Below are 288358 nucleotides of genomic sequence, written 5' to 3' on the forward strand. Positions count from 1 at the left end.
TGAAGGTCTTGACCTCTCAAATGTCTGCTCTGAAGAGATTCTCAGGGCATCAACTTCAAGCCGCTTTAACGTGATTTCTTTCTCAGCTTCTATCTCTAACTTGCGAATCTGCAGCCTGTGTTCATAGTCCGCTCTACGCTCCTTTTCCTGGCCCTCCATCTGAAGACGGACAAGACGAACTTTTAGTTTTGAATCACTACTTGCACCTAAGCTACCCGGAGAGAAAGCCTCAAACCTAGGAAGCGTTGCAGGAGGAGCTTCAGGACTAAACTTGTCAACTAGGTGTAGCCAATACTCTTTCCCTATTATCTTCAATAGACACCTCAGCCCTAGGCTGAGTTGACATGCTTGGGATTTCAAGAATCTTTAACTCCTCTAGTTTTTGCAGGATTTTCTCTCTTATCTCTTTTTTTACTTAATACTTGTCTACTGTAATGTTAAAGTGAGCTGCAATACATAACATGTCATCTTTGCGACAGGAATACAACGTATCAACACTTGGACTTTCAATAAAGTCCTGTAAGTCAAAACCCATTTTTCAGCCAATGTACAACACCTACAATGACTTCTCAATTATTGGTTGTTTTTATTTCAGGAAAATAGATTTCTCGGACGAGCCCCCATTTGTTACGTCCCCACTAAGGTCTAGGGGACCTGGAGACAATAACGTACAACCAATAATTATGAGAGAGTCAGAGTAAAGGTTGACAAAAGGTTTATTCCTTGTAACCTATCATATCATACAATTAAAACAGAAACACTCTGTTGGTGAGGAGGAGGAGGAGGAGGAGTCAAAGGATTGTGCCAAACAAAAGAAACAAGCATAACAAAACCAGGCCTATCTCTACAACTATCCTTTGAAACCAAACTCAAACAAAAACCCTCACTAACTAACTACAAAGAATTTGACAAAACAATATACAGGGGTGGCAACAATCCGCTTACCTAGTGTGTCTAAACAATAGTTAGCTCGGTGGTGAGAAATGTACAGGGTACCCCAGACTTACCTAACTCCTCCACCTCTCAACACACACACACATTAACAAAGTTCAGATTATTCAAATAGCTTTAGTTGCTAAACACAGCCGTGTTCCTTCCTCAGCAACAGGCCCAGAGTGAGAGAGAGAAGACTTCCTGGGTGCCTCCTTTATGGTCGGCCCTGGTTGCTGATAGGCCAGCTGAGGGTGAGAGGATCCAATCAGCCATCAGACTCAGGTGCACAGGCAGATACCGATCAGCTGCTGATTAGCTGTGCAGAAGACAGGGAGAAGAGAGAAACACAGGAGGGAAAGAAAACCACACATGTACAGCCTGCCTGGCACGTAACAAAGGCTATTCAGCCTTTTGTTCTGTCTCTCTCTTCTCGCGCCGCTCGGGCCGGAAGGTCGTGGCGGCCTGTGAACAAGGGCCAGGAGTAGGCCTACTCCTGACATTACGCATATGATATGATATGGTTTTGTATGGTAATGTATTGATTGTATTGCATTGTTATATTACCATTAAAATAGATTATTGTTAAACGGTTAATTGTATGCTCTGGATTCCTTCCTGTATGATAACCAGCTTGTTAGGGACGCGCAGAGATTTGGAATGCGGACTAGTAATCCCTACAAATTTCTATCACTTGGTATGCATGTCTTTCATGTTAGCTTAGCTTCTTAGCCTGAGCTAGCTCTGTTTACTTCCAGTTCGGAGGCAGCAGGTCCCGCCTCTGCTCCGCCTCTTTGCCCTTATTTGGAGCAGGCGGGATTAGACTCTGACGTCACAGTCGAGCCGTTAGTGGCCGACTCCCCCTACTAAGGGCTTCACGGCAACTCTGCAGAATCCTATGGGTGACGTCACGGACACTACGTCCATTTATATATACAGTCTATGGTTAGTACACATTTACTGACACAAACATGTGTATCATCTGTTGTAGACCCAAATACATTAAATAAAATAAGAACTCATTCTCAAAAAAGATAAACGCCATTCTTAAAATGTATAAACGAACAATAGTTAGATTAATATTGATTAGAGTGCACAAAATAAATAAAATAATTGAGAGAAGAAAGAGATAATTTATGTTATCTATCAAAACCCAGTTAGATTAACATTCATTTGATTGCACACTTTGTTTGTTTGTGTGGATATGTAAACATTAACATTTTAATAGCACTTAATGATTGACTGAATGGAAATGACAATAAATGAAAATGTAAAACGAAAAAAGTGATCATGAAAATGTTTCCAAAAAATGAATAAAATTATTTTTGCCCACTTTGTTGTTCAGATATATCACATATTTGTAACTAAATGAAACATGAATTGAAACAAAGCACAGTATAAACTGAGGAGTGACTCCCGTGAGGTTCATGTGTTTTCTTCACTCCGCTGGGAAACTGCTCTCACCTCTTCACCTACACAACCCAATCACCCACCTGCTTCCCATTCCCAATGATTAGACCCAGCTCTACAAGCAGTTCCTTTTAGATTGTCATTCTTGTAATGTGATGTTTTGCTGCATGTTACCTATTGGGCTATTACCTGCCTTCCTGCCCACCCGCCTGTTTGTGTACTGGACCTACTGCTTTAATTCGATCCTGTAAGTATCTGAACAATAACTCACATGCTTCCTGCTGCCTACTCAATTCTCTTAATTTAGGCCCAATCCACCAGCCGTGACAGTCCAGCTGGATGGAGATTAATCTGATTTGAAAATGTATACCTAACCAAGCTTAACTTCATTAGTGATTTGTTTACGTTTGAAAGTTCATATATTGCGCTTCTATACAGTACAGTGAATTAGGTCTCGAGATAAAGACACCTATGTGTTCATCTACCATTTGATTTTTATTAATGGTTCCCATTAAAGGAGTAAGTGACACGTCCTACACTGAGGTTAATGCAGACATTCCCAGCAGCAAAATCAATGAGCGTTGAGTGTGCATGTGGGATCTTTTAATCTATGTTCATTTATATTAACCACAGCACCCTGCAATGGAAGGATTCAAACAGCTTAGCATCCTCCTGAGATGTAGTAAATGAGAGAAGTCAGGGATGACAGGAAGGTCAGGACTAGTCGATGTCTGGGTGACTGTTGACCATGACTATTCATCCTGACAACGCATTGCACTGCTTTCAGCCCTCGTCAGCATAGATCTCCTTTGTGGAACACGACTCTAACAATGCATATTGAGACACAAATCAAACAAAGCAACCAAAAAAATTGTCCTGGCAACCTAACAAGAGTGTTGCCAAAACCACACTGGTGTGGTGAATTCATCTGTACAGGCAACACCTGTTGCGACAGCTTCCCTGTCACTAGTTCCTCTCATCACTTTTCTCTGTTTTTCTCCTTCGTCATTTACTCTTTCTCATTGCTGCTTTCTTACCCCTTCTATCTTAAATAAGGATGCTGTGGGTGTCTTAGAGAGAGACATTTGAAAGGTTTTCACATGGTCAATGGGTAATAAATACCTTTACTTTTTACATGTCCAGAGCTCGCATTTCTGAGCTAAATATCTCACAACAGAGAAATTCCAATACACTCAGTGCTGGGTTATAAAAGAGAAGAATGGGTGTCTTTAATGAGATTAGGAAGAGATGCCATTATGTGGAGGTCAGCAAGATGAATTGACAAGAGCTGAGGCAGCAGAGAAACTCACTGAGGGAAGGCCATTTTACATCAGAGCACTGTGTCTGATGTTGTGGATGAGATATGATGAAAATGCTAAAAATGGAAAATGAGCTTTCTGACTTGAATGCCAATTTTAAGATCAATGAAGGCCTATTGTTGTATAAAAAAATTGTTAGATGTGATGTGTGGTGGCCATATTTCTCTTGAGGAATGTGCATCTTGGACAGGTTGACCTTTTTTGTTGAGTTCATGCAAGGCAATGGAAAGACATTCACAGGAATTCCATTATACTTTTATGTCTTTCCCCTCCTTAAGAAAAAAATGCATTCGTCTTCTCTAACTGCACAGGGGTGTTCTTGAGAGCTACTTTCTGAATGAATACTTTTTTTTTTAAACGTGTTCTATTGAATGTTCCTTTTTTAAATTCTACCTTTGAGTGGCAAGAACTATTGCTTATTGATGTGCCAAGGCATTGATTAACATTCTTGGCTTTAGTAGCCATCGTGTTAACGGAATATCGTGTTACTGTAACACAGAAATTACTGTTAATTTGTTACTTCAAAGTTATTTCAAAGGTAAATGTGGAGGTAGATTCCTTGTACGGATAGAGTTTGGGCTCAGTCTGACCAAGGCTTAAGAGGATGTGTGTGCCATGCCAAGTTTTATTAATGGCACCACCGGCCTGCTCATCAAGCAGTAATAAAATATAGGTAATAAGTCCGGCCTCATCTAAGGATCCAACCTGGTTGCAGGTCACAAGCTTCTCAACGATAGCCCAATACCTAAAGATCTCTCCATCCTTGTTTTCTGTATAGCACCAAACAGCAATCTCAAAACTGCACAGTTGTACATCATTTTAGGGTGTCAGAATTGTATTTTTTTAGATGGCAGAAACGCAAGTTTCAACCGGTTTTAATAAGAAATTGAGGCTCCAAACAAAAAAAGATGTCTTCTTCACAGATACGGACAGACCAAGAAATATGCTGTCACAGTAAGTCATGTAAGAAGATGGCAAACCCTTAAAGACAGCCTCAGAAATCCAGTCAGAGGAAATCTCTCTGTGGCCCCAGAAACAGCTGCGTCAAAAAACTTGATAGCTGAGTGAAGACTGACCAAGATGGCTGATGGTGTGTGTCGTGGCTCGGTAGCTCCTGATTCAAACCACTGGCCTCGATTAAAACCTACAATATACAAGACTGTTGACGGCCTAGTTATTGTAGAGGATGAGTTACTCAACTTCCTGGCGGTTAAAATTAAAACTATGACCCAGGACGAGATAGTCCTTGTAGCCTCTAACACCTTTGAATCCGAATGGATCGAGACTTCTAAAAAGACGTTGTTTGAACTCTGTCCTGAAACCAAGCAGCGGTGTGTGACCTTTAAAGGCAACCATAAGGATGCAAACAATATCAAAAGCTGTCTAAAAGTACTAAATGAATGCGGTGAAAACATCCCCCGTTTTGTCTCCCACTACCTGGATGAGCTGCCGCCGGTTACGTTTAACAACCTGGATGTGTCCAACCTGCTGAGCAAGATGGAGCGACTGCACAGCGAGGTTTGCGCATTAAGACACGTAGTGGAAGTTCAGGCAGATATCGGTCAGAACCTGCGTGCTGTGGCTGCGACCATGGACAGCAGAGTTGCTGCCGTAGAACGTCAGTTGGAGCCGAGTCATGGTGGAGGACTGGCTGTACCAAGTGACACTGAAATTACCTGTGGGAGCGCTCAGGGTGATGGCCAGGATGGTGCGGTGTCGGTGAAGGATGCGAGCCCCCCCGGCTCTTCTACTGATGTACATCCCAACTGTGTTGACCCGCTCGCTGCGTCAGGGACCGTGAGTGCCTGTGTGAGCCCTGGAGGAACTGCGGTAAATTCGCAGGTATGGAGTCAAGTTGTGAAACAGGGCCGAGGTCGGAGGAATAGGGCCGAGGGCCAGTCTGCCTTATCTAAACAGCTTGTTGGGAAACCTGAACGGAGGATGCCTAAGCCTATTGTTGGCACTGCTGCACAAGGGAATATAAAAGTGATCCGTACGAAGTTGGTGAGTGTTTTTGCTACCAAATTCTCGCCAGACCTTGACGCTGAGACACTGTCCGAATATCTAACTGAACAACTCGGCCGTGATGTTAACTGTCACCGTATTGACACTGCGAGCAGCAGATATAGCTCGTTTAAAGTGTGTGCTGAGTGCAATGAAGTTGCGGAGATGTTTAACCCAGAACTCTGGCCTGAAGGCTCAGTTGTGAGGCGATACTATGAACCACGTAAAGCGGAGGTGATAGGGGCTAGCAGAGCTAGACCTTTTGCTGGTGCGAGGGTACTGAATGGGGCTACGGCTGAGCTGCTTAGCTAAAGGTTATGCGGGTTGGATCATTTAACTGTCGCGGGCTGCGCCTGGGCAACAGCGCTGCTGATAGGATCCGACGTGTAGTGGTGGACAACTTGCTACAAAAATGTGACATTTTATGCTTGCAAGAAACTTTCTTACCTAAGCAGGACTTGGGAAAGTTGAACTCTCTTAATGACAATTTTCACGGGGCTGGTGAGTCCACTACGGACCTATCTCTGGGAATAGTGAGAGGAAGGATAGCAGGGGGCGTGGCTATCCTGTGGCACAAAAAGCTGGACGCTGTCATTAATGTCATCAGGCTTGAAGTTGACTGGTGTATTGCTGTACAGATCAAAATGAATAACAAGGAGTTTAGCATTCTCAATGTATATACACCATATGAGTCACAGCATAATGAAGATGAATACCTGAACAGACTTGCTTTTATACATTCTTTTATTGTTGATAATCATTCCTCCAGTGTTTATGTAGTGGGTGATATGAATGCTGACATATCAGACAAAAGGTCCTTGTTTGCTAAGCATATGCTACAGTTTTGTGATGATAACAATCTTATATTATCAAGCCAAATACTTCTGCCTACAGATAGCTATTCATATATAAGCGAGGCCTGGCATACAACTTCATGGCTTGACCATTGCATAAGCACTGCTAATGCCCATGACATTGTAAGATCAATTGAGATTGTGTATGAGGCATCAATGTCAGATCACATTCCTTTTATAATGTCACTAGATTGTGATAGTCTCCCTGAGATGTCTCAGGAGGCTAAACATGCCTGTACCACTAAAGTGGACTGGTCCAAGCTCACAAATGAGGATAGGCTATTGTACTATGGGAGAACTGATGTCCTATTAAGTGATGTATATCTACCCAAAGTGGCAACTCTGTGTGTTGATGTGGGTTGTAATGAAAGCTCTCACCGTGAAGACCTCTGTAACATGTATGATTGTATTGTGGGAGCTGTATGGGAGGCCAGTATACCGTGCTGTACCTACTCTAGGAAGAGACACAACGTCAAGCCAGGGTGGAATACACATGTGGCTGATCAATACGCTGAAGCCAAGAATGCTTTTGGGGCCTGGGTCCAGGCAGGAAGGCCCAGAGAGGGGCCTGTCCTGGATCTCAAAAAGCGTACACATGCTAGATATAAATATGCAGTTCGTTATGTCAACAAACACACAGAAACATTGAGAGCGGACTCGATGGCTGAAAAGCTCCTTCATAATGATGTGACTGGCTTCTGGAAGGAGGTGAGAGCTCTGAACAGGGCCAGTACGTCATTACCGTGTACCATAGAGGGAGTATCTGGAGCCGATAACATAGCTGAGATGTGGAGGCAACATTACTCTACTATACTTAATTGTGTTAAAAGTGACCCCTACAAAGTTGGTAGTGTTGTGAAAAGTGACACAGTGGGAATCACAGCTAAAGAGGTTTATCGAGCAATTGAACAGCTAGCTGATAACAAAGCATGCGGCTCTGACCGAATCACTGCAGAGCACCTTAAACTGGCAAGCCCGAAGGTTGCAGTTCTTCTTGCCATTTGTTTTACCGGCCTCATGACTCATGGTATGTTGCCAGACTCCATGTTGACGGTTACCTTGGTCCCTGTCATTAAGGACAAAGCGGGCAAGGTAGGGAGCTTGGATAACTATAGACCAATTGCTCTGGCCAGTGTGTTATCCAAAGTCCTGGAAAGAATTTTGTTGGATAGACTATGTTCTTATTTATGTACCTCAGATAACCAGTTTGGCTTCAAGGCTAAGCATGGTACTGAGCTATGCATCTATGCTTTGAAGGAAATGGTAGAAACATATAGAAGACAGAATTCCACTGTTCTGATTGGTTTCATTGATGCCTCGAAGGCTTTTGACCGAGTTAACCATCATAAACTGTTTTTAAAATTGAGACAAAGAGGTGTGCCTAACAGTATAATTAGGATCCTGGCTTATTGGTATGCCAACCAGAGCATGCGGATCAAATGGGGGAATGCAGTCTCGGCGCCATTTGGTGTTGGTAATGGAGTCCGCCAGGGGGGGCTCCTCTCACCGAGCCTTTTTAATATCTATATGAATGATCTATCGGATGATTTAAGTGTCTGTAAAACAGGGTGTGTGATTGGTAATGTGATTGTAAACCATCTTATGTATGCCGATGATCTGGCAATTGTTTCTCCTAGCAGTGCTGGTTTTCAACAGTTGCTAAATGTTTGTTCTGATTACGGAGTCAAATTTGACGTTAAATACAATGCTAAGAAGAGCGCTGTAATGATCTGTAGAGCAACAGGGGATAAGAACCTTTGTTTTCCAACATTCTATCTGTCAGGACAGGTGCTGTCTGTTTGCTGTAACACGAAGTATCTGGGACACATCATCACAGATGAAATGGCTGATGATGATGACATGTATAGACAGCGGCGTGTCTTATATATACAAGCCAACATGTTGGCTAGAAAATTCTCTTGGTGTTCAGATAAGGTTAAGGTGAACCTCTTTAGAGCGTATTGCACTCCTCTCTATACTGCCCCCTTGTGGGTCAAGTATAAGAAGGCGAGCCTCCGGAAGCTCCAGGTTGCATATAATGACTGTTTGCGTATACTGCTTAGAAAACCAAGGTGGTGCAGTGCAAGTGAAATGTTCTGTAATGCACGAGTCAACACGTTCCATGCTCTTTTGAGAGGTCTGATGTACAAATTCATCTGTCGATTGAATGTTTCTCATAACTCTGTCATTATGCTGCTTTCAAATCCGTGTCTCAGTGCTGTACGATACCAGTCACCTCTGTGGAAACATTGGTATGGCTGCCTTTTTTTAGTTTGTATTTGAGTGTTGTATGTTTTGTAATAATGGACCAAGAGTCTCTTTAAATAAAGATGATGATGATGATGATGATGACTATCACCAGAGCTGTTTCTCATCTGAAAGCTATTCTAATCAAAAAAAGAAACTGCTCAACCCAAGTAATCTTTGAGGTTTCAGTTGCCATGACACTACATCTATTTACCAGTAAACAAATCAACCTCAGTATACAGTATGCCATTTTTCTTTTGGCAATTTGTGTGTTTTTATTTTTAACATGACACTGTAAAATATGGTATCTTATATATTTCTATGTTTATAATTAGCCTTATAATGAAGGTTGGCTTGTGCTCAGGCTGTAGTATTTGCATTCTGTAGGCGCTTCCTTTAACCTGTTATGTATATATATATATATATATATATATATATATATATATACACTGAACAAAAATATAAATGCAACACTTTTGTTTTTGCTCCCATTTTTCATGAGATGAACTCAAAGATCTAAAACATTTTCTATATACACAAAATAACCATTTCTCTCAAATATTGTTCACAAATCTGAAAAAATCTGTGATAGTGAGCACTTCTCCTTTGCCGAGATAATCCATCCCACCTCACAGGTGTGGCATATCAAGATGCTGATTAGACAGCATGATTATTGCACAGGTGTGCCTTAGGCTGGCCACAATAAAAGGCCACTTTTTTATCACACAGCACAATGCCACAGATGTCGCAAGTTTTGAGGGAGCGTGCAATTGGCATGCTGACAGCAGGAATGTCCACCAGAGCTGTTGCCCGTGAATTGAATGTTCATTTCTCTACTATAAGCCGTCTCCAAAGGCGTTTCAGAGAATTTGGCAGTACATCCAACCGGCCTCACAACCGCAGACCACGTGTAACCACACCAGCCCAGGACCTCCACATCCAGCATGTTCACCTCCAAGATCGTCTGAGACCAGCCACTCGGACAGCTGCTGCAACAATCGGTCTGCATAACCAAAGAATTTCTGCACAAACTGTCAGAAACCGTCTCAGGGAAGCTCATCTGCATGCTCGTCGTCCTCATCGGGGTCTCGACCTGACTCCGGTTTGTCGTTGTAACCAACTTGAGTGGGCAAATGCTCACATTCGATGGCGTCTGGCACGTTGGAGAGGTGTTCTCTTCAGGAATGAATCCCGGTTTTCACTGTTCAGGGCAGATGGCAGACAGCGTGTGTGGTGTCGTGTGGGTGAACGGTTTTCTGATGTCAATGTTGTGAATCGAGTGGCCCATGGTGGTGGTGGGGTTATGGTATGGTCAGGTGTATGTTATGGACGACGAACACAGGTGCATTTTATTGATGGCATTGTGAATGCACAGAGATACCGTGACGAGATCCTGAGGCCCATTGTTGTGCCATTCATCCACGACCATCACCTCATGTTGCAGCATGATAATGCACAGCCCCATGTTGCAAGGATCTGTACACAATTCCTGGAGGCTGAAAACATCCCAGTTCTTGCATGGCCAGCATACTCACCGGACATGTCACCCATTGAGCATGTTTGGGATGCTCTGGATCGGCGTATACGACAGCGTGTTCCAGTTCCTGCCAATATCCAGCAACTTGGCACAGCCATTGAAGAGGAGTGGACCAACATTCCACAGGCCACAATCAACAACCTGACCAACTCTATGCGAAGCAGATGTGTTGCACTGCGTGAGGCAAATGGTGGTCACACCAGATACTGACTGGTTTTCTGACCCCCCCAGACCCCCCAATAAAGCAAAACTGTCCGTTTCAGAGTGGCCTTTTATTGTGGCCAGCCTAAGGCACACCTGTGCAATAATCATGCTGTCTAATCAGCATCTTGATATGCCACACCTGTGAGGTGGGATGGATTATCTCGGTAAAGGAGAAGTGCTCACTATCACAGATTTTTTCAGATTTGTGAACAATATTTGAGAGAAATGGTTATTTTGTGTATATAGAAAATGTTTTAGATCTTTGAGTTCATCTCATGAAAAATGGGAGCAAAAACAAAAGTGTTGCATTTATATTTTTGTTCAGTGTATATATATATGTATATATTATATACCATATTTTATAGTGTCATGTTAAAAATAAAAATAAATATATATATATATATATATATATATGTATACAGTATGTATGTTAGACGTCTTGGTTGCTGGTGGGTCCCAGCAAGCAAATATGTAAATGTAATGCACACACAGGGAATTATACGTACACAAATTCTCACACACAGACAAAGCTAATTGATAATTAGCCCGTAGCTGAATAATATAAAAACACAACCTAACACCGAGATATCCTCTTAATAAAACACTCAGCATTATCCTAGTTTAACAATGAGGGTTTGTTGGGTTAGTTATACAAATGTGTTTGTTTTCTGCTACTAATTAATCTCTAGGCGTGGATGCTTTAAGGAAAACTGACCCCCGTGTCAATACTGTATTCTGTTCAGGAATACAGATTCTGTTCAGCTTGACGTTTCATAGAGGGTGCTCAAACATTTAGGGTTTCCCATTAATGTACTGGTCGCTACAGTGGAATTCTCTACTGCAACAATCCCCACGCATATACACAGTGTACACTGTTACAATGAAGGCTCGATATCAGCTCACGGTATATAGGTGTAAGCAGGGGTAAAGTGCTATTTTTATAGGTGGTGTGTGGACCTCACATAGGGGGGTCCGGGGGCAAGCTCCCCCGGGAAGACTTTTAAATATTGAAGTTAAAAGCATCAATCTGGTGCACTTTGAGAGCAAAATGAAGAGATCTATGGATACCTCTCTCAACACCCATTTGAAACAGAACTGTAAACAGATTTACTATTTCTTTATGGATATTTTACAAATCACCCTTTTAAACTTTATTCTTTTTTTAATGTCATATTATTTCATACCTGTTTTTTATTTTTATATCTATAATGATCATATAAACGTGTGCCTCGGAAATAATTGTTTACATTAATGGCGACCAAAACATTGAGGCTCACTGAGTCTCTCAGTCTGACAGGAGAGGACTCTCCTCCACCTTGTTGTTGAAAAAACTCCTTATATCCGTTAACGTAGCTCGATAGCACCAGAAGCTAACAACAACGATCTCCGGTACCGGTGCTCTCTCGCTCGCGCACGCACACAAAATGGCTCGTTCCACACACACACACATGCACGCACGCACGCACGCACGCACGCACGCACGCACGCACGCACGCACGCACGCACGCACGCACGCACGCACACACACACACACACACACACACACACACACACACACACACACACACACACACACACACACACACACACACACACACACACACACACACACACACACACACACACACACACACACACACACCGAGATATCCTCTTAATAAAACACTCAGCATTATCCTAGTTTAACAATGAGGGTTTGTTGGGTTAGTTATACAAATGTGTTTGTTTTCTGCTACTAATTAATCTCTAGGCGTGGATGCTTTAAGGAAAACTGACCCCCGTGTCAATACTGTATTCTGTTCAGGATGAAAGTGTGAAAAATTGATGTGACCATCAGAGTGTTACCAAATCTACAAAAATAGACAACGTTTTTTTAGAGACTTTGATATCAAATGGAAGTTTTGCACATTTCACTTGGAGATAATTTGCTCAAGCCTATTTACTCTCTTCACATAGCCTGAGCCTGAAACAGCAAACACTGCAACAATTCGCTCCACTGGTATTGCGTTTTACATTTTTGTCCGAGGCCATGGTCTTTTACATATTGCCAGTGCACATATCAAAGATATCTCTCCCTGATATAAAGTGCAACTTTTTTGTATTGTACTTGGTTGTTAACCTATGCATACATAACATTTGTGTGAGTGCTTTACAGATCTACATTTGTTTCCGAAATGCATATTGGAAATATTCTACCACAATGAATCGTGTTTTAAATTTCCTGTTTACAGAGGGCATTGCGATAGTAATAGTTGATACTGTGCTACAAGTTTATCCCATGAAATCTTGGTGAAACGGACTCCTTTGCCGCTTTCGTCTTCATACAGCTTCTGATAAGATATATTCTCATAGTTCATAATGAAAGGTCTAACATTAGATTATTTTTTTCTCCTGATGTGACCCCAAATAATTTGCATAAAGTGCCTTCTCAATATAGTTGATACATATTGACATCCCTGGCTTTTTTACAAATCCATGTCAATTTGGATAATTGTTTGTGGCATATAAAAGTGTCAAGTACCATCCTCTGTGAAGGTCAAAGGAAGTCAGGGCATGTCTGCCGGATTGTAAACACCAAGCAGCAACAGTTTTAAATTGCTTGTATGACAGCTGAATGAAAAAGAAAAATCAAAAGAATAGTTCAAAAGGTGAAATTGTGGAAGCAATGTATAACAGTCAGAGGCTGCAGTAGTACAGACGATTTCCTCTCTTTTATGTTGCTTAAATTATTTTTGTTGTATTCTCGGATTGTTCAGGTAATAAAAAAATACATTTAAAATACAAAGATACATTTAAAAATATATTTAGAGCAGGCAAGCACATTTCAGAAGAAGACATGACCGCAATGTGTTCAAGGGTTGTTGCAATATAAGAACACGACGGAGGGGCAGATTGATATGCTCTCTCTCATCTAATAGACTGTAATGGGGTGCTGTCAGAATGACTTCATGTCAGTCTGTCACTCCAGGCTCCGCTCAATCAAACCGAGGCATCTGTGCTTAAACGGGGCAAGGCTTGAGCCAGTAGAGGCCATTTAGCAATGGTTCAATTGAAATAACAAAAGTTTCCACAGATGGCAACCTCATTTATAAGTGATGAGTACCACTGCACAATTTAGATTGTTTAATTCCATCAGCAATTATTAGTGTGCATGCTTCAGTAAAGCACATTCATGTTCTGAGATGTATTCCTTGGTTCTTTGGACATACACTTAACACTTACCGGCCCCATAGAGTACAATACACTTTAAAATCCATATATGTAGTTTATAACCATTTAAAAATAAAAAATAACTTTAATTCAATAACTTTTCTTCTCTCTAGTGTTGCAATTATTTGAAAGGAAATTATAGTTTGTAAGACCATCATATGGGTGAAGCTACAGTATGGAAACTAAAAGAGAGTTGATAATTAAATTGCCGTTTTCACGCTTCACAGACTATACATAGTTTCCACAAGCCTCCTCTTTCTCAAAATGTAAAACTCTTACCCATGGGAGTTACAATTTGAGGTTTAATGTTTAATTGGTGGGTAGAGGACTGTCAACTCATACATTCTGCTTTTTTTGGTACTTGTTTTGCTCTAAATGTAATTGCTGTATATAATTATATTCAGCTACTCTTGTCTTGGAATATTAATATCTTTTGGAAATGTATGGAAATATATATTTCAGAATTTTGCGCTTTAATTTTTCTTTGTCTTTTCTCACAACTAATATCCATCTAAGACAGGTGTGTGGCATTTGGCTAATAGGTCTCCTCCTGGAGTCAGTGTTTGCCTGGGGGGAATGTCGGGTTGGTGAGCAGGAACAACACTTTAAAAAAGTCCCTGGACCTTAACATGGCCAGCTTTTACCCTCTTCAGTAGTAAGTAACAAGTGCTGTCCTGGTTATACAAGTTGGTTGATCTAACACAGTGGTTCTCAAACTTTTTCTGTCAGGCCCCCCTTTGGAGAAAAAAAGAAGAACACAAATAGTCAGGTTCCATGGCGGCGCCAGAGATTTATTTTGGGGGTGCTGTGGGGTAGCTTGACGTTTCATAGAGGGTACTCAAACATTTAGGGTTTCCCATTAATGTACTGGTCGCTACAGTGGAATTCTCTCCTGCAACAATCCCCACGCATATACACAGTGTACACTGTTACAATGAAGGCTCGATATCAGCTCACGGCATATAGGTGTAAGCAGGGGTAAAGTGCTATTTTTATAGGTGGTGTGTGGACCTCACATAGGGGGGTCCGGGGGCAAGCTCCCCCGGGAAGACTTTTAAATATTGAAGTTAAAAGCATCAATCTGGTGCACTTTGAGAGCAAAATGAAGAGATCTGTGGTTAATGGTGACCAAAACATTGAGGCTCACTGAGTCTCTCAGTCTGACAGGAGAGGACTCTCCTCCACCTTGTTGTTGAAAAAACTCCTTATATCCGTTAACGTAGCTCGATAGCACCAGAAGCTAACAACAACGATCTCCGGTACCGGTGCGCTCTCGCTCGCGCACGCACACAAAATGGCTCGTTACACACACACACACACACACACACACACACACACACACACACACACACACACACACACACACACACACACACACACACACACACACACACACACACACACACACACACGCACACGCACACGCACACGCACACACACACAGCCAAGCTTTAATAAAACACAGAGACCCAGACGTAATAGTACTGTATCATATTATTTTCGAATCAATAAACCTATTAACGGGAATAATCTCAGCTAACTGACGATACAAACCATTTTTACCAAAACAAAACACAAGTCTCATAACACGCATCTAAATGACCCCTGAGCAAAAAATGCTAACGCACTTTGGCACAGAACTCAAGATAAAAGATACCCTTATTCAGGGTGCGAACTGGAGGGGAGCAGGGGGAGCTATAGCTCCCCTAGTGGTGACATGAGCTCTCCTGGGAACATGGTTTGTGAAATTTGGGGGGAGCTCTCTAAAATACTGATATGATGACCAAATAAATTCCATTTTGGGCATGGTTTTTTTTCAAAGGTGTAAAATAAGTGAAATAAAATTATATTTAGAGTTTATGATTCATGAAAAAAGTGTTGCCTGCTTGCACGCTGCCCGCAGCTCCACCCACTACCCACTCACTCACAAGCTCGTTTAGTTAGCACTGCATGTTTACCAGGCATTGTTGCTGCTGCTGACATGTCGAAAAGAAAAAAACAACGTACGTTGTGACTGCTGCTACAACAGAACCGAGAGGAGGGAGCTAACGTCAGTGCTAGTGCTAACTTGACAGCTAACGTTAACTTGGGGGCTGAAGAGACACAAGAAGACGAGCCAAGAGAAGCTAACTTGATGACTACAACTACCATAGTAGAGGTCGAAGGAGATGTGGAAGAAGATGATGATGCTGCTGATGACCACCCCACCTGTTCTTCCTCTTCCTCCCTGCCTGCTGCTCGAGATGGGGGGGGGCGAAGTTGCTGCGGTGGTCCCGCGGCCGCCAGCTGGCTGGACCAGCTCTGACGACTCCTCCACACCACGTGGGGTGCTGTTTCTGTGTGTTCTTTGTATGTGTGCTTATGTTCGCAGGTTCAGGGGTTGATGAGCTACACCTGGAATTGAACAGGATATAGGAGGAGCCCAGCCGGTTACGTGGAAGAACTCCTCTGGTCACTCTCTCCGTGCCAGCTTCGGGGACCTGAGGCTGGTCCTGTTTCTTCATTTGTTTATAAGGAAATAAACAAATTGTTATTTTCTTACCTTTCGTCTCGCCTCCCTGCTTTTTGTTTGCAGCCCAGGAGCGGGTTGTAACAGATGGGGGCTCGTCCGGGATAAATTGTCGTCCGCCCAGGGAAAGATGAAGCGTCTGTATGACCGGAGAACCAAGCAGCGCTCGGTCCTGGTGATCAGGTCCTGGCTTTGTTGCCAATGGGTAACTCGCCGTTTCAGGCAAAGTTTTCTGGCCCTTTCACAGTACTCGAGCAGGTATCTGACCAAAATGTACTCCTGTCCACGCCGAAGCGTAGAAAAGCCACTCAGCTCTGCCATGTAAACCTACTGGCAGAGCTCGAGTCCTCACTAACACTAAGAAAGTGGATCACATCACTCCTGTTCTGAAGTCTTTACACTGGCTTCCTGTGTGTCAAAGAATAGATTTCAAAATACTGCTGCTGGTTTATAAAGCACTGAATGGTTTAGGCCCAAAATACATTACTGACCTCCTGCTAAACTATGAACCATCCAGATCTCTCAGGTCTTCAGGGACTGGTCAGCTTTCTGTCCCCAGAGTCAGAACTAAACATGGTAAAGCAGCGTTCAGTTATTATGCTCCAAATATCTGGAACAAACTCCCAGAAACCTGCAGGTCCGCTGCAACTCTGATTACTTTTAAATCCAGACTGAAGACTTTTCTTTTTGTCGCTGCTTTTATTTGAACTATTCATATCTTAAACTGCACTGTAACTTTTATCCATGTACTTTTTCTTGTAATGTTTAATTGAACTATTTATATTTTAGACTGCACTGTAACTTTTATCCATGTATTTTTTTCTTAATGTTTATTTGATTAGCTTTTCTTTTTTAATGCTTAATGTCTTTCTTTTTTTTTTTTTTGTAAAGCACTTTGAATTGCCTTGCGTTGAAAAGTGCTCTATAAATAAACTTGCCTTGCCTTGCCTTGCCTTACTGAAGTCGTACTATGGTGTTGAGACTAGACCCCTCTCAGCAGCAGCGGCAGTGGGGAGTAGTCAGGTCTTCGGAGGTGAAGATGATGGGGTTACAGCGCCTGATGAGAGCTTGTTGCGGGGAAGATTGAAAAATACTGAAACGTTGCAGAATATGGAGTCACTGTTGGGTCATTTGTTGGCAGAAGAAAGGGTTGAGTTGACTGCTCTGATTCGTAGTAATCTGTGTCTATTCAGTGATACACCTAGCCGAAAAACACATGTTAGTGCACGATATAGATGTGGAGGGTGCGCATCCCATTCGCCAGCGTTTCTATCGTGTGTCTGAGGTAAAACGGCAGATAATGGACAAAGAAATCAAGTACATGCTCGAAAATGGAATCGCAGAACCGTCTTGTTCTAGCTGGGCATCACCATGTCTGCTTGTGGAGAAGTCTGATAAGAGTCCTAGGTTTTGCACAGATTATCGGAAGGTTAACGCGGTTACTAAACCGGATGCGTATCCACTGCCTCGTATGGAGGATTGTATTGATCAGGTTGGTTCCTGCCCAGTTTGTGAGCAAATTTGACCTCCTAAAGGGTTACTGGCAGGTTCCACTTTCTCAAAGGGCCAAGGACATCTCTGCTTTTATTACACCCTCAGGATTATATTCCTATAATGTGATGAGTTTTGGTCTGCGTAATGCTCCCTCCACATTTCAGCAACTTATGAACAGGGTGGTGTCGGGATTGGAAGGTTGTGCCGTGTACTTGGATGACGTTGTGATCTATAGCGATACGTGGGAAGAACAGTTGGCCCGTATTAAGAGACTGTTTGACCGGTTGAGTGAAGCGTGCCTGACGGTGAACTTGGCAAAGTGTGACTTTGCAAAGGCCACCGTCACTTACCTCGGAAAAGTGGTAGGGCAGGGGACAGTGTCTGCCGTCGAGGCCAAAGTAAGTGCGATAACCAAGTACCCAGTTCCTACTACCAAAAAGGAACTTCAGCGGTTCCTTGGGTGAGTTGGGTATTATCGCAGTTTTTGTAAGAACTTTTCAACTGTGGTGGCTCCCCTGACCGATTTGCTGAAAGGGAAGGCCCGGTATGTTTGGTCAGATGTGTGCCAGCAGGCTTTTGGTAATGTCAAGTCTGTTCTGTCTTCACCTCCTGTGCTGGCCGCTCCTTGCATGATTCGACCTTTTCAACTGCATGTGGATGCAAGTGATGTCGGGACAGGAGCCGTACTGTTCCAAGCTGATGGTAGTGGGGTGGACCGCCCCGTGAGTTTCTATTCCAAGAAGTTTAACTCGTTTCAGTTGAACTACTCGGTAATCGAAAAGGAAACCCTCGCGCTCATCTGGGCGTTACAGCATTTTGATGTGTATGTAGGCTCCAGTGTTCCGCTGGTTGTGTACACAGACCATAACCCCATCACTTTCTTGAACTCCGTTTGTTGCCTAAATCGTAGGTTAATGCGGTGGATGCTGTATCTACAGGCCTATTGCCTGGACATTCACCACATTAAAGGTTCAGATAACGTGGTAGCCGATGCATTGTCTAGAGCTCCGAGCTTCTGAAATGTCACTGTTATTGGGTAGCTTACGGTGTTCTTAGGAGAACTCCGTTCTTATGGGGGGGAGTGTGACGACTCCTCCACACCACGTGGGGTGCTGTTTCTGTGTGTTCTTTGTATGTGTGCTTAGGTTCGCAGGTTCAGGGGTTGATGAGCTACACCTGGAATTGAACAGGATATAGGAGGAGCCCAGCCGGTTACATGGAAGAACTCCTCTGGTCACTCTCTCCGTGCCAGCTTCGGGGACCTGAGGCTGGTCCTGTTTCTTCATTTGTTTATAAGGAAATAAACTAATTGTTATTTTCTTACCTTTCGTCTCGCCTCCCTGCTTTTTGTTTGCAGCCCAGGAGCGAGTTGTAACAACAGTGGAGTGAGTGGATCACACGCCTCCCATGGCTGTTCTCCAAGGATGGATGCATAGGCTGTACTCTTTGCAGTGATGCTAAAAGCCTTCTCCTCAGTAGGGCTACTGATAAAGGTGGAGCGCACTTATCAGAAGAATGGATGAACGGGGACGTAACCAGTAAAACAAAGAACAACTTGCGTAAGAAAATCTACAAGCATCGGGATAGTGTGGCGCACAGCAGTTGAACTGGCAGAAACAAGAAAACAAGCAATATTGCCAAACCAGATTCTCGCAATCAACGCAAAGTTGTTAGAGGAAACGTCCAATGCTTTCAGATCCGCCTATATGATAGCAAAGGAAAGGATGGCATTTAAAAAAACTCCCACCTGTCATGCAGCTCCAAGAGATCAATGGGGCAAAGGTAGGCGCTGTACACAGATCCGACAAATCCTGTGCTGAGATTATTGGCCACATTGCACTCGAAATGCAGAAAAAGTTTGTTTCTAATGTTAAAAAGGCCCAGTCAAAAATAAGCATCACTCTCGATGAGAGCACTGTGCACGGACGTGCACATATGATTTTATATGTGAGATGTGACGAGCTGACGAGCTGCAGGCCCTGTCACTAAGGTTGCAGCAAAGGGACATAGATATAGTGAGCGCTAATTGTCAGATTCAGCAGTGCATCGATGCACTTTCTGCTATGAAAGAGTGTGGAGGTAAATCAGCACAGAAGGCCGAGGAACGCATAACACAAGGACTGTTCAAAGGTTTGGAGCTAGTAGAGAGCAGCGGTAAGATTAAAAGGGGTCAGTTCTATCAGTCTGTGATCGACAATCTTAAGAAGCGAATGCCAGAGTCAGATCTTGTTAATATGCTCAAACCCCTCAACAAGCGTTTTTGGCCACAGGACCGCAACGCACTTATACTTTATAGGGAAAAAGAAATACGGGCCCTTGCGAAAGCACTCAGTGAATCTGCCAGTGAAGCAGTGCAGGAGCTTCGCGACTGGAAGTCACAAGATGCTGCACCTGCACCAGGCAAAACGCTGGAGAAACTGTCCATAGCAAGTAGAACATACCTGCCCACTTCATCGGAGTGCGAGAGGGGCTTTTCAGCTGTGAATGACACTGACAGTAAGACTCGCAATAGACTGCGTGTAGCCAGCATTTCATCACTACTTTTTGTGGACCTTAATGAACCTCCACTGGAGAGATTCGATCCAATGCTTTTCATCACATCTTGGCTTAAATCGGGTCATCGTCTGTCCACATCATGGGCTAGTGGACCTAGAGCAAAAGCAGCTGAGCCCAGGCCGCTGTGGTCGCTTTTGTGTTAGGTAAGGCCCGCTTTTACTTTAATTTTGCTGTGTTGTAAGCCTATGGATTGCTGTGATAGGCCTACGAGAGAAGGGCTATGTGCATCCCAGCAGTGGCGAGCCGTGACTTTTATACCTAGGCCCTCTGACCCCCCTTCCCTCTGAAAAAAAGAAGAGTTATTACATCACAGCGTATACTTCAGCGGAATATCAAAACAGCGGCCCGGGGTGCAAAACGCATCAATGACAGCGACCCTCTACCACACAGAACAACACCATTTATATAAACACCTATCATGACAGGGCACCCACAGCCAAGTAACAATTACAAATGAATTAAGTCGGCACGGCGGCCCACATTGAAAATGACTTAGGCCTACCTTTGATGATAAATCACTGAAACACAAAGTCCATCCTCCTGTCCTTTTGGATGAAGCACTTGCGGGTCATTCAGCTGATCCTTTGCCACTCCAGTTTATCATTGTAACTCAATCTTGAAAATGACTCTGTTAATAATTTCGCAACGATGTCATCACTATCACTAAAGTGAGCCATCATGAACGAACTTATGCTAATTATAAATATATCGATCATAAATCTATCGATCATAAATCTATCGTTTAGATTTATGATTCGAAAATAATAAAAATCCCATGGAGAAATCCCGTTGCTTTCTGTCGAGGGAATCCGAGCAAAGCTTACTTCCGGGTTTTAGGACGCGTCACTGCACCACTTGCATAGACCCATGGATGTATAATAAGAACTGGATACAGCGTGGGAGGCGGGGCCTCATTCATTCCTATGAGAGTTGCTCAATGGAGCATGATGATAAAATGGCCCAACTTTTGAGAGAGCGAAACGTCACAGATTACCCGGCATGCCTGAGAAGTACCCGTATGTGCGCTCATAGCGCATGCGCAACTTTAAACAAAATGCTCGTTCACATCAAGCACGTCAATTTGCGTACACGTAACAGCACCGCACGTTCATGACAGCATGGTAATGATCAATCAATCAATCAATGTTTATTTATATAGCCCAATATCACAAATGTTACATTTGTCTCAGTGGTCTTCACAGTGTGTACAGAATATCAGTATGACAATACGACACCCTCTGTCCTTAGACCCTCACATCGTACAAGGAAAAACTTCCAAAGAAAACCCAGTTTAAAGGGAAAAATGGGAGAAACCTCAGGGAGAGCAACAGAGGAGGGATCCCTCTCCCAGGACGGACAGACGTGCAATAGATGCCGTGTGTAAATTGAAAAGATAATACATTTGCAACATAGGTAGTCCAAATGTTTGGAAATGCATGTGTGTATAATAGGAAGATGAATCCACGAGGATATCCATCCAGGACCACAGCCACGGCTCAAGATCCAGCGCTCGCGATCCAGGACACAGGACCGCAGGATCATCCATGACTCCGGATCCCAGCGTATATAGACACCAAAAAGAAAGACATTTGGGGAAGCTGGTTTAATCGGAACATGAGAGTACACAGGTATAGACAGAGAGAAGGAAGAAGTAAGATGTCCCCCGACAAACTAAGCCTATATCAGCAAAACTAGGGGCTGAATCTAATCAGCCCTAACTATAAGCTTTATCAAAAAGGAAGGTCTTAAGCGCACTCTTAAAAACGGATAGGGTGTCTGCCACCCGAACACAAACTGGAAGCTGATTTCACAAATGTGGAGCTTGATAAGAAAAGGCTCTGGCTCCCATTGTACTTTTAGAGATTCTAGGAACAACCAACAATCGTTATGTACTTATATTACGCTGTAACTCTATGATATCTAGTGATATCCAAGCAACAGAGCTTCATTTAGCATGAAAGAATTATTGCACTGTATATATATATATATATATACTTATATTAATAAGTAATATTAACTTTATTTAATACAACATTTACGGTACAAGATGTAATCATACAGCCCATGTAGTATGATAATGAATTATAGCAAACATGTGAAATATATCCATTATTACAGCTCCGTGGGATGGCAGTAAGACGATATGGGTCCGTTCTTATTGTGCATCCATGGGTAAAGATAAATGCAACTCACATTGGTTTTTCAAACAGCATCTCTGTAAACTACGTGTATTGTATTCACTGAATTTCACTCTCTGCCTTTAACGGCTCGTTGTAGCTCCAATAGCTCCAGCCCCCACCCTTCCTGTGAGCACAGTGTGCTCTGATTGGCCGGGACACGTAACATGAACGTGCCGGCGGCGCGGCCCGTGGGTTAGATGCGCGTTCATAATGCAGAGGGAAATAACTCTCAGAATAACGTTATTAGCACATTATTACAACTTGAGGAACGAATGTTTTTAATAAGGGCTATACAAGTGTTCATACTGGGTAGTTTATTTAGTTTAAAAAAAATTATCCAACGATTTACAGACCACTCTTTCCCCATGTAAGTCAATGGGAAAAAGTGTTTCCGGGCCTGGCAACCAAACGGAAGTGTAGTACCGCCGTTTGGCCAGCACGAATATTTTCATCTGAGTCCGGCGCAATTCCTGTGGGCTTGCATAGACCTCACAGCGGGCGGAACTTGTCATAAAGTCCGCGAAAATAAAGCCCGCACATTTAGAGGGAAGATATGATTGGTCAATTGTACTGTCATTTGACATTACTCTCTCGTTGAGTTACTATAGCGGGCCCTCTGTGAATGTAGAGAGGGACTAACGGCCCGTCCACACAGCAGCGTGCGTTGACGCTTGGAGGTGTGCGTGTCTGAAGCTTGTGGATTTTTTTGCGAGCAACGCGACCAACAACCAATCACATGAATCTCCCGCCCCCGACATACAAAGCAATAGCAATGTTTAAACGAAGTAAACTGGATATAAAATCCCCAAACAGGCGAAAACCTACCAGTTTCATCCACTGTCTCTGCCACCTCCCTCCAAGCCTCGCTCCTCCGGTTTGTATCCCGGTAGATGAACAGAGACTGATCATACAGCACCGGGTGATTCACTACCGCTATAATGAATTTTCCCTCCATTTTTTGGAATATGAGGAAATGACCTGCGTAGTCTCTCCCAGCATACACGCAGTTTGATTGGCTAGTGCTTGTACTGGCAGATTTGCATAAACGGGATTTCATTGGCTGACGCTTCTGCCAAGGTGCCAAAAGTTGAACATTGCTCAACTTTTGAAGCGAGCAACGCCAGCAACGCTCCACGTCGCTTCCCAAAATGCAGTTGGGCTAAAAGTGACGTCACCCCATTCAAAGTGAATGGGCAGAAGCGTTGGAAGCTTCAACGCACGCCGCTGTGTGGACGGGCCGCAACAAGCTCTCCCGTCTTCACATAACTCGCAGAGACGGCATTTAACCCTTCACATTCCAACAGAAACTGAACAGGCAGATTCGAAGGATTTATTTCTTTGGAAATATTATTTTAAATACAATTAAATCAAGTTATTTTGGTAAAACTAATGAAAAATGTAACAACAAAAACATATACAAATGTTTTTTTTTTTTAAATGTTTTTTTTGTAATGTTTTCAAATATTATTTTTTTGAATATTTTAGGCCCTCACAGAGGGCCGAGAGGGCCCTGACGGCTCGCCACTGGTGCATCGTTGTGTTGTCTGTGTGACGTCGCGTCTCTCCAGGCAGTGAGAGGGTTGTGTTGTGCTATAGCTGTATTATTAATATTAATATTGTTCATGGTTGGTGCCGCTGGCTGCTCTTATTGCGTGTGTTTGGCTCTGTGTAGGCTACAGCCATAATAGGCTATAGCCCATGTGAAACAATGTAGCCTGTTTTTGCAACACACTCTCACTCCCTAAGCGTCCAATTGTGACGCTCCTAGGCTCCTTCAGCGTCACAAAGGGACGCAAATAGCTTTCAACTGATTGCAATGTATTCCCATCTGCGTCGGGATTTGACGCTCATGGAAGCACGGCATTCGTTTATGTCGGCTGCCCTTAAAGGCAATGTGAGCGTCCATTCCCATTGGATAACGGAGAATTGTACACCCGGAAGTAAGTATTCCTCTTACTGTCGATTGATTTTACAGTGATATCTGCACTACTCATCGACTAAAAAACACCAGATTATCCTTGTTAATTACACAACATTGATTGGTTTAAATTGTGTGCAATGCTTTTGTATTTTTCCCCTTCGATTCGGAGAAACAAATATTTTTTCGGAGTAAAGGATGGCAGAAGACACTACACTACCCAGAATCCCCAGCTATCGTTTGGACTACACCATGTGCTCTGTTTGACAAACCCCGTTTTTTTCACCATTCATTCCGATGGCTGGCGTCTATGTCACATGATCTTCAAATTTCTCCCTGCAGAAAAAGAAAACATGGCCGAACTTCGTTTTATTCTGGGTGGAAAATGCCTATTTTAAAGTTAGTTTGGCCATTAAAATGCGTTTTGATGTCATTTGATGCGAGAAATATGAGTTGTTATTTCAGATTATGTGTGCAGTGGATGTACATGATCTTTAGTTTGCTAGTTATTATGAAGATTACTTCAGGAAATCGCGACGTTTTCATTGTTACCAAGGTGGTTGCTAGGGACGCTGCTATCGATATTATTTCTGTTATGTTGTGTAACTGTTTAATGGTATTATCTTTATTGCTACCCCCTTCCCCGTCAATGTATAGTGTTGGTCCACAGCGCAAACATATTAGTTTAACAAAATCCGCATCTAAAGATAGCCTACGTTATTTTCCCCTGTGCAATTCCAGTCTCACATCTCACAGCACATCGTCATTAACAAATACCGGAAACAGACCGAAAACATTAAAAAAAAATAATAATAATAAATTATTCCGAGTGTGCTTGCTTTTCTCTTTTAAAGTCATCACATAACGGCATTGTAATACACGGTTCGGCTGCATTACATATTACATATCTGCCGTAGTTCTGTATTTATAGAGCCCTGATGAGAAGACCTCAGACAAACATGAGGAACTGAAAACATGACGTGGATCATAAATATATCAGCCATTAAACAACATCTTACATTTATTTTCATACAATACGTCTCCTTGCAGTATCAACACTAATTCGGCTCACTTTTATATTTGATCCAATTGGTAGATAGGCTGTATTTACACCATAAAGGTGCACAGCTGATATAAAGGGACACCTGGTGGTTAAAGCATGTTATTGAATTTAATTATTTTTATTATTAGATATTAATACGATCCCTATAAAGTATATTCATTACTCGTTATTCTCTACTAATAGTTAATTAAAGACTGTATATAATGACTATTTTGGTTTATTGACATATCATATAGGCCTACACAACTGTGGTGTAGTTCTGCACTGAATGAAAAACTTGGGTTGCAGGTTCCTCAATAGTGCATTACAAGACATCTATCAATATTTGTGCATACCTCCAGCAATGTTAACTATGTTGAAGCACTTATTTTAACTGATATTATACATATGTATTATACTCTTATAAGATGTATGTAGATATTTCATCTCCGTCCTTGTCAGGTATTGAACAATCAATAAATAAAGAACACAGAATTGTTGAATATAAAACACAGAATTTGTGTGATTATACTAAATGATTTTCAAATAAACACAACTGCATATTTAACTGTTACACATACTGATGCAATGCAAATGTTCCAACTTGGGATCAATAAAGTATATCTTATCTTAAGCTGATCGATGGCTACTGCCATATTTGCAAAATGTGCCTCTGAACCTTGACAAGTGCATGTTTCAGGCTTATCAATTAATGTAATGTAATGTTATCACAGGGGTCACAAACATAAGACCAGCTGTTAAATAAAGCTCTTCTGACCTTAGCTGGCATGTGGGTATATATAGTAATACTGCCCATAATGGGCACAAGCAATTTTCACCCATTTATTAATTATATGTTTTAAATGTGAGTGTTTCCTGTCCCCTAAACCTCCAGGGATGTACACAGTTTAATACTGGAAACTTCTTATTATGAGAAATACGAAAACGTCTTTTAAAACTACAACTCCCAGTAGAGACGTGCCATAGAGAACATGTTGCGAAACAGAATAGCCAGCATGTGTAGTTCTGGGGACGGGGTGGGGGAGGGGGGGACGCGGTGGACCCATTCAAATCCAGTTTTGGACAGTCTGCCGTGGTTCCATCCCATTTCAAGTGCTGTTCGAGAATCGGCTTAATCCTCGGAGCACACTCTCCAATCACAGAGCCTGAGGACTATCACGGGGTTTGTCAAACAGAGCACATGCTGTAGTCCAAACGATAGCTGGGGATTCTGGGTAGTGTAGTGTCTTCTGCCATCCTTTACTCCGAAAAAATATTTGTTTCTCCGAATCGAAGAGGAAAAATACAAAAGCATTGCACACAATTTAAGCCAATCAATGTTGTGTAATTAACAAGGATAATCTGGTGTTTTTTAGTCGATGAGTAGTGCAGATATCACTGTAAAATCAATCGACAGTAAGGGGAATACTTACTTCCGGGTGTACAATTCTCCCTTATCCAATGGGAATGGACGCTCACATTACCTTTAAGGGCAGCCGACACAAACGAATGCCGTGCTTCCATGAGCGTCAAATCCTGACGCAGATGGGAATACATTGCAATCAGTTGAAAGCTATTTGCGTCCCTTTATGACGCTGAAGGAGCCTAGGAGCGTCACAAATGGACGCCACGGACACTGACCAAACGTCGCTATTGGACGCTTAGGGAGTGAGAGTGTGTTGGTTTTTGAGTCATTTTAAGTTGATTTAATTAAACAGTCAAACGTTACATTGGTGGCCCGTGGATTATTTATTATCAAGTTGATTGAAGTTTGCGTAGCCCATACATGCTCGGGAAATCTGTTGACATATATGATCCATCTGGACGTTTCATGTAAATGTAGACCTGTGGCACCACCCCGTGTGCAACAGATGTTCTCTTTATAATAGGCCTATGTCTGTGCTGTTGCTATTAATGCACGGATCAGCATTTACTTTTCTAATAAATGATGACTGTTATTTTGAATTGAATATTTGGAGAATTGTCAGAGAGAGCAGAGTTACATCTGCTTCTCTACTGTCTGAAACCACACATGCAGCCAGGACAATGGAAATATACACAGATTAAGTGATGCTTAAATCTGCAAAAACTGACTTGTGAGGTTGCAGGAACAAATTATGAACACAACACTGACATCTGATTAATTCTTTACTGTCCCCGGTGTTATATGCCAATCGTGTTAGTAAACAGTTGCTGAATTACACATTTGAGCAATTACAAGGCATCATTGATGCTTTAGTATTGTATTTATGGCCACCTGATAGACCTTAGTCCTTTATTAATTCCTGTTTGGCTCAATTTTCCCTCTTAACCATCTCTCGGGGGAAATATCAGACTGTGCATCTGTTCAATTCTTCACTATGTTCAGCATCTCGTTGCTTTCTGTCCCTCATGGTGTTTTGTGATCAGCAGGTAGTGTAAAGAATTGATATATACCCTTGTTGCCAGATACCAGGGGCCAAGCACCAAAGGGGAAAAGAAACCTACAGCATGTTCTGTGAAGGCATAGCAAGATAAAGACCTTCACTGTGCTACAGAGGCGACTAAGAAAGGAGCAATCCACCATCAAAATGGCTCCACAAGCAACCACTACCATGACAACCACCCACAAATTCTCGAAATTGCGACAAAAGCTGTGAATCAAGGATTGGCCTCCAGAGCCACAAATGACCAGACCCACCAACAGGAGGACAATCATATTGGACTTTGAGTGATCACCGATGATGAGAGTGGGATTTTAAATAGCTTTTTCTCCAAAACAGCTGCCTGTCGTAGACTAAAATGGCGCTATAAGAACAGTAGGAGTAAAACTGTAAAGTTGCCAGACTGCTAAACAATGAGCCCAACCTCGCTTTAAAGATCTATAAAGCCCAGGGGAGCTTGAGCACACCTCTCACATTGTTGCAATGTTCTTACATTGTCATTTGATACATTACAACAATACAAATATCGATTATAGCTGCCTGAAGCACATGGTGTTCTGACTTTAGACCTCTCTGTCTGTATCTGCTGCCCCCAGCAAATATGAAGCAGTAAGGGATTTGCTTAGGAGCTGGAGCAGAATGTGCTAACTGCTGTGAAAAGTAATGCTAACAATCCCCCAGTTGTAATGCATCTCAGTGCCTGCTCCCTAAAAGACCTCCTAAATGATGGAGCCGTTTAGTGAAATCAGATTTAGGCCTAATTGGAAAACAGGCTCAGTGTGGACTCCCTCAGGACAGTGATGCACATACTGTACATGGGCTGGATAATACCCAAGAGCACATTACAGTATATTGTGTTGCCATGCAAAAACACAGCAAATACACCTGTGTAACTTAGATTGCTCAACTTTTTGTTGATCCTTTGTCAGGTAGATGTAGATTACATGCCAGAAAGTGTTGGTGTGGGTCTAATTGTCAGCACTTTTTACGTTTGCCAATGCAGTTTCTCTTTGTTGTGCTTGGCACATTAGATAATTATGAAGCGATTGAGAACATAAGAAAAACCAAAATTGTCTGTCCTTTTTCATCCTTACAGTAACTGTAATATCCCCCTCAGACTTAAATATTGAATTCATATTTTTCGCACTTTATTGTGACTCTTATTGGCATGCTTTTAACTTTTTTAATACCACAACTAAGTGACTTTCAAACATTACAGATATGAATATGATAAATCCTTTTCAAATTCTAGGTACACAAACATAATAATAGCAGACATGGGAAATCTTGAAAAGCAGGAAGAGCACATGTGAATAATATAATGCTAACAGGGATTTCATTTCAGCTTGCACAATAGCAGGGCCCTGAAAGTGTAAAACCTGAATAGGATGCAGCCTTTGTTAATGTTACGTGATGACACAACTGTGCTTTCCTGCTATCACATGCAAATGCCCATCTAAAAAGGCCTATTCTGTAACTACAGCAATTCTAGATTTCAGTACGCAAGATAAAAAAAATTACCCTTTTTTTCATTTATTTTAGATAAAATGTAGTTCTAAAAGTAAAAGCGAGACACTGCATAAATACGCTCAAGATGTTAACCCAATTAGCAAGACAAGAATCATCCTTTTTTCTCTGTAAGAAATAAGAAACCCTCTTAATTACCCTCAGCTCAAATGGACTAAGTGAAATCACTAATAGCAGTTACTGCACTCACACAGAGCCATAACCACTGGAAACCTTTAAAGGGTCTCTATCTGAGGAATGTCCTGCTGGTTTCCCAGAAGGAAGATTCAGGCTATGTAGCCTGTCAGGAGCTTCAAACAGGAGCAAAGACAGAAGCACCACGGCTAGGGGCACTCGTATCTCTTCTGAACACACAGCGCAAGAAATACAAAAAAAGATACTCTGGGGGTATTGCTCTGCTCTTCAGTGGCTGGGGTGTTAGATAACACCTCACTTTTCGCACAGGTACAAAACAGACGAGCTATCGTTAAGACGTGTCACTAATTTGTTTTTGTTGGCAGAAATAAAGGTGATGTGGGGATAGCTAACCCATTCAACTGTCTGAAAATATGAACGATGAATTTATTCATTCTCCCTTAAGCACTGCTTAGGGATTCTAGGCAATATTTGATAATGGCATAGCTGGAGTGCTTGTCAAGATATGTAATCAATTCTGAGTTTTCATCACAGGGATATGTTGACCCATATTGGTGCCTAATTGTATGTCATAAAGCACAGCATTTTTGAAAAAGAACCTCAGCAGAGAGGTAATAAAAAAAGGAAAGAAGACAAACATTCAGAAAGAAACACACACTGAATAACAATTTAATCAGATTAAAATAGACAAAAACAGTACATGAAAGGCTTTGAAAGTACTTTCCTTCCCTTCTTTCCTTGAGACTGTTTGGCTTCCTAACACGGTGGACAGGGTACAAGGAGGAGGAGGAAGGACTTCTGACTGGGCACTGTTGCAGTCCATCGACTGTTTCCTTCAGAGGGAAAGGTCAGAGGATAGAGTACGGTGGGACACCTGCTGAAGGTAATCATTAATAAGCCTGCTGTCCTGTCAGCAGCCCCTGGCTTTACCAGATGTGTGCCCATTGAAAAAAGGGAAATATGGCATGAGGTTCCACACATCATTATGATACTGGCAGTCCAAAGTATATATGTAGCAATGCTGAAGTCTGATTTAGGACAAAAACACTAGATGGAATGTGCTAACTGGTATATTCGTCGTTACTTTCATTCGTGTCCTCCTGTGTGACTGAGAAACTGCATGCAACAGATCTTCTTCCCCACCTAGGCATGCCTCTAAATTAAAGGTTACCAAGACAACCTTCTCTCATACAGTAAATGACTACCAAGGACAACTGTTAGTGTTTGAAACCAGCTTCTGTTGCTGTGCTACCAGTATGGCAGCCAGCTGCAATAGCTAAATCAGTTAGGCCTACTACTATTTCACACAGCCATGGAAGTGCTTATGTATTCTTTGACCCTGATGTGTGTGTATCAGTTGATAACAATACAAAGCAACATGCTGACGGATATTTTCTTAAATAAGACAAACATGCTTTAAAACAGTATATTATTACAGATTTTATTACAGAGAGGCCATCTTGGATTTTCAGGTGTTTGTTTCATTTTCTCCATAAGTCCTGTCTGTTTGCCTTCCTTCTGGCCAAGTTATTTCCCCTGCTTTCTCTTCCGCCATGCTGACCAGCTACTCTCCGTTCCTCCCCTCTTGATTCACTCACCTTGGTCATATCCTGGTTCAGTAACTCCTGCAATAAACCTGTTAAGCTGTATCTGCTTGTTTGGCTCCACTTGCCAACCACTAGCTGTTGTTTATAATCTGAATAGTTTGTACCGTTTCTAATCGATGTGGATATATACAACATGCAGATTGGCAGCAATAGATCTATGATATAGTTTATTGCCATGGTGCCCTGTCTGACCCCTTATCCCCTTGTTCACCTTTTCTCTACCTACTATACTTCATTTGCACTTTCATGCAAATAAGTCTACTGTCCTGCAGAGGAGAAAAGGTGGGAAACCAAATTGGATTGAATGTACATGTAATTATATTCACAATGCAGGGAATTAATCAATAATGCTGAGGAATGGCTTTGGAAGGACTGAATGCCCACCTTAAGAGGTACAAGCTTTTATTCTGTTTCCAGCACAGCCTGGGCCTTAATGCTTATGTGTTTTACGACTTGATTATGGTTAATCAAGAATCACATACCCACTGCTTCATTCATGTCATCCTTTCTCGGGATGATCACTTCAGAAATTGTCTTGCCTCTATTCTAAAGTGTGATACTTTAGGTCTGCTTGAATGGTTTTGCCATTGCATGTAGGTTTGCATTTTCATGTTTGGGTAATCAGGAAATATAGCTGAGCAGACAAATTGTTGTGGTTTATTTACTCTCAGTCCTATCATGCTACTTACATGGTAGTGTTTTTATACTTTTCGCACAGATGCCTTACACAGTATGCTGCATTTGTACTCAAAAGGAAATGTTACTGCAGCAGTTCCTTTTTTTGCCTGTTAAACAAAGACACACACGCACACACAGCATAGATACCATATTGCATACAAATGAATACACCATACTGAATTAATTTCTCTTACTTATTTCTATTTATTTTCTTTTGAATTGAACAGTATATTGAATAGTGACAAACGGCCGGCACTTCATTTTCTTTTTACTGGATGATTAGGAATACATAATCATGCTCCTCTAATCGTACAATCTTTTTAATTACAAGATGTAATTGTTTGTATGCTGTATTTATTAGTGCAACAACCAAAAGCACTCTACAAAACAGGGTGTGGATAACAGTGATCAGGAGGGACCTTGAAGTCAGGCGACTGCTGAGCTACAATGACAAGAGCCATAAGTGGTTGTTACAGGCTCCTAATGGAGATTATTTTTTATTTTTTACAAATTATTCCAGGCATAATCGAGTGAGAGGCCACCTCCACAAAGCAACTGCTGAAAGCACTCAGAGATCCCACTGTAGGAGATGGAAGAAGTACATACAGACAAGGCACCTAAGGATTGTTTCCTGGCCAGTGGTTGCTTCTTTGGCAGAAGAAAACATACGGAAAAGGTAATCCCTTAAAACATCCTAAAGTGGAGATGTGTCCAACATTAGTATACAATCTTTTTTGCACATTTGCTCTCTCTTTTAGGAACTGAGCTGAAATAATAGAACATTAAAAATGCATTACAACAAGCTAACTATTGGATAGCAACTATTCTGCATAACATTGCCATTACATTGACAGATATGGCCTTTGCAGTTTCAGAGACTATTTCAAAGAGGCCTTGAAGCTGGTAGCACCTGGTTATCCAACATCAAGGTAAGACACTTTGTGTAGTTTTCTTTTCTCTTTGCCAACCATCCTTGTGTTGAATTAAAACTAGTGTAAAGTGAAGTGTGTGAAAATCCTCTCAACAGCAACCGTTCTGAGTGATGTCTGGCACTGGTATCATACAACTAAAATATGCTCAGACTACATGGCTTGTGAGATCTAATGTTTATTTCGGCAAAAACATCCCCTATTCACTCTAAATAAAGCAGGTCTACTTAGTATGGTGGCTGTGAGTGTATGTCTCCAGGCTGGGTCCATTGAATAGTGTACACTTTTGTGCTGAGTGGATAATTTGCCAGCTTTCAGGTAAAGCTATGGAAAGCACGGATCCATTAGCAGACCATTAGCATGTTGTTTGAACAGTTCCTGGCTGTGTCTTTCTCTTTTTGATTTAGGAGGGCAGAGAGAGCAGAACTGAGAAAGGCAGTCAAATACACAGGGTGATGTACTGAGTGAGGGACACACAGAAATTAGCTTTTCATCTCATGACAGCCACGTCTCAAAGAGAAAGAGATTGGGTGACAGAGCTGAGGGAAAGAGAGTGCGGAAAGATGCAAAGTGAGAGTTACAAAGATGTGGAATATTGCTGCAGGGATCAAGAGAAGAGAGGTAGTGGAAGGTGGGCTGGGAAGAGTGACAAGTGTAAAAAATACATTAAGATATAGTTAAAGAAGGAGAGGAAGGTACAACCATATGCAGATTAAGAATGACTGGTGAGGGGAGTTGTAATTAAAGCACCATTAAGCGATATTAACATTAAATAAATGTCTCTAACATTAATTAAACTGTCTGCAGGATGTGGAAAGGTTGGATGTGACTGCCAAACCGGCAGAGAATTAACACATAGCAGCTTGTAGCTAATTGTTTAGGTTCTCCAGCTCATGTTCACACTGTAAGGTTGTTCCCTATTGGTTCTTATCGACCCTCTATGAATACACTGTAGGCACCCATTTGCAGCAAACAACCTCAGACAGGCTGGGCTTATGCTACCTGCCCAGTGAGAAATGGCAGAACAAGAAAGCTCAACAACCATAGATTTATCTTATGAGTTAGTGGACCAAACCAGAGCTTAAAGCTGAGCGGAGAAAAAGACAAAGGGTCGCCCATGTTGCTATTTCTGATGAATGTGTAGTATTTGTGTGATTCTGAGCCTTATGACCTTGAAGAGTCTGAATGATACCACTGCTAAGTGGCTATATAACTGTTTTAAAGTCTTTCCCTCATCTATGTAAAAACATCTGAGAAATGCAAAAGGCAAAAATAAACAGAGATTCTTTTTTTGAGTGTTGAATAAAACATGTGAAATGACGGCTAAAATAAAAGATACATTCCTTATTATTCTGCCTAGCCAATTTGTTTATGAAAGCACATGACCGTGACTGAAATCTACATAGTGCTTGCTTGGTTGGCCACTCGACATGCATTCGTAATAATAAGTTGAATGCAGTTTAAGAGGTAAACCTGATTAGTCTGTAGCCATAACCATCTTTAATAACACTTGAAAGCACTTATGGTGGACATAAAGAAAGATGTACCCTATGACTCATGTCACAATACCCACGGAGTTCTGTGTTGCCCAGAGCAACACTGTCTGCTCTCCTTTTCTTTGCCTATTGAGAAGCATCCATGACAAACAAGCATGTCCTGCTGTGTGGCTGGCACTGGCTAGCTGCCCTGCTTTCATGTAAGCAAGCTCAAAGCTGAGGCGAAAAAGGGATAAGAGAAAAAGTTAGAGAAAGAAGACTAACAAAGTTTGAGAGCAAAAGAAAAAGAAACAAAGTAGGAGTTAAGGGTTAAAAAACAAACAACCTTCACCTACAGCGCTTGCAAAACAATGGATTGGAAATTAATGGGTTGGTCATACACTTAATCTGACACGGCCTTGGCAGCGACCACCAGAGAGTCTGAGAACAATTAGAACTGGTTTTGGGGCACTGATTTTCTGATAGATGGCTACTTAGAAGCCTTTTACCTTCTGAATAAGAAACCCAGGCAGTGTCTGGGGATATTACATCAATGCTACTCACGTAACTTGCAGAACATAGAGGGGGTGACTGGCAGTGGGGGGGAGCCGAGCTATTTGGAGTAAATCCACTGATGTGCAATGCACTGAGTACACATAAGCAGCAGGGGCAAAAAGAAAGGCACACAAAGAATGCAGACACAATACACATGTAGGTGCACAGTAGCTCAGGAAATATGATCTATTTATATAAAGCCCAGGTCAATTGTTGATTTTGTAGAATTTCCAAGTGAAATCAAGTTTAAGCTGAGGGAGGCCATTGATGTTTGGCATTACTGGGCCAAAACTCTAATTATAACCTTTCATTATGTTGTTAAAATGGTACCCGATAGGCAGTTTTCTGGAGAAAAGGCGAGAAGCCAGACTTTGAAAACACACCCTTCATCCTGCAGCTCTCCTTTCTTCCCCCTTCCAGTCCTACAGTAATTACCTCCCACCAGACGAGTATAGACATATTCACCCGCTTAATACAATAACCTGAACCCATTTTTATGCATTGCACCTTTTAATATTTAACCACGGTTATTCAGTAATATTCAAGTCTGGGGACTTTGAAGGCCAATGCCAGACCTCAGTCTCATGTGTCTGCAAGTAGTTCATGGTTTTGATGTTGATCATTAAATATAATATTCCCTTTTCATGTTTATCTTCTCCACAGACTCTGGAACATAATGTTTTATGGATTTGTGCTGATCTGATTTGGACGACTGAGTTTCAGAAGGCATGTTGGACTCCTGCTGTGAAATCCAAATAAGAACACAAGCGACCTGAGCAAGCTACGCTTTGTGCACTCTAATTAGATATTTGTTCTAATCCACCGACTGTTAAACTAGGTTATGTATCGCCTGCTACTAATTGTCAAGAAAATAGTAAAGTTTCCAACTTAGAACACAATGTAAAAGCAAGAAGAAAATAAGTGTCTTTGATAAAGCAGCCCTGGAGTCATAGCTCTGGATTTTAATAATGTTGTGATGCTTCGGCCAACAGACCAACAGCTCTCTGAGAGAAACATCAATGCTTTGCTGACTGCTGTGTGTCAGGATGTGTTAGAGTTACAGTGTGTGACTCATAAGACTGTAATTCAGATCTGAAGGAGGTGGCAGACCTCTGATTGGAGAGCAGAAAAATAAGTGTTTTTCCAAAACAATAATCTAACACATAACATTTGTTTTGCATTTCCAGCTGCTTTAGAAGGAACAGCCCTGATGACCTATAATGAAATACGTGTCCCTAACACCTAAACGTTTTTAAATGTTTAAGTGTTGCATTATGAGTTGCAGGTTTTTTTCCTGGCTTGATCTGAATTGCCAGCTGGACTCGTTCTTGAAAGGGCTGAGTGACTGACAGCGTGATGGGCTGTGATTGGCAGGCAGGTACAGTATGCTTCATGCTGTTACTCCACTGATCAGATGTACAGCACATCAATATTTTTCCATTCGTTAAAACATCAGACGTTTTGATGTCAATTATGCAGACATTCATGCATTCTGTGGGCAAAGAGGTTGTTGAGTAATTTTAATCCTGTAAAACGAAAAGCATACAGACATTTATAATTGGATCCATCACTTTTGAGTGTTGCCTCCCAACAGGAACTGTGCAACTCTGTTTATAGCATGTGGCTTGGCATCTGTCTGCCACCAAGGCAAGGCGAGGCAAGGCGAGGCAAGGCAAGGTAAGGCAAGGCAAGGCAAGGCAAGGCAAGGCAAGGCAAGGCAAGGCAGGGCAAGGCAAGGCAAGGCAAGGCAAGTTTATTTATATAGCACTTTTCAACACAAGGCAATTCAAAGTGCTTTACAAAAAATGAAAGACATTAAGAAAATGGCATTTAAAATCAGTCATTAAAAAGAAAAGCTAATAAAATAGACATTAAAAGAAAAAATATATGGATAAAAGTTACAGTGCAGTCTAAGATATGAATAGTTCAATTAAAAGCAGCGACAAAAAGAAAAGTCTTCAGCCTGGATTTAAAAGTAGTCAGAGTTGCAGCGGACCTGCAGGTTTCTGGGAGTTTGTTCAAGATATTTGGAGCATAATAACTGAACGCTGCTTCTCCATGTTTAGTTCTGACTCTGGGGACAGAAAGCTGACCAGTCCCTGAAGACCTGAGAGATCTGGATGGTTCATAATTTAGCAGGAGGTCAGAAATGTAATTTGGGCCTAAACCATTCAGTGCTTTATAAACCAGCAGCAGTATTTTGAAATCTATTCTTTGACACACAGGAAGCCAGTGTAAAGACTTCAGAACAGGAGTGATGTGATCCACTTTCTTAGTGTCAGTGAGGACTCGAGCAGCGGCGTTCTGAATCTGCTGCACCAGTCAACTTTCAACAATTTTCTCTGCACTACAAAAATAACTACTAAAGTCATTCATTCAGTGATTATTATTGGTGGTTTTCAGTTTATGTAGTTTAGAACATCTCATTTCCAAAGGTCATATTATAATAATAATACATTACATTTATAAAGCGCTTTTCCTGGTGCTCAAAGCGCTTAATTATTATATGTGTATATAGACCATAACACACTGTAGGATTCCAGATAAGTGGAACACACAGCATATTCCCCTACCAGGGCACACTTTACATTTATAAATAAATATCATGATTTCATTTACTTACATTTTTATTATTTTACAATTAAGGGACAAACAAGTAAATAATGGACGCATCAAGCACAAATATTTGTATGATATTGAAACATTGCTCACAATGTCCTGATGTGTTCCATAAAGCTAAGGAACGTCTTTTTATGTTTGTAATTATTTCCACACTCCTCATCTCTGTAAATCTGCTTACGAGTCGTGTGTGTACTAAAGGACCAACGTGACCGGTCAACTCAGTAAAGAATGGGTGTTGAAATATTGGCACTGCTTGAGCCTTGGGCAACAGAAGGCTACATTTCTGAGCCGCATAGCGAGCCTTTGGAGCAGCCATGTTGACTCATTATATATGATTGAGTATTGAAATGTGGATGTGTAAGAGGCAGAGCCTGAATTGCGACATTAAATGATGTTGTCTCGTGAAATGTTGCTCAGCCTGCCTTGTGAAACTGCTCTAGCTTCGAGCAAACAATACTTTTTTCTTCGTTTCCACCTCAGTTACCCACACCGTGACACTGATTTAGCAGTTTTTCTTGGTGGCATCTGGTGTTCAGTGTAGTCCAAGGCATGTTGGCAAACTTAATAGCTCCACATTCTAGCATATTGGCTCTTGAACGCTTTCACTGGCGGGAAAAAAATGGGTGGTGAGAATGAATGAGTAGCAATGTCTCAACCTTGATGAAGCGTTTGTCTGTTGAATGCTCTATCCTTTATGAAAACAAAAAATACTCAGGAAAGGATTATTCATTTTATTATTATAAAATCTCATTATTGAAAACTAAAATGGATCTGTTTTCCGAGCAAAACGTTTTTTCTTAGCATTTTCTTCATATTAATTTGTTCTTTGTCATTCTGCAATACATTTTTGAACCAAAGATTTTTATAGTAGATCACAGTTAGTGAATTTATTTTGAGCATCAGCTTGTAAAGAGAATGGGTAATGGCAGTGAGTTATACAATTAGCTAAAATAGCTACAGTAATGTGTATTGCCTTCAAACACGCAATGACAAACATTCATTAAGTGCTTGAGTTGTGCATTACAATTGCAATTTGGACCCTTAGCTCACAGAAGGACTTCCACAGAAAATTAGCAATTCAAACAGCCGTGTCAAAAACTGTCACTCTTTCAAAGAAAAGCCAGATGGTGATTAACTGAGCCAGACAGTGTTATTCTTCAAAATGACTCAAACAAGGACACTGCATGAACAGTAAGAAACATAGCAAAACTGAGCCTTGTTTCAATTGAAACATCATAGACCTATTGCTATTCAAATGAATGAGAACGCTATAAAAGCACTTTAATTACATAATTAGAATGACAACAGTGTGAGGCAGTATACAGGAGGAGGTCAGGGATATGACCACTGTGGTTCACCATTAAAAGAGGTTTGCAATCACAAAAAGGTCATTCCATTGTGTCCTGGCAAGACAGGGGCTCTTTGAAGGGAGCAATTACAGCATTCACTGCTGCCAGGGCGCTGACTTATTTCTCTTCAGAGAGTGCGCTGTACACATAGTCCATTTTGCTTTTGCCCTATTTACCATCATTCTGTCTTCACATGCTGTTCTGAGGCCTTGTTACGACTGCTGTGGCTTCCAGTACAAAGACCTAATTACAGTAATGGCAAGGGATAAACAGATAAACAAGCAAGCAGATGAACTGCAGGCCGTGAAGGCAGTTTTATAATATGTAAACCTCACACGCTGCTTGAATAAAAATCCATCCCAACCAGCCAGTTAGCTAGTCAGGAAGATCAGCTAAGGGCCACACCAAAGCTGATTACAAACAAGCATTAATATGTTCTGCGTAATTATTCAGGAGATGTCCACCAGTCTCATAAAGCATGCCATTAAAATTAAATCAAATTTCCTGTCAAATATATTTTTGAATTGGAATGAATATGTTTGAACATCTGCATAAGTGTGTATGTGAGGTGTGAATGTATTCAGAGCATGTGCGGTGAGCATAGCTCAAGGCAAGGTAGCAAAATAGGGAATGGGTGACTAATGAGAACTTGTTTTACCACCGTTGCCTCGTCTCTCTGGGTGCAGCGCTTAATCGTGACTGTGCATCGTGTCCGTCATTTAACCATGGGCCCCTGTCTTCACAATGCAGGGATTGGAGACTGCCGGCGTAGATCTAGGAATGTGCTGTTGTCCTTGATACTGCATAGTCCAGGATTATTGATCCAAGGAAAACCACTCAATCATGAGCCTTCTTCCGAGGCAGCAACATTCCCTTGCCTGAAAAGGTCCCGAGGCTTCTGGTTTTTAAACACACATTTTTTATATACAAATGTGTGGGTGCCGGAATTTATATCAATAAAGGGATCATTTCATCTTGATCCGTGCAACGTATGAGTTAATTTTTTATGAATTAAAAACAAAAAAAATTGTAATCTATTTATAAGAATTAAAATATGTTTATATTTTTCTACAGCACACTTTAGGACATTATTTTTAAATGTGGCCAGTATCAGATTTCAGTGTGAACTGATTACGGTCCTAAACTGATGTCAGCGGGTTGGTCTCATTTATAGGAGCAATGGCTGTGGCTTTCGTACAGAGGTGTGTGGGTGTGGATTACTCTGAAGGTGGAGTCAGCAATTCTGGAAAAAGATAGTTGATATTTTAACTCAACACCAATATCCCCCTTCAATGGATACTAATGCCCCCTGTTGCTGGGTGACTGGAATGTTGTTATGTGGCATTTGTTTGATTGCCATTAACAGAGGCAGGGCTGTGTCTGAACACCAAATGTTCTTAGCTAGCAAACCACAAGAAGATATATACCGATTTTGACAAAAAGTACATTGTATTTGAATGGCTGACCCCTTCTTTGAATTACAATATAATTAAGTACTACAATTATGATACAAACAATACCTCATAAAGACGTTTAAAAAAAGCGAGTCAGTCATGTAAGGATTAATCTCATAATCAAAGTGTGCATTCTCAGGTGTAAGACAAAGAAAATTAAGCACAATGACAATAAGAGGAGAGCAGCAACAGAGTAAATAATTGAATTACAAAAAAGGAAAATGAGGCATTCTGATCTGTATAATCATGATACACCAAGTTGCTCTTGTCGGAGCCTGGTTATTAGCAATTTGGCAACTGAAGCTGAACTCCTGATGAAGCGTGGGTGAGATGAGATGAGGAGCAAGGGAGGAGAGAGAGTGCCTGTAGGGGTGACTCAATATCACTAAGGAATGAACATTTAAGGAATAAATAATATTTTCATAAACCAAGTCACACTTTTTAGAGTCTGTTAGGCAGTTTGAAAACAGCAGGACATAATAAAACGAGGGTCTTGACACATGTATTGTTTAACGATACTGTTATCAAAAATACCTTCTCTCCTTCGACTTGAAGACCTTTTGTCAAACAACGTCAGATCTACAACTCTGCTATTACTGACTCTGTCCCTGAAGAAAAGCAATTTGTGAATTTAATCCTTGGAGTGCAATCTGAAATGCATTTGGTAACATTTGCTTTTACAGGTGACCATTTGGAAAGAGTTTTTTCATCATTCATTGATTGACTGACACTAGCATAACGTTGATTAAATGAGTAACACACAATGAGAGCTGCGTCCTTCAGAGCCATGGAGCAACAGTCTAATTTGTCGTGAACATTTTAAGTTAATAATGACAAAAATATGCATTCATATTGAATCTTAATCAACACAGCGAGGGGTCCAGCCCAGCAATTGTTTGCTGGCTACAAAGCAAAAACAAAGTAGCTACACAATTGATCAATGGTGCTTGTGAGACCCTGAGACACTTACATTCCTCATGTGGGTCAACAACTTAATCCCAGTTGGGCAAGCCACGTTTTTCTGGCAGAGTGTAGCCTCCAACTTGACAGAGTGGAATTTAAAGCACCAAAGGAAGTGTATATCAAACAAGACATTGTGCCAAGAATTTGGATATGAGTCTTTACTTTAGTTAAATAAGAACAGAATCATAAAACAATAGAGTCAGTGTGTTTGAACAAAAATAGTCTTCTTATCAAATGAGCCTGTCTGCCAAAGTTAATCAACCATTTAGTCTTTGAAATGTGAGAACACGGAGAAAAATCCATGTCACAATATCCAATAGTCTTCATTACACGAAGAGCCAAATATATTCCTAAAATAATATGAAGCAGCAAATCACAAGAAACCACAACCTGAATGTGTGAGGCACTTTTGCCTGTCAAAAGACTAAAAGGAGGTCCATTTACTGTCGACAAACCATTTGATAAATCAACTAATCCTTTTTAAGCACTAATTGAATTCAATAAACGCTAATCGTTTTAGCATTAGATGAATGCATTCTTCCATATTCTCCCGCCCCTCCTTCAGCCCCTTTTCATTTCTTTTGCAAAACACTTCAGGGCACAATCATGGACAACTGCCATTGTCACTCTCATCACTAGCACGTAAGCCCTTGTCCGACCCCAAGGACGAGTGCACTCAATAACTGTCCCAGTCCAGATGCAGTAAGCCTGTGCCACAATCCTTTAAACCCCTGAACTTTGACATGCTTCAATAAGGTACATGAAGCCCCCTCCTTTGGGAGATTACATTGAAACTCTTTCCCTCTAAACTCCAGAATAATTGGAATCTTTTTTAAAACTCAACTAATCTGCTCTGTTGTGTGTTGTCCTCAAGCAGGGGAAAGTGATAACATCGTGGCATAATGGTGAGACGTGACAATGCTTCAGATCAGGACTTCTAGACGGAGAAATGATATGATGACAAAGGCTCGGATTTCTCTCAGGCAAATGCTCTCTCTGATGAGGATTTTGCGTCCCATTCATCCCTCACATTAAAAATTAATCAAATGACTGAAAATGCAATTGTTGCCACTGTGCACAAAGTTTTAGACCCTTCACTGCTTATTTAATTCCAGCCGCTGCTTTTATTTATTTATGGATTTAAGATAAATGTGTCAACGCAGTTTCTTTTGAAAGGCGATTATCTGTAATTTCTTCCTATCTGCCGCCAGTGTCCTACATACAGTTCTGTACTATTTACCCTTCAACATTTCTTTGTTTTGTGTTGAGTTGCAGATATCAAATTGAAGTCTCAGACAGCCTTTTTTCACATAGATTTATATAGGACTTTTATCATTTGTTCTAGCTGCTTTCTGTGGCACATAAAAATGCCAACATTAATCAATGTTATGACAGCGTAACTGGCAAAAGGAATACGTGTTATGTTATCTAGCTATACCTACCAACATCCGTCCTTCCTTCCTTCCTTCCTTTCTTCCTTCCTGTCTGTCTGTTTGGGGTCTAGGATTGTTTACTTTGACTGCCTACCATTGTAATCCCTGAGGTGAGCTGGGATGCTCCACAAAAGTCTCTGTGTAGTGGGAACTGGAAATAAAACCTTTTGTGTATATTTGACGCTTTTGCTCTTCTCATGTCTGATCATGCAGCTCTACAGTGAGCAATGCAGTCACATACTGTGCTGTACATTGGTTTCACTTCACAGGCTTTCAACTCACAGAGTAATTGAATCTCTGGCTCAGCTGACCTTCACCATCAATACTGCACTCTATATGTTCTTTGTATCCTGAATTGAGCCTCTCACTGTTCTTTGTAGGTGTTGATAACTGAACCTAATATGACATATTTACCATTATATCTTCTCTGTCAGTTATTCTGGCTATATGTTCTGCACCTTTTATGTTATAAAGCTTGGACTTGCTGTAGACCACGGTGGCAAAGAATCAATGTTTTCGAAATAATGAATTTGATGTGGACACCCAGTATTATTAACATAGTTACTTGCAGTTATCGATCATGTTTTAAAGGAACTCATTTACAACACTTTCCCACAGAAGGCTCCCTATTCCCCAGAGCCTAGAGTTTTTCATGGTGACTGCCATAGAAGGCACCTTTCTTTCATGGTTCACCGCCCCAGTATTGGTCCTTAAGTGTAATTTAGCCACAACTTGTAATGGGGCTCAGATCACAAAATGATTCCTTAGATAGCTTTCCTGGATGTGATATTTGGCTTCAGTATCTGACCCCTTATCTTAATGTCTTTAATACCCTTTTTGATTTTTTTTTGATATACTTTATTAATCCCCTTGGGGAAATTGTTTCTCTGCATTTGACTCATCCTAGTGCGCCCGGGGAGCAGTGTGCCTTGCTCAGGGACATCTCGGTAGCACTTGGTCTTGAACTGGTGTCCTTCCAGTTGCCAAGCCAAGTCCCTATCGACTTCGCCACCACCGCCCTTTGTGTATATGTCTGAGAAAAATATATCTTTCTTCTCCCTTTTGCATAACAGTCCCATTCATTTCTCTTGCCTGTTATCACTGGATATGTTTTGCAGGCATAAGATCTGAGCCAGTTACGTCAGCATGTTTGTATATTGTTATCTCTTTATTTGTGTGCAGGCCTAATTATGCTGGGAATTAAGTGGAAAATTGTACAGGTGAAATGGCCGACAATCTTAACCTTACCTTTTTTTAATAGATTGTCGATTGGGTGATATTGTTTATTGCTAGGAATCGGCAGATACACATTTCTCTCTAATAATATGAATGTAATGATAGTTAGGAGATTACAAGTTCAGATACAGTACACATAAATATACTGCTATACCATTAGCTCTGCATTAAATCACACTTATCACTTACTGGATATTCAGTGCATACTATCACTGTTCTTGATAAGAGGCTCCAATTGTTAATTATATAGACATGGATTAATAATAAAGAACAATTTATAGGCAAGCAAAAATAAAATAAATGGATAATAAACATTACCGTTGCAGCCCACTAACTGTATGATCCCTTCAACTAAAATGAGAGAAAATACGGTATAACACCTTAAAGCAGTCACTTTGGAAGCACTGGGAGCCATTTATTTTACAAAAGTGTCAGTATCAAGGAAGCATCAATGTCGAGAAGCCCCAAAGCTACTCTATATATGGAAGAAGTCATTATCACAAGCTCTCACTTCACTATTGGAATTAAATAAAGAGTAGTCCCATAGCAGGAGGGTCCATATGCCTTCAATCCAACTCTTTCAGCATATTGCACTGCATGCTATTTGTGGAAGAAATCTTATTAAGAAAAGTTAGTAAAATAAGTTACTGCTGTGTCTTCTGGTAAATTGCACTTGTTATCTATCGGCTACAGTAGTTACCGGGTCACTGGATTGGCCAAATCCATTCATAAAAATACATTGTTGGGTTCATTTAACTGCAGACCTTTTGTCATATCCACTTTATCTAAGACGGGTACATGCTATATAGAGCATTATTGTATTTTTCAGGATGCATTAAGGCTACTCAAAAAGGCCATTATATGGCATTTAAGCAGTAACATACATGTCTGAAGGTTTTCAATATAGGCTACAGCACATTTTTTCTTTCAAATTCCTGTTCAGGGGCATTTGTATTCCTCTATTCTAGGAGTAAACCCATTTTTGGTGATTTTCTATCACCTTGCAATATTTAAAAATATAACAATTATAAACGTTATAGGGAAATGTTTTAACAAACAAACGAAAACAATCTGTATTTTCTTCACTATTTTTCTCTTCCATTTTGGGCTTTTTGAGTTTTGGTAGTTTATTACCGTTTATTACCCATCAAGCTTTGAGGGATGTAAACAGGAAGTAACCTGCCCATGCCTCGGTTTTTAAGCCTATTTTTTCAGATTTTGTTCTTGTCTGTTGGCGTTTTTGGTCCGTAGATCCTTTAACCACGGATCTACAGATTATAATCAGTTAGAAATAAATATAATTCCTCCAAAAACATGATTGTGAGGCAGTATTTTAAGTAATAAGGTGCGTCACATGATTTCCAAGTGGATTTATGCGTCTAATGCTCGTGGACATTGGAACGACCAAAATAACTGAAAAGAGTAAGTTGGTCCAACATTAAGTATTTGTATGATGTTTGAACGCTCGTACTTCACTGGATTGTGAGTTTGACTTACAACACATTGTAATTTGTGATGCTAAAGTTTCTAGAGATTAGCGAGCTAGAGTCGTTTCTACAGAGAAATTCAACCAGGATCAACGTAGACTAATATCACGTTGTGTCCCTCTTTACAATACAACACATTTCAATCAGCAATGTTATACACCTTTATTAGTTCAACCAGACATTCACCTACCTGATACTCAGGATATGTCCACAGGCCTGATGATGATTCTGAGGCACTCTTGCACCGTCAGATCGGATGGACCTGGCTACCAATGACAACTGCTGACAGATGTGCAGGTGAGACCAAACCTAGCTGCAAAAATACATAGTTAAATGCAGGAATATTAATTGAGACTTACATTGTGCAATTCCTAGGTGGAGTGATAGTTGTTTTACTTTAAAACTGACCAGGGGGTAAATTGAGGAAACTGAACTGCTTTGGAATTCCACTTTGTTGTTCTTGTTGTTTGTGTTATTTGATGCATTCTGGGATATACAGTTTATTAAACAGTTGCAACTAGTTATGTTGGTTGGATGAAAACCTGTATTCAGCAATGAAGTTCATACTTCTAGTATGGATTTGATTTGCTATTAACAAATGCGCTTTGTCTTTAACTGTCAAACCTCAGGCAGCTTGGCTATGAATGGCCTCCTGGCCAAGGCTTATTTAGTGATACACATTGTTTTGGCAGGAGTAAAAAAGTGTCCTCTTAATGTTTAAAACATTTCTTTTACATTATGTCTCTTTTCTGTTCACCTCTTTTCTGTTCACCTAGTCCAGTAATATTTTTTTGTGACAAAGCCACATGTTTGCAACACTGACATTGAAAGCTTTGCAGTTATGTTCAATTAAAAAAGCCAAAGCAAATTACTTGTATGTGTACATAGCTTTTAGAAGACAGGGCTTACTCCATTTTGGGTTAATGTCTTAATTATGCGGTAGAACCTAAAAGGAACAAAAAGACAGGGAAAACTGTTTGAATTATTCAAACCGAGACACTTTTGACTAATTGGATAATGAAAGAAAAGCCAGAGCAAGTAAAGGAGCTAAAGGGGAAGCTAAGAGGGAGTTAAGAATACAAGAGAAGAGGATGTGTGAGAGAGTGCGCACTGTTAGCTTTAAAGGAAATGAGAACAAGAAATCCATTTCTAACCTAGAGATATTAAGTCTGTACGTTATAGTTGTCATGGTGTGGGGCCTCAATCCTCTGAATATGCCTGACACAGTCCACATGTCAACAAGCAGTACATGGTAATCACCAACACAGCCACGCAAGGCCTTGTTACAGAAGAAGTCAATATCTGTCAGCAGTAAGCATCAGCAGCCTGGAGTTCTGGCCTGCCCCCCTACAGCCGACCTGTCAGTATGCCTCAGGCACTGCATCATTAGGATAACCCAATGTCAGCGCTCTCATGTTATAGCCAAATATACCCACTGTTTTCGTTCACAAACAGTGCTAAATGAAGGCTGTGTGTACTGTACATCCATAGGCTATCATCATTAACCTGCAAGTGAAATATTTGAATTGAGCTTTGCCTCTCTGTAAAATATGCACAAGAGCCTCATATATTGACACATCAAGCTCTTCTTACCAACAGGCAGTTGTTGATGCATCAAAACTAGGTTTGCTTGGTTTTGTAGAAACGTGTAATCCTTCAATAGGACAAAACGACCTACTTGCATTCATACATTTTAGCAAAACTATTTATATTTGGAGAATGTTTTTGTTGGACAAAAAGAGGGACTCAAATAACAATAAATGTGCATCACATTCATTCTTAATAGCAAACAGTATGCATACTCTAGGAAAAATGTCAGATTTTTGTAAACATAATGAGGAAAAAGAAAATGAAAAATGTGCATACTTTTGTGTAACTGCATCAAATCAAAAATGTTTTTACGACAAATCTGTCATATTTTTTAATTTATTTAATTTATATAGCACATTTATAAACGATTTTTGGTCGAGCCAAAGTGCTGTACATATAATACAAATAGCCTACAGTAGAGACACTTTACAGCAAATACAACAGCACAGATTGTTCAGAATATCAGTATGAGAATACGACACCCTCTGTCCTTAGACCCTCTGTCCTGAGACCCTCACATCGTACAAGGAAAAACTTCCGGAGAAAACCCACAGTTTAAAGGGAAAAATGGGAGAAACCTCAGGGAGAGCAACAGAGGAGGGATCCCTCTCCCAGGACGGACAGACGTGCAATAGATGCCGTGTGTAAATCAAAGAGATAATACATTTTACAGCATAGGTAATCCAAATGTTTTTAAGTCGGACATCGCCTCAATATTGGTTTTCGTCTGAATTTGCTTTGTAATGAGACACTAACATAGAAAATACAGCATATATTTAGCAGATGCCTTGTTTTTATTTTTGCTTTTTATACTTATTTTCTACCCTGAGTTTTTCCTGAACCTGTTTAATAAAATCCGTAGGTGCTAAATCACTCTTAGATGATGCGCACACTGATTAGACTGTTGTTGTCTTGATTGAGGTTGTTGATAGAGCTGAGGTTCCATGGTTATTCACAGAAATATCTTGAATAAGAAAAGCAAAAGGCAAACAAGAGGAAGACATTCTTACGGCTCCTGCAGGGAGTCTGTCTACCTTTTTTTAGAATATTGCAAACACACAGAGAACCTCTTGCACGAGTGTCAAGATGAAAGACTGAGGAATACCAGTCATTTGTTATCCATGATACATGCTCAGTCTGAAGCCTAGGCAACAAATGTGTCCTCCGGGGAGTCTCTTATGTCTTCCTCTGTCTTTACAGAGTGAGAGGATGTATGGCCATTGTCACTGATGTCAGAGGCAGTGCTTGTTAGAACACAGTAATGAAAGAACACCAACAGTTCACTGCATACATTCAGTTTAAACACTGCACAAGTCACAGGATGCTAATACAGTGAAGAATGGAGAGTCTATATTGTATTAATAGCAATATATACAATTTAATTTCACTTGTTATTCACAGAAAATGTTCAGCTGCTTTCCTCGTTTAAGAAATTAAGAATTAAATATGTGAAACATGACTCAGGAAACCGTTGTTGAAGATTGAACAAACTGTACAACCTTCATTTGCATGTTCACGTCTCCACAACAGGTGCGCTTGCAACAAACAGCTTATGCAAAGCTGTCCGAAAAAACAAGTAATATTAAAATAGGTAATCATAGACCCAAGAAACCTGTATTACTTTGGACTTCATGTGTTGTGCATCAGTGCAGCTGAAGGCTCTGTTGCTGGGCATCGAATCTACTTTCATCAAAAATATCCATTCATCTTTAAACTTGTGTTTGAGTGCCTTTTTGAACACAAGTTGAATAAGAGGGGTCCTGTGTTTTGGAGCAACATGGGATGCAGTCCTCCAGGCCAAATGCTTTTATGAGGTATTTCAGCCAATACCTCCATCACAAAGAAGAGGGTGAAAGCTGTGAGTGCTGCTTGAAGTGCATAGTGGTGTACACTGAGATTGTTGGCTAAGGTCATTTTCCATCATAAAGGAAACTCACTCCATCCTTTTCACAAAAATGTTACTGTTAAAACAAGATCATATTCAGATTTGAAGATTGCATTCACTATCTTCGCAGAGATGTTGGCTTGATGGATCGGCAGCCTCTGGGTTTAATGCAGCCATCGGCTAATGGCCTCACCACTTTACTCTCAGCCACACACAGTTCTTCTTTCACATCATCGATGTTGTAAAATATTTTCATGAGTTCAGATTCTTAATCTGTGACATCCTGTCAGCTTATTAAACTGCAAATCCTGACAGAGATTTACTGTGCATTCATCTCTCGCCATGACAGCTAACACCTGCCTTGGCATCAGCAGTGGAATCAGAAAGCACTCAATGTGTGCGTGCCGTTTCTCTGTGCACTGCGATGTTTCAATGCACTGTTAACTTACTCAGTGAACACATCCATATTCTTTTCTTGTGGTTTTCTGTTTAACAGCTCCAAAAATACTAAACCACTTACTCATATGTGTTTAAGATGTGGGCCTTTAAGTCATAGCCTGAACAGTAGTGCACTGTTTTGCCATCTTGTAAGGCAAGTCTCTATAAAGCAGCTTTTACCATCCTTGACTGCTCTCCATACGTTTTAGCAGGCCTATGTAGTCTAATACAAACCCTGAGTTACAGGCAAAGTATAAACTTTCAGAGCATTGTGAATGGATATTTCTTTTAAAAGCCGCAGAGGTAACCGTGGGGACTATCAACAACCAGCCTGGCAAAGCGGCCCACCGTCAAGTCTTTATTCATAGGTTGCAGACACCACTAAAGCATTATTTTTCAGAATGACATTTGCAGTACGGCAGGCAAATGACAAAGTGTTCTCCGCTGCGTGTCATGACTTGAAGGCAGACTGAATCATTATCTGTGCAATCACGCAACTTAATTACGAGCGCTATGAGCTAGCCCTGCAACTCTACTGTCCATCTGTCTGGCATTCTTGAATTTCATCCATCTTTTGTGTCCCTTTTTCTTTGCTTTCGAACCAAAGGAAAAACCAGGATTTGAAGACAGCTGAAGGCTTTTATCCGTCTGTCGTTTCTTTATCCTGATATCTTGGCGACATTGGTTGTCTTGTTTTTCAGTCTTTTGAGTGAATGATGTTCACTTTGAGCTGTTTTCAAAGTGAAGGTATTGTTCTTTGCTAAGGACGTATGGAAACTTTGCTTCTTTGAAATGCTTTCAATCTTTCTCCAGTGTCATTTGTGACAGACACTAGCGTTTGACAGAGTAAAAGAGTTATCTTGAGTACTGCTGACATTTGACAAGCTGTGTTTTGAATGGGTGCAGAGCCTGGGCTGGTGAAATACAATTGCCACATTTGTACCAAGTTTAAAATCATCCTATGATGTCATGACATGTTGCTGGTTATTATGGTAATTATCAATCCAACATTAATTATTGGAATAATAAGGAATACAAATGTATTTTAGAAAATGTAAATATGCCACAATAGAACTTTTTTTAAAGTAAGTTGGAGATGTGGTTTTCATAAACACTGTACCAATTACTAGATCAATTGATTGACCGATGGGCAGTAAATTGCTCGGCAACAAAGCCAAAAAGAATGTCACATGAGACAAAGAGATGCAGCAAATTCTCTCATTGGAGAAGCTGGCTGATAAGCATTTAGCTAAAAAAAAGACTTTCATTATATACTTATAATGAAAATAGTCGCCAACTACATTTCTATCGATTGGCTAATCAACGTATTGTTTCTGCTCGAGTATCAGCTTTGTTCTCGAATTGCCCTGGCAGGTCTAAAGATTTAGCCAGGAAACAAGGCACTTTTTATTTATCCCCTCATGTATTAGCTTGAGCCATATCTAGGCTATATCACAGATATATATTATTATTATTATTATGATAGATGTTTTTGTACATATCATTTTGAACATTATTTCCATCCAGTAAGAAACAGATACAGTTGCAAGAAAAAGTATGTGAACCCTTTGGATTCTCCACACATAGCGTTGTGTGTTCCTTCCAAACAACTCAACTTTGGTTTCATCTGTCCACAGAATATTTTGCCAGTAGTGCTGTGGAACATCCAGCTGCTCTTTTGCAAACTTCAAACGTGCAGCAATGTTTTTTCTGGACAGCAGTGGCTTCCTCCGTGGTGTCCTCCCATGAACTCCATTCTTGTTCAGTGTTTTACGTATCGTAGATTCGTCAACAGAGATGTTGGCATGTGCCAGAGATTTCTTTGAGTCTCTAGCTGACACTCTAGGATTCTTCTTCACCTCATTGAGCATTCTGCGCTGTGCTCTTGCAGTCATCTTTACAGAACGGACACTCCTAGGGAGAGTAGCAACAGTGCTGAACTTTCTCCATTTATAGACAACTTGTCTTACCGTGGCCTGATGAACATCAAGGCTTTCAGAGATACGTTTGTAACCCTTTCCAGCTTTATGCAAGTCAACAATTCTTAATCGTAGGTCTTCTGAGAGCTCTTCTGTGCGAGGCATGGTTCACATCTGGCAATGCTTCTTAAGAATAGCAAATTCAAAACTGGTATGTATTTTTTATAGGGCAGGGCAGCTTTAACCAACACCTCCAATCTCGTCTCATTGATTGGACTCCAGGTTGGCTGACTCCTGACTCCAATTAGCTCTTGAAGAATTCTTTAGCCTAGGGGTTCACATACATTTTCCACCCTGCACTGTGAATGTTTACATGGTGTGTTCAATAAAAACATGAAAACATATCATTGTTTGTGTGGTATTAGTTTAAGCAGACTGTGTTTGTCTATTGTTGTGACTTAGATGAAGATCAGAACACATTTTATGACCAACTTATGCAGAAATCCAGGTAATTCCAAAGGGTACACATACTTTTTCTTGCAACTGTATTTTTCAATTACCATTGACACACAACTGTTATTCCAGTGCTCTGAAAAGTCCTATTCTTCATTCAAATGTCTACTTAAAATGCAATTGTAGTAGTTTTGCTGCCCCTTTTATAAGTAAAGATGATTCAAATATTGGGCAACAGTCGTCCTTATTTAGCGATCAAACACATGCTTTATTATTTCCATATTAGCTGGATGCGCAGTATAACAGAACGAACATGGCATTTGGTGCAGTGAAATGATTCAGTTAAATTGATCAATTTAGATTTACAATGAATGGAGATCTCCGAAGCCGCACTGCAGTCCTATAGTGGGGAACATCAAACAGATACATACACGCTGACATTATTCATGAAGCTGAGAAATGAAACCATGATGAATGACTGGACCACTCAGTTACACACACACACACACACACACACACACACACACACACACACACACACACACACACACACACACACACACACACACACACACACACACACACACACACACACACACACACACACACACACACACACACACACACACACACACACACACACACACACACACACACACACACACACACACACACACACACACACACACACACACACACACACACACACACACACACACACACACACACACACACACACACACACACACACACACACACACACACAAGCACCAGAGCCCACACGCCTGCACATGCATAATACACACACACACACACACACACACACACACACACACACACACACACACACACTTTGCACACACTGGCTGCTTTGAAGCCAGTTCAGTGAGTCAGAATGTCTCTGTCAGTCTAATCAGTAGTCAACACAGGCTCAAGACCCATCAAGAGACAAACGACAGATCAGTCATTTTTACTTGCTTTTAATTTGCTGTATTTATTCTCTCTCTCCTTCGGGTGTTTTTTTTCTTATCCTTCACTACATGTCATGAAGATATAAGGTCAGTGAGAGAAAAGTACAAAGAGGTTTATTATCACTTAAACTCTATTTTAGTTCAAGACCCTTACTGCAGTGTAGCTCACAGCACTTTGGACAGAGCAGAGATAGGGTAAAGGAAATTAAAGCCTGGATAAACAGGACGTTCGGGGCCACGGGATGTTAAGTTAATTTGGACTATTGATTAGGCCTCGGGCCAGATTGTGTTGGTGGAAATGCTCTTGTCCATTTGCTAAACAGGCTTCTTGCCAACACACAAACAAGAAAATGGCAGGATATGTGTGTGTGTGCCTGTGCAATTGTGTGTGTGTTTTTATATCGAGGGGTAGTTTTTGTCTCCATAAGTGTGTGTGTGTAGTGCATGAGCGCTTGTGTGTCGCTGCCATGTGTTTACCCAGTGTTATGAGCTACAGCCTTGGCACTCTTTTCATACTCCAGACATTCTCCTCCACCCACACAGTTCTGCTGGTGAGGAGATCTGGAATGAAGCATCCTTGCCACCCACCCAGCAGCCCTCAAACACGTAGTTCTGAGGTGTGTGTGTGTGTGTGTGTGTGTGTGTGTGTGTGCGTCATAAATAGTGTGTGCGTGCCTGTGTGTGCGTGAGCCTGTTTACGCTTGGTTTTGATGAAATGCAGCAATCAAAAATATATTTGTTGATCTGTCCAAAATGTCCACCCAGCATGGGAAAGCGATAAAGTGGTTTTCTCCACTGTTGCACCCCTTCTATCTGGAACAGTTAAAGCGCAGTTAGAATTGTTTTATGCATTTGTTCTATGTTACAACTTTGCCCTCTGGCTTCACACGACTGCAGCTGCTAAAAGGCTCCATACTTTGTGCTCATCTTTTTTGAAATTCTTTAATTTGCAAAAATGTACAGAACATTTATAACACATAAAATAAATGTTATATGTAAAAACAACATCTTATATACAAACTACAATTACAGGTTTCTTACGAAATATGGCAAAATGAGACAAACCACGTCTTTTAGTGAGAAAAATCATAATAAAGATATACTGTGTGTAGGTCATTACCGTCAGCAGTCTAGCCCACACACAATGTAACTTTACTTTTTCAAACCAGGTAATTGTGTCTATTACCATCACCACTTGTTATATTATAAAACAAGGAGTTTCAAATAGCCTTTTCAGTGTGTTATTCACTTGAACATTAGCTGTGTCTCATTCTCCTTGTTGCTAGGTTTCCTCACAGTAATGCACTTAAAATGCACAAATGTAGTTCCTGGTAAAAAAAATAAAATGTCTAATCATAATGAATTAGGGTTTCATGGCCTCTTTGACTGCAGTAAACATGGAACCGGTCTAAAATGTCACAATATAGCAAACATGATGGGACCTGTATAACCTCGGGTCCTCAGGGCTTATGCTGTGCTTTCTATATTTGCCACTGCTAATGAACAACAAGAGCACAATTTAGAAACAAAATACTACATGGTGTTATGAGCATGTGATGTTTATGCGTCTATCAGATTATAGATATGTTAACTAATATATTTTATGTTTTTGCCGTTTTGAAATGTCTTTATTTTCATCCAAGGAGACATTTAATTACATGCTGAAATATGAAAAACGTGTATAGCCTTCTATAGCCTCTCTGATTGATACACATTTCTCTCTAGAAGATGTCAGGATTTATAGATTTTTAAAAAACTATTATGAAGACATTTATTCACTCCCCTGCAGGCACGTGTTCTCATATTGAACATTCACTATATAAGTGTTTGCTACAATATTTGCTGATAAACAACTTGGCCTCTGTCTGCTTCCTCCAAGGCCTGAACTAGTGAGCTGCACATGCAAAGAGGAAAGTTGTCCCTTAGCAAACAAATCAATAAAACTAATTTCCTTTTGGTCAATTGTTAATCAAATACCAGTTTTCCCTCAATTAAAAACAGAATGAAATGCAGTTTATGGCATATAATCATATTTTCCCTCTGCATCCCCGTGGGCAATTTCAAATACTAAGGCATGATTGCTAATGCAAAATAATTTTCTGATTTGTATCAGCAAATTGCTGCTGCCCTTGTGGTATCATCAAAGCTAGGTAAGCTTTATCAGCCCCCCACCTGGTAAATGATTTTAATGTTGATGGGTTGGATTACCCAGAGAGTAAGGCTTGCCAGTTTGATAAAGGTCATTCAGTATTATCTAAAGGTTATGCCTGACAATTATGCAGGGTAGGAATGTGGTCTTAAATCCAAGCATATGGTATATCTATTTAACATACAGCAGCCATGTTATTCTAACAAAGCGTTTTAATTAGATTTCTCAAAGAGATGACATAATGTCACTCGATGTATAGCATTACCTTAAACAAGTTCTATCTTCCATATACTGCAAGGTTTTCTCTTTAAGAAACTATTGTGCTGCAATATATGTGCTGTATTACTTGAAAACAACATCTGACCAAGCAAAAATCCCTTGGCTCTGACCCTATGAGTAATGTATTCGATGCTGGCCTTGGTGAAGTCACCATCAACCAGGATCAGCCATGATTGGAGGGGCAGGTGGGGATAGGAGCTGAGGAGGAAGTGGACCGGGAGCAAGGGGGGGGGGATGTTGAGATGTTGCTCAATGTGCCACATTCATTCGCTGTGAGATATACCGCTTATGACAGATGCTTCTCTTGAAAATGCATTACTGCGTCAGGCTTGAAACCATCCAAGTTAAACTGAGTGTTGAAAAGATTACCTCACTGAGCTTTCACAATTGTCAACATGCATTCTTTCCTGCAGCCAGCAACCAAATGTTTACACGTACACACGGCTGTCAAATTCAGAAACGGACATCCTTACACATATCCTCACTGTCAGGCATTCACCCACATGCAAGAAAAACAAAGAGACCCCTCCCCAAACGTTCATATTCTTATTAAACCTACAAAGTCACAATGATATCTGCTTCTCTGTTGCAAAGCATCCCTTAAGCTGAGTCTGCACGACGGATTTGCTCGCATTGTCTAACATCCAGACTATTTGCATTTTCTTTACTCTTTTATTGATTCATTTTTTTCGCAGACAGTGGTGTATGTTTATGTAAGTTCCAAATACGACAAAAGACTGCACAACAACAGAGCTGTTCAACAAATTAATACTTCAGATTTATTTTGGGCATTGAAATTCACATATTACTGCTTATCTTTATGCATTAGTTATTTTCATTTTAAGAAAATCATGTGTGTTCATAAGTTGCCTTTTTATGTTTAAGCCACAGAGGTCTCTCAATATTAGGGTGATGTAATTTGCTGAGGTAAAAGGCTTCACTGTTTTTGAACATCAGGCAATCGACCCTTCATTTGTCCTAGAGAAATAATCTGTGTGTCAGGGGAAGAACAATGAGAAGCTGTAATAAAACCGATGTTAAGGTTAGCTGTGTTTTACTACTGGTTCAGCCAAACAAGTGCATTCAGTGGTGCTAAAATGTAACACAATTGCTTTGTAAAAACATGCACGCGCATATAAACCCCCCCAAAGGTAGGATTTAAAAAGTGTGTCGTTTTCTCAGGGAAACTGTCCTCACTGCAACAACAACAATCCTGCTTGTTTTCTTCAACCACTCCAAAACCTCCCATCTTTATTCCTGGACAAGAACCTCTTTAGGTTTTCCAAATAATTACTGAGATGGAAGATGGAAGTAGTTTGACATGGCTGTAATGTCGCAAAACTTCTTAGCTGTATTCAGATGGAAAACTTCAAAATGTAAAGGCCTGTTTTTCAATAAGATGAAATATTTCGGACAACAAATTAGACTAGTGTATGACAGTGTACATTTGGGAGGAAAAGACAGTCTTTAACATTATTCACCATTCCAACAATTGCTAAAACCGCGTCATCAGTGCATGTTTAGTCGTAGCTTATTTGTTTGTCACGGCTCATGAATGTCATCACATTTTGATTCAGATTTAGCTGGATTCCTATTGGTGTAGATTAGTGTGTGACATAATGCTTTAACAATGTAGCACCACCTACTTCAAACAAGTGAGAATGACAAAGAGAAATAAATCTGGCATGTGAAATACCCAAAGGTCTTGTTACTAGCATCAAACACTGTGTTTATAAAGTATTGTATCACCCTATCACATAAGCTGACTGAGAAAATGCATTTTCAAGAGCATTTAAAAAAATAGTGGGGCTGTGTTGTTATCAGAAACCAAAACACTGCATAGTGGGTTTTATGATATACAGTATAATCAATCAATCAATCAATCAATGTTTATTTATATAGCCCAATATCACACATGTTACATTTGTCTCAGTGGACTTCACAGTGTGTACAGAATATCAGAATGACAATACGACATCCTCTGTCCTTAGACCCTCACATCGTACAAGGAAAAACTTCCGGAGAAAACCCACAGTTTAAAGGGAAAAATGGGAGAAACCTGAGGGAGAGCAACAGAGGAGGGATCCCTCTCCCAGGACGGACAGACGTGCACTAGATGCCGTGTGTAAATTGAAAAGATAATACATTTGCAACCTAGGTAGTCCAAATGTTTGGAAATGCATGTGTCTTTAGTAAGAAGATGAATCCACAAGGATATCCATCCAGGGCCTATGATCCAGGACCACAGCCACAACTCGCTATCCAGGACACAGGACCGCAGGATCATCCATGACTCCGGATCCCGGCGTATATAGACACCAAAAAGAAAGACATTTGGGGAAGCTGGGTTAATCGGAACATGAGAGTACACAGGTATAGACAGAGAGAAGGAAGAAGTAAGATGTCCCCCGACAAACTAAGCCTATAGCAGCAAAACTAGGGGCTGAATCTAATCAGCCCTAACTAAGCTTTATCAAAAAGGAAGGTCTTAAGCGCACTCTTAAAAATGGATATAATGAATGGATTGCTCTGAAACATTTTTACAGTGTCCATTTTTTTGTTCCTTTATCGCTGCGATTGCCAGGTGAACTGTGGAAATACGAAAAGGACTCATGGATCCAAAAGACACCCAATATCAAATTTCATTGACATTTCCTGTAAATGTATCAACTAAACGGTAAGCTTCATTTAATGTATCCTATGCCTAAACATAGTTACATAATTTTCTCGATTTTTCTCCTTCAAATAGGTAGTGGGTGTATTGTTGATATATAAAAAATGAATGATACGCCAATAAAGTTACCTTATTTATATAAAGTGTGTTCTTTTCTTTACTCTTCCTGTGATTGAACTGTTTTATAAAGGAAATGGTGGCTGAGCTACAGTAGACAAGCCCTTGAGAAAGTTGTCAACCATGAAAACATTATTTCTATGAAGAGAAGCCTCAGTGACACTGACCTATTCTCCCTGAACAGCACAGCCTCAGTGTGGTCTTGTCAAACCCCAATTCTACCGCCGCAGTCCTGGAAACCGCAGATGGATGCCAGGGATTCACGCTGGTCGTCCATAATGATCCGCAGCCTGTCCTCCGCTGTGGAGATGGCTTGAGCGTGTAGCACATGGTCCAGTGTTTTAATGCCAGATGCAACCGTGCAACTCCTGTTCTGCATTTGAAGCGTATTGTGGAAGCTCTTGTTGTGTTTCAGAAGGAAATGATCCGCCAGCAGGCAAGCAGACACATTAATATTACCTTCAGACACTCAGAACCACACACTGTGACAATCTAGGGATGGATAGAGAAATCACTGGTGATAAGAGCTTTTTGCAAGTGCCCATAACCCTAACCCTAAAATTCACTCTGCATTTACATTAATCATACAGTAGCATTAAACACTTTAGCACTTTAAACTCAGGTACACAGAAATGACACCATGTTTAACAACAAATCATGTCGATGTATGCTCCATCTAGTTTTGCATTATGATCAGCAGGCCTGAAATTAATCACAATAACTCCATCATTTTTTGTAACAGTATGTCGAGTACCATGTATGATGCTTCGCTGCACATCGAAACGGCTGAATAAATAGGAAAAGATCTTCCTGTAGAGAACAGTTGACAAATAGATGGGCTTTCGGCCATTTGAAGTAAGGTGTTAATGGGTTCATGCTGCCAGACAAGGAGGTAAGCTACATTTAACAGGAGGGTTTGCAAATGAACATTTTAATATTCATATAGAGATGCATCTTAAATAATTAAGTAATGCAGCACTAATTATGTTGTCTCATAAATCACTTATTTCAAACAGTGAGGTGGTAATGGAGCAGTGCTGCAGCAATTTTATCGGAGGTCCCTGGTTTTCATCTGTCATGCACAAACCCGGAACCTTCTCTTCTGGATGATGAAGACTGGTTCCGCAGCGAGGCATGTGAGCAGAATGGATCATATAAATCGATTGTTACTGCCACTAAAGTCAAGGGGGGGCAACTGGTCCAGTGTGCACTCACAGACAGCAGCAGATGATTTGAGGGTACCATGTAAAGAGTCTGAGACAGCAGAAAAGTTTGCCATTAGATACAGTGTACTCTACAGTGTAAAATGAGTGTCTTTATTGCAACATAAATGCTAACTTCAGCTAAAGATTAACCGCATATAGGTTAGTGATTAGGGAAGTTTGATTGCACATAAATGTACTGTAGCATGAAATGTGCAAAATTAATAATGCCATTGTAAATGATGTATTTAGCACAACACATTACTGCTGCTCAGACAGTTTGTTGTAGTGCATGCAGAGAATGAGTAAAATGACTCAAAAGCTGTCAATGGAGCTGTGTGGGAGGGTGAGGATGAAAGTTCCAGGAAATTAACCCTAATGTGTTTTTGGACACAACGTACTTTTTCAGTGGTAACATTTGTGAATCAAGCTTTCCTCCATTTTAATAATTTAATTTGATCACATAATCCAGTAAGGAACAGTTCAAACAAAATGGCATTTTACATTTTTGTTGGGCTTTACCAATCAAAAGGACCTTTTGGCAGGTTTGGCAGTTTGTATTTATTTCCAACCTTCCTCACTTTCCACCTGTGTACACTCTGTATTTATGTAAGACTAAAACAACAGCAATAACAACATAGAACTGTGCTGCTGGCAGAGCATTGGAGAAGCCTTTGACAAGTCTCACTTGGTTTAAATACTTAATGCCCATAGATAAAGGATCAGATGGGAGATAAGATTATTAATGGAGAACCCGATAACGTGTCGTGTGTGTGTCGAGTAGCTAGGCCGCGCACCCATTAAAATACCAGGGCAGAGGATATTAATGATCATGTAAACAAATAGTCACCGCCACTGTAGAATGAATATAGATACCGGACAAATGCATGTTAGGTAAATAAAATAATTAATCTAAAAAAAAAAAAAATCATCTGGCACGTTCCGGAGGTGGGTCATACCTTCAAGATTTTTAAATACCGTACAGTACCCGAATACATTAGTTACCTAATACTTTTCAAGCCTAACCAACTTATAACATGAGATGTAGCTGGCTGATACAACTGCAAATGTTGTGACAGTGAATTGGTCCAAAGGAATTCATTACAGTCTGTTTAAGAATGTTAAATATGTATGTGTTGTGTTATGATGTAAATATACAGCCGGTTTGCTTCACAATAAAGAGCTGAATTTAACTTGAGATACTTTTTAAACCAAGTCTAACAGAAAATAAAGTGGCCACTAAACATTCATTATTCATTTTGTGGTTATTGGAAATGTACTAAAGATAAATTGTGCATTCAGTGTCAGTTGTTCTATTATTGTTAAATAATGGTGTTCTTGGTTTTAGTGTAACATGCAAAGATACTTTAATTACACGTAATTACAGGAATTCCAAATGTAGGACACTGGCAACTACATGTTGTAAAGGAGATAGCAAATCAAGCATTCAACCCTTTCCAAATTCAGTCAATCCATCAGGGAGACTCAGAAGAAAAGAGGCAATAACTCAAAGTTAGAAGTTAGATTAAAAAAAATTGAAGATATTCTGAACAGCAGTGCTGCTCTCCTAGGTCTCGGCTGGTGCAAGGTAAACCACAGTTATCCGGAAGAAAGTGTCAGCACACACCCGGGTACTACGATAGATACGATTTCAACTTTTCCAGACAATGTACTTTTCATTCATATGCTTATTATTTTTGAATTGATGGTTGAAACAAGCATTAAGACAAACTCTGCCTCACTCAATACAGCTCACAAACCAAAATGATGAGAATCAGTTTAAGAACATGTTTTTGCTGCTCCATGATGTATTTTGTGAATCTTTTTATTACAAAGTGTTGGGTATTTATATTTCCGTACTTGCTTACTTACCACATAGTTGCCTTTTAAAGGGGACCTATCATGCAAAATGCACTATTTGATGTCTTAATACATGAATGTGTGTCCCCGGTGTGTCAGGGAACTCGCAAATTGTCATAAAACAAAACCCTCTCTCTTTTCCTCCGTACCCAAATCTTTAAAAACGGGGATACAACGGAGCCAGGGGCGGATCTACGGGGGGGAAAGGGGGGGCAGCTGCCCCCCCCCACTGTAGAGCCTTGACCCCCTAGCTGCCCCCCTAACTTTTGTTTCCCTAAAACAAACCTACACTATTTCCACAAGCTTCTCAAGCAACAAAACAAGCATTACATTAGTTAAAATTGAATCATTTTAAATATCATTTTAGGCCCGTTAAAAACGCAGCTACGGCCCTGCATTAAACGGCGGAGCGGCGTTCACACAGACCGTGGCTCACACCGCTGCAGAGAGGGAGCGAGCTGTCCCAGCACCTATGGATCAGCTTCCCCTGGGAGCATTTCCCTTTCCACTAGTTTTGTTTTTACTAAGGACGAAAGCTTGAAACTAAATATTAATAAAACGCTGCCGTTTGAATCGATAGCGTTTAACAGACGGGCGCTGTTTGGGGCGTTACGTTACAAAATACTACGCAGACAGCGTTAGCTGGGAGATCGATCACTTTGCTAAACTACGCGGTAGCCTACTATTAAATCCACGTCAACTACACATCACAGCCATGAGGCCAGATCAATGAAACCAGGATACATATTTTACCGTAAAAACTGGATCCAAACACAGCTGCCCGTGTGCGCTTGATCAATACTTTCTGATGTTATATTTATGATATGCTACATATTAGCTAGGCTACATGGCCCTAACGTGTAAAGTTATACAAGCATTTGTACCAGTGCTTTTCACAAGTAGACTCTTGCAGGCCAGAGTATAGGAGTGATTCAACAACAACAAAAAGACATATGAGAAGTGATCAGGACGAACAGAAAGAGGAAAAGGAAAAGAGAGATGAAGAGACCAGGAGGGTCAGAGCAGGAGGAAGAGGAGGAGATGAAGAGACCAGGAGGGTCAGATCAGGAGGAAGAGGAGGAGATGAAGACATTAGTGAAGAAGAATAAATATATGTGAGGAATAAAGATGAAGTATCAGAAAGAGGGCCAGAGGCAGGGATCAGGAGGCAGATGAAACTCCAGCTGGACCACATGGTATGTTCTTATTCTCCTTACATATTCCATTACAGCAGCTCAATCTAGCAGCTCTTAGTATTGACAAATATTGATTGAAATGTGTTGCTGCACAGGTCACCTGTAGCTCTCTGAAGAGATGGGTGATGTCATTTGTGTACTTAATTATAATTAAGTACTTACAGTATGCAGAATTCTGAGTATTCTCTGAATCGGGTGCCTTTTGGGTCTTTATATCTTTGAAAAATGAAACCAAAATGTTTGGTCATAACATCTGGTAGTGGACTACTTACATTTTCCCACCTCAGGCACAAAATATAAATAATTAGGCCTACTAGGAATTTCCTTGAAAAAATGTAACATGGTTGAAGTTTTTGACAAAAAGTAGGCATGAGACCTTGTTTAGCTAAGATATGGCACCACATGGAAGTCAAGGACATTACAAAATTGTAATATTTTGCAAAACTATTAATTATTTACTATTATTAATTCATACAACATAGTTGAAATGTTGAGCTTGTCAATCTTAATCTGAAAATACAAAAACTGAAATATAGGTAAGAGAAGAAACTGACACTTTTGTGATGTAATTCCCTCAATGCAGATCACACATGGACTGATCCATTATTTTAATAGGAGGGTAAATGGTATGGCGTGACGGGGTTGAAACAAACTGAGGGACAATATTGCAATTTCATAGATAATTCAAGTATTTTTTCAGAATTGATTTTTGATCAGTTAAAGTTGACAAGCATATGATTATATTAGCAGCAACATTTTGGGATAATTGGCCATTTTGATTTGTTTAATATTAAATTAATATGTAATAATGCTTAGTGAGGACATGCAAATATGTCTGTCTAAGACAACCAATTTTTTTTAAAACAAAATATATATTTAATTTTACATTGTAATGCAAAACAACCTGTTCCATTAATTCATTGCTTTAAAATACATTTTGTAGTTTCCTTTCATTTAAAATGGTTGAGGTAAGCTTGGGGGACTCAAAGGGCACCCGATTGTTTGTCTGAACACCTTGTTTCTCTTGTGCATTAAGAACACTTGTGTTAGGGCATGAATTAACAATAAATAGGTTATATACAGTATACAATACCACGTACTGTCCGCCCTCCTATGCCACCCTGGCATGACCTCTTGCCTCCCCTTTGCCCCCCCATGTAAAATGTTCTAGAACCGCCACTGAACGGAGCTGATCCAGATTTGCGTCCGATTTGACATAATATCAGAAATGTGGACCCACGGCACTATCAGAAACATTGCTATCACTGTTTTGGACGTAATATGGTCTTTGTTTACATTAGCAAGCATCGCTAACACTCAGAGCTAACCTGTACTGGAGAGAGCATGTGAAAAAAAGCAGTAAATAAAAAAAGGAACTCACCTTGTGGTAAACACGCAAGAGAATAAGCATTTGAGCTCCATAGTGTTTAAAAAATAACCCTTGATGTGGTTTGGAAGATGGTATGGCATTTAATCACGGCAGCATTTAGCTTCATCTACGGTAGAATTCTGAGCAGGCACAAGATCCCCTTCCTCTTGTTTTTTTGTTTCAAGCTAAGGACCTTCTCTGATCTGTTTGGTATTTTGAGCAAAACACTTCATAGACATGTTTTTTTATATTGCTATATATCTGAGACCCATAATATATGCCTAAAAATAGCATAATAGGAGACCTTTAAAACCCACAGGCATGGAGGCCAGCAACAAAGGATCTCCGACCTGTCTGCTGCAGGGCTTTCAGTTCTCCTTCCACAGTTCACCGCCAGGTTTCCTTTGGTCTCCCTCACTTACACCTTCCTTCCTGTACTCAGTGGAGGCCAGTTCTTGTAATGTCATACTGTTCTCTTCGAACATGATGTGTCAAATCCGTCTTCGCAGTCTTCTTATGATGATGCTCACTTGATCAGACAGAGTGAGTAGTTGTTGGTTGGAGATAGTGTTGGCCCATTAAATACGCAGGAGTTTTCTAAGGCTCCTCGTGTGAAATGTTGACAGCTTGGAGAGATCACTGACAGTCATTCTCTGGCATGTTTAGCTCTACTGCAGTGTAGAAAGAAACAGTTTCAGTTCAGTCTTTGCTGGGTGTTGATGCTGTACCGGGGGAACTTATGCACATCCTAAACCATTTTCATGATGTTTTCTGGCCTCGCCGAGTCGGCTTTTAATGTCACTGCCTGCTCTTCTACTTAAGCTAACAGTGCGCCCAAGAAATATCTTTATCAGATCATTGCTTCTGTTTTCTCAGGCCAGTTTCAGTCTATATTTGTTGTGGAAAGGTGCTGAGATGGAATGTAATTTATTTTTATGTTCTTGTTTCTGTACACAACTAATGAACTGTGAGCATTTACTGATTTTGTCTCATGAAAAGAATAGCAGTTCATCGAGCTGTCCTTAAACACATCATGCATACTCAAACACAATGATGAACAAAATCCCATTCCCTTAAACCTTGAATGTTTAATCTCATTGCAATTTTCTTTTAAAATTCATTTTTTGATTGGCCAAGAGTCTTACACACAGAAAGTCAAATTGTACAATGTTCAGAAATTGCTTGGGAAACTTGGAAATACTTGTGATGAAATGTTTGCCAAGGCTGGAGCTGAGTATTTCATGTCCCCAGCCTTATCTTGCAGTTTCAATTCTGCACACGTAAGACGACAAAGGCAGTACTTGCAAAGTTTGTGAAACAGTATGGAAAGGAGGGGGTGTTTGCCTTCCCGCTAAGCAGGTAGTACAAAGGCTTTGAGGGATTTAGATACACAGTGTGAAAGATGAGGAATAAAGATAACACACCCGTGTGATATGAACATTGGATAAGAGAGCAATGACATATGAATAATTCTTTGTTTAGTGATGTGATTTTACTGAAAATATATAACAAAGAAGTTAACCGTCACAAACATAAGAAGTCAGAGGTACCATCATGTTTGTTAAATATCATTTTTTTTTATTTTAATTTGTGATCAAGTCTCTTTCTCTACAAATATGGGAACATATAAAATTCTGTAAATTCAAAGCTTTCCATATATTTTAGGCCTAGATCTTTCTAGTTATTATCTATTCTGTCCCACTGCCTCTTCCTCTATCATCCTCAATGCCCTGGATTGGTTAAATGCTAGGTCTGACTGAGCGTCTTCTTATGAAAGACTTCCAGAAGATGGAGAATTATCCATCACTCATGTCACGCACATTATTTGTGGATAATTGAAATGATGTGTCTCATATGTGCCTATTCAACATTCACAGTCTCAATCTTTTGATGCTGACAGTGTTGGCATCCTTGAGGGTTACCTTGCAGAATGGAAATGCCTCTGCAATCTTGTCTTTTCAAAACTGCAAAAGCACAAATTCATGGATAGCCAAATGGTTTTAGTCCCCAGTGTAATTTATGCTTGTTAGTGGTATAAATTGTATGCAGTTCCCGAGGAACCTCACAAGGGGAAAAAAGGTGTTTACTTCAAGTAAGGATCCAATTTGGCTTTGAAGAACAAATGTACAGACTTAATAAATCTCAACTAAGACATGGTCACACATTCATTTTAGATTTCTCTGAAGGATAGTTCTAATGTTTTACCAGATGTGTTGGCTTCATTATGGTTGAGACAAAGCATCAAACACATCTTAGATCCCAGTCAATCACGTACAGTACAACTACAGTGTGTGCTACTTACGTTTCTTAAAGGGCTTAACTAAAGGGCTTACCAACCTACAATTTGAGAGTTAAAAAATGAATATTCTTTTTGACAGGTTTATTAATTGCATTTTGTTGAATTCATAAACATATGTTTTTTCTTTGCAAATCATACTATGATTACAGATAAGTAATTAGAGGTTATCACACCAGGGGCGTATGGGTATGGGCGTAAACTGCAACACACACACACACACACACACACACACACACACACACACACACACACACACACACACACACACACACACACACACACACACACACACACACACACACACACACACACACACACACACACACACACACACACACACACACACACACACACACACACACACACACACACACACACACACACACACACACACACACACACACACACGGCAGCTAAACACGGGGCTACCTTCTCATCAACACTAGAAACATTCCCAGAATAGGACACAGTCCAAAGACAGTTTGACATGTAGACTGAAGGGGTCACGGATCAAACCACCAACCTTTCCACGAGTGGATGATCAATATACCTCCTGAGCCACAGCCATTAGCTGAGACATAAAGTGGAGGTCGGATCTTATAACACACCCATAAGGTTTTGTGACTCAAACTTGCACAATTGTGATGTGTCTCCAGGACAACATTTTCCATGATGAGACGCACAAAGATGCTCAGATATAACATTTCTAGCCATTTAGTGTTACTGTTGATACATATCTTAAATATATAGAACATAAATGGTAATAAGACAGAGATCACACAAATGCTTATCATGTATCGCTGCTTGTGTTGAACTGAATAGTAAACCTCTTAACCAGCCTAAACCTGCATGGCATTATTTCTGATGAGATATAATTGTGCTATCTCACTTGGAGATCATTTTGAGTTCATCCCTCACACACTGTTTACCCCCCAACATCACTGCTGGCTATATGTGTGCTACTGCACAGTCAGGTTTATCCACCCAGTCAAATTAATCCTCAGGAAGCATTTGAATGTACCGTATCACCGCTGGTTTTGGCACATGCACATAAGAGAAATGTCATTCAGAGGGAAATAACAGGCTCTCGTTGGCAGTAATTTAGAGACCCAAGATACATTAGCTACCCACATGGTTTTGCATTCATTTTACAAAGTGCAAACCCTATGATTGTGATATACTGACCTAACACACAATATTTGTGCTTATAATTCTGTGTATTGCCTGATTCATATTCAATAACTGTGACTTACCCTTGAGTCAGTCCCACATCCTCATGCTTGCGTTTCTTTCACCATGTCAAATGACTTCAACCCAATCTCAACCAATACAATGACATGCTAGTGTGACGGTGTGGTGTAGGTAAGGGATTGTGTTGCCAACAACACCACCTAAGGGAGTTTCACCCCTAGGCACTAACTATTGATTATAAAAGATTTAACCCACAAGGAACACAGGTTCGTTGTACATAACGGGCCAGAGACAGTTTCAGTTACAGTTAACACAATTACTTTATTTTATAAAAATCAATTAACTATTCTAAAAACACCAGATACACATAATACAATCAGCTAAAAGTTCATACTGGGGCATAGGAGGTACAAGACAGGGCTGGGGCTTACCAGGCGGCACGTCACCAGCCACGGAGCTCGCAAAGCAACGGCAACTTTATCCCAGTAGTGAGTCACTGCAAAGAGTCAAAACAGCAGGACCATTTGTTCGAAGGTGAGCCTAACAATTAATAGCACCCCTGAAAAGGGCAAAGGTACATATAATATTATTTAGAGGCCAAATAAACACATGGATGTCAATAACTGCATTTTGTGGTGATTGACATTATTCACCCACGGATCTATGGGTTGGGGTATTGTTCTGCACGGACATTTGAGTGAACCGGACTTCCTGTTTCCGCCGGTCTTCGCTTCCCGGACTTGAAGTGTTTACATGTGTTTGCAGATGCTAAATAAAAGTCTAGCTTGTACCTTCGATACCCCGCCTCCGACTCCCGTCTCTCGGCACTACATTGGTGACCCCGACATAAGTCTCGTTGAAGGATCAGAGACTGAACCGAGCATGGCAAGTAACGCCGTTTTTTTCAAACTGCCAGAGTTTTGGGAGACATCTGCGGCTGCATGGTTCGCTCAGGCGGAGGCTCAGTTCGCCCTCCGCGGAGTGACTGACGAGGCAGCACGCTATTTTCACGTTGTTTAGGCGCTGGGGAGCTCCACTGTGACCTGGACGGTGGGCTTTATTATATCTCCTCCTGCCCAGGATAAATATGCAGCGTTCAAGGCTTTCCTGCTAAAGACTTTCGAGCTGTCACTGTCGGAACGGGCCCGACGCCTGCTCGCTATTCATAACCTGGGGGACAACAAGCCTTCTGACCACATGGAGATTATGCTCAGCCTGCTGGGTACGGAAGAACCTAATTTTTTGTTCATAGAACTGTTTCTTCGGCACATGCTGCCGCATGTACAGACAGCGCTCACTAACACGGCTATTACTGAGCCCCGCGCTTTGGCCGAAGAAGCCGACCGGTTCTTCCTGGCAACACAGCGTTTTGCCCCGGAAGTGCTGGCCCCGACACGCAGCGGCACCTTCCCTGGTACAGGCATGCCACCTAGCAGAAGCTCCGGGGCCGACGTCAGCAACTCCAGCCCTGGCCTGTGCTATTACTATGCACGCTACGGGGCGAAAGCGAAGATGTGCCGTCCCCCCTGCACCTACAAGGTAATGGGAAACGCCAAGGCATGCGCACATCCAACCTGCTCCTGTTCATCAGGGACACCCTCTCTGGTCGCAGACTCCTTTGTGACACAGGAGCCCAGCGGGGCGTCCTGCCGGCTACCGTGGAGGACGCCGCCGGTGGAGGCCACGGCCCACCTTTAACGTCTGCTAACGACACCCCTATTCGCACCTATGGCACAAAGACAGTGGACCTGTGCTTCGAGGGTCAGCGGTTTAAGTGGGATTTCATCACAGCTGACATCTCCTTCGCCCTCCTCGTCGCAGACTTCCTGTGCGCTCACGGACTGCTGGTGGACGTCAAGAACAGCCGCCTGGTGGACGCACTGACGTTTGCCTCGTTCACGTGTACCCACGGCGAGGCGTCATGCAGCGGGCTCTCCAGCACACTCTCACAGGGCGACAAGTTCCAGCACCTTCTCAGTGAGTTTCCCAACTTGACGCAGCCCACCTTTCCCGCTGCCACTACCAAACACGGGGTAGAGCACCACACTGACACTGAAGGCCCCCCTGTCTACGCTAGGGCCCGGCGGCTCAACCCATGCTGGCAGTCGCCAAGTCGTAGTTCGTCAACATGGAGCGTCTGGGCATCATCCATCGCTCAGACATCCCTTGGGCTTCGCCACTTCACATGGTCCCTACATCAGCCGGTGGCTGGCGACCGTGTGGTGACTACCGCCTTAACGATGCCACTACGCCAGACCGCTACCCGCTACCGCTACTTCTCTGCACACCTGGCGGGCAAGCTGGTTTTCTCCAAGGTGGATCTGGTGCGGGGCTACCACCAGGTTCCGGTACACCCCTCGGACGTCCCCAAAACTGCGGTAATTACGCCGTTTGGGCTTTTCAAGTTCCTGCGTATGCTGTTTGGACTTAAGAACGCAGCTCAGTCCTTTCAGCGGCTGATGGATTCAGCGCTCAGAGACATGCCATTCATCTTCGTCTATTTAGACGACATCCTGGTCGCCAGCTCCTCCTCTGAAGAGCACCAGGCACATCTCCGGGTCCTTTTCGCGAGGCTCAACCAACACGGCCTGATTATCAACCCGGCGAACTGTCAGTTCGGGTTGTCCTCCATCCATTTCCTCGGGCACCTCATCAGCAAGGATGGGGCCGCCCCCCTCCCGTCGAAAGTGGATGCCGTGTCTGCCTTTCCACGACCGCCTACAGCTCGGACGCTCCGAGAGTTCCTCGGGATGGTGACATTTTATCACCGGTTCATCCGCCGGGGGGCCCACACCATGCACCCGCTGTACGAGGCCCTCAAGGACAAGTCCCCCGGCCAGGCCATAGTCTGGACGGCTGAAAGGGAGGTCGCTTTCAAAGCCACCAAAGCCGCCCTGAGCGAAGCCACCATGTTGGCTCACCCGTCACACAGGACCCCAATCGCTATCACCACCGACGCATCTGACTACGCAGTGGGCGCGGTGCATGAACAATGGGTCGACGGCGTCTGGCAACCGCTCGCCTTTTTCAGCCGCCAGTTGACTCCCAGGGAGCGCAAGTACAGCACTTTCGACAGAGAACTCCTTGGTCTCTATTTGGCGGTTCGCCACTTTCGATTCCTGCTGGAAGGCCGGGAGTTTGCGGTGTTCGTGGATCACAAGCCACTGACCTTCTGCATGTCCAAGGTGGCCGAGCTGTGGTCCGCCCGACAGCGCCAGCTTTCGTACATCTCTGAGTACACCATGGACATACGACACATCGCTAGCAAGGCTAACGTGGTCGCGGACTGCCTCTCCAGAGCAGTCATCGGAGCTGTGCAGTTGGGCCTCGATTACCTCCGCATAGGCGCTGACCAGGCCTCTGACCACGGGGTCCAGACCCTCAAGGCCTCGGTCACAGGATTACTCCTGGAGGAGGTCACGGTCGGTGACTCTGGCGCAAAGCAGTGGTGTGACGTTTCCACGGGCCAGCCCCGACCGCTGGTCCCTGCGGACTGGCGCCGACCTGTTTTGAGGTTCACAATCTTTCCCACCCCGGTAGGAAGCCGTCTGTGAAGTTATTGTCGCAGAAGTTTGTGTGGCAGGGGCTTAAGAAGGACGTGAGGTCCTGGGTCGACTCGTGCGTGGCCTGTCAACGGGCCAAAGTCCACCGCCATACTAGGGCCCCTTTTGAACTTTTTGCGGTTCCTGAGAGGAGGTTTGACCATGTCAATGTCGACCTCGTAGGTCTGCTTCCCCCCTCTCACGGTTTCACCTACCTGTTTATGATGGTGGACAGGACGACCCCTCGCCTCGACGTCAGCTTCCGACGTCGTCCGCGCTTTCATCGGCACGTAGGTGGCACTCTTTGGGACTCCGTCTGACCTCTCCTCTGACCGCGGTTCTCAGTTCACCTCGGAGCTGTGGAACGCTGTTGCTGTGGGTTTGGGGGTCAAGCTGCACCGCACCACCGCATATCACACGGATTGTGTGAGCGGTTTCACCGGTCCATGAAGGCGTAAATGCGTGCCGGCTTGACAGACGGCAACTGGGTGGATAAGCTCCCGTGGGTTATGCTCGGCCTCAGGTGTGCCCCCAAAGAAGACCTGCAGTCCTCGTCGGCGGAGCTCGTCTATGGCCAGACGCTACGGGTCCCCGGGGAATTCATTCCCACCACCACTGTGCCCTGGTCTGCGGCCAGGCAGCGCTCCTCCCTGCTCGAGACCGCCGGGACATTCGCGCCCGTCCCCACGTCGCAGCACAGCCCAACCCAGCTTTCCGGTCGGCGGATTTCGTTTTTATTCGCGACGGCGCCCACCGCGGTCCCCTGCGGCCCGCTTACGACGGTCCGTTCAGGGTCATACCTCACGGAGACAAGAGCATGGTGGTGGACGTTGGTGGCAGGCCTGAGACTGTGTCCGTTGATCGGATTAAGCCTGCTCACGTGGACGTTTCCAGGCCGTTGGAGTTGGCTCTTCCCCCACGTCGGGGATGCCCTCGCCCTCGTTGGCGCCCCTGCCCTCGCCTGCGGCCCCGCCCTCCTCGGCCCTTGTGGTCCGTACGCGCCGGGGTCGGGTGGTACTTCCTCCAAGGCACGAGGATTTTGGCTATGGGTGAATACTGGGGGGGCTTATGTGGTGATTGACATTATTCACCCACGGATCTATGGGTTGGGGTACTGTTCTGCACGGACATTTGAGTTAACCGGACTTCCTGTTTCCGCCGGTCTTCGCTTCCCGGGCTTGAAGTGTTTACATGTGTTTGCAGATGCTAAATAAAAGTCTAGCTTGTACCTTCGATACCCCGCCTCCGACTCCCGTCTCTCGGCACTACAATTTACAGGTTCCCATACATACAGTGTTGGGCAAGTTACTTCCAAAATGTAATATATTACATATTACTTATTACTTTCTTTTGAAAGTAATAAGTTACATTACAAAATTACTGTCTCTGAAATGTAATGAGTTACACTACTTTAGTTACTTTTCTAGTTACTTTCACCAAAAATAACCGCAAAAGAATGGCTAGGTATTTTAAATGCTAAAATGTAGTTTAGTGCAGCTCATTATACATCCAATGAAGGGCGATGTGGTTTAGCATAACAACTGTGTAGGCCCTTAAGGCGACTAACAACTTGTATTACACGGGTTAGTTGAATACTCGATTCTGATTGTAAATTCTTAACATGTGACACGTTGTTAATCCAGCAGTACAGACCACTGTCAAGGACTATAATGAAGGTTGCTAAGGAGGATCAAGAAAGAGAAAGGAAAAGAGGTTAAAAGACGGAGCGCTGGACGTCAGATAAATCACCAGAAGAAGGCAGAGAGGAAGTAAACACTAACAGGACACGGAATGGGCTCTGTAGTGTGTTTAGCATATGGCCATACAGGCCCGGTTCCAGAAAAAATGACTCGGGGTGAATCTGAGATTACAGCAGTAGTAGGTTTACATGAGCAATAGTGGCCGGCAACAGCAATGAAAAATAGCATTGATGGTCCCCAATGAACAGATTATGGCATTTGTTATGTTTTGAAACCAAGCAAGTGAGAACATTTCAAGTGAGTGCACTTTTAGTGCAATCCTGAAATATTTCATATAGTCCAAAGTGGACTGTGACAAAGAAAATCACAAAAGCTTCAAAACTGTACTGATAAAACAAATGAGAACATATTGTAAATCAAGGCAAATATTATTTGAACCAGCTCATGGTTTGAAATGGCAAACATTGAAAAGCAAAAGTATTATTAAAACCATGTAGCCTATTAAATCATCACTTTGGTCCCATCATATACTCTGGGAAGAGAACATTTACTGTCCTTGAAAACTGGTATCACATCATCATGTGAGGTTGAATTTGTGACCTGGAGATCATTTCAGCTGCAACATTAGCTTGTTGATAAGCTTGGGATATGAGATAGTTTTGTAGCCATTCGTGGTGAAGGCATCTGTGCTATTGTATGCATTATATTTGACCCAACATTTCTACAGGCATGGCAGAATATGGCACTATTTTCACATATTCTAGCCCTTGTCTATTTGTATACCACGAGCTGCAAAATGACCACCTAACCCCACTGTACAGGCGGGTACTTGTTTAGATATACCTGGGCAGGCTCTGGTTTGCCGTGGTATCCTGGCTGGCACCTGCGGGCCGCAGAGGGGCGGCGTAGTTTCGGGCAACGAAGAGTGCTGCTCCGGGGTTGAGGGCGGCGAGTCAGGCGGGAGTAAGCTAGTGTCACAACGGAGGGTAACGTGATGTCCCCATCTGACCCGTTGCTACTGTCTGCAGTAGATGCAGTGTTTCTGGCGTTTAGTGATGGTTGCTTTAACCATTTTCGTATAAATGATTATCCACAGATGTGTGTCACTGCTGTGGAAGCACTTTGGAAATGATGCATGCGCAGCGGAGCAGGTCACGCGCACCTGACACAATTTGTTGTTAGTATTTTTCGCACCGTTCTCTTTTTTGAATAGAGGGTGCACTGCATACCATGCAACTGCCCGAAGATCCCGGCTCGAAGCCTGAAGAGTAAACACCAGGTTTACTAATCTACCCGCACAATTTGTCTGGTGTCGGAATGTCTCGCTATGTTAGTACATTGTTAAAAAACAAAACACCATTTAATTTCGGGTTAAAATGTGTTGTAACTGCGTTACTGAGCATTGTAACGGGTAATATATTACCCACATTGCATTAGTAATGCGTTACATTACTTCGTTACAGCAAAAAGTAATATATTACTGTAACTCCGTTACTTTTGTAACGCGTTACACCCAACACTGCATACATACAATATATTCAGCCACAGCACAGCACCCGAGCCGTCAGGGGAAAGAGGCGCACAGGCCATGGCAAAATCCCGCTGCAGCAATAAATATAAGATAAGCCAGGAGCCAAGCGTCAGGTGATAAAGGGAGGCAGACAACGGCAACTCACCAGGTGATAACAATACTGCGCCCAGGGGAGTCTTCAGCGGAGCGATTTCTCCGCCACCGCACCGGCAGTCAGATACGCTGTCCGGATGCGAGTGTTGCGAAACGGCTGCTACGCCAAACAATTCATTTAGGCCACGCCGTGCTCCAGCCACCAGCGAAGGAGTTGACAGGTGAGTCACGAGCTACGCCACACCCCAGTACTTATACTTCCGGCGCCGCCCAGCAGTGACAAATGCGCTGAGGAGCATGGAACAGTGCCGTGCAGCGGTACGGAGGGAGAAGACCTCCTGTCACACTAGCAACCTCTGTTGTTCCTTTAAGGTCTGCCACAGTTGGAGGCTAAACCAGAGCACATTGAAATCGTTTTTGTCCTCTCCTAATACATCCATTTTAGTCAGATTATCTTCATCTACAGACTTTGTATTGATTGCTTGCAAGTTTTCTGCCACCCAATGGCCCTTGATATATTCTGTAATAAATTGCCTAATCCAAGCCTCATACCTCTTGAGGTGAGTGTTTTCAGTCCTTTACCCCTGTAATATCTAAACAGTACACCCATATGTACAAAATATACATTTTCAAATTGTTTTTTAATGTGGACCAACTCACAGCACGTATTATTTCATGCAAACTGACCCATGTCCAATTTGTGCCCAAAGGCGCCCCAGTGGGTTAATCTAACCATCATCTGACAGAACAGAGGCCCAAATATCCAATGGGCTCGAAATGTTTCATTAAATGTTCTTTTTTTTACCTTGCTGATCTGATCCAAATGGTAAACCTGGGAAATCATTAAGAAAGTCTAATGTATATTTAAGGCATAGACTGGGGAAATGGTGAAATGTCAATTTAGATACAAAGAAAGAAAACAAAAATCAGAAGCATTTGAATAAATAGAAATATATGCAAGACCTGGATAAGATGGGATAGGGCTTTGAGATGGCATAGGCCAACAATTCAGAGAAAAATGGGTTAAATGATGGCTGTTGATGTTCTTTTTGGCTTAAGGTGAGATTCAAAATGAATTGTGTTTGATATGTAATCAATCTTACTTCAAAGCTACAGTAATCAACTTGTTTTATGTAAAAACAAAACAATAACTTTGGTATATGAAAGGGTTTGTCCGTCGTAATCAACAACAGATAATTATCAACTAACTGCTTTGATTTTAAGGCCTGCAACTTTTCTGCTTTGATTCACTTTCCTCACTCTTGTCCTTGCACTAAAATCCGATGTATGCTCCCTGCCCAAAACCAAACCTTGACTAACACAGTTGATGACTAAGTACACAGTTATGCATTTAAGAGCTAAAGACAAGATATTTCGACCTGATATATTATGGCATAAAAATACTTGCCCAAATCCATCTGCAACTGGGTCTTTGTGTCCGCTTTTCCTTTTTGCCACCGACAATGCAGGGGTTTGCAAAGTCTGTGAATGTGGGCCTGCGGACAAAGCTTGAAAAAACATGCCCAACACCAAACCTCGGCTTACAAAGTTGATGACTCAGTACGCAGTTATGCATGTGAGGGCTACACACTTGATATTTTCAATGGGATTTGGTGAATAGCAAGAGAGATACAACTAGAACATTGCATTTAAATTCATTATGTTGCCAAAAACAACTCAACTTTTTTCCAAACTGTTTGCCATATCAGGTTATTTACAAGGTTGTTTTTGTTGTCTTCATTAGAGTAGAGTAGCAAAACATATTTCAAATTCTTAAATGAAATTTTAATGTTTAAAAAACTGAATGAAATGTCAAGTATTATTTGTTTGGGTGAAATGTAGGAGGTTATAGCCAGTCCTAATATTTTAGCAACTAAGTGAGGATTTACATTATTTTTTATTGTATCATTAACGATATGCTAACACAGGAGTGTGTGTGTGTGTGTGTGTGTGTGTGTGTGTGTGTGTGTGTGTGTGTGTGTGTGTGTGTGTGTGTGTGTGTGTGTGTGTGTGTGTGTGTGTGTGTGTGTGTGTGTGTGTGTGTGTGTGTGTGTGTGTGTGTGTGTGTGTCTGTGTGTGTGGGTGTGTGGATGTGCGTGTGTGTGACCTCACTTCAATAAGAAGTGAGCGGAGCACATTCCCTGGCACTTTGTTAATGACAATGACTTTCTTGTTACATTTTTCAGACTACCGAGGCCTTAGCTTACTGATGCTTGTTTTATCTAATTACATTTATCAAACAACAAAAGGCCACTGCAGGCAGAGGAGAGCCACACTAATTACATTAGAGCAAGAGGAAGCTTGGCACTTGTGATGAAGTCATTTGGCTGCTCGAAGCCCTACCCTCACCGTGCTCAATAACTTCAAGCCCATCCCAGTTGTTTATGAGATTGGGCTGTCATCCAGACATCACTCACCACAGTAGATGATGTTTTGCTGCCTATGTTACAGACCCTTACCAACACAAGTCAAATGAGTAGGGTGTTATTGAGTGAGTCAATCTTATTAGACAAATGTGGCAAAGAATGGTCAACGCAGACATCTTTGAGGCCTTTTTTCCTATGATATTTAAATAGTCTTGTCATCATCATGCAAATAACTTCCTGTTTATATTCTGCTCTCTATTTCCCTCCCGATGTTAGCCACAATGAGCTGCAGGAGTGCCAGGCAGCTCAAACAGGTCCCAGAAAGCGGATCCAGCATCTCTTTGTGGCAGTCAGGATTTTCCCCCAGAAGACAGAGTGTCGCTCTTACTACTGTACAAGCTTTCAACACGGCTCAGAATCTTCTGTTGACACAAAGGGGTGTTTGTGTGCGGGAGTGTGTGTGTGTGCGGGAGTGTGTGTGTGTGTGTGTGTGTGTGTGTGTGTGTGTGTGTGTGTGTGTGTGTGTGTGTGTGTGTGTGTGTGTGTGTGTGTGTGTGTGTGTGTGTGTGTGTGTGTGTGTGTGTGTGTGTGTGTGTGTGTGTGTGCGTGCGTCTGTGTTTGCTTAGGGGGTACAGACAGGAACTTAGGAGTTTGCAGCTGTCACAATGAGGTGTCAATATTTATGACACGTTGTTTGCTATCTGGTACGTGTGAACTCTTTCTTTTTCAGACATCTGCTTCAGATATTTGCACATTCAAACGCTGCATTATGAATAGAGACAAGAAAGCCAGTGAAATCAAATTCATTATTGACAATTATTTTTGTTTCAGTTCATCATGTACAGCACAGGTCAGCAATTTGTCTTTTTTTTTACTTTTAATTAAATACATGGAAGGTTCTTGAGATGTATGCTTCTTTTATTTAGGAAGGTACTTTTTATACCCTACTTTACACACATTAACACTTGAAAGCTTCCCAGTACAACCGCAGTCCGTTCTGTTTGCCACTAGAGCAGTTTAAAATTAAGATGTTCCCCATCCCATATTTTCCAATGCATTTGGGGATTGAAGAAAGACCTTCCATTGGCAAGCTGTCCTTGCAATAAGCAAAGGTCAACAAATTATCGGTTCATTTTTTTTTCTACGTATATATTTAACGGTGTGGTTGAATATGATGACTCCATACTACCATAAAACTTTACAGCTGCAGGTTTATTAATGTCAAGGGTCAAGTCCCTGTTCCATCCCCTATGAAATACCTCTATGCTCAATTAACAAGCCCTCTGTCCACACAGTTAGAACAGCACCGTGCAAAGCATATGGCTCGTTTTGTAGTTCAACAGACCCTGAGGGAGATGGCTTTGCCTGGATGCCTCACTAAAGCGTGTGTTGTTTCCCTCAGCACTCCACGGTAGTCCATGTAGACCAGGACAATTTGCTGGCAGTCAGTTGGGCAGGTTTCATGTACTGTGATGCACACAGACACTGCTTTCTAGCACCCTCTTCAATCAGATTCCCTCCACCAGCGCTCATAAATGAAATCCAAAACTTAAAACGTGCCAAAGGCTTGTATCTCATAATGTAAAAATATGCCAATACATGTTTTGCCATTTTTTTTTATTTGTGCATGTTTTCAATATGGCATAACAAATACTTGCCCAACTCCATCTGCAATTGGTTCTTTGTGTCCTCTTTTTCCAGGCCTTTTGCCACTGACAAGGCTTTGGTCCAGGGGTTTTCGAAGTCTGTGAATGTTGACCTCATGTCAGGCAAAGCTAGGAAAAACAGTTCTCCAAAACTATTATCTGAACCTTACCTAACACACATTGTAGTGTATTATTATATAATCATCGTTAAACTAAATTATGTAATGTTTTTGAACGTCCATTCACTCAGCCTCCCCTGCGGAGTCCGCCTCCCTCTTTGAAAAATGTCTTTGGTAAATTGGAAAGAGTTGATTTATCTTTCCAAACTTTATTTTCAACCATGTGCATCCTGCTGTGTTTTGAAGTCTTTCTTTTGTAATCCGACAGGGTTTTCGTTATCTTGTTAAAAGTACACAACTCTGAATTTACAGATTCCAGGCTCACTGACCCGCTGTCACTCGGCGATGTATTTCATTAGAGATCCCAGAACTCAATCCTCCGAAAACAATATTGCTCTTCTTCTTTCTATTTCATTTAAAGTGATTTCTGCCTCACATTTAGTAACGGTGCAGTTTTTTTCACTGTCCGCACTTGTCTTGCTTTGAAATGTTTCATCTCAAATGGCAGCACTGCTGATTGCCTTCATGCTGTGATTTGTAATGAGACACAGGTGTACGTGGTGTTTTTAAAATCTAGCAATATACACAGGTACATAGAGATAGGGGATTGTGTTTGTATCTTTTAACATATTCGGGGCTACCACTCCAATATTGTGCTAAACTCCTGCCAGGCTCAGGCATCTGCAAGCTCGGTTTTTGCTGGGGGCTATTAAAATATCATCACCGCTTAAATTAGCACTTGATTAGCTAAAACCAGATATTTCACAATGGAGCAGCCAGCCTGTCTGCAAACAAACACATGCAGTGTTTTAACAAATGAGAGAGCATGGCATGAAATGCAGTGTCGAAATGATTAAACGAAAGGGAATCAAAGTGTAATATGCTTCAGAAAGTGCCTACAGCGGAGGAATGCACAGTGCTATGTACACTGAACAAAAATATAAATGCAACACTTTTATTTTTGCTCCCATTTTTCATGAGATGAACTCAAAGATCTAAAACATTTTCTATATACACAAAATAACCATTTCTCTCAAATATTGTTCACAAATCTGAACAAATCTGAGATAGTGAGCACTTCTCCTTTGCCGAGATAATCCATCCCACCTCACATGTGTGGCATATCAAGATGCTGATTAGACAGCATGATTATTGCACAGGTGTGCCTTAGGCTGGCCACAATAAAAGGCCACTCTAAAATGTTCAGTTTTATCACACAGCACAATGCCACAGATGTCGCAAGTTTTGAGGGAACGTGCAATTGGCATGCTGACAGCAGGAATGTCCACCAGAGCTGTTGCCCGTGAATTGAATGTTCATTTCTCTACCATAAGCCGTCTCCAAAGGCGTTTCAGAGAATTTGGCAGTACATCCAACCGGCCTCACAACCGCAGAACACGTGTAACCACACCAGCCCAGGACCTCCACATCCAGCATGTTCACCTTCAAGATCGTCTGAGACCAGCCACTCGGACAGCTGCTGCAACAATCGGTTTGCATAACCAAAGAATTTCTGCACAAACTGTCAGAAACCGTCTCAGGGAAGCTCATCTGCATGCTCGTCGTCCTCATCGGGGTCTCGACCTGACTCCGGTTCGTCGTCGTAACCAACTTGAGTGGGCAAATGCTCACATTCGATGGCATCTGGCGCATTGGAGAGGTGTTCTCTTCACGGATGAATCCCGGTGTTCACTGTTCAGGGCAGATGGCAGACAGTGTGTGTGGCGTCGTGTGGGTTAGCGGTTTTCTGATGTCAATGTTCTGAATCGAGTGGCCCATGGTGGTAGTGGGGTTATGGTATGGGCAGGCGTATGTTATGGACGACGAACACAGGTGCATTTTATTGATGGCATTGTGAATGCACAGAGATACCGTGACGAGATCCTGAGGCCCATTGTTGTGCCATTCATCCACGACCATCACCTCATGTTGCAAGGATCTGTACACAATTCCTGGAGGCTGAAAACATCCCAGTTATTTCATGGCCAGCATACTCACCGGACATGTCACCCATTGAGCATGTTTGGGATGCTCTGGATCGGCGTATACGACAGCGTGTTCCAGTTCCTGCCAATATCCAGCAACTTGGCACAGCCATTGAAGAGGAGTGGACCAACATTCCACAGGCCACAATCAACAACCTGATCAACTCTATGCGAAGGAGATGTGTTGCACTGCGTGAGGCAAATGGTGGTCACACCAGATACTGACTGGTTTTCGGACCCCCCCAGACCCCCCCAATAAAGCAAAACTGCACGTTTCAGAGTGGCCTTTTATTGTGGCCAGCCTAAGGCACACCTGTGCAATAATCATGCTGTCTAATCAGCATCTTGATATGCCCCACCTGTGAGGTGGGATGGATTATCTCGGTAAAGGAGAAGTGCTCACTATCACAGATTTTTTCAGATTTGTGAACAATATTTGAGAGAAATGGTTATTTTGTGTATATAGAAAATGTTTTAGATCTTTGAGTTGATCTCATGAAAAATGGGAGCAAAAACAAACGTGTTGCATTTATATTTGTGTTCAGTGTAGAATGATGAGTGGGTGCACACATGGAAAAGGCAGAGGAGAAAAATGTAATCTGAAAAGGAATGAAGAAAAACATGCAGATACAGAGGGAGAAAGAGAACGCTAAGGACGGTAAGAGTTGCTGTCAAGTGGAAAATGGAAAAGTGGGAGGCATGAGATTTCTTCACTGCTGGCAATAATAATGCATATTTTGTGAAAGTGGAGAGCTTCAGCCCAGTCCACACTATGCCTCTGAGCCCATTGGCCACATCCTAATCACTGCTTAATTATTTAGAGTGAACGACTTCTCTCAAGGCTGCTTTGTTTTCTTTCCCATTGTAATCCTATGGCATATGTTTATTTCTTCTTCTGTCTTGAGCAACACACTAAACAAACAAAGCCCACATCTTTTCTTTAAATTGCCAAAAGCAATAACAGGAGGGAGGATCCCCGTGGTCTGCACTTACAAAAGTTCAATAATTGCTTAACTTACAGTGTAGACCACATATTTATTGGATATTCACACTGTGCAGGCAAGTGAATGGTTAACAACTGTAGGCTTTCGACAATAGGTTGTATCAAATACAAGCTTTATAATAAATGCTGCAACATACCTGCTGTAACTTCACTGATTAGACACAGAGGTCTTGCATGCTTCAATATGTTAAACTACAGAGTGCAGTGCAGCAGCTGTTTCCTGGCATCTGCAGTTTGTTGTTATATTATCCTTAAATACTCTTCACTACGCTCATAATCATGTTTTCGTGCTGTCCAAACTGGCCAAGCTATAATGCAATATTCTTACAATGCACCAAAGTTACAATTATTGCTTTTTTGGCTTTGGTGCCAGGCTTAACCTAAGTGGAGCCTGAGCCATGTTTTTAATGGCCATGGAATAATAATAATAATAATAATAATATTAAAAACAACAACAATTATTGCAACAATCCAAGTTAGAAAGTCATAGTCGTCTGATTTATACTCCTTTGATTATTTATTTACATATGGTGTATTCTGCATATGCTATACCTCTAATTGTTTTCCATAGAAATGTAAAAAAGATTCACATATTATATAATACCCACTGTATTAATACTTAATGTAGTTTTAAAAGAAATATAATGAAACATATTTTCAAATATATAATACAATTTATAAGACTTACTTTTCCTATGTCGACTCAAAGTCTTTATGTGGAAACAAATTAGTCCAGTTTCATTGCTAGTTTCACCAAGGAACATGTTTTTACATTTCACCTTCAGTTGGCTACCGAAATGCATGCAGTAACTATATTTCTAAAATGAAACCTCTTTTATAGACTCGTATGCAGTGTGTTGATTTCCAATTTCCAATGGAACCATGTACGTACAGTATAGAACATGGACTCGTGATTTATCCTTTGTATTTCATATTGCATCTTGTCTCGCAAACAACCGTTTAAGCTGAGGTTACAAAAGAAAGGGGATGTGAGGATACAGCCAAACAGCGCTTTGATGTTGAAGTGTTAGTGAAGTCTAAAAAGAAGGAAACATTCCACAAGTCAAGTGCTCTTCTCAGTTAAGAATTACGCAACAACAACAACAACAACAACAACAACAACAACAACAACAACACAAAGCAGATACTTAAATATCACTCAATACTCCAGAATGTCTCAAAGATCTCGAACAAAAAAAGGCTCAGCTAAACTTTGTTATTCGGTGTGCACCCTCTGCCTGCACAGTCCTTCGCATTAGTGCCAGATGGGCAATTAGAAATATGGTGACTGCATGCTGAGCAGCCACCCACACACTGACTGCAACATTGCCACATGTGGTGAGATTACCTGTTATACTGCTCATATTATATACCTCATTAATGGTCCTTGTCACTGAGCTTCAAACTTCCTCTGCATTGCACACAACAGCCAATAAGGAAGAACAGCTGACACCGAATGTTTTGACATCATAGTCAAATCCGAATGATGTCTTAGATAGTATGTCCAGTAAAGGTTCTTTAAATAAAGCTTATTTCTATTTGGCTTACAGTATGACATACATTGCGTTAAAACCAATTTACAAGATTGACAGATCTTCCGTCTCCTAGCAAGAAATGCATCACCATTATTCCCTCCCTCCTCACCTCTTTTCTGTAGAGACTGCTTCGTTTCAATGGCCCCCAAATGACACGTTTATGTTCGAGTGACAAAGTCCTTTAAAAGACGCAATAATTATGACGACAGCGAAGAAGGAAGTCAGTGACCTTATCAAAGACTGACAAAGTCGGAGTAGAGAAGAGGTTATGGTTGATAGACGGGTCAACACAACACGTGGGAGAGCTGTTTGCTTCCCATTCCCAACCTATGTGTTTAATGTTAATCACTTTTACAATGGACCTATCCTAACCTCAGGAAATCTATTTCACTGTTACCTCAATCTAACCCAGTTGGCATAGTGCTTAAACCTAACCAACAAGCAGTGTTGTACTAAAAACAAGGTTGATTTGTTTTTACAGTTATTCACAGCATAGACTGACGGTGTTGTCTAACTCATGAGGCTTTCAGATCAGAATAAAACACGTTTAACATTCTAGATCCCAATATTGGATGAGTTTCGTCTCCATAATTGAAGGCAGTGGTCTACAAATACACTGAACTATAACACCACTGCTTAATTGTTTTCAAATTAGATTGTTGCTTTTCTCAAACTCAACATTTGTCGTTTAGCCTGAAATGGTGGTGGTTTCAATACTAAAGTAACACTTTTCAAACCTTCTATGTTTCCCGTTGGCATTTGGCTGGCTTGCTGTCTTATTACCCAGAAACCTCCGGAAAATGAGTTTGTTTTTTCATTAGAGCAGCAGAACGGTGTCATCCTCATTCATCTGTTTATTCTTCCACTTGACCCCTCGTACCTTGCCGTGCAAGAGAAACACAAATCCTCATGACTGATGGACCTGCTGGCTATTTGGACATCTGTCCTCTCCTTCATAGTCCTGGCAGGGAGAGGTCTAGGTACAGTGTGACAGGCTTCCACAACAGCGTGCACTAACACCCGGTAGAAACATCTCTGTGGCCTCAGCCTCAGAGACCAGCCATTAGTAGGTTGTCAACCTAGCAAGCGCTAACAGTCTTCTAGGCAGCAGTGAGATTCAGCCCATGGCTTCCAACGAGGAGGGAGATGAGAGATCATTACAGTCCAGATACATTTAGCTCCTGTACAGATATAGCGTCTGGGCAGGTGCTGAATATGGCACAATTATTGTCGTTATGTGGATAATAGCGTCAAATCAGCACAGTATTAAAGCTACGTTTTTTGACAGTGGTATTCCCAGAAGGCTGTGAGCTGCAAACTTTGGTAATATTTGACATTAAGGAACACGTGCTCACACATAATGAGATGATGAATGTCATGTATGTTGACATATTGCTCCCTAATTATCCTTACAGAAAGTCATTAAGGTACATTATGTTTTTAGTATGCTTGCACTGTAGGCTACAGTATGTGACTAATAAGGTGTTACTTTCAGGAACATTCCTACCTTAATGAGACATTCCTACCTGCTGGTACATATGTCTAAAAGCAGGTATATAGAGAGGTATTATATAAGTCGGAATAACTCCAAATACATTCCATTTTGAAGGCCAGGTGAGAAACCCTTGGTATTTCTTCTCAAATATATAACATCATATTACACATGAGTAGTTTTGGCTCGTTTATTTTCAAAGCATTCCACCTCTTTGAATGAACCGTGTGTCTTCCAATCATGGCTTTGATAAATTAGTTATTTTAAATGTATGTGGATAGCCTTTTGTTTTGGTTCTTTCCGAGGGTCTTAGCGCACACAAACCAAAGTCAAGAATCTGTGTATTCGCACCTTTAATGGATTCCACTAGCATCCTGTTTTCTAACTGAAATCTTAGTAGTATCTGTTTCTAAAATCAAAATCATTGTTATTTAGTAGTAATGAAAACTAAGAAGCACACGTTTTAATGTTGGCTTACTAGCTTTTAGTTATCTGGGCTGCGTGCTGTTGCGGAGAATAACAGTTTGCTTTCAGTTAGACTTCAAGAGTTGGATTTGAGTCTGTATCAAAATTCATCAATAAAACCTTCAGATGTTAGAGGATTTTCTGTTTTGTTTCTTTGTTTCTTTTTGGCTTTGTATTTGTTTTGTTTTGTTTGTCTACCCTCCCTCCCAAATGTAAAGCGTCTTTGGGTTCAAGAAAAGCGCTATAGAAATAAAATGTATTATTATTATTATTAGATGTCCATGAAACTGCAGTCCAGCTGGCTCTTCATGGGCTTACTTTCCCTAAATGAGTTGCCTGAAAGGTGAAAGGTGAAGAAAAGAGAGCGTAGTTTGAACTCAAATACCCGTTAGATGCCCAAGAAGTCTGTTTCCTAACCGGATATCTGTCTTCAGCAATAACAAGTACAAACAAACAACAAAGGAAGCTCTTAATCTATAGTTACCCTTTCAAAAGGTGTTTGGTGTTGTTGAGATAGAATACTTTAAAAATATATATTATTCTGTGCAACACAACGGACGTCACATCACACTTTTCACATTATTTAAATAATAAATACACCTTTCTGTTTGCTTCCTCTTATAATCAGCCCCTTTGCTTTTAGTGCGCCAACTGCACCTCAGCATCACTTCCTCTCTGGAGATAAGGACATTTAAAATATGCATCATTCCAACGCTCAGCTTGTCGTCAACCGACCGCACACAGCTCTGCATATTTCATCAGACAGGTGTACCCGGAGCAACAGTGGTATAGATGATTCACTATGGCATACATATTATAGGCAAGGCAAGGCAAGGCAAAGCAAGGCAAGGCAAGTTTATTTATATAGCACTTTTCAACACAAGGCAATTCAAGGTGCTTTACAAAAATGAAAGACATTCAGACAAAAGCATTTAAAAACAGTAAACATAATAAAAGAAACATTAAAATAAAAAATACATGAATAAAAAGTATATGAATAAAAAGTTACAGAGCAGTTTAAGATATGAATAGTTCACACAGAAGTTCCACTTTACTGATGAACACAACGGCTCAGTTTCAATTAAAAGCAGCGACAAAAAGATAAGTCTTCAGCCTGGATTTAAAAGTAGTCAGAGTTGCAGCGGACCTGCAGGTTTCTGGGAGTTTGTTCCAGATATTTGGAGCATAATAACTGAACGCTGCTTCTCCATGTTTAGTTCTGACTCTGGGGACAGAAAGCTGACCTGAAGACCTGAGAGATCTGGATGGTTCATAATTTAGCAGGAGGTCAGAAATGTATTTTGGGCCTAAACCATTCAGTGCTTTATAAACCAGCAGCAGTATTTTGAAATCTATTCTTTGACACACAGGAAGCCAGTGTAAAGACTTCAGAACAGGAGTGATGTGATCCACTTTCTTAGTGTTAGTGAGGACTCGAGCAGCGGCGTTCTGAATCAGCTGCAGCTTTCTAATATATGTTTTAGTGAGACCTGTGAAGACACCATTGCAGTAGTCGAGTCTACTGAAGATAAAAGCATGGACAAGTTTTTCCAGATCCTGCTGTGACATTAGTCTTTTAATCCTAGATATGTTCTTTAGGTGATAGTAGGCTGATTTAGTAACTGTTTTAATGTGACTGTTGAAACTCAGGTCAGAGTCCATGACTACACCTAGATTTCTGGCTGTATCTGTTGTTTTGAACATTGCAGACCGAAGCTCAGCGCTAACTGTTATACGTTCTGACTTGGCTCCAAATTCAAGGCAGAACTTCTTGGGCATTATACACATTGTTTTGTTTTTCCTAAGTTCTTCCGCACTAGCTGAGTAACACATGCATGCATACCTACAAGTCCACATAAAAACCTTTGCTTGCTTTGGTGTCTTTGATGAAGCCTTGCCCGACATACAAATGCAAATACACACTGTAGTTTCCCTGGAAATCCAGTTTGTCCTCAAAAAGAGCTTAAAAATCATAGTCTTAAGATACATTTCAGACTTTTTATGAGGAATGTAATTAACCAAGTAAGGCTTGAATAGTCCTAAAAGTGAACAAAGTTGAAGGGGAATCATTTATTAAAAGCTACGACCAATAGATTTATAGAATTGAACAACGTCGATGATCCCTGGGGTATTTTATGTATATATTGCAAAGGCAATGTGTCACGTATCACCGCCACTTTCAGGCTAATGACTCTGTAATGGCTCCTATCCATTTAGCCTCATTGAGTTCTATGCTGTGCTCGTCCCGCCAGGTTTTTTGCGTAGTGATGGAGCTTCACACACTCGACTGCAAGTGGACCATTGGAGAGCTGGTGGAGTTGCAAAACTGTCTGTGAGCGCAATGGATGCAGGGGAGTCCAGACCTATTGGAATATTATCTTTTCTACATGCTTGGCGTTTGAGCTATGGAGATATAACTTCATTAAAACTGTGTGCTGTTTCATACACCCATGCCAGTGTAATTGTTACTATTATCATTTTAACTTTTAGTAGTAGTATGATCATCAATTCTTGTAAAAGTAGTTCCATATATTTGTATTTACTTTTTAAATATGTTTCTGTAAACTATTTCTCCATCAACACCATGGACAGCAACACTCATCATGTTACCCTTTAGTTGTCTTTCAGCACCATGGACAGCAACCACCAGTACGGATTTAACTATATTTTTGTTAACCCTCTTTGTCTAAATGCGTCTGTAGCCCTTTGAAGCCCAACTTTGGTCAGTTCAAGAAACGCAGAATCGCTTTATGTTCGACCCAAAACATCGATATTTAAGGATATTGACTAGAAATATTGAAAACAGTCTTAAAGGTGGGGTAGGTACGTTTCAGAAACCGGCTCGAGATACACTTTTTGTTATATTCCATGGAATGCTCTTAACATCCCGATAGCAATGAATATCTTAAGTGCTTTGACAAAAAATCCATTAAAAAATGTCATCTGTGGAAGCCGTAATACTGTAAAAAGTACAACCAGTACAACCAATCCGTTTAGCCGGGCCGGCTAAACGGATTGGATGGCCTACCTGCCTGTTAGCCTTCCATCGGGGCACAAACTTATCTCGTGCCCTCATTGGTCATGTGCACGTTCGTGTGTGTTGGAGGAGGGGCTCTGTAAGGAAGTGGCAGATTTTCTCCGGTTGTGTATTTTCAAATTCTAGCGATCTCGAGCCGGTTTCTCAAACTTACCTACCCCACCTTTAACTGAACGGCGCATGTACTGGTAGAGTATATACTAATAAAGTCGTTGAAATCCCTTAAGTCATGCAACATATTCGTTTTTTGTTTATGACTGTTCTTTGTTTCTGTTTAGCTCATTTCAGCACCATGGAAAGCATCTATGAAGCGTGCTTGGTAGTTATGTTGTATCACCATGGACAGTGTTCGCTTCACTTTGTTAGCTATAGTTGAACAAACTCCACAGAGCCTGTGCTGTATTTTTTTGGAAAGAAGAGATTATCTGGGAGTCATTCCAAGTTTAAATTAACACATCCATACTGTCACGTTGTACTTTATGCAAAGTGCACAGCTACACGTGGCATAGTGTGACACCTTCTGTGCCACTCACCGCCTTCTCACTTTTTTTTTTTTTTTATGAAAACCTAATTTACCGAAATCACAAAGCCTCTCTTCACCTTTGCTTAGTTTCCCAAAGTTCCGTCACCTTAATTGATCGCAGTCAAGCTAAAACCTACAGCCTTGATGTACATGTTACCCATCTGTAGAAAAAAGTCACGACACTGCCTCTTATCCTCAAACACCCCCAGTTCCCTCGCCTTCCTCCTCATCCAGTCCAGACCCACCCCTTACTGTCTGCCATGACCGTCCTCTACAATACGAGACTGTATTCTTTGTACCTCCCCTTTCTCGCCCTCAGTCTGTGCATCCCAGCCTCCCTTCCTAGATATCCATCCCACACCTCTCCAACCGCAAACGGCTCGGTGAGAAAAAAAAAAGAGAGAACAGAACAGTTTAAAACACGTCGGCATAAATCTCACAACCAGAGCTCCCCTTTTCTCCTTCCCCTCCTGACGGACTTCATTACTTTATTTCTCTGCGCACCAATGCCCAAGACCACGCCGAAACGAAGGATTTTTTTCCCTTGAGCATGAAAAGGATTGCCAAATCATCCGCAATCCAACATCACCGATTTAGCCACCAGCATGAGCACTGGATACATATGCTCCAGCAGAAGTTGTTGGCTCGAGCAATAACACATCTTGGACCGCAAATACAGCTAAGAGGGGAGAGTCAGTTTTAGGTAAGTATCCCGGCTTGGACCTCTAACATTGAATGAGAGAATGTTATATATTTTCTTCTTCTTCTTCTGTCCATCACTGACCACGAGGTAGTGATGGGGTAGGCAGGGCTATATTGTGGCACAATTATGGCGATGTTGCGTGGTCAGCATGTTACTGAGGTGGCCGGTGGTGTCCTTTTTCAGGATTGAGGCGATTTTGTTCTTTGCACTGTGAAGCGACCTTTTAAATAATCGGCGTGCAAGTCCTTCCAAGCTCCGCCCGGACCGAATGTAGACGGAGCGTTCTTAGGCTATTACAATGATATCATGACTCTTATAATCTTATTAAACCCATCATCTCCAAACATTATGCAAATGAGTTTTTCTCTCGATTAGGGTGCACTGATTGCGATCTCTTTGCACGTTGTGAGACAGCATCTTCCCGCGGTGATGCTTCAGAAGTGCGGATAACAAGGAGCATAAAACACCGGGAGAAACAATGATCTCAGAATTGGCATATTACGCGGACCTGCCGCGGCTATATTGAATGGGGCAACATTCATTCAGAGTGAAGGTGCATTAGCAGGCCTGCAGATCTCTGTGGAGTCGGCATCAATATTTGTGTTCAAGCTACAAACGTTTGCAGTCCAGTGTGGCTTTTTACATCCATGTTGATCCATTCGTCCCGGAACTGCATGATCCATTAACTAAAAGTGAGTGCCATCCCAGCTTGGATATTGGCCACGAGATGAGTTGCGGTCATGCTTCCTGGTATCATTATGTTTTCCTCCGTGTTACGGCTGAATTACTGCCCGTATTGGATTCTGTGAAAGGAAATAGTCAGCTGGAACTGTGCTCCTGTGTACGTGCTGGACTGAGTTGTACGTGGCTCTAAAGGCGCGTGCAAGAAAGCACGTATGCTGGCTTTATTGTGTGTGCACGGGTATGTCACCAGTGAGGCAAAGTTGCCGTTCCCTGTTCCCTCAAGTTGCTTTGATTGCTGTTCCACTGACTAACTGCGAGGGGAGCTCATGCTCTTTTACTCCAGGTGTCATGATGTGGCTAAAGGCAAGATAACTGTGTATCATACTGATACCAACTCTGTGACATTAGAGACGTGGCTTCTCTTGGAAATTGGTCCGGAAGCATTCATCTGCTCTTCCATAACTGTCACTGCAGTTTTTCTTTTTTTTTGGAAAGCAAGCCTAATGAGCTACATACATGTAAAAACAACACATATACTCAGAAAAACAATGCCATGTATAATAAAAGACAAAACAAAGACAAATAATGGCCATAATGCAATAAACATATTTCAATACCACTGAAGGAATAGTCCTTCAGTGGTATTGAAATATGTTGAGAGCGGGCTGAACATGTGTCTGTGTGGCCCCCAACTGTGAACAATCCTGCATTCTGAATGTGAACTTTAAGTTAAGCTTTAATGTTTGAAATTGACATTAACACAAGTCAATACATCCTGCAGTATTGTTTTGCCTTCGTCTCCAAATGTGCAGAAAATTGCACTGGCAGCAGCGGAACCTGCTGAAGAAAAGCAGCCTTACTCAGTATGCCTCATTCAATCTGGTGGCCTTTTCATTGGCAAAACGCTGGCAACATGTAATCATTTTTTCAGAGGGAAGGCATTTCACATCACATTGCCAAAATGAAAATGCCAGCAGTAGCTTAAAGCTCTATTTGTGTCATGGCTTGAGATGACCCAGTGTTGATGATGCTTTCCAGGACTGAAGAGAGAACATTCAGCCACAGAGGTCCTTTTACAGACCTTGGCACTGCAACGCATGGATTGTCTATAAAGCATGTGACTTTGATTCTTAACAGGCAAGAAAATGAACACACACAGATATAATAAGACACGGAAAATACAGTTCCTGCTTCCAACCTTTACACACAGAGCTGCTCTAGTAACATATCGTGTGTATCTTACTTTCAATCTGTCATTGTGGTGGATCGAGAGCAGTATAGTGTGGCATAACCCACCATCTCCCCCTCTCTCCCTCAATGTCACTGTCTTTGTATTCTAGTATTAGCACGCTATTGTTTATACGTGGGGGCTGGTTGCAGCATACAGGCCAGAAGGCTACCTCCCATGAGCTTTGAAAAAATCTGTTTTCATCAGAAACAAACAACAGGGTCACATAATGACATGTGACAACATCTTTCAGAAAAGCTGGTGAGCTTACACAATGTCTTTGAGAGGCAGCTGAATCATTTGACCTACAGTAGGGGCTGTTTGACCTATAGTGCTGCTGCTATCAGTCTCGTAAGACCACATGGAGGCGAAGCATGCTCATATAGTATGATGTTCAAAATGAATTCTCACCCCGTAGGCTCACAATTAAAGGGTTGGCGATCAAAAGTGGTTAATTACATTTTTGCACACCATGACATTCAAACCATGTTAAGCCTTGATTAACAATTCCAGAAGTAACATTTGTTTTTTTTCTTCTTCCTAGAACGGCCTCAAAAAATCCTTTCTTTGAACCCCCATGCACAGAACAGGACATATTGAATTGAGACTGTGAGAACTCAATCACAGTTTTAACATTGATTGTTGAATCCACTGCTCTTTTCCATCGTTGTCAGTGACTAAAGACACACATTTGGAGCTCTGTGTGAAGCCTCGGGGGAACTGAAAGCAGGCTCAGAAAAGCATCACAATAGTGACAATTATATTGTTACAAACTATGTAGACATTCACCACTCACAGTTTGTCATCTGAATGCAGCGGTTTCTGTCCAGTCTCCAGTTTCTCCCTCTTGTTCTTCCTAACAGCAGGGTACCACCGTCTGAGTGTTTGTGAATGAGCATAAGCACCATTTTATAATACAATCAAGAAATACATTGCCCATCAAAAATTAACCAACCAGAAATTAATTATTTATCAAGAGAAATATATAAATGCACATCCATTTTCTGAAAGCAAAGCCTATTGTTTGGCTTGCCCCTTGACTGCTGATGAATCAGAATACGATGTTAAGTAAAAATCATGAATTATTAAGCTAATTTAGAGGAGCTGCAGTTCAGGAGTTTTGCAGTGGAGTTAATATTTTTGCAAGATTTTTAGGGGTTTAGCTTTCAAATGAAGGAGAAAACCACTTATTTCAGCTTTCAAATGGGCACGATCAGACCTTGCATATTTGGTTAAGAATCAAAGTCCTCTGCAAATGATTCATCTTGACCTAACATTTGGTGGTTGCCATGCAAGAGACACAAAAGTGATGCTAATTTGAGCCTCTGGAAACCTTGCCCCTGTATTATTAGGAAGTTCCAGGCGGCTCAGTTAATACTCCTTAAAATATGATATCTATGACAACACAGTTATACTATCAGTCATTCATCTGGCACGACACAGCCATGTTCTTTCCTTGTTTGGTGATGGCTGTTGTTGTACATCCGTTTGGACTTTCTGCCTGGTGTTGCCGTGAGTAAGAGAGGGAGAGGAAGAGATATGTTTTGATTTGCCGTGGTCTTTCACATCAATGAACAATAGAGGTCTGCACTGGCCGGCGATTACACAGAGAACCTTTTAACTTAATTTGCTTCACTGTTGCCTCCCATATTCCCTCCAGCAATGTCATTTGATCTGTTCCAGTCTAGAAGTTGTGTCTGAGATATCCTAATCGAAATACGGTCTTCTCAGTCGTAAAATATATCTTCAAGCCCAGATTCATATAGAAATTAAATGCAGCTGTGACTTTGCAATTGGCAAATCGGTTGCAGACATTCTCTTTTTGTGGTAATTGTTTGGGTAGCCAAAGCATGAATACACCTGTGGGGAAAATGTAATCGGGAATCATGTTCTACATCAGCGTGTCTGGTTGATATGTTATCTATGTTACATATATCTATATATATCTACAAAACTTATACACCCAACATATATTTTTAGGCTACTGTTCACACACAACATTTCTTACTATTATAATCTACAATATCCATTTTCCGGCAACTAAAGCATGAGGAAGGTATTGTAAAACTTGCTCCCAAATGCATCATCACAGATGCAGCAAGCTGTTTTTAGAAAAAAAAGAGATAAGCCCACCATACACTGTAAGCTACCTGCCTAGCACTTAACGTCAGACAACGATTGCGACTAAATGGTAAACACAGTGAAGGATTTAGTGGCTAAAGAGCCTGATTTGTCTGCTCAACGCACAAATAAGCCGACTAACATTTTTTGCCATATCAACTTTGTAAGTGTCTTAATATGACAGTGTTATATTTACAGTTGGGCATTGCTGCCAAGTGGCCATGACAATCTTAATCATAGGTTTAAGGTTGATATAATGATTTTGATAAATGTTAACATGGTAACCCAGTTATCTTGTAGAGTCGTCTATCACACAGACAGTTGACACATTGTAATTGAGTTGCATGTAATCATCATTGGTCATGTGCCCAGTACATCATGCTACTAGAAGACAACTATGGTGTAGTTTCTTCATTTTTATGGTTTCTGCCATTTTGCTCAACATTGGAACTCATCTTCTCAACACAATAATACATAGCCAGTCTGCTTTGGGAGCCCTGTGTGAATGATTTCCTTCTAGCCGCATGCTTCAACAAAGTCAGTTCTCAAAGTTCTTTACACTTCTGTGGCACACATCCAGCTGGTTGGTCATAACTCAGGGTGATTGTAGTGGTTACAGCTTCTCGGAGGGTGCCACCGCGCCAACAGTGATTTCCAGGGTGCACACTGAAAACTATAGCTCAGATACACCGGTGATTTTCAGCATGGTAACTCTTATTTATTTTCATAAACACTGTACACAGAAGTGCATTAGTGGCATATATCTCTCTCCTCTTCTGAAAGTAGTCATAACGTGAAGAGAATGATAGTAGATGGGTCATTTGACAAGTGATTGAATTGGTTGAATGATTTAGCCCTAACAAACTGAAAAGCACAAGTTAATTACAATGTATAAAGTTTTCACTTCAATCAGACGTCTGGCTTACTTCCGACGGTCAGCATTGGGTTCATTATTGTATGCTTGTAAAGATAGCCATTCACCTACTGAGTGCATCCTTTGAAGCTTAATGGGGAAAACAATCGACAAGCAAGCAATAGAAAATAGCCAGCACTTTAGCTTTACTATGTGAGTCTGTATCGTTCATAATTGGTTGAGATCACTATGGTAAAAAGGGATTTCTCATCTTCTGAAAATTAGCCCCTCTTAAAAGGCACTTTGTACACTGTCAGTGTGTTGAAGCAGGGAACATCCTTTAAAGCACTTAAAGGGGGTGATAGGATTAATTGATTCTCAATAAAGTTATGTACAAGTGCACTACAGACTTGCCCCAGTCACAACCAATCCAACACACATATTATTGTATTTATTTGTTTGCATTTAAAACAATCACAGTTATCAATAATACATCTGTTATTTAGCAAAAAATGATTAAATCAGATACAACATTTTTTTTAAGTAATGGAATACGACATTTGTCTTAATCCTGTACTGTTACACTTACTGTTAAAGTAGATACACAAATCCAAAGTATAACTTGAGTCAGCTAAGCGTCTGCCAGTGTAAAGTAAAAAGCCTCAATTTAAGATGTGAACAATCATGGAACGATAATCTTTCCAACACATTTTAAATAGGCCTTGCACAGAGAAGTTTTTAATCTCGAACAAATCTTTTTGGTGCTGACTATCACATTTGAAACACTCCCTGCTGGAACATTTTACTAACCTCCAAATATTCCTTAAGATAAGAAGATTTGGGATCTAAATATGGAGCCTGGATTGAGATAAGAAGCTGCTATTTTCAGTAGAGACAGTAAGTCCCAATCTGGAAGAATTGAACAGCTGAGCAGTCATTTGGGAGCGAGGGTTGATTCACAGACTGACCCATGATGATAGGATGCTGTGGAGGCGAGGCACTTCTCATGCCAGTGGCTCCCAGCATCAGTGGCCTATATTGCAGCTCAGCCTGAAATGCAGCAAATTACTGATTCAATATGAATATTCAAATTGGGTTGGAATGATATGCTTTTTTTACCAGTTGAACTGCTTCACTGGCTTAGCTTAATTTACAAAGCTAATTGTATCTTTCTTATATAATCTGTTTGCAGATACAATGTTCATGGATCTGCATTAGTATGCTGACTTGGTTGTGACGATTAGAGGCAATTTGTGACCTAACCTGTAATCACGTATTTAATTCACATTTTGATTACAAGTTTCAGCCACAAATTATGACTTTTCACAAACTAGAGGTTTGTTAAGGCACCCGGCAAACCAGGCCTTTTCATAATTAATTAATGTAAGTATCATGACATTAATGCATGGTTCCCCTTGTGTGCCAATTACAGAGGCATCACACTACTCAGCCTCCCCGGGAAAGTTTACTCCAAGGTACTCGAAAGGAGGGTCAGGCCGATTGTCGAACCTCAGATTGAGGAGGAACAATGCGGATTCCGTCCTGGTCGTGGAACGACGGATCAGCTTTTTACTCTCGCAAGGATCCTGGAGGGGGCCTGGGAGTACGCTTATCCGGTCTACATGTGTTTTGTAGACTTGGAGAAGGCGTATGACCGGGTTCCCAGGGAGTTACTGTGGGAGGTGCTGCGGGAGTATGGGGTGAGGGGGTCTCTACTCAGGGCCATCCAATCTCTGTACTCCCAAAGCGAGAGCTGTGTCCGGGTCCTCGGCAGTAAGTCGGACCCATTTCCGGTGAGGGTTGGCCTCCGCCAGGGCCGCGCTTTGTCACCAATCCTGTTTGTAATATACATCGGATTTCGAGGCGTAGTCGTGGGGGGGGGGGGTCTGCAGTTCGGTGGACTAAGGATTGCACCACTGCTTTTTGCAGATGATGTGGTTCTAATGGCTTCATCGGTCTGCGACCTTCAGCACTCACTGGATCGGTTCGCAACCGAGTGTGAAGCGGCTGGGATGAGGATCAGCACCTCCAAATCTGAGGCCATGGTTCTCAGCAGGAAACCGATGGACTGTCCACTCCAAGTAGGGAATGAGTCCTTACCCCAAGTGAAGGAGTTCAAGTATCTCGGGGTCTTGTTCTCGAGTGAGGGAACAATGGAGCGTGAGATGGGCCGGAGAATCGGAGCAGCGGGAGCGGTACTGCAGTCGCTTTACCGCACCGTAAAGGGTTTGCCAGAAGGCAAAGCTCTCTGTCTACCGGGCCATTTTCGTTCCTACCCTCACCTATGGTCATGAAGGATGGGTCATGACCGAAAGAACGAGATCGCGGATACAAGCGGCCGAGCTGGGAAGAGACCAAGGGGTAGACCTAGGACCAGGTGGAGGGATTATATCTCTTCGCTGGCCTGGGAGCGCCTTGGGATCCCCCAGTCAGAGCTGGTTGATGTCGCCAGGGAAAAGAAAGTTTGGGGCTCTCTGCTGGAACTGCTACCCCCGCGACCCGACCACGGATAAGCGGGAGAAGATGGATGGATGGATGACAAAGGTTTTTATATATGCCGTTTTAGTTTCTCAGTTTTTTCTTTTGGTTGCCACTTTGTTTGAATTGGATTAGGTGTGTCTGGGCTTTTAAGAAAAACACATGTCAATCAGCAACGTGTGTCCCCTTAAAAGTAACTTCTTTAGCAAAATTGACATAATTTTTAAGAGTCAAAGAAGATTAGTGCTGCATTCTTTGTCTGAAACATCTGAGTGCTGTAAAAACCATTGTGCCACTGACTCCAGAAGTAGAACATGAATGGCCTTACACAGCACTTTCACAAAAGTACCGACCTATAGATTTTCTCTATATATCTGACCTTGTGTCTGTGTATGTGTGTGTGTATTGTATGTCCCTCTATGCACTGTGGGCTTTTTGAGTGGCTGCGGCTGAACATCTGCCACAGCAGCAGACATGTATATTAATAAGAATTCATACATAGATCCTTCATGTACACCAATGCCAATTGTACGTGTCCCGATGGATGAACCATTAGAACATTTGCATATCTAGTATGTGAGTTTCATTGCCAAAGCACCACATCCTGTCACACTTAGCCTGAGGGACGTTGAAAAGAGATCTGTGCTTATTTGTGATCGTTTGGCCTTGCCTCCAGGGCTGTTGCTATGGTAACTCTTATAACCTTGTATCACATCTTCAACTAGTGTTTGTGTATTTGGTCAGCTTAATATCTACTAATTATTCATGCCATCATTTTTTAAAATGTACCCAATGAATGAAGAATGAGAAAAACAGTTATTAGCTGAGTTTCATATTGACCTGTCTTTTGAACTAATGTGTTTCACTGCTATAGTTGGAATATCGTGAATATTTATTTGTGTAGAGGCAGATTCACACCTGAACAATGTTATATTGTTTTTGACATTATTATAATTAAATTGGATTTGCCTAAGGATAAAGAATTCAATTAAAAGACAACAGAATACAAATATTCTATCTCGTCCAGACATACAAATGTTATTACTTGGCCTTTAGATAGTCTTTATGCTTACATTTATAATTATTGTTATACTAAAACTCTCTCTTTGTATTCATAGCATGTCACAATGGCATCAATATTCTCAAGTTAGATGTTCACAATCAAGGTTTGTTGTTTTAAATGCATATTTTAAAACTTGTGGTGGACTCTGTTCATACACACATTGATAACAGATATATTTACTTCAAAAATCTTTCAAATTCTGTAATTATTGATATTTACAGGTAATAAGCTAGAGTGATGCGGCCGAAAATCTTTTCTGTTACGTTCCCAGTCTTCTGGATCCGTTCGAAGTAAGAAGTTTGTCTGAGTTGAAAGGGATGGGATAAAACACATTTAAAAAAAGCAAGAACTAAAACTGAACCCTTCCAAATCCCAGATGTAATGTCCGCTGAAGGAAACAAGCCAGCAGATGTTCACTGAAAGACACTATAGCAGAAGGAACTGTGAAAACACCAACTCTAATGAAAAACTGAAAAGCTACCGTCTACTGTACAAATGGTCATACTGTAAAATCCAAAAACTACTTTAATTCCTCAATTAAAATAAGAATAATTCTCAATCATGGGAGAGAAACCGTGTTAAAACACAATTTTCATTTTAGGACATTTAACAGAAAATATATTACTTTCACCCATAGAGGGTACCAGCTGTGTTTTATTAGGAGCTTTTCTTAAATCATGGATGAAAAAAGTCAATCTACAAAAGCGCTAATAGTTTGCTGGAAAGAGGGTTAGGTCAACTGTCAGCATGGTTTCTGAAAAGAAGATCAAGCATGGCATATTTATTAAAAGTAGAAAGGCAACTGCGGCCAGAAATAATAAAAATACACACAACCCTGAATACAATTAACGAGAAACTTAGTAGGACAAATATACAGGACAGCTTAGAGTTTTAAAAAACAGTTTACAAAAACTTGTTTGCCCTTGTTTTAAGTTTTATCTTAATAATTAATCACATTGCTTAAAGATTGTATTTTTTCTTCTCACCATGAAAGTCAGAGTGTAAGTGGAAATGTGCTTTGAGAAGGCTGCTAATCTTTACAACATTTCATGCTCAAAACAATTTAGGGAAATTAAGTAGATCTACCAAAAACTGGCCACATCGCCAATGTTTTTAAAAATCGTTTTTTATTATGAAGCTAATACTACACATACACACAGTCCATTTTTTTGGCCAGGTTTGGCATCTATACCATACAACAGGGGTCGGCAACCTTTTTGATATGAAGTGCCATTACAAAAAACTCTCCAGTCATTTAAGCTAAAGTGGGTTATTGAACCTGAAGCTTGTTGCTTCTGCCCTGGGAGACGACAGAGAGTCATCCCCCCTGTTTCCTCGACTACGGTCTGGGAGCCGACAGGACAGTTAAACACACAGATGGCCAGTCCGCCCCTTTGTAGCATGTTATTTCGATGAGAGATGAGCAGATCGCCACTGGGCTTTCAACTAAAGACACAGCCAGGCAAAAACTGCGCCATTTGTACAGCTCCTTATGGGTACAGCAATTAGTGAAGTGCTTTCCTCCGTGGTGAAGCGATCAGCACTGCACCACGGAGGAAAGCGGCAGAAAGTCACCTGGAGATAAAGAGAGCGGGGCTGCGTTGCGTGCATGGCTTCCTTCTGCAGGTAACGGGGAGACGCGCTCTGGCGGCGGTCTCGTTCAGGATCCGAAAATAAAATGTAACACACTTATTCCACTTATTCCTAGTGTGCCACTGGTTACGGTGCCGCGTGCCACCATTGGCCACGTGCCAGGTGTTGCCGACCCCTGCCACACAAGATCAAGCTGTCCGGCACATGGATTACATACATACTATTCATAATTTCAAAGACCGCTTGTAATGGAAATGCCCGGAGCCTCTTCACCACCGACTGAACTAAACATACAAATTCTCCCATATGACAGGATGGAATAAACCAGTCTCGCTGCCGCAGAGGCCTTCATGCACTGTTGGACTCCATTTGTCTCTACTTTGGTTACCATGAAGACTGTTGAGATTACTAATAAACAATGGCAGTGGGTTGCCACCTGGTGATTGCCTGCTGGAGGAAGGAGACCCAACCAGCTGGCCATTCTTCATCACTGGTGCCAGCCGAGGCCCCTTCCTCAGCACATGTGTCGTGCTCAGTGGAGAGGAATGCTAGCTTTCTTGTGCATCCATCATCCTCTGTAGGTTATAACCCTGTCACAGACTGCAGGCAAGACTCACGCTGTATGTTTATGATAGAAGCTTACCGGCTGTTGTGTAGCATGGTATATTTTCGTGCTGTGTAAGCTGGTGCCATTGTGCTCTGGCTGCAGCTGCCTTAAGTGAGTCTTGTACTGAGTTCCACTTCAGAGAAGAGACGATTGGAGAGCGAATAAAAGCTCCAAGTCAGTCAATTGGCCCTGAATTGCTAGAACTTAACTGCAATATCAGCAGTGCAAAAAGAAAAGTGGCTGCCTTGGTCAACAATTTTCTCGGCTTAACCTGCTCAGCCCCTTACATTGACATCAGGGCCAGGTGGACAGGGAGGAAGTGGAAGGAGGAGAGGCACTGTGCTCGATTTATCAGTAATTATGGAGTGCTATTTTCTCTGTCTCCTATCTATGTCTTCCCTGGGAAGCAGTAGCCATTCTTTAATCTTGACACCCGGTGATCATGTAACACAAGGACGTTGCTATTAAAGGTGGGGAGAATTGGAGGGGGCCTTTCTCCTGATCCTCTTTTAGGGGAGGCGGGTTGACAGATGGTGAGCACGGGGATACATGAGCGAGAGGGTAAAGGAGAATGGAGCTGTTTCCTCAAAACTCAGGAGGTTTTGTAAGGGTTAAGCGGTACGAGGAGTATCTAGGGAATCTTCTGTAGTCTTTTCTGTGAGCATAAAAAAGCCTTGCCAAAGGACACATTAACTAATTTCATTTTTAGATGAACTAAAACCACTGTAATAATGTGAAATCCCGTTGTAAAGCAGAGAGGTCTTTATGGTGTTCCCCCTGGGCTTGCTTTGCACTGAGTCAAAAGCAATCACGAAATGTTGGGGGTGATTATAATCTGCTTTGGGACAATTGTGTATCAGATAACATGAAACAGCTGATGTTCAGATGCAACCTACGCTAAATGTTGTGCCTTAACACCTCTTTCAATTTTAGATTATACCTGCCAGCAAAAAGTGACTCAATACATCTGTAAAAAGAAAATCAAAAAACTCATCTCATTGATTTGTACTGCAGTCTTTTCATGGATATGCAACATCTAGACCTCAAAAAGCCAAATGGTGGCAGCTAATTATTTCTAAATGCATTTGATTATAATTGGGTAAAAACTGGATACCCCTACTAAGTCATCCATATGCAGGCAATAATACATCAAAGATATTTCCAATTTGATTCATTCTGAAACACTTGAGTGGGTGACACACTGACTTGCCTTCAACATTGATTGAGTCTCTTAACTTGAATAATTTGTTTTCTCAACCAAGTGTAGTGCCGCCAGCGCAGTGCCAACCTGGCACCTCACTCTATTAACAGGCCTCTTCTAATTTTGGAGTAACGTAGTCACCAAGTGGCAGGATTATTATGGTCAGTCTTATGTGTTATTCTCCTCACAGAGAAAGAAGACACAAACAGATCTTAAGTGTCTGAACTATGAATAAAGAATCACAAACCAGTCCACAGTGGGCCTATTTGTTATGCTGAAATGCCGTTTTAGCAAAAAATCTGACAAGCATGCCAGAGCCAGACGGGAAAATGATTTGTGTTCCAGTGTGTTTGAATCAAACCACTGACAGTGTGCTGAATGGGGGAATATGCACGGCGTGCACTATAAATACGCAATAAAGCATCTCATATATGATTTAATCAGCCCCTGTATACTCTGATTCACTGTGAACATGTTCGGCTTTATTTAATTCCCACCAGATGAATTATGGATGTAATGACGATGTGGGTATTCTGCATACTGTGATGTTAAAGTTACATCATCGTTTAATATGATGCTTGCTCGACACTTGCACTCGTGTGGTAAAGAAATGTTAAGCTGCATGGTTGGCTTCAAACGTGCTGGTTACCAGGGACTCTGAATTGATATGAAAGCTCTTGAAAGAGTTGGAACTGCCTCAAAACTAAGGCAGCTGGTAACTAAAAGAAACATTTTGCTGGTGTAATTAAGAAGCAAGAAATTCAGTTTTTTCTAAACATCTAGACATTTTCATACTGTTACTTCATCATGCCTTTGGTGACCTGTGTGGTTAGTCGTATGGAAAATATGACATATTACCAATGCGTGTTTTATTGATCTCGTTCATTGTTCCTGTATTGCTGCTCACCCAACCACAAAAATACATATACAGCACGCGGCATGTTTTGCAAACAGAAAACATGGATTGAATCTTAAGGGACAAGGACCAGTACATATTTACATAAGCACACACATGTTCGCAAAGCACACACACACACACACACACACACACACACACACACACACACACACACACACACACACACACACACACACACACACACACACACACACACACACACACACACACACACACACACACACACACACACACACACACACACACACACACACACACACACACACACACACACACACACACACACACACACACACATGTACCATCCCCAAAGACCTCTGTCTTGCTGATGGAGCTGGTGTTGTTAGTTTTAATGATGGAGAGGCCGGTCCAGGTGAAGCTAGCTTGAGCAGCGTCCTCAGTGGAATTTGTGCAGACTCTGCATGCCATCATGACACCAATGTAGGGCAAGAAGAAGCAACGCGGCATATTCAAGTCACAGTGGTGAGCAGATTTTTTTTTGCAATGGAGGTAGACTTTACATGGACAACAATCTGGCTACATTCAAGGAAATGTAGTTCTGGAAAGATATCATATTTAAGAGAGACAATGACCGTGACTTTATAGATTACATTCAGTCAACGTACTTTTGAGCTCCGGAGAGATTCCATAAAATGTGCTTGCACTTTGATGCTCTGTTCCAATGATCTTTTGTTCAAATATTTCACGTTCAGACAAGTCTTTTATCATTGTGATTGAGCTTAGCAAAAGTTTAATAAGGGAGACTTCTTAATTTTTTATAATTTCACCTCCAGGCTACTCTTTCATTCATTACTCCCTTGACGCCACACCTTTTGGCTAAATTCCTTTTATTCCTACCTCCTCTTAAATATCATATCAGTTACAAATTCAACATGCAGCCTCCTCCTAGTTCATTATCCATTCAAGTGAGCCTGTATTCACACATTCTCTATTAGCAACATGGGAGCTAATCGCTAATCACGAAGCAATTTATTAACCCATTCAACTGCTCCTAAGACTCACTGCTTCCTAATGTCGCTTTTTAGGCACTAACATAATCACTGTTGCCACCCCTATCAAGAGTTGTACCAGACGCAAAGAGCTCACTCACGTCATTCCATAAAGCCAAGGTCTTGTCACAAAGAGGATATGGATTACCAAAGCTTATCTCCAGAGCAGACAAAGATGGTTCTCCTAGTGAGCGTCCCAGTTAAGCACATTTTCTCTAAAAAGCACACCATTACAGTGTTAACTCTTTACACATTTGCTTTCTTCAAACGCCAAGGAGTCTTCGTTATGTAATGAGCACCAAGAGTGTATTTATGATGCTGATACAATTACTACCAATAATATTGATTGATAATGCAAAACATCTTTGATTTTTAAAATCAGCAGGAAATCCGGCAGCAGTCTAGAAGTCCACCCTGGAAACTCGCACCAGCTTGCCACCTGCATACATCAACAGTCTATTCACACAGTGCTTCAAGCACATTATCCATCACAAAAAAGTATTCTCAGCAAAAACAACAGACTAGAAAGCCAAACAAATTCACATTTGCAGCCAAGGAGGAACATTTGAAAATAAAAGGGGAGAGGTGCCGCCTGCAGAACAGTTGCTATGTATTGGCTAAAGACTATTTCTGTTATTCGCATAATCCCACTAAGCAAGTGCTGATATTACCTTTCAAATAGATATGTTACTAATTAGTAAACTGTGTAACCAGCTCAGCTGATAGATTGCTCCATACAATTTGTCCAATCTTGTATTTTTTAAATACTTTAAATAAAGTCAGAAATGTTGTAATTCTTTACATTAATGTAATTCAAATGTGATGTATATTAAGGGTTTTTAGGCACTAAAGGGGTTTTCTATTCCAATTGCAATTGTTAAGAGTTTTTTGCTCTCCTTTGTTGGAATTCAAACATTGGAAATCACCACAGTTCTTCAGTGGCTCACAGCACACATTTGGAAAAATTGGTCTGTGAATTATTAAGCAGCTGTGGGCATGTTGTTATTGGCTATCATGCATTGAGGTTTTACTTAGTGCTTACAACCACAGAATACTTTGTATAAGAACATGCATTTTACATGGCTTATGACTCAGTATACTTACATCTTGAAAAGGAAGGAGGCCAAAGAAATGCTGGAACATGCAGAATGAAAATGCAAGCCTTGTGGCAAAAGCCTCAGAGCTACGGGATAAAAGAGAGTACAGCTTAGGGGAGGAATACAGCGAAAGTAGAATTTCAAAGGCAAGGGGTCAAGAGCACTCTATTTTCTATCCTAACATGGGGAATGGGTACAAGTTGGCTGTTATAACCCATATCAAGGGCACGTTTTTGCAAACGATAACCTCCTAGGAAGCAGGGGAAAAAGATGGTCCAGAAAGAAAGAAAGAAATTGCTTTTCTCAGCAAAAATTCACAATCCTTTTAGTCATATCAGGCCTAAAAATGTCTGCTCAGGATGCCTATGCGCATGGGGATTTACAGTATGTACAGCACTGCATGTGAGTGCACTTGTGTACAGTATATGATAGAGCATTCCCCCAAATCAGTACTCTATTCACTGTGCCTCTCCTTTAAGAGAGACATTTACTAAACAAAATATACAAAACCTTTATAAAAAAAGCTGTGAACCCTTTCTTTAATCATAAGCTTAAAAATATGTGTATTTCACATTAATTGGGTAACCATGTTTGCATAGACCCTGCGTTCAAATATAATAGAATGATAGAACGTGTAGTGTATATTGCAGCAGTAAATAGCAAATAGCATACTGTAGGTTAATAGATGACACTAAATTGGGGTTGGACATTTCTTCTAGCTGTGAGGGTGATTGAGCCTGGCACTGAACAAAAACACTCTTCGAATATTGATATGCATACACAGCCGTGGCACGAGGCATACGTAATACGGAGCAGTTTAGCTTTGCAATGCTTAATCTGCAAGGAATTGAGATGGAAGCACTTTTTTTTTTTTTCACCATCTGTTCTGCGTCTCTGCAGATTTAGCTGATTTATGGAACCCACTGAGTCGTTGCTTGCTCTTTTGTTTCTTTCTATTTCATAAATGTATGGCTTTTGAATTAGTAACAACAGGAGCACTGACCAAAGCCTTAACACCCTTTTTCTTTTGTTGCTGGAGAGCAGGGAACTATTGCCAACGTCTTGTGATTAGCAATTCGTCAAAAGAGGAATTGGAAAATAAACATCACATTTTTAGGAAGGAAATGAGGTCAGTCAATTCTGGGATGGCATTGCATCGGAGTGCGCGGAGCAAACGGGGGGGGGTGGGTAGCAAAGGCGAACAAAAATAACCCACTGCAGCTGGACAAAATCTCTCCACATAATGCCAGTGGACCAGTCTCTTGAGAGGCCAGCAGCTGTTATGTATTCCTGTCAGAAAACCACTACCCCTAAAAAAGTAGAAGGTTGTTGTGAAAAGGTGAAGCAGCATTAACTCTCAGAAATGTGCTGGCTCAACATTTTCCTTTTATCTTTTCCTTTTTTGCCCTACACTTTTTCTTGTGATATATAAACATCTGGTGGGAGAAATTGCACAAGTATGACGGTCGTTAGGAGTGCAAGTGAAGAGGGACGAGTTTGAATCAAACAAATGGTTGTGTTCAAGCTTCATCCTGTGCACGCGCTGATAAAATCAAGGATGAGAAAACGAGAAACATTTATTTTCCCTTCCCGGGTCCTGTAACTCCGATACTGAAATAGGATGAGCAAATCATGCCCTCACCCTGATAAGGTGATACTTCCCTCACATATGTCTGTACAATAAAATGCAGCTCTGAAATCCAATTGCGTTCTTACAGTTGCCTCGCAACAACACTTCATCACACCCTGCTCCTTGGCACTGATGGTGAGAGTGAAATGCTTCAGACAAAAGCAATTATGACAGATCAGTCACAGAAGGGAGAAAAGAGAAAGGAGGATCTGCTGTTTAAATCTGCTGGTAATTACAGAAAAAAGTATATATATATTTATTAATGAGGCCTGAGGTGCTCGCATTGCCGCATCATTAAATGCCTGTTATTTTTTATTTTGACTGAAAGCGCAGTTACAAATGCAATAAAGAAAAACAAAATGTGTCTATTCATGCAGACACTTGAGAGCCGCATCACCTTGGGTGTGTTTATATTATACCTTTCTTACATGCGCTCTCTCAGAGATAAAAACATTTTCAATCCCTTTGAGAAATTCCTTTTTGCCCTGTTCTTCCCTTCCTTTGATACAACATCTGTGTGGGTCTCTTCAGTGGAAACCACACAGTGGATAACTTCACTTGACATTTACATGCATGAGCAGGGAAGAGCTGCAGTACGAACAGTGTCATTTACATCCTCCCAGCAACTCCTATCCAGGCTCTTATTCATGTCAGGGGCTCCTCTGGGTGCATTTTGAGTGCAGCCAGCTAAGGGGATGGAATTCGCTCTGGCAGTTTTGCCTTTAATCTCACATTGTTTCAGTGGAACGTGAGAACAGGAGGTATACAGATGTCTTCAGGTTGGAGCATTTTGCACCATTTCATTTGCCCCTCTCAAGCCTCTGAAGAGGAAGGCGGGCAACATATTCAAAATAAAGACTGTGCCCAGCGAGGTAAATCGAAGGAAAGCAGTCAGTGGTTTCTCATCAATAAAACCACAGAGTAATTAGAGAAAGCACTTGAAAGCCAATTTACGAGTTGACAAATGATCAATCTTAATCTGTAACACAGCCACAGAAGCATGCAGCAGCAGTGGCGGATGTGGTGACAAATGGCTTGCCTTTGCTAGCTAGCGTCTCATTGTCTTTGAAGGACTGATGCTGGCTGCAAAGGTAGAAATCCTTCTGTTTCTCCTATCAGTGCAAACCACCTTCACCTGGATTGAAATGAACAAAAGGAGCACATCACTACTTCTGTGCCCCTTTTGGCTTCATGTGTTTAAGAGACATATGCTACTGGTAATCAGTTAAGCTGTCCTGTGCAGAACGGTACTGACAAGGTGTGTATGAAGGGAACAAATGCAAGGTAAACAAAAACAATTGAAGTGTCACAATGTTTTTATTTCCCTTGCTACAAAATCCTTCATGGAGCAAATTAATTTCGTTTTTATTTCATGCTAAATTGAATTGCCCTTCGGTTAGCCAATGTGTTTAATTTATCCGAATCACACGCCCAAAAACCTTACAGGCCTTCCTTTACCATCCGAAGCGTTTGCTCTCGTGCGTACTCTGAGACCTTATTAATTAGTTTGCTTTATGACAGAGACAGCCCCTGTTTTAAACCATGTCATAAACCGCCCCCGCATGGCTGCTGTTCTCCTAGGCAGCTATCAAATAAACCCTCGCGGCACACTCCTCGCACTGCTCCAAATGACAGATGCAACCCGCTCCCCTCGGCCGCACCTCTCCTCGGCTCGCATTGATCCTCCTCTGAATAGATTTGGACACAATAATTCAGCAGCCAGGTAAATTGGAATAACTCTGACCATTAGTGAATTAGTTTGCTCTTTAAAATCAGCCATTGATCCCCCCCGAGCTGAGCTGATTGGTTGCTGACCAACCAGATCATTTAATTATCCAACAGTGTTGCTTGCTCAGCCATGTTTTCTGAAGGTCAGGGTGCCACTGCAGTCCTTTTTTTTAAAAGGTACGACAGGAGCGAGGTGAGAGATTCAGAGAAAAAGGGAATCCAGTACAAATTCAGTTAGCCGCGGCCCGCCTTCCCATTCCTCCGATGTTTCCCAGCAATTGCAAGTGGCAGACCATTACTGCGCCTCTCCAGACATCGCTGTGAGCTGTGCAATAATAATTCTCAGACTTCATACAACACTGGTTTGGCATATTTAGATGCAGCTCTGCTCGCTCTCTCCTCATTCTGTCATTGCTTTATATCTCCCATATTAACTCACATTGAGGTCGTATTAATATGATTAAGTTAAAATAACCCAGAGGAACATTTTATAGTAGGCTGCCTGCCATACATAACCTTGCGTCAAAGGTTTTGCTTCACTACGCAGTACGCACATTATATCTGTATCAGTGTGAATTCATTTGCTCTGAGGCAGTCATGCTGATAACAGTCCAGACTTTTCAAGCTACAAAATGTAGGAAATAAATAGTGCATATTCGTGACCAGGTGTCATGCACAAGCAATAGAGAGATAGGTAGTGCAGAAATACATGATATCTGCTCTAATTCCCTTGAGTCTACCTGTCTCCCTGCTAAAGGCTTCATTCTTCCCCGATCTCCTGCCTCCCTGGGATTTAGAATACAAATAAGGAGAACAAGCCTCCCCATTCTTACGAACTTTAGAGAATAAAGAGGGACACTTAGGGGCCCACAGAGGGGAGAGAGGAATTGATTGGCAAAGCTAGTGACGGGTCCAGAATGGAGATTGAATTCCCTTGAATGAACCAGAATGGAGGAGGAGTTGCGGCATGAATAAGGCTGTTTAAAAAGAGGATGGAGGAAACAAGCCTCCCTTGTCCTGTCTTGTGATGTCCTGAAGCAGACATCCTCCCCTTTTTACCCTGCTTATTCAAGGGTAAACGTGATCCACTCTCTGTCTCCTCCACTCTGCAAATAACATTCATCTGCAAATAACAGAAGACAAACAATATGTCTGTAACACCAACAACATTTTTTAAATGGATTGCATGCCAGATTTGGGATCTGCGAGATATGAGTTCATGCAGCCACAGGACAGAAATACCCTGTGATTTCCCCTTAAGGTTGATGGAGTTGAGTGGACTGCATTGGATGCTTTCTGTTGAGTAATCGAACAAACACCTTTCACCAAAACATATCATTTGCTAACATGTTGGAGTGATTGACGTACCGGCACATTAAGGCCCCGAAAATCAAGGTTGACTTGTGATGCAATTTTGTTGGTAGGGTGTCGGTCAATGATAACGTCCTTTTTTCTTTTCATATTTTTGATTTCATTTCACAAATTGTCCTTTGTGAAAAAAAAAATCTAAATTATTGATGACAGTGTGTCAAAATCAGCTGGTGTTACACCTTAGGGAACCCTAGGGTTGGTTGTTAGTGGCATTGAACAGGAAGCACCACTGCAGCCTCTAACTGGACCCAAGTGACACTTACAGATACGTTTGGATGCCGCTTATTGTGCAGCAGCTGAGCAGATAATTATCTAGCTAGCTGCAAACAGACATTAGCAGTGCACTGTCCCCGCGGTAAATGTGTGTTTGGTGTCAACAAGCTAAGGTGCAGGACAACACTTGTGCTCATGTTTGTAAGTTAGACACAAAGGGCACTTTAGCAGGAAGCTAATGTGGTTGTTGTTAAGTCTGAGTGTTGCGTGTTATTTAGCTGGCTACTCTCTGGCTCAGTGTGACCATCTGCTCTGCCTATGATAAAACACTATGGTACTGCCTTATGTAATATTTGATTGGCCGCATCGAAAACAAGGTCTCCATCTGTGTAGACAGATACCGGAACTGTATTGTGTCACATTAGTTATGAAACAAAGAATATGCTTTTATCTCCTGTTGTTTGCGTTTCTTGCAGAACCAGAACGCAGAGCGTGTTATTAGCATCGCAGATAGCCGAAACAAACTAAGAATCTTAAGGAAGCCACTTTGTTTGACATTGAATCCACAGTAGTCCAGTAGTAGATCGGTTAAAGGCAGAAAGCCATCATCCCTTCAATGCTGCACTTGTCTTTCTTTAACCTACCTTGATGTTAGTGTGACACTGGCTATTGTAGTTCTTCATGAATAACAGAGGGCGTGGGTGAATCATCAAATCCAGTGAGTTTCCATCACTATCATTTGACCTTTGAAATGTTTGCGAATATACAGTTTACAGTTTTTCTCCTAAAAGATACAGTTGCAGTATTTTGTTAATATCACCTGTAGGTCGCCAGATTTCCCCCCAAAGCATCAACATTTGAGCAGGGTTTGCATATGCAGTCCCATCTCAGTACCAGTGAGGGACTATAGTACATGGCCCCCATCCAGTTGTTAAATTGCCCCTGCGGTTCTCCACCAAATGATTTGGCTCTCCTTGTGATGCCATTGAACTGTTTTTCTACAACGCACAACAGTTCTCGTAGGACCTGGACAGCAATTATTAACTAAATGTGTTATCTCCTCCCAAGCTAATTTAACATCATCCGCCCTCAGTGGCTTATTTACATGCTGAGTATTTGCTCTTGATGAGTCAGGACTTCTTGAAAGTGAACATCAGTTTATTCCTTAGAGAGTAAACTATATTTGTGTGGTAAAAGCCCCTGACTGTTCTCTGTGGCATCCACATTTAAACAAAAAGCATGGCGTGACATAGAGTCTGCATTTTGGAAAGGGAAGTATTACAGTGTATTTGATTTCCAATCCTAGCCCATTCCCAGCTGTGCAGCTGGTGCACTGCACCACATGGCTCCAACCCCAAACATACCAAAGAGTCCATCAAACCACCCCATGTGGACAGTGTTTAAAGCCAGCTCGAATTGATTTAGTAAAGTGGGCCCTTCAGATATTGATGTTGATATCCAGAACATTCATGTAATTCAAGCCTGTTGTTTTCTATCATAGGATCCCTTTGGAATGGGAAAATACTTCACACAACAAAAAGATGGCCACTTCCATATCATAATGAGAGCTTGGTGGCCACGATGAATCATATTTGTCGACTGAACATTTTGTCAATTGGGGCTGCTTTTTTATGTATCCTTATATTTTGGTGTAAGGTGTGATAAATGTTCAGATGCAAAAATCACAAGGCGGACATTCGGGCATGAAATAAATAACATTTCCTGGCAGTACAAGATAGAGAAAACGAAGTATACATATATAAACAGGCTTATAGAATATAGCATTGATAAATGACTCATCATGGGGCCATATGAATATTAATGTACTCACTGCAGGACGTTTCCGGGATCCAGACAGCAGTGACGCCTCAGGTGATGGAAATGACTAAGCCACTGGGTCAACTGCACGACTGATTTTCATTTTAGGGAGGCAACAAAATGCACGCCTGAACTATAGCGATAAGGTTCCATAATGTACGGTATGTAAATCAGAGTCAGGGGTTCAACAATGAATGTACAGCTATGGATATTCCACCAGACAACATCTTTTTTAATGCCAAATGTATTGTGTTCCTGCTATCTGAAAATGTGTTGTTTTGTGGCGTAACCTTAAACACATGTTGCACAGCCTGAACCATAGAAGAGAATATAACCGATGTCCTAAACATAGCAGGATGGCCATATTCATTTGTGTGGTACTGTAACCATTACGTAGAAATATAACCATGGTCACAGGCTAACTTCAGCAAAAAACAGCTTGAGGCAAGTTGTGGACTTTTAAAAAAGAAAATGGTATTGTCATGTTTATTTAAAGCACAGTTTATATATGAGCTTCAACAAAAGAAAGACAAATGCAAAATTCTGGCTTAGGGACGGTAATCCATAAATGTATTTTAGATTTGTTTCTCAATAATGAATATTAAACACTTTGTGCCCTACTGACGTGGGGTGTCATCAGCCAATCTCTTTTGTTCTGAACTATACGACCACGACAAGCAGTTCAATGTCCGTTATACTCTCATTTTATTTCAATGGTCCTAACATATTTAATACAACACATACTCTATATATATATTTTTTTTTAAATAACTATTGTGGACTTATATTAACGAGCAAAATGGTGCATTTCCTTTTTTATTTCTGCTTGGTGTTCCACAGTAAAGACTCAAGATTTATGATGACTTTAAATACAATTGTATTTACTATAACATCCTCAAGGGCTAGGCTTTATTCCAAGGCTTTCCTTTTGGTTATCTAAATTAACCGAACATTTAATTAACTCATAAACACATTTCTTTATTTTTTTAACTGACAGATTTGTCATTGAAAAAGCGGTTTAACTTAATCCTTCTTAAATTGGCCTGTTGAGTACACTTTGTTATTTTGTGTTTGCTGCTGAGTACCTTGTGAAAGGGTGAAAGAAAAAGTTTGATTTCCTTTGCTGAAAATCCTAAATTGATAGTTGAGATTTCAATACAACATGTTTCTAAGAAGTGATTTCACATATTTCAGATATTTAAATGATCTATGTTTGTTCCTGGTACTGAGAAAAAAAGAGGCGGTGCTTAAATATAAAACAATAATTCAAGGCATCATAAAAAACCGACAAACTAATTTCAACAGTGATAGTGACAGACATAAGTAATTCCCTTTAAGTATGCCACTGTGATTTTTTTTGTATCGTTTGCAATCAAGCAGTTCATCATCTATTTAACAGGGAAAGATTAGACCCATTACATTTTCCCTGCTCTTTTATGATGTGTTATTGTCTAATGAACCATGAAAGGGGGGAGGATTTTTTGCATACAGTAGCATTTCATGGCACACTGTTGGGTGCTCCACGGCCAGGGGCCAAAGTTCTTAAACGCAATTACTGATGAAAATCGTTTCCTTATCAGTAAGAGACTAAGACATAATTTCACTGCCAAGTGGATAATAATATCAGTCAATGCAAAATGAGGAAATGGATAATTTCAATGTTCTGGTAAAATGTTACAATTATTTTTGATGATTTTGTTCTTTCTTTAGGCAGGATGTGATGCTGGTAATGTTGTACCTTGTTCGCAATGTGTTTCATTTAACATTCTTTCAAAGGAAAATAAATTGGAGATTGTGCCGTATTGTTTAATACATCACAATATTAGTTTTACTGATGTATTTTAAGTTGGCATGAGTTACATTTACTGTACATTTTCCCATCCAGGCTGTGGTAGGTGTGTATTGTCCGCTGCCTCTGTGATAGTTTGAATAAAGAAAAAGTAAATTGGGCCTTGTTTAAATCTGGTTTTAGACAAACTCTTCCTGCTTCTTTGCTGATATGTTTTAGCAATTTATTTGTCTCTAAAATATTTATAGACTAAGGTCATATTTAGTATTAAAGTGCCATTTTATAGAGCTAAGGGCAATAATACAATTGTAATACCCATCCCTAGCCGCTTTAGGGAAACAAAATGGAGTTTTTATTTTGTATTTGATGAAAAAGCCAATCTTTTGGATCAACATTAGTTTTAACAATTCATGAAGTAGCGAGTCGATAGTTGAAAGTTTCCTCCAGTGGTAATTGACACCGCTGGGAGATGGCGTCCTTCCATATTAGTGGCTGGGTGTCATAACATATCGTAAAGCAGACTTCTAACCTTGTCAGAACTTATCATGACACCAATTAGATGTCGAAGAAAAAAGAGACAGCCACACAGCTGAGGATGTACTTCATGCTCATCTGCAAAAGGGTAGCAGTTTTTGTATGAAGAGACGCAATCTGTGTGGCTTTCCAAAAAACTCTAGGGATGCATGAAGGGTGAACAATCTCAGAAAGAGCAGAAAATAAATACACATCATGTCACGGTAAAGTGGCAATGACAAGGGCACTATCTTATTTGTTCGGTACAACCCAATTAACCTCACTCTATGACATCCTCTTGTAACGCTAAAATAGACTTTGTCATGTAACAGCTCTCTTTTTTTGTCTCCCTCCCTCCTTCCCTTTTCTTTTCTCTCCCATCAGGTCTCCACATAATGGAGCGAGAATGAACAGAGAGCGGCTTAAAAAAAAGCATGAACTGGAGGTTTATTGAGGTCATCTGCTTCCTGTTTATATGGGACCATATAACAGTTCAGTCTTCCCGCCAGGACCCGTTGGCCACTGAGCAACATGTCACCAAGCAATATGACTGGCTCATCTCTGACCGTGGACCTTTCCACCACTCTCGGAGTTATCTGTCCTTTGTGGAAAGATTCCGCCAAGGATTTACGACCAGATATAAAATTTATAGGTGAGTCCACTTTCAACCGGTGTACTGTTGCCACGCATGCTTTTTAAGAATCTGTCTGTTTTAATGGCTTTTTCTATTTTGAGTTTTTAGCTGCAAAAAGCTGCACTGTGTACATTTTTATCCTATTAAGTGTGCATCTTTTATACTGACTTGCAAGAACTCTCAGCACTGTGAACTCCTTTTTCTTAAATTAATAAGGCACTCTGCTAGGACCTTCACTCCACTCCAAAAATTCAAACATTCTGGACCCAACACTTTACATATTCCCATTTAAAGTCTTCCCCATGTATTTCAAAATACATACGTCCATATTTTAGGTGCAGGCTTTTGTTATACGTTTATAGTCTTCAAACCCAAGCCATTACATTTTCCTTGATATTTCCCAGTTGAACTGATCACATTAGTAGCCAAACAATACGTTTCACACTTCAGAATTGAAACTCACTGGTTTTAACTGGCTATTGATGAAGTCAATAGTTCGGACACATTGTCCATCCATCCATCCATCTGCTCCCGCTTATCCGTGGTCGGGTCGCGGAGGTAGCAGTTCCGGCAGAGAGCCTCAAACGTTCCTTTCCCTGGCGACATCAACCAGCTCTGACTGGGTCAATTTTGCACATATCAAAATAAATGTTGATGTGTTATGTTTTAATGATCACACAGACAATTCGAAATGCTTCTGCTTTTACCCCACTGATCACTCATTTGTATCAGTGTTCCACTGTAACAATGTATTCTTGTTCGCATATTTTACATTGAATATATGCATTATAATGTCCACATTCTACCTGATTTGTTTATTTTCAGCTAACTTCTCCTTATTTGTTACATACGGAGTACAAGGTAGAGAACTAATATGGTTAGAAACCCTCTTCCTCAGAATGATGTGCTTTGATTCCCTGAGATCCCAAGTCCCTAGTCAGTATCGAAAGACTGTGGAAGAGTAAGAGAGTCATTTGCTTCATTTGAGTTTGTTTTCTGTCTCTCCGCTCCCTCTCTCTTGGTAACTTGCCACAGCCCCCGGTCCCCACTGGCTTTCGTGCCTTGATATTGTCACATGAACAGTAAACAATTCATTTGCATAATATGTAACTTGACAGAGCGGGATGTTGCACAGAGATATGAATCTCAGAGGCAAAACTTCTGAGGCCTCGTTCCAAAGACTCTGCACAGCCGTCAAGTGCTGTCTGTGAAGCTGCAGTGATTTATGAAACCAGAGGGTGTGTGTTTGCATGATGGGGGCTGCTGGGAATGTTGCCGGGCCCAGGTGGCTCCTGTTGTTTCTCCCTCTTAACAAACCATTAGTGGCATCAAACTCAGCCATCAGTGCTAGAAATTATTTTCCTCGTGACAAGACAATTAATTCTCACTTTAAGAGTGTGAAAAATTGGATGTGTTTCTCGTTAAAAATTAGATGGCAACAATTAACATTTCACATTCACATCTGTCAGGCATCTGCAACACGGGCAGACAACGTGTGATAGATTCCTTTCACAGCTACAGTATGTTTTAAGTGATACCCCTAAAAAGACATATCCATTACTAACATGAACACTATACAATAGAGTCTAGTGTACCCTACTTTTTTTCTAGTGAAAGGTTATATACCTGTAGTATTTAGTAAATAATCATAAACAGTATTTGATCCAAGGCTGTGAAACATTCTCCCAAAGGAACAAGCATTTCCGTAGGTTTTTCATCCCCACTTGGACCAGCAGTTATTCTCAATGATTTGTACATCTTAAACCATAGCGGGGGGTGGACGGAATACGTGACATCAGCTGGTGTAGTGTTTGGTTGGAATAAAAGCATACGTACCCTCGGCACATGTTTGCCCAGCCGTGCTCTACTCTAACCAGCAGTGAGAACTGAATCGCTCTGTAAATTTCCCCCGGGACTTTCTCCGCCTCGACGATTTAGTGCTGGAAAGCGGTTGGATCAGATTTGCAAAGAGACAAAGCATCCATACTTTCAGGGTTCTCTTATCGAGGGAGATTACCCCGGAGGCGTGCTGCGTGGACAATGCCAACCTGATCAGCAACAAACAAATCTGCCCCATCTTTAATGACATGACCTAATTTATAGGATAAACACATATTTAGGAAGTGCCAGCCTCCTGTCGAGTGCTCCGGAAAGGTCACAGTCACTTGAAGGGGAACGACGCAGTGCAAGGCACCACTTATTCCCTCCCTCTAGACGTATATGTCTCCTAAAGAAATGATTGGAGTGCGTTTTGTATAAGTAATCGTTACCACTGTGTCACTGCTGATTGCGATCTTCAAAATGTAATTCGTTCCCTTTTTTTCTTCCCTGTTATCGTACGCCTAGCTGTACATTTCCTATATGATATTCATCTGTCACAAGAAAAAGCCACTTTCACTGCTCGCTGCATACAGCTGCTGTATCCGACCTGCAGCTGAATAATGTGTATCAATGTGTGCTTCAGTTAGTGGTGAAACTCGATGGCCTGTTTTGCTCACACTATAGCATCTCTCATTCTGTTGCTTGTACTCTATTATGGGGTCGAATGTGTTTCAGATAATGCATGTTCTCTCTTTGGTCTTTGTTCACAAAGCTCTATCTCAGGTTCTTGTGTGCCTGACTGAAAAACCAATATAAATGCAAATCTGTTAGCCATTAATGCATTTTAAAGCCCTCAAATCAGCATTGCACTGTAATCAAAGGACCAAGATAAGGGCTGTTATTTAGAATACAAATATTTATGAAAATGAATAGTTCTGATGGATCACACTTTGAAAAGACATGCAGTGAAAGAAGTGAATGAATAGACAGGGTTGATAGAGCCACTCTTGTCAATGGACCAAGGCTTATGAGGACCTCAAATAAATCTATCCAAGGTTTTGAACCAAAGGATGTGATGTCCTGTGACAGTATAATGTTTGGAAATGAAACGAAAACTCAGTCAATGTAAACCTTCAGAACCTCTTCATGTTATCCTTATTCTCCAGCGATGTTGAAGAGTTGTTTAGATATATTCTGGTCGCCTTGCTGTGTATGAAAGCGCTGATGTAAAACAAAACATAACATTGTGAATAATAGGTCAAAGTAGCCAATATCAATCAGTTAAAAACCTAAATAAAGTAAGGAAACATAACGAAATGTACTCTCAATACAGCTCAATTTATAAACATTTAAATCATTAGCGAAATAGAAACATGTTATTTGTGATGCTGGATCAAAAGTGGACAGAAATAAAAACATTAAAAAAGTTTGCACACTGAAAATCCCTTAGTTTCCTTTATTATCACATTCACACAATGTTTTGAGCCATACTGTATGTTCTTCTTTTGACTGCTCTTCACAAGCTTGCAAAGCAATGACAGAATCAGTCAAAATACACACTTATATATAATGATATTAAGTGTCACATACAGACTCCATTAAAAAGGAAATTTGAGACATTGTATGTTTTCCTGCACTGTTGAAGATAATTGCGAAGCCAATATAATTTATGTTATCAGTCTATGATATCCTATATTAATTTTCAGACCCATTAAAACCTTTGAGATTGCTTGCACATATATATTAGCAAAATGGGCACGCTCTGCTCGAAGAAAATACATATAATTTCTATGATTATTTCGTGTTGATATATCTATTTAATTGCTTGCATTTAAATAGCTGAGACAAATCCTCTTTCTTTAAAAAAAAAGAAGATAATTGGGTGTCTAAGTTTCTGTAATACAGTTTATAGAAAGGAGCATTTTATTGATTATACAAACACTGATTTCCCAACAAAAAACTAACATGTCACACTTTCTAAAGCTATTTGCAGTAGGTACAGTAGCTAGCTAGTCAAAAGGCGTATCTTAGCTTAGCTTAGCTCATCTTAGTTTAAAAATTGGAAACAAAATAGAAATGCTCTTAACATAAAATAAGGCCAACTTTTTGCTCATAAAAAAACGTACGTAAAAGTAATTGGCATAATAATAGTTGTGTATCCACATAATGAGTCTTCTGAAGAGCAAGCTATTAGCCACGGAAATGTTGTGCAATTTCTTCACTTCCAGTTCATTTCTACCAAAAGGACATATATCTATATATATATATATATATATATATATATATTCCACAAAGATGGAACCTTGTGGAACCCCAACAGGGTTGACTAGGTAGGGGGATTTGGTGTGTTTTGGTCAATGGTACCAAATCCCCTTACCTTGTCAACCCTGTTGGGGTTCCACAAGGTTCCATTCTTGGACCATTACTGTTTTCTCTGTACATTAATGACTTGCCTATGTCCTGATTTGAATGTACAAATGTATGCCGATGATGCAGTCATCTTTGTACAGGGGAAAAATACTGAAATAATCACATCCTGTCTCGCAAATGCATTGGACAAGGTTAAACACTGGCTGAGCAACATTTGCTTACAGTTAAATGCAAAAAAACAGTATGCATGATGTTCAGTAAACGACCAGTCAACATTGAAGGATCCAATGTGTTTTTAAACGGAGCAGAATTAGAACTCTTCCACCACTTCAAGTATCTTGGAGTCATACTGGACTCTAACTTGACTTTTAAGAAACATATTAAGAAAGTATCCAATACCGTTAAATTCAACTTGCAACATTTTAAACAAATCAGATCTTTCTTAACTGTCAATGCTGCAAAGTCATTCCTCCACTGTATGATTCTATCCAGCATTGAATACTGTTTTACAAACTGGTCGTTTGCTTGTGCCACAAACCTGAAACCCATAGAACAGCTGTATCAAGGTTTTTGACAGAAAGTCAAATTCATACCACCACTGTACCATCCTTGAAAAACACAATTTCTTGAGTTTTGACAATTTAAAGTCTTTTAAAAGTATGTGTTTTTTTTTATAAATGTTTACATGGACTGGCCCCCCTCCCCCCATTAGGGGAATTCATCCACAGAAAACACACTGGACGCTGCACTAGGTCAGAAACCAGAGGAGACTGTGAGGTCCACCATAGACGGACCACTTTTGGACAAAATGTCCTCTCCATTAAAGGCAGCTCATTGTGGAATAGCCTCCCAACTGAGATACGGGATTGTCCCACTCTCAATAGCTTCAAAGGTCAACTCAAAGAATGGTTGAGAAACAAACAGAAGTGTAATCACCGCTAAATGCACTTTAACACAGGGGTATCTCCTCTTGCACTTTATGTAGCACTTTTATCTTCTCTTGCACTTTATATGTCGTTGCTGCTATATTGTCCTGCCATGTGGTAAATACTTGTGTGTGCTGCTCTTGCGCTTTTGCTTATCATGTATTTTGTTTTTGCTATGTTTGTAAAAATGTAATCTTCTTAAATGTTTTATGTGAGACACTGCGGATGGAAAGGAGCTCAAAGCTAAATTCTGGCACTGTTACGCTTGACACATTTGAATGTTTTAACTGTTCATTACTGTGCATTGTCCCTGCCAAATAAACGATTAAATAAAAATAAATAAAAATATCCCATTCATGTAGATGTGCCCTTTGAGGTTTTATATCGGCTTGAATCCTTTAACACTCAGCTTTAACACCAGTTTTGATAGGCGTAATGTGGTTGGACTTCAATACAAACACAAGCATAAGAAGCACATGCACATTATGCATATCTCTAACTGAACATTTCCTTCATGATATTAATTATTCCTAACTAATCAGTCCACAGATAACCACTTGATCAGCACAAAACCCTGAATGAATTATCTGGAGCTGTAATTTGCATTTGCAAACAACTTCCTTTATTCAGTCTCTAATTTAAACCGTTCATCAAACAGCTCTGCAACTTGAGACTCACTTCACCTTTTATTCCATATTTTGTATCCTCATCTTTCTTTTGAGTTATTGTTAGCATAATATTGTTTGTTGTGTTGTATTTTACCTTTTTTGATGAACAATGAGCTAAGATAAAAGCACATTGCGTCTCCTCATGTGTTCAGTGTGGATATGTCTGTCAGTGCTGATCTGGGCTCCATTTGTTTTAAATAGAAACAAGGTGGAACATTTGTCCGACTCAGGTCTTGAATTAGTTTGGATGAGCCATCTGTAATTGGATAGAGCGAATGAAGGCGGATTTGATGTAGTCTGCAGATTTGCTGAGAGAGGCTATATAGCAATGTTTAATTCAGCAGGCTGAAGCTGAAGGAAAGGGAAGAGGGAGGCAGTCGGGGAAGTCAGGCGGGATGAAACCGACTGTAGCGAGAGAACAGAGACATCATTGGGTCTTAGATGCCATTAGGCTGTGAGACAGGAAGGTGCTAAAAGTGTGTGATAACAAAAATGTATGTAAGTGCTGGAGACATTGGAAGGGGGGGCAGCGAGTTCAGTATGAAAACAAAGAATAGGGAAACAGACAGACTGGCTGTGAGGTCACCGCTAAGGTGAGGAAGCGGCGCCTCAAATAGGATTTGGAGTTACTCACAAATATCATAAACTCGAGTGCAGCTCTCCCTCGCAAACAAAAAACAACTAAAGCCAAGTATTATTAAAGCCTTTTCTGCATCTCATCAGAACTGCGCTTACGAAATCACATGTTTATCATCTTTCAGAATGTTTTCATTAACATCCAGGACTTCTAGGCACACAAGGATAGTATTTCACTATTTGTATCCATTTATTTATCAATAACTACTGTAATGTACTTATATATTCATTATTTTTCAGCGGTAAAAGAGTGACAGAGACCGTTTCTTAAGCACAAACCTTGTAGTGGAGTAAGGATAAGTCTGGAATAATAATAGAGGTGAATAACACAATATTACTAAAATAATAACAATGCATTTGGCAATAGGAACGAAACATTACTCCAAACAATTTTTTCGTCTACTAATCTACAATATACTAAGTTTATTGTTAAAAATATTCATGTTGACTTACGTGACTTACATAAGCTAAAGTTGCCTTATACTGTAGGCTATAAGGCAACTTAAGGCAACGACGGTGACGACCCACTTTGATTCCTTCAAACATTCGAAAATGCTTTCTGCTGCTGCGGACAAGAAAGCCAAACAACTCACGTTCACCGAGGCATCAACCTCCAAAACCCTTTTGAGGGCTACAAGAAACGAGGTGAGAAGCCTACAAGATTGAAGCTGGTCAGATAACGAACGAGTAAAGGAAAACAGAATGAGGCGGAGAAGTGTGTGTGTGTGTGTGTGAGAGTGTGATTAAAATAGCCCAATTGCTTTTACAGTAAATAAACATTGAATGTGTTTAATTGTATAGTAAAGGGGTTTAACGTTAGTGGCAGGTTGTGTGTGAGAGAGAATAAATAAATAAGACATCCCAATATTTATTTTTTCCGCATATTTATCATATTTCGCAACTTTCCGCATATTTCACAACTTCCCGCAATTTCACCGCATCAAATCACATAAAACCCCGCATGTTTGATCGCATAATCAAGGATTTTAGCCCGCGTTTTTCTGGAGGGTCTATATAGCACTTTCCCCGATAAAAAAGTAAACAACTGATATTTATTTAATATTTACAAACATCATTATAATATTGTAAGTTTAAAAACAGGCAAAAATATCTGAAAAAAGTTAGTTACGTTTATAGTTAAAATGTTACAAGTCATCTTTCTAATATGTTTAATGATTATAAGCTGTTGACTTTCAGGTGTTGAGGTTTTCCACCCGGTTCTTGAACTCAGCACATGATACATTTGCTGTAAAATGTTTTTTGTGAACTTTTAGAGTGCCACTGTTAGCATGTGATCATGTAAATTCAGTAGAGACGATTCATGAAGATGCTGTTACCAAAGATAATGTTGGCTGTCACCTCACACTGGCAGCAAATCTGAGTTCCAGATTGCTGACTGAAGCAGTAACCACTTCCAACACTTGGTTTTCAAACTCTAAGCTCAGCCAATAATGCAAGCTGAGTTGTACAAGTGTTCTGACCCAACTTAGTACTTTGTTTCCTTTGCTGTGGTTGCAGATAATGATTTGGATCATTGAGGATCACATCAACTTCATCACTGTAGTACCAATGTGCAAAATAACACATTTCCCTACAAATAAATACAATTACATATTTTTGTTCAGCATCTTTCAGACACAGGCACACTTCAACAAAACACAACGTTATCCTGGGGCTACACTGCAATTACAATCACTGGCTGTGCTGATACTGGGTGTTGATCTGTATTTCTCGGCTCTAGAAGTTTAGGAGAATCAACAGGGGCTGATCAGGGGAGGGACTGTGCCACTTCCCTTCTCCTATCTAGTGGTAAAAAGCCTCCGCTGTGGGACGACTTAATTACTGGCAAGGAAGAGATGGTAATTAGAGGAGAAACAGGAGGCTAGAAGAAACTGTCAGGGTTAAGCACTGACTAATTCACTGCGTGGGACGCCTGTGCCACTCTCCCTCGAGACTGGAAATACAACATCACCAAGCAAGCTCTGAAGAGTAGATGCTGGAGCAGCCATGTCTCATATCATTTCTCTGATGTGATCTGAGCTGCTAAATGATACTAAATATTCCACCAAAGTAAGTCTGGGAAGTTACAAAAACTAGCAGCAATGTCTATATAATGATACATGTAAATCCTGAGGGATCACTCACATTTAAAGTTAATATCTTTTGTTTTTAAGATATTGTGTTTTCATTTTATCAGTTCTTCATTGCAGGTTAGGGTTCAATGGAGCTGAGGTCCCCAAACTCTGTATATCCAAAAGAATCAAAGCAGTTAGCGACAACTTGCATCGGCGAGTCAGGGGAATGTCAGTCATGCATGAAGTGTACAAACACTTCAGACTTGGGAAAACATTGTATCAGGAAAACCAAGAACATGTGGGTTTACTCTGCACAGCAGCATTCCAGTTCCAAAAATATACAATAACACAGAATTAGAAAAATAATAATAATATATTGGTCATTCGGAAGAATGTTGCTTAAAGTGGACCTATCATGCTATATTTGAATAAAATATTGTAGGGCCATACCTATATAAAATATGTCTGTGAAGTTTTTTTTTCAAAACAGATCGTGCATTTTAGCCATGCCTCATTTCGCTCCATTTGCTCTATTCCAGCCCTGTCTTCACAAGGGCTGATTCTGTGGCAAATGAGCTGCAGCTGACCACGCCCCCCTGCAAAGGAGGGGGGCGAGGCACGAGTGTCATGTTACCATGCTGTTACCATGCTGTTACCATGCTGTTACCATGCTGTTACCATGCCACGCAACCTCTCATTCCCCTGATAGGTGTAGAGTTGCCCATAGAGGCGGAGCGCCCCGTTTCTGACGTCAGAACAATTTCAAATCTGTATCAGATCCGTTGCAGCCCCGTTTTTAGAGATTTGGGTATGGAGGAAAAGAGAGAGGGTTGTGTTTTCTGACACTTGGTGAGTTCCCTGACACACTGGGGACACATTCATGTATAAAAGACGTACAAAAGTGCATTTTGCATGATAGGTCCCCTTTAAGTCAGAGACAAGAGCCGCGTTCACACTGCGGTACTTTTCCCACAAAGGTTCATGCGAACTTAGTTCATGCGAACTCTTTAGTTCGCATGAACTAAGTACAGATCGCGTTCACACCAGAAAAAGTCCCTGGGGGTGGATTAGGCAAATGAAGCCGCTGACGTCACTTCTTCTTCTTCTGCTTTGGCTTTACTGGCAGGCCGCAACCCACTTCACGGCGTATACTGCCTCCCAAAGTCCCCGGCCGGAAGTCCCCGGAGTTGGGGACTGGCTTCAGTAGAAGCTGCTGGGAGTCCCAGCAGCTTCTACTGAAGCCTTCCGAGTAAATCACCAGAACGCCGACACCTCCTCATCTCCACCGCTCCCATGTTTTATTTTGTGTTGCCATAAGTTAGTCTCTCTGCGTTTCTGCGCTGGGCTAATGCTAATGCTAATAATGCTAATGCGAGGATAATAAAATGGCGGCTTCACAAAACTTTTTGGGAGTTTTACGGGGCGTGGTTTGCAATTCGCCCAGCCAATCAGGAATATAGCTCTTTTCTCAAAAAAGAGCCGCTCGAAAGTCCCTGCTCTCTAGCAGGGACTTTCGAGGGGGTAAAAAGGTTCGCATGAACTACTTTTAGTACCGGCTCTTTTTGGTGTGAACGCGATCATGAACTAAGTTCGCATGAACCTTTGTGGGAAAAGTACCGCAGTGTGAATGCGCCTATAGGAATTGACCATTTATAGAACATTACATTTTGAAGGAAAGGCTGTTTGAGGGATTCTGCTGGTAGAGCTAATTTCCCTAAATAAATGCATACATAAATATTAGTTAGGTTATTAATATGAAATACAACGTGAGAGAAGTCGCCGTGCTCATTATAGTACTGTACATCATGACAGTGTCAGGAAATAATGTTGGCACTTAACACCTGCATGGGTATGATTGGATAAATCCCTTAAATTCACAAAATCAGGGCCAAAAATCTTATTAAAATGTCATTTTAGACGACCAACAAGCCTACACATTTTGTAACTCTGATATTTTCAGTCTGCTCTCTCCCTCTTCTGAACACTGAGTCGGAGGTGTCCTTAATCTCTAACCTTTCTGTTCTGCAGTCAGTGCACAGCTTTGGTGGTTTTTGTGACCTACACAAACACAAAAGGTTTATTTTCAGCATCCCTCATAACATCTGAGTCAGTTAAATCCTAGCAAAGCACGGAAAAGGCTGGGCGTGTTATCCCCGCTCTGTTAGAAAAATAGGGTACAGAAAGGAATTCTGTATACCTTAAGAATCCAGAAGGCTAGTTGTGTAAAATTAATTTCTATTGGGCTTTTCTGAAATATCGGCCTAAACATTTTGTCAGTGTACGATCAGTTGAAAGACATATATTTTGATGATTCAAGCTCCAAATAAATGCTGATTCAGGTTGAAAATAGAGTCATGGCATGATTTATCTTTTGGTAAAGAGTGTACAGTGAATTTCAGAAGGAGGGCACAGAGATAGCCGGCCTGATATGCTCAGGAAGGTTGTTCTGATCTCAAGGGGTTTGCACAGCAGTGGCCTGATAAGTGGGTTTAACAAGTAATGACATGTTTCTCATTTTTAGACTTGAAGCAGTGGAGCGGTAACGATATTATAGATAACCACTGACTTGTTCATGCTCTTATCCACTTTCACTTATCAATTAAGGGTCAAATGCCACTAAGGAAGGCTGGACAGGACACTACAGATGATGTTTAGAATGTTGTACCACATTATCAGTATAAAAACGGGTAAGAATAAATGTAATCACAAGAAAACAGATTGAAACCTGTACAAAACAAGCTATCACAAACCGTGTTGTCCTCATCACAAATGATAGCTTCATTTTGTACCTTAAAAGCAGCCACTGACAAAACAAGCTCAGCTCAAAGTCCACTTCCTCGCTTGATGTGTAGCTTTTGACTTCAGTTGCTAATGTTAGCTCACATGAAAAACAACGAGTACGTTACATCTTTTAAACTTTAGGGTTTACATTGATGGTAAGATCAACTGAGAGCATTTGTCTTACATTGCTCTTTATTAAATGTGTGATGTTATAGGTATACAGCATAGCTCCTACAGGACATCGACAGCCTTTGTTGTTTTCCAATACAGCTTGACAAAAATATCTTTCAGAATTTATATTGGCTTTCTTGAGTTTGACCGGCAAGGCAAGGCAGTTTTATTTATACAGGATAGGACCTTTCAGCACGCAACAATTCAAAGTGCTTTACTAAATAAAAACAAAAGACATTTAAAAAGAAATACAGCATTAACACATTATTAAATCTCATTTAAAAAACAGGCATAAAAAAAGCAAAGATAAATAAATAAACACAGCAGGTACAGAATACATGAATAAAATGCATACTGAAGTGTGAGTATGAACAGCTCAATTAAAAGCAGCGGCAAATAGATATGTTTTAGTCTGGATTTGAAAATAGGAAGTGTTGCAGCGGACGTGACTGCAGTTTGTTCCAGATTGTCGCGGCATAATAGCTAAACGCTGCTTTTCCATGTTTAGTTCTTATTCTTGGAACAGAGAGCAGACCCAGTGAAATATTGCTGTACAATGTGTTGAAACTGTTCCTCAAAACACATGTTCTCTGTACAATACGCAATTCGTGCCACAATTCTCAGCATGACGACAAAACATATTTTCCCAGCTAAATTGTTCAGATTTGTCTTTTTTTGTGGTTGGTTTGATATAATCAAGTACTACTCGCATGAGAGATATGAAGTACAGCAAATTATAATACGTTTGTTTCTAAGAGATAAAAAGATAAAGGGATTATTGAATTGAAAAGCAGCAATTTTACTCATATCACCAACAGCAAATATAGTGCATAGAAATCATCAACATAATGCTGGATTATTCGGGGTATGACTCCATTTTATTATGGGGCAAATTGAGTTCAGCAGTAAATGGATGGGATACAATAGGCTGCATCTAGGGCACTGACAATAGCAGTAGTTTTGTTATACCTGCATGAATGCCTTGACCTTGGTAGGCTTTGTGTTGTATGTAGATTGGAAGAGCATTGTAAGTGTTTTCCTTAAAGGAGGTAGAAGGTGATAACGTGTTTTATCAGCTGTAAACAGGATACACGAAGACTAATGTAGTTATATTGGAAAGGATGAAATAATCTCTTGAACTACGCTGGCTTTTGTGAGGGCAATGTCAACAACATTTTCACGGGGATCATTCATTTTGAGATTCTTCATGATTGTTGGTTCCACATGAATGCAAGTCAGTGCCTCTCATCCATTATTTGTTGCGTGGGCTTATAATAAGTTCCATTCAGTCATTGCCCACACAATCACACTAGCTCATCAGCAGAACTTCTCACATTTCGCAGTTAATTAGATTCAAGCACATACTCATGCCACTCACCCGTGCATTCACTTCCGGCACCATGTCCCATCAAATTCTCGAGATCAAAGTGAATTAAGAGATTGTTTTTGATTAGATCCATTTTGGTTTCATTGCCTCACCAGATTTACACACTGCACTAACTAAGCTATTATGCCAGCAATAATACTCCATTTAGGAAATCACGCTCCACTTGCTGATATGCTCCAATTAATGGTTAATAACTAAGACACTTACATGTGAATATGGAGGAAGTGGAATTATTTAAGGTCGAGATATCTCACATTGAATATGTTAGTATGAAGAAATCACGTGTTTTAAAATAAATATCCAACATAGTGTGACTTAAAATGAGTGTAAAGCTTTGTTACCACTGAGCCTATTTATTGCATTAACTGTGTCATTCTAGTAGTTAGTAACATCCATTTAAGCTGTTTATTTCCCCTTTTGACTTCACTTGAACCCATTAAGTACTACTTGTTTGTGGGTCAATTATGGCACAGCAAAAAGAGATTCATAAATGTGTTATTCTAACAGCAGTGTAGTTAACGTAAATAAATTGCATTCACAGATTATTGTGTGAATATTAGCACTCTGTTTTATTCTCTTTGCCTTACTCTCTCTCCGTTTACCTCACAGCTATCTTTACCAACTTTTTAAAAGAGAAACTGAAATTGATTTTTGTCAGCTCGTACTAAAGTTGGCAGAAGAAATCGAAAGTCTACCCAAACTCAGCCCCCACTTTATAAGACTGATGGCAGCCTTCCTTCTTTGTGTACATCACAGTAACCTCGACATAAGCCTAATCCTTTTCAAACATCTCTCTCTTCTGTCTCTCTATATTTCCTTTCCTTCCGCTGGACTGAAAACAGTACCGGCCTTGTGCCAACACTTTACCCAGATGGACTCTGCAGGCTTCTTGTCGTCACAACTTGGAGTGATTTTGCAATTTGCAAATTGGGTTAGAAAAGGCAGAAAGGCATTTTTGCTATATTTCTTAACAGTTTAGTTTTAAACTTTATAACTACTCATTCTGGCAGGATAAGCAATACTATTATAGCCACACTGCACTCCATCAAAAGCTTGTACTTTAAATACTTTGAGACTCTCACTTCTCAATACATCTTACGTAAAATATCTCATTACAAGCAGTGTGTCTGTATGCGATCACATTTTTAAGAGCAGATAAGGACACTTGTCAATAATGTCTCTTGCCTTACTAAGTGTTTCTATATTTGATGAAAGATTTGCAGCTATCTTTGTAAGACAATGTACAATATGATCATTAAATAGACAGACGTGATTGAACACTGACAGTGATTTACTGTTAAAACGCACCTTATTTTATCCTAACCCATCAGCTCAGTACACTCACTTGGATATTTATACATCACCTCTGTGCTGATGGTTTCTACTTTTTTAGCTGCACTATAACAGAATTTCAAAATAGCCCCGTGATTTCCTGCAGTACTTACACTGCAGGAAATAAGGCCCGTTTCAGTTTTGAAGTGAAAATAAATAAAACAAGCCCAAGCAAACAGCTCAGGCCATCCGAAATAACATTTCTGCGTAGACCTTTACTGTGCACTGGAGCATAGGATTAAGATTCATTCTATATTATTTTGAATAGTTTGTGGTGTTTGAAATGTATACAGGATTTCAATTGTATCTCTGTCTGTTTGATTTATTACTGGGCTTTGCCTCCTTTTTACCATAAAAGACCCAGATGTTTTCTCTTTCATTCCGGCAAGCTGCTGCATAATACTGCGACAGCATTGAAATACGGTTTCTATGTTCTCAGATTGTGGGGTCCTTCCCCAAATAAATAAATGTTAATACTGCCCCTCTAAGGAAAACCAACTTGCAAATCTGCAGTCTTTAATACGTTGTAGATGAGTGTTGCTACAGTAGTTGTACGGAGTCAGTTCAGCCAGATCACAGAGATGCAAACTGTTAAGCACTTTGATGTCCGGAAGTCTATCATTTTCAACCATATTGTTCTTTCTTTTTCTAATTTCTCAGGGTATTGCTCAGAACAAAACATGTGCACTGGTAGAGAGTGACATTTAATTTAATGTATGTAGATGTTAGAGTTGATTCTATAGATGCTTTTTTCAAATGGTTTGAAAAATAACAAAAAATACAACCAGCACCCTCTGTCTCACCCTTTCAACGATGTCGCTTAAATAAAAGCACTGGTTGCCCAAGAACATATTTGAAAAAAAATCTTTAAAAAGAACGATTATGTAACATCACGTTAGCTGGATAACTACGTCGCTAATTCCATGACATTTGTGATGCAAAAATGGCCACAGCAATTGCAACAAGCCTCGATGACTGATGAAGGAAAAAACAACACATTTTAGTTGTGAAGATAATTCAATTGAATTGCTCTAAACCACTTTAAATGTAACTTTATTTCCCTTTTTCCCCGAAAATTGTATCTTTTGCAGTCCTTACTATAAATGCCAGTACCAGTAGTGTAGCAGTATCAATTGTCTGCATTTTGTTAAGTGTACGGTCAATCCCAATAAGGTGAAGATGGTTCTAATGAAATTGTATTTACCAAGTGTGTGCCTTTGGGTGCTCATCTATCACTGGTAAATCACATGAACTGGACAAATGAAAAAGTAATGCAATGAAACATGTAATCCTGGAAGCCCTAAGGAGGCAGCCTCTGAAATGCAGATGGACATTCATAAACTCTGCTGGGTTACATGGTGATCTAGATGTAATACCATTTACTTACGTGCCTGAAAATATATCAAATCCAAATACATGAGATCATGCCTCACTGTGTCTGTGTCGAACACCATGTGCAGAATGAAAGGCTTGATAATAAGTCAATACTGAGTGGGAAGACAAAATCGCTTCACAAAGTCATTCATGGGGGAATTACCATTATTGGATCAAAGTCTCCCCCAGTCTTTGCAGCTTGCCAGAATGTTCTGTTGAGGCCCTCATGGTTTACCACTTTCAGTCAGCTGAGCAAGGCTCTAAAAAGAACAGTGTGGCAAATCTTCACTCAATAACGTCTCAGGAATGATTAATGGTCTTTTGTAAATAATGTAGGATGCTATAATAGAATGTATACATTAGTAGGATCATTTGCTAATTATTTTCTATAAGATGGCATTATGGTGATAGACAAAATGAGATCATCAGGGTGAGGATGATTCCTGCATACACGGTCATTTGTTAGTTTCCAACCCTTTTCATTTCTAAATAGTTTCACTTATCATTAGTTTGGACTTGCAGCAGCTTATTTTTCACTCTGACAACAACAAAATAATGATCCTCATCTTTCTAGAAGCCCTATTTCTGACTTCCTCATCCCTCAGTCACACTTTTACCATAAAAAACGACAATTATACAAATGTATGAAAGTGGAGTGATCGAGTAAACATACATATTGGCTGATAAGGTGCATTAGGAACACTAAAAAGCTTTCTCTAGCTAGGAGCATCTATTATCAGTTTTGCAAAAAAAAGTGTTTACAGACACGCCTTTGTCTTCTTCTATCTCCTTTTTTAATGTAATGGTTGTTTTCACTGATCAGTATGTTTATGCTAATCGGAACTGTTAACATTAGCATAAGCACTGCTTCTGTACCAAAATGTTATGCAAAAATTGTTGTATAAATACAGAAAATGTGGAACTGGTAAATGACCTCGCTGAATTCTAAGCATGTGTCGCAGTTCACTGAGAAATAATCTCATATCCCAATGTTTTTCTCATACAATTGCAGTCACGTTAGAATGAAGCTGCTATCCATTCAAGTCCAGCTGATATAAGGATTGGAGCGACAGTCGTTTATGTCTCCACTCGATTTGATTGGTTGTTGGAAATAGACTGTTACCCTCCAGAGTATTTTGTTTGCTGACAGTGAATTTGACTAAAGTAGATAGATCAAAATGATGTTGTTGTATTGTATCCCTTTCAACCAGCATTTGAAGTATTAGCCAAGTCATCCCTAAAATACAAGAAGTGGAACAAATGACTAGAAATGAAAGGTTCATCCTTCATCAAAGCATACAAAATTGATGCTGTCTTTCACATCAGTGGCACCAAACTCACAGCTTTTTCAATGACATTTTGTATTTCACAGGCACCATGAAACAACTTAAATCTTGAGGGAGGAACACAAATTACTGTGTACAATTTAAAAAAAAACAACTTCCATTTATGGCTTTGTTTTCGAAATAGCTAGGCTCCACTGGAATACCAAACTGTTTGTACGTATCGTTTACAAAAATAACCAAGTCATAGAGAGCGTCCTTCTCATGTTTCCACTTCAGATGTCATTCACTGTGGTATTAGGTTTTCGTTTAATGCAAAGCCACATTTATACATTATTGAGTAACAACCACCCAGCCTGTAACCAAGAGTTTGTGTCCCTCATTTAGTCATTCTTAAATTCAATATACATCATGGGAATATGTGCAAGAATAGCAGAACTGACTGACTCACCAGGCATGTACAGTGTGAAAGGTAGCACGCACAACTGGAGGACTACAGAGAGAATGTGAAGGAAGTAAAAGCTGTGGAAGATGTCAGTGGATACTATAGCAGGAGCTGTGGGTCAACAGGGCTTACATAATATGAATGTAAAGTCTTAAAAAAATGATCTAACTCTTAATAAAACATTGTCTGTTCCTGCAAGATATATATTGTATCCTTGTATATTGCAGCAATGTTTGAATTACAAAGTTATGACGTTGTTGGTCTTAAAACTTTAAGAAGTGCAGCCTTCATGTGTCACACTTATCTATTTTTTATCCTACACCAACAGACTCAATGTTCATGAATATGTGATAACAGCTCAGATAAAGTGTAATTTCTAAATAATCCTACATTAACATTGTTAAAATAATAAACAGCTTAAATGTTAAATTACTTTGTATGCAAACATTATTTCTGTTTCCTTATAACATCAGAGCAGTCTTCATTTTACATTTTAAACAAAACTGACAAGCATTTATATAATATACATTTTTAAACAATATACATATTACATTTTAAACAAAACTGACAAGCATTTATATAATATACATTTTTAAACAATATACATATTACATTTTTAAACAAAACTGACATACATTGATAAATTACCTTAAATTATACCAAACCACATTTGCCCCTTTACAGGCCTATTATGAAATGCTGCTACTGTTCAAATATGACGTGACTCAGTACAACACAAGCCTTAACAGCTGCTGTTGCATGTCAATCATTACCCGTCTGTTATAGCGATCAGTATGAGCTCACAGATGTACAGAATTATGCAAATGATCCTCCTGGATCTCTCATGTACACAATGTAGTTTATTTTCTATTTCTCCTATTTTTAAGTAATGTTTTAGTTCAAAGCCTATAAGCCTATTCATGTTTATTCAATACATATGCCCTGTGTTCTCATTAATATTTGTACAAGTTGAAACAGAAGAGATAAACAAAATAATGAACTTGCTATATATATTATCCTCCAATATTTTTCAATCTTTCTGCACTCCATCAGATTTACCACTGTATGTTAAACGCTTAAAATGTCCACAAAACACTCCTTGAGGTTTACACTGCACTAATGTTAGATCTTTTTTTCCCACAGTAGGTGCATCCTTAAATGTTCCTCGTAAAATGCTGTGCCACACTGTTGCCCTTTACGACAGCATCTTGTCTGCTTCAAATAAAGTATTAGTGTTTTGATAACGTCAACATGTTTATAGCGTGGTGTAACATTTTTATTTTGTTTGTTTTATCATGAGTGGTTGTTCAGGTGTGTGAAGTGAAGATACAATGGCACAGACTGACAAAGGTCAAGATGTAACAGGGAAACATATCCTTCTAAATATGAAATGCATTTAACTGTCAAGGGAGGAGGATAGAGGTGAACAAGAAGCTACGTATGACAAGTTCTGTAGTTTACTGACTGCTTGTATTGTTTTCTGATGTCATGTTAGAGTCGTCCATGTTGTCTCTTGACTCTCCGAAGCCAGTTCCCAACTCAGTTACTTTAACACTGTGCCTGTCTTTCCTCGGTGCCACATCACTTTGAATATCTGTCATGCTCTCTCAAGGTTTTTTTAATCCAGGATCAACAAAGAGCCTTTGGCGACACGCTGGCTGTGTGATGGTCCTTTCCTGCCCCTGTCAGAGCTTTAGGGTATTGTTTGCTCGGTGTCAATGTGGTCCAACTCTAATTGAAGTAGACAACACGGTGCCTGGAAGGTGTGATGAACTGACATCTCCAAGCTATGGTTAGAGAGAGTACTATGATATTTATAACATCTTTAACTCAAGTTAAGTCAACTCTAATCGAGATGAGTAAGGTAATTGCTTTCTAATTTCCCATTCAGAGCACGCAATTGTAGGCTTCCATATTTAGGCAAACCATGTTGCTTTTTCAGTTTACATAACAACATGTCAGTGTTTTTTAATAGTTGCCAGGCATTACATTGTTCTTTGCCTCTGCATTCCTAATCTATAAACAATAACTCATCAGTTGCTTCACGCTAAACCTTAAGGTTAAAAATAAGTTGATTACACTACTGTTAAAGTACAGTTTTGCCCTGCAGCTTGTCATTGAAAGTGAGCTGGAGTTAGTTTAACAAAAAACACATTCTGTTAAAATCAACAGCCTGGCCACATTTGTTACAACTGGAGCACACAAAAACTGAAAGGACCCAAATGCACAACACCAGACAAAAGATGATTAAAAAAAAGGTTGTTACTGTGGTGATAAGCAAGGTAATCCATTCACAAGGTTCAAAAACGATCTGGCACTTGGCACAGGGAACACACAGAATATATACACATACAAGGGACTCCACAGGTGCAAACAATAAGGGTGGGGCAGGTAATCAGGTCAGTGAACATACTGACAAGGTAGGTGTCGAACTACCTAAAATGAGAAAGGAAATAACAAAGTAAAACAGGAAATGGCAGACACGGACTTGCCAATATAAACTAACAGAGAAATAATATTAACAAATCTGACGAGACACAACAAAGTTCTTACAACCTTTTTTCTTTTCCAACACACACAAAGTGGCCCAGGCTGTTAGAAATTGCTCTGATTTGGGCCTAAACAATCATACAAAAATAATACTTAAAAAAAACGATTATGATCAGTGAAAAAGGTCATGTTGGATTCAAGAATACCCCTTGCAGATATAATTAAGCATACAGTAACACTGCTCTGGATTATGTTTTTGGTGAAAACAATTAGAAACAGGTAATCCGGTAAGCAATTTGTTCCACATGGAGGTGATTTGTAAAACCAGAACTCCAAAGATACCATTTTTCCATCGCAGTTGAAACATCTGTTGCAAATAGCGAGAGCGATTTATTTATAGCGCGGTTTCCTTTCATGAACATCTGATGAATTACTAACCTAATGTTTAACAGCACCGTTTTAATCTCTAGTCACCAGCATGATCAATAAATGAAAATTGCAAATACTTTGGTTTTATGAATTCTAAGTTAATTACTGAAGTTTGAGTAATTAATTCTGTTTATTTGTTTTAGCAGAGAGATGCAGTTGAGTTGGTATAATTTGAGGCTGATGGATTGATGCAAGACATGGAGCGTTACACTCCTTGTAAATAATCAATTAGTTTATAATAATAAAACTGGGACACTGGCAGAAATATGTTTTGTATTCTGAATTATTTTTTTAATTTGTTGTCGTTCTGCCATCTCTCTCTAGGTCCATGATTTGCATTTGTTTATCTCAAAGATGACTTTCAAGTATCTTCAAATGCGCTCTCTGTAATTGGCTGTAATAAGAAGGAAGGAGCAGGACTTTAATATCAATATTTAATGTGAAAACTAAATAAAGCAAATCAAAGCTATTCTTACTGGCTTTATTGATCAGGTGTTGACTTCCATAGTGAAGCTCTGAATGTCTGCGCTGCAAATATTATTACAATCTGCTCGTCATTTTGAGTTGAAATGGAAAGGTTGGCTGTTTGATTATAATAACATATTTCCTAGCAACCACTGTCCACATTTATCGGACTGTGAAGATACAAGCATTGGAAAGTATTCAGATAAAATGGTGGTCTCAATGAGGTCTCTGGGGGATTAACTGACTTTTGAAGACGCTTCAAAGAAGAAAAACCGAGTCCTATAGAGCTAACTCTTTGTTCAGAATGCCAAAATGCTGCTTGTAAGGCTCTACAAAATATTTCAAAACTGTATTCATAACGTTTTAATTGAATTCTGGGTCAAGATTCGATAATTATGCGCAGCCTTTTTTTTCTTCATCCATTCTATCCGGTATTTCTACACAGCTGCAGACAAAGATGAATCTACATTAATATTGTTAGTATTATTACTACTACTTTAAGAATACATTTCTAGCTGCGGCTGTGTAGATTTCTTCCAATTGGAGTTTTCCCAACATTATTAATACAACCAGAATGTCAGAATGTTTAAGAAATAGATGCAATTATGTCCAAAATGAAAACATGATTTCATGCAACACAATGTTCAGTTTTAATCCATATTTATTGGTGCTTAGCCTTTCTAAATAACATTACAACTGACAGCATTTTCACTGCGGTCTGAAAACGGTTTGCTCTCCCTCTTGCTGCACACAAAAGGAGAGAAACTAAAGGGCACAATTAGCACTAATCTAACACCACCATCAAATACAAAAATATAAAGCTAAATATATCCAATCCAATATTTCTAAGGGTTATGAACCAAGACATTCAAAGGCTTGATATGAATACCTCATTAAATGCCTAGACATAGGTGTTTGTTAGAATACATACATCTACAGTATGTATTAGGGATCAATACAGAATATTATAATGCACAGGTGTGTAAGCCTTTTTTGGATCGTCCACTATTAACATATTCCCAAATATTCAAGGTTGTGGGTGCCATTTGTAGTAAAAAAGGAGACAAAGTATTTATTCATGAGTCCTCGATATCCATATCATGTTTTTGTATTCTCTGTAGGTCACTTCTTCACGCAAATATAATAAACCCAGCCTCCCACATGAGTTACTGTACGTGAACACCATAAAGCAATAATCACCTACGTTCCCATTTCCCCCTATACTGCTGCAATGCCATTTATCTCCTCTTAACCTCCTTTGATAGGTCATTAAAGACAGTCTTGGAGCTGTGGAGTGAATCACTGAATCATGTCGCAGGATCCATCTGCTGGCATGTCTAATTTGGGGCAGAAGAGCACCAGTACATATGGCTGCCATATACAGTTTTATAATAATTGGCAGTGACGGAGCCATGAGGAGGATTCACTGGAAATGAATTGATAAGGGACGTGGCAGCAGGGAGGGACACAGAGAGAGATGGGGACAGAATAAACGGAGGGATATGTTGGTTCATCTGCTGCAAATCTGAAGGCTTCTCGCAGTTCTCCTGATTGAATGTTTGCTCCATAGTTCAGAAATAACAGCCAGCATGTACTTCTAATAAAGCTAAGTCATGGAGCAAGAGTGAAAGCTGAGTCAGCATGTACTAGTATGAGTGCTGAGGCCTGTCCCCCTGGATGAGGACTTGTGTCTTTGAGGAATTGCAAAGTACTCAAAAGAAAACCTCAGCAAGTCTGCCCCAAAGCCTTAATGGAATATCAGGTTGGAAAAACTTTACTCGAGGATTTTAGAGATCAGACAGAGTAAGAAAAAAGTGCTGCAGCGTTCTCCTGTCAGTTGTAAAAGCATGTAACGTTATTAGCAATCATTCAATCGTTTTTGTTATTATACTTCAGGGACAGACTTTCACCCTTGGAGGGAAACATTGAGATTGGATGGTCGGCTACTGGCCAAAAGCAAAAACCTATTGTATTGATTTGTTTGGCAAAATTTCACGAAAATCCAAGTTCCTTCAATTGAAATGCCTCTTCTCCTTAATGACTGGCACCACACTGAAGTGTCACTCAGCCCCTATGTAAGGCAACCCTGCTACGTGTACTCCTTACGGCTCTTTGATAGTACTAAGTGTGTAAAAGGACCTTTTCCTTGAGAGAGTTATCAAGATATTACCTTTGAAATCTTGGCTACATTATGAAGTTGTGTGACAACTGGCAAAAAGGACGTCAATGTTAAATGCTATTATAGAGTGCTGAATGGAGCATTAAAAGGTGCTGCCGCCAAGTCGTGCCCAGGCAGGCTGACACATCCCTGACTGTGTGTCGGAGAATCCAAACTGAGTAACTGACGCTCAACTTTGGGGGCCACCACCTATTCATGGCTAAATAATAATAATAATAATGATAATAATAATAATAAACTTGTATAGCACCTTTCATGCACAAAGCTGCCCAAAGTGCTTTACAGAACAAGAAGAAAACATAACAACACTATTAAAATAAATACAGAACAAGATAAAACACCTACAGCGATCCTAATGAAATTCCCTTGAATTAAAGCTGACAGGAAATTTAAATAGGTTAAAATCAAACAATTTAAAAAAGACAATTTAAAATGTAAAATAAAAGCAAAACAGAAAAAATACAGTAAAACATGGACAATGATACCAGTGAGAATTGAAAGTGAACCCAAATTAAAAGCCATATTAAAAATATTTGCTTTTAAACATTTCAAGGTTCTAATATCATGCATTAGGAGCCCCTGAAGTCTGCAAAGGAAATATGTGGATAATAGCATTGTTGAGTCTAAAACCACCTTTTAATGATTTGGCATTCTCTAGTGCAATTGTGTCATGATGATGTAAGCATGTCAATAAGTGTGTTTGGCCAAATCAGTTCCTGCAATTCATCTTTTACACTTGGTTTGTTTTGATTGCAATCAAGACAATGTGCAGGAGTTTTGTTGCACCTGCAGTATTAGGGAATGTAAAGGACACACAGACATCATATTCTTTCGCAGACATCAGGCCAGCTATTGCTCTCTTCCATATGTAGAAATATGGAGACAGTGCATCTATGACTGAAACCGTGTCGCATGAAAATATTCAGCGTACTGATTCAAGGAGTTCATTTCATCAAACTTAAGGTTGTAAACTTGAAAAGAATATCTTTGTGTGTATTATTTTATTGTTTAAACATATTTTTCTCACTACCAATGAGTCTGAGCTTTGGAATAGGATGCAGGATTTTCTTGTGAACAAAAAACAACCTTGAGAGTCGATCTCAAAAAGGCCTTTTCTTCTGTTTTCACACTGATAAGAAGACAAGTACAAACCCTTTCACCCTTTTTTCAATGCTCTCTTTGTGTTCTTACGGTCCTATTTTTTTCAAGAACTAAATAGGGCAGCAAGAATAACCCAATTTGATTTATCTTAGATTAAATACCTGTTTTAGTAAGACTAATTGCAATATCCGAAAGCATAGCTCAAATCTTCCAAACCTGCTGATTGTTTTTTTATTGTAGAGTGTGTGTGTGAGTGTGTTGGTCGAATTTCACATACAACATATATCCACTTATTGAACAGAACTCAAATTGTTTCAAGTAAACAAGGCTTTTAGGTAGGAATTATTGAGACGATAAAGCCTTTTGTTTGTGCCTAATCTGATAGAGCTTTTGGTGCACTTTAAATCAAACACTTACCGTAATTGGCCTCATCGTTCATACACTAAAGTCTGCATCACTGAACATATCTAAATTCAATCTAAACTTCATTTAATTTGGTGGAAGTGCTTTTAAAACTATCAGACTGTAATCAGGAAATTACATTTTCCTCCCTATGGAGTTTTTTGCTCATCTAAGCAGTGCGAAGAGTGTTCCAGTCTTTATGTGTACATCATCACCTTTCAGGTACAAGTGTGAGCATATGTGTCACACGTTAATACCGACACCAAAGATCAGCATGCAAATACATGTATGTTTCGTGGAGGTGTGTGTGTGTACAATCTGGATATATAAAACAAACTGTGATTGACAGAGGGAACAGATGGCGATGAAAATCACAGTTTTTTTATTCAATTTGCATTTAAATAATGATTTATTTCTCGATACATCAGAAATCATATGTGCCTCTGCTTTTCCTGAAAAACAAACATTTGTATGCAGCTCTCTATACTGACAATGTTTGTCAAACAAAGGAAAGATACTTACATGAATGCCTAATCACTGACTTTCAGCACATGGATATGCCAGACTCAACACGAGTGCTTCCTTTTGAATCCCAGATAGCTTAAGAAAACCCGTTTCTATCCTCAGGGCAGGGATATTTGTTTTAGTTGTTTCTGTAACCCTCAGATTTACAGAACTGCCTGTAATATTTGCCCTTGGAAATGTTTTCTGAATGCATTTCTTAGTGCAAACAGTAACAACACATCAGGTCCATCCACACAAATGTTTTTACAAACACAAAAAGGGAAGAATCCTGCGGAGTTCAGTGAGTTATACTCGCGGTTTTTATACTTTTTCTTAAAGGTTCAAGTTCGAGCTTTACACAGAGAAAAAGGACCTAAGGCAATTGAAATGAAAAATGAAAAACATTACAGAACAAACAAGAAAACTGTTTTTTTTATATTCATATCGGAGTGATAAATGGACACAACTGAAAACGAAACTTCTGCAACACAATCATTATTATTTTGCTTTACTATCTATATTATAAATGTTCAGATCTGGGAACCTCAATCTGCTTTATTTATTATTAAAATACTACTGTCTTCTTTTACCATTTGCAAATTGTTTAGCCACACATGAATTTGGTGCGATGGAGTCTGCATATTGAAGTGTTACCACACTGTTATTAAAGCCATTTTACTAGTATTACTGATGGTGTGATTGTATACACTTAATCATGTGGTTGTTTTTCCTGTTCTTCTCAGGGAATTTGCACGTTGGAAGGTGAGGAACACAGCCATCGAGAGGAGGGACCTGATGCGGAACCCCGTGCCGCTCATGCCTGAGTTCCAGCACAGCGTACGCCTGCTGGGCCGCAGACCCACGACTCAGCAGTTCATCGACACCATCATCAAGAAATATGGAACCCACATACTCATCTCAGCCACCCTAGGAGGTAACTGAGGTTTCATTTGCTCACTTCCACACTTGAGTCACAGTTTTACACCCATTTGTGTATGCATCTCACACAGGGGTTGTGGTTAGCTGACATGCTACATTGAAATCACCTAATGTGCAAGGTTCCTTTCAGAGACATCATTTATTGAGATAGTAATTTAAAGCCACTATGTTTAAATATTAACTTTAAAGGACCAATTGGGCTGCAACACACAGTGTGAAAGGTAGGTTTTTCCCAAATATAAGCTGTCTGAAACTTTTGTATGACTTCCTTTCTAAACAGTCAAATAAATGCAATACATGTCTTTGAAAATGTGAATTTTATGAATTAACAATAATGAACATCTATTATTTAAAATCAGATAACGGTTTCATGAATATGATAATTTTCTAGATCTAGGATTAGGCAGCAGAAACGCTTTTAGCAAATTAAGGAATACATATTTCTCTTTTATTTTCTCCAAATTAATATCGCAATTATTGTGTCATCATTTTATTATTCTGTTGTACTTTGACACCATTGTGTCCTTCTGGATAATTCCTCCGCCTCTTTGCAACAATGTCAAACAGTGATGGAATTTTAGGCCACATTGTTCTCCAAGGTGTTGGAAAACTCTCTCTCAGCAAAACTGCAGCTGTGTCACAAGCAGGCAGGAACAGGCGGATAGGAGACATTTTCAACAACCAAATAAGCTTTTTATCAAGAACAAGATTAGGGCAACTTGAAATGAAGACAGACAAAGATCAGGTGAACCATGTTATAAGACATATTTGCGCCAGAGCAGCTCTTACATCCTTTAGCAAAGCCAAATGAACCAAATGAGCATTGACAACTGAGTAGCTATTTCCTTAAATTTGAATCAGGTTTTCATTTGGCATGTGGATTTGTCCGTTGTTCAGGGTGGGTGACTTGCACAGGATCAACTCCACATCGACCAAAGAAAAATGATAAGTCTATTCTGAAAAGGTATTCCATCTCGTCTGGCTTAAGTGGATTTTCCAGCAGTACAGTGACCCAAAACTTGCATCAAAGCTGTGACAGGACTATCTTAAATCCAGAGTCTCCTTACTGCTTCCCCACCAAACACATGTGGGAGAGTTTGATAAGTGAAAAGGCAAGGCACACTGCAGCATCCTACACACAATGTGAATTCTCACAACCTGCAATATTGTGGAAGCAAGGTGTTGAAGCCAGCTGTGAGCTATGAGCTGTGAAAAGTACAGAGAACTACAACTTTCAAAGAAAAGTTGTATTTTATCAGAAATAATAAGTATGCATCAACATCTATATTTTACAGCCTCCCACAGGAACATGAAATGCAAATAAGACCATGATGCAATTAGCACTTTCCACTTTTCACATCTACATTTCTTCCATAATGGGTAGAACGACCAAATGTGATAACAAGATGCCGATTCCATGAGTCTTCAGTAAGTCATCTTCTGAATGAGCTTCCTGAAAGCAGCTGACAACACGGCTTCAATTTCATTTGCAACACCCGGAGACCATTATAGTCATACATATGGTAATTGCATTTTTATGTTCATGCTAAATTTAACCTGAAGATAATCTTCTTCTTAAGTGCTTGTACGTACAGACCTCTCAGGTAAATAGGGGAGGGTGATTATCATATGTTTATTACCAGGGACGTGCACAGGTACGGTCTAATGTTGCAACCCTGTCTCCTAAAAATTACGTTCCCACAGAACTAAACTGCATTCTCAATTACGTTTAGCTAGAAACGTATTTACTCCCACGTTACGTTTGTTATGAACGTATCTCAAATACGTTTATTTTCTACATATCTTCTAGAAACATGTTTTCTCCCAGGTTACGTTCCTTATGAACCTATCTGAAATACGTTTATTTTCTACATATCTTTGCCATTTATTGTCTTGCTTATAATGATGATAATAGTCATTTATAAATATCATTTTAGAGCACACCTTTGAAATCGACAATCGGGCTCGATATATGGTTAAATTAAAATCAGTAGGCGAGGCTGTAATTTCGCCAGCTGTTACTCTCATGTGCGAGGCAGAACATAATAGTTTGATCATGCCAAGAAGCTGCTGTGTCGTTTATTGCACCTCAAACATTAAAACAAATCCAGAGTTACGTGTTTCTGTACTTCCTCTAAGAAGAAAGGACAGTAACAGAAGAGCTCTGTGGCTTCAGGCTTGATCGCCGTTCAAATGACAGCGCTGGTTTCCCCAAAAGTGGGCGGGGCTGTAAAGTGAAGTAGATTTACTCTCATCTATTATTCAAAACCATTCTATTTATTCTAACGTAAATTACATGCCAGTGTTTTATCTTTTATTTATTTGTTTTTATTTTAAATCGTATAATGTCGGACTTTTTTTCTCGTCTTTGAGGAAAATAAATGGGGTTTAGAGATTCAAAATACTGAAATCTGTATTTTTTTTAAAATCTCTTCCTTCTAATTTGTTATTCTTTTCTAAATAACACACTGTTATTTACTCAACAATAGCACACAATTATCCTTGTTTTTATTTATTCGTTTAATTCTATAATCTTGGGCATTTTAGCATGCTTTTTAGCCGTAAATAAAGTCACCAGAAACAGACGGGACATTTCGAGATTTAGGATGGCCCAAGACACTACACTACCCATAATCCCCAGCTATCGTTTGGGACTACAGTCCCGTTGACAAACCCCGTGATGTTGCGCCGAGGTTACGCCGAGCGTCAAGCTCTTTGAAATGGAACGAAACCACGGCAGACTATTCAAAACTGGACTCGAACGCCCCACCAGAACTACACATGCTGGCTATTGTGTTTCGCAACATGTTCTCTATGGCACGTCTCTACTGGGAATTGTAGTTTTAAAAGACGTTTTTCCCAAATGTAGAAGTTGACAGTATTAAACTGTGTACAGCTCTGGAGGTTTAGGCGATAGGAAACACATTGGTGTGTACACATTTAAAACATGTAATTACTAAATGGGTGAAAATCGCTTGTATCCATAATATATACCCACACGACAGCTCATTGTTACTTTGTAATTCTACTCCACTACAATTCAGAGGTTAACCTGGTATTTTTACTCCACTACATTTAGTTTAGTTACTTTGCAGATTCTGATTAATGATGTGGAATATAAACAACCCTTAAAGCAGACTTTAGTTACACCTGAATACAATTCAGGGAAGGTGATTGTCAAGTGCCAACAATCAGGAGAGATATTTGATAGTTGGTGCTTGAGAAGACTAAACATTTATCTGCAGATCTTTATAAAGTATATTCATTACTCGTTATTCTATACTAATAGTTAATTAAAAACTGTATAATGGCTATTTTGCATATCCCTTTCAAGATTTCAAGGTTTTCTAAGGTGTATTGATCTTATACACAACTTGGGTCGCAGGTTCCTCAACAGACATCTATCAATATGTGTGTACTGTATACCTCCACCATTAAACTGTCATATTTTGCACATTTCTTATTCTATCTACATACATAAGAGTATAATTAATGTGTATAATATCATTTAAAATAAGTGTTTCAACATAGTTAACATTGCAGGAAAGCAATATTTTAGACGTTAAGTACTTTGTCAGGCTTAATATTCATCTGTAGATAGATACCCCCAGAGCTTTTTTCTTGTTTAAAAGAAGACCTTAACCTAAAGTATTTTTTAATGTGTTAATAAAGGTTAATTCGTTTTTCTGTTTTGCACATCCTCCTATTAATATCTTTGTACATCCAGCACTAAACTGTTTTATTGTAGAGATCACTTAGTATCTTCTTGACTTTTTATATTCTATATTTCTATCATTGACCTTCTACTTTCCCCCTATGAAAGTATGTACTCTTAATATTGTTTTGATCAAATAAGATTATTCAACAAAAATAATTCAATAACATGCTTTAACCACTAGGCGGTGCACACAAGGTACACACAGCCAGAGATGGGGTCGTTACTAAAAAAAAGTAATATATTACATATTACATATTACTTTTAATATCGTTACTATCTACATAAAGTAATTTGTTACTTTACTCGTTACTTTACTCATTACTTTACTCGCAGGGCCGGCCCGCCCCTCCCTACAGGCAGATCACGCAGACTGCTAAAGTTTCAAATGTTCTCTTTAGTTCAGTTTCCATTGTCGCATAAGACTGATCCAGATAGCTCCTGAATGTTTTCCTATCTGACCATGGCTGTCCTCTGTCTCCTGCTATCTGACCGTGGCTGTCCTCTGTCTCCTGCTATCTGACCGTGGCTGTCCTCTGTCTCCTGCTATCTGTATATTTTGCGCAGTCTATCTCTGCTCACGCTGTTGCGTCAGCGTGTTCTCCTGCGTGTTGGCCATGTGTTGCACTGGAGCCAGACTTCAGCCGAGCACGTACGAACTGCGCATGCGTGAGTGGCAATAACTCTCCTTACCAGCAGGCAGCGGTAGTGTGTATTCGTCATTCAAAACAAGCAACAACCGGAAAACAGAGAAGAAGAACTACGTGTGTGTGATATAAATAAACAACAGCTATGTGCGTTAGCTTCAACTAGCATGTGTTCTTTGCAGGTGTTTGTTGAGGTTTGATTATGACTGATTTTAGAAAGTAACGAAGTAACGCGTGTCGGGGCAATGTTAGTAACTGTAGTGTGATTACTGGATTATAAAAGTAGCGCGTTACACTACTCCGTACCCGACAAAGTAATATTATTACAGTAACGCGTTACAAAGTAACGCGTTACACCCAACTCTGCACACAGCATACTAATAATAACTTTGTATTATTAGTGTAGACACTTATGTATAACATCTGAAGATGTGTAGTTTTATTCATGTTTTTACATAATTTTACAGGATATTGCTATACTATTTCTCTTGTTTTACTTCTACACATTAATATCACATTAAATCAGTAATATCTTTAAAAACTACAAGTCCTTTTCGATCAGCTGTGCACCGTTATGGTGTAAATATAACCTATATACCAATTGGATCAAATATGAAAGTCAGCCGAATTACTATTGATTTGATATACTTTATCAATCCCCGTGGGGAAATTGTTTCTCTGCATTTGACCCATCCTAGTGTTAGGAGCAGTGGGCAGCCATTTTGAACAGCGCCCGGGGAGCAGTGTAGGGAACGGTGCCTTGCTCAGGGACACCTCGGTAGCACTTGGTCTTGCCGGGACTATGAACTGGTGACCTTCCAGTTGCCAAGCCAAGTCCCTATCGACTTTGCCACCACCGCCCGATACTGCAAGGAGACGTATTTTGTGAAAAGAAATTGAAGATGTTGTTTAATTGTTGATATATTTATGATCCACGTCAAGTATTCAGTTTTGGCAGCAGTTCTCCTGTTTGTCTCTCTCTATAAATAAAGAATTACGGCAGATGTGTAATATGTAATGCAGCCGAACCGTGTATTACAATGCCGTTATGTGATGACTTCCAAAGAGAAAAGCAAGCACACTCTGAATTAGGTATTATTTTATTTTTCGTTGTCGGATATCATATCTCCATATCATATCAACACCATATCCCAGCGTGCATTGCGGCTAAAACATCCAATCAACAAGCTTCAAGCTGAGGATCTTGGGTAATCAGTTTAGTGGGTTTGTGGTGTGTATCGCTCAAAATGTCCCGTCTGTTTCCGGTGACTTTATTTACGGCTAAAAAGCCCAAGATTATAGAATTAAATGAATAAATAAAAACAAGGATAATTGTGTGTTATTGTTGAGTAAATAACAGTGTGTTATTTAGAAAAGAATAATAAATTAGAAGGAAAAGATTTAAAAAAATACAGATTTCAGTATTTTGAGGCTCTGAGCCCCATTTATTTTCCTCACAGACGGAAAAAAAGTCCGACATTATACGATTTAAAATAAAAACAAATAAATAAAAGATAAAACACTGGCATGTAATTTACGTTAGAATAAATAGAATGGTTTTGAATAATAGATGAGAGTAAATCTACTTCACTTTACAGCCCCGCCCACTTTTGGGGAAACCAGGGGGAACCAGCGCTGTCATTTGAACGGCGATCAAGCCTGAAGCCACAGAGCTCTTCTGTTACTGTCCTTTCTTCTTAGAGGAAGTACAGAAACACGTAACTCTGGATTTGTTTTAATGTTTGAGGTGCAATAAACGACACAGCAGCTTCTTGGCATGATCAAACTATTATGTTCTGCCTCGCACATGAGAGTAACAGCTGGCGAAATTACAGCCTCGCCTACTGATTTTAATTTAACCATATATCGAGCCCGATTGTCGATTTCAAAGGTGTGCTCTAAAATGATATTTATAAATGACTATTATCATCATTATAAGCAAGACAATAAATGGCAAAGATATGTAGAAAATAAACGTATTTCAGATACGTTCATAAGGAACGTAACCTGGGAGAAAACATGTTTCTAGAAGATATGTAGAAAATAAACGTATTTGAGATACGTTCATAACTAACGTAACGTGGGAGAAAATACGTTTCTAGCTAAACGTAATTGAGAATGCAGTTTAGTTCTGTGGGAACGTAATTTTTAAGAGACAGGGTTGAATGTTGCCAGGGCAACGGCCCGTTTAACCTTTTTGGCTGACCTGCCCCTCTGGAGAGAGCGAGAGTTTATTTAAATGTTTTCTGTTGTGGCCGAATTAACATGATAAGCCCACAATTAGTAGCGTCTCGCTGCGGGAAACACACTTTGTCAGCGCTGTCATCTGCCGGTGCGTTAAGACCACCTCAGTGTCGGATTTTGGAAACTTGATTTTGAGTTGTCTCATGGCAGTATAGGGAATAAGGGACATACCAGGGGACTTTACTTCCTCAATGATACCGTTGGTTATTTACAAAAAAACACCTAAATAGCACAATAGCCTACTTGTTGTGATTGTGTGTCTTTTCATCTGTAAACTCCTTCAACGGGGCCGCTCGCTCTCTTTTCTTGATCGCCCTCTCATGGGTGAATACTTCACTGTCCCGCTTCATTGTAGGATTTCTGCCATGTCTCTACCACTTTAGTTTGACCATCTCTGTTATTAAGTTACGGAATACTAAATAAATAAGTAATTAGATACCTTACCGTTACTGGCTGCGCTCATAATGATAAGAATAAGAATAATGCGTATTGAACTGGTTTCATTCATAGTGACTTTATTTAAGGTAGCCTAATTAGTTAGAAGCAGGGGTTAAGTTGGCATTTGATATGTGGGGGGGGCTATGTGTGGAGGTGCGAGAGGGGGGGGGGGGGGGGGGGGGGGCGGAGGTCGAGGATCTCATTATTTGACCTTAAGGGATATACTGTAGGCCTACACTGTGGCCCTAAAGCAACTGCTCCATTATCTGTATCAAATGCAGACATTGATCCCACCAAATGTCACAATAAAAATAGAAAGTACTACAAATAAACTGGAATTATTTACATCTTAAATTATGAATATATATACACAAACAAAGGTTTACAACTATCCAACCTTCAAATTGCTTTTTTAAATCAACACTGCTCTGCACACTTGCTAAAGAACATTTGTGTGGAAATCTCAATTCATTTGTAGGGCTGCGTGAGTATGGCCAAAAGTATGGGAGTACATCTCACTGTAAAATATTTAATCATCACCAAATTCTGTGTTATTATGACCGATCATAACTCTCTGCTTTATGCAGACATGGCAGCTCTGGGAGGGGAAAAAAACATTTTGACTGTTTGCGCTCATCCTAATTTTCGGCCTTGATGTAACAACATTCATAATTAAGTCAAGGTAACACCCTTTTCACCCCAGTTACACTTTTCATTTGCCCCGTACGATGGGCGCTGTAAGTGATGAAAGTGGGGGGTGTTGGCTTATCAGGCGTCCGCAGCTCACAGCCAAAGTGGGTGTGGGATCGAGCGAGAGAGATAAATGCAATTTATGTAAACAAATATTTCCAAGGCACTCTTTTATAATTATTGGGGTAAACAGGTTTGAAATCATTTCAATGTATACTATAGGACAGTAAACCAAAAATATCGTTTTTTGAGAGGTACAAAAATATGCATAAATAAATGTTAACTAGGTAAAATAAGATATGAATGAACAACAAAAATAAAATAAGTTGCATTTATTTGCTATTGGCTATGGTAGGTTATTGGTTATGTTCACATACTTATTTGATTATTAAAATGTAAACCAATCTTTTTCATATGGGTGTTTAGAGTTGTGACGCCTCTCCCCCTCACACCAGAGGAGTCAGGGACTCGGAGGCTCGGTCATGCGGCTGCGGGTTGAAGATAGCAGGCACAGACTCACACCAAGTCTGCTCGTCCTGCCTCGGGCTGGAACACGCCCAGGAGGCTATCGACAACCCCAGCTCGTGCGGGCATTGTGCCCGTTTCACCCGAAAGAGCCTCCACCGACGGCTAGCACACCAAGCTAGCTTGTTGGAACAGGACTCCCTCATGTCCACTGATTCGCCGTTTGGCAATCAAGACACAGGGGCGTCCGCCGCAGAGACTGAGCCCCTCACTGTGTCGGTCCGGGGCTCACTAACAGCGGCAGCTGCGGAACCGGGATCCCACGCCGTCTCAGGCTGGGACCCAGTGGCGGCAAGAGACGCGGGAATGGAGCCCCACGCCTCACCAGGCGGGAGCTCCCGGCGAGACCTCACCATGGTCTCGCCCGCGGAGGATGTCCTGGAATTAGACTACATGGAGGACGAAGAGGACACCTCTGAGTTCCTCCTGTCTGATTCGGATGAGCAAGAAGAAGATATCTTCATGTCATCGGCTCAAACGGCAAAGCCGGGAGCGATGGCTGCTCTCCCGGGCGATAGCACACCAGCTTCGCCCTGTCTGAGCATGGACCTGCAGGCCAGGCTAGACATCCCGTGGCCCGAAATGGCCAAGGAGACCGCCAGGTCCCGTTACGAGGGGAAACATTCTCCCCAAGCAACGAGAACAAGGAGGCAACTCCTCCCGGTCTTCCCGGAGATGTTGGATGAGGTGTCGGTCTCGTGGAGGGACCGACCCTTTAGCAACAAGGCCCCAATCCAGGGTGCCTCCTCCCTAGACTGCGACGGTATGGAGAGGCTCGGCCTGCTCCGCATACCGCCGATGGAACTGCTGGTGGCAGCCCACCTCCTACCGAGGATGGGCCCGTCATCAAGCAGGAACCCCACGCTGCCAGCGAAGGTGGACCGTTTCCAGTCGACCATGACTGAACGGTCCTACAGAGCCGCAGCGTTGTCCGCCAGGGCTCTGAACGTTTCCTCACTGCTAACCGCATACCAAGCGGAGCTCTGTGAGGATATGTCGAGTAATCCTGGACCGGCCATTCTGGACGAGTTGGCCGCGGTCACAGACATTTGTCTCCGTGTCCAACGCTGCGCCGTCCAGGCCACGGGCAAAACAATGGGGATCATGGTGGTGCAGGAAAGAGCTAGATGGCTCAACCTCACCAACCTCCCAGACCGGGAAAAGGAGGATGTGCTTGACATGCCCATCGTTCGAGGGGATTTTCAGCTCCGCTCTTGCCTCCATGCATAGGAGATGCGAGTCGAAAAAGAAGGAGGACGAGGCCCTCCACCTCTGCCTCCCTCAAAGGGCCCAGCCGCTGCCTTCGCAGCAGCAGCCCTTCGTCCAAGCTGCCCCGAACCCTGCTCGGTTCAAAATACCGAAAACGCAGAGGTCGCAGTCCGCCCCGAGTCCCCAGACCAGGCAGGGGACGAGGGCGAGCTGGCCTAGAAAATCTCCGGTTCCGGCTGCAGCCCAGGCGCAGCCAACCCAGAATTTCGGCCAGCAGTCGAGGAAGAAGAAGCGAGTGGCGTGACAGTCCCTCCTGCTCCCCTCTATGACAGAGCTGGAAGTCTACGGTTCCCCAGCTCTAAATGTGTTCCCGCCGCCTCGAGAGATGCCTCAACACCATCCTCAAGTCCGCATAAACACATGTCACACACTTATTGATATTTCTGTCATAAAAAAATTTCCGCTGACGCATCCAGGCTTCGAGCCAAGGGCGCAGCTCGAAGAAATGAAAAGAAAAACAATAAAAACAATAAACAGTCCGTCAACTGTTCCCCTTCTGAGAGCAGCTACGGCCTCTCTCAAAGGGCAGACAATTGACGGGTCTGTGAAGGCACCACCGTCACGCGCATGCGCAGTGCCGGCTGGGGTCATGAAGGCACCACCTTCACGCGCATGCGCAGTGCCGGCTGGAGCTGTGAAGGCACCACCGTCACGCGCATGCGCAGTGCCGTCTGGAGCCGTAAGGGCACCACCGCCACACGCATGCGCTGTGTTGGTGTGGATTGTCGAAATGGGGCACTACAGTGCTCAGACACTGGAGGGCCCCATAACACAACAAATAGAGACTCAGAGGGGAGGGAGCGGAATTTGGCCAATACTTGATTTGAGGGCTCTGAACAAATATCTAAAAAGATATAAGTTCAGAATGACACACATCTCTGCTGCGGCTCGTGCGACAAGATGACTGGTTTACATCAGTCGACCTGAAAGATGCGTATTTTCACATCCCAGTATATTACCCACACAGGAAATATCTGAGATTCGCATTTCAGGGGATCTGTTATGAATACAGAGTACTCCCCTTCGGTCTGTCTCTCAGTCCAAGGGTGTTTGTACGATGTACGGAAGCCGCGATAGCCCCGTTAAGACAACAGGGTATTCGCCTGGCGACCTACCTGGACGACTGGCTGCTTCTCGCACAGTCGGGGCAGGAGGCTGTAACGCAGACAAATGTCCTCGTAAAGCACCTGCTCAACCTGGGTTTCATAATAAACACAGAGAAGAGCATGTTGTGCCCCGCGCAGACTATACTCTTCCTGGGGTTACGCCTGAACTCGGTGCCCTTTTCAGCTCGCTTGTCAGCGGAAAGAGTGAAAGCTTTCAGAGCTTGTCTCGCTATTTTCCAGCTGCGCAAACATGTTCTCTTCAGATCATGCCTGCGATTGCTGGGGCTCATGGCGTCAGCCATCCTGGTCGTACGACTGGGACGCTTACACATGAGGGAGTTTCAGCTCTGGGTGGCCGCCCTAAAACTAAACTAAAGAGTGATGGTTACTGTGAAATGCGTAATGGCACTGTGCCACTGGCTGCACCCGACTTTTCTAGTACGAGGTGTGCCTATGGGTGCTGTCCTTTCACGGAAAGTGGTCACCACGGACGCATGTCTGACAGGTTGGGGAGGTATTTATGAAGGTCGCCCGGTGAGGGGTCTCTGGAGCAGAGACCTCCAGCGGGCGCACATAAATTACCTGGAGCATTTAGCGGTGTTTCTCACCCTAAAACGCTTTCTGCCTTTCCTCAGGGGACATCACGTCCTCGTGAGGACAGACAATACGACCACAATATCGTATATTAACCGCCAAGGGGGTTTGCGTTCTCTCCAGTTACACACACTGGCGCGCAAACTGATCCTATGGAGCGGTAGACGTCTCCTCTCTTTGAGAGCGACGCACGTACCGGGAGTGATGAACCTCGGGGCAGATCTACTGTCCAGAGGTGCACCACTTTATGCAGACTGGACTCTACATCCAAGGATTGTGAGCCAGCTGTGGGTGCGTTACGGCAGAGCCGCGGTGGATCTGTTCGCATCGAAAGACAACGCTCAGTGTCAGCTGTTCTTTTCGATGCGCGATCTAAATGCACCGTTAGGCGTGGATGCACTCGCGCACGATTGGCCCCCGGGCCTTCTGTACGCGTTCCCACCCCTGGCTCTGATACCCCCAACTCTGGCCAGAGTGAGAGAGCAACGCCACACACTTATCCTGATAGCTCCGTATTGGCCAGCTATGTATTGGCTCGCGGAGATATATCAGCTGCTGTGCGCAGGGCCGTATCCAGGATTTCCTAAATACCGAGGTCCAAACATGCTAGGGGGGTTCGGGGGTATACTCCCCCGAGATTTTTGGGATTTTCATGATCTAGTTAGGTGCTTTTTAAGTCCTGTGGAGGGTCACAAATTGGATACTATTGATTTCAAACCATGTCAGTGGGCTGCAGCATCAATTCTTTTTTAAAGTGTAATGCATAACAATCAGTTGAGTGTTACTATTAATGATCTGGACATGCAGAAGAGGCTAAAATGATCACACAACATTGTCAACATTCATTTTCCATGTCTCTCTCCTTTCCATAACCTGCAGCCTCTCTTCCATCTTCTTTAGTCTCTCTGTCTTCTTCCTGTTCATTACTCTCTCTGTCCTCTACTCTTTCTCTTTGTTCAATCTCTCCCTCGTTGCTCACTTCTTGCTCCTCCTCACTTGTTGCTCCTGCCAGTGAATTAAAATCAATTCAGCAATTTAGTTCATTTCACTTTCGTTTGTTTGCATTATTTTTTTTAACTTTAAATCAGTTTTGTTTGATTCTCAAAAGAGAACAAAGATGTAAGCAAATTGTGTTTTATACAATTGTATGTTATTATGACATCATAACAAAGATGTTGTTTTAAAATTATGCCTATTGTCTATATTCTAAATGAAGACTACGTTATAGATAGATAGATAGATGGGGTTATTAAGCCTTCGTTTGTGTGACTATACCTGCAGTTCCTCTGCCTGTCCTGTCTCTTCCTTACCAAAGCTGAGCTTCGACTGACGTAGTCTTTTCATTATATCTGAGTCAGTGTGAAAAGAAAACAATACAATGTTATATATTCAATGTTTTACTCAAATTGAAATGAAAGAAAAGCATTACAACGTTTGTTAAAAGGTAATCCTTCTGACATTGGATGAATGTAATTAAATGTAGCTCTCTAGCTAGTTTATTCACGCAATTTAAACTAAAGTATATAATATAATAGTATGCAATATAAGTTAGTGTGCATGTTGTCGGACGTCCACTGACTAACGTAGAGCGTTCACACAGGATCTGCTGGTCATGTCCTGATGAACAGAAACACAAGCAGCCCGCTGGACTCAGATCTCTACATACCTCATCACTCCTCCTCTGCTCCGGTTCAAGTCCGGGCTGCGGTGCGGTGGTTTGTTGATAGATGTCGTCTTCTTCTGTTTGCTTTAATTGAGGCTATGTAGTTATGCAGCGCCCCCATCGGCAGTAAATGGAAGTACTACAAAGAATCCCTTTTACTGCAATTATATCACAAGTTTTGTATACGCAGCTCGGAAAAAATTACCGAGGTCCGGACCTCGGTGACCTCAATGGTGGATACGGCCATGGCTGTGCGGGCAGCCATGGCAGCTCCCACATATGCAGGGACATAGCGGGTCCCAAGCGGGGGGGGGGCGATCTTTCACCCACACCCAGAGCGCTTGGCTCTATGGGCCTGGCCCGTGAGTGGTACAATCTGAATACAGTGTGACATGAAGCTGACCCTGGCAGCTGCCAAGCGAGCCAGTGGCACTCATGCGCTATTTGTACAGTCTTCATGCACTCGCCCCAGGGCAAACAGAGTGTGGTTGAAGCCCAACCCTGCCTTTATCTTAAGGCGGTTGGTTCAGGTACCACATTTGACATTGAGGCATCCACTGTATTCCTCCGGGGAACAGCGGCCAGATTTGCCGTGTCCAGCCCGTGCTTTACGCACGTACAGGGACAGATCAAGGGTGCTTCGTCATTATGACCAACCCCTTGTGTCCTGGGCTAACCCTTATAAGGGCAAGCCTGTTACTAAGCAACGGCTCTCCCACTGGTTTGTGGAAGCAATTGCTTTGGGGCCCATACGAGTCAGAGTTCGCAGGCACCCTCGGGTCCGCGAGCTCTTTCGACTAAGGGTCTGGCTGTGTGACTCAAGCAGTGCTGGGCGCCTGGTTGAGTCAGAGCTCTACCTGTTAAGTTCTGGTTGGTTTGGTGATTTTCGAGATAAGCTCGTCTGACAATACGGGAGCTACAATTTCCCATAGTGAGACATTGAACGGAGTGTTATGAATGAGAACTATAGGTTACTTACGTAACCCCAGCCCTCAGAATAACATGAAGTGAGATGTCTCACCAGACGGCCCTCCTTGCTATGGTGAAGCGAGAAGAGGTGCTTATTTTGAATGACGCATGCGTCGTGGCCAGGGGCGTCGCCTGGACCTGGAAACATTCGGGGCTTAGCCCACAGTGGCGGCGCTACAGTCGTATTTTCTACTGCAAGACCAATACGCACATACACAATTGCGCCATCTGGTGTCACAAACGTGTGCCTGCATTAGCTTTGTTACGGCAATGGATTGTGGGAGATTCTCAAAGCACGTGAGTATCTCTTGAGGGTAAGGTGCCTGTATTATCTCGGTGGACAAAATGTATGTTTTTATTTTACAAGGACAATAACGTACTGTTGTGTTTGTTTAGTTTAATGTTAATTGTTTAATGCTCACAGTCACAGCAACATGTTTGTGTGATTGGCTATTTGTTTTATGATTTATCAATGTGATCATCAATAGCTAATCTGAGCACCAGAACCCAGCTGACGTGTCCTTTTATGCTGTCCATTGAAATGCAGGTATGTGAGTTTTGTACACCAGTTTATTTATGTTTAATGTTTCACATTGCTCCACATGATGCCTTGACTACAAAGTCTTCCATGTTTCTACGCTTCTTCCTCTGTGTCACAGTTTGGGGAATATCAAGATCATTGCACAGGGCCTTGGTCTTGTCATAGACCTCATGTGCTTTCTCGTTACTTCGGTAACTTTTCAGTGTGTTCTCAACTGCTGTTTTGTAATCTACTGCCTGCACCAAGTCAATTGTTTCTTTCTGCAGGTATTTGTGCAGGCCCTGCGTGGTTGAGAGCAGTGTCTGGAACATGACAGCATGTAGATGGTACTGCATGTTCAAAGCTTGCTTTCCAGTCCCTTTGCTAGAGGGGCTGAAAGGCTCCCTACAGGCTTGATCAAAGCAGGGAGGTTTTTGACATGCCCAGCGAACAAGTTGTTTGTCCCCTACCTCTAGCTGTTTCTGAAATGTTTGCAATCTCTGATGGTGGACAAGAGATGTGGAGAAGAAAGAGTAGAGACACTCCAGTAGATCAACGCAGGTGTGTGAGTTGTGTACACCAGTTTGTATAAATGTAATGTTTCACATTGCTTGTGAAAAATATACTACGACTATATGATCACTGATGTTTTGTTGTTGACTGGACACTTATTTTGTAAAAGAGATAGCATGAGAGGATCTCTTAAGCAATGCAGCTCACGTGTCCTTTTTATACGCTGTCCATTGAAATGCAGGAAAGTAATCAGCTCTGAGTGATCTGTTGCCGAGGGGACACTACACCGGAGTTACATAAGCAGAGATAAAGTGCTATTTTGGGGGGAACTCACCTCCTCTGGGGTCCACAGGAAGATTTTTTTTAAATACTGAAGTTAAAAGCATCAATCTTGTGCACTTTGAGAGCAACATTAAGAGATCTATTACATCTCTCAACACCCAGATGTAAAAAAATAATAATCAAAGAATCAGAATCAGAAACGGGTTTATTATTTAAAAACACTTCATTTTCCAATTAAATCATAAACTATGTCAAATTATTAGAAGTTGTTAGTAATCAGATTAAATAGAAAAAGGGATGGAAGGAGGAAATAATAATCCCTCATCACTTGCTGTTTGATCTCTTTTGCTGGCCAAACATGCTGGATGGAAAGCAGTGGTGTCTCACTTGCCTTGGCCCTGTATCTGCAGTCCCTAAATCAGTCATGTTACCCATTGACTCTTGTCTGTTCTGGTGTTCCTGTTCATTGTTGTCTCCATTGTCGTTCTTGCCTGTTGTATCTCCTTCTTGTGTGTCCCTTTCTCCTGTTCTCCTTTCTTCATCCTCTACTCTGTTGGCTCATCTGTGATGACTGTGTAGGTAAACACAAACAAGTATGTAAGTCAATCAGTTTCCAGCTCTGTCAAATAAATGAATTTCAAGATACACAAATGTGTCTTTATTAAAATGAGTGTTTTTTTTTTTTTTAGTCAATTTATTGAACATGTCAGAAACAAAACAAATATATAACAATAATATATATATATTCTCCTTTTTTTTCTTTTTTTCACTCAGATTAATAATTATAACAAAGTACCAACAAAATAAAATAATAACAAACTTTAAAAAAAAAAAAAAGAAATAATAATAATAATAATTTTCAGATAGTCTCTGTTCATGTTCAACAGGGGCAAGAAGAAGCTTAACAAACTTTTCTGGTCCTACCCCCTCTAACATATATTTTTCTTATAAAACATTAGGTCATCGTCATCAGCGACATGTTTGTCTTGTTAATCTTTTTTTTTTTCTTTTTACAAAACAATCAGAAAGAAATTACTTTTTACAATTACAAGAAATAACAACAAATGAGATTTTACAGGTCCTGTTCATAACCATTAATGATTAGACTCCTAAATAATACTTTCATTTTAGATAGACTTGTACAATATTTCAGTGCATCGTTACAGTTATTCCACAGACTAACACCTTTTGATGAGATGCAATGAAGTTTGGCATTTGTTCGTACGGGTGGTTTTTTGAAAATGCAGTTTCCTCTCAACATGTGTATGCTTTCTCTCTGTGTGAAAAGTCCCTGGATATTATGAGGTAATTGTTGATTTGCGGCTTTGAACATAATTTGAATAGTTTTATAGTCAACCAGGTCTTGTAGTTTTAGTGTTTTTAGTTTGATGAACAATTTATTTGTTGGTTCTCTGTAGGTAGTTTTATGTATAACTCGTATGGCTCTTTTTTGCAGGATGAAGATAGGATGTGTATTTGTTTTATATGTGTTCCCCCACACACTGTCGGTACCTTGCAACTGCTTCGGGAGTCCCCCGGGATAACAAATCCCTGAAGGCCTCCTTCTTCAGTCGGACGGCTTCCCTGACCACCGGTGTCCACCAGGAGGTTCGAGGGTTACCGCCCCTTGAGGCACCTAAGACCTTGAGACCACAGCTCCCCACCGCGGCTTCGGCAATAGAGGCTTTGAACACCGACCACTCTGGTTCAATGTCCCCAACCTCCACAGGAATGCCCGAAAAGCTCCGCCGGAGGTGTGAGTTGAAGGCCTCCTGAACTTGGGCCTCCTCCAGACGTTCCCAGTTCACCCGAACTACACGTTTGGGCTTACCAGGTCTATCCAGAGGCTTCCCCCGCCACTCGACCCAACTCACCACCAGATGGTGATCAGTTGACAACTCCGCCCCTCTCTTTACCCGAGTGTCCAAAACATACGGCCTCAGGTCCGATGATACGATAACGAAATCGATCATGGACCTTCTGCCTAGGGTGCTCTGGTACCACGTACACTTATGAGCATCCTTATGTTCGAACATGGTGTTTGTTATGGCCAATCCATGACTAGCACAGAAGTCCAGTAACAAACCACCACTCCGGTTCAGATCAGGGGGGCCGTTCCTCCCAATCACGCCCCTCCAAGTGTCTCCATCATTGCCCACATGTGCGTTGAAGTCTCCCAGCAAGACTAAGGAGTCCCCTTCAGGAGCCCCATACAGGACTCTTTCCAGGGTCTCCAAGAAGGCCGAATACTCTGAACTGCTGTTGGGTGCATAAGCACACACAACAGTCAGAGTTTTCCCCCCCATAACCCGCAGGCGTAGGGAGGCGACCCTCTCGTCCACTGGGGTAAACTCCAACAACGAAGCACCTAACCGGGGACTTGTGAGTATCCCCACACCCGCCCGGCGCCTCACACCTTGAGCAACTCCGGAGAAGAATAGAGTCCAACCCCTATCCAGAAGTAAGGTTCCAGAGCCGACGCTGTGCGTAGAGGTGAGCCCAACCAGATCCAACTGGTACCGCTCCACCTCCCGCACAAGCTCCGGCTCCTTCCCCCCCAGAGAGGTGACGTTCCACGTCCCCAAAGCCAGCTTCTGCCGCCCGGGTCTGGTCCGTCGAGACCCTCCGCTTTCACTGCCACCCGTCTGGCAGCGCACCCGACCCCATCGATGTTTCCCGTAGGTGGTGGGCCCGCGGGACAGAGAAGCGGAGGTGTTGCCCACGTTGCCTTTTCGGGCTGGGCCCGGCCGGGCTCCGTGGCAAGCCCGGCCACCAGACGCTCGCCGACGAGTCCTCCTTCTGGGCCTGGCTCCAGAAGGGGACCCCGGGCTTCCTCCGGGCCGGGTATCCTCACTTCTTGTTTTTCCTTTCATGAGGTCTTTTGAACCAATCTTAGTCTGGCCCCTTGCCTGAGACCAATTTGCCATGGGAGACCCTACCAGGAACACAAGGTTCCAGACAACACAGCCCCCAGGTTCATCAGGGCACACAAACCTCTCTACCACGGTAAGGTGCTGGTTCTTCAGAGAGGTGGGGGGGGGGGGGCAGCAGCCTCATCCGTGGCCGAGGCAAAGCAGCGGGTGTGGGAGAAGTTCGGAGAAGACATGGAGAAGGACTTTCGGGCGGCACCAAAGTTGTTCTGGAAAACTGTCCGACACCTCAGGAGGGGGAAGCAGGGAACCATCCAAGCTGTGTACAGTAAGGATGGGACGTTGTTGACCTCAACTGATGGAGTGTTGGGACGTTGGAAGGAACACTTTGAGGAACTCCTGAACCCGACAACTCCGCCCTCTATGTTAGAGGCAGAGCTGGAGTATGACGGGGGATCAACGCCAATCTCCCGGGGGGAGGTCACTGAGGTCGTCAAACAACTCCACAGTGGCAAAGCCCCGGGGGTGGATGAGATCCGCCCGGAAATGCTGAAGGCTCTGGGTGTTGAGGGACTGTCATGGTTGACACGTCTCATCAACGTTGCGTGGAAGTCGGAAACGGTACCGAAGGAGTGGCAGACCGGGGTGGTGGCCCCCCTTTTCAAAAAGGGGGATCAGAGGGTGTGTGCCAATTACAGAGGCATCACACTACTCAGCCTCCCCGGGAAAGTTTACTCCAAGGTACTCGAAAGGAGGGTCAGGCCGATTGTCGAACCTCAGATTGAGGAGGAACAATGCGGATTCCGTCCTGGTCGTGGAACGACGGATCAGCTTTTTACTCTCGCAAGGATCCTGGAGGGGGCCTGGGAGTACGCTTATCCGGTCTACATGTGTTTTGTAGACTTGGAGAAGGCGTATGACCGGGTTCCCAGGGAGTTACTGTGGGAGGTGCTGCGGGAGTATGGGGTGAGGGGGTCTCTACTCAGGGCCATCCAATCTCTGTACTCCCAAAGCGAGAGCTGTGTCCGGGTCCTCGGCAGTAAGTCGGACCCATTTCCGGTGAGGGTTGGCCTCCGCCAGGGCTGCGCTTTGTCACCAATCCTGTTTGTAATATACATGGATCGGATTTCGAGGCGTAGTCGTGGGGGGGGGGGGTCTGCAGTTCGGTGGACTAAGGATTGCACCACTGCTTTTTGCAGATGATGTGGTTCTGATGGCTTCATCGGTCTGCGACCTTCAGCACTCACTGGATCGGTTCGCAACCGAGTGTGAAGCGGCTGGGATGAGGATCAGCACCTCCAAATCTGAGGCCATGGTTCTCAGCAGGAAACCGATGGACTGTCCACTCCAAGTAGGGAATGAGTCCTTACCCCAAGTGAAGGAGTTCAAGTATCTCGGGGTCTTGTTCTCGAGTGAGGGATCAATGGAGCATGAGATGGGCCGGAGAATCGGAGCAGCGGGAGCGGTATTGCAGTCGCTTTACCGCACCGTTGTGACGAAAAGGGAGCTGAGCCGGAAGGCAAAGCTCTCTGTCTACCGGGCCATTTTCGTTCCTACCCTCACCTATGGTCATGAAGGATGGGTCATGACCGAAAGAACGAGATCGCGGATACAAGCGGCCGAGATGGGTTTCCTCCGCCGGGTGGCTGGTGTCTCCCTTAGAGATAAGGTGAGAAGTTCGGTCATCAGGGAGGGACTCGGAGTTGAGCCGCTCCTCCTTCGCGTCGAAAGAAGCCAGTTGAGGTGGTTCGGGCACCTAGTTAGGATGCCACCTGGGCGCCTCCCTAGGGAGGTGTTCCAGGCACGTCCAGCTGGGAAGAGACCAAGGGGTAGACCTAGGACCAGGTGGAGGGATTATATCTCTTCGCTGGCCTGGGAGCGCCTTGGGATCCCCCAGTCAGAGCTGGTTGATGTCGCCAGGGAAAAGAAAGTTTGGGGCTCTCTGCTGGAACTGCTACCCCCGCGACCCGACCACGGATAAGCGGGAGAAGATGGATGGATGGATGGATGGATGGTGTTCCCCCAAACTTCCACACAATACATCATGTATGGAAGTATGAAGGAGCAGTGTGTCACCGCACTGTCACAAAATGTAATACTAACCAATTGAAAATAGTTACATTTACATTGGAAACTTCTTGTAGATATCACTGTTAGAGTAGTTATCTGCCAATAGGACAGAATCATTCCTATACAAATGCAGTTTGAGTAATTCACTTAATATATTCACTTAACACTTTAATATAGTCATTTTCACTTAATACTCTAATATAGTCATCTTTCTGCATTCAAAACTAAGGAAAGCTGTACAATTTGACATGATAATGAGGAAAAAAGGCCTCCGACAATGCAGATATTTCTTTGATCATATCAATTTTAAGATGGGGGTCAAGGCTTAATATTTGGGAGCATAGTGTCCCTTGCCCCCTTTCAGGAGCCCCACTGGATTAGCTTTGATCTGAAATATTTGTATACAAAGCTTGTTAGCTGGCTGTCCATCTCATAATGTTCACATAGAAACTAGCTGTCAATAGGAAATATCAATCAGAATAATTATCATTTCTTGCAAAAATCTGTCACAAAAGAGGTTGCACATTTAAATTCAGGTGTTGTTATGGCAACGTCAGTGGCCAAACAGCCACATTTAATGCTGCAAATATGTTCAAACATGCTGTCGACGTGAAGCAGTGGCAACTATGCCACCATTTCAGCTGACTTTTTCTCAGAAATACTGTCAAATAATATCCATATATTTCAGTGCTAGGTTGATGCTTAGCTAAGCTAACTATGAAACACTTTAACTGACAGGACTCAGGATCAACTGTGTACTGTAAGGTAGCTTCTAGCTTCATGTCGAACACTGACAGTAAGTCAACATTTCCCAGAGAGCTTTCTTTGAAATCACCAGGTAACGCTAAAAAACACAACATTTAGATTGTATGACAAAGTGTTTATTTAATATATCTGGCTAGCTGTAGCTATAATTTATGCTTTGCTTACATGTTGACATAACTTGTAAGTTTACTGATATTTACATACCTTGTTCACCTGGCTCAGGTGGTGGCTCTGGGGTTGTTGTGTGAGCCACCACTTGAGAATTGCCGTCTTTTTTATTAAAAAAATGTCTAATGTCCATCTTCAGAAACTCCGCGTCCGCGGCTGAAAGTTTAAACACTGTCACAGAGGAGAGGTACGTACCTGTCAGCCAATAAAACACGTTTATTTCCATGCAACTCTCTGATTGGTCTGGTGGTGTCTTGCCTCTATTGCATTCACTGAACACGGGAAATTACAATCCCGCCGTCCTCTAGGTAAAGTACGGTTAATGTATTATATTATTGAGGGAGAATTTGTCCGGGGCTAAAGAAAAAACATCCGGGGCTAAAGCCGTAATGAGATTGATGCTTCTGTTTGCTCCGCGATGAGGCGCATCCCCATAGTGAGACATCTCACTTCATATTCCTCTGAGAACTGGGGTTACATAAGTAACCTATAGTTTTGAAGCCATGGCAGAAGCGTCAGCCAATCTAATCATATGCCAGTACAAGCTCTAGCCAATCAAACCGCTGCTTGTATGTCAGGGGCGGGAGATTCATGTGATTGGTTGTTGGTCGAGTCACCGAATGCAAGTAGTCGCCTTTGCTTATTTTGTTATGAGATGTGAATTACTGTTCAATTGAGTTGATGTAATAATCATTTGGTTTCTTTTACATTAAAAAAAGGTCTTATGTTTTTTTTCGGGGGGAGGCCCTTTTTCCACTTTAGAGCAATAGCCCCTCCAAATGTCTGTGCACGTCCCTGTTTATTACTGAGATTTATCTTCAAGAACTGACGTATAAAAGAAAAATAAGATTCAATTAGTGCATAACTGATGTGGGAAGAAGCCTTCACAGAAGCTAGTGTTTACAGATAATCTTTTTTTAATCAAGGGTACATTGTTATTTTTCTCATGAAGACTTCTTTTAATGTCTTTATTTTCAAATATGGAAAATTCACGTCATTGTTTCAACACATATCCTTTCACACAACTGGAGCCGCTACTTGGCAATGTTTCACGCATACAATGCAGGGTTGGAGTAAACATGTGAATAATCTTAATAATTCTATCTTTGAAATGCAGTTGGCAAAGAAAGAACAGTAAGCCGCCTTCATGTGTCCCTCAGAGCTGGAGATAACATAAGAGATTGGAGGAAGAAGCCATTTATATTTAGACTTCGACAGCAGGGGTGCTTAACTTTTATTTCGGTAATAACATCCAACGTACTGAAATCGTCCATTAGAGGCATTTATTCGCCTTTCCACAGTGGGTTCTTGTTATTGATAATTGGACTGCATTTAAATTGTGAATTTAAGGGGATTTATACATTTGAAATAATGCTTGCTTTGTAATCTCATAATCAAATGCTGAAATATTCAATACATTTGTCATGTTTTCCCCTCTTTTAAGTGCAATACTGTGCAATACAGACATACATGGGGTATCATTGTTTTTGTATTAAGCAAGAAAGATAATTTAGTGTAGTAATAATGGTCAATTTAGCAGAAAACCATTGGCATGGAGATCCTTTTCTATTATGTATTCTTGTGAAGCACTTTGTGATCTTGCTTTATGAATGGTGCTAAATTAAATATATTGTACTAATTTACTTTTGTCTGTATTGATCTGTCCCTTTGTCCAACAATAACAGAACAAATTCAAACATTTATTTTATGTCAGTACTGATACTTCAATTAGAACCATTGATGCTTAAGCAGTTAGCGAAGAAAGTGGATCTGGAAGGACACTTTCATTTGAAAATGTTGCAGTCTACTTAATGTCTAACACTAGGCTTTAATAATTTAGCTAAACTGTGCAGAGAAATATCAGGTGTGACGGGTTAGAGTTGCAATATCGCATACACCATTCCGTAAGGGGATTCGTGCTGAGACACGCATTTTGGAAATTGGAAATACAATATTGGTCTGAAACATTATATGAAGGTAAAATGTAATTAAGTGTGTCTAAGCCAGGGACAATGAAACTGCCACCAATGCACCAGGTGGCTCGAATTGGACAAATAAGCCACAGAAATAATCCCAGTATCATTTTCAGCCACAGCATCCTCCCTACTCGCATCAAATTGCATCCCCTTATATTTGTCCTTTTTTATTTACATGCCCTGTCTTTCATTCATTTGTAACCTTTGCCTCATCTTCTCTATCTCTGAGTTATCACCGTATTATCTATAACCTTGAGGCCATCTTGTTTCAAGATATGGGTCTGTACACTCTTATCTCAGTCTTGGGATTGCCCATTAAAGAACTCTGTTATATGAAGCAGGTAATGTGCACAGCAGGCTGTGATGAAGTGGCAAGAAGAGGCTAAATCTCTCTTTAGCCACCTACACTTTTTGGTCTTAAGAGCCATTATACTCGAGAGGAAATAAATAAATGCTCCTTCGCACAGGAAACTCAGAGTTGAGGGTCAATTGTGAAAATCCCCATTAGACATTTCTTCTGAATGAGTAGAAATGATTATATTGCATGACCATGAACAGTTGTTATGCCACCTAGATTCTTTCCAAATCTCATTTTGTACCCTTATGGTTATACAAGGCAGAAAATGCACATTATTTTTCTTTTCTTCAGGTTCCCCATCTCTATCTGGCTGAGTGAAATATTACTGATTTAGCTGATAATCACTGACAAATATGGACCTTTACGGATGTATTTGGGTAGTATCAAACCCACATAAAAGATATATTTTGATCAAACTTTTTAGCTAATTTGTATTATTTTATGTATATTCTATTGTAAACTGCAATATCTGACTTGGATAGTTTTTTTTGTTGATTACTGATTCATACTGAAGTGACAAATACACAGCGGCACAAGCTGAGGAGTGCTATTTGGTGTTAATGGTACATGTGTGGGTCACTTTAACTGAGCTCCCATAAGGAGGGTCTGAGCTCCTATGAAAGCAGTGAAATCATACATCTGTGGGGGTCGCTAATACATTACCAACAACCATTATTTTAATCACAAATAATGCATGTGTCAATGTAATGAGTATTATTTACATTAGCGAGGTAAATAGGCTAAAAGAAAAACATGTTTTCCAAAAGAACTACACATCGTATTCTCTCTTGAATGACAATATGCCTGCACTTCACCTCCAAGGTGTGCAATACATTATAGCTCAATCTATGCCTGTGAGCTGCGCGAGCTGAGATGATGTGTTATGTGGGAGGCGTGTGGTGCAGTGGTTTGTGCGTTGGTGTTCGGATCAGGCGGTCACAGGTTCAAACCCCACTGCAGTCGTTGTGTCCCTGGGCAAGACACTTCACCCCAAATTGCTCCTGTGGGGATTGTCCACAGTATTGAGTATGTAAGTCGCTTTGGATAAAACCGTCTAATAAGTGACATATAATGTAATGTGGTGTGCGTAGTTGAACTTTTTCATGTTTGTAGCAAGTAGAGGGCTGCTGCTGCTGTGTGTGTGTGTGTGTGTGTGTGTGTGTGTGTGTGTGTGTGTGTGCACACGTTACTTTTAAAGAACCCCATACAACTCGTTTGTTATGTCCCAAAGACACACAATAAGCTTTTTGTTGAGTCAACAAGGGTAAGGCAACTTTTAAGGTTATGCACATAATTGTCTGCACCGGAACAAACTGGTGGGGTGGGGATAGAGGACGGGTTCTGCGGTCTCCTGTGTTGACACACTTTTTATGTCCAGCCATCCACCCTTCCTTTTTCCCTAAGACATTGTGCCACAGTAAAACGTCCCACTTCCTGTGCCTATGGCACCGACAGACACTGTGCTATTGTTTTTTGCTGAGGACACTCATTTAATCCTTTCAACGGATTATACAATGCCATCCCTTTTACAATGTTTGAAACCAAAGCCCTAACTTAAGTAAAGTATTAGGATTCTACGAGAGGAGTTTGACCTTTTTTTATGTCCTTATCTTGCTGTTCGTATTTTATTGTCCCTTGGCCTCTTTTCCTGTCTCAAACAATGGTGCCCGTGGTGCCTGGAAGCACTTGGCATCAATGCCCCCAGAGAACAAAAAACTGTTTGTGACAATAGCCTTTGTTTATGTCTGGATTTATGGAGACACTCTTTACTGAGAATAAAGGTTTATAGATCTAATTCGTATTTGACTGGTTGCTAATGCTGAAGGAGAGGTAAAGAGTGCTGCGGGGGATGACTCACTTCTTCTGCTGCAGTTGTTACACTTTAACATTTTTAACGTGTAGAGCACAGGTTTATTGCAAGATAACATGGCAATAATAGTCATATTGATATTGCCATCTTTAACTTTTGTCATCTTTGCAAGTTGGAATCAAGCGGCAAACTCTGGGGCAGAGCTGGGAAGCGCATAAGGAAGTGCCACAAACTACAGTCCATCTATTGGCCGATAGGGGATGGCTGCAGAAATGAGCAATTTCCATAGACCCCCATGTTAAAATTCCCAACTTTACAGCAGAAAAAAACATGTTTCTATCCCTGGATGCAATAAAAAAATATTCGGGATATAGTTAGATTCCACCTTCATGACAATGGATTGGGGAGTGACTTTTTTTATAACGCACCCCTTTTAGTTATATTAGTTCTTAACGTTTTTGCATAAATTAGGGCGTGGTCACCTTGAGTGACAGGTCTCTGCGGTGACTGCTGCTTCTAGCTTTCTGTCCCTCTGCTAGCTCTGTTAGCTCGTTAGCTCCTGGATGCTACAGGGGCTCAACTGCGAGGCTGATCCGGGGAACACCGCTTGAACTCGGAAGTGTTTGTTGTGTTGGTGCCTGGTGGAGTATTCTTCATTTAAATATCAGACTTATCTTATGCCGCCTCTTTGCCCTTATTTGGAGCAGGCTGGAGCAGGCTGGAGCAGGCGGGAGTTAGGCTCTGACGTCACTGTCGAGACGGCAGCGGCCGACTCCGCCTACTAAGGGCTTCTCAGCAACTCTGCAGAAACCTATGGGTGACGTCACGGACACTACGTCCATTTATATATAGGCCTATACAGTCTATGGTTGGAATATGGTAATTTAATACTATTGTAAGGGTGAACATTTAAACAAGCATTTAAGAGAATAATATTGTCTGCTACTGACTGACAGCATCTGCCGGAGATGTTTTAGGAAATAATGATCAATTATCTGCTGCTTTTCTGCCGTCCGAACGTTTTAACTACCTCGTACCTCCCGAAGCGAAGTCACTGGCATATGTGGAAGCTTTAATGTAGGCATCAAGGGATATGTATTTTGAAGTTCAACACATGACCTGACTGCATCCTGTGTGCATGCTGTGCGCGGAAAACACTTGAAGCCAAACCAGAATGAACACATCTTAGACTTCCCAACAAAGGAGACCACGACTGTGAGTCGATGCCTCAGCATTAAACTGAGTTCTAAAGCTTAAAACTGAAATAATACATAAAAACTGTTTGACATAGATGTTTGACGTCTTTGGTTTGCCTGCAGCCACTGAGAACAAAACTGAAGGTGCTTATTGACTATAGAAGTCAAACCTTTGTGTCCAGTCGATGCACAACAAAGGCTGTGCTGAGTATAAATGCAAGAGGAAGGTAGTGCTACCAGAAAAGGTGTGAAGGACATGCATTTGCATTTTACTAGAGCTAAGCTAAAGCTGTGAGGGTCATATGTCACCCCATCTGTCATTCCCTCTGCATCATATGTTTGAAATCAGTTTTACACTTTGAGTGAGAACGCTGCTCTCTCGCTGTGACATCTGTTGGTATCCGTGCTGAGGGGGAATTGAGTTTGGAGAGACGCGAGATGCAAGTGTTCATTTTTAGAATAGGTGTGAAGATTAAATTGACTAAAACTACTTTTTATAAATGTCATTGTCCAGTATGTTGGGCTTTAGAGGTCAAAATGACACACCACCAACTCTGAAATAGGGATTTTGTAACGTCTGATTAAACAACATATAACTACTCTGATCTTGAAAGAACTTTACGCATCAAACTGATGTCCACAATCACGTTTATTCTCTTCTTTGTACAATCATGAAACACCGTGAAAACGTGTTCGCCTAGTAGACCAGCAGTAGAATTACGTTATCACATCATTGACACTTTTAGCGCCCTTTTACTCTCTCACAAACACAATATAAACATCCGGGGCTAGAGGTCACATGACTTCCGGAAAGACAACTCTTATCATTTTTACAAAATAAAACAAAGTTCAAGCATACATTAAACACTCTTCAAAAAAAATACAAAACAATAAATAAGGGACCTTTGAGCGTCAGCTACAACAACCACTATGGTGACAAGTTCGAAATACAACACCCAGCATTATCGAGAACACAGCACAATCAACTTCTAAGATTTCCCAAAATATATCACGGCTGCAACAAGTCCTCCAACTCATACGACCAAATGGGTCGATTGTTTAAGCCCTTATTACGACCAAATATGTCGTTTGTTCACGCGCTTAATACGACCTATAATTACGTTTTAAAATTGTCGGCCTCTAGTGCTCCCGTTCAATGCAAACGTTACAGAGGGTTGTTTATTCACAAATAACCCTCTCTGTAAAATCCTAAATTGTAGGATAGTTTGGCCATTAAAACGCTTTATGATTAGATTTCTAGCGAGAAGTATATATTGTACTTTTAGAATCCACGTCCAGTCGATATGTAGGATCTATAGTTTGATAGATATTACGAAGATGATTTGAGGTTTCGTCAGGAGAACGTGTATATGCGGCAAGCTTCCATGTAAAGTTACGGGTTGAAAACAGTATTTCCGGTCTCGCCGTTTTCATAATAAAACCAATGATCAAATTATTTAACAGTGATATCTGCACTACTCATCCACTAAAAAACATCAGTTTATCCTAGTTAATTATACGATATTGATTGGTTTAAATTGTGTACAATGCTTTTGTGTTTTTCCCATAGGTTTTTCTCTTTCGATTCTGAGAGACACATTTCTGTTTTCAGAGGTTTTGATAGGCTAAAATCACGCCGCAATGCACGTCGGGATATGGTGTTTATGTGATATGAAAACGGAAAACATTAAAAAAAATTATAATAATACTTTATTCCGAGTGTTCTTGCTTTTCTCTTTGAAAGTCATCACATAACGGCATTGCAATACACGGTTCGGCTGCATTACATATTACATATCTGCCCTAGATATGTATTTATAGAGCCCTGATCAGAAGACCTTTTGACAAACTGGAAGAGATGCCGCCAAAACTGAATACGTGACGTGGACCATAAATATATCAACAATTAAACAACATCTTCCATTTCTTTTCACACAATACGTCTCCTTGCAGTATCAACACTAATTCGGCTGACTTTTATATTTGATCCAATTAGTAGATAGTCTGTATTTACACCATAACGGTGCACAGCTGATAGAAAGGGACTTTTTTGTAGTTTTCAAAGATATTACTGATTTTCTGAACTACCTTTCCAACTCCTCATGCAGTTGACTGTTACAGGTCTATACAAGTTCATGGTACAATGCATAAGCTTCACATCGAGAGACTGAAACTGTATTTTCCTTTAACGTTCTGTTTTAATTTCACAATAAAGTTTATAGTCATATTATGTACGATATTATTATGTTTTATTAACTAGACCACTGGTCTAAACCGCACCTAGTGGTTAAAGCGCGTTATTGAATTTAGTTGTTGAATAAGTTATATTTGATGAAAACATTTAAATATTAAGAGTAGCCTACATACAAAATAGGGGTCAATGATAGAAATATAGAATGGAAAATATCAAGAAGATACTGTAGTGATCTCTAAAATAAAACAGTTTAGTGCAGGACGTCCAAAGATATTAACAGGAGGATGTGCAAAACAGACAAACTGATAAGGCTGAATTTTACTCAGGTGTAACTAAAGTCTGATTTAAGGGTTGTTTATATTTCACATCATTAATCAGAATCTGCAAAGTAACAAAAATAAATGTAGTAGAGTAAAAATACCAGGTTAACCTCTGAATTGTAGTGGAGTAGAACAAAGTAGTACATGCTGCTGTAACAAAAACATTTCCCAACTTGGGATCAATAAAGTATCTTAACTTAAGATAATCGATGGCTACTGCCATATTTGCTAAATGTGCATCTGAACCTTGACAAGTGCATGTTTCAGGCTTATCAATTAACAACAGGAGGGGTCACAGACATAAGACCAGCTGTTAAATAAAGCTCTTCTGACCTTAGCTGTCATGTGGTATTAATGCTGCCCATTATGGACACAAGCAATTTTCACCCATGTATTAATTATATGTTTTACATTTGATAACACCAATGTGTTTCGTATCCCCTAAACCTCCAGGGATGTATACAGTTTAATACTGGCAACTTCTAATTGTGGGAAATACGAAAACGTCTTTTAAAACTACATTTCCCAGTAGAGACGTGCCATAGAACATGTTGCGAAACACACAATAGCCAGCAAGTGTAATTCTGGGGGGGAGGGCTGGACCCGTCCAAGTCCAGTTTTGGAAAGTCTGCCGTGGTTCCATTCCATTTCAAAGAGCTGTTTGACAGCGTAACCTTGTCGCACTGCCACTCCAATATCCAATCACAGAGCTTGAGGGCTAATCACGGGGTTTGTAAAGCAAGGCGGATGTTGTAGTCCCAAACGATAGCTGGGGATTCTGGGTAGTGTAGTGTCTTCGGAAACTCTGTAGTGTCTAAACTCCGAAAAAACAATTTCTTTCTACGAATCGAAGGTTAAAAACACAAAAGCATTGTACACAATTTAAACCAATCAATATTGTGTAATTAACAAGGATAAACTGATGTTTTTTAGTGGATGAGTAATGGAGATATCACTGTGTAATCATTTGACAGTGTGGGGAATACTTCCGGTTTTATTATGAAAACTTCGAGACCGGAAATACTGTTTTCACCCACGCTAACTTTACATGGAAGTTGCCCCATATACAGTACACGTTCTCCTGGCGAGACCTCAAATCATGTTCGTATATCTATCAAACTGTAGATCCTACACATCCACTGGACGTAGATTCTAAAAGTACAATATACACTTCTCGCTAGAAATCTAATAAAAAAAGCGTTTGCAATCGTCAGGAGCATGTTGTTTCTTACACGACCACTAGAGGTGCTACACTTTAAAACGTGCCTCTGGGTCGTATTTAGCTGCTGAACAATCGACCTATATGGTCGTTTTTTGTAGGAGGACAGGCTGCACAACTGACAATACCAGATCATAAAAGGTTGCATAGCCTCATGATTTGAAGAATGGTACATTTTATCGTTTAGTATCTCTTATTTCCGTTTCAATAGAAAAAAACGATTTGTGTCCACATTTTCTTGGTCTCGCTTAAAGGTCTGGAAATAACCGTTATGACCAAATAAAGCTATCACATGTAGGAGGGACTGTATCTCAGCTGTGAGGACTCATTTGCCCTCCTACTCTCTCCTGCATACTCAAGACTATGACTGGATCGGAGACCTCTTCAGCACCCCAGTCTCATGCTGTCAGCATTGAAGAGGTGGAAGTAGTTTATTGAAATGATTTGTGGTCACTGAAGCCTGAGGCTAGAGTTCATATGCAGAGCCCTGACTGTGCCCTGGGTTGTATTGGAAGACGACCCTGCAGCTGTTGATGCTACCTAACTCTTTTTGTACTTGTTCTTGTCATGCTGCCAACACAACATGCACAGGGTATAATTGGCCATTGGGACCGTGGCTATCTCAAAGCAACAGCTTCACTTTCAGAATATCTCTTGCATAAAGCAGGGACAATCGAGTTATGGTTGAGTAGAACATTGGTTGAATTCATTCCTCTACTTATTGGAATGTATTATGCGTTTGCAGTTGTTACATTTTTTTATTTTAGGAATTATATACACCTGTTTTTTAAGGATAAATTATAACAGTATAGTCAGAGATGGTGTTTGTAAAATGTCTTCCTGCTTAATGTAAAAAGTTAATTTGCCTAGTCGGGTTTCTTCCTCTTTTGTTTGGACATATTTGAAACATACACACAATTATTGTAAATGCTAAACAATCACAAAACAATTATTATTTTATGCCAAGCTTCCCAAAAGACTTACGTAAAAATACATTAAAAGAATAACGCATAATACGTTTCAATGTGTGTACATATTATGTTCCTCTGAAGGGTGGTATTCGTATAGAATAAACAACGATAATAACCATTAGCGTCTTTCCGCTGCACGGTATAAAGCGGTATAGTTTAATGTGCTCCATAAAGTGACCCACACATGTACCATTAACACCAAATAGCACTCCCAGCAATTCCATTACTTTTAAACCATACTTGCCCTGCTAACCTTCATTGATATCCACATGCTTGCACACACAAAAAAGAAAAAGATACAAATGTACATCTGTAGGAGACACCTTTGCACACACACTGTTCGAGGTGAAACAGTACATTGTTTTAAAATACATCTGAGCTGTAAACACATACGCTCTGCATGAGCTGATTAATTCTGGCAGTGTCCCAGCAAGGAGCCCCGTAATAATGTAACACAATGTATTACTTACAGAAAGGTGCACGCTGATTAATCTTTTAAAGCCATGGAGGAAATGATTTAGCCAGACCAGCAGCAATAACCACACAGTATTTATGTACAGTGAGCCTCCTTTATGCCACACTAGGACGCAATGGAGATAAAAAGGGCTTAATGTGAGACCGTTATTCTTGCGCAGTAGTGTAAGTCAAGTGTGTGTAAGTAACTTTGCTCACCCCGAGGGTAAAAGGGCATGGCAGCGTCAGAGAATGGGCTCTTGTCCCTTCAGTGCTTCTACTCTAACCAGGCATGAGACATTTGCCCTGACTGCTACCCACCCTTACACATGGTCACCACAAGTTAAGTGACCAATTCCAATGCATTGCTAGGGGCCGAATAACCATTCACATCACTGGAAACCTGAACATATGTGACATGCTCTTGAAAGAGTTCCAGGCATAAGGTTTGCCATTTGAACAGTAATCTTCAAGGGCAAGTTTGTGTGTGCTCGCGCGGGAAAATGTCTGTTTGCTTTGTATGCGTCTGTTTCTGCTCGCGGGAGTGAGAGATGGGAAAAAACATGATGTGTAAAGGATGAGCAGCTCAACCATTTTTATTGAGTCAACAAACAAACATGCCTTGCAAATTGGAGAGATTGTCTGGTGCTCTATAAATATGTGGCCCTGTTACTGCTTGAAAAATCTCCATTTGTAGCACGCAGACGCTTACTGAACGGTCAGTGGTTAGGTTTAAGTACACCCCCTCACAGTTCTCCTGTGGACTTTCAAACTCAACATTCTGTACATACTGTACACACATCTGGTGAGGCTTAATTCATAGATATGAATCTGGTCATAGTACCGCATTAATGGAAAGAGATAAAAGACATGCTGATTTTTATGTGTCCATAATCCTTAATATCCACAGTAGTTGTGACCTTATTGCAGATGAGCTGGATTTAAATTCACTTCAAACTAAAGGTGGATGCATTTTCACTTTGCCTCAGCAAAAGAGTAAGAATTTCAGGTACCACTAACGGCCCGTCCACACAGCGGCGTGCGTTGAAGCTTCCAACGCTTCTGCCCATTCACTTTGAATGGGGTGACGTCACTTTTAGCCGAACTGCATCGTGGGAAGCGGCGGGGAGCGTTGCTGGCGTGGCTCGCTGCAAAAGTTGAGTAATGTTCAACTTTTGACGCCTCTGCAGAAGCGTCAGCCAATCGAATCATATGCCAGTACAAGCTCTAGCCAATCAAACCGCTGCTTGTGTGTCAGGGGCGGGAGATTCATGTGATTGGTTGTTGGTCGAGTGTCAGACACGCCCGCCGGCAAGCATCAACGCACGCCGCTGTGTGGACGGGCCGTAAATCTACATTTTTCAGAAATTACAGCAACAAGAAACAAAGATAACAATGGATCATTAGGAGTGTTTGGCTCAAATCTGATTTCTAAAACTAATTTGGCAGATACGTATGCCAGCATGACACCAAACAGATTGCTGTTGATTCAAGAGAAAACAACGTGGCATTTAAAAGTATTCTTCTTTGGTTTAAAACCATTGTTCGAAAGAATAGAACAAGTAGTGGTATGGAGGAAAAGAGAAAGAAACAGAAAACAACCCTGTAGGCAGTGTTATTATCACCAGACGGGTCAGTAATTACATTTTTAACCATCCGCAGATAATTTCATTTATTTTCCAGAGGAAAAATGGGATAGACTCTGGTTATCTAGGAACAGGCTACACAATGCCGCATTACAGTTAAACAGGTACAATCCCTCCCCTGTGACTCCTAATTAACCTCCTGTACTCATTGCTATTTGACTAATTTCTCTGCACTAATGAAATCTCTGCAAACGGTTATGTTATTTTCAATTTCTTTGTTTACCTTCAATTTGCCTTTCTCTGCCCGGGGGAAGCTGTGGAAAAAAGATACCGGATGCAATGTATTTTTTCTCCACAGGATAAAATTCCTGTGGTCTTGAGGTACTAATTCTACATCGCTAGACCTCTCATGGAAATAATACCATCCCAATAGGGGTAAATCCGGGGACATTTCTGGGGATGGTGCCAGCTAGGGATAAAGCAGCAAATACAGAGACTGTTCCTGGAAAACTGGGGCATCTGGTTTCTCAAGCTAAACGTGCCTTCTCTGATATTCAGACCTCTGTCTTATCCCTCCTGTTAAGAGCTCTATTGGCTTCTGAGATAAGCCTGCATGGGACAATTCTCACAAATGAAGATGTCTACTGTACACTCACAATATGTAATACTTTACTTGTTAAATCAAGTACTTTTTTCCCCCAAAAAAACTTCAAAGGCAGATCAATAATATTAAACTTGTTTTTGTTTCCTTGTGATCCCTTTAGGAGAGGAGGCACTGACCATGTACCTGGCCAAAAACAAGCTGGACAGGAAGCTTGTCAATGCAACTCAGAACGTGGAAGCCCTTCATCAGCTGGCCTCGTCCTACTTCATCGACCGTGACGGGACGATGAGGAAGCTGCATGAGATCCAAATTTCCACCAATGCCATCAAGGTTTGTGCATATTGAAGATGTGCGATCAAATACAGTTGAGATTACTGACAAATACTATTTTGACAACTGGATTTAAGAAAAAATAGGAATACAGTTTTTTATTTATTTTTTTACCATAATACATTTTATTACAATGAATTTATTTTTTAGTATTCTTTGCTATTTCACCTTAATTTGACAAAGAACTGAAGAGACACAACAACACACGAGCACTTGGCCTATAAGAAAACCCTTATGAGTTTTTATGATCTGGTTGGATCAGGTTATTGGCAACCAACACAACATGTTTAAATCTAAGCCAGAATATCCTGTCCAGAAAACAAAAACATGGTTTACCGTCCTCCGCATAAACCATGTGATTTCACAGTCACATAAACACCTTACTCTCACTTCCTCCAGAGACAGATGGCTGACTGTGTAATACAAATAAATGTAACTTAAAAACTAAAATATCTAGAAAGTGCATCTAAATGAGATAACATCAGCATAAGCTGTGCGGTAGCTTTATACAGATAAGCTAGTTTTAATACACAAGCTTACATAATTAACATATTGCACAAAGGTACATATAAAGGGGAGTAGGTGTTCACAGAAAGAAACCACCAGTGTGAGTGCGGAATGGGAGCCGATTTAATGTAATACTTTAATTTAAAAACATGTAACTGAAATAGCGGTCTGATTCTAATCACATACTTCCTGTATGGATAATAATTACATTTCAGGGTCAGATGAGCACGGTTTTAAACTGAACAAATATAAATGTTACCAAGCTGCTTAAAATAGGTTTTTCATAAACGTAAAAAACAGGGACAGGGTACAAAGATTTTGCCTTTTGAAAAAATAACCTTTATTTTGAAGCTGAAGACAGTCACCTCTTTCTGGATGCCTGATGTTCAGATTGTGTGAGTGCACTGCCTGCAACTGCTTGCCGGCTCTGGTCATTCACATGCTCATTCCTCCAGGGACATCGAGGAAACAGGGCTGGTGAAAGCAACTGTGAAGTAGACATTTTATCAATTTAATAGGACGGGTGGCGCAGTGGTCTGTGCAACTGATCATCAGATCAAGGCGGTGCTGGGGAACTCCAGTTCGAAACCCGCTCCTGCCGCCACTGCGTCAGGCCGTTGTGTCCTTGGGCAAGACACTTCTCCAGGATTTGCTCCTGTGGGTATTGTCCACAGTACATGTATGATACTAATGTGTACTTGTAAAAGCGCCTCGATGACTTTGAGGCGTGACGGTGTGGCGCAGTGTGCTGTGCAATGATCATCAGATCAAGGGGTGAAACCCGCCGCTGCTGCATCTGTAAAGCCGGTGTGTCCTTGGGCAAGACACTTCACCTGAACTTGCTCCTGTGGGTATTGTCCACAGTACATGACCATTGCATGTATGATATGTGTAATGTGTATTTGTGAAGCGCTTTGAGCATCTGGAAAAGCACTATAATAAAATGTAAGGAATTATTATTATTATTTAAACCACATCAGATCAGAGTTTAAAAAAAAACCTTTCTCCTGAGCAATGTTCAGTAGGAAGCCCACATGTTTGTTCTAGTCTCAGGCTAAAAGGGAGGTGGCATCAGCTTGGATAATAATCAATATGAGAGCGGCATTTTCCCAGAAATTGTGCTTGATATTGGTATACAAATATTTAACATGAATATATCCGTATACCAATACATAATATTAGTCAGGACAATACTGCTATGTCCTTGCTGATATTCAAGTAGTTTGCAAAGCAATACATACCCAGAAACTACACAAATAAAGTCAGAGCCAACCTGAACATGCAACATGGCTTGAGGAATGTCTGAAGATGTAAACTTGATTAACAAGTCAGCAGTTCAGCAGCATAGACTGTTCGCTCCCAGTATAGCTGTGTGGTCCCGGATAACCCAGAGGAACCAAGCGTTGATTATCAAAATGCATCAGTGTATTTCGAGAATGTATTCCACCCAAGTATGTCCACTTATAAGTAAATAAACAACATACATCACATCACAGATAAAGAAAAAGGGCTATGTCTACAAGTGCATTGGGAGAAAAAACAAAACAATTATGCAAATGTCATTCAGCCTCTCTTTTAACATTTGCAATCCTGACTACAATGTGTTCGTGTGCCCTTCTGCTACAATAAAACAACTACTGCACTGGGGATGAAAGAATGGAAAACATACCACTTTATCAACTAATGTATATATTTTCAAATGAGTAGGTGGGAGAGAATACATTAACGCACACACAGTTGAAGACTCAGTAGCAGAGAAGTGCTGTGTTGATATGGAAACAGGGTCAGAAATCCTCAGCTAACAAAGCCTGCAGGTTGTGTTGTAGGTGTTACCTGCCACAGTCAAATTGAACCTAGACTGAGTGAGTTAGCTCGTGTTCATTTCAAGCTCTGGTGAGCATAATTATTTAGACTTCTCTGGGTCTGAAATAACACATTGCTGCAAAATAGGCTGCACCTTATAGAACTTGGAATGTCACATGATTGTATATACCTTAATCCTTAACACGTGTTACTTTAATATTCAAATCAGATTTACTGAGAGATTTAGCTATTTGGGATTATTTGAAGAGACATGTGTTTTAAGGATTTGTTTTTTATTTATCTGGGGACTCCTGATAGTGTGGGTTCCAATAAAGCACACATTTATACTGCTGATTAACTAGTTGAATCCCATACTTAGAGCCTTAAAAATGCAATTTTACAATAAAAGTATATCAACAAGGGTAAAGATGCAATTAATCCCACTATTAGCATCACCATCCATTTTAATCTGATTATGGAAACGATGCCAGTAAAGTCTCATCTGAGGCTTAGATTAATGGGTTGAATTATTCAACCATGACGGCATGAATTGCTGTTTGAAGTTCTTATATTCCATTTGATTGAATTCAGATGTCTTGGGACTACAGAAATGATAACTTTAAGTTTTACTAACTTGAGAAAAAAATCCTTCAGCAAAATGCCTGAACCGAAATCTAATCCATTGGGGCGAGCTTTTTAAAATCATGCTCATTCAGCACTATAGGCGGTTGCAGAATAAGCAGCCAATATGTTTGCTTATTGTATTGGTGTCTACAAAAACTGCTAGTTTTTCTCATAGCAGATCAGCAGTAGTGTTGGCAACCTGGAGGCATAATTAGACACAGACGGAATATAGAGATCCATGAAAGCTAATAAAACATATCTCTCCTCTCTACATCACCAAACCTCCTCAGGACTGCCCATTCTGCCAATCGTTTCCATGTCTTCATCCCAAGCAACAGCTGCACGCCTTATGCCCGTCTCGCCTGTGGGTCTGGCTAAAGTAGCATTGAGTAAATGCATTTTTAATTCCATTCAGCTATAACATGCCGGAGAACAGAACCATCGCTTAAATGTCGCAACCTCTTTATTCATAACCTTATCTGGCTATTATCATACAAGACATTGCTTACATGGATTAAATAAGTGCTTTTTCTAGACATATTCTTGGAATATGGTTGACATTTTACATAACGCTGAAACCCCGCAGCTGATGCCATGCACCTGCACCTGCACATGCGCACCTGCAGAAAAACATTCACCCACCAATGCTCCACTTCCTTGTCTTAATTCAAGGAGTACCTTCCTAGCTTTTTGTCGTTGTGAGTGACAAGTGGATTAAGGGGCTCTGGCAGATGAGACTCCAGGTAGCAGGAAGTCAACCATGACAAAATTAAGCAGACCTGACAGTTGCTGCTGAGTCAGTATCTGAGGAAAGCAAGGCAGGAGGTGTTGAGAGGAGAGAGTATCCATACAGCACACTCACATACACATACACAAGGACACACAAGTGCACAAAGTTAGTCCAAAGCGGAGTGGACTGCATGTCCGCTTATCTAGACCGATGGACCTGAAGCATATGTCAAGAGGTGACCCTTTGTCTGAGTTTGGTAAAAGGGCTAGGGGTGAATCAGTGATAAAGTACAGGTATTCAAGTTAGTTTATGATTTAGACTACATCTATTGAGTGTACCACCCTCCTAAGGTTAGTAATGACTTGTTTGAGATTGAAGATGAGTCCTAACAGGAGGAAATTACATTACATGTTACTTGTTAGACGCTTTTATCCAAAGCGACTTACATACTCAATACTGTCGACAATCCCCACAGAAGCAATTTGGGGTGAAGTGTCTTGCCCAGGGACACAGCGACATGCTGACTGCAGTGGGGTTTGAACTTGTGCCCCCCTGATCCGAACACGAACGCACTATTCCACTGTGCCACACACCTCCAAATAGCAATACAATAGGTTTGCTCTATTAAGTACTACAAACATGGCCCTGTACACATAGGGTATACACATTAGGGATAGTGCTAATGACGGTGCACTTACAGTGTAGCGCTCAGGTGTTTCCATTGTTTACAGTACAGCAGCTGTACTCTGTATTCTTAATATATATTTACAGTCATTCTATGGCCTATGTAAAATTGAGTTGTTTTTTTCAGTTTATATTGTGCTTACATGATGCATATTTCTAGATACATTTGACTATGGAGCCATTATTGATAGGTGAATATGAATATGTTTATTTTTACAAACACATCAAAGGCTCAATATGAAATGTCCCTGTTCACAATGTCTCAGTGCAAACTTAGATATGACCAACATTTCTTGCAATTTTTCTCGACTATGGGAAGAATCGTAATGTGGAAAATACAGTTAACGGTGAAATGGGAAGAATACATTGTTGAGGAATTATCAGATGATTGAGTTGGCCTAGCCTTCAGTAATGGGCAATCACATTTAGTTTTCTCATCTCATTTAAAAGCAGCAGACAGTTTCCTAATAGCGGCACCTTCTCTCAAAAGAAAACTGTCACCTGTCTTCAACGCTATAATTTTCATTTCATTATTTTCATTTCAAGTCGCTTTGGATAAAAGCGTCAGCTAAATGCAATGGAATGTAATGTAAATGTAATGTAATAAAACTTGAGAGCTATATGCATGGCTATCAGTTAGCATTTTGATGTGCATAAAGGAAGATTCTGCAAAGGTCGGTACTACTGTAGATGATTATCAAGAACGCATATTACCACATAATTGTGCAGCACATTATAAATATATTAAATTTTTCAAATGACAGGTCCTTAGTACATCTGCACCTACTGTGTAATCATGATGTCTTCAGATAGCACCATCGTCATAATTGTAATAACATTAAACATTGCCAAGATTAAAGTCAGAAGCATTTCAATCAATTTCAAATGTGCTGCAAGTGTTATAATACAATAATGAATACCTTGAATCTGGTTACATGTTTGTAAATATTCTTTAAAAATCTCCATGCCTGTCAACCAATAATGGACAAGGCTGGACTTTATCGTAGCCATCATCTATAAATAAAGGCAGCCTACATTGCAGTTCTCCAGTCACGTCGACAGCAGACAGACAGTGATCAGAATGTGCAGAGGAAGCAGAGTCCAGCAGAAGGAACGGATCTATAAACACAGAGAACAAGGGCTTTGCTCCTCCAATATTGATTCAGTATGGCTGTGAGACCTGCTTTGGAGTGCAAACTTACAATCGGGATAAAAAACATTGTGTCAATAGAGCCGAAATGTTTCAGACATTTCCTGTCTGCTAGTAAGCAGGTTTGAAGTTGTGTCTATTTTGTTCCAATGGAATATTGTGTGGCAAGTGCAATGTTGGCCTCATGATAAGTTCATTTACCAGCTTTAAACACTTTGTACATGTTCAGCCACTTGGTTTGTGTTTTGCAGACAAAATGTTAAAACACACACGTTCATTGACTTTTCTTTAAATCATGATGAAGAACAAAAATAATCTTCAATTCAAACTATATTTAAAGAGCATTGTACAAGTATGATAGTGTGCTAAATTAGTTTCTCTTATACTTGATTTCCTAAGCGTCAATAAGGGAAGAGTCTTCTTTCAGTCAGTATTTCTGTATGCCCATACATTAATAAGCACGTGATTGCAGTATGGCGTAATGCAAACTTACTGATGCAAGCTGATTATCTTATATTTGATCTCCTGACACTAGATACATATATACAAATATGTATGTTGTCTTCCATCAAAGATGTATTTCCAGCAATGATAATTATCAGCCTGAGGCAAACACCAGGGTACATCAGAGTCTTTGCCATATATTACAAATACGTGCTATTAATATTAACCCTGTTTTGACTTAAACATAATATTTTTGAAAGATTCACAAAAAGAAAGTTTAACATGTAGACGAATCACAATTAAAAATCCAACTGGCTTGATCATTTAAGTGATAATGACGACACACTGATAATGAAAGCACCTTCACAGCTTGATGTGAGAACTTAACACATATTGCTTCAATAAAAAAACCTCAATTGTGTTCCCTACAAATGTCTTTCAGCGCTTCTTAAGGAAAGCTCCCGAGGTTGGTTTGTTCCCAGTTGTTAAGGTCCATTAGTGCAATATAAAAACACAGCAATACACTTACCACAAATGGCTCGTCGCCTGGTGTCACGGAACATTTTAGGCAGGAGTCCTAATGCTAAAACAAAATAGTAAAATGTGTTACCTCCTCCGAGAAAATGTAACATTTGGTTTCGGTGGATATGTTCTGATATTCACATACTGTATAGCATTGTACATTTGAATAGAGTGCAGTGTGTTGTTGAGTGGTATTGTATAGTAAGGACCACCGGAGTCACCAGCATCAAACTAGAGTCATTAGCGGGTACACATACATGCTGTTTAATATGTTGCAACTCAGCAGCTATAGCTTGCAACTGATGTTAGCAATTGACCTTGATACATGTTTATTTGGTCACTTTGTTAACAAGCTAAGGTGTATGTCAACATAAATAATAACTCTGGAGTAAAGCTAATGTTTATACAGTGTCTGCTCTGTCTATGATAGAGTTACTATCTGACTATACTGCGCTGACATTACTGTGATGGTTAAAACATATACAAACAAGCCACTGTGGGTTTTCTTCTTCTATGGATTGGTATTTTAACGAGTAAATAGACTAATAGGGGGCACCATCATGAAACCAAGAAATGTAGAATACAATTCTATATAATGCCCCTTTAGATTAAAATATGGTTTCTGCAGTATATCAACAACAACATTTATGCTTTGTAAAATGCAAGTATTATTTGATTAACTGTGTCATTATCAGACTACTAATGAGGCAGCAGAACAGTGTGAGAACATCAGGGCAGCCAGCAGGACATATAACAATCAGTCTTTGATGACATCAGAGACTGATGCCAAGCTTTCTCATTATAAACTCAGTCGTCTTTTCATCAGCGAGAAATACAAACAATGATTTGATTGTTATTGGACTCCTACAGGTTGCTCATGCTGTGCAAGCTGAAATGGTTTGGAAAAGTGAAAATATATTTATAGAGTGCTTTTAAGGTCACGTATAAAATTGGTCCCTAAAGAACACAGATTGTATTGTTAATAAAATGTATAACTAATAATACATATCAGTAATAAAGGAAGTGTCAAATAATAGACAGCTTTGAACAATGAGGAATAGCTATCCCCCGTGTGTGCGTGTCCTTTGTGCCGGATAAATCTATCCAATTGCTTGCCACTAAATGTGTGGGCTGATAGACTACGTGCATAGTGGCTGTCTGAAGTTATCAAACCTTTCATCCCTGATACCCCGTTCCGTCTCCCTGAGCCGTTGCACTGCTTAAGAGGTCTTAGCTACATGTGAACATTAATCAAAACCAAGACATCTCCCCACAGTGCTGCTGGCGCCTTTCAGCACAATCTTAGCTTTGTTATTTACCTTGCGCAGTTAAAAAAGAACCGTAACCACAGCTGTGTCAAAAGGTAAATAACACAATTGTATAATGACACAATACAGTCTTTTACCTTGCCTCTTTACATTTGTATCTGAATTTTAAGGAATGCCTACAAGCAAACATGTATAGACAGACATACAAAAAAGGAAACATTATGACTACTGTACTGAACAAACCAGCCAGAAGTTACAATGTGATGAGTTCATACAGTAGCGCTGTTGTACATCATGTATCCACATGAATGCATTCCACTCTTTTATTAATTGGAGAAATATCACAGAAGCCATTCGACATAGGGGTATTATCCCTTCTTTACTGATTCATAAATCATTATTCAGTTTCCTCTTGTGCCAGCGTCTGTATTAATCATCATTGTCACTTCTTTCCAGCTACACTGAGCCGCACAGGGCTCTGATGCCTTTGCCACTGGTGTAGTAATGTTATCCCTCTGCCATAATTTTGTCATTTCGTGGAAAAAAGGACAAGAGACAAGCTTCTCCATATCGTACATCAGTGGGGTTCTTACAAAAAATAATGTAGTTAGTACAAAGAGAGGTCTCTTCCCGCTGTGACCAATAACACACCTAGCTGATAGAAATAAATGGTATGTGGTTGTGTGTCTTTGTGTCACTGAACCTGATTGCTGCAAGCTAGGAATCCTGTGGGGAGGGAGGGTCATTTAGGAATGAAAATAAGATACCCAATGGAGTGTTTTAATGGAGAAACAAATGTAATTTTTTACGAGTGACTGCCTTCTTGTGGGAAAGTGTGATAATACAGGAAGAAGTACGATTAGGAATTGACTCTGTGTATACGTGTTTGCATGCTATCCTGTGTGCATGTGGGGTGTGCACTGTATATTCAGTCATGCATGAAGTGCGTGAGTATGCATTCCTCCTGGGGAGAGTGCTTACTGCATCCATCGCAAGGTCACCTATGCATAGAGTTACTCTGATTTACACCAGCGCTCAATATGCATATTTCCTGATGATGCTGCAGTGCTGTGGGTGATGGTAGTGTGGTAGCTAAATCCATACTATCCCATTCCTCATTTCACAGTCCAGTCATGTGTGTCTCATGATAAATAAGGAAAACATGTACGTGTACAGTAAACAATATGACCCATATTTTTGACGACTGCAGTCGCCAAGTTTGAAGCAGTTTACATCTCATGTGCATTTGCCACAAGCAAGCATGACAGATTGTCCATGGAGCGTTGCCTGAGTTGCACACTCAAGATTGCCACAGTTATAATTAGAAAGGCCCAAAAGTTTATAATTTTTCCAGTGTTATTTCAAACAAGTCACATTACAATTGGCTTCCACAGACACATCTAGCAGTTGCCAATGGATACTACTTTAAATATTCAAAAAGGAATTCTATATAATGCTACATTACATGGTTTCTTCTAAATGTCTTCCATTGTCTCACTAATGGGATGTGACATTCAGTAACTCTAGCCACATGTTATACGATATGAACAAGGCAGAAAAAAATTTCCTCAGAGATCTCCCACCATCAGGCTTTGAGAATTACTGACGAGCCTTCTCCTCATTTCTATGTATCCGGAAATAGCAAGTCATTAAGAGAAAGGCAGGTGATGGGCATAATAGGAAGGCTGAGCAGAGGCAATGTGTAATGAAGACAGTTCAAGCTTACATCATTTTTCCCTGTCCAACTCACTCATCTTGTTGCCTTCATCCCTTGTTTTCCGTATCTTCAAACCACTTTTTTATTCCTCTCAGTCTTTCAAGTTCAAAGGCAACTTGGGGACACAGTATAATAAAGAGGTTGTCTTTCAGAGAAATATACTCCTCACAGTACGTATCGAAAAAAAACACAAGTGAAGACAGACTTCTCCCATGACAAGTTGCAGGACTTATAGAAATAATGAGAGCTCCATATGCTGTGATCATTTTAATGAACTTGATGAAAAGAGGTCTTATTGTGCAGAGATATCCGAGGATGATATCCAACACATACAATGTTTCCTTCTCAATTCTCACAGTGCTGCCAATTGCTAATGTAACATATGGAGAGCCTTTAGATAGTTATTTCATGCATTATAGAAATAGGTTAGTTCATTGAAAATACGTAGTTCTTTGTTTTCTATTGAGTTGAACGTTATTTCACATAACACTCAACGTTTAATGAATTGGACATTATTGATGAGGAAAGTGATTACATCCTGTTATTCTCAATCAAGAGGAAGTACTATCTAACAATTGATGTACTCAGAGGCCTGCAATTCTCCCTGGTAATTCACAACACTTCAAGTTAAAGTAAGGCTATTATACAATCACTCTGGATAAGAACTTTTGCATGGCTTAGTTTGGTTCAGTAATAACATTTGATTCCTCTGTCATGAGCAGACCTTTGACTCCCATATTTACAACTGAACACCAAACTCTCTACCTTTAAGGAACAACAAATGGTCTCTCAGCTTCAAGATCCTAATGAGATGTTTTATAATTGGTGGTAAACTAAAGACGTGTACACCATGAAGGTCAACTGTACAAGTGAATTGGAGTTTGTGCTAAAGAAACATGGACAGTAATGGCACAAGTTGTTAGATAAATGAAGTACACATTACATGCAGTTTTCTGTTTTATACAGAGTCGATCAACTATGCCACTTCCAATCAAACTGTGACAATTATTTATTCTAATTTAAGGACATCCAATCATGCATCTAATAACATTTAGAAAAGGTTATTGGATGCATGAGGTCAACTAAACGTTGCTGGCTTAATAAGCAACTGAAGATTCATCTAAGCAACAAAGACAAGCTAATACAGAGCTTTGTCACTCATCAAAACGATCTGTTAGTCTATCCACCGACCCAAACCATCAACAACACTCGCTTAGGAGTTTGAAAGAAAGACTTAATAAGAAATTATAATTAACAAGGCCCTCCAATGTGGCACAACAACACAATAAACTGTACTCTTCCACTGGTAAGAAAGGAGTATATTACCAATTTCTTTGAAGAAGAAAAAAACCCTGTAGATAGACACTCAATTTGTTCGATGACGGGATCAGCATTCTTCTTTATATACAGTATGAAGACGTTAGCAGTGTAATTGTGTTTTAACACGGCCACACAAACACAGTCCAGAATAACACCCACACATTCCTGATATACTGCAGCTGCATTGTATTTATGTCACCAGGATGAATTTTGCATTTTGAAAAAACAAAGTTTTCCCAGACAAGAACAAGTTAGTTTTCCAACATTTGGGGCTTGGGGAATAGTATGAGTGCTTTTGGTTGAAAACAGAAAATGCAAAAACAGAAGAAACTTAGGATCTCATGTGCATCAACCCTTATTTACTTGCTTAAATGATTTTCTTGATGACAGATGACAATTAGAGAGGATGTTCCAGAACCGTGATTTCGGGCTGTGGGCTGTGATACAGTCTGGGCCCAGTGGGAATCCACTGTTGTGTTCTGCTTAATAATCCAAATCCTCTAAATCCCCCTCGGCCCACTTCAGTCTTTTGATTGCTCCTTGTATTTTTATTGCGTTATACTTCATTTTCATAATCTGGGGCACAGCACTCTTATGGTGTGTGCCGGAGAAAATGTAAGACAGAGCCACACAAGTGCTGCATACTGGCCTCCGAAAAGTCATTCAGATTACAAGGGTCAGTCTCTAATCCATAAAGCTGGGTATGTCCGCTCGCAATTTGGAGTAATAATTCTTAGAGAAAATGACTGAATTGTAAACTGGTTGTGGCAAGCTGCTCATGTTTATGCACATTCATTGGAGGATGTGATTTGTGTGCAAGTACTAATGTAAATGTGCCAGAGCTTATGCGTATGCCTGCTTTGCCACCTGGGAAGATGTCGATTGGAGACAGAGGACAGACTCTTACTCATCATGTATCGTGCAACACAACCTTTGGAAGGAAGTAATTAATTCGATGATAAGCTAAACAAAAAGGGAAGAGAAACAGCAGCGTCAGCAGCCATCAAGATGGTAGAGTGTGATAGGCAAGTGTAGCTCTGTAATCAATCTGCACATGTACTCTATGCAAGGCCATGAAGTGCATTTCAAAGTCCATTGCTTGGCTGGAAGGAAATAAAGAAGGGAAAGGCTTGGACCCAGTTAGATGAGAAATGTTGGATGAAAAATGCAATGATAAATATTTATTAAAATATTTTCATGTTTCACTTAAACAAAACAACATTGATTTATTGTGATTCGGGTGAAATTGGACTGTCATAGGCCCTACAGTTCACATTCATTCCCATCAGCAACAAAATAGACATTTCTACACCCAGGAGGAATTAGTTTGAATTAACCAAAGAGGCTGTTTGTCTTTTTTAATACAATTTTGTTAGATTATAAAATTGTAATAAACATCTAACATAGTAATGTTTACTTTTTTGAAGATCCAACAGCCTCAAATCAAGAGAAACACAAATCAAAACGGATTTCTTATCCCAGAGCCCACGACCCAGAGGGGGAAGTCCTTTGCAAACGTATCTGAGATAATCAGAGAGAAATATTATAATATGATAGTGCGTCTCATAAAGGGAGCACAGCAATTTTGAAATACAACTTATTGAAAAAGGCAATTTCAGTAACCATTATAATTTATTAGCCCTATCTCCAATTCTGTGTTATTTGAAATGCATTATTCCTCAAGGATGTAAACAAAAGGTCTCTTATAACATTTTTTAAATAAACGGACTATTTGTTCAGTGTGAGAGTTACAGCTGAGCATATTGTACAGGGGAAAGCAACAACTGACCCCATAATAGCTGTTATAGTTATATCCATCACAATAGAATGGTGAACTATGTCTAAGACTGATGTGTGTTTGTCACCCCATACTGACTGTCACCGAACTGTACTTGCTTTAACACAAAGACATTACTCTAATGTGAATACCATGTGTTCTATGTTGATGAAAATCATTATCATACTAAGATTGCATAGTTCTCCTACCATGTCTGTCATTGTTGTCTCCCAATGATTTTGCATTTTCCCCCCAACAGCCTGATGCCAAGGGTAAGATATACATCTGTCTAATTTCTTGCTTGTCAGCCCACCATCTGGTGGCGAATCAACATTAAAGACAGGGAAATTGGTTTCACACTGTCATTTACGGACATATACACACGCCAACACACTCACACACACTCACACGTATTAGTCTAGAAAGCACAAGTTAGTGAGGCCATAGGTGGTAGGCATCTTACAAACATTGGTCATTTTTGTTTACCCATTATCTAATCGTTGTCGGGCGAGGCTTTGCTCAGCAACTGACAGCTTTGAAATACTAAAACTCATTTTTTAAAGCTACTTCTGGCTCTTTCCCTCTCTCTGGTACCCTGCCTCGCTCATCCAAACACACACAGAGCAAGTGACTGCTCTGCTTTTGTATAAGTTAGATATAATCATTTTCAAAATTCAAAACATGATTGTTGAAGATAAAATCTTCCGCTTTAATTAAAATGTGTTGCCTTTAGCCTCTCAAAAACAGTTTGCTTGCACGCATCTGTATTACAAATGTGGTCTACCAGAAATGTAACAGTACCTGAAATAAAATTGTTTTACATATAATTACATACATTCATATGCAGTCTAACAATAACTTTAACTACTCTTGTGGAAAAACAGGTTTGTCATCAAGGATTTCAAATGCAGTCTTCACATCCTCAAGCACAAGCAGACATTCAGCGCCAAACAACTGTCACATCTTAGTTCTGATAGACATAAATACAATCACCATTATATCAGCACAGGAAAAACATTAATCCATTATCCTTTGAATTGCTGATACACTATCAATCATCTTTTTATTATAAAACCTATGCATGCTACCTGTGAGCAGCAAATGGCTGATGGACAAAGCAAGCTCATAAACATAGTGAAGCAATCCGCAGTTTAAGAGCCAGATAATTACCTCCGAAATTAGTGGAGAATAAAAACAGCCGAAATTTGATTAATATTGGACTACCCGCAAAGTGGATAGAAACATGACTCCAAATAACAATTTTATACTGCTTACAAACTCACCATATCAACTTCAAAGGAATTTATCTGTCAATGCTGCATTCATAACGTGTTTCCACTGCCCCCAACTGGCCAACAAATCAGTTGCGGGTTGAAATCTATAGACGTTCACTACTGTTGAAGCAGAATTCCCCAACTGCGCTGAAATAAACCCCTACTGTGTCAACCATTGCTGACTGGTATGAAATACATAAGAAACCCTAACCCTAACCATACAACATTATTTTGTTCTAAACTTAAACACAAACAAGATAGCCGTCAAATACATGTAATAATAGTATCTTAATATTTCTGCTACGTACAAGATTGCTGCTTCCTAGCATTTTTCATTTTTGCTCTCTACAAAGACCCAGAAGAATAGAACTGATTTTATGTTGAGATTCATCTAGTCCCTCCCTTAATCTCTTCTGCTGAGAGCTATCTCTTTTGGCTTCTTGGAACCTTGTACAAGTACCATTAGGATAGGACCTTCTGGAAGAACTTAATGAGCAAAGGCAGCTGAAAAGAGGAGAGGTTTCACTCGTTCCTTTCCTTTTCAAGAGCAGACTCCTCAAGGTCTCAAATGTGGAAGCTCTGTATTTTAAAGTGGCCTCTTTCATTGAAAAGCATCATCATTTCTTTAGAACATTGTCTGAGGGTTTAGAACAAGAACCACCACCATAGTGCGGTTTATTTTGAATGGACCAAGGACATTCACCAGAAATAGCCATTCATGTTTCTGTTTGAAGAAAACCTATTCAAAGTGTTTAAAAGACACCACAGCCTTGCAACACGTGAGACATGGTACCAGCAGCTTAATTAAAGATGCGCTGTGTAAACGTGTTGTTTAAAAATGCAATTATGCCCTTTTTTCTTAGAGTTAATTAGCCCTCAAATGATGTCCTAAAATGATGATGGATTTTACTGTGATAACCTGTGGCAATACTTTCTGTCACCGCACCTCTCCCTGTGTTACATTTACCAGTGTGACATCTGTGCAATTAGCACATGTGAAAGTCGTCCTTATAAATTATCCACTGACAGCAGTAATGTAATTTCTTTTCACTTTTGATTTGTTTTCTCATTTGTCTAGTTAGATTTAGACGCACAAATGAATACAGAAAAATGGGACAAATTAGATTCCCTCTTCTATAGTTTGCTCATAAGAATCACTTTTTTTAACTTTATTTAGAATATTCAACATTTTCCCGACAAGCCAAGATTCCTATTCACACCATACCTCCTCCAGAGGTCCCAGTTAGTCCTCTCCCACTCATTTAACCCTGTCTTTTACCTGTGTCCATTTCAACAAATGTCCGCACAGGCAGCCCATCATTGCCTGCATTTTGGTCGACTTCCAGTAATTGTGTCAAATTAGTTTCTGATTGCAAATGAACCACACTAAGGTTCACACTAGAGTTTACTCGCAAGCAGTCTCAGAAAGAATGATCGCTGTGTTCACAGCAGAGGTTAAGACACATGGAGTTGAATTAAAACAGGAGAAATGCTGGCTTGTGAAAGCGCCCTGAAAATGTGGAAATGATGCAGAGCTCTGCAAGAGAAAGTACTTACATGGTATAAATTCTGCATTCTCAGACAATTGAGATTCAAAGATGCAGGTGTTCGCTTCTACATGCACATAATGTACCAGCACACATACACATTTTGACCCAATCCGCTTATCAATGTTTGCTTTTCAAATGTGTGCCTAATTTTTGTCCTAATTCTGTTGCAGGTGACAGAGACACGGACGGGGCCGCTGGGATGCAGTAGCTATGACAATCTCGACTCGGTTAGCTCCATCCTTCTGCAGAGCCCAGAGAGCAAGATTAATCTGCAAGGTAAACAATCCCAGCATATCAATCATTTCCACATGCTGCCCATTGATGTTGGACATCGCAGGTTAGCAGGGCCAAACTTCATTTTAGCCTCCCTAAAGCAAAGGATCTATAGTCATATATGAAATGCTCTTATTTGGACGAGGCCTTCTCAATACTTTAATGCATTTTTAAATTGGAACTGGGATATATTTGCTTCCCAATCCTCTCTGGGGACTGCGATATGATTTTCTCCTGTTAAAGGTATTTGCTAACGTGACCGTGGTCTTAGTCGCTCTTAAAGCTTTCTGCAAAGAGAGGCCTACATTCAACTGAACTGAAGAAACTATTCAGACATTAACGCAGGAACCAGCACTGTCTAAGTAGAAACAATGTATAAAAGGAAAGGTATCGCTGTACTGATCAATCTAAGTGTCAAACTGATTTATTTGTAGTTGATCAGAATGTATCTCTTTAATGTAGTCGACACATAAATGGTTTACTTTATAACTTTATATCACAGATCAAATGTCAGTATATGCAAATAGCAACGGTTATCCATTAGTGGTTATGTTCTTTTAAGCGAAAAATAGTTCTGTCTTAAACATTGACACAATGTATAATTAGCATGCGAGAAGGAATAGCTTGCAGTGACAGCCACCCTGGGGAAAAGACTGACAAAAGACTGTAACTGTGGTCAAGTGTTTGAACAGAGTGATTGTTTCTTTGATTTATTCGAACGTACGCAGGTTATTAAAACTAGTGTGAGAATTACAGGCTTATTTTCAATCCATTGCACACCACCACCCCCCACCCCCCCCCCCCCCCTCTCCCTCTCTTTCCTCTCTCTGAAGGGATCATTACTCGTCCTCTGAAAATCAGAGAACTAAGTGGTTTGTCAAAGAAACACTTTTAAGTCTTCCGCTGCCACTTACTCAAAGGACTCCATAGGTTTTGGGAAAAGCTTTATTGTCATGCACCAAACGTATTAGCCTTGTGCTTTGAAGACTGTTTTGTCACCCAATTGACAGATGACAGGTCTGGGAAAGATTATTTTCTTTTGGCTGGATAATAGCCCCAATAGACTGGAGTTGTTTTTCCTATTGGTTTCTGGCTTAGAGTTTTGCATTATGCCAAATTATATTGGATGTGTTTATGCATTTTGTGTGTGGGCGAAGGGTGATGGGAGGTGTTGAGAGTTCTGCTGACAATGTGCTCTTTATAGAGCAATTATGCTTTTGCGCCTTTAATTATAAAGACAGCTGATGGTGTAACTTCCGCAGTATATCACAGTGCTCTTCAAAGTGATAGCACTTCACACAGCCCATAGGGAGGTGTCTAGTCAAAGGAGGGCTTTTAGGTTTACGCTGTTCAAATACATTTTTTAATGAGATTCTAATTCACCCTTATAGTTATCCTTTTGTCATGAACACTGGTGTAAGTGTAACAATTAGTTTTATGTTATCCCTCAGTGAACCATGTGTTCTTCTCATACTAAGCCAGCCATGTGCATTTAAAAGGTACTTGTCCTCCTGCACTTAAATTGCTGGTATAGGTTAAACATTGTTATTCACTTGGGTCACACACTCTGCTGTTGAGTCCCATGTTGGCTGGATTAAGGCTGTTTCATTCATTCAGGCATTTCAATAAACTTCAACAATGTGTTGTTTCCTAAAGTGCAATATAAAACCATCATATAATATTCTAGCTCTCTAGGTTTCTCTCTTTTTAAAATGTCAACACAGCATTCGGTTGAAAGCTCTCAGCTATAACACATTGGTAGGTGTATGTGTGGTGTTGTGCATCTATTGTTTAACATTATTATTTCATAAAGACTCAAGGATGATATTATTTATGAGTTGTATAGATACATTGGATTGTTCTATAACTACATTGTTCTTTTTGTTATCGCTGTGCTAATATGAGTTTTAATACATTTAATCTTGACAGAACGGGCTATAAAGCGCCACAAGCAGCTGTTGTTGTTCTATCTGGGTGCATTTGGAAATATTGAATAATTCCAAAAACTTGCAAGCTAGAGTTTAAGCCATTTGGAACAACTCATGGACCTCATGGTGGTTCCAAAAGCAGATTTTTCGCCTTTTATTTGTACAAAACAGCTAGAATCTCTAACAGATTTACAGGATTGTCTGGTCCACACAGTCAATGCCCGAAAAATGAAAGCTTTGACAGCTTTGTCCTCGTCTTTGACAACACGCCATGAATGGACTTCACAAACTATCCCTGGGGGGAGAGGCATTTGCTGGGCCCAGGATTGCTCTTATAAGCTCTCATGGCTCCCATCACATCTAATGCATGCGCACCATGTGTCTCATTTTCAAATGCCCATTGACCTTTATCCAGACAATTAGCTAAAATGTGAACTTTTGGCATTTAAACTGTGAGGAGGAGTCACAGCTGGCCAGAAGATCACGGTTCAATCCACTACTATCTAATAGCAACAATTGCACAGCATGCAACATTTTAGATGAAACAGAATACCAGCAAAAAAGAAAAAACACGTTGCCCCAATGTAGATTTAGCATAAAACAAAGATAAAAAAACGTGATATGTATATATTCTTATATTTGGTATGTTCTGTCTTTATACCTTGAGTATGATTTGTGATTTGTGTAAAATAAACACATTCAACTTGTGTTTCTGGACTCCATAGTGCTCAACCACCCAATTATTCTTGAATGTTGATGTTTCATCCATAAATAACTGAAGGGAAATGCACATCTCTTGAGGTAATGTAGTTCGGATACGACACTAGCTAAGTGAGAATAACCAATTATAGGTTGGGTGTTCTTGTAATTGAATTCTGGGCCAACTTGGGTAAAATAATTTTTTTTAGACAACTGTCTAAATCACTGTCAGTGAAGAGATTGTGAAAACATTTTTGAATATTACTTTCAGAAGGTTTCACTTTAGCTGGTTTTATGCACATATATTTTCCTGTTTATGCGTTACTAAAATTGTTCTTTTAGAAATGATTCACCAAGTTACTTTATCTATCCCTTCCTCGGCCCATTCCTCATTTAACTCTGCGATACACCATGACGACACATTTTGGACTCTCACGTGTATGCACAAACATGATTATCTCTGACCAACTGTGACCAGTGTTGAACAAAAACCTTTTATCTATAATGCCATATAATTTGGAAACAATCCAAATAAACCTGTAAAAACCTTAATCGAGACGAGCTATTTTAATTGCATATGAATTTAATAAGGGGTTCATATTTAGTATGCAGCGCCATGTGTGTTACAACAAGGATGCAGTAATAGAAAACCCACTTCATTTCATTCTTCTAATTAAACTTTTAATCATGCTTTTTTTTAAAACCTCAGCACTTTATCTACCTAGAGGCACAAATGTAACTGCAAAACTTTGTTAGAGAATATATACAAGAAAATGATTATAAACCTGTTGGCAAACACCTTTACTGCTGGGATTAGGTATAGAAAGTCTGAGACAGCATTCTGGTTTAAATGAACAAGATAGTCAATTCCGTTGTGGTCAAAGTGCTCCTGGAGACACTTTTGACTGTCTCTAGAAAAATAACTGAATTCTTAAAAGGGTTTTTCCCCCCCTTCTCTTTCTCACCCCTGCGGTCGCTCTATGTGAGCTGTTGGGCCTGTGAGCCTCAGATAACACAGTGAGGATATGACACTCCCTGGATATTCCCTCTGCTTTCACTTAGATTTAGATTAGAATGCTCTAGTCAAATCTCACATCAAGGGAGCTACCTATCAAAGCTAGAGTCAGTCCTTTCCTCTCCCACAGTTTTGCTTTGTGAAATGTTTGGCAAATTCACCAACACCTTGTGCCTCCTCCTTTATTGGCCTTTTTTCATCAGCAGAATAAGATGGCACTGGAACAAATGAATTCACATTAGATTTCATGCATGATTTAGCAAAGCTTTGATCCATCAAAGATGAACATTTGCTTCCCTTAAACTTAATTTGGCTATGGAGGTTTAGGTTTAACATTTGTGGATGTTTATTTCGCAGCTTTATTGGCAACTAAATACAGAACCACAGGGCATTGGCATGCAGTATGTTATCAGCAGAGGCTGTTTGTGGGCATGCAAGAGGAATTCATTGATCCTGGATCGGTCTTCCTCTGTCACTTAACATCAATTATAGTTTAACCTTGCAGACACTTGTGTCCCTGAACCTGATATCATCAGCCTATTGGTTATAACAAATTATCAGAGGTACCACAAGCCATACATGTGACTACACTCTTAAATTCCTCGTGGATTTTGTATGCATTTGATGGTCATGTTTTCCTTGTGTATATTTGAATAAATTCAATGTAAAATATTCACACCATTGAGCTTCTCTACTATGGGGATTTAAATCCACTTTTTCTACCACCTTGATTGTTCATTGTTTGTTTGTTCTCTCCCCGGGCTACTTTGAGGAAACGCAATGATATTGGTTTTGTCTGGATTCTCACTTTCCCTTAGTACACAGCATGCTTTAGGTTCCAGGGATCATTTTGTCATTTTCATTTTCTCTTAATACCCTAACTCCTTCCTTCTGTCAGTATTTATATTGTGTTTGACATTTGAATAGGTGGTATTTTTAAATAACAAAGGAGCAGGGGCTTTATATTGGGCAGAATATTGCAATATGTGTTGTGTTATTTGATTTATAGCCAACACAAATAAAGAAAACGTGTACTGGGGAATGAAAATAGCAAATTGGATAGATTTATTAACTCTGCCAAAGAAAGATAAAATGCCCTGGAACCTCCACAAGCCATTACCTTGCAAGGACCCAATCACCTCCGATATGGCTGTCATAAATTAGCACCAAAACAAAAGCTGGCTAATTTGTTTCTTTCAATCCCCGACACATGCTCTCTCTATTTTTCTTTCTTCAGTTTCTTCAACAGCCTATCTTGGAAGAGCCATGAGCCTATCTGGGAAGATTTATGAATATGTTAGAATAGCCTGAGCCAACAGTTTTCAAAGTGGTGAAGTGAAAATAAATTACTGGCTCTGTAGGCAAGTCGTGTGGAGAGTGATGAATTAGATACTCATTGCTCTGTCGCTCGATTCCTGTCCCTCATTTCAAGTAAAAAAAAAAGCTGCAAACACCATGGGGAAGACGAACAAACACACAAATCAATTGAGTTGTTTTTGATGACGGACTAATTGATTTAGAGACTAAAGTATATCAGTAAATATATGTCTTGGGTTACCAGGGAATCATTTACTGAAGAAAGATATGTGGTGCAAAGCATGGAGAGCAGATGTTGGAGGAGCACAACAAGGCATTTTCATCATAACTGTTGTATTCACTCAGCTGCTCTCTTCCTCGGCATCTTTATCTGTAACAGAAACACTGTCTGGTTTTAACTATTCATCTATTCCTTTCTCAAACCTGGACCCAACCGAAAAACACCCCACTATATCTTCATTTGATGATACACATCCCAGTTAAAACCATTGTTATTTTCATTAGAAGTCACATGTGAATACCTCATGTCACAGTGATCTGAGGTATTGACCCAACTCATGGACAGGCCCATGCATTGAACCAAGGTGGCCATTTTCTTTTGCTCAGAAAACTAACAACGCAGGATCCTATCCATCAAGATGGATGGCTGCACACATTTTTTCACTTCCCTCTAACATTCTGAAAACCAAGTTCCTGATGAAATCTTTCCATGCAGACCTGAAGGTCAGCTTTCAATTGGAAGTGGTCAATCAAGAGTGAGTTTCCATTTGGGCCAGCATGCCATAAATCTCCTTTTCCACTCACCATTGCCAGCTTCAGGCTGCCATTTCAGCAAGTACCATGGTTTTCCACTCAGTCTTTCTTCTCCCTCTGACAGACTGTGTTTCATCAATTGATTGGGGGATTCTGTACTTTATTTGTCTTTTGTAAACGGGAAAGGCTCCATAAGTATTGAACTGGTGATAAAGTCACTTTCTGTTTTTTGTCTGTTCAAATGTGTGGGCCATGGTTTTACACAACCAAAAAGTAATTACGACTGATGATACTTCAGAGTGTGACGCCCTTTTTGCCACGTCGTAGACATTAGAATTGTAGTGATAAAAACTGATAATGGCCTTTCAACGGGCTGATCACAAACATTAATACATTTGCATTATAATGTAGTGCTAAATCATTATGCGTTACCAATAATACTTTTATATTGACAATCTTAAAAAAGTTTGATATTTAAATGAAAAAGGCAACCCACAAAACATATTTGTTGTGTGTTTTTAGCTCACTATTGTGTTTTTAACTCACTATTGCGAGTTTGTTTATGAATCAGCAGATTAGTACACAGCAAACATGTTCCTTCAAATACAAATAGATTAACATTACTTGTTGTTATTTAGGGAAGTTTGATGTCCTTTCTGAGATAAATCTGGGCTTTGATCTGGGATGTGTGTGCAGCACATCTTGACACTTTGAGGGCAGTTGTATCGTTGATAGCTGGAATGGAACCATCAAATCTTGTCAAACATCTCTCCTCCCCCTCTCCAGGGTTCCTGTAAAACATGTGATTTCTGCAAGAGCGTGTGTGTTGGTGTGCCTGTATGTGTATGTTTCTGTGTGTGTGCATGCAATAGAAAGTGGGACACTATGATGATAAGTTACCAGCCGAGGCCTTAGTGCTACTGCTGTGCTGGGACACATGGCAGCACATGAGGAAGCAGCTTGACTGTAGAGCACAGGCTGCCAACAGCAACCACATCACAAATCTTGAAACACAATATTCAGTGTGTATGATTCAAAACCAAAATTACTACAATCTACCAGCACCATTTATGGGAGATTATTCCTATTACAGAAAGAAAAAAACAAAACACATTTGCATTCTCCCTATTGTGATCTTGCACACAGGAATACATCTAAAACGTTTTTTTTAACTTACCTTTTCTCTGACTCAACTTGCATGTCTGTGTCCAGAGTGCTGTGCACCTGGCAATATCTCGGCACCATGGAGAGCTCATCTTCCTCTCCAGACTGCCCGCTCTTCTCAATCCAGCAATTGCTCCAACATGCAATTTCAGCATATCCCTCTTTCAGGAGGCGGGAGCAGAAAGCCTGAATGCCAAGACCATTTCTATATGTAATTTATGCTTTTACAGTGATTACTGCACCTGCTTTCTTTCTTGCAGTTTGTGCTAACAATATGAATAAGTGAGCTTCTTCAAAGCTAACGCTATTTGGAGGTATCGTAAGGAACACATTGCGTCTTTTTGTTCCATGCAGAAAGAGCGGAGTGTATCACATTATGCACATGCAGGCTCTTGTATGTTAATATGTTCTAGGAAATGGGATTTGTCATTTCTCTGTTCTTTTGCTTTTTCAAAATATATGCATTCCTAAATCTTATGTACTGTACAATAAATCCCAAAGTATAGCACTCAGGGATGAGAAAACAAAAGTGTTTGTGCTGCACTTTGGACGCATTTGACATGAAAACATGAACTTCATGGTCCTAAACTATTTTTCACACAAAGTTAACTAAGATTGTATAAAAAACACTGAGTAAACAGTCCTGTTGGAAAATGGGCTGCTGCCTTAGAGACTGCTTGGAACATTTATGATAATCTGGGTGTAACGGTTCACAGAAGTCACGGTTCGGTTCGTAGGCCTACCTCGGTTTGGGGGTCACGGTTCGGTACAACAAGAAAAAGCAAAAAAAAAGTCCCAAATGCGTAATTCCAGGTTTGTTGTTATTTATTTTTGAACAGTAGTGCAAGTTTCAGTTTCAAAATAAGGAACTCTGACATTTTGAATAATTAACTGTATTAAACAGTTAAAAACAAACCACAAACAGCACCACACACTTAGATGGCCATATTATCTATAATGGCTGATGTCAAACAAAAAGGTTTCATCAAGCTGTAAAACTAAAAAGAATGTCTTGAAAATATTACATCATAAATAATAAGAAAGTGTTTCCAGAGCGCAAAGTCGTTGAAAAACATTATGCCAAAAGCTTCCGTTATTTATTTTGGTCTCTCGGCTATCATGTCTCTTGGCTTCTTAAACACAGCGGGGATCAGCTGTTGAACTGCTGTTGTCTTTTGCGGCTCCGGTGATTGGCACATCTGGGTGATGCCTTCTGATATGATTTAGCATGTTTGGCGTGTATACCATTAGCATACCGCACCGCTATCGAACAACGCCGACACACCGTCCTCTTCCGATCCACCACTCGCACACTTCATCGTTATTGTAGTCCACAGGGAACCCGAAATGTTCCCACACAGCTGATTTAAAAGAAGCAGGTGGGTTCTAGCTCCTGTGTGTTATCTGAAATCGCCATACTAACTTTTCTTCTTCTTGTATTTAGTTCGTTTGGTTGTTGTTTATTCTTGTTCTTCATTTGTTGTTTAAGGGCGGCTGGCAAACAGCTTTTAGGCGCAATACCGCCCCCTGGATTATATAGGCCTATAGTGTATAGTGCCCTGAATGACGGACTTTTTTCCCACTCGTAAAAAAAAAGGCGTATTCAACACAGCAACACATTATCCATTTGAATGCTAAGTAAACCTCATTCAGAACTTTAAAAAAATGCAAACATATTCTGAGATCTGAGAATAGCTCCAGTGGAACATGTTATCCTCTGTCAGGCCCAACAGACGCTGTGTAAGACCCACGTGCTTTATGTGGCGGAATGAGTGGATAAAAAGCAACTTTAAATGCCCCTCTACCTCATTCATCTAGGAGTGGAGCTTGCGTGTGAAATGGGCCAATACCGCAAATCTTAAAGCTGTATGCCCCCTCTGTTTTAAGTGTCTAGGGATCAGCAGGGTGGCCCGGATTGAAGAGAAACAGGCAATCTTCCAGTTCAGAGGTCTTTCGTTTTGTATCATGGCTGCAATGATAACCTCCAATGGTAATTTAATGCCCCCATTCAAGTAATGCACTTTATTGCACCAGTGGATTAAGTAATGATTATTTTGCGAAATTGTGGCCACACAATGGTCAATTAATCTTTAATGAAACTGTAACTTATGAGGCGGAGCGTGGCATTGCAATAAGAGGGCAACTGCTTGCCAAGGCTGTTACAAGCCTCGGTTGTGGACTACACTCCCCATCTATCACCATGTAAAAATAGAGCACTCTAGAAAGAGACATAATGAAAAGGCAAAGTCACAGTTGCAGGCTCCATTTTTAGCATTCATGGAAGCTTTGAGGGGCTATATCCTCCAACGTACGTGAAGGAAATATATCAGCCTTTGATGTATGCAGAGAGATTATCCATTTGCCATTTTCAGGTGCTATTTATTTAGAGCAAGCCAGGCATAGGGGTTGCAGGGAATGATGTGCACTGACAGAGCATGAAGTTGGAAGTTATCAAATGGCTGCACGGGAATTCCAATACCCAGCTATTTATTTCATCAGCAGCTCTTTAATGATGGAAAGTGTAACTCCCTGCTCCAATGTGTTGTTTTTTTACTCAACAAACACCTGCATAAGAGCCGTATACACTGTAGCTTTATAGCCCAATCATTTTCAAAGTGTTCACATGGTACTGCACTACCAGAGCAAAGCTGGGATAGTCACAAAGATAAATGTTTATTTACTCTGATTAGTTTCTCATTTCATTTTGGGCCTGAGGGCTCCAATTCTCTTACTCATTCCCCACTGCACTAACAAATGTGGATGGATTTGTTTTTATTGCATGACATCATTTCTACACTGACGTGGGAGAACCAGACATTGAATTTCCAAAACTTGAGTGCGTGCTCGGTGGGAAAGTGTTGAGGAGAGCAAAAGAGGTGAAGAAACAGGAATGATGAGAGTGATTGATGGAGTGAATGTGAGCCAAAGGATGAAGAGGGACGAGTCAAGGGGCATGCGCATGAGTGTGGTGAGAGTAGGAGTGAGTGTAATGAAGTAAGACGGAAGAGATGTGTACAGAGTACGAGGTAAAGAGTGAGAGGTTTGGTAAGAGAAGAGACAGAAACATTGAGAAGAAAAGAGAGTGGAAAACAATAGATTGTAAGACTGATAGTGCCGAGCTGAAAGTCAGCATCCCCAACCAGTCCCTCTGCAACCTCCCGGTACCAACACGGTGATGTCACAGGAAGAAAATGTGTGTCGGTGTGTGTCTGCGTGTGTGTTGATAGTAGGGTTGGGGGAATGGTTAGACGGCAGAGGGAAGGAGGGAGGGCTGAGGCACTCGGTGTTATTGTGCACCCGGCCGCTGGCACCAGCACTGTCAGTAAGCAGCGTTGATCCGTGAACTTGCCATCTGGATTCTCCCACAAATCACATTAAAGTTTCAAGCCCAGGAATACATCAAGCTAAATGAATATTGGATCCAGGGGCCGCAGACAGGCCTGATGGAGAAAAAGCCCTGTGCAACCCAACTCTTTTGTGGTCAGACATGATCCATCCATCCCCTTTACCCCCTCCCTCCTGCTGTTCCCTTCATCACTGATGGGCAACGGTTCTAAAGAGGGGGAGAGGAGAAGGGAATCTACTCATAACTAAAAAGGGAACACAAGAAGACGGTTTATTATAAAGAGTAGGGTTATTGTGCTGCATTTAAAGACAAGTAAAACATGGCTTGTAGCTTGATATGACTGGAATAGTTGCATTCATTCCTGATAGAATTGTATAAACATTGCTCGATATTGGCCAAAACCACTTTATTTTTCTTTAAAGACTGTCACTGTTCATGCAGGATGAAGTTGTCCTATGTTGCAAAGCCAACAATCTTGGCACATATTAGGACATTAATGCTTCTTAATCACCCACTGTTTTCTGTTAAAGTGCATGTTGTGGGTGTAAAGAAGGAGCACACTATGGCATTGAATAATATTATGTTGATTTTGCATAAATCGATTCCTATTTTCACCAAAAGTCAAAATAATACCTGAGCAGAAAAAATAATGGAATCATTCATCATTCGATAACATGTTATGTTCTGGTTCCTGGCTGCATATTTCCTGCTGAAACACTGTTTGTGCTCAAGTAAAACCTATTAAGAAAATATTGCCTCACCAAGATTCGGTTTCATACAGGAGAAAATAAATCTATTTAGTTATTTTCCAATTCAGTGGCTTGTATAGCTAGGGATTTATTTTCAACGGGCCTGGACTGAAGAAAAAGGCTTTACTGTTAGCTTTTCAGGGTTCACGTCTATGAGATCCCCAGGGTGAGATACGGATTGGCTTGTAGTATGAAAATTATAAATACCTTGTCAGCGGCGAGAGGAAAGAGGTATTTTCAGCTTCAGCCCCAAAGTGGCCTCTTGACTACACATTCCAATATCGCTATTAGCAAATAATTAGCGGGATGCTGCAACGTTTGGTATGTAAACCACAGGCAAATACAAATGGAAACATGTATTGTACAAAGCAAAGAGTATAATAACAATGCTCGCAAAGGGTATTAAACAATCTGTGCTAAGGAAACCAACGCAGAGGGCAGGCATCAATCACTGTTATACATTGTCACATCATGAGTGACCCACCACTGAAAAGACAGCTCAAGTTGAACATAGTCGAGCTTTGAAGCACACCATTCAGAAAAATAAATGAGTGTTTATAACACAAAGCAATCCTGGAAGGTCAGTCAGCCCTTTCACCGCCGCTTTTTAATATTGTGTTAACTTTTTTACACATTTGCATTGATGCAAAGAATGGGTATCATTCGGGTATCAATGGGTATCATTCGTTGACAATAATCCTGCCTCAAATATTTTCATTTCACTGTATACTTGAAAAGAAAGCAAGATTGTAGGCTTTTTCTTATTCTTTATGTCATATTCAACAATAGATCATTTATGAAACACATTCTGTTGCACTAAAACTTCCCATTTGTCTCTGTTTTTCTGTCAGGTCTTCAAGTCATTTTCCCAGAATACCTGCAGGAGAAGTTTGTCCAGTCAGCCCTGAGCTACATCATGTGCAATGGAGAAGGAGAGTACGTGTGCAGTAACAACCATTGCATCTGTCAGTGCGCCGACGACTATCCCCAGTGCAACTGTCCCATCACTGACATCCAGATCATGGAGAATAGCCTGCTGGGGATGTCTGAGTCCTGGGCCTCTTCTTACAAAGACTTTGAGAACTCTGGTAAGTTTACAATTCTTCCAACTTGTATTTACCTTGACAGCTTAGGAGAAGTGTGTAGCTATTTTACTATTTTGCAAGGGAATAATTCCTGAGAAATGCAGCTATCCTATTCTGTGTATGGGTTCATGTGCAGAGCTCAGGTAATTAAGGTGATATCATAACCTTGCAATTTTCTCTTTGCTTGAAGATCATTTAAAATCCCATTTTCTAATTCTGCAGCTTAGTCTGCCCTTGCTCAATACCACATTTACATAATTAATAGAAAATTAAGTTTCCTGCATTCACTGCAGAAAGTACTGAGCAAATGCAAACCCAAAGTGTCTAAGATATTGGACACGGTGGTAAAAGAAATAAAAGCACAGCTATTGCCCGACTGCTACATGGCGAGTCACCTTGTTTATCTATTATTTATATGATATAAAAGTGTCCAATAAAACCTGCCAGCAGCAGATAAATATATTGATATACCATAGAAAGTTCATGTGAGTCACTGAGTGCAGTGAGTCTGGAAATGGTGTAACACGAAGGGGCCAAAAATAAAGGTTTATATTAAGGCTTATCAATTAAAATGCAAGGAAATGAATAACTTTCTTAGTGTCTGTGTCATTTATCCAAATGCTATGAGATTAATAAAATGAAATATCTCAATATATATTTTGGACCCTTCATATTGAGATGTAATGGCACAAGAGGTATGAAGTGGGGTTACACTCTGAGAGCTGTAATCTCTAGATAAGGTGCTTGGTGACTTGAGATAAGAGTCATGCGAGGGACTATGTGGACTCTTTGGAAGCTGTATCAAGGAAGAGATCCTTGGTGGCTTTGAAGCCTGTATGAAAGCACTTGGCATCTGTTGAACTGGCATGATGTGATAATGGATTCTTTTGGTGAGGGAATCAAACATTTTTGAATACCGGATGCTGGGGACAAACATCTTTTTCTAGGAAAAGGGCGAGGGAGGTGACCTGACATTTCTGAAAAGTGGGTGGAGGAATACGGCAAGTTTGAAACATGGGAGGAGAAGGAATCTGGCTTCTTTGAAGAAAAGGGGAAAAGGAGCTCTGACATGCCTGGGAGGAGAGAGGAGGAAGTTCTGACATTTCTTAGCTGTTTCTGAAAGAGAGTCTCAACTCCGTGGTTAATGCTGTTAGACTAAGACGTCTGTAGGAAATCACTGGCTTACCGCAAAAGTCTATTTTGCAGGTATTGAATATGGGGATCTTTTCTTTTAAGAGTTCCGTCTAATGCTGTGTATTCATTTTTCTCCCCAAACAAATGTGGTTGGAACAGGGGTTTTATACATAGATTTGGATTAGATTGTCAGTACCCTGAGTAGAGGCATCTTTGTGTTAGGCTACTTCTGCACTCTCTTCAACATGCTGGAATTGATAAACTGTTCATTGGATTATTTTTAATGATGTGCTTGAATTTATCTTCGGAGACAATAATGAGCTATACTCTGAGCCATATTTCCTTAATTAGCACACCAAATAAAAGATTCCTTCTACTTGTGTATTTGCTGCTGGAGTCTTACAAGCATCCTCATGCCCATTGTAAGTAAACATTGGAACCAGAGTTGAAAATAAGGGTCAGAGTGCTGGGCGCATGGGTTGTCTGGTGAGGAGACAAGCCGTGAGTTATCAGAAGCAGCAGGAAGAACATAATGGCAATAAGCGACACTGGTGGGAACATATTTGTTGAAGCAAGGCTCTTCAGTAAGTGTGTGGGAGCACAGTCAGAGGGTGTTTACTGCACCGAGAGTTTCAATTCACTGCAAATACTCACATCAGAAGCAATCCGAAAAAATAAACCAAAGACATCAACCATACATCAAGAAGATTGGTCGAGTTTCTGTGTGCTCACTGACCATTGCCACGTTAAAAAAATGGGACTGACTCTTTTTGGTGATTCTTTAAATTGTCCCTACTTGAAAAAGACCCTACTGGATATTTTTACAGTGTTCCAAAAAATAAACTTTGGACATATTGGTTAACTTGTGAAATGATCACATTTTTCTAATGCCTACAGTTTTAAATCATAACCCTTTTTATATTCAAAACATGTATGCAAATACATGGTTAACTTCTGTCAACTCTACCAATTACATCCAGTTGCTGCTTGTTGTTTCTTTGTTTGTAATTCTACCCAGGATGCTTAGCGGGAATAGGGTTGAACAAATAAGTATTCTGTAAAGCAAACTCACTCTCCAATATTGTTGACACTTAATCATGTGTATGAAAACACAATGGTTGGTTCACAGATGAGACTGTTTGTGTATATTTTTCAGTTTATTCTGCTATTTCAACAAAGCTGCATTAAAGTCTAAGTCTTGCCATGGAAACGTCAGTGTAATTAAAAAAAATACATTGAAAAGTTTGCTTCAGATTTTTTTTTTATTAAGAACCACAAAACAAGTAGATCCATATTAAGTTAAATCAATGGTAACACTTTATTTTGATAGTCCGTAGTTAACACTCTACAAGTCATCAGTTGACATTCAAAAACACTGTTTCAACAGACAAGTAACATGCATTTAACTAACTGCCAGTAGAATATAAGGTACATCTCAAGTGTTGATCTATAGATTTTACAAAAAGTGTCTGTTGACTGTCAACATGTTTTTTGCAACAGGTTATTAACCGATATTCAACCTTACTATCTGTAGATTGTGAGTTCTTATGAAAAACCTTTTTTTCTCAAGTGAATGCATTAGGCTTCTGTATTTATCTTATATATTAGTCAAATAAAACAGGAACAGGTGTTTCTAACTCAAACATTACATACATAATGAATAAATAAAGTTTGTGATCAGTTGTGCAAAACATTTCGCTTTATTCCCATGTCTGTTGCATATAATTAGTGGATGAATGTATGTGTTCTGTTGATAGGTTATAGACTTTCTACTGTTCTCAACTGTGTTTCACTTTAATTGGATAGTCCTAACACATGCCTTCAAACGCTTAGTGGAGAATGCCTACTAAAAGTATACTGATAGTCAACTCTAGATTAGTTGACGATCAACAGATAGTCAACTAAACTCTAAAGTTGCTTATCTGTTGATCATCAACTAATGCTTAATGTAATCTTTAGTTGACATCTTGACTCAACAGATTATCAACAGATAGTCAACATGACCCTGTTGACTTTCAACTGACAGATTGATTTTGAGTAGTTGATTGTCAATTTTGAAGATGTTGACACAATATACAAATAGTAAGGTTGAATATTGGTTAATACGCTGTTGACATGCTACTAAATGTCAACTGATGACTTATAGAGTGTTAAATATGGACTATCAAAATGTGTTACCAAATCAATTGATTACATTTTGAAATGCAACTTTCATATTGAATTCACCCTTTTTTCTGCTGCTTTCAAGTCAGAAAATGAATTTTGAACTTGTACTTTTCTCTCATTTTTCTGTCTCACCACCATCCTCTCTCATCTCTGTGTTTTGCCATCTGCTCTTTCACTTCATCACTTTCTGTCATCCAGATGAGTTCAAGTCCTTCCTGAAGAGGCTGCCCTCCACTCACTTCCTGCCCATCAGCAGTGTGCATCTCCTGTGGGGCAGTGACTGGGACCTTCAGGCTCGCTACAGGCTCCTTCAGAGTTCCCTGGAAATCCAGCGGCTCAAGATCCAGCGCACTGCCCGCAAGCTCTTTGGCCTCAGCATCCGTTGTCACCACAACCCCAACCACCAGATGCCTAGGGAGAGGTGGGTAGAAATACAACCTTTAGGTCATGATAGGGATTAGATCTGAATTTACTCGGTGATCTAAAGTGCTGTTTTTGGTATTTGATATTTTTGGATATTTTCTTTTCCAAGTGTGAGAATAGCAGCTGTGAACATGTATCCCACAGAGGATATTTCAGGGAAAGTTCTTCTCTGAAATGATGTAAAGGTTTTACTTTGATTGTTGCTTTTCGAAGCATGCACAGTAAGGATGCCATCTATTATACATCTCAACTTATGGCTCTGTTGTTTCTGTCCATCAAGCCAACTTAGTGCTGAGGCTTGCACATGCCCAAAGCACTCTTGCTCACTCTTGTATTTCTCATTGCAGTCTGAAAAGTAAATGTAGCTGTGGGACTTTTCTTGATAGGTCATTGCACACATATGTCACCACCTACTGCAGTTGGAGCTTAAGAGCCTTGCTGTGAATGTGCCATGGTGTCAGCACTGCCAGGAACTTCCACATTCGCTGCAGCAAATATTAGAAAACACTATGCGAAATATGCAAAGTGTGCCACATGAAACACACACCAACGGTTCTCTGTAAGTGATGGAAATGGGATCTGTGAAATATTTATTCAAGTGGTCTACGACAGAAAAGGTGCACACCCACATTTGTGTGTAAGGGATGGCAAAGGATTGTTCTGAAGTGTTGCAAAGAGCCGCAGTATATGCCCTTGCTCTTCCATGGAGTGCGCATCGAGAGTGCCTGATGGCATTGGAAATAAAAGCAGCATGTTTATTTGTTTGCTTGTGTGAGGCAGCCTTGCATCAGATGGAGGACTTATTTGTTTTCAACACATCTGTTTGCGTGTCTGTGCACTTTGCCTACATGCTTGAGTGGGTGGTAAGTGGTCTATAGCTTACACACATGTTCTAACCTAGGCTACAGCGCTACATTTTCATATAAGGGACTGCTTGTTATGATAAAAGGGTGTTGCTAACGGGGGAGGCACATCAAATACCTTTTAAAGCACTGCTCGGCACGGCACTGCACGGCATATATATATATATTTTTCAAGATAGGCTTTTTCTACCTTGGTATCTACCCCCCATTGCTCACCCTCATTACAACAACTAGCCAACCTAGAATAAAGCCTTTATTGTCATTGTGCAAAGTATCCAACAAGATTTTTGTAGTGCAACCCTGTCATATTATCAAGGTTGGGGAAAAATAGGACCCAAATGCAGATTGAGGAGGGAAGCGGGTTTCAAAATGAAACAAAAGAAGAGCTTTATTTACAAAAGTGCATCACTAGGGCCAAAAGGGTGGGTGGAGGGGGTCTGGAGGACGGGTTTGGGCTGACAGCCCAGGGGCACGGCAGAGGACCAGGAAGGGGTCTCGGGCGGACGGCCCGGGGGCAAGGCAGAGTTCATAAAGGGGCGAAGGCCACAGCGGGCGAACTCAGCGGGCCGAGCATGAGGGCGAAGGCAGCGGCTGAAAGAGTCAGGGGGCTGGGCCCGAGGGCGAGGGCCGTGGCTGGGGAACTCAGGGGGCCGGGCACAAGGACAAAGGCCGCGGCTGGGGAACTCAGGGGGCCGGGCACAAGAACGGGCAAGAAGGCGGTGACGGGACAACTCCGGAGGACGGGCAGGTAGGCGCTGACGGGACAGCTCCGGAGGCCGGGCAGAACCCGGTGTCGGCCGGACAGGAACCGGAGCCGGTGGGACAGGCGTAGACGGGATCCTAGACATGACATGGGCTGGTGTCAATGGGACCCCGGATGGCGCAAGGGCTGGTGTCGATTGGACCACCAACGCAACAGGACAAGGAGTAGGCAGGACCCCCGGCGGGACAGGTGTCGGCAGGATCCCCCACGGAAGAGGACAAGGAGTTGGCAGGACCCCCGGCAAGACAGGTGACGGCGGGGCCTCCAACGGCACAGGACATAGGGTTGGCAGGACCCCTGGCAGAAAAGTAGTCGGTGGGACTGTGACGGGGTTCTATTTCTCCGTTCAAAACATGGCTTAGTCGGTTGTTTAAGCTCCAAAAACACTTTAATAACAGCAACAAAACAAAAAAACGGAACCAGCACAATTGAAACAACAAAATAAAAATCCAAAACAGGCCGTCCATCACTCCGGTGTTGCCTTCTCTGCAACCATCTCCTGAACATGTCCCAGCTGTTGCCTTCATTGCAACATTCTTCTGAGTTCCCCCTCCAGGGCCAAAACCGTCCATTTTTAACCCATAGCTCCTCCCACAGGCTTACCGTCAACAGGTGACGCAATTACCTCAAACCACATTGTCAACATAAAAGAATCCGACCCAAACATAAACAGGTTAACCACCTCTTAACATAATCATTTAACAAATTAACAAATTAACAAATGCACAATAAATAATAAATTGCATGGTTCATTTGGGGAGAGAGCAGGAAATGTTTGGTGTGTGTGTGGTGTGTGTGTGTGTGTCGGCTGTCAGTGGCGGAGTCAGTCACTCTGTGACCCGCTCCGTCACAGGGACCCCCAACGGGACAGGACATAGGGTTGGCAAGACCCCTGGCAGAAGAGTTGTCGGCGGGACCCCCAGCGGCACAGGACATGGAGTTGGCAGGACCTCCAGCAGAACCTCCAACGGCACAGGACATAGGGTTGGCAGGACCCCCGGCAGAAGAGTAGTTGCCGGGACCCCCAACGGGACAGGCCATGGAGTTGGCCGGACCCCCAGCGGAACCTCCAACGGACCAGGATTGGGTAGGGACTTGAGAGGGGACTCGAGAGGTGACTTGAAAGGGGAAAGAACACGGGGGGCTGGAGTCGGCCGTAACGCCGACAGGACACGGGGAGCTGGCGTCGGCCGGTACGCCGACAGGACATGGGGAGCTGGCATCGGCCGGAGAGCCAACAGGAGACGATGGGCTGGAGTCGGCCGGTACGCCGACAGGACACGGGGAGCTGGCGTTGGCCGGAGAGCCAGTACTGGAGCTGAAACTGGATTCTGGACCAAGGCTACTGGGGCCGGTACTGAAGCCGGAACCATGGCTGCTGGGGCCGGTTCTGGAGCCGGAACCATGGCTGCTAGGGCCGGTTCTGGAGCCGGAACCATGGCTGCTGGGGCCAGAACTGATGCTGGAACCATAGCTGTGTGGGCCGATTCTGGAGCCGGAACCATGGCTGTGTGGGCCGGTACTGGAGCAGGCACCATGGCTGTTGGGCACGGACTAGGGTCTCCTTCTCTTAGGAGCCTTTTGTAGGCTCCGTGGACCTCCAAAAGCCAGACGAGACCCATCAAAAGCGTTCTCGAAATAAGCTATGTTGGGAACTGTGGCAGGCAGGGGGCTAGCATGCCTGTAATTATGTAACTTTTTTTTTTTTTTTAGCATATTGTTTATTATATTATAACTCTGATATAATTGCAAAATAAAACCATGACAAGACAGACCAAACGAAAACTGTGACATAAAACTAAGATCGTGACAGATAGTGCACAGTGAGGGAAACAGACAAACAATGAAAACATGACAGTAGAAGACTAAGCAAATGCAGCATGTCAGTAGAAGTTAATGTAGCTCGTGCTGCTGAGCATTAAGGAAACATGCTCCCGATGGACAACTACAATACCCACATGGCTTTGTGTCGTGTCCCAGCTCATATTCTTCACAGTCCCACACCTTTCTTAACATATGCCACATTTATGTTTCACTGTGTTTTAGATTCTCAGGCGAAAGCCCAGAGTGCACCATGACAGGGTCATTCCTACACTATGTATGTTTTAAATATGTTGGGCTATCATAGGGCTTACATCTTTTCCCGAAGATAGAAGGGGGGGGGGGGGGCAGAGGGCCAAGGTTTAAGAGTGAGGGCTAGCTATTAATGCTTGGATTTAATCAGCTCTTGCTTTTTTTATTTTCCTTTTCCAAACCTAACTTTGGTGTGAATATAACAGAATTTAATAGATTATAGGTTCAAGATTAAAAAACTCAAACCAACTACATACCAGCCCTTGGATACGATACAGAATATGTATTTGTAATAGTTCCTCCAAAGCCAAATCCCTATGTTGTCTTATGTTGATGTCTAATGAAGGCTAGCAATTGTTTTATGATTTGTTTTAATGTTACTGCATTCTCAGAACGACTTTGTTAAAGGACTATGTTTTAATAACATATTGGCGAGTTTGCCACATTTACAATCTCTGTCTTTGTCCTCAATTCAAGAAAATGGCCTGAGTCACAACAGGTACTCCAGTCTCCACCTTGTCACTGGGCAGCCTATAATATCAGTGTATGGGGGGATGGAGGCACGGCTGAAAGCCCATAAACCATCACGCCAAGTGTTTTGAAGGTGTTTGCCAACCTCCTCAGGGAGGGCTTCCAGCACATTCCCAACCTGTCAGCTGCAGAGGGTGCTGATGATGATGTGAAAAACATCCTGCCTGGCCCCAGTGGCCAAGAATGGGCACACCAGGGTTCTAAATGACAGCAGGCCGGATCCCTAGTGAGGGAGCGTTTAGATCCCCTTCAGTTCATACATCAGGCCCACAATGGGGAGGATGATGCTGTCAACCACCTGCTTCTCTCTGCATACTTGGACAGCCACTGAAAGTATCTTGTTCATTGACTTCCCCAGGGGTTTTAGCACCACCAGGGTCCTCTCCTGGGATCATTTCCTAAAGCTATGCATATAGAAACCCCAGTGATCACAGATTACTTTGCCAAGAACACCATTTTTGATACATCACAAATATGTTAGATCGTGTAGTTGGAAACCTGTGGCTCCTTTATTGCTTTCATTATTCACCTTCACATCCTACCTTTTCAGAATCATGCCATTTTCAGAGGGTCCTAGAAAACGTTGTGAGGGAGCAGTGCATGTGTCAAGAGAGGAAGGATACATGTTTTGTTCTGACAGGGTAGTTGAGTGTTTTTTTAAATCACCAGTGACTGAAGGTGACCAAGATAATAACACATGTAGTAATAAGAAAACAGGGCTGCACATACTTATGGAATACAAAGGAGGGATACTAGAACTAGAAGGTGCTGCATGTATCTCAGGCAGTCTTCTGTAGGCATGAATGTAAGTGAGTAAATGTGTATTGGCTAAGTTAAAAATAGAGGGACAGATCAGGGTTTCCGCTAGGATTTTTTCTCACCGGTCAAATGTCCGGGCAGAATTTATTTTACCGGACTAATTTGAAACTTACCGGTCATATTTCAATAATAATAATAGTTGTGTAGCAGAGTTTCCGTTAGCAGGTAATTACCGGACTATGAGCAGATATGCTTCAGTTTAAAACTCAGTTCACAGGCTCATTTTTATATTGCTTCAGTTTATGATCGTAACAGATCGAAAAATTCAGATTCATTTTTCAATAAATGATTCCACAAACAACATAATTATTACATTCAAACAAACTACTTGTAGTAGATAACGTACATTATTCAGAAGTTTACATCAACTTTGAATAATAACACGGGAGAAACGGATCCTCTCTCTCCCTCTCTCTCCCTCTCCCTCCCTCTCTCTCTCCTGACAGCACGTCAGTTTCTCCTGCAGCTCGCTAAACAGAGGGCGGGGCTTCAGGTGATTATACAGAGCTGCGTGTCTCGGTCAGACTCAGCAGCGGATCTGATCTCTCTCTCTCGCTCCGGTTACACTTCACTCGCGTTTATGTCCATATCGATCAGATCCAGCTCTCCTGATCGGCCTTTATAGAGAGCACCGATCAAACTATTAAGAGTGAATATCGGCCGATAATGACCGGCGGCCGATCGATCGGAGCCTCCCTAATTATTACCAGACATTGTGACCGTCAGGTTTTGAATTTACCGGTTTTTTATAAATTTTACCAGCTAAAAACCGGTAATTACCGGCTAACGGAAACCCTGGGACAGATAGAGTTCTCCGATGTATTGACTGACACAACACAGAAGAGTGATGCATTGTTAATGATCCAGCCCCTCCTATAGTTTCACGTTATTTCATTACTCTTACATGGAGCCTTTAAAGCATTCATATTATGCCTATTAATATGATGTCCTTGTACACTTTAGTTAAATTAAATTATGGATGCAAAGTAGGGAAGAGGAAGTCACTTATACTAATTGCAATTATTCTGATGTAAACTTGTCTTATCAAGTCTAACTTCCCCAAAAAATATTTTTAAGTTTTCAAGCATGTTGCACTTTCAACATTGCATATCATTCTAGGTCAGTCAGTAAACATCTTTACATCAGCTAATGGAGGAAAGGAGTCGGATGCATTGTTGCCCGGCTGTAATTACAAATGCATATCACCACCTTATAATTTCTCTTACCTCACCGCAAGGCATCCATCCATTACAAGCATCATAAATCCCTGTTGTGAACACTCACCGCAATAACTGTGTGGAAACTTTATAGCTGAACTATATTGGATTTCCTATTGCATTTCCTGTAATGAGTATAGCAGCTTGCTTCAAGTATAATAAACATAGCAGTTTGTCTTTGGTGTAAATGATTCATAGTGACAGACATGAAGTAGCTTCACTCCCAGCCAAATCATTTGCATCCAGGCTATGCATTGGCTTTAATTATTCATGTCAAGTCAAGCATATTTACTAATAAGAATATACCCTCCATGTGATGAATCACTTTGCCATCATTTCTATTGATTTTGACTTTACACTGCTTTTTAATCTTGCCTTAACATATTCAAACGTAATTTTTGCATTTAGTTTACGCTACTGTATATAGTGTCACTGTCTCATGAAATCATCAAGGGTATTCCTCTCTTTCATACGAAGCTCTTGAAAGATCATGGTGGGAATAAACTAAACTAATTTTGCATTCCCTCGCAATATTTATTGCAGGGGACATTTAGTGGGTTATGATACAATGTCACTTTATGGGAACACTACACGAGAGATAGAAAGAATGGAGTGACATTTGTTTTAATCATGCATGTATAACTCATTATTCCTTTCAAATAGCTGAGCTTGAGCAGTATTAGGACAGTAATACACCACAGGAGTTCACTGATAGAGTAGCTTCAAAGCTCCGCCAGCATAACCATGTAACTTCTCTGAACAAAACCATGTTTAAGTGTTGCATGTTTTATAAACTAATGCGTAACTGTCATAATCATGACAACAAGAACACAGCCATGGCAACGATCACACTACATACTACATAATAATACAACATCATGCAACTCAGTCTTTGTCTATAGAGCATGTGAAAGGTGTTGCTGAAAAATGCAAAATTGCAGAATGCATCATAAAACTAAAGCGAGGTAACGCAAAAAGATTTCTCGATTAAATTCCCAATGTGGGTCTGTACTCATTTTAATAACATTGTTCTATTACTGTAGCTTGCTTCATCTGTGGGACATTTTGCTTCGGTTTTCTTTGATCAGCGGCAGATTCCATTCTAATGCTCTGATGACCTCTTTCTTCCTTTTCCTTGTTCTTTAATGTGGGGGGGATGACAGTTGTCATCTGAACACCAGGGCCTGTTTGATGCATTATTACAAACCTAAAGTGTGCTTGAATTCATTAAAACAAAACAGTATCCATTGGGATGTATTTTCATTCAAATGTATATGGAAAATCTTTACAAAGCTATTGCTGTAGAAACAAATAAGAGAGAAATTAGACTAGCCACATGATGCTCTCAAATATCTTATTGAGGGAGGCATATCTTTCAGTAATTCAAACAGATATTTCAACAGTTATTGCAAATAAATTCAAATGAGGGAACTTTATGACTGTCCCTTTGTCTAATGCAATAATACATAGCCAGTAAAATATAATAGGATACGTTTTACATTAAAGCCAACATAATCAATGTGTTTTGTATGCAAATTGTAATGATAATTTGATAACTTGTATATCTGGCATTATTAATAATAATAATAATAATAATTCTTTACATTTATTATAGTGCTTTTTCCAGTGCTCAAAGCGCTTTACAAATACACATCACACACATATTTTACATACATGCAATGGTCACTGTGGACAATACCCACAGGAGCAAGTTCAGGTGAAGTGTCTTGCCCAAGGACACAACGGCTTTACAGACGCAGCAGCGGCGGGTTTCACCCATTGATCTGATGATCATTGCACAGCGCACTGCGCCACACCGTCCATCTTCACACCTCGAAGTCATCGAGGCGCTTTTACAAGTACACATTAGTATCATACATGTACTGTGGACATTACCCACAGGAGCAACTCCGGTTGAAGTGTCTTGCCCAAGGACACAACGGCCTGACGCAGTGGCGGCAGGAGCGGTATTAGATGTCTAATGTTTCACAATCATGTTAACTGTTGAAAAAGAAATCTGATATCTTAAATACCATCTCTTAAATTAGGATCCAATTACCTATACAGTACAAATACATACTGTGGGCATTAGCTTCCTAACCTGTCGAGCTTAACGTTTTTCTTTAGAATAAACACATGTTATGTCCAGAGGATAATTTTTGTGGCCAATAAAATAGCATGTATTGCTAATTGCTTTATGTGCCATTTATAGCTTTGTTGAATTACTTTTATGAATATAATAGCATAAATAGGTTATGTAAAATGTATACAAGTCGAAAAACAGTCAATGTTAGTGTTTGACAGTGTTCAGTTCCTGACTCTGTGGCAGAAGCTGTTTTTGAATCTGTGTGTCCATGATTTGATGGAGCTGAAGCATCTTCCAGAGGGAAGCAGATTAAAAAGATGGTGCCCAGGGTAGGATGGCTCTTTCAGTATGTTGGCTGCTCTACTAAGGCAGAATAGGCTGAATAAGTCCTCCAATGAGGTCAGTGATACAGTACGCCAGCACACTCTCGATGGGGCAGCAGTGGAAGGTTACCAGCAGTCTCTCCTGGTTTGCTCAAATCCTCAGGAAGCGGAGTCCCTGCTGTGCCTTCTTGACCAGACCTTTACTGTAATGGTGTTGGTAGATCAAGAGCGATTTTACCAATGTGCAAAGCAAAGAACCTGAAAGCAGAAATGATTTCCATACTGCCCTTGTTGATGTGTAGTGTTTCTCTTGAAGTCTATGATAAGTTGTTTCGTTTTTGAAGGGTTCACAACAAGTGTGTTCTCCAGATACAGCGCTGTTGGTCTTTGAACTTCATTCCTTTAGTCTGTGTCACTTTTTCCTGTGATGAGTTCCACCACAGTGATTTTGACTTTGAAATGTGTCATTAAGCAGAATACATGAAAAAAAAAAAAAGGTTTTAAAATGCCAATAAAAGCTGTTAGAGACAGACTAGGACTAGACACGTTAATCTTTAAATGCAGAACTTTCTATTTGTTGATTTTAATTTGCATTACCCTCATTCACGTTTTCGTGCACACTTTGGTTTATTTGGGTGTTTTTACTTGTGAATGACGTTTTTTTCCAACATCCTGCACATATGAAGCTCACCTCTGATAATAAATGTTATTTTCTGAATCTTAAAGAGGCTAGTTTCCTATGTGTCAGTTATGTAAACTGTACCCATAAACTGGCAGTGCTTCAGTAGGTGGACTAACTCATATAAACATACAATTTAATAAACCAGAGTACCTAGAACCTGGAGACAGAAAGATGTGAAGCCTAGTTAGCTGACCCTGCTGTGCCTGTTCTGCTTCCATCAGAGCTAATCAAAATAAATCTGTGAGACTGGAGCACTTCACAAAAAATTATAATCACAGTAATGAGGGTAATAGATTTTGCTAGATAAATAACATCTGTTACCATCAGATTGTGTCACAAAAAAACAGTAAAACCAGTATATTAGTACATCTCTGCAAGGTAGCTACTTTTGTATTCATAGTGGAGTGGACAGCAAACACACGCTGGAGGGAACAAACATGATACACTCATCTCTCTAAAGACACTCCAGGCAACACTGCAATACGACAGAGAGGAAATGGAAAGTGATATAAAAATCACAAATACATTGAATGCACCAGGATATTAAGACACCTCATCTCTAGGGGAAGAGGCAAATCCAGACATGAGAACACTAGTGCACATAAGCAAACACTGTCAAGAAATAACTTCTCCACACAAGGTACATTTCACATCTCCAATGGGATAAACACACAGGAAACCAGTCAGTGACATGATCCGATGGGTTACAGTTTGGAAAGAAAATAAATATGTATAAAAAAATTGCAATTGCAAGTAAATACATTTTCATTGGTCAGACAGATAACCTAAGTCATTGACAACATATTAATCAGCGAGATTCATCATCATTATACATACATCATTCATTAAAACCAACAGCACAACCTATTTTGGATTGTACTTTATTGAATTCCAGGCCATCAAGGACAATTTAATGTCTTGACATTATATGTGTTTTATGTGGGGTAGAATTAAGGACATGTTTGCTTTTGAGTAAGCTTGTTGAAAGTTCATGTTTTCATTTCCTTAATGTGTATCCTCACTTCATGCCATCCTCAATTTGAGCCAAAGTTAGTGGAATCAAGCAATGTGCTTCTATTATCCTCTATAGGTGATTTGTTCCGGTCTCATTTTGGGTTAAGCTTGGGGGGTTTCTGACCTGCCGAGAATGCAATGCCATCCATCATAGTTAAGCCTTGGCTTCATTAACATGTCAAGTTAACCTTGACCAGACCTCGTCTCTGAAAAATCAAGATTCAGAATTCACCTCCTACAGTCTGAAAAGAAGTTCCATTGCTGTCAAGATGACAGGGAAAGATGCCTGAAGGGAAAATAAGAGACAAGATAAGAATAGCAAGTAATGCCTTCCACCTGAGGGAAATAACGCAACTCCTCCCCCTTGAAGGGAAGAAATGATCCTATTCCCATACTATCCTGACTCAATAGTTTTCATGTATACATTGCTGCCAAACATTTAATAAGCATATCATTGAGTTTTGGATTTGCCACTGTATCTTGTATACCTTATAACTATTAGCATCCATTGATTTCAGTAAAGTTAAGTGAACTGACTACATAGTACAAGCCTAAGTAAGGCATCCAAATTAACTTAATTTGGGGTTTTATTTGTAATGCTTCCAAGTGCATTACCAAACTATTGAAACTAATTTAACACAAGCTTTATTTGTTGATAGTAAACATGAACATAAGTGAATGAAAGGTCTTCTTTATATGGTAACTCTTAAAGCTCTCAAATGTGACCTTTAACGATTATCTCCATATTTTGTTTCTCCTTTCTCTCTAGATCTGTGATGCAGTGGTTGAACAGGGTTCAGTCTTTCCTCTACTGTAATGAGAACGGGTTCTGGGGGACCTTCCTGGAGAGCCAAAGGACATGCGTGTGCCACACAGGTGTTACATTATGCCAACGACCCATCCCATGCGTCATAGGTGGCAACAACAGCTGTGCCATGTGCAGCCTGGCCAACATCTCACAATGTGGCTCCTGCAACAAAGGCTACAAGTTGTACCGTGGCCGCTGTGAGCCCCAGAACGTGGATTCAGAACGTAGCGAGCAGTTCATCAGCTTTGAAACTGATCTGGACTTTCAGGACCTGGAACTCAAATACCTGTTGCAGAAAATGGATTCCCGACTCTACATTCACACGACTTTCATCAGCAATGAGATCCGATTAGAAACCTTCTTTGACCCAAGATGGCGTAAGCGCATGTCCCTGACCCTGAAGAGTAACAAAAACCGGATGGACTACCTCCACATGATTATCGGTCTGTCGATGAAGATCTGCCAGATGAGAAATAGCAGCATTGACCCCATGTTCTTTGTTTATGTCAACCCCTTCAGTGGTAGCCACTCAGAAGGCTGGAGCATGCCCTTTGGGGAACATGGATACCCACGCTGGGAAAAGGTACGACTACAAAACTCGCAGTGCTTCAACTGGACTCTCCTGCTGGGCAACCGGTGGAAGACCTTCTTTGAGACGGTGCACATCTACCTGCGTAGCCGCGCTAAGATCCCAACTGGCTTACGCAATGACACGGGACAGGGTCCAGTGGATCTTGGAGATCCTAACAAGCGGCAGATCTACATCAAAATATCTGATATCCAAGTGTTTGGCTACAGCCTACGCTTTAATGCCGACCTGCTCCGTAGTGCTGTGCAGCAGGTTAACCAGTCGTACACACAGGGAAATCAGTTCTACTCCTCCTCATCGGTCATGCTCCTGTTGCTGGACATAAGGGATCGGATTAACCGCCTTGCCCCTCCATCTGCTCCTGGCAAACCCCAGCTGGACCTCTTCTCCTGTATGCTCAAGCATAGGCTGAAGCTCAACAACAGCGAGATGATTCGAGTGAACCATGCCTTGGACATGTACAGCACAGAGATACTAAAACAATCAGATCATCTGACTGCTAAACTCTGCTGAACATAGTAACATTCACAGAAGGACAGCAACATGAAACACCCAACAAATGAACTAGGCGGGGATATTAATCTTAATTTTCTTTTTCTCTTTTTTCATTTTTGGACCTTTTCTGCCTTTTGATGTAATATTAACTTTGTAAGCATAATTCTTAAAGAGATAAAGGAAAAAGGCACTGATGAAAAGCATTTCAGATTAAGATAAAGAAGATTAATGGAACCACTATAAAGACTGTATCATATTTGTCCCAGCATGTCTGTCATTCCCTAAAAAGATCTAAAAAAAAAAGAAGAAAAAAAAGAAATATTAAATATATGTACTGGTGAAAAAGAGGCCTTGATTTTACTCCGAGGGATCAAAGGTTTTATCTGAAACTGCCATTCTTTACTGACAAAAACATTTTTAAAGGAATAACAATGGAACACAAGGGCAGACCAGATATCTTTTTATTTCAGCTAATGTGCAAAGTATTTCAGACATTACAGAGAGTTTAATATTAAAAAATGTTTATACATAGTAAGGATTAAATAGCCCTAGTGAATAAGTAGTCAACACATTACTTATAGACTTTATTACATTTCAAACCCACAGCAAATCTGCATTGTGAGTTATGAGGCACTCTGTCATTGTTCTGATACGTAAGGCACACAGCAGGGCAGTAATGGATAGTCATGTCAAATAACAAAAGCCAGCTGTTTATATATACATATATATGTGGATGAATGTATGTTTGCGTGCGCGTGTGCAAATGTGCGTATACCTTATTTTGGCTTGATGCTTATTGCTGTTCGTTAATTGAATGTGTCATTTGAGATTGACTCCAGTCTAAGCTAAATCTTGCATTTGGAGCGCTTCTTCCCGTGTTTGAAATTCAAGCTGTGTTTTTCACAAGGCAGTACCTCCTGGTGCGTGAGTGCAATATTGTGGTCTGAAGATTTAACAATCAATGCTATTTTGTACAGCTTTGCAAAATGTACATGTTGTGACTGCTAATTCGTGGAGCTTTTCCGCACCAAGAGCAAAATGTAAACATTCATCATTCAGGCACATTTGCAAGACGACCTAAAGCCATACACTTCCCTGAGGTAGACATTAAGTCCATCCCCGTTCTCAAAAGAACATACATTTAAGGAAATGTTTGGTTTGTATGTTTTTATTTTATCAGTTTGTAGACAAGAGCACAGCAAAAGGGAGATGGCAGGAGGAAGCATATTATGTTGAATAAGGGTCATGTTGTAAAGCCATTGAATTGCTCTGTTGTGCCACAGGAAGAAGAAAAAGAAAAAAAAGAAATTGTTAAATTAAATCTTAAAATACCTTTTTGGCAGTGTTTCATCTGTAAGCGTTTAATGACCTCGTGTACAAATTTCAGATGTTTTTGTTTTGCATGTTGCGGGAAACATCAACAGAGCTCTGACTGTGTTTAACATTCAATCGTCAAATTGAAATATGAAACACTACCTATGTAATGTTTGGTCACATGTTATTTGGGTAATCCGATGCTGAATCATATTGCTTATGACTTTGTGTAAGTCCAATCCGTTAACCTGCTATTAACAACAACAAAGGCAAGGTCACTCATGTCATAAAACCTTGCTGTCCTGGTCATTGATGGGTTCAACTTAAAAATAAAAAAGCAGACATTAAGTCGCTGCTGTCATGGCTCTCAAACATCTCCAGGTTTAAAAGCTGCCAGACAAGTTGCAAGACTAACATCTAAAAATGCATACTGTTATATTACGAATTATTTTATTGTTTATTTTTTATGTCTGTTAGTCAATGGATGTAGCTTTAGTTTGGTTGCTTTGGTACTTTTGTTGTGTTTAATGTTGTGTTCTTTAAAATACCCATTTTCATTTTACATTGTGATGAGACCAGTCTTGTGTGGTTAGCTGTAAGCAGAGGCATGTTACAATACTGGAAACATCCATGATAGGTAGCTTTGTCAGCTGAAGACTTTACTGCATCGACAACTTTTATAGTTGCCTGTAAATGTGCATTTCTGTCATGATGTAAGTAACAGAACCATGTATTTCTGTGTGTGGCCATGATGATCCTTATGTTTTAATTTACAGTTTTCAGTCTTTTTGTGAAGCATTTTTAACTCTTGAGAGGTGCTTTATAAATAACAGTTTAGTCACTTATTAAGTCACTACAAATGTAATACATTTCAGGAGATTCAGTAGTCAGCTAAATCATTTTTTGATATCCAATATAGTGGTTATTGCAAATGTGGTGGCCAGGTCAGGTTCAAATGAATCTCACAGTACAATACTTTAATCAATCAGATAAGAAACAGCAGGAGCAGAGAGGGCATTGGACCGGTTTAACCTCCAGTTTAATAAACTGTATCGTGATCAGTATGTCCGCCTGGGTGTGGATGGTAACTGCAAGCTGTCTCAAAGCTGCTTGGTATTTTAGTTTATCAAGCCCAGCTTATTAGTATGCTGATGTTAACATGATAGACTTTACACTTTCTCAAATATGTTAGCATCTATAGCATTGCCAATGTAACATTTGCATGCTAACGGTACCTCCTTGTGGATTCATTTAAGCTAACGTACTGTGGAGTTGATTTAAACATACTGAAGCTAAGCCTAACAAGCCTGCAGTCAATAGGAATGCAGTAAATAGTGGACTTTATTTTTCAGCACTAACATTGGACCATCCAAATGAGTTGTTAGTTATTATTATGATTATTATAAGTGCCTGTTATCTATCCCTTTAACACATTTAGAGCTGGAGGAACCTTTTAGATGTAACACAGAAGAATGACACTGAATTAGCTTAAGGATTTGAGACCGTAAATGTTGATCTAATATACACTTTCCATATCCTCTTGAGAACTTCGCCTTCAAGGAAGTTTGTGCATGTGGGGAAATCAGCCACCAGACCAGTCAAGGATGACTTTTATAAGTTATGGTTGATTTTGTCTTTGTCCCCTGTTGTACAATATATCTGTAAATATGAGCTCTGTTACAGTAACCACCCTCTGCTACAGTAACAATATAATAAAATATAAGAGTAAATAAAAGGAATATAAAGACTACATAAAAAAAAACTCTATTTGAGTACATCAGCACAAAGTACAGGGCCCCCATGTCTTGTGTATCTAATTAGATTCATGACAATGTACGACTGTTTTATATTGTCAAAGCATACTGTACATAAATATTTAGTTTTGAGCCACTGCAAAGTCCATGAAACAAGCACATTTACTCGTATGGCGTTATGCTACCACAGTGTTGCTTACATGTGTCCATGGATATGTCTGAAGATTTTTACAACTAATACCTTGCCGATGTACTTTTTTGCTGTTCTGTTGAGATCACTATATCAGCTTATTTCAAATGAATGTTTCATATAATAATCTATTTCTCATTAAAAGGCTATATTTAATAAGAAGAGCAAGGCTTGTTTGTACCATTTTATATTCTAGAAACTATTATTCTGCACACAAAGACGCTGCATGCTATACCAAATCCTATGAGCCAGCTAATTTTAGTCCAGTGGTTTGGTCAAAGCATGCCAAAATACTTTATCTTAACTATGGCTTTATTGAAGATTCTCCCCATGAATGTTATCCTGTCTCTGAAGTTTGCTGATAACAAATATGTCGTTCCTTGGCCCAGCCGTTTTTGTGTGGCTGAATTCAGGGAAATAAATAATGTTTGGGCTCAAGGATTCACATCTTGTAAGGCGGTGGCATTCACCACCACCGGATTCAGTATTTATTTTCCCATCATGCAGACCCAACAGTTCTGCCCACCTACCCACCCACTCAATCAAGCCCTGCTTTTGTCTGTGCTGCACTTCAATGACTAAAAGGTATGCTGGTACAAGCATCAGAGCAGGACTGTTCTAAGTCCTTGATGTGTGTACAATACAACGGCCATGATGACGTGTGGGGGGGATATGTAAGCCGCTACATGAATGGTTTGCAAAAAAGAATTGCGGTCAGGAGGAATTCAGAGTACTGATCTAATGGGGCTATTTTATTTTGGTCGCCATTTATAAGAAAATCTACTTACTTTAACATAAGAAATGCTTACAAAGTGTTCAATGGATCACGAGATCTTTTAATTTAGCAAAGAGACATCCTCACTCTTCAATGAGGAGACGCTATCGATTGTAACCCTGATTGAACACTGAGGATTTAACACAGGGTGGGTCAGGTGGGTCAGATCTTCTCTAAATGCAAGTTTGGTTAACGTAGCAGTGCCCCCTACTGCACACATTTCCAATGATAAGTGCAATTGTACTGACAATTATTCCTATAAATCATTGCTCTGTTGTTTGTGATAAACAGGGAAGTGGAATTATTTGTTTCTCCTTTACATAAGGCTGTATTTAGCATTCAATATTACCATTGTAGATTATCACAATGTGCTGCTTTAAGAGCAGTTTATAACAAAACGATGTCATCTTTATACAGAGATGATATAAAGATGACAAATTACCATATTATCTGCCATCATTGCTGTCCGTCACCCATTGGTTTGTGGACTATCGTTTGCAAGCTGCCATCTTGTTTTTTGAAACCTGCAGAGGTCAGAGAGGGAAGAGCAAGTACAAATGGAGGCTACAAAAGAGACTTGTTTGTGACGATTGAACCATGATGAAGTAAAAACACACTCTGAAAGGGTTAATGTTCTCAAACATGTACATCTACTCTGCAACAAGTGTATGCATTTTAATAGCTGTATCATTTATTTACAAATTAGAAATGATATTCCTAAAGGGGAAAACATTGTTATGACTGATGAAAATTAATGATTAGTTCCCCAGAGATACTTTATTTTCAAAGAAAAATGGTTCTGTCATTCCAGGCTATCCTTGAACTAAAAGCATAGGTTTTTCAAAAAGAAAAGAGGGAAAGCTTTAAGGATAATTCGATTGAAATGCAATAGAGTTCAGCAATGGTGCCAAACCAAGGACATTTCAATAGGATGCTCCAAATAAATGTACCATATACATTTACAAGACTGTGTGTAGCTTTGCACTTGGGACACTCAACAACCAAGATTCTAAGCTACTAAAAAAAAAACAAGATTAGTCAATATCCAGGAACAATGTTTAAGTCTATTACTGTATATGAGCTGCATGACAGTTGTGGTCTGTTGAGTTATTGTCCTCCATGACTCAGGCAGAAATTGAACAATTCATTTTGGGTTTCCCTCCTTTTTTGGTAATCTCCAACTATGCAAATGAATTAGCTAAATGGCTATTGTCATCCCTGCATCTGTAGTGACATACAAAACACGTAGTAAAACGTGCTGGCTCTCATCTTGCACTACTCACAGATAGTGACGAGAGTTTGAGCTTTGTCTTGATTACAACAGTTTTACAGATTGCCCATCCGTCTTTTGCAAAAAGGTTCAATAAAAAAAGTCACGAAAAAAGACAGGGACATGTTTTTATTTGTTAGTCTTGGATGTATAAAGGGAACTGGATGCAGCCTTGATGGAGGGGCTCTATTAGTTTCTATAGAAAGTTGCTCAGTGTCAAATAAATCCAAAAAGGGCATCCTGAAGGCACTTTTCACAACCTGCACTGGAAAGGGCAGGTATCTACAAAGGGAAATTCATGATGTTTAACCTACCTACCTAGCATGTAAAAAGGTATTTTTGCATGAAGTAGAATATTATTTCTTAAAAAAGCTCACTAATTTCCGGAGCAATATTGCAGTCTCATTAAATGAACTTGTGATAATTGCCTTACTATTGAGTGAGAGCTACAAATGTAGCCCCCTCAATTATCCTAAGAACTCATCAATGCTAATTAAAATAATCATTCTTTTCTTCTTGACATGAAAGCTTTTTTTGAAAATTCTCAGTGACCATTTACATTTATTTTTCCCTGTTTACTTCAAATGATTCCTTAACATTCTGACACATTTCCTAATATTTTTCAATTGAAAATAATTGATCTAATCAGACATACAATTATCAATTTACCTAATGAGGTTTCTAGACCTCTCTAAGAATGCACACCTACGAATTAAAATCCCGCCAGCATATTCTCAAAGTGAGAGACAGGCTCACTAGGCATGCCTGCCATTAATACATGCTGCCAAACCAACGTAATACCTTTTCAACCCACTTCCTGACAAACTCAATTATAGGAGCCCTTTCCGATGTTAGGAACTATTTTGCAGGTGGTCACTGAACCACTGCATTAACTAAATATTACATTATGAAATCATATATTACAAGCATGTTTCAAATCACTGACACTGATAATGGGATTCATGTTAACCTGAGGTAATTTGTCTATTGAACTGGACAGCATTATTAGAGTTTTTCCATACTACTACTCACCACATTAACATTCCTGCTACATCAACTCAGCGCTATCTGTTTTGAGAATTATTGAAACAGCAATATTTAATTCAATATAGGCCTTCATCGGAGGATGCAGCCAGTAGACTATCAGTGTGTTGCAATTACTTATAAAACCAGAATCAACTTAACATGATATGTTGACAAATATATTATTTCGACTTGGAACTGTATATGAAAAGCATAAATACAGTTTGCTACCAATATAGATGTTATGAGGATATGTCTTTCCTGTAATGAGCAAATATCCTTGGGTTGAACTAATATGTATTGGTACATTACATTACATTACATTCGACATTCGACCAGGAAGACACAACCTTGAAGAAAACAGAATCATATAAGTACATCAGGTTTCATAGAGCCAAGCATTTCAAGTGCTACTCAGCTGGCTATAGATAAGCCAGTCCTTTATTAGTATATAAGTGCTCTGTTAGCAGTTCTTTGTTAGTAATTCTATCGCTCGAGGTGGAGTCGAAAGAGATGAGTTTTCAGTCTGCGCCGGAAGATGTGCAGGCTTTCTGCTGTCCTGATGTCAATGGGGAGCTCATTCCACCATTTTGGAGCCAGGATAGCAAACCCACGTGTTTTTGCTGATGGGAACTTGGGTCCCCCTCGCAGTGCGGGTGCAGCGAGTCGTTTGGCTGATGCAGAGCGTAGTGCACGCGCTGGGGTGTACAGTTTCACCATGTCCTGGATGTAGGAAGGGCCAGATCCATTCGCAGCATGGTAAGCAAGTACCATTGTCTTGAAGTGGATTCTAGCAGTTACCGGAAGCCAGTGAAGGGAGCGGAGGAGCGGAGTGATGTGGGAGAATTTAGGAAGGTTGAAGACCAGACGAGCCGCTGCATTCTGGATGAGGTACAGAGGTCGGATGGCACATGCAGGTAGATCAGCCAGGAGGGAGTTGCTGTAGTCTAGGCGTGAGATGACGAGAGCCTGGACCAGAATCTGCGTCGCTTTCTGTGTCAGCTGGGGACGTATCTTCCTGATGTTGTAAAGCGTGTATCTGCAGCAACGGGTTGTAGCAGCGATGTTTGCAGTGAAGGACAGGTTGTTATCTAGGATCACACCCAGATTCCTTGCAGTCTGAGTCGGGGAAACAACAGAGGGGCCGATGTGGATTGTTAGGTCAAGAGTGGGACAATCTTTTCCCGGAAGGAAAAGCAGTTCAGTCTTGTCAAGGTTGAGCTTGAGGTGATGAGCAGACATCCACTGAGAGATGTCAGCTAGACAAGCAGAGATGCGTGCGACGACCTGGGTCTCTGAGCGGGGAAAGGACAGAATTAATTGGGTGTCGTCAGCGTAGCAGTGGTATGAAAAACCATGCGGGCTAATGACTGATCCAAGCGAACAGGTATGCACATGTGTTTGTATCTTTATTTATAGCCACTCACATTTGAATAGAAAAAAAAGCTTCAGAATTATAATGCAGGCTATTTATTATAGTCTCCCGTTTTCACACAGGTTTTTTATTAAACAACCCAAAGTTTGATTGAATTCACTTCACAAGTTAGTGCCTTGAATACATCTTTTTGAGGTGCAGTGTCTTAAGTTTCATTGTCAACACTTGGCAGAGTGCCGTACAGGAACAGGAAGACTAAAGGAGACAGACGCTTTCCATTGGAGACATTTCATTCAATGAGAGTTTGGCAGAAAATCAGTGATCAAGGTGTCAACAATATATGTCACAGGATTTAGACAAAGATAAAAACAAAACATGATACAATGAGAGTGCAACATCTGAGTTAGATTCCTATTTTCTAGACACTTCATTGCATGTATTCCCTCTGGCCTCTGGTTCTCAGGAACTGATTATGTTTTGAAGGACAGAAAAGAGAAACAACATATTTTTAAAGTTCACAAAACCCATAGCCTCCAGACAACAGGAAAGCAGACTAGAATTATAAAAAGTAGGACAATGAAATCACAGTACGTCTCCCTTTGATAATGAATACGTGGGGAAAAAGAGCCTCAGCCTCAGCCTAAATAAATGTCAAATAAATAAAGCCCATTAACAAAGAACAGGTGAACTTACTGTTAAATGTGTGCTTTGCTCTGGGTAGAAAAACAGCTGACAGGAATAAACATACTTGTTAGTGTACACTCTTGCCTTGCAAGGAATTAGACACAACCTGGCAGGTAGCTCTCCAGATAATTGAAGACACAACACCGTAAACACCTCAAGGCTGTTGTTATTCTAGAATCTTGTTAACAGCTGTGGATGACAGAATTGTGGGTGTGCAAATGTTAAGGGCATCCCAGAGTGAATTTTGTGACAAGCCCCACAAAAATAACGGCATTAAGTCTTTTAGGTGCAAAATGTTGTCATATTGCTCACAACTAGAAGAACATATTTATTGAAACATCTCAATGCAGCTTTGTGTGTGGTGGAAACTGGTGTGGTTTGAGGATTTCTTGATATTCTGATATTGTGGGTTCAGCTGTATTATTTATGATCACCCTCAGGTGCTGAGAAAACACAAAATATACAAAGAAAACATAAGTCAAAGAAGCCTTACAGCCCAGCAACACAATAAATCAGAGACTAACACAGAGGTGTTGTACTCTACACAATTCCAATGCTCAAAAATAAAACAAATCAGCAGGAAACACAATGTTGAACAAAGAAAATAAACAATTCTGACAAAACATTTCCATAAACCAAAGCCTCTGTTCTGATGCACCAATACATCTCAACATAAAACTAGAAGAACTACACACTGCAATTTCTCCATTAACAACCACAATTAAGAACATTTTAACCTGTTCTGAAGATATTAACAAGAACAGACATCAAAACATGTGGCGCTAGGTAGCTAAAAACGGCAAAATGGCTTACCTTGGTCGTTGTCTGGTCAAAAGTGGTCTTCAATGGCATTAAAACGATAAAAACGCTGCTGAAGGTTAATCCATAGGTTAAACCAATGTGTCTGTGTCCCTTTGAAATGATTTCTGATAATCCATAAGAAATAAACCTGCTTTTATGTTTCCAGATGTCAGAGCGAGAGATAGGTTCACTCTCATGCAAAACTGTGTGCGCATAGCTCTCATTTCTCAATGGTAGTGTGTGTGTGTTTGTGGAAATTCTCCTTCGATTCTATTGGCTCTAACGGTCAAAAAGAGATGTCAACCACCAAAATCGACCAATGGGTTCCAGAGAAACGGTAAAAACGCCCATTTCCACCCAAATCACCTCAGAGGTGGAGTGTTTTTGCTAAACCTCTCTAAAAAGGTCAAATGTCACTTGTTTTGCATCAATCTTGATACAGGGTACTTATTATATGTTTTACTTTGGATTCCTAAAGCTTTTAGTCTACCTTACCATCATCCAAGGTTAGTTTTCACTATAAGTAAAAAATACTTTTTGGACGGACGCTCTAATTTACAATTTTTTACTTTATTTATGTTCAATCTGAATTTTCTTTAAAATAAACATCTATATTGATTCTGACTTTTCTACATCAAACTCACAGGTTTATCATTACTTTGAGAAAAGAGATTATTAATTTAACCCTTTTAGAAGGGAAGATATGGTCATTTGTTCTGGGAATGTCATTTTCAAGCCTGAGACCTGAAAAACAGGCTCAGTGCTTAACAGGTTAAGGTCATCCACGTTTTTAAGTCCTTAAGGCAGGCTTGAATTTTATTTAGATGATTCATTTCATCAGGCTTGATTGATAAATATAGTTGAGTATCATCTGCATAACAATGAAAGTTTACAGAATGATTCCTTATAATATTGCCTAATGGAAGCATATATAATGTGAACAAAATAGGTCCGAGCACTGAGCCCTGTGGCACTCCATGGCTAACTTTGGTTTGCGTGGAAGATTCATCGTTGACACGTACAAACTGAGAGTGTTCAGATAGATAGGACCTAAACCAGCCTAAAGCAGTTCCCTGTATGCCAACTAAGTGCTCTAGTCTTTGCAATAGGATGTCATGGTCGATAGTATCAAATGCAGCACTGAGATAGAGCAAAACAAGAATAGAGACAAGTCCCTTGTCTGAGGCTATTAGAATGTCATTTGTGACTTTAACCAGAGCTGTCTCTGTGCTCTGATGTGTTCTAAAGCCAGACTGAAAATCTTCAAATAAATCATTGTTTTTTAAGTAATCACACAGCTGTTTTGCGACCGCTTTCTCAAGAATCTTTGAGAGGAACGGAAGATTAGAAATAGGTCTATAGTTGGCTAAAACCTCTGGATCGAGGTTGTGCTTTTTAAGAAGCGGTTTTATCACTGATACTTTGAATGATTGTGGAACATAGCCTGATAATAAAGACATATTCATAATATTTAATAAAGAAGTACTAATTAATGGAAAAACTTCCTTCAACAGCTTAGTTGGAATTGGGTCTAACATGCACGTTGATGGTTTAGAAGAGAGAATCATTGAGTGTAATTGTTCAAGGTTTATGGCTGAAAAGCATTCTAGTTTACTATCTAGTGTAATATTAGAACTTACGTTTCCGGGAGCTGTTGATAACACTATACTGGTCAAAGGCAAGAGGTCATTAATTTTGTTTCTAAGAGTAACAATTGTATCGTTAAAAAAGCACATAAAATCATTACTACTGAGTGCTATGGGAATAGAAGGCTCAATGGAGCTGTGGCTCTCTGTCAGCCTGGCTACAGTGCTGAAAAGAAATCTTGCATTATTCTTATTCTCATCTATTAATGAAGAGTAGTAGGCTGCTCTCGCTTTACGCAGTGCTTTCTTATATTCATTGAGAGTAATATGCCAAATTAAACGAGATTCTTCAAGTTTAGTGGAATGCCATATCCTTTCAAGTTGTCTAGACTTTTGCTTTATTTTGCGGGTTTCGGCATTATGCCATGGAGCTAATCTATGTTGTTTTATTTTCTTCTTTTTCAAAGGAGCAACAGAGTCTAATTGTATTCGCAGCGCATCTATAGCACTATCAACAACATGATCAATTTGGGGTGGTGTACATTTTGTATACGTTTCCTCCCCTACATGCAGACATGCTATCGAGTTAAGTATTGGTGGAATCTGCCCCAGTGAGATGATAGTGAAATGTTCATGAACTTGTCATGAAAAGTTCATGGAATATCAGTGAACCATATTCATGAACAGCTCATAAACGGCTCATAAACAGCTCATAACAAAGTTGATGAACTGTTCATGAAATTGTCATGAACATTAAATGGCACTAGGGCAGTTCATGAACTACTCATGAAACTCCTGTGCTGGAATGGTTCATGAACAATTCATGGAATATGGTTTTAGGCAGGTTCATGAACAATTCATGAAATGGAGTTTTCAGTGTGTGTAGGGATATTCAGTTTTCAACCAAGAACATATCAAGAACTGTTCATAACAACTTCATGAACAGTTCATACCCAGTCACTGAATATAATTCAATGGCTGGCTATGAACTGTTCATGAACTGTTCATGAACCATTGACTGTGGGTCAATTGGCATATAGAAATAAACAATTATGTCAATCACAATGGAACTTTACTCAAATTATCATACAAACATACATGTATACAGGTGGAGCACTACAATTAATCCCATCACTATTTGAAGCACAGTTCTTGATACTCAGCTGCACAACAACATGTGTTACGGGTCCCAAAAGCTTGGGTACCACAGCAACAATAAATGATTTCTGTAGAAAACAGAAAAGTGCACAGGATCCGGTTGATCGTCTGGATTGCTTCTTATTCAAAATTCAAAGTACACAGTTACATTCAAATAGCTGTACTTTACAAACATCACATTTCTCCATTAAAGGAGACCTATCATGCTATATTTAAATGATATAGTGTATGACCATACCTATATAAGGTATATTTATACATTTTATTTTTCAAAATACCAAACAGATCATTTTTTAGACATGCCTCGTTTCGCTCATTTTCGCTTTATTCCAAGCCCGTCTTTGAAAATTCTGAGCAGCAGCTGACCACGCCCCCCTGCAGAAGAGCAGGCATGAGCCGGCGAGAGTCACGTTACCATGCTTGCTGTGATTACGAGTGTCGAATAAACATGTAATCTCAGGGCAATGCATGTGTTCAAGCGTATTATCAATTTGATCCAGAAACTGACCCTGAAGCAGCGGAGGTTTTGGTGGAGGTGCAAAAATCTCGGTTGCAGCAGGACGTTTCTGAATGGTTAGCTGACAAGCTGTTGTCCCTATTTATTTTACTCTGTTACGATGCTTGCTCCTTATTCCGTTCATATTTTGGCTAATTAGCAAGAATGCAATGTGTACAGTTTGTAACGCAAAAACAGCGATATATATATATATATTTATAAAGGGAGACATTCATATTTTCAGCATATATACAATGGCCTCATTGCGTTTAATAGTTTACAGTCCTTTTCTTCCAACATCCTGCAACAACCGTTGGAAAGTTGAATAACTTAGGATGATAAAAAGTATAACTCCAACAACACCTCAGTTGTCAGCAATGTGTGTAGTTTCATGTGTTTTTAAAAGCTCAGTTATTGACTTCTTTGTGCAAATTGCGCCACGATGCCTTCTGAACGGAGAATGTGTGCTGCATGGAGATACCACAGGTAACATTTTGATAGCTTTACTAAGTTGTCTGTTTAAATACATTTTTCACATGTCATTCAATATATGTTTATCACAATGTGTCAAGACGGATGCAGTAACCTGTATGGTGGACCATCCTGGATTGGAGCCTGTGTGCCTAAATGTGTTCTCCCTGCAGAATGCGTTGCATATTTACAGAGCTGAACATGGTGGACTACAGTTGAGACAAATAGAGCAGTGAGTGGTTTGTTTGTTTTGACTGAAATTGTAAAACGAATGCTAATATTGTTCATGGAAATAAATACTGGTGTATATGGCTTTATGCAATCTTTCATTCTGTCATTGTACTATTATATACTACACAGCAATGGCATAACACACCCATGTGTACGACAAAAAGGTCCACACACACAACCTTATGCTTTTGAAATCAGAATATTCTTTACCCATCCAAACATGAATAATCACGACACATTTTGATATCAACTTGGAACTTTATTGTCAAAATCAACGGTTAAAAAAACCCATACAAAAAAACTAAATGTAGCCTACTTGTATTTTGTATAAATGACACTAAATATTTTTACAGAAGCTTTGTGAGCTGGTGCTGGGGCTTCCTTGGACGCAGGATCAGAGTGGTGATTCCGGCCTGCGTTGTCCTCAGGATACGCAGGGAGTTTCCTGATCCGTGAAATGTCGATGTTGGGTTCAGACAGCAGCCAAATTGAACCGTGTAGCATACCCGGCGATGACCTCCTCCCTGTCAGGTCGCTCATAATGGTGCAGGGTCCACAAAGACTTGGTCGAAGATGAGGTCCATCAAGTTGGCCACGTAGGGCTGTGCAATGGTAAAAAAAGCACAACAAAAAATGTGGTTTAGATTAGTATATGCATGTAAAAAAAACTGAAACTTCTTAGCAAAGCTCTCTATTTAGCAAAGCTCTTTGCTTAGCCTTTTCCAATCTGAGTTAGTTTTTAACCGTAACGTGCATGCTGTGTTTCTGACTCAATGCAGGTGATGTGTTGGAGAGGGGCTGAGCTCAGTAGACTGACTGTAATGAGTGCTAGCCACTAATTAGCCTGTTGCTAGAGGTAAGGCCTTGTCAACAACAACAGACCGACGGGGCTTTAGCTCAGTTTTACTCGTGGTGTGTGTCCCCCCTCGCATACATACACAGTGTTGTATCCTAACACACCCCCATTTATATTCATGTGCGCAAACAAGTAAACACACAAAAGCTTTTACATATAACGCTGCAAAACACGGCATGTCTCATTAGCGTAGCGTAGCTTAGCTTACAGATCGATGATATCTGATCGTTCTTACAGACTACAATCACAAAAGCGTTTACATATAACGCTGGAAAAAACGGCACTTGCCTACAGAAGATTACGTTTGTTATTATAACTTACTCAATATGATTGTAGAGGATACACAATACTAATACATGGCTTTACAGCCTTCACACAGATCGCCATTACGGCAGTATGTCTGAACATGTTAGCAAATGCCTGATAATTCAAATGACAAAGCAAAGACTGCGGAGCGTACAAAATAAAATGCTACAAAAATATATAAACACCTAACCGATTACTATTTGGGTTTGAGGCGACATTGATGCGGTGAAGCTACATGCTACATGCTACAAGCTAGAGATAGCTTTATCAGGAAAAACACCGCTAAATAAAAACTTACAGCTTCAAAATTGGATGTGTCCTCACTGGCCTGGTCCCGGATGGTTGGTATTGATCCCGGGTTTAGCATTAGTTTGGAGGCATATCCGTGTTGGACTTGAGAGAAGTTAATAAACATGTCCGTGGTAAAATGTTTGGAACACACAAACAGAAATCTTCCGTGGTCTTCTGGCACAAATTAAGTCTAGCCACAGATTCATTTCTTTTTCCACTGATGGCATTGCATGCAGTCCCCTGTCCCGAGTCTTGCAGCCAACAACAGCACAACGTTTAACTAGCTTAGACATCCTGGCAAGAGCAGGCAAAAACACAGATGTGACTGGGGTGTTGATTATTTAGCCTGCCGATAGCCTATATGCGAATGAGAGGTTTGGCAATGCACGTGGCCGTGGCTCATTCCCCTGATAGGTGGAGAGTTGACCAATAAGCGGAGCACTTCTTTGTGACGTAGAAAAGTATTGGAATGTGGATCCGTTTTTTTCAGATCCGTTGCAGCCCCTTTTTTAGAGATTTGGCGAAGGAGGAAAATAGAGAGGGTTGTGTTTTCTGACACTTGGTGAGTTCCCTGGAACACCGAGGACACATATTCATGTATAAAAGACGTACAAAGGTGCATTTTGCATGATAGGTCCCCTTTAAGTTATCCACAGTCAATTACTGTATCTCAAGGAGAAATTCAACATAGTCAATATAAACACATAACGCTATCAAATAATACTTTCTATCAATATATCTATCTTTACCAAATATAACATATTATGGAGATCACAAAAATACACTGTCAATGTTAATAAACAAAAAACAAGGCAATGTGCCTGCAAGACTGCACTCAGGTAAACAAAACATATTACCCGTGCGCAGCAGCTAACCTGCCTGCGAGCCTTCGCTCAGGTCACACTTACCCAGGCGCGGCTGAAGCCCGCGAAAATGGCATCTATTGTTGCCGACAGTTTAGTATTTTTAAAATACCGTTACTATGTCAAACATGCTCAAAACTTTCTGACACACTCTCCTAAACATCTCCAACATCATATACAATTCACACAAGTTAACATCGATCATTGTCATCATGTACTGACCTGTAGAAAACAGAAAAGTAAGCAGCAATAATTATACACAGGATCCGGTTGATCGTCTGGATTGCTTCTGAGGAGGGGGCGGAAGTGTCCCCCCCTAAGATAACCCAGATGTCACCGCTCACCTGAGAAAGATTCCACCTTGGCGCTACTTACTCATACTGCTTCTCAAACAGTACAGATAAACCATAAAATGATATGAATGTCACCAAATTAATAAAGATAATGTTCAGTTTCATATTCACTATTGTTTTGTTTTAAGATTGAAAGTTTTAAAAAATAAAGAAATGTTCAAATAGTAGATGAATATTCAAGAGGTCTTTAAAATCATCACACTGATCATCAAAAGTTCATAAAATGCTCATGAATATTCAAAAATATTCTGAACTTGCCACAATCATCCAAAATTCATGAAATGCTAATAGTCATGAAAAGTTCATGAAATGCTCATGCAAACCTTTTGGGGTTTTAATTATAATTTTGTGATTGGCTGGATCATGAAAAGTTCATACATTGCTCATAAAAGTCTGTCATGAGCAAAACAGGAACTTTATATGAATGAACAATGTTCATAACAATTTCATGAACTGCTCTTTAAAATGGTTCATGAGCATTTTAAGAATGTTGGTTCATGAACATGACAAGTGAACATATAATGAGTTGTTCATGAATGTTTCATGAGTGCTCATGAACAGCTCATTAAGTCATGAACTCCATCTCGCAGGGGTATACTCACCACAGGAAGAGGTTTTAGCACCTTGCTGAGCTTCAGTAATCTGTAAGTAAGCATACAATACTAGAAGAAATGAATATCCAACATTTTAGTATTGCAGCCTACCTGTACCACCAACCATGAAAGGAGAGCCAAGGGGAAGAACAAAGTAGAGATGGGTGAGTCCTGATTCATCTGGATCATTAACCCGGATCCTAGTAATGAGCTGGTCGTGACGAGTCTCCCCTCTCGATTAACCCGAGTCCTTTGAGTCCTACTCCTGGTGACGTACAAATTAAAACTATAAATTGCGTCACTCGCTACTCTAACATGTAAAATCACATTACAACGTACCCCAGTCCAGCGCCATATAGATAGAAGAGTTACGACATCTCCGTTCACTCCAATGGACCAGTTTTTTTACAGCAATGGCGGATCGTGGAGCTCTCAATAGTTCCCCGGAAGTTAGCTTGCCGCTGATTTGCGGGGCTATCTGCTAGCAGCGCAGTAGAGTTGCAGCATAATAGACCGTTCGTGTTGGACTTTTAAAGGTAAGAAGACGTTTAAAGATCTATATTGCGGATATTATCAGCACATCTGAGTCAAATTAACATGTGTATTAAAGGATGTTAGTGGATTCCGTGAAGATTATCCCTAAATCAGTAGATTTAGGGAACGTTTACAGATAACAGATTAGGCTAGGATTCCGGATAAAGTTAGCAACACACGTTAACCATGAACAGCCTATTCATCCGTTCTCCTAATGTTATTTCAACCCAACGTTGTGGAATTAGAGAAAAGGGGCTTCTTAAAGTGCTTTTATCCGGGGTGGAGGGAGTTAAATATTTAAATATAACATTGGGGCGTGTGATTGTAGTGGGTGGAGGTGGTGAAATGAGGATATCCATTTTAGAGTTCAAGCTAGTATAATATAGTTCACGTTACACAATAATAAGGAAGAGAGCAATTTGTGTGATACATCGCTATTGATATGGATTTAGAGTGGATATTTGAGACTTCCAAACAGTAAACAAAAACGTAACTTATGGGTGAGTGTTTTTAGCAGAGCCATATAATGTCCTTGTGATTGTGTTGATTATTACCTGTCTGTATTATGTTGCAGCTCAGCTGATTTTGGATTGATGGCAAAGGGAGAGGGACTTAAGTGAGAGTGAAAACACAAGGTAAGTTTCAAATAGGTCAGCAATTTCCCATCCTATAGGTTGCTAGATGTATTTAACCCTTTCTCCTGTCTCCCTCTCTCAGCACAAGAACCCTGCAATGAGACCATCACCCTGAGCCTGAGTCTCAACTCCCAGAGTTCTGCAAGCCTCTCCCTGTTCCTTATTTTGATTAAACAGACGTTAAGCTTCCCAATGATGTGGTCTTCGTTTTGTGAAAAATATGATTACCTCACATATGTTGTTGCTGTTGTTGTCTTTTGTGATAGTTAAATTGCTCCTGCTGACTTGAGCCATTCTTTCCTCCTCTTTGTGTCAGTGGGGAAACCTTACATGTGTAGGCCTACTCCTTTCTCTGAGCGCTTGGAGCATGAGGGCAGAACCTGAATTGTTTGGATGCCGCATGGAGAGACATTTTTAACCTTTTAATTATTGCTTTTAGGTTCACCTGCTGCTGTTTTGTTTTGTTCTCATTGACTTAGTGTTGTTTTGGTTGATTTAGTTCTGCATTTGTCTTAGGCTTATACTTGACCTGTTTATCATTATTTGACCAACTGGGATCCTTTTTGTTAAACCTTGTTTCAGTTGTTTGTTTTATTTTAGTAAAGCTGAGTGCCGGTCATTGGGGGGGCTAGTCACCCTCACTGTTTGTTGTGGTGAAGAGCCCCGGGGAGCACGCGTGAGTGACCGGTTTGCTCTGTGTGGTTTGCTGTGACTGCACCTGGTGAGTATTTGGTTGTACCCATAAGGCGCATTCACACCGCAGTACTTTTCCCACAAAGGTTCATGAGAACTTAGTTCATGAGAACTCTTTTGTCGCGTTCACACCAAAAAGAGCCGGTAATAAAATTAGTTCATGAGAACCTTTTTACCGCCTTTTCAGTCCCTGCATTGATTGCTAGAGAGCAGGGACTTTCGTGGGAGAAAAAGGTTCCTATTTCTGATTGGCTGGGCGGATTTTTATTTTTATTTATCCTTTATTTATCCAGGAATGTCCCATTGAGATACAAGATCTCTTCTTCCAGGGAGTCCTGAATTGCAAACCGCATTATTAGCATTAGCATTAGCCCAGTGCAGAAACGCAGAGAGACTAACTTATGGCAACACAAAATAAAACATGGGAGCGGTGGAGATGAGGAGGTGTCGGCGTTTTACTGGCGTTTTACTGGCGATTTACTCGGAAGGCTTCAGTAGAAGTCGCTGGAAGTCCCAGCAGCTTCTACTGAAGCCAGTCCCCAACTCCGGGGTCTTCCGGCCGGGGACTTTGGGCGGCAGTATACGCCGTGAAGTGGTTTGCGGCCTGCCAGTAAACTCAAAGCAGAAGAAGAAGAAGTGACGTCAGCGGCTTCATTTGCCTAATCCACCCCCAGGGACTTATTCCGGGGTGAACGCGATCTGTAGGCTACTTAGTTCATGAGAACTCTTTAGTTCTCATGAACTAAGTAGCCTACAGATCGCGTTCTCATGAACCTTTGTGGGAAAAGTACTGCGGTGTGAATGCGCTTATAGTGTCACGTGAAGTAGCCTGCCACCCCATTAACTGGCCTCAGCCCACCTTAGTTTTGATTTGTTGTTCTTATATAGACTTTTAATGTTGCATTTTAGGTAACTATTTTTAACATTTAATAAAGATAATTTTAAACTGAATAGTTCTTGTGTTTATAACCCACGATTTTATCTTACAGCAACATTCCCTGAGTTTCCTTTTTCTTTTGATTACATTTAAATAAAAATGACTTTACTTTGAAACATGTCTCTGACCCTCAGTTAACGAACCTGTGTCCTAATTTACTGTCTTGTGTTTATATCCTGGGGTGCAATGTGGCGTTGTCGGTCCTTTATCCCTTATTTTAGTATATTATTAATATTTACAAACACACCACCCCGCCACACTAGCATGAAACAATGCTAGGTTATTTCCCTGAATTATCACTTGCAACCTGACAATGAGCACTGTACAAAAAGCTTTTCATTTTACACTTTGCATTCATTATAAGATGGATGTCTATAGGGATTGTGAACTACAGTAATGATTGGATTGGATCGTGATTCCTCTCCACAATTGCTGCTTTAAAAAACGTTGTTGGTCAAATTATAGTAATATAACACATGTCGCAGTCTTGCAAACCATATGGTTAATCCAATTTAGAAGGTGATCCACAGTGGCTAACATAAGGGGGCATTGCACATCAGGAACATAATGGTGGTAATGGAATTTTAAACCTTCTATTTTATTGTAAGAGAAGACTGCCCTTTTTATATTGAATTTACTGATTTAATCCATGAGCTGCTCATTTGTGGTAAAGAAATAGAGACACGGGTGGCATCTTCAGTATCATTCCCTTGCAGATCGGTTTCAGTAAGGAATCTGAATCCTTTTTTTAAGCAGCCCTGCTTGCAGAATGATGAATGGCGAAATATGTGGTTTTCTGAAGTGAGCTGCTTCATGAAAGTCTGACTCAGATTTAAATTTGCATAACAACAGTAAATAATCAGTTTACTGTATATAATTTCCAGCCATCCATGTGACAAATTACTTTTGAATCTTTTGGTCGGAAGCTATCATTGCAACCTTGTCAATCAACACGGTTGTTGTCATTGCAACCTTTATCCCAATCATCACATGCACTAATCACTGTCACACACTCTCTTTTTACTATCTTTCGCTTAACTCTTAATTTTTAACACAGGTATTTCCTGAAAGGAGTTTGCCACTCATACAATGCTTGAGTGAAGTCACAATGGCCAGCAATTGTCTGCATGTCATTCCCTCTTTTTAGGTTCAGCTATACTGGGATTAACATAAAAAATAAATAATAATAATCTTTAAAAAAAAGGTTACATTTAGGGATGTCCCGATCACCTTTTTTGCTCCCGATCCGATTCCGATCATTTGATTTTGACAATCTGCCGATACCGATTTTTCCCGATCCGATCTTTATGCAATGCATTGAGAAAAAAAAGGAAAAAAGCATTCAAGTTGTCCCTTAAGGTTATTTTTTTTATTTAAATGACAGTACCCAACTATCCATTCTATCCAACATGGATATAGCTTCTTCTTTTCACATCAGCATTGGATCAGTTCAGTTGTGCAGCATTGGATCAAAACAAAAATAAAGCTTATCAGTGGTCCACCACAAAATAAACATGTAAACAAATTGAGTGCAGATAGTGCAGTAACAAAACAAAAATAACTCTACTGGAAAGAGGTAGCTTGACTAGCTTCACAAGTTCACAAATAATAAAATAAAAATGTGGCTTCGTGCAGAATTCTAGCCTTAAGACTAACTAGTCTAGTAATAATGCAATGAACAACAGCAGCTTAACATAACATGAATAAACAAAGTATTATATTTCCATCTTACTGGAGTAACACAATTCAATAGTAATCAGCAGCGAACCACTTCAACACGTGTGTTTCGGTGTATTCACGGCATTCATTTTGTTATTCTACAGTATTGTTGTTTTATAGTTATTTGTTAATGTAACCCAATTTGTGTTCTTTGAAATTGAAAAGGATAGCGCATTGTGTGTGTTACTTTCGTTGCAGTTGTATATGTCTTAAGTGCAATTTGGCTTGGCTTCCTATTTGTGGACATGCTTTTATTTTGAAGGAGAGGTAGCGCTGTTGACAGGAAGTTGTTGTTGCTTTGGAAACACCGTGACAGAGATTAACGGAGAAAAGTAATTTTGACATATAAACAGAGTTGGGTGTAACGCGTTACTGTAATAATATTACTTTTGTCGGTAACGGAGTAGTGTAACGCGCTACTTTTATAATTCAGTAATCACACTACAGTTACTAACATTGCCCCGACACGCGTTACTTCGTTACTTACTAAATTCAGTCATAATCAAACCTCAACAAACACCTGCAAATAACACTAGGTGAAGCTAACGCACAGCTATTTGTTGTTTGTTTATATCACGTAGTCTGTTCTTCTTCTCTGTTTTCCGGTTGTTGCCTGTTTTGAATGACGAATATACACTACCGCCGCCTGCTGGTAAGGAGAGTTATTGCCACTCACGCATGCGCAGTTCGTATGTGCTCGGCTGAAGTCTTTGCGGTGTCTGGTTCCAGTGCAACACATGGCCAACACGCAGGAGAACACGCCGACGCAACAGCGTGAGCAGAGATAGACTGCGCAAAATATACAGATAGCAGGAGACAGAGGACAGCCATGGTCAGATAGGAAAACATTCAGGATCTGGATCAGTCTTATGCGACAATGGAAACTGAACTAAAGAGAACATTTGAAACTTTAGCAGTCTGCGTGATCTGCCTGTAGGGAGGGGCGGGCCGGCCCTGCGAGTAAAGTAACGAGTAAAGTAACGAGTAAAGTAACGAGTTACTTTATGTAGAGTAACGAAGTAGTGTAATATATTACTTTTTTTAAAAGTAATATGTAATATATTACTTTTTTTTAGTAACGACCCCATCTCTGCATATAAAGACGGAGAAAGTAAACGATAACGTTTATGGTTAAAGATCAAATGCAAAGATTTTTTTATAATTGCCAGTAAAATCGAAATCATATAGCTACAACACTATCTAAGATATTGCAGTATTAAAATCGGAGATAATATGCGTCTGGCAATGCGCAATATTTATTTTGTTCAACCCCCAACACCAAGTCCGACGATTTATTTCTCAGCCGCTCGTCTCCGCAAGATGGCGTCGTGTGACGTCAGAGTGGCCAAACATATTTCCACCTGGCTTATCGCTCACAGCTGCTTCCGCCGATAGTACAACTTAGTTTCGTTATCATGTCTGATTCTGAGTAGACTATAGACTAAAAGCTTTACGAATCCAAACTATAACATATAATAAGTACCCTGTATCAAGATTGATGCAAAACAAGTGAAATTTGACCTTTTTAGAGAGGTTTAGAAAAATAAAGTCCAGGCGACCTCTGGGTAATTTGGGAACCATCAGTTCCATTTGAACTTTTTCACTGTAAAAATCATTTTATTACTTTGAATTATCACTATAGGTATTCATTCCATCCAAATACAACTGTTGTGAAAAAAAAATAAAACATACTCTGTTATCCTCTTAGCCCCACGGACCCGAAATCGCGTCATTTTCAGGAAACGACGTCTAAGGAACCTTAATATTTAATAAACTATGAATATTTTATATCCATATAACGGGAAAAAACTCATTTAACTGATCTTTTTCATTTAAAAAAAACAAAAAACACAATGCTAACAGTGAGCCTCTGAATTAGCCCAGAGCGAAAAATGCTAACCTATTACTGCACCGAAAATCACTCCTAGCTCCCTTATTACTTATCCTAGCTCCACATCCAACACATTGTTTATGATCGTAAAGACACAGAATCTAACGGTGCCCACCTCAACACTGAAAGATACAAACTCGCGAGGTTAGCAACAAAAACGTACATCAAAACATGTGGCGCTAGGTACTAACATGAGCTAGGCTTACCTTCCTCTTTGTCTGGTCTAGAATGGCATTAAAACGATAAAAACGATGATGTAGTTAATCCATAGGTTATTATCCAATGGGGCTGTGTCCCCTTTGAAATGTTCTGATAATCTATAAGCAATAAAACTGCAATTCCGTTATCTGCTGTCCGCTCTGTGCTCCGTGCGCTTTGAAATCAAATAAAAATGTGTTTACCTCAATTATTTGGCGTTTCTGCATTGCCCGGCTCTTTCGTTCTTTCGGTTGTTTTTTGTGCTCAAATATAGATACGGGTTTCAGCCTCCGATGTACTTTAAATGCTTCTCAACCAACAGACTTCACGATGGCAGGATCAACATCGTATGCATCAGACGCGAAGTGGTCAGAGCACAACTTGCTCCATTTTGTCGGCTGCCAGCCAACACGATTCACTAAAATAATCCAGTTTCGGCAGATGATTTTGTCTTGGGGAAATGAATGAAAAATTCTCCCAGATCCCGCACCGTTCGTACATCCGAAAGCACAACAATAACCCATGTTTTGCGTGATTTCACGGATATAATTCAGAGTTTTCTGCACTAGTCATGAGCGAAAAACACCGCTGACATGTGAACAGCGCACGAGACTGCCGAGTCGGGATATTTGGCCCAGAGACTGTTTGGCCACAATGACGTCACGCGCGCGGAGGCTGCTGGGAATGACATGTCAGAAATTCAGACTGCTTTGGGTCGAGTTTTGTATCAATAAAAAGCTTTTTTTCGGGTGTATTATCTCGATTTAAATTAAATAAAAAATACAGGCAGTCTTAAAAACAACATTTCTATAAAAATGTAGCATATTTGGAAGCTTTGCATTTTACCTTTAAGTGTTAGCACCGCCCGAAGAGGCACAAGCTCTTACGTTGATATTGGAGATTTCAATAAATTCAATTTGAAAAAAAAAACGGGGAAAAAAATCAAAAAACAAACAAAACGAATTTCCGAATAACGAAATTGAAACCCGAATATTACTCCAACGAACGAATATTCGGATATTCGGGTACAGCCCTAGTGTACTCGCCGTGTTGTTGTTGGTGTTTGTTTCTCAGGTGGCGTATTAGATTGGTCATGTTGAACGTAGCTCTGTTCTTTCCACCACGCGGAAACTCCTTCTTGCAAACATTGCATCTGGCTGTTACACTGCCTTCGCTTTCAATTTTATAATACTTCCAAACTGCTGACATTTTCTCTGTCCCGACTCCTGAGTCACCAGCTGAACGTAGCCTCTCGTTAGTTTACTGCTACTATTAGACACTGCGCCCACTCTTGCCAGATTTGAGAGAAATAAGCAACCAGGTCTATGAAAACAAGCCCAAAAGAAGCAACACATACATGATGTTGTGTAATTTAAACCAAAACTAAGGCCTCAGGATGACTTTAAGAAGTGAACATGGTCATTTTTGTTTTGTAACATTAAATAAAATAATTTTTATAAAAAAAAAAAAGATTCCCGATCCCCGATCTTTTTCTCCCGATTCCGATCTTTTAAAAATCACGTGATCGGCTCCGATCCCCGATCACGTGATCGGATCGGGACATCTCTAGTTACACATTAAAACAAAAACAATTCCAGATGCTTATAGGTCCCGGGGGACTTATCTTAAACCCTGCTTGCAATACAATGGCAGAAGGACTTCCCCTTTTGCCACAGAGTTATCCATATAAATTTGTTGTTAGTGTATGGCTTCATTAATCCAAATATAAATGTGTTTAAATGGTGCTCCCCATTTATGGAATCACATTTAATGAGCTCTGAACCTCCTCCTAATTATTATGCTGCATACTTCAAGAAAAGTATTGTTTTTCTTCTGGTGTTCAATAACAAATGTCCAACAAGTTTAGAGGGCTAAAAGGTTAATTGGTCAAACGGGGTCAAAAACGACAGTCACATGTGTTTAACATTTCCCAATTATACTGTATGTGCATGCAAACAGTCCTAAGAGGATGTTCATTGACACAGAACCTCCAGTTTCCCTGCCCTAGTTTCACTGTGTGATTGACAGAATGGGGCAATTATTTACATATTGATGACCGACAGCTTCACCTTTACCACTTAATTCCTAGCATGAAGCTTGCTGGCGGCTGTTTTGTCCTCAGAATAGCATAGCAAAACACACTCATCTTTTGTGAACACTAACAAACTAGTTCTCCAGCCTGCTTGATCTAGACAGGCACTGGCGAGATTGATGGCTGTGACTTGAAAGCTGTATTTCAGAAACTGCCTTTTCTCCCTTGACAATATTCTATAAACTGCTTCCTCTGGTAAATCTGGTGGCTCCCGCTCCATCTGTCTCTGTCATGGGGGAGACACACACAAACACACGTACACACTATAATCACAAGCCAGGAAAACCTTTCTAGAATCCCATGCTCCTTTCTAGGGTCTGTAGAAGGATGGAGTCAAATTATGTAGACACGTTTTTATGTATCAGTAACAGGATGGGTTGGGTCAAAGACAAGAAAGCTATTGTGTAACGGAGGGGTCACTGTGCTACTTTTATTAAGGACTTGCTTCTGTTTTAGGGACAGGCTCCTCCTGGGTGTTGAAGGGGAGCTCGGAGAGCTAAATGCTCAATTAACCTTGCCTGGCCCAGGCACGTTTTTACAAATTTAAATGGTTCCCAAATGGCAAAAGGTAATTAATTAATTTAATGGGACGTCATGCTCACCTCATTGTTGAAAGGTGCCGAGTTCGCAATACTCTAATCAATGGGATTACCTTTGGCCTTATTTTGCATGCCACTGAGAGGAATCTTTGGAAAAACAAATTATGATTTGTAGGACAAGTAATTAGTCTACCATACTACCCAGGCATTGAGACAATGAGACAAACGTGTCATTTTGACATAGCAATTTTGCTGAGAACCGATATAGGCTATCTAAAGAACACACACAGGCATTCAATTGTTTTTGCATGATTGCTGGAAAACATCTGATAATGTTTTTGGAAGGGTTTTTATGTTGACACTTACATATATAGCTTCTTAAATTAGAAGTTGATTACATAACATGGAGACGGCTGCTTTGATTAACTTATTCAGCCATAGATTCCATTAAACTGTTCATGTGTTTATTCGATCGTTGGTTATCAACTCTAAACAAAAAATGTTATTTTTCATTGCTTCCCTGTAGTTTATATTATTTTCCTACAATTACTCGCTTTAAAATGTTTTGATTTCAGTTAAAGCATGGATGAGAGACTGCTATGCATGTCATTTTAACAGAATTAACAATTCCTTAATCGAAGTATTTTTTATGATTTTAGGGGCTCCAAGCAATTTATACTGTTAACTTATGTCGGCAAATGGCGAGCATTAGCGAGAAGTCAGTCAATAATTATTTGTGGTACAACTATCCTCGCTCATGGTCGATATTAGTAGTGTGCACTTCAGCGAGCTTTCAATTCATACAAGTAAACAAAAAAATGTGTTATGGCAGATCCTCTGTTAAACTCAGAAAAGGAGTTGGAACGTAATTGTAAGTTTGTTTTAATAATATAGTTCTTACCATTAATTAGATGGCACACAACACACTTGTGCTGTTATTGTGGTAGCTTTGCTGGGACTTAATGCTTTTTGGCATCAATTATGTATTGCATCCGACTCTCCATCTCTGCCTAAAATAGAAACACACACTGCTAAAATACAGGGCTCAATGTGCCACTCATGTTGTTATGTGTTGCTCACTCACACTTCAGTAAACAAACTCAGCCTGCTCTGCAATATTTTCATCACCTCCTCGAGACTCTTGCAGCCATTAAAGCTCTCTAGCTGAAGCATAGAGTAAATGGCTGTGGGATTACTCTGTTACTTTATCGCTGTACACCATAGTTAACAAGCCTGTCGCCTAGCAACCTCTGCCATGTGCATTTGTTTTGTTGTTATGTCTTTAGGTCATCTGCATTATTTATGATGCCTTCTTGGTTTCATTTTCATTAGAAACTGAAATTACCACATGACCCTCTTCAATCACAACCACTAAGAAAAAGGGCTTGCTGGGCCGGAGGGATCGTCGAGACTGACTTTAAACAAATGAATGTGCTACAAGCTGCCATTTTGCAGTGCTGCTGTGGCTCAGGAGTTTGTCCTTTTACTCACAATGTTGGCGCTTCCATACCCAGCCCCTTCTGTCTGCATGAAGTATCCTTAAGTCAGACACTGAACCCTAGGTTTCTTCCACAGGCCATGGATGCTGTATACATGTAGTCCATATACCATTTGAGATGATACATTATGTACATGTGTATAATAAAAAGCATTTTGAAATGTGAAGCTCCATTGTACAGATAAAATAGTATAAATGGTCAAATGGTCACATTACACAATAATACAGGATGAATAACAAACCACATTGAATCTCTTCCCATGGCGTACCTAAATATACAACACTCCGGCAAAGGAAGAAAGGAAGAAGCCAAATGTAATATTGCAGTGGACATAAAGTGACAACCCTACTGCTCACCCTAGCCACAGTGGCAAAGAGAAGCCAGCTGGCTGCCACCCCATGGGAGAACACACAGTTTTACCATCTGCCACCAAAATGTAGCAGGTCTAATGTATGCCTCTTGCCACTGCAGTAACAGCCAGGAACCAATGCTGCTGCCAATCAATGATAGGATGAGATATTACACTGCTGACAAACATAGCAGAGGACCCAGATTATGCTGCATTTTATGTTTCGCGCTGTGTATTGTTCCCCTTTAAAGTTGAGTCCAAGCAGCTCCCATACACCCCTGTAGATGCCATGGTTAGAGAGCTTTATTACCCTTAAAATATATAGGCTGACAAATGTTTTTTGTCCCTCAGCCTGTATTCATGCTTTTATGTCTTAAGGTATTCAAACAATCAATAATTTAGCTTTTAGGTAGATATATACTCGAGGAGGCTGAACGTCAAATGTCAAATTCTCTTACCATCACTTACCAAAATGTAGTATTATAATTCTGAGGCACCTTATTGTTGTTTGGTGAAAAGGACCCTCTCGAAAAAAATTTAAATATTAAAAAGTGAAACACAGATTTTAGGATAATTAAGTCAACATTGCTGGACTGTACAAACAGAATTGCTATTAGAGTGTAATTATTGATGTTGTTACTATTAATTCCAGTATTTCAGCAACAGTGTGATAATTAATTGCCTAGTTTTTATACATGAGCGAAAAAAAGCATCAACATCATAAAGCACAAGAAAATCCAACAGAAATTGTGTCAAAATAAACCAAAAGGTTTGGTTTGAACTTTCTGAAATATATTAAAATGTACCCTGTCTACTTTGGTCATTCACCATTTACATAGCTCTTTATTTAATGGATACAACAGCAACCCTTTTGGATTCACCCCCCAACTCTATCAATACACACTAATGGAGAGTGGCGAAGTCTATGAAAAACTGTCAAGGCTGATGAGTTAAGTAGGGCAGAGATTCATCTGCATTTACATCAGATTTGTGACCATGCAAAGATGAGCGTGACTTGATTCACTGTTCAAATTGATAAGTTGACTGCGCAATCCATGTTGCCCACCCCGGGACAGGGAGGCCATTAAATACAGTGACCTTTTGTCTTTCAATGTGACAATGATCTGATGAATAGGACTGAACATTTCCACATTTTAATCCTCCCTCTTTATGTCACCCTCTGTCTGCCCCATGCTCCATCTTTTTTACACATTGTTTCTCTATCCTCTCCATCTATCTCCCATTTTTAATCCTCTGCTCTACTCTTCCTCCCTGTGCATTCTAACCCCCTCTCAATCTGTTTTGATCCAATTCTTAACAGCCGTGTGCACTTCTGTAAGTAAGAGTGAACCACCCAGGGGGCTCTCATCAAAGGGCTGCCAGGAAGACAAAGAGGTTGGGCAGCTCTGCGCTAACTGCCAATGTCTTTAAAGGGGACTTGCTGACAATTCCACCTTTGATCAGTCCAGCGTGACTGTATCTGCCACCGCACTGGGACTGTCGGCTAACTTTCTTTGTCATAACTTGAGTGATGGACCGATGTATCAGTCTCAGATACAGCAGACTCCGGTCAAATGTAAACGCTTGCACTGGTCTTGTACACAGCAACTGAGACCGTGTTGGCAACTTGTGGACTTTCTTGCTAGATTTAGCAACTTTAATTAAAAAAAACAGTGAAAAATCTAGAAGAAAGTGGAATCGAAAGACAATTGACATCGCCAAGTCCGGCCTTTTTAAAAATCAGTCAAGAGAATAGTTATCACTGCTTTTCTAGTCATAATGTAACATTGAAACCCACACCTGTGTTATTTATCCTCAGATCTTAAAGGTCACCTATTATGCAAAATCCACTTTTTCCTGTTTTTTATACATCAACATGTGTCCTCTCTGTATAAAAGGATTCTGAAAGTTTCAGGAAAAAAGATTCTCTCACTTTTTGTCCTGATCCATTTCGTGAACTATTAGCGCCGTGCCACTGTATCTTGCGGGAGCGCGCACACCGTAAAGCCAAAACTCACAGACATTTCAATGATTTGTTCGGAAACGGTATCATTTCTTTTTTGGCGGGCAAGCCAACACGCTCTCACTCCATAAACGTCCAGGAGCGACGCTTGGTCAGGGTCCCCGAGGCGTGCAGTTGTGACACTCCTACGCTCCTTCAGCTTCTTAAAGGGACGCAAATAGCTTTCAACTGATTGCAATGTATTCCCATCTGTGTCGTGATTTGACGCTCATGGAAGCACGGCATTCGTTTGTGTCGGCTGTCCTTAAAGGCAATGTGAGCGTCCATTCCCATTGGATAATGGAGAATTGTACACCCGGAAGTAAGTATTCCCCTTACTGTCGATTGATTTTACAGTGATAGCTGCACTACTCATCGACTAAAAAACACCAGATTATCCTTGTTAATTACACAACATTGATTGGTTTAAATTGTGTGCAATGCTTTTGTATTTTTCCCCTTCGATTCGGAGAAACAAATATTTTTTCGGAGTAAAGGATGGCAGAAGACACTACACTACCCAGAATCCTCAGCTATCGTTTGGGACTACACCATGTGCTTAGCTTGACAAACCCGTGATCAGTCCTCAACCTCTGTGATTGGATGCGCGAAGTTTACACAGAGCGTCAAAAAGGACTTTGAAATGGAATGAAACCCATCGACGGCACACTATTCAAAACAGGAATCGAACGTGTCCTACCCCCCCCCCCCCCTTAGGTCACAGGCTCCTCCAACAGTGCTACGCAATAAAACAGATAGGCCTACACAGAAAAAATAGTGAAATAGTGCAATAAGAGTCTACAAGTGATTGGAATATGATATATTAGATAAATAATTTCTAAGTAGCAGCCAGATGAATGTTATGGATGTTGTTTCTAAGTTCAGGTGTTTAATAATCGTATAGCCTGTGGGATGAAGCTGTCTCTGAGTCTGGTGGTTTTAGTCCGGATGCTGCGGTACCGCCTGCCAGACGGCAGCAGACAGAACAGTTTGTGGCTGGGGTGATGGGGGTCTTTTATAATCCTGAGGGCTTTCTTTAAGGTTAACCTGGTATTTTTACTCCACTACATCTATTTTAGTTACTTTACAGATTTGGATTAATGATGTGAAATATAAACAGCCCTTAAATCAGACTTTAGTTACACCTGAGTGAAATTCAGTGAAGGTGATTGTCAAGTGCCAACAATCAGGAGAGATATTTGATAGTTGGTGCTTGAGAAGACTAAATATTTATCTGCAGATCCGTTTAAAGCATATTCATTACTCGTTATTCTCTAATAGTTAATTAAAGACTGTATATAATTGCTATTTTGCACATCCCTTTCAAGATTTCAAGATTTTCTAAGGTTTATTGACATATCATATACACAACAGTATAGTTATGTAATGAATGAAACACTTGAGTCACAGGTTCCTCAACAGTGCATTACAAGACATCTATCAATATGTGTGTATACTTCCACCATTACACTGTCGTATTCTTCACTTTTCTTATACTATCTACATACATAAGATTATAATTAATGTGTATAATATCAGTTAAAATAAGTGCTACAACATAGTTAACATTGCAGGAAAGTTGATTGTCAAGTTCCAAAACAAACCATGCAATTTAGACTTTGTCAGGCTTAATATTTAGATACCCCCAAAGCTTTTTTCCTATTTAAATGAAGACCTTAACCTAAAGAATTCTTTAATGTTTAAATAAAGTCTTATTAGTTAGCACATCCTCCTATCAGGCACTAAACTGTTTTATTCTAGATATCATTTGAGTATCTTCTTGATATTTTCTATTCTATATTTATATCATTGACCTTCTACTTTCCCACTATTTTGTATGTACTCTTAATATTTAAATGTTTTCATAAAATATAACACATTCAAAAGTGCTTTACAAAAATGAAAGACATTAAGAAAAAGGCATTTTAAACAGTCGTTAAAAAGCAACACAATCTTTCTGCATTGCAATAACGTGCTTTAACCAGTAGGTGGTTTGGGTTAAAAAGCTCTCAAGTTTACAGTGTTAACAAAATAAGATATACTGCTGTTTCTGGTTTAGTTTACGACGAATATTATTTTGTTATTGTTTTGATATTTGTAACACAAAAAAGGACAATTTGGTGTTTTTTAGTCGATGAGTAGTGCAGATATCACTGTAAAATCAATCGACAGTAAGGAGAATTCTTACTTCCGGGTGTAAAATTCTCCGTTATCCAATGGGAATGGACGCTCGTAATACAATACAGGGGACATGATCATTATCTTTTAAATAACGTTAACTAAAGGGAACAATCTATTTGACACAGCTGAAGCTCTGGCCTTCCTTAAAAACTAACTAATTTAATAAAAATCACAGTTGCATTACACACAATGCACTGTTTTTTGAGAACACAAATTCGTAACTAATGTAATTTTTACATTCTGACGATTTTTTAAAATTATTATGAATACAAATAAAATAAAAGAAGCCTCCCGTGAGTTACTACAAGCTATAAAGTAGATTTAAAAAAACGTTTTATAGAATAAAAGCTCACTGCGGGACGTTGTAGAAATGCGTGTGTGCACCACGACAAAGGAGCCTCATTCACTTTACATTGGGGTTGTTTGCGTGGTGCCTGATACGATGGACTCGTAAGAACTCAGATGCTCGATTCTGTTGCTTGGTAATACTCTTTATTGAATAGAAACCAAAGCTTTCAATTATACTTCTAGGTTCTACTAGGACTCTCCATGGAATCACTAGGATCTACTAGGTACTGCAATATACATCTCTGGCAAACAGGCATGGATCTAATGATAACACAAGACGAACCAACACCAGACAAAGGGAGAGAAGGACTAAATATACATATTAGGTAATGGGGTACAGGTGGACACAATCAGGGGCGGGAACAACAATCAGTCTATCAGGTGCCACACGGACAGGAAGTGTCGACACCTGGAGAGAGAGAGAGTATAGTAATTATCAACAGACCGATAGACAAGACACTAAAACACAACAGCTAACAGCATACTAGCACTAAACCCTGACAGTACCCCCCCTTTTACGGACGGCTCCAGATGTCCCTGAATAGTGAGACCGTAGTCTGTCAAAATCTGTGATAAGGGACTTGTCGACAATGAAGCTGCCCGGGATCCAGCATCTTTCCTCTATTCCATACCCTACCCAGTCGACCAGGAACTGTCTACCTCTACCCCGCTTTCTTTCTGACAGAATCTTTTTTACTGTATAGACGATACCTCCGTCGATGACCCGGGGAGGTGGAGGTGGTGTGGAGGGGGGAACCAGTCTGCTCTCTAAAACTGGTTTCAGCTTGCTGACATGGAACGTGGGGTGGACCTTGAGGGACTTTGGGAGACATAGGCGAACAGCAACAGGATTAATAACTTTTGAAATGGGATATGGACCAACGAACCGAGGATCCAGTTTCCTGGAGGGGACGTGCAGAGGAAGATCTTTGGTGGACAACCACACTCGTTGACCGACCTTGTATCTAGGAGATGGACGTCGCTTTCGGTGAGCCAACCTCTTCATGCCGGTCGCACTTCTCTGCAGCATCTGGCGAACTCCCTTCCATACCCGGCGACAGCGGCGAACCAGAGCATGTGCTGATGGTACGATAACTTCCTGCTCGAGCTCCGGGAACAATGGAGGCTGGTATCCATGGACACATTGGAAAGGAGAGATCCCAGTGGCTGATGTGGGTAAGGTGTTGTGTGCATACTCAACCCAAATCAGATGTTTGCTCCAGGTGGTAGGTTTCTGGGACACCAGGCATCTCAAACAGGTCTCCATTTCTTGGTTCATCCTCTCCGCTTGGCCGTTTGACTGGGGATGGTATCCGGACGTCAGGCTCACAGTGGCTTGGATCAGGCGACAAAACTCCCTCCAGAAACGTGAAACGAATTGTGGGCCTCGGTCTGAAACGACATCGTTTGGGAAACCATGGATACGAAAAACATGGGACAACATGGCCTGTGCTGTTTCTCTGGCCGTAGGCAATTTGGACATGGGGATGAGGTGTACCATCTTGGAAAAACGATCAATGACTGTGAGTACTGTGGTGTAACCTGCCGAAGGTGGAAATCCTGTCACAAAGTCCAACGCAATGTGCGACCATGGTCTGTTGGGAATGGGCAGAGGTCGGAGAAGACCTGCCACAGCTTGACGAGACGTCTTGTTCCTAGCACACACCGGACATGCTGCCACATATTCTGCCACATCTTTCCCCATAGCAGGCCACCATAATCTGTGTTTCACCATAAAGAGGGTCCTCTTGGTTCCAGGATGGCAGGAAAGAACAGATGTATGGGCCCAATGAATCACCTTAGAACGAAGTGTCCCTGGAACAAACAGGCGATTCTGAGGACACCCTTTAGGAACAGGATTCCCGCTGTTAGCCTGTTTGACCTTGGCTTCAATGGGCCAGGTCACACTCCCTATCACTCGGTCTGGCCGCAGAATGGGGTCTGGACTCTTGGGGGATGGCTCAGGATCATACATTCTGGAGAGTGCATCAGGCTTTCCATTCTGTGAACCAGGTCGATATGACAGAGTGAACCTAAATCTATTAAAGAACAAAACCCATCTGGCCTGCCTAGAGTTCAGACGTTTGACCTTCCTGATGTATTGCAGGTTTTTGTGATCCGTCCAGACCAGGAAATCCTGCCCCGCTCCCTCCAACCAGTGCCGCCACTCCTCCAAAGCAATCTTCACCGCCAACAGTTCCCGATTTCCCACGTCGTAATTCCTCTCGGCAGAAGATAGCTTACGGGAGAGATAAGCACACGGATGAAGTTTGTTGTCCCCCGCTGATATCTGGGACAGTATAGCTCCAACGCCGTCGTTGGAGGCGTCCACTTCCACCACAAACTGTCGGTGGCGATCAGGTACAGTCAGGATGGGAGCTGTGGTGAACCTCCTCTTCAGTTCCAGGAAAGATTTCTCTGCCTGTGAATTCCACACAAACTGAACATGGGGAGAGGTAAGGGCATGGAGAGGAGAGGCAATAGCACTGAAATTGCGTATGAAACGTCTGTAAAAGTTAGCAAACCCCAAAAATTGCTGAACTTTCTTTCTATTGTCTGGTGTTGGCCAATTAGCCACGTCACTGACCTTAGCTGGGTCCATTTCCACTTTGTTAGGGGAAATCACAAAGCCCAAAAATGACACTGAGTTGACATGAAACTCACATATTTCGGCCTTCACAAACAAATGGTTAGCCAGGAGTCTCTGAAGAACAAGGTGCACATGGTTAACATGAGTTTTCTCATCTGGAGAAAAGATGAGAATATCATCGAGATACACAAAACAGAAAACATTCAGGAAATCTCATAACACATCATTAATGAGGGCTTGGAAAACAGCAGGTGCATTACAAATTCCAAAAGGCATCACCAAATATTCGTAATGTCCCGTCGGTGTATTGAAACCTGTTTTCCACTCATCGCCCTCCCGGATGCGCACAAGGTGATAAGCATTCCTTAAGTCAAGCTTGGTGAATATCTTAGCTCCCTGTAACAGTTCGAATGCCGTAGAGATGAGTGGAAGGGGATATCTGTTCTTAACTATGATCTGATTTAGCGGACTGTAGTCAATACAGGGCCTCAATGTCCCGTCCTTTTTCCCCACGAAAAAGAAACCTGCCGCTGCTGGGGATGAAGATGTCCGAATCAAACCAGCTTTGAGTGAAGAATCGATATATTCCTTCATGGCCTCCCTTTCTGGCCCAGAAAGTGAGTACAACCGTCCCTTGGGAATAGTAGAGCCTGACAGAAGGTCTATGGGGCAATCGTACGGTCTATGGGGTGGCAAAGAAGTAGCTCGTGTTTTATTAAACACCTCCTTGATATCTAAATAACACGCCGGAATTTTAGCCAAATCAGGAAAGTCAGAAGGCTTAGAAAAAGTGTCAATGTTATTGCCTGACCCCTGCTTAGAGTTACTATGCAATTTACTCAACCCTGTTTTACTGGTTAAACATGAACGAGAGCACTCAACTCCCCACCCTTTAACCTTTCCTGTCTGCCAGTCAATGTGAGGGTTGTGTTTAACAAGCCAGGGGTACCCTAAAATGATAGGATGTTGAGCAGAGTTAAATAAATGAAAACTTATTTGCTCACGATGTTCCTGATCTATGACTAATACCATGGGCTCCGTGCGATGAGTAATAGTACATAAAAGGCGGCCGTCCAAAGCACTAGCCTCTAAGGGTTGATCTAAAAGAACGACCTTTAAGTTTAAACTTTTAGCCAACTCCCAGTCTAACAAACTCTCATCAGCCCCAGAATCGACTAATGCATCCTGAGTCATAGTATTATCACCAAGTTTGATTTGTACCTGCATTAATTTTCTGACTGGAGAGTCGAAGGAAGTCACTCGGCTCACCAGCGTCCTCCTTCCCGCTGATGAGCCCGATCTTTTACCGAACAGGCTGCCGAAACATGACCCTGCTGGCCGCAGTAGAAGCATCGCCGTTCCCGTAGACGGCGCTGACGCTCCTCCGGAGTGAGTCTGGCTCTACCGAGCTGCATCGGTTCCTCCGCGGCGATAGGGGGCGCTGGTCGCTCTGGAGATGAAGACTGGGAATTCCTCTGCCAAGCGTAGTATTCCCTCGGTAATTCCTGTCTGAAAGGTGGAGTGGATCCTGTATTCCTTCCTTTCTCCTGCTCTCTTTCAGCTAGACTTTGATCAACCCGGATAGCCATGGCGATGAGCGAGTCCACATCTTCAGGCAGCTGTAATGGAGCCAACTGATCCTTTATGGGATCCGATAATCCATGCAAGAAGGCATCAAAGAGAGCCGCTGAGTTCCACCCACTCTCCGCTGCCAAAGTACGGAACTCGATTGCGTAATCCATCACTCTCCTCTGCCGCTGCTTAATGTTCACCAGGGCTCTCGCTGCCTCTCTCCCGGGTGATGTCAGATCAAAAATCTTGCTCATGGTCTCCAAAAACAGTCTTACTGACTGACAAACAGGCGAGTTCCGGGACCACTCCGCTGTTGCCCAGGCTTCCGCTCTCCCCGTCAGATGAGAAACAATAAAAGCTATCTTAGCTTGATCGGTGGGAAATGCTGCGGGCTGGTGTTTGAAGTGGAGATCGCACTGCACCAGGAAAGGACGACAGTTTCCAGATTCTCCGGAGAATTTCTCTGGCGAAGCGAGGCGGATCGTAGGCGAATGTACGGGGATTTGGACGGGAATATCAGCAGACCCGACCCCCGCTGGACCGGAAAACTGTGCCGCAGGAACACCAGGATTTGCCACGAGATGAGTGAGTACTTCCCGCATCTTCTCAGCCAGTAGATTTATTTCCGTTGACACAGTAGCTTGAAGGTTGTCTTGACGAACATTCAAACCCTGGACCCCTTGGTTAATTGCTGACAGCTGTTCCTCATGCTGATGAAGGAGTCTACCCTGCACCTGCAGGGCCGTTTTTAGCGTTGTAGAATCGGCTGAGTCCATCTTGTTAGGTTGGTTCGTTCTGATACGATGGACTCGTAAGAACTCAGATGCTCGATTCTGTTGCTTGGTAATACTCTTTATTGAATAGAAACCAAAGCTTTCAATTATACTTCTAGGTTCTACTAGGACTCTCCATGGAATCACTAGGATCTACTAGGTACTGCAATATACATCTCTGGCAAACAGGCATGGATCTAATGATAACACAAGACGAACCAACACCAGACAAAGGGAGAGAAGGACTAAATATACATATTAGGTAATGGGGCACAGGTGGACACAATCAGGGGCGGGAACAACAATCAGTCTATCAGGTGCCACACGGACAGGAAGTGTCGACACCTGGAGAGAGAGAGAGAGTATAGTAATTATCAACAGACCGATAGACAAGACACTAAAACACAACAGCTAACAGCATACTAGCACTAAACCCTGACAGTGCCGACACGTAAATGTAACAAAGTTCGTGACTCCACCACGCATTGTGGTGTTAAGAAGTCGTGGTGTAGTCACGCATTCTGGTGAGATCAGGTTGGTTCCTCGGGTTCGCCAACTTCTACCGGAGGTTCATTCGTGGATACAGTACCTTAGCCGCTCCTCTCACAGCCCTGACCTCCTCTAAGGTTATGTTCCAGTGGTCCTCCTCGGCTGAGGAGGCGTTTCAGAACCTTAAGGCCCTGACACACCAACCCGATTTTGGGAGTCAGAGGCCGTCAGAAGCTGTCGGGCATTCGCGGCGCCCGATGCATGGCCGATTCAACATGTTGAATCGGCCATGCATCGGGTCTGGCAGTCGGACCAAATAATCACTCTGATTCGGTGCGGTGTGTTCCCGTGCGACACATGGCCAAAACGCAGGAGAACACGGCCAGGCAACAGCCGACTTCAGCGTCGGCTAGTCCTCTGGTGACTGCTTGGTGTGTCAGGGCCTTTAAGGCCAGGTTCACCTCCGCCCCCATCCTCCAAGTACCCGATCCTGTAAGACAGTTTGTTTTGGAGGTGGATGCTTCTGATATCGGGTTGGGAGCCATCCTGTCTCAGCGAGCAATGGACAGCCAAAAACTCCATCCCTGTGCTTTCTTTTCAAGGCGTTTGACTCCAGCGGAAAGGAATTAAGATGTGGGAAACCGGGAGCTATTAGCAGTGAAGTTGGCTCTGGAGGAGTGGCGTCACTGGCTCGAGGGGACCAGTCAACCTTTCCTGGTGTCGACCGACCACAAGAATTTGGAGTACATCCGGTCGGCCCGCAGACTGAATTCCCGACAGGCTAGATGGGCCCTTTTCTTCACTCGGTTCAATTTCTCCCTGTCCTACCGCCCTGGTTCTCGGAACATTAAGGCTGACGCTCTTTCTCGTCAGTTTGGAGAGGGAGGTAACATTCCCAGGGGCTTGGACACCATCCTTCCGACTCCTCAGCTCGTCGCCGCCCTCATCTAGGAGGTGGAGGAGAGGGTCAACGCCGCCCGGCAGGACCAGCCGGGACCCAGTGCCTGTCCTCCGAACCGCCTGTTCGTTCCGCAGACGTTGAGGTCTGATGTTATCCAGTTGGCCCATAACTCCAGACTCACCTGGCATCCTGGGATCCAACGTACATGGGAGGTAGTCCAGCAAAGGTTTTGGTGGGCAACACTTAAGGAGGACACCAGGGAATTTGTTAATGCCTGCCCTGTTTGCAATCAAAACAAGTCTTCTCACCAAGCTCCTGCTGGTCTCCTACGACCTCTGCCTATCCCTCATCGCCCCTGGTCTCACATTTCTCTGGACTTTGTTACTGGTCTGCCACCGTCCAACGGACACACTGCCATCTTGACGGTGGTAGACCGATTCAGTAAGATGGCTCATTTTGTGCCGATACCCAAGCTCCCCTCAGCTAAAGAGACCGCATAGCTGGTCCTGCTCCATGTGTTCCGGCTCCAGGGGCTGCCTACTGATGTGGTTTCCGATCGTGGTCCTCAATTTACCTCGGTGTTCTGGAGGGAATTCTGCATGCTCCTTGGGGCCACGGTCAGTCTGTCATCCGGTTTCCATCCGCAATCCAACGGTCAGACAGAAAGAAAGAACCAGGAGATGGAGACGACCTTTACGCTGTATAGTCTCCAAGCACCCAGCTAAACAACTGCTCTGGGTCGAGTACGCCCACAACACTCTGGTCAGTTCTGCCACCAAGCTGTCCCCATTTCAGTGTGCTTACGGGTTTCAACCCCCTCTGTTTCTGGCCCTGGAGAGGGAGGTTACCTGTCCGTCCGTCCAGGCTTTCATCCGTCGTTGTCGACGGACCTGGAATCAAGCCTGGAGAACTCTCGTATGTTCGGCTAACCGGTACGCCTCCTCTGCCAACCGCCGACGTTCCAAAGCACCTGTCTACCAGGTGGGCCAAAAGGTATGGCTTTCCTCCCGGGATATTCCTTTACGGGTGGATTCAAAGAAGCTTGCACCTAGATTCATTGGACCTTTTGAGATTGTCAGGATAATCAATCCCGCAGCAGTAAGGCTAAGACTGCCTCGGACTCTGCGGATCCATCCCACCTTCCACGTTTCCAGATCAAACCTGTCCGAGAGAGTGCCTTGGTTCCTGCGGACACTCTTTGCCAGATTGTACTTTGCCTCATGCTTGTCTTTCCCGCGTTTGATACTAGATTGCCTACCCGGTTCCGACCCTGCCTGTCCTCAATCTGCCTGCTCTGCCTGTTCCCTGATCCTGCCTGTCCCTCGACTATCCTGTCTGGCCTGTTATCCGACCCTGCCTGTATCTACGCTGACCGCCTCGCTTACTCCCTGACTCTCTGCCTGTCCCTGACTCACCTTCTGCCCGCTGTCCTCCGGTGCGTTAAACTGCTCGGTTGGTATTCCTCAGATCCAGTGGAATCTCCAATAAAGTCTATTACCAATTCTCCTTGGTTTCTCGAGTGCTGCATTTGGGTTCTCCTTAAGATTGTGACACTGCCAACAAGCGACCAACAGAAAGGTTAATGTTAATGTTGTTGCACGTCACCTGAACCCCCCCCCCCCCCCCCCCGCTACCACCACCCCCCCAAGTATATTTCAGATCTGTGGGAAACACTGTATACCTAATTCCATACTGGGGTGTGTTATTTCTTTCTACCCTAGAGAGGACGTAACAAATGTGTTATATTTTATGAAAACATTTAAATATTAATACAAAATAGGAGGAATGTAGAAGGTCAATGATATAAATATAGAATAGAAAATATCAAGAAGATACTGTAAATGGTATCTATAATAATAATAATAATAATAATACATGGGACTTGTATAGCGCTTTTCAAGAAACTCAAAGACGCTTTGACAGAGAATAAAAAACAAACAAAAAAACAAACAAAAAAAGAGATAGTATTTCTACAAAAACGCCTCTGAAATTGTAAGATCCCTACGTTTTTTTTCACCATTCATTCCAATAGCTGGCGTCTGTCACGTGATCTTCAAATGTTTCCCTGCAGAAAAAAAAAACATGGCCGAACTTCGTTTTATTCTCAGTGGAAAATGCCTATTTTAAAGTTAGTTTGGCATTTAAAATGCGTTTTGATGTCATTTTATGCGAGAAATATGAGTTGTTATTTCAGATTATGTGTGCAGTGGATGTACATGATCTTTAGTTTGCTAGTTATTATGAAGATGACTTCAGGAAATTGTGTCCATACAACGTTTTCATTGTTACCATGGTGGTTGCTAGGGATGCTGTTATCAATATTATTTCTGTTATGTTGTGTAACTGTTTAATGGTGTTATCTTTATTGCTACCCCCTTCCCCGTCAATGTATACTGTTGGTCCACAGCGCAAACGTATTAGTTTAACAAAATCCGCATCTAAAATTGTGGCATAGATACGTTATTTTCCCCTGTGCAATTCCAGTCTCACATCTCACATCACATCGTCATTAACAAATACCGGAAACAGACCGAAAACATTAAAAAAATATATAATAATACTTTATTCCGAGTGTGCTTGCTTTTCTCTTTGAAAGTCATCACATAACGGCATTGTAATACACGGTTCGGCTGCATTAAATAGTACATATCTGCCGTAGTTCTCTATTTATAGAGCCCTGATGAGAGGAACTGCCGCCAACACTGAAAACGTGACGTGGATCATAAATATATCAGCAATTAAACAACATCTTACATTTCTTTTCACACAATACGTCTCCTTGCAGTATCAACATTAATTCGGCTGACTTTTATATTTGATCCAATTGGTAGATAGGCTGTATTTACACCATACACGTGCACAGCTGATATAAAGGGACACCTAGTGGTTAAAGCATGTTATTGAATTTCATTATTTGTATTATTAGATATTAATAGGATCCCTATAAAGTATATTCATTACTCGTTATTCTCTACTAATAGTTAATTAAAGACTGTATATAATGACTATTTTGCACATCTCTTTCAAGATTTTCTAAGGTTTATTGACATACAGAAACGGTGTAGTTATGCAATGAATGAAAAACTTGGGTCGCAGGTTCCTCAATAGTGCATTACATCAATCTATCAATATTTGTGTATACCTCCAGCAATTTTAACTATGTTGAAGCACTTATTTTAACTGATATTATACATATCTATTATACTCTTATAAGATGTATGTAGATATTTCATCTCCGGCCTTGTCAGGTATTGAACAATCAATAAATAAAGAACACAGAATTTGTATGATTATACTAAATGATTTACAAATAAACACCACTGCATATTTACAACTGTTACACATGCTGATGTAACGCAAATGTTTCCAACTTGGGATCAATAAAGTATATCTTATCTTAAAGGAATAGTGGAAATCCGCGAATTTTGGGTTTAACTTATGTATTTTTATTAAAAATAAGCATAATAAACCATTTTTTTTAATTTCATGCGCCTAGTTTCATTTTATTTTCAATTGTACTGCTCCCGACCACGCCCTCTCAATGAAACGAAATACTTCGGGAATCTTCGGGTGATGACGAAAACAAAGGAAGACGGGCACAAACATTGGACGAGGCACGAGTATTTTATTATGTTTTCTGGCTGATTTAATGCATCATTAGCCTGTACCATTGTGTACAACGCCATTTATTGCCTGTCGATTAGGCGACCGGAGGCCTCGTCATCCGATAATCCGGTACACAGTGTCGAATGTGTACACTACAGTCATCATATAGACATGATAGACTAACAGTACTGTGAGTACAGCCTACACTTGACAGGCAGCCTGGCTAGCCTAGGATTAGGACCATACTACGTCAAAAGACCGATTGGCTCTAGCTGTATATCATGCTAGTATACAATTCATTTAAATGTATTCATGTAATTAATGCCCATAAGGCTGTTACATATACAATAATAAATGTGACAAGATAATTTATGTGAACCTGACCCTGGTATGTTATGAAATATACCCTACATGCAGTCATCCTCGGGCATAGCCATAGGCCTACAGTGCATGCATGCCAACTTTTGCAATATATAATATAGCGCCTAGCGTGAGCTATGCTTAGGGACCTACCAGTCAAGATTATTTGTGCGTGGGGGTGCATCATCTGGCGCCTGGTCCTGGTCATCCTCGCCATTGCCCATGCCGTGAACTAACTCCATCACCTCGGGCTCGAACAAATAAGGACGTCTGGCTCAATATTCTCACCATCGTCGCTTACTGAACCGGATTCAGATTCAGTTCCTAAAACTACATTTTCGCAGGAAAGCCGAGAGGATGTTTCTGACTCGCTATCATCACTGGATACCTCGTACAATCCTTCTTCTTTGTCTGGTATATTTTCCCTTCCACGTTCATTCTGCATAGACGCCATGGTTTGTTATTGTTTCGTCTTCCTGAGTTTTCCTCACTTCCAGTTTGGCTGACTCGATCATTTCGTTTCTAAAAAAGTTCGGGGAAGCTGCAATAAAGTGCTTATAACATGTGTAAGGCAATTATTATATATTTTTAATCAGGTGTGATTGTTTTGGTACGTAATTATGCTTGTATATAAGTTAAAACGAAACTATTTGGGGTTCAATTTCCACTATCCCTTTAAGTTGATCGATGGCTACTGCCATATTTTCAAAATTTGCCTCTGAACCTTGACAAGTGCATGTTTCAGGCTTATCAATTAACAACAGGAGGGGTCACAAACATAAGACCAGCTGTTAAACAAAGCTCTTCTGACCTTAGCTGGCATGTGGGTATATATATTAATGCAATTTTCACCCATTTATTAATTATATGTTTTAAATTTGAGTGTTTATTATTACATTACATTGCATTTAGCTGATGCTTTTATCCAAAGCGACTTACAATAAGTACATTCGACCAGGAAGACACAACCTTGAAGAAAACAGAATCATATAAGTACATCAGGTTTCATAGAGCCAAACATTTCAAGTGCTACTCAACTGGCTATAGATAAGCCAGTCCTTTATTAGTATATAAGTGCTCTGTTAGCAGTTATTTGTTAGTAATTATATTGCTCGAAGTGGAGTCGAAAGAGATGAGTTTTCAGTCCGCGCCGGAAGATGTGCAGGCTTTCTGCTGTCCTGATGTCAATGGGGAGCTCATTCCACCATTTTGGAGCCAGGATAGCAAACCCACGTGTTTTAGCTGATGGGAACTTGGGTCCCCCTCGCAGCGAGGGTGCAGTGAGTCGTTTGGCTGATGCAGAGCGTAGTGAACGTGCTGGGGTGTACAGTTTAAGCATGTCCTGGATGTAGGAAGGGGCAGATCCATTCGCAGCATGGTATGCAAGTACCATTGTCTTGAAGTGGATTCTAGCAGTTACCGGAAGCCAGTGAAGGGAGCGGAGGAGCGGCGTGGTGTGGGAACATTTTGGAAGGTTGAAGACCAGACGAGCCGCTGCATTCTGGATGAGCTGCAGAGGTCGGATGGCACATACAGGTAGACCAGCCAGGAGGGAGTTGCAGTAGTCTAGGCGTGAGATGACGAGAGCCTGGACCAGAACCTGCGTTGTTTTCTGGGTCAGCTGGTGACGTATCCTCCTGATGTTGTAAAGCGTGTATCTGCAGCAGCGGGATGTAGCAGCAATGTTTGCAGTGAAGGACAGTTTGTTATCTAGGATCACACCCAGATTCCTTGCAGTCTGAGTCGGGGAAACAACAGAGGTGCCGATGTTGATTGTTGATTGTCCTATCCCCAAATATAAACCTCCAGGGATGTACACAGTTTAATACTGGCAACTTCTTATTATGGAAAATATGAAAACGTCTTTTAAAACTACAACTCCCAGTAGAGACGTACCATAGATAGAGAACATGTTGCGAAACACAATAGCCAGCATGTGTAGTTCTGGGGAGGGGTGGACGGAGTGGACCCGTTCAAATCCAGTTTTGGACAGTCTGCCGTGGTTCCATCCCATTTCAAGTGCTGTTCGACGCTCGGCGTAACCCTCGGAGCACACTCTCCAATCACAGAGCTTGAGGACTATCACAGGGTTTGTCAAGCGAAGCGTAAGAGAATACTTACTTCCGGGTGTAATATTCTCTAAAGCAAATGAGCTGCTCCGACCCTCGGTCCTGACGGACTCCAACTTGTGTTTATTAATCAAACAAATAAATAAACACAAGGATAATGATGTGTTATTGTTGAGTAAATGGAGAATTGCACAGGGGAAAATAACGTATCTATGCCACAATTTTAGATGCGGATTTTGTTAAACTAATATGTTTGCGCTGTGGACCAACACTATAAATTGACGGGGAAGGGGGTAGCAATAAAGATAACACCATTAAACAGTTACACAACATAACAGAAATAATATCGATAGCAGCGTCCCTAGCAACCACCTTGGTAACACTGAAAACGTTGTATAGACACAATTTCCTGAAGTAATCTTCGCAATAACTAGCAAACTAAAGATCATGTACATCCACTGCACACATAATCTGAAAACGCAACTCCTATTTCACGCATCAAATGACATCAAAAGACATCAAAACGCATTTTAATGGCCAAACTAACTTTAAAATAGCATTTTTCACCGAGAATAAAACGAAGTTCGGTCATGTTTTTTTTTTCTGCAGGGAGACATTTGAAGATCACGTGACATAGATGCCAGCCATTGGAATGAATGGTGACAAAAAAAACGTAGGGATCTTACAATTTCAGAGGTGTTTTTGTAGAAATACTACGTCCCAAGTCGTGGACCAACGTAGTTATTACACGTTTTTTTATGAGACTGGGTTGGACAATCAACTTTCTTGCAATGTTAACTATGTTGAAGCACTTATTTTAACCGATATTATACATATTTATTATACTCTTATAAGATGTATGTAGATAGAATAAGAAATGTGCATAATATGACAGTTTAATGGTGGAGGTACACATATATTGATAGATCTCTTGTTGAGGAACCTATGACCCAAGTTTGTCATCATTGCATAACTACAGTTAGTTGTATATATGATATTTCAATAAACTTTTGAAAATCTTGAAATCTTGAAAGGGATGTGCAAAATAGCCATTATACAGTTTTTGATGAACAATTAGAGAATAACGATTAATGAATATGCTTTATAAGGATCTGCAGATAAATGTTTAGTCTTCTCAAGCACCAACTATCAAATATCTCTCCTGATTGTTGGCACTTGACAATCACCTTTCGTGAATTTTACTCAGGTGTAACTAAAGTCTGATTTAAGGGTTGTTTATATTTCACATCATTAATCCAAATCTGTAAAGTAACTAAAATAAATGTAGTGGAGTAAAAATACCAGGTTAACCTTAAAGAAAGCCCTCAGGATTATAAAAGGACACATTCGAGTCTTTATTTGGATAGTGTGCCGCCCGTCAATGGGTTTCATTCCATTTCAAAGTGCTGTTTGACGCGTGTAAACTTTGCGCACGGCCACTCCAACATCCAATCACAGAGATTGAGAACTAATCACGGGGTTTGTCAAACCGAGCACATGGTGTAGTCCTAAACAATAGCTGGGGATTCTGCCATCCTTTACTCCGAAAAAATATTTGTTTCTCCGAATCGAAGGGGAAAAATACAAAAGCATTGCACACAATTTAAACCAATCAATGTTGTGTAATTAACAAGGATAATCTGGTGTTTTTGAGTTGATGAGTTGATGAGTAGAGCAGATATCATTGTAAAATCAATCGACAGTAAGGGGAATACTTACTTCCGGGTGTACAATTCTCCGTTATCCAATGGGAATGGACCCTCATATTGCCTCAAAGAGCAGCCGACACAAACGAATGCCGTGCTTCCATGAGCGTCAAATCCCGCCGCAGATGGGAATACATTGCAATCAGTTGAAAGCTATTTGCGTCCCTTTATGAAGCTGAAGGAGCCTAGGAGCGTCACAACTGCACGCCTCGTGGACCCTGACCAAGCGTCGCTCCTGGACATTTACCGGAGCCTCGCTGCGGGGAGACTTTGGCGCTTTTCCGAGTTTGTTCTAATCTTTCAAAATGACAGACTGTTTTCAGATTTTTCCGTCATTGTTAAAAAAGATCCGTCATAGACGGAAAATATTCGGGTAACGCAGCCTCTGGCTACAATGCACAATCTGTTTGGTAATTCGAGCCAAACACTTCAGAGACATGTTTTGTATATATCTGAGACATATATTGATGAAAAACAGTATATTTAGAAATTGTTATTGATTGGGATAAACCCCTTGAGATGCACCATCTCGTTTTCAAGGGGGTCCCGACAACAGCAACAACTTACAGACATACATAAACAAAAAGACAAAATGCAAAACATGACACACAAGACAAACCACATACAGTCTGTTAAGCCCCTGTCACACTGTCCGGAAATTGACACCCGATGGACACACGATAAAGGAAATGTTCAAATTCGGCTGTGATCGTAGCAACATCGGGCCATTCGTGAGGGCATCTAAGCCATCGTATGACCGCCGGTGGAGTTTCTCAGGCTCCGGCAGCAACTTCGTGAGCGGCAACTTCGTAAGGCACTCGTGAGGGCATCTTGTCAAATCGTGTCATCTTCGTGTTATCATCGGTGCCATCGGGCATTCACCTTCACTCTGATCGGGGCGAATGCCCGATGGCACCGATGATAACAAGATGCCCTCACGATGGCCTTACGAAGGGCAAAATTGACACACAAATTCAACACGAAAATTAACCTTCGCAAGGTCCTTCGGCAATTTTTTGGCATGCCAAAGATTTTGCCACCGCTCACGAAGTTGCTGCCGGAGCCTGAGAAACTCCACCGGCGATCATACGATGGCTTAAGATGCCCTCACGAATGGCCCGATGTTGCTACGATCATAGCCGAATTTGAACATTTCCTTTATCGTGTGTCCATCGGGTTGTTTTATTGCACAACAAAATCATGTAAACATATTATTTTAAATAACCCAATTTGTGTTCTGTGAAACTAAAAAGGATATAATATATTATTTTGAAGGACAGTTGACAGGAAGTTGTTGTTGTTATGGAAACAACATTACGGAGAAAACGTAATATTTTCTACATATAAAGACGGATAAAGTAAAGAACAAAGTCTGAGGATATCAGTACAGTATCATAGTACTGTAACATAATTGTTTTTGGTACTTTCATTGCAGTTGTATGTCTGAAATGTAATGTAAATGTTGCCTTCGTGTGTGGTTTCTTCGTGCGAAATTCACAATTCAATATTCGTGTGTCCATCGGGTGTCAATTTCGGGACAGTGTGACAGGGGCTTTAAGTCAAATTCAAGCAATGCATACAATCATTACAATTTGAGACAGTCAAGCAAATCAGTTTCATCAATATCAGTTTCATTAATAACAAGTACAGACCAGTTGAAAGTGAGATGATAATGCATGTTTAAACATACCCAATGATGCAAAATATCTAATGGCAGCAGGTAAAGTATTCCAGTCTGTTGGGGCTTTGAACATGAATGCTCTTCTGTCAATCAATGTTTTTGCAGAGGGGACAGAGAAATAAATCTGAACAGAATGTCTAACTTGATGATTTGGTGAGTAAGGTACAAAATACTGCTTTAAATAAGGGGGATAGTTAAGATAAATGCATTTAAATATCAGCTGAAGCCAATGCATGTGTCTTCTTACATTTAAAGAAGGCCATTTTAGTTGGTTATACATTGTGCAGTGATGTGTACGAAAAGGACAACCAAGAACAAATCTGCATAGTCTATTGTAGGCTATGTTGAGTGGAGCAAGATCTGATTTATGTGCATTTTGGTAGACAACATCACAATAGTCCATAATCGGAAGAATAAGTTGAGAAGCAATTCTCTTTCAGACACTGAGCGTAAAACAATTGCGGGAGCGGTGTAAAACACAGATTCCGTAATTGACTTTTTGTATTACATGCTTTATATGTAGTTTAAATGAAAGTTCAGAGTCTAGCCATACACCAAGATATTTAAAACTATCAACTTTATGCAGAGAAGTGCCATCCTTACATGTTATTACTACATTAGGTTTGGATTTGAGCTTCTGCCTGGTACCAAAGAACATGGTATAAGATTTTGTTTTGTTAAGCAGTAGTTTATTATGTGATAGCCAGTCCTGTAAGATATTAAAATCCGATTGAAGAGAGATCTGAATTTGTGAAAAATCTGATTTGGATGTATATATAACAGTGTCATCAGCATATAGGTGAGTACAACAATTAATGAGACAAAAAGATAAATCATTTATGTAAATAGAGAACAGAAGTGGGCCCAGAGTTGATCCTTGGGGTACACCCTTTTGTTGGATCAACAGGTCAGACTGTGTTCCATTAACAACCACACATTGCTTTCTACTGTGAAGGTACAAGTTAAACCATAACACTGTATTATTAGAAAGGCCAATGCCGTGAAGTTTATCCAAGAGCAGATATCGATCAACGAAATCAAAGGCTTTTGTCAAGTCAATAAAAATGGCACCTGTGAGTTCACCATCATCTGCAGCAGAGTACAAGTCATTCGTAAATGTAAGTAGGGCAGTTGTTGTGGAGTGATTAGGCCTGAAACGAGATTGAACCGGAGATAAAATATTATCATTAAGTAATGAGATAATGTGACAGTTGATTATAAATTATGTTCTCCAAAACTTTGGAAATAGAGCAGATTATAGAGATTGGTCTATAATTATTTGTATCAAGTAAATCACCACCTTTATGCAGTGGAATGATGCGTGCACATTTCCAAATAGTCGGCAACTCACAGGTGGACAAAGACAGGTTGAACAAATCAGCAAGTGGGTACATGAGAATATGGGACGCCAGTTTTATGAACCTGTTTTCTATACCATCGAGTCCTGCACTGCCATCCACTTTTAATTCTGTGATAGCATTATGAACTTCGTGTGGTAGAATTTTCTTAAAAGAAAAATAACTGTTGCAGTATGAGTTACTATTAGAAATACCAGTCATCAAATAGGAGTCAGATAGTAGTGTGTAACATACATTAGCGAAATGCTGATTAAATATTTGGGCAATGGATAATGGGTCATGAATTATTGTATCAGCAGTTCTTATTTTATTAATAGAATGTTTACCTGATTTATTTAAAATAGATTTAATTGTAGTCCAAAATTGCTTGGGATTCTTAAAGTCCGATGTAAGAGATTCTTTATAGTAGTTGGATTTAGCATTTCGGGTTTTGGTTTTACTCAGATTTCGGAGATGCCTGTATACTTCCCAATCGGCTATAGTTCTTGAATGACGATATATCGACCATGCTTTATCCCTTTCCCTAAAGAGACTGATGAGTTCAGAATTGATCCAAGGGAGATGTTGACCTTTGACCTTAACCGTTCTCACAGGTGCATGTTTGTTCATGACATCAGTGAGCTCTTTATGCAGAAAATCCCAAGCATCTTGTACAAAAGGTATTAGTTGAAATCTGTCCCAATTAAGGGCAACAACATCATTAATAAATAAATCAACATTCAATTTTTTATATTGTCTGATTTTGACTAGTTTTGGAGGTAGTTTAATTAATTTGATTTTCCATGCGCAATAAACAATTCAATGATCGCTGAAGCAATCCGACATGACACCAGCTTTTAAGATTCTGTCAGGGTGTGATACCAGTATCCAGTCAAGCAGAGATTGGGTTCTAAGAGTGATACGAGTTGGCTCATTAATTAGCTGTTTAACATTTAGACTACTGAAAAGTTTTTTCTCTCTATCAGATGATTTATCCAACTAATTTTTGTTGAAATCACCAAGCAAGATTATTTCATTTCCGCAGGAAATGGAGTTGATAGTGTCAATTATATGGTTAAAAGACTCTGCAGGTGAAGAAGGTGGCATATAGATGCTACCAATAGTTAAGCATTTATTTTCATGAAAAATTATTTTAAGAAAAATGCATTCAAAATGTAGAGGCTCTATAGAAGTAGCAATTAGCTCAGTCACAAGGTCAGAGGAGACATACATAGCCACACCTCCAGCCCTGCTGCATCTATCGGATCTGTAAAGCAAATAATTTGTGATTTGTAGGTCACTATCGGAAATGTTACTATTAAGCCAAGTTTCAGAGAGTGTGATGATTTTAGGTTTATGTAGAACAACCCATATCCGAAGTAAATACATTTTGGGCAATAGGCTCCTGATATTCAAATGAATGATTTGTATACCCTTTAATTAATCCAGTCTGGAAATAATAACAAATAATGTTCCTGTCACTTGTTACGCATACATGCGATTCATGATTGTAAAGATTGCTAGATTCAACCATTAATGTAAAATAGACATACAAAACATTCAAACACAAAAAGAAAAATACAGAAAAACACAAAACAACCTTTAAGAAGGCCCAGCAGCCCTGGACACCAAATTCCAGAGCATCACCATGAATAAACTTAAACATAATAAATAATTACACAGAGCTCAGTCTGCATTACGAAGAGGATAAAGAAGTCATAGCTCAAAGAAATTCATCCGAACGAACACAAACATTATTTAACAATAACAGCCACTCGGGGCAGTATTGCAATAGTAGTAGTGGGCTCTAACGTGCCAAAGAAGAAGAAGTAACGTCAACGTCACTGTAAAATGTAAACAAACAACACAACTGAAAGAGCCAGGCGGGTGCCCACCTGTTATAATAAACACAAAAGAGAGTGTCAACAACATCTCAGCAGTCATGACACGTCACGTGAACAGGGGGGTATACTACGAAGCAGGATTTTCGCTTAGCCGGCTAAATTCAGGGAAAACTCCGGCTTTCCGGTCCTACGAAGCTGGTTCTCTTTTTAGCAGGCTAGATCTCCATGGTAACTTATGCTTAGCGGCTAACCTGGTCGGGACCAGGTTAGGTTGCAGGCCAGTGGCGGCGCCAGGGTATGGCTGGGGTAGGCTATAGCCATACCAAGAAATGGCTTAGCCCTACCTTAGCCCGACCATGACAAATTATGTTAAAGTAAGCATGTTGAAAACACGGATTGCGAAAATCTACCGGTCGTGTCCACAACACACGAACTGATCCTGAAGTGCACGTTACTGACGCAATATGGTTGAGACCATTCAGGCTTATGCTAGAGGGGTGCAAGGAATAGTCTAAGTAGTGGGGGAGTTGGAAATTCTCTCGCGTTATAATATCAGCGCGGCCCCGGTCAGATCAAAATGCCTCTGAATGTAATTTGAATAGACCAACAGGAGCCAATCAGAGCAACGAAACGTTGGGTCTGCTAGGGCTCTGGGTCTGCTGCGTCATGCATTACTGATACGTCACGTGCACAGTGAAAAGTCAAGTAAATTGCAGACAGACAGCAGAACTTCTAGGATTAATTGTATATTTCGGATGGATAGATTTGTTCTTAAACGCCCTCGCATTGAGGTACAACAAGTCGAACATGCGCTTTAATGCGACCCTACAAGGATGCCTTTACGGATTTACACAGACTCATATGCATCTCCCTGACTCTGCCCTCTGCTGGCGGCGAACGCAGCTTCTCCTGTCTCCGTCGCATCAAGAATTATCTAAGAAACAGCAGTGGTGATGCACGGAACAGCAACCTGGGCCTGCTGGCTATCAATAAGCAGAGGAGTAAGGCCCTGGATGTCCAGCAGCGTGTCATTGACATTTTCGCTTCCAACCACAACAACCGGCGGATCGTGCTGCTTTGAGAACGTCAATAGTGAGTTTTGAATATATTTTGTAATAACGGGTCATTTGAAAAAGTGACCACCTGTTGTGTGCTGTGTCTGTCTCTCTCTGTTTACCTGTGTGTCTCTCTCTCTGTCTCTCCCTCTCTCTCTCACTCTCCCTCTCCGTGTCAATTCTATATATAACTTGTCTTGTTTCTGCTGCTGCGTAGCATGTTGTAACAACGTGGAATTAGCAGAATAGGCTATTGTATTGTTTAACTTACACCTGTTGCTCTCGTTGTAATTTAGCTGATAAAAGGAGACTAATAAAAGCTAATAAAAGCCTCACGCGTGGCGTTTCACTGTCAAGGGGTGCGATATAGCGTGTATGTAATTACACTAGGCTACACATACTGACTTGAGCCCCATCACTGTATGGGTTAGCCCTACCATAGTCTACCCAACAAAAATATACTGGCGCCGCCACTGTTGCAGGCTAAGAGCTCAACTCAGTGAAAGCACCGCCTGCTGACCAATCACAGCTCAGTGTGCAGAGTTTAAAGCGATCAAGTCATATTACAGGAGAAAGGAAATACAGAAAAGCTGCCGTTGCAGGAAAGACGGCCGGCAAAAATCACCGACTGTGTGAACGTGAACATGAATAGAATATCACCTCCCATCTTCAGAGCAATCTGACTATTATAACATTAGCGTTAAGAAAGCACTTAAATAGCTGCCACAACATAAGTACACTGAGTGCAGACGTCGATGTGTCCCATTATCATTCATATCACATCATATCACATCATAATGTATCATATATCTCCTTATCTGAGTCAGCTTCTTGAGCCGTATCTGGCCGTGCAACACTCACAGTGTCACATACTGTATGCAGAAGTATTATTTTAAGCAACACATTAAGTTGACGAAACACTCGAGACAAATGGAATTAAAGTCAGATCGTGTTTTAGACGGGGCAGTGATATCATAAACTTGTTAATGTACGCATTCAAACACTTTTTCTTTTGCCAGCTGTATTCACCTTGCAGGTGCAGCTATGTGGCTTTTATCCTGGATAAAGTGTTTAAGTCATGGATGTTTAAAGTTTAACTTCTTCATATTTGACTAGTATTAAAGTTCACTTTTCATTCAGGAAGTATGACGCTGCGCTGTCAGTGCGCTTCTCCATGTTTGTGATTGGTCGAATGCTCCAAATACCACCCCTTTCATGTGAACGCGCACCTAACTAGATAGGAAACGGCTGGCTTGAGCGATCCACTTGATAACCCGCGCCATAGTACAGTTTAGCGACAGCGCGTATGTTTTGGATTAAGCCAACCGGCTAACTCAAACATATCCAGGTTAGGTTGAACCAGCTTCGTAGTATAGGCCCCTGGTCTCAGTTTTTAGAGAAGATGAGAAAAATAAAGAACAAGAGAAGAGAAGAGAGGAAACCGAGGAGAAAGTCACTTAGCTGCACCATCGAAGTGGATCAACATGCTACCATTAGTAGCAGCCTCATCTCTAGGGCCCTTTCTCATTTCATCAAATCCCCCTCCTCGACTCCTCGGTCCTCCGGTAGTGACCCGGAAATGAATTTTAGCGCGCCATGTAGAAGGACATCTCATTTCTCTAAATGCACGTCGTGGACCGAGCATCGAGCATCGAGGAGCCTCTCTGGAGGAGCTATAACCGAGGATACACTGATGGGTCCTCCACGGCTCCTTCGCGGATGCATTTCCGGGAACAGAGATGTTTCAAAGAGTCGTGACGCACGGCCGGACTTATCTCAGCCAATGACAGCTCTGCATGCATCCCCTGGATATTATTTTAGAAACTGCTTTCATTGAGGCGATGTTTACAGTGAGAACAGCTGTGGTCCTTGCAGAAAGCAGAGCAGTGTGTATAATATATATCACTCTCGCCTACTCTCTTTATTTGCTTTAGTTTAGTAGATATCTACAAACAAAGAGTCAATATTTTTCTAAAACCATTCAGTGCTTCACATAATAAAATACACAACAGCTGTAGCCTGATTATGTGTAGGTGTGTGTGGTACAGTGTGTGTGTAGATGCAGCGGACAGACAGGTCTCAGTTGGTTTGGTGTCCTCTGCTTACTTAATTTATTTTCCTCATTGTAGCGACCAGAGAGGGGGGGGGGGGATATATCCAGTCTCTGATAGTGTTACGTTATTATGAGTGCTCTGTTTGATTCTGAAATTGTATAAATATATACATATATATATATGTGTGTGTCCCCGCATCTGTAGCCTGTTATTGTCTCATTATACCGCACTGTGAATGAATCAAAGTACATATAAGTCGTCATGAACACATCTGTCCATCAGACAGAGGCTGCTGTGCCTCTTGTCATCATTAATGGACGTCTCTTTAAAATGACCGCTCAGAGGAGAAGAGTTCTCATTTCTCTAACCGCCTGCTGCTTCCCCTCCTCTCTCCTCTGTTCCCCTCCTCGGCTCGCATCTCCTGTGGGCGGGACTAAGTCTCGAGGATAGGAGTCGAGGAGGGGAGTTAGAGAAATGAGAAAGGGCCTAGGAATGTTCGTCACCCAGGAGAGGTAGACATGAAGACTGCCTCCGCGTCTTTGTGGGTAGAGAAGCATTGTTGTGTGCCATCAACAACAACGCAGAGGGTGCACGGGTAGAGAAGAAAGTACTTCAAGTTGAGTTCACGGAGCTTGCGCTTGACTGGATCGAAGCTCCGGCGTCTTCTGGTAAGGTCGGGACTGAAATCGGGATAAATGCTGATGTGTTTCCCGTTGTAGTCCAGAGACTTTTTCTCCCTGGCAAGACGAAGGATTTTCACTTTGTCCTGGAAGTTCAGCAGCTCGATCATGATGGCCCGTGGGCTGGCACGGGAGTTTTGCCTGGCAGTCGGTGAGCGGTGTGCCCTCTCAATGATCGGCAGGGTAGGGAAGGCATCTGGCCCCAGGAGCTGCGGGATGAGCCGAGACATGAAGCCGATAATGTCACTGCCTTCATCGGACTCCTGGATTCCTACGAGGCGAAGGTTAGAACGTCGGCTCTGGTTCTCCAAGTCATCAACTTTAGACATTAGGAAGGAGTTGTCTTTCTCAAGCTGCTTGACTCGAGCGACACACTCGTGTACATTGTAGTGTTGCACGGTGTACCGGTACTTGAAAGGTACCGTGATACCCTGCCGTTAAAACGGTACGATTCCTCCATTTCATTAGTATCGGTACTTTAAGAATTCGCGGGGAAAAGTACTCCGGTGAGAAAGCGCCGTTTTAATAAGAGCCGTGTGTGTTCAGCGCTCTGCTTCCATTCCCTGCACTGCAGCCGTGCCTGCAGTCCCGCCCCTCTCAAGCACGTTCTAAGTCCCTCCCCTCTCTCGTGCACTCGGCCACGCTCTAGCTGCCAGAGCATGTGAGAAAACGAGAAGCATGGCTGCAAGTGGGAGTGGGAGTGCAACTGCCGCTGCGCCTCGGCTTGTTGACAAAAAAGATGCCAGAAGCGAAATTTGGAAGTATTTGAGCTATATCTCTGACAGTGAGGGCAAGCCTACGGACACCACGAGGCCTGTCTGTGAGAAATGTTTTAGATCCCTGCAAACCAAGGGAGCCAACACATCAGACTTGGCTAAGCACCCGCCGACGGCATCCAGAGCTGTTTAAAGAATTTAAAGACAAACAGGTTAGCGAATGTGATAGATTAGGGGTTCCCAACCTTTATTGTGCCAAGGACCGGCAGATAGGATACATTAAAAAAAAATCGCGGACCGGTTGGTAATTTTAACTGATTTTAATATTTACTCACCAGCAGGTAGCAACAGAGGCTAATTGTAGCCTATGTAACAGCCTCAACAAATAATAGAACAATGCATCCAAAACATATTAACAACGTTTAAAAAACAACCGGTGTCGTTTTTTGGTTTTTCGGAAAAACGGAAAACCAAAAAAATCGACGTTATTCAGTTTTTAAACCAAAACGGGAAAACAGATAAATCAACGTTTTGGTTTTGTTTGTATGATTTACGGATAATCCAGTGATGGGAACACGTGGTGAAGGCGCATTATGAAGTGTGTGTGTGTGTGTGTGTGTGTGTGTGTGTGTGTGTGTGTGTGTGTGTGTGTGTGTGTGTGTGTGTGTGTGTGTGTGTGTGTGTGTGTGTGTGTGTGTCATTTGTTTTCAGAAGATATTGTGATAGTGACGTTCGTTCCGGTGCACGTCCGACAGCATTTAGCACTACATCGAGATTAAGATTAAACTAATTTATTTTGGGAACACCCGCATAAAGGCTACCTATGGAGTTAGCCAGATGTGTGTAAATTACTGTTCATGGTCATTTGAAAACAAATGCCAGTGTCGGACAGACACAAACAAAGCAGAGCAGAGCAGAGCAGACATATAATGTGCCTTGGTGACTGGACATCTCCTTCATAAAACTAATAGAAGGGGGAGTAATCGGGCAGTTCGATGTGTGGTGTGTGTGTGTGTGTGTGTGTGTGTGTGTGTGTGTGTGTGTGTGTGTGTGTGTGTGTGTGTGTGTGTGTGTGTGTGTGTGTGTGTGTGTGTGTGTGTGTGTGTGTGTGTGTGTGTGTATGTGGTTAACACGTAGCAGCCTGCAGTCACTCGCTGTCCTGATGAAGGTAAACACAGCGAAGGCGGTGCGTAAAAAGGCACAGCTCTCGGCGCGCTGGTGCTGCACTTCTCAGAAGCGGAGTTACACGTCCCGCTGCCTCCTGATGCTGCCTGCAGCCATTTCATGAAGTGAAGGAGGTTTTCCTTCTATAAAACAGCTGCGGGCAGAAGATACCGTGAGAGTCCCGGACATGAATTCATAGATCAAGGCAGACTGGTTTACTCTCCTGTTTTGCCAATCCGGTGCTTAAACAAAGGCAAGGCAAGGCAAGTTTATTTATATAGCACTTTTCAACACAAGGCAATTCAAAGTGCTTTACAAAAAAATGAAAGACATTAAGAAAATGGCATTTAAAATAATAATATAAAATAATGTATGCACTGCCATTTCCCCACATGAACATAACAGTCTGCAATTAAACGGTTGTCTCCTGTAGGCCTACGCTCCTCTTCCTACTGGCGCACCGGTAACTTTATTGTGCGCACAAGAGGCTGAGACCAGCCGCCGAATCCCTCGGAACATCATAAAAAACATTTTCAACGGTTATCTGGTGAAAGATTAACTAGGCTACTGGATGAAATAATGTCTGGTAGGCTATAGGTGCGAACATTAAACACTTTTTGAAAAAAATATTATGATAAAATATTTTTATATATTTATAATTCTGCAAATATTACGATAAACTCACAGCTATTTCGCGGCCCGGCAGTAACACCTCCGCGGACCGGGGGTTGGTAACCCCTGTCATAGATAACATAATTACATCATGCTCAAGCCCATGCCCTCAAATCTAAATCAAATAAGTGTAATTAATGGCAATTAATGGCAATGATAACTGTCTAATACTATAGTTTTAGCTAACTTACCAATGTGGCTAACATCTGCAATATACATTTTGTCAATAATTATTTATATTACTGTACTATTAGCCTACATGTTAATACAATATTAAAAAAATTATATTTTATAAAACAAAAAAGTTGTGGGAAAAGAAAGTTTGGGGCTCTCTGCTGGAACTGCTACCCCCGCGACCCGACCACGGATAAGCGGGAGAAGATGGATGGATGGAAAAAGTTGTTTGAGATGATGCTTAATTTTATTTAATATGAATTATTGTCATTTATTTTGTTTATTGTTCTCATTGTTTAAAAGTTTGTGTTATGGTTATGGTTCTGGTGTGAAATAAAGCACAATAATTACATTTAAGACTGTTTCCCTTTTTTTAAGAAAAGTATTGAAAAATAATCGGAATCGCAATTCTTGACTTGGTAACGGTATCGAAACCAAAATGTTGGTATCGTGACAACACTAGTACATTGTCCTCATTAGCCCCGACACGCTGCTCTAACAAATTGACCTGGTCTCCCAGACTAGACAGGGAATTGTGTATCCTGCTCAAGCTACTTTGAATGGGATCCATTTTTGAGTCAATGTGAGTCAGCATGTCTGTCTTGATTTGCTGAATCGCGTCCCAAAAAGTTTGCAGAGACATGTTTCCCTCCATAGTTGCAAATGCAAAAAATACAATAATCCAGAGACCGTAGTGAGCCACTTAGCTATGTTATTCAAATGATCATGGGTTCAGATCATGTGGATCAATGATATGAGCATTAAAGAGCTAATTTAACAGCAACAAACAGACGAGCTTCAGATGCGCTTACTCACGCTGCGACCATCTTGGATAATAGGGGACCTTTAACACCTTTAATGTATTGTGTTTTACTTTAAGATGCTCAAATGTCCATATGTCTGGCTCTTCAGCCTTCATTGGATAGGACTGCTGCAGAAAGACAGGAATTGGGGTAGAGAGGGGATAACATGCAGCATAGGCGCAGGCCAGTTTTAGTATTATTCATTAGCACTTTGGTTTTCATCTATGAAATCTGGATTAGAATGAGTTCAGCAAGAATATCCTCTTAACACATTTGAAGAGATCCTGAAAATCATCAATATAAAATGACTGTTTTATATAAGACATTTTTAATATCCTCACAATTTTTCCAGTGTATCACTTTTAAGTCAGGGAACTTTTCTACCCTGCTGTGACTTAACATTTCTGATGAGGCCTTCTGCCGTTTGACGTCTCTATGGGGGGTGTTCAGAGGCTGTACAGGGGTTGGATTGAGCGTCTTCCTGCTACATGCTGAGTAGTAGGCTATAAGGTTTTTGATATGGCAAGGTCGGGCCATAGTGTAGACCTCCTGCTGTCAAAGCACAAGGACAAGGGCAGCCTTGCAGAGCTGAGCCAGTGCAGTGTCAGTCAAGCTGTGCACCAACACAACCGCTATCTGTTCCTTTTCTTCCCCACCCAGGACTTCCTTCTCGTTGCCCCTCTACAAAGGACGAGTGGAGGGTGGGAATGGCTCTGGGTCCCTCCCCTCCATCTGGTGCCGCATGGCTCTGTCAGGATGTCAGCCTGCACATAGTAATGAAGGGTGTCATCAAGGTTACTGCAGGCTGGAATGGTGCCCCCTCTCCCCCTCTCCCTCTCTCTCCCCTCGTATCCCTCATCACTGTCTCTCGTAGCACATACTGTCCGTCTCAATCCAGTGGTTGAGGATCATTATACATTGTCATTAATTGGGTTAGTTTCAAGCAGTCGGGACATAAACACTAATGGCTTTGTTTTTGATTCAGAATACAACGAAAGAGTAAACTAAATATCTTCTGTGGGTTATTTTATATGTAACATATTAATAGTAGCTTAATTTAAGCTACTCTAATGAGGCATTGCTAGAAAGGTAATTGCTTGTATTATAGGGGCTATAATAGAACATGTAGGTAACAATCAGTAACTCTAATAAAGAAATAATTATAAGGTACATTTTTTGTAATTATAGGTAGTAATTATGCCATCCCAAGCAATTCGAAGGGATTTTAAGATAAACCTGCTGTAATAACAGGTTTTAAAAGTACTAACTGTAGTGACTAATGAAACATAATGAAATACATGGCATTACATAGTAATTTATGGTAAGAAATTGCAGAAAGGACCGTGCATTGATGGCCAGTACAGCATAGTGCACAAACTATATATTTATATATGCAACACCTTAGATATTTGCATTATTATTATAACTTGGGTCATGTCACCCTCATAATAATCTGCCAAGATGGCCAAGGAGCTGGATTCTGTTGAATTCCAAGTATTGCAATGACCATTAACTAAACATTATATTTGAATCACTTCATCATACATGTGACTCTTCAGCCAACATGATAATGGTCACTCCCAGCGCCATATAGACTGAGAGTTACATGCCGTGTTACATGAGAGTTATATGAGAGTTACGTCATCTCCGTTCACTCCAATGGACCACTTTTTTACAGCAATGGCGGATCGTGGAGCCTCTCAATCGTTCCCCGGAAGTTAGCGCCAAGGCTGGCAGAGCTGTGGAGTTGCAGCATGTGGTTTTCGTTTTGTGAAAAAGCGCAAATGCACAGTGTCTGTATATAATTACATCACATATTTTTTTGCTGTTGGTCGTGAAATTGCTCCTGCTGACTTGAGGCAGCCATTTTTTCCTCTGCTCTGTGTCAGTGGGGAAGCCGTACATTTGTACTCCTTTCTGGGAGCGATTTGAGCATCCCCAGGCAGCACAGCAAACCATGGTGGCGACTAGGAGGCAGCACAGCAAACCAGGACAACACGGAGGAAAAGGCACAGACAAACTGCATGATATGCTATTCAATGTTTATTGAATTCCATGTATTTGCAATGGATGTTCCTAAAACAACACATTTAACATCATCATCATCATCATCATCATCATCATCATCATCATCATCATCATCATGCTGCTGCTGCTAGTCCTTTGATAGTCACCTGTCGGTCTCCAGTCCTTTCTGAAAGCCATAAAGATGACATTAGTCATTTAGATAACTTGTGTCCTCAATTACCATGGGATTACTGAAACTACCATGAATTTAAGAAAATGGTAGAAATTAATCTAATCTGAATTTTAAAGCATTACTTTAGATCCCCTCCCTCTAAATATATCAATAAACATTAGAAAGTGATGCTCCAGACTACCATACAAGTTTAAGAAGATAATATTGGTTTTAAAGAATTCAAAGCTATAAATAAACAGCAACAGGCTCTTTAACCAAGGCACTGTTAGCCTAACATGTAAACTAGTTGTTCACACTAATCCTAATATTATCACTTAATATTAGCAAATTCTATTTTATTTTTGAAAACATATTGATGTAAATACATACACATATCGATTTGTTGTATAAATATTGCAAATCAAAACCTTTATTCACTAATAATTACTAAAAATCATAGTTCTATCTCCTGTTATCAATGCATTCACATTGCCCGCCATGAACTTCCGGGGAACGATCCTCGTCTACATGAACCACGTGACGATAACCGTTTTTGGACTTCCGTTGTCGTAACTCTTCTATCTATATGGCGCTGGTCTCTCCCCAAGACCAATCTATAATGTGTTACTAATGATACCATAATTAAAACTGGGTGCCTTTCACTGAGAACTGCTCATCTAGTTACTCCAGTTATTCTGATTACTCTCTTCTTCATATGCAAAATACAGATTCTGTTATTAAGATATATTTTTTTCTATCCAGTCAATGACTTAACAGAGTCTCTTTATTTAACGAGATCTTAGAGGTGACATTAAAATGATGTGGTACTTTGAAACATTGTGGAGAAATTATTTTCAAACATTTCACTAATGTCAGTATGTGGCATTTAACAAAAACTCCACAAAGATAGAAGGAAGCCTGTAATACATTTCCTTTACTTTTGATTAAAACATATCATGTTTTGTTCAGGAGGAACTTGGCTGAAATGTTGTGTCTAGCCACAGAGCAAGATGCCATCAGTGGCATTACTGGGCTGTGTATTTCAGCGGCATTAATTTTCCCATGTCACGTTGATGTATGAGGCTACTGGTTGAGCATGGTAGGGAGGGCATGCTAACCTTGTTGGAAACTGTCAGAGGTCAAACCTTACCAGTCTCAGATTCTGCTCAGGAAGGCTTGCAAAAGACCCCAAATTGCTCCTGTGGGGATTGTCCACAGTATGTAAGTCGCTTTGGATGAAAGCGTCTAACAAGTGACATGTAATGTAATGTAAAAATGCACCGTTTTATTAAAACACATATTTTAAACTCTACAGCCCTTTTTGTTTTATCTTTCCTGAGAAGTGCAATGTTTACAGGAATATACTTTCCAAACTACATTTCATTTCATTTATCGCTTTCTGTGACAAAACAAATAAATCATTGCATCTGATATGTCAAATATGTTTTCTTCGTGCATTATATTTAAATTAAGTAATACTCAACTGTAAATTACCCCTCTCTGTGGGACTAATCAAGTGTTAGTCTCATTCTGATTGTATATGAAAATTGAATTGTAAAAAGTACCCACATTAGAACATATTCTTCAAACAATTCTTCCTATCACTTTAGACATTTCAGCTCATAATTTCAGCCTTATGGCTACTAACAGAGTCAGTTGATAATACTGAATTAATTTCCCTTATTCAAACCTGGTGTGGAATGAAAATGTTTTATGTCTGGGAGTCATCCTGTACACCACCCTCTCTTTCCAGGTACACATTAAATCTGTTACCAACTCCGCCTTCTACCATCTCAAAAACATTGCCAGACTCGGGCCTTCACTCTCTGTCTCTGTGGCAGAAACACTTGTACACGCCTTCATCACATCCCATCTGGACTACTGCAATGGAGTCCTGTCCGGGGTTCCCAGCAAAACCCTGGACAGGCTCCAATATGTCCAGAAGTCTGCCGCCAGGCTTCTCACCTGCACCAAACCATGGCAACATATCACCCCCACCCTCATCCACCTACACTGGCTGCCGGTCAAGTCCCGGATTCAGTACAAAACACTCCTCCTCACGTACAAGTCCCCCCAGTACTTATCGGGCCTCTTCCATCACCCCTTCTCGGAGTCTGCGGTCCTCAGACACAGGCCTGCTCTCCATCCCCCGCTCTCGCCTACGAACAGTTGGTGACAGTGTTGCGGCCGCCACCCTCTGGAATGCACTTCCTGCCGAGATCCATAATGCTGCCTCCCTGGACATCTTCAAATCATCATTAAAAACCCACCTGTTCACCCTGGCCTTCGGGTCCTAGCCCTTTCTTGGTCCCCTGGCTTCCTTTATTTTTTTGTTTGCCCTTTGATTGTCTGTTTGTTTTGTTTGTCCACCATGTACAGCGACTTTGGGTCCCTTGAAAGGCGCTATATAAATATATTATTTTATTATTATTATTATTATTATCTCTTTATCCACCTTGTCCAGCTCTGCCCTGGGAATGAGGATACAATACAGATGAGAAGAAAAGAGGAACATTCTCAACTGTTCACTACAGATCCTTGGAATCCACGATTCTCTTTGTGCAGCATAATGTCTCTGAATCAGGATAGACTCTGCATCAACACACCTGAGAAAGAGCCTTTTGTGAGAGGGAAGGGTGTTGAGTGTGGTACAAGGTGGGCTCTGAACATTGCTGCTCAACCCTGTCAGACAGCAAAGAGAATACAACTCTAAGCTTTTAAAACACCATTACTGTCATAGGGATTGGTTGACTCAAGCTATAAAGAACTATGGAGGGAAATAACTTGACAACCTTGGCTTATGCATAGTGTTCAGACAAAGATTTGCTCTAAGGGTGCCAGAAAATACCGCTTGCTCTGTCAGTAATCTCCTAGCAGATAAAGGGAACTATTTATGTTCATAGAAAACAGATCAGAGTTGTAGGCTACATAGATTTCACAGTTTACATGTATGTAACTAACATTAAGAAAATTACATCATAACCTCTTGTAACATCCTTTGTCCTCTTGACGTCCCCTAATGGACCTCTGCAGGATTTTGGATAATCCTAATGCATGTTGGCATGCAAACGTGTTTCATTTCATTTGTGTCCTCCGTCTCAGACACATTAAAGGCAAAAGGGGCAAACTTTACCCACCCTATTTCCCTATAATATCATGATCGCCTGATTTATTATAAATAGAAAGATATTAGGATGTATTTAGGCTCTAATCAGTAAACAATTGTATCTGCCGGAGCAAATTATAAAATGTTGTGTTTGCTAGAAACCTGAATAAATGCTTTAATAGAGATATAAAGCAGACATTAGGAAGGGAATTATGACCTATTTAACTTCCTCACAGCTGCTCCAAGCAATTATAATTATTATTGTCTTATTATTCATAATTGAAACTGATAATGCCAATATTATTATTAATAAAGCAAATGCTTACATATAAATACAATAATTTGTTTTCTATTTATCTATATATTTATGAATGTATGGCGAAATGTGCATGAATCCCGGCAATGAAACTGTTGTCTGGGAAGGATAATAAACATCTATTATTGAAATAGCATTTATTTACCATTGTACATCTCATTATATAGCACTTTTGTGCAAGAGTCAATATGTAGATCACAGGAACTCAACGACAATCCAGTACCAACTCTTGAACATGCTCGGAACTGAGATTCAGTATTAATAGGACTTTTGCGTTATGATGTAAACGTCCATCTAAATCCAATGGTATAAACACATTTTCTGTCTAGTGTTGCTTTAAGGGTCTGTTGATGTTTGTTCAAATGTTTTTGTTGTAATTATTATAATAGTATTGCATCTTGTGAAGGACATTCTGATCTTGTTCTATGAGAGGTGCTATGCTAAGTATTTTCCTACTTCCATACATTTTCTATACCTTTGAAATTACCTTCCCATTATTAGCAACTTACGTCTCATGACCAAAATCTAAAACATTTCACATACATATTTCCCATAAATAACAGACACATGTTATATCCGTGCTCTTTGGGGAATATGGAAAGCATCTTAGCGGCCCTCTCTGGCAAAAAACAAGATTACCATGGGTCAGAGGAAACATATTAATGGAGGTGGAAGAGCCCTGTGGCTTTTAAATCCCTGCCCTAATGGACTGTATTGACCACATTAATAAAACAGGATATGTGTTTCTAATGTCCTCTCCGTGGTGCATTAGGCTTAGCCTGGACTGTGGTTCCATTTGTATGTCTGGATGGCAGCTGGGTGCAAGCAGAGATCTGAATCGTATAACTCATTTGATCTCCTACAGAATGCATGCAGACAATCTCAGAATCTTCCTTCCGTGCTGTGCAATGAATTATTGCAAGGTTTAATACATGTTTCAATATATGCTGTAAGGCAAAAATCTTGTTAGAAATATGGTAAGATTTGGTTCCCAAATATTATTAGTGCATTATAATTCTTATGTTTCCATACGAGTGCTTCAGTATTGCAGATAACCCCTTCTTTCTCCCTGCCCTCTCCCTTTTTTTGCTGTGTTTTTGCTTTGTCCTGAAATGTAATAATTGTACAGGGCTCCTATAAGTAATAGCGTATAGCAATGATGTTTAAGGAAAGGGAATATAAATCTTGATATAAAAAAACAAAACAAACATTACTCCAGTTCTTACACTTGTCTTACCGTGCTCACATGGTGCTTACAAGACACTGTGTGTTCTTTAAATTGTATTTTAATAAAAAAATACTTTGAATTACGACCAAATATCTTACTAATGGTGAATTCCATCAACCTTAATTGTAGGCTTCGAAAATAAATGTGAGCATGCTAAACTATAATGGTGCTATTGCTTTACTAATTTGCAAAAAGGTGAACGCCATTGCTCGACACAACTATAATGTTTGATAGCATTGCGTTTATCTTGCTGTCTCCAAAGTTTATCTCCAAACAGCTGAAAACATATATATCTGATCACCACGCTAACCTGCTCCTTATTCACTCATAAGTCCCCTATAGTATACCAGTACAGTGTGTGTAACCTTTCTCCTAATCACTGCCAGATCATTTACGATGCCCCGTAGAGTTACAGCTTGTCAGCCTTCGTTCTTATCCTATCTGTTTCAGTTGTTATGGCCTGACTGCTTCATTTTTCGAGTCGTTTGCCTTTGCCGATTGACTGGCTATTGCAAGATTCAGATCCTGCTGTGTCTCTAAGTCAGCTGCTTGAGAGTCAAAGCTTAGCTCAATCTCCAAAATCAAGCTCTGATTTGCACAAGGCAATTACATTGAACTGATACATATATCTGGTTTTGCCCTAAAAATAGAAACATCTTCCCATCCCAAGACCGTTTTAAACTTTTTAAACCAGTCAACCATATGAACTTAATGTTGCGCTCAGTCCTTTTTCACCCTTGAGCAAGCATCGTAGAGTAGAGATTCATGGCTTTGCTAATTACATTGTTGTGAACCTGGTGGAGCCCCTGGCAGCCATTATCTGCCAACAGGATTTTGATTAACTGGACATGAATACACTATTATCTAGAGTTACTGTTTAGGGCTTATAAACATCAGCCCCCTAATTAAAAAGAATAATACAGCGCATATCATGTCCAAAGCAATCTGCATCTTGCTTAGCTATCAGGGGGAAAATGAGGAGAGTCAAACACCTCTTAAATTTGTGCATAAGACACAATAAAAGCAAAGTGATGATTCGTGTTTTGTTGTTTATTAGGGTTGAGAAAAAAGCATTAAGCGTTATACAAGACCAGGCGAGTGTTGTTGAGCCAGAAAGTGAACCAATGAGGACTATGTCTACTCTCTTTTTAGATACAGGCTTTAAATTATTCATCCTCCCTGTTGATAGTCTGTGAGATATAAAGGACATTTTCAGGGAGAAGGGTAAATTAGCATATAGGGTATTAGATACGAATAGAGTATTGTTACTCATATTATATGTACTGTTTACATGCTGTATGTTATAGATTCTAGGCGAATTCATTGTACATGACATGGCCTATTTCTATCCTCTATCTTCCTATAACTACTTGCTTACAAAAGCAGTTGTTTTACACCTACATTTTCCATTAGATAGCAAGTAAAATATCATGTCAACCATTACTGGCTCCAACAGCTTTGATAACTACTCAGCTTGGCAAAAGGCTCTCTGCTTTTGTTGTTGTATAGAGACCTTATGGCTGGTGAAATAAAGAGATCATTAGAGTACACATATTAGTGACATGAGAGGATAGCAACTGTAAAAGGGTGTCTTATTTCACTCTCTGTTTCAAAGTCCTACAATTTCCAGGAAGAGTCTTTGTCACGATTCTTGTGTTGTGTCACATTTTTAGTTTTGTGTGTCTGGTAGTGGGTAGTGAGGCTTCGGAGCGTGTGTCGAGTAATCCCCGAAGCTTTTTGTGAACCTTGTATCGAGGCTTGTATCGTTTTGGGCCAGTGACGTCATCGATGACAAACGAAGCCTCGCTGCCAGTCGATACCACGTGACTGCTTCAGGAAGCGATTCAGATCGGTTGAACCCTATGGTTGAACCGTTGAACCACAACGCTCATAATACCTATGGATGTATAATAAATTATCCCTCCTGTACCCGGGCCCGGTGACACGATGGAATTAAAAGAGCTCAGAACCTCACTTATATAGAGGTCGGAACATGTCATAAGTATAAATAGATACAAGCATAAATAAATGTAGGAAAAAAACATGAATGAATAAATACAGGAATAAATATGTTACAGTGTTTTCAGGGAGATTCAGCGTGTGTGCTGTGGCTCAGCTGGAAAGCAGTTGACTCACGACCGCAGGGTTCCTGGTTCAACGACTGTCAATACGTCTTTTTTGTTGTTTATAAAAGCTACAGCTAAATGAGATAATGTAGTTAATAAATGTATTCTTTGATATGGTTTAGCCTTTCTCAGGCTACAACATGGTTACGTTTATGAATATTAGTAAGGAATACAAATCCCTCTTTGCAATGTTTACCAGCCTCCTTAGGCTTTTCAATCACAATCATTAAACTGTAATAAAAACAATATTGTTAACATGAAAATATGATTTAATGTTGGTTGTTTAGAGTTATTCTAAGGCTTTACTCATTGGGAACTCGGTATGAGAAAGAGCACACTGTTGAGATGTCCAATCTGCCTGTTTTACACACTTTGACCAACAGGGGGTTTGTGTTCAGATGAAGCCCATGATGAAGCCTCATGAGATGAACCCTTTTGCGAACCAATTGGCTGGAAAGCTTCAAAGCTTCATAAGGCTTCATCTTGCCATCACTAGTAGTGGGTGTTTTGCTTTTCTCCTTGTCATGTTTTCCTCCCTGTGTATTGTCTGGTCTTTTCCCCTGTGTTTTCCTGTCTGTCGTTAGTTTCCCTGGTGTGTCTAATTTCCTGATTGTTTTCACCTGTCACCCCTTCTGTGTCTCCTTTTTGTCTATTGCCATGGTCAGATCTTTGCTTTTGTCTTTTGCCATGGAAGGTCTTGTCTCTTGCCACAGTTAGGTCTATGCTCGCTTCGTGCTATTGTAAAGTTTTGTTCCTCACCACGAGAGCGATTTTCGTTTTGTTCTTATTTTTTTGTCATCTCAGCTAGAGATTCGAAAGTGACCATTTTTTGCTCATCTTGCTTTTTGTTCATCTTGCTTTTTGTTTTGGAAAATAAAGTATCTTACCAATACTTTACCTCTGTCTCCCGGGTCGTGCAATTGGGTCCTACCTCCTAAGTGCCTGAGTTCTTAACAGTCTTGCCATGAAGGCATACCCAGAATTTCCTTAAAGCTGAAGTGAATGTAGGGCAATGATAAGTTCAGTGACGACAAAGGTGCAGTATCACTGTAATTCTATTACTCATGCAACTCTAATCCTAGACAATGAGACTAATAAGACATTTCTGTTATCACCTTAAGGACTAGTTTTACAATTGCTAACATCACAATGAATAAAATGTAGGTTTCCAATGACTAAACTTCCTTTAAGAACAATCATGCCGTGAAAACCTTGTCCACTTTCCAATTTAATTAGCTTCCCCACAGAATATATGTTATTTTGTGGACAGCTTATCAAATCACTCAGCTTAGAGGAAGAGGAAGGAGGTGTTTTACAGAAAAGTGAACACATACAGTGCATAATGGTTTCCCCTGGGAGATGTCAGAGCAGAAGAAAGAAATGGGAATGTATGCAAGAATGCTAGCTGTGCCAGATATGATACCTGTCATTTGACACACCTAGGATAAACAGGCCTGCAGAGCCTATTCAGATATGCATTGTGTGTTAGTCACCAGACCTGCAGAGCCAATGACATTTTCAGCATTTCCTTTTGTCATGCCAGGAATGTGGGTCATAAAGGTTTTGGTATTTTTCTTTCTCAAAGTTGTTCTTGTACATTGTGACAAAAATGAGACTGCAAACAAATGTCACCTGACAAGAGAGCGAGCGGAGGTGCAGCAGGATATGTCAAACTTGGCAGTGAGTCGCTGGACAGAAAAAAGCTGCTTTTCTTGGGTGTCAGCACATACGCATATAGATCTTTAGACTTTTAAATGGTTGTTAAGGTAAGGGTGAGAAAAGCAAGCACATGAGCTAGGCTTGAGCTTGCTGTCCCTTCAGTCGTGTTTCTGTTGAATTTAAATGTACATGGCAAGTACAAGTTGATATGTTGTGTTTTCCATCCCCTTGGACTCTTTTGTTTGAAAAAGAAAGTAGAGAGATGCAGGGTTCTGGCAGTTTGTTTACTGAACCTGGTAGGGACTGTGATACAATCTTCACAGCTGTTTGGTTTAAAAGCAAAGCATCTGAGATCGATGACCAAAAAAAGCGATGTGGTGCTTTCAAGGATTAATTCCTTTCTGGATTTCAGCAGTATCAGAAATGATTGGCTCACAATTAAAAGAAGAAAGTTTATGTTTTGCGATTTCAACTTAAGAAAATTGCATATGGTTTAAATTAAATCACATTCTTTATGAACAAAATATAAAGCAGGACAAAATCATCAAGACCAAACCATTAATCATGACCTACACTTGCAGTAGTTCAGTTCATTATGTCCGCGTGCTATAATAGAAGTTTACTTTTGCATTATGCATTTTGAAAGCAGTGCACAGTATAGAGTTCTCTGTAAGTAAATTGGTTGAATTTCAAATGTGATTCAAATGCAGATTTTGCCTCAGGATACAAGGAAATCAACTTGCTACAACATTTGTCGAACGGCTCGGAGAAACATAATTCAACATGGATGGATCAAAGCCACAAGTAGTGCTGCGTACCGGTACGCCGAACCGGTACTGGACTTGTAAAAAGTTTCGGTTCAAGTCCGGTTAAAACCGGAACGTCGGGAACCGGTACTTGGACTCGCAAAAAAACTAGCACTTACGTATATTCTGGTGTCTGTGGTTATTTAAACATTCCCTGATAAACGTTATTCAGCGTCAATAAATGAGTGCTAATCCCAGTGTGCTCAGTGTACAACATCACATGTCATTTCACCTTCGATTCACGGTTTGAAAAGGTAGCATTTCGCCACATGCTAATGCTAACCGGAAGAGAAGAATTTTCAGAATAAAAGCATTAAGTTAATATTGTGAACTTCCGGTTTTTTCAGAATAAAACTGATTTAAATTAAATAGTGTATTTAATTCAAAATTACGCCATATCAACATTGATTTTAATTTCTAACAATATGTATGTACATCACTATGTATGTAGTATGTACTGTATAATGTACACATGCAGAGTTGTAGAAAAGTGGCAAAACGTTTTTTTTTTACATTTGTACTTTGTAGAGAAATGTAGACACAAGTTGGAAGGGAGCAAAATAAACCTGACGAGTTTGAATTTGAGTTGATTATGAGTTAATTTTCAATTGATAATTAGCTCACAATAAGTTCACTTTAGTCACACAACTTGACACAAGCCATGGGTTCAGGTCCGGACTTATAAGTCCAGACCTGAACCTGAACCTCTGGACTTGAGTCCGGACCTGAACCTGAATGTGAGTCCAGGTACGCAGCACTAGCCACAAGTGAAATATCATTTAAGTTAAAAGGATAAAAAAATGCCAAGAAGAAATGAAATAGGGTTCTACGATATATAACTGATACAAAACTACATAAAACAACCTTGCAAGTGGTCTTTCAGAGTTCCACTTTAAAGAAGATGGGCAATTACATGTAAGGATCCTCCTTTGAAGGTTGCCCTTTGAGGATGATATCTTTCACTTTGTATCAATCTTAGGAATCAGTATGGACCTTCCCCAGGATTTCAACGTAATAGACTCAGCACAGCATAGATATCCCCAACACGGCTTCAAAGAGACTTAAGATTTCCAGATATTTTTGTATCTTCTTGTGATGGCAGCTTTGCTCAGGTACTCTGAAAGTAAAGGAATGTACTTTGCAGAAAGATGGCATATTGCCTGTGATTAACTGATAGGATTCAGTGTTTATCATTTCCCCTAAAGAGGCAGATAGACCTGTTTTTATAGGATTAATTGTGACTGATAGTTTTTGGCTGTGGTTTGTATTCTCCTTGCTCTCCTGAGCATACACTATCCTTTGCTCACATTCATTTAGATTTTAAAACACAGACCCTCCAGCAGCTGACTCCCACCCTTCATGTAATTTTGTTTGGCCTGCCACAGGCTACAAGATAATTTGACAATACAGAGCCTCAGCTCTTCCCTGCTATGAGAATATTGTGACCTTTCATTATAAAGCCTCTATGAATCCAGTTCATCACCATAGCTCAGGGATTTGGTAAAGAGTGGATTGGTTAGGGGAAAGACTACAGGAAGCACTCTTTTTAATGCTGGCACTCCAGGAGCGATGTTTTGAAGGGCTCTAAAGCAAAGACCTTTTCCCTCAATTTAGATTGATTCAGAAGCCCGTGGCTTTAACCTCTGCCGGAACACAATTTGTCTCATTTCGCTCTGATTTGAGGATGTCTAAAGCAATCTCACAAGTGCCTACAGATTCCTGGCTCTTTATACTGTTTGCCTCGCGTATCTATTTGTCTATGTATGGAAAGTGAGACATTTGATAATGGACATCCAGGACAAAGTGAAGTCTAAGGCTGCGGCCCCACGAGGACGAATTCGGTCGTTTGCGTTACTGTTTAGTGTCATATAGACCGTTCAGCCACACGAGGACGACCGAATATGGCACTAAACGACTGAGGAAACGACAACGGGTCCCAAGGTGGATAGAAATGCATACGCCACTCTCTGGGGGGTCAAACAGCTCCG

General features: G+C 40.8%; 1 protein-coding gene across 1 annotated transcript; it reads left to right on the plus strand.

Annotated features, from left to right (window-relative positions):
• Positions 1-88250: 88250 nt before the first annotated feature.
• Positions 88251-220536, plus strand: brinp1 (bone morphogenetic protein/retinoic acid inducible neural-specific 1). Its single transcript, XM_034096529.2, has 8 exons — positions 88251-88619; positions 112920-113187; positions 138752-138942; positions 172843-173012; positions 188553-188658; positions 200478-200714; positions 204210-204432; positions 215575-220536. The coding sequence occupies exons 2-8, from the start codon at positions 112970-112972 to the stop codon at positions 216713-216715; spliced, it is 2286 nt and encodes a 761-aa protein (XP_033952420.1). The 5' UTR covers positions 88251-88619; positions 112920-112969; the 3' UTR covers positions 216716-220536.
• The last annotated feature ends 67822 nt before the right edge of the window (positions 220537-288358 follow it).

This window comes from Pseudochaenichthys georgianus, chromosome 12 (genome assembly GCF_902827115.2).
Source record: "Pseudochaenichthys georgianus chromosome 12, fPseGeo1.2, whole genome shotgun sequence".
Lineage (NCBI taxonomy): Eukaryota > Metazoa > Chordata > Actinopteri > Perciformes > Channichthyidae > Pseudochaenichthys > Pseudochaenichthys georgianus.

Excerpts from the sequence above, each read along its gene's own strand:
- brinp1 (XM_034096529.2), top strand. The coding sequence starts at position 112,970 with ATGAACTGGAGGTTTATTGAGGTCATCTGCTTCCTGTTTATATGGGAC. Across the intron at positions 138,943-172,842 it reads CATCTCAGCCACCCTAGGAG|GAGAGGAGGCACTGACCATG; the intron begins GTAACTGAGGTT and ends TGATCCCTTTAG. Across the intron at positions 188,659-200,477 it reads GAGCAAGATTAATCTGCAAG|GTCTTCAAGTCATTTTCCCA; the intron begins GTAAACAATCCC and ends TTTTTCTGTCAG.